This window comes from Lonchura striata, chromosome 1, assembly GCF_046129695.1.
Source record: "Lonchura striata isolate bLonStr1 chromosome 1, bLonStr1.mat, whole genome shotgun sequence".
NCBI lineage: Eukaryota > Metazoa > Chordata > Aves > Passeriformes > Estrildidae > Lonchura > Lonchura striata.
The window spans coordinates 5,897,529-6,141,321 of record NC_134603.1 but is presented as its reverse complement, the minus strand read 5'-3'; the positions used below and the strand labels follow the sequence as shown (position 1 = coordinate 6,141,321).

The 243,793-nt window shown below is 41.4% G+C and overlaps 1 protein-coding gene across 1 annotated transcript; it reads right to left on the bottom strand.

The window, feature by feature from the left end:
* Positions 1 to 3,016: 3,016 nt before the first annotated feature.
* On the bottom strand, positions 3,017 to 222,104 carry COL22A1 (collagen type XXII alpha 1 chain). The gene is made up of 66 exons (XM_021532468.2): positions 222,032 to 222,104; positions 195,184 to 195,348; positions 190,512 to 191,078; positions 157,422 to 157,496; positions 141,463 to 141,574; positions 134,532 to 134,655; positions 131,781 to 132,056; positions 130,649 to 130,729; positions 129,936 to 130,049; positions 129,444 to 129,488; positions 125,427 to 125,480; positions 124,581 to 124,616; positions 111,679 to 111,732; positions 110,073 to 110,126; positions 108,743 to 108,796; positions 104,308 to 104,361; positions 102,175 to 102,219; positions 97,617 to 97,670; positions 96,350 to 96,403; positions 88,826 to 88,861; positions 87,867 to 87,896; positions 86,922 to 86,975; positions 85,964 to 86,017; positions 77,778 to 77,831; positions 68,545 to 68,598; positions 68,133 to 68,186; positions 67,103 to 67,156; positions 65,886 to 65,939; positions 65,451 to 65,486; positions 63,174 to 63,236; positions 61,409 to 61,462; positions 60,169 to 60,210; positions 57,818 to 57,850; positions 54,621 to 54,674; positions 54,117 to 54,170; positions 52,810 to 52,863; positions 50,655 to 50,708; positions 49,095 to 49,148; positions 48,154 to 48,258; positions 47,718 to 47,762; positions 45,412 to 45,489; positions 42,574 to 42,609; positions 41,612 to 41,665; positions 32,435 to 32,479; positions 31,961 to 32,008; positions 30,002 to 30,115; positions 29,760 to 29,813; positions 27,604 to 27,657; positions 26,713 to 26,766; positions 25,150 to 25,203; positions 23,749 to 23,802; positions 22,899 to 22,952; positions 21,830 to 21,883; positions 21,207 to 21,251; positions 20,243 to 20,296; positions 19,151 to 19,204; positions 17,397 to 17,450; positions 14,413 to 14,484; positions 12,604 to 12,639; positions 11,671 to 11,715; positions 11,211 to 11,390; positions 7,651 to 7,717; positions 5,814 to 5,996; positions 5,365 to 5,442; positions 4,132 to 4,443; positions 3,017 to 3,032 (listed from the first exon to the last, which is right to left on the bottom strand). Exons 2-65 carry the CDS (start codon positions 195,278 to 195,280, stop codon positions 4,256 to 4,258), a joined length of 4,851 nt encoding a protein of 1,616 aa, XP_021388143.2. The 5' UTR covers positions 195,281 to 195,348; positions 222,032 to 222,104; the 3' UTR covers positions 3,017 to 3,032; positions 4,132 to 4,255.
* Between the last annotated feature and the right edge of the window lie 21,689 nt (positions 222,105 to 243,793).

Here is a 243,793-nt window from a genome sequence, read left to right as displayed (position 1 = left end):
TTCTACAGCTCTCATTGGAGTCACCAAAGTGCAGGTGCCACAGCTTGACTCCTTAAAGTCAAGGAGCTGGACTTTGATGGTCCTTGTGGGTTCCTTCCAACTCTGGATAGTCTATGGTTCTATGTTCTGTGACTCTGAATCTCACTGTGAGAGACTGAGCATGGGACTGAGGTACTCAGACACAGACATTTTACATTATTTGATGTGGTTTCCCCCAGGGTCACCCACTGAAGCTCTAGAAAGGCTCCCCTAGCTCCTACATAATACCTACTGGTCCCTGTCAGTGCCTTTGGCCCCATATATTGTACATATATATTGTGCATATATTGTGCATGGTGACACCCAGCCATTCCTAGGCACCAAGTCCTGCTCCAGAAGCTGTCAAATGCAATTTTTAACAAGGCAGAGCTTGGCCAGTTTCCACATTAAAACACTAAAACACTGAATGAAGAGAAGACTTTATTTGGGGGGGGAGGGGGGGGGTGAGGCGTTAAACATAATTTTTAAACTTTTTTTTTTTTTAATAATTGCTCAGAATGTAAAATCTGTGGTCATCTCCTTACCAGTTCTGTGGTCAGAGCACAGAGTCTGGACTTAGATGCCACAGTATTTTTATTATCTCTATGGAAAGAAAAAAATCCCTCAGGCATTTGATACAGTTTCCAAAAAGCAGCTAATTCAAAACTGTTTAGAAACTGTTAAATAATTTAACACAACAAAATATATTTTCCCCAAATGATCCTGTTGCTTTGTTCTGTCTTTGTAATTTGTTTATTTGACAGGCAAAAAATTGAATGAAATAATGGTCTGTTTGCTATAATTACTTCAATTTACACACGATTTTAAAAAAGGAAAAAAAGAGCAACTGACAGCGGTGCCATAAATCCCATGTGTTCCTTTTGAAAATCTGAGTAGTATAGTGTCTGGCTCTCTAATGCAATTTTAGCAGTATACTGCCACAGGGCCAAAACAAAATCCAGCAAAAAATCAGTCTATTCCCAGGTTTAAACCTCAGACTCAGTGAATGGACTGTGTGGTGATTTACCACACACTTGGTTGCAGACACAGGAAACAACTTTCCCTTACTCAAGGGTGGCTATGAGAGAGCCACCAGCACTGCCCCTTTCCTACCTGCCACCTCCTGGCTGTGTGTTCACCTGGCACAGTGCTGGACAAACACACAGGCACCTGCTCAGGCACAGAGGCACCTGCATTTTCTGGAGGGCAGCTTCTGACCATGCCCAGGGCTGTACTTGTAGGTTTATTGGCTTTCCAGATGGCAGACCTACTTTGGAAAGTAATCTCAGGCCACCTTTCCAAAGACTGCAAATACACACAAACAGACTGAAGCAAAAAAAAACTGTGGCAGTTCTTGAACCTTCCAAATACATCCTCCTTTCTTACCTGTTATTACAGATGTCCTTTTAGGCACATTCCAGTAGAGCTTGCTTCTGTAAGAGGTGGCAGCTATAGAAACCTCCCTTTGATGACTAAAATCTGAGTACAAACACGGGTCTTGATCTGGGTCTGCAGCTCTTGTACTCTGCTCACTATGACAGATTCTGCCTGGTAAATGTCATTTAACTGGCTGGAGAGAAAACAAGGTTTAAGAAAAAGCAGGGAAATGGCACCCACTGAATTCAGGGCACAGAGACAGTCTGGGGTGTCTCTGGGAACAGACTGAGGAGATATTCATATGTTAGGGAATATGCTGAAGCAAATGGAATTAGGCTGTGTCCTCTTTTATGGGTGGAAAATGCTCAGAGATGTAGTCTGTATCTAACTCATGCAGAGTTTTCAATTGCTATTAAAGATGCAAGTGTTTCCCTTGTGTTCCTAATACAGACTCTTGGAAATGGCTTCCACAGACGTTCAAATGAAACAGGTTATCAAAAAAACCCTTTCATCTCCTTCAACTGGATGCCCGTGCACTGTCTCACCTACTGTGGTTTGCATTAGATGACTCTTAGAGTTCCCTTCCAACCCAAAATTTTCTATGATTCTATGACCTCACAGGAGCTAAAGACCCTGACATTTGTTAACAGATCATGATTACATAGATTCCCTTCTCATAATGAAGGGAACCTCTAGTGCACCTCTTCTCATGGTGCACTAGAATGTACTGAATTCTATGACATGCATGGCACATCAGACACATGATTAGAGCCTGTAGAGGTGAAGGGGTCACCACCATGACAGCAATTAAATGTCACATCTGCATGGCCCAGTTAACATGTTTGACATCCATAACACCTATTCATTACCACTACATTTACCCAAATCAATGTCTCATCCCATGTTAGGAGATGCTCTCAGACAGGGACCCTGTTCTGCCTCACCACTGGAGGGATGAAATCTCAACCTGGATTAAGAAAAATGCTTCTGTTAAATATGTGATCAATATGTTTGCGTAATACTAAAATCCAGCAAGCTAACCCAAGATGTAATACAGTAACAGGAACCATCAAGAGTTACTTAAAAGTGGTAAGATTTTCACTTCATGGTATTTTCACTTTGATTTGTCTTTCCATAGCAAGAAACACAGTAAAATCAAATCAAAGAGTTTATTTGCATAGGAAATAGCAAAAAATAGCACCATTAAGAGCTACACAGTAAAGATTTTGTTTAACCCTGGCATTTGTACTTGTTATTTAATTTCATTTTTCAGTAAAGCAGAGGCAAATTTTATCTGCTACTGGATGAAAAGACTCCAAGACTGGCAAATGCTTATCTCTGCACTTTAGCCTCAGGGTATGATTCTGGGCTGGTTATCAACAGCTGTGGCTTCTGCTTGGGCTGGCCAGTTTGGAAGCACCATGCCATATGGAGAATGTGTTAGCAGGGCAGGGTGCCTCTTTTCTGTCTCCAGAAGAGCAGAGCAGATTCCCAAACACATTCAGCACTTAGTGCCTATGTCAGGTCCATTACTCCCATCTCTCACTACAAACTGCTTTGTGCAGAAGAGGTTTGAAAATGCAGCTGCTTTGCTGGCTGGCACATATCCGAGGCTTGATCTCTTCTCAGATCTGCACCTAGTGGGTGGGTATGGCTTGGTCAGAGGGTTAAGCTCACAAATTGTGAAGGTCTTTTCAGACTCCATCCCATTTTTACTTTGTCTTTGCATTCTCAGGATGAATTTGGCAATTAGCTGATAGGGAGAAATGGCTGCTGTCTGGCTTGTTGCTTTCACCCTCAAACACAATATCCCCCACATTTCTGAACATCTCTGCTCTGATTCTTTCATCAGAGATTAATAATCTCCTAGACCAGGCTGCACTATGCACCAGCCCTCTAAGTAACACAGTTTGCCAAGTTATTGTCATAATGGATCAACCAAAACAGTGAATTGGGTCACAGTTGGCTTCCTGAGTTTTTAATACCAGTGGACTTTCTATGCTGCTCTGGCTGATTTTTGGGTGAAGCAGTGGTAGGGAGCTGTGCATGTGCTGACAGTGCACAGGGGATTTGGCATCCTTGACCTGACAAAGGATAACCTTGCAAATTCCTCTCCCTGACACAGTTAAGTAAACTCCATTTCTTGGAAAAAACCTCTCCAATACAGAGAGGTTTAGGTCTTCTGTGCCGTCCCTTCAGGCCTTTACTATGAAATCCCACATGACTCCATGAAAAAGTAGCTCCTATAGAATATTGATTCATCATCAGCAGAAGAATATTAAATATAAGAGGGATCTTCTGGAAAGCACACACTAGCTGTTCAAAATTGTCCACTGGGAGTTGGATGTACTGAAGACAGCTTTTCCAGCTTTGGTATGACTTCATTTTCCTCCCTACCATGTGGATAGCAAATAGCACCAACAATCCTGTGCCTGTGTGTCACAGTTAATGCCCCAGGCTGCAGGATTTGATTTAAGTTAAAAGGTGAGGGATAAAGCTTTGGAAAGAATTAATCAGATAACAGATAAAAAATTTGGCATTGGAATGGTTTTGCATAAACAGTCACACAACACATTGCTATTATATGCTTTTCAAAAGAGAAAAAAACCACTTATTTTTAGCATTTTAATATGCCCTGATGTTAGAGAAAAAAAACCCCAAAAAATAAGTTCACATATCACATCAAAGATAATAATAATAATAATTATTATAATTCATAAAAATAATCTGACCGACCGGCAGCATTTGTTGGCTTTAGAAGGCCTCCCGCGAAAGAAATGCAGCTGAAGACATTGGAGAGCTCTTGGCAGGTGTGAGGAATTCAAGTTTTCAAAACAAGTCTGGGGGTGCTCCCCGCACGCTAAGGCCCTTTGACATTGGAGGGCCGGGCAGCCAGGCTTGCATAGTAAGCACACTGAGAGGGGTCACACTGTCCATTGGCTCCCGGGGGTCCCTGGGGACCTGCCAGACCCGGCACACCAGCTTCACCTTGAGGGCCAGGAGGTCCTGGCATCCCATCTTTGGCATAACCAGGCTCCCCTGGGAGGCCTGCAAGAGAAACAAAATGCCCTGGTGAGTGGCACCAGAGTGACCTGCCCAGCGTGCAGTACTCAGCAGCGTAACATCACAGGAGATGGCTTTGCTGCCAAACTGGGATGCAGACAGCAGCTTCTGTAGGTTTGGATTTGGCTAGGATGTATCTCAAGGATATAACCAGAGTGTCTCCTCACTCCCTATGGCAACCTTGGGATGCTCAGCTCCGATATGGCTGCTCTTCTTCTACCTCCATGCTGAAGTCATGGAGCTACATGAGACAACTAAGGACATACTGTCCTCACAGAGAGAAGGAGAGACTGGGAAAGTGGAGGCAAGAGCCAGCCTGGGGAGAAAACTCACTGGTGCAGAGCATTGTTATTTGAAGTCGATGCAAGGCCAGTCTGCCAGATGCAGAAAATGGAGTTATGAAGTCTTCCCCAACACAGCAGTGAGGGCAAAACTTATCAATGGTTCCTAATTTCAGACTGCAGACAAACTGTATTTGCTGCTGCTTTGTCAGTAATAATAAAGCAGAAGCTGTATCCCCAAGGCACAGGTGTTCAATATGACCTTTTATAATATCTGAAGCTGCCTGAACCTCTGGGTTCAGCGTGGTCATAGGAAGACTCTGCCAAGGACAGAGAAAACACTTCATAGTGCATCTAATAATTAAAGCTTCACTCTAGATTTGACCCAAAGGTCAGTTAACTTAGCTGTAACTGAGATGATTCATTGTACTCATTCATCAGGCTGAGAAAATAAAGGTGGCCAGATATGATGTTAATGATATAGTTCTTTCCTTTGGGCCACATCCTACAGAAATCATGTATGTTGTTTTTATGTCATCCTGATCATCTCTCTAGTATAGTAGAGACCTGTGCCCTGGTAGTGGTTCTAAGTGATGTGTTTTGTGGGGTGTTCTGAGTAACACACCTGGAATTCCTGGGGGACCCATTTCCCCTCGTTGACCAATGCCAGTGTCTCCTTTCTCACCCTTTGCTCCTCTTTCTCCTGTAGAGAGAGAAAGAAAAAAAATTAAGTGATTGAAGTGATAAGTGTGGTCTACAGAACTAAACTACTCTAGGTCTTCCATCCACACTGAAGCCAATGTATTTGGTAAAAACAGTTCCTAATTGTGGCAAATCCTCTGAGAGAGGACATTAAATGGGAATGAAGCCTTGCCCCACTCTAGGTCTGGCCAGAGTTGCAACACACCAGCAATTGCTGGTCATAGTTAACACTTCTGGTTCAAGAGACTGATGTGGCTTCCAACACCTGCATTTTGAGGACAATTTATAAGCTACTAATGGGAAAGGTGGATGCCAAAGTTGAGGGGACACATCCTTTTATTGGACTGCCCCAGCACACCAAGTTCCACTTACCTTTGGGACCAATTGGTCCAGGTGGCCCTTCAGACCCAGTCTGTCCAGGCCGGCCAGGCTCTCCTGGAGGGCCAGTTCTTCCTGGGAGTCCTTCCTTCCCAGGGGGACCAGGAGGTCCTGGTCTGCCATGGGATGCTTTTACCTGTGCAGGCTGTATATGAGCCAGGATATAGGGTAACTTTGCTGCAAAGAGAGGGAAATGGGTTTGTTAGACTAGAAGGACTAAGCTCCAAGAGATGGAGAGCCAGAACCAGGGGCCCAGTAAAGTCCAAGTACTGTCACAGATCAATTTTCCAGGGCCACCCATTTTTTTGTCCCCCCATAATACATGATTTGAGTCCCTGATCCTCTCTAAATTATTTAAATATGATTTCTCGGTGACCTTAAATTTCTCCTAAATTTCATACTTTATCATAAACTTTTCCCTCATCCTCTGCTCATTGTCCTCCAGGAATCTGAAATATCCCTTTCTTTAGTTGTGCAGATGATGGATCCCTGTTAAACTGGATCTCCTGCTCTGAAAAGGAGAGCCTTTCCTACTGCTTCTGTGACACAGAGATGCTACATGGCTGGTCTGCAGGGAGAAAGCTTTTCTTGTTCCAGGCTGTTCCAGACAGGCACACACTGCCTGCCCTGAGCACCTGAACAACCATGCTGTTTTGGCTGGGGTGGAGTTAATTTTCTTCATGGTGGCTGGTATGGGGTTGTGTTTTGGATTTGTGTTGATAATACAGAGATGTTTTTGTTATTGCTGAGCAGGACTCACACAGAGCCAAGGCCTTTTCTGCTTTTTGTATGGCCACATTGGGCTGGAAATTGGGGATGCAGGGGAGGCTGGGAAGAGACACAGCCAGGACAGGTGACCCAAACTGACCAGAGGGATATTCCAGACCACATGGTATCATGCTCAGTGTATAAAGTGAAGGGAGGAAGGGAGAGACATTTGCAGTGATGATGGTTTTCTTCCCAAGTAACCATTACCTGTGATGGGGCCCTGCCCTCCTAAGGATGGCAGAACATTTGTCTGCCCATGGGAAGTTAATTCCTTGTTTTGTTTTGCTTCTGGGCGCAGCTTTTACTTTCCCTATTAAACTGTCTTTATCTCAACCAATGAGTTTTCCAGCTTTTACTCTTCTAATTCTCTCCCTGATCCTGCTGGTGAGGGAGTGAGTGAGCAGTGTGTGGGCCTTGGCTGCTGGCTGAGGTTACACCATGACAGCAACCTTGGGAGCTCTTAAACACTCGGCATCATGAAAACATTCTACAGAATAGAGGGAGAAGAATGTTCTGTTTTCTCTTCATTGATCTTAAATGCTTTCAGACTGGTGTGGATATTGAAGACTGAGAGTGTGTAAATAAAATCTGTGAAATAATCACCCCATTTACCTGTGATCTTTAGCACGGAACAAAATGCCTGCAGCTGTGTGTCAGCTGTGTCAAGAGCTGTGTGAGAAGGACTACAGCTCTACATCTCCCTGTCAATAGGATCAGTAGTGGTCTGCAATTCTCAGAGAGAAATAGTAGCCCATTTTCTCTCCATCCCCTCTTCTTATACTGATGAATATGAAAAGTCACAGGCAAAAATCATGAACATTTCTGCCGCAGTTGGGACCTCAAAAGAAAGTTTACAATCTACTCTGATTATTTTCTGTGCTATTGCTGGGAAAATCAAAGCCTGGGGAACTGTAAAGCACATTTCATTTCACATATCTTCCAAGGAAGCTTGCTGCAATACTACCTTCCTTAAGCAGGAGAGATTCAGGTACCAGCACAGCTATGGAAAGCATCTTTCATACTCTCAGATCATTCTTCTGGCTTCCTGGTACTGATTACTTACCATCTAGCTGCTTGGACAACTCCTCTTGGATGAGTCTCCTCAAAGTCTCTAGGGATGGGGACTCTCCCTAAAGAGTCAGAATCACAGTGATGAGACTAGATAACCACAGTAAAGGGATCATATAGTTATAGGACAAGGGGGAACAGTTTTAAACTAAAAGAGGAAGCATTCAGATTAGATGTTTAGAAGAAATTCTTTAATGTGAGGGTGGCAAGGCACTGGAATGGGTTGCCCTGAGAAACTGCAGATGCCACATCCCTGGAAGTATTCAAGGTGATCTGGATGGGCTTTGGAGCAACCTCATCTAGTGGGTGGCATCCTTGCCTGTGCTAGGTGAGCAGTTGGAAGTAGATGATCTTTAAGGTCCCTTCAACCCAAAACACTCTGTGATTCTATGACTGCAAACTAAGACCTCCACAAAGGATTCAGCACTTGCCACGTCATCACCCACAGCAGGTACAGGGCCACAGGGTCTGCCTAAAAGAGGAATGTAAAGGGACTCAAAACAATCACAGAATCAACTGGGCTGGAAAAGACCTCTGAGATCATAAAGTCCAGCCTTTGACTGAACACCATGTCAAATAAACCATGGCACTGAGAGACACGTCCAGTCTTTCCTTAAATGTCTCCAGTGACTCCACAACTTCTGTGGACAGCCCATTTCAGCATCTAACTATCTCTTCTGTGAAGAAATTCTTCATAGTGTCCAAAATAAACCTCTGTGGCACAGTTTGAGACTATGTCCTCTTGTCCTATCCCTAGCTGTCTAGGAGAAGAGACCAAACCCAACGTGGATAGATCCTCCACTTAGGTAATTCTAGAGCAATAAAATCTCCCCTGAGCCTCCCTCTCTTCAAGGTGAACAACACCAGCACCCACAGTCTTCACAGGAGTTGGGCTCCAGACTTTTCACCATCTGTTTCCTTCTCTGTAACTGCTGCAGAACATCAATGTCATTCCTGAACTTAGGGGCCAGAATATAACTGGAAACAGAATATAATGTGTCCTCCCCAGTGCCCAACACAGAGGGATAATCACCTCCCTGGTCCTGCCGGCCACACTAGTGCAGACGTAGAAGGTCAGGACGCCACCCTCTTCCTTGCCCACCTGGACACTTGCTGACTCATATTGGGCAATATTCCAGCCACTCTGATCCCAGTCTGGGGCACTGCAGGGCTTTGTTGGGACACTGAACAGGACAGGGCACAGGGGACACCACTGGTGACGCACGTCAACTCGTTGCAGCTCCATTCACAGCCACTCTCAGCACGCAGCCATCCTGACAGTCCTTAACCCAGCAGAGATCACCCCTGCCCAGGGCCTGGCCTGACAGCTTTACCACGACTGTGCCATGGGAGATGGCCTCAAAGGCATTCTCCTTTTCCAGCCTTCTAGCAAACCATTGGCTCAGTAATTTAGGCAGGGAGCCTGGACTGAGGGCACTTGTTGCAGCACTGTTCCCATCAACATCCTTAAGAAAATCTCCTTTGTATGCACTCATAGGACAAGTTGTAGAAATCACATGAGGAGACATCTCTCCCCTACCAGGTCACAGTGGATTTCCTATGTTCTTTTTCATCATGGAATGTTTCCTTGCAGACAGATATACATATGCCCCAAAGGTTCTAATGCTGGCTATCTAGACTTCCTGAAAACACCCACATTAAAACACTCAGATGTATCCCCTGCCAAGAAGCCTTATCTCAGGAAACAGAAGTCAGTTTATGCATATGATACCTATTCTTCCAGTACAAGATTTTGTCTGATTTCAGGCTGTTGAAGGGAGAAGAGGATGTGGCTATCTGGCCTTGGCCCCCTACTCAGCTCCCAAGGTACAGTATCTTTCATCCTTTCTCTTAGTTCTTTTGTGCTGTTGATGTTGTGCAGCTGTAATAGCTGTAAAAACTCAAAGTAATGTGAAGTACAACTCTGCATGATGCAAATAAAAAAATTATGAAAGCATTTTTGATAGGTGTAAGAATTTTTTAGATTGTGGCTTTCCCAAGTAAATAATAAAAAAACCCAGATTTTAGCATTGCCAGGCTCTTACCTTTGCAAGAACTCAAAAGAAAATTATACCTACCTTTAAACAATAAACTATTTTCAAGCTACTTTCTTTTATAAATCAGAAGGTGAGATATTCCACTTGAAATACCCTTTTCATTTTTTTTGGCTAAAATAATTCTTTGTGTTTCTATCAGTTTAGAAAATATTTCTGGTCAACCCAAAGACTGCATTCTTTTGTGTATCAACTGCTTGCAAAAGTGTTGCTTTTCCCTCACACTTGCTTTTTTAGCATACAAGGATTCAGTTTGTGTTCTCTATGTTTATGAAAAACTAGTAAGCGCTTCTGAATCAGAAGTTATTCTTCATTAAAAAATGAGATGTTATTATATAGCTAAGTGACGTGTCAATTTTTATCAACAGCATTGCTGATAAATACAGAGTTGGTCTATTTACTGCCTCCTTCCTGACACAAATTTTGCATGAGAAAAAGATGTGTTGGTGGTGACAAAAGAAACCATTTTATCATTAAGTACTAAGCATTTTTGATAGCTGTTAGTGTATATGCCACTAAGCAAACATAATTGTGGAGCATGCTTTAAAGGCTTATAAATTATCTTTACAATTTTTAACCTTATTAGTTAAATTAGGTTTCCATAATCATCACTTGATTTCACACTTGATTTCACACACAAAGAAATGCTTTATCTAAAATTTAGTCTGTTTTTACATCAGAGATTATTCTCTGTTTATTCTCCTCTGAGATGATCTCCAATTCATTCTCAGGATGGGCCCAGTGTCTTCACTGCTGTTGATAGTTTTTCTCATTCTGCAACATAAACCACCCTCAGGCATTCTCAGTAGTGAGAATGTTTCCCAACAGGAGGGAGGAAAAAAAAAGAGGGAGAATATTAAACAAAAATAGTATTTCATGAATTCTGATGAGCTGACTACAGAATTTCCAGGAATAGAGCAGTGACCTTTCCACAGCTCAGCATTTTGTCTCTCATAACAACCAGCAGCAGAGGAAGGTGTTGGTCCTCTGTATGAAGTGCTACATATTATTGCCCTCATAGAAAGAATCTTTTTTTATACTCCAGTTCCATGGACACCATCACAGCACCTGATTTAGGCATTTAGGGTAAAAGGTACCAGCAACTGGCCACACTGATTATGGTCTGGAATATTTAGCTCTCTTGAAATGCAAGTCAACAACCCCACAAGCCTTTCCCAACTTCCATCCATGGAAGTGTCCGAGGCCAGGTTGGACACATCCTGGAGCAACCTAGTCTAGTGGAAGGTGTCCCTGTCCATGGCTGGGGGATAGAACTAAATGGTCTTTAAGGTTTTTTACTAACCTAAACCACTCTATGATTGCATGATTCCCTGAGATGTGCTACAGCTCCCCTTTATGGGTATCAAGAACTAAAAGCACCGCCTCCCTGTTGAAACACACTCCTGCTCCAGTTTCTGTCAGCCTCAATGTACTCTGAGGCACTTTTCTGATCCATATGGCAGCAAAATTACTGTACAAAGCCTGTCTCTGGCAACCTTACCCTTGGTCCTGGAAATCCTGGCTGTCCCGGAGGACCAGGAGGTCCAACTTGCCCAGTGTCTCCTGGAGGTCCGTGGGGACCCATCAGTCCCGGATGGCCCTTATGACCAGGTATCCCAGGATCACCTGGAGGACCCTTTTCTCCTTGAAGGCCTTTTTCACCTTTGATGCCAGGCTCGCCCTAAGTGAAAAGGACATTACCACCACAAAATAGGAAGCAAACTTCTGATTTCCAAACACAGAGAAAGATTTACAGCTGAGCTGGCAAAGTTGCCGAGTGCAACATCTGGTGCACTACAAATGAACCACAAATTGTTCTGATGGAGAATGATTAAAGAGAGACCTGGAAGACTGAGAAGCATTGGCTTCACTTGTGAATGACCACTGTCCCCAGGCCCTAACTCAAAATAGCTCTCTCTATTTCAACATAATGAAATAACTGGTAATGTTCTCCAACTTACCCTCTCTCCTTTGGAGCCAATTGCACCCTGTTTCCCTGGTGTGCCCTGCAACAAAATAAAGGCAAACATAAAAGAACCATCCATAATAAGAGTAAATAACGAAACATAGGCCTTTGTAATGATTCCTGTGACCCCAGGAAAATTTATTTCCATGACAACCCCCGGTTTCCTGAGAGATTTTTCTTTTGCTCTCAGTTATCAAAAATTAAAGAAAAACAAAACAAAACAAAAACCAAAAAACAAATTAACAAAAACCCAAACAAAACCTAACCACATGACAAGCAGGTTGAGGAGGGTGATTCTCTGCCTTCACAGCCCTTTGGTGAGGCCCCACCTGGAGTGCTGTGTCCAGTTGTGGTGCCAGAATATAAGCAAGGCCATGAATCTGTTAGAGCAAGCTCAGATGAGGCCACAAAGATGCCCAGAGGGCTGGAGCACCTCTTCTGTGGATTCAGGCTGAGAGAGCTGGCGTTGTTCAGCCTGAAGGAGAAAAGGTTCTGGGGGAACCTTTGAATCCCTTCCAGTACTAAAAGAGAGTTTGTAAGAAAAATGGGGACGAACTTTTTTTTTTGTCAGGGCCTGTAGTAATAGGACAAGAGGTAAATGGCTTCACAATCAGAGAGGGTGATATTTGGTAGAAGTTTTTCACTGTGAGGGTGGTGAGGCACTGGAAAATGTTGCCCAGAGAAGTTGTGGATGTCCCATTTCTGGAATGGTTCAAAATCAGGTGGGATGGGGTTCTGAGCAACCTGGTCTAGTGGAAGGTGTCTCTACCCCTGTCAGGGTGGGTGGAAATAGATTATATTTAAGATCCCTTCCAATCCAAACCATTCTATGAACAAACCTCAATTTATTGCAACCCTGGTAACACCCTTGATGATTTTTATCCTGTGACACGAGTCTTATATTGAAACAACTGTGAATTTAACTTACCTCTTTTCCAGGAGAACCTTTCTCTCCTGGTTCTCCCTAAGACACAGAGAAAGTGGATTTAGCATCACATTGGAGGAGTTGGAAGAAAGACTCTACCTAACAACCATAAGTATTACTTTGTGTTAACAACACAAGTTTTCTTCTACACAGTAGCAGGTTTGCATGATTTATCCTTACCCTACTGCTACTGGTCATTCCTGGATAGACACATCCTGCTACTTGGAAAGCATTTTTTAGTGACTTTGTATCCCATGTAAACATAAATCAGGAAGTAATTTCTAACAAACCAGCTGAGGACAGATGTTTCACTGGAACTGTGTTTCTGCATTCCATACATTTTATTCCTTTTTCTTACCAACATTTCCCAAAGCTTCATATATTTTATACACTTCATACACTTGTTTAACTTAAGGAGCACCAGCATTATACCCATAAGTGTCTGAAGATGTAAATGAAGTAAGTTCTGTTGGTAGAAGTACCATCTTGTATTACACCAACTGGAAAAACACATACAGAGGTTTAAGGAAATTTAATCCTAAGTGCTCACCTGTCTTTCAGAACTATATTAAACAATCTTAATTTGTGTAAGTACCCTTGTATAATTACTTATAAATATCTATTTAAATTATTGTCTTTGCATTTATAATGTGATAATTAGACAATATAGTTTCCTTTTTAGTATTTATAATAGTGTGCAATTAAAAATATTAAATATCACTGTAGTCCTGAACTGCAGATAAAGCAAAATTAACATTAAATATTTGTTGCTGAAATCTGGACACTTTCCCATATAATATATAGAAAAAATAATCTTTCTAAGTCTGTTTGCAGCCAACACACATGATCATATCTATCACATGCATGCAGGTGATATTTTCCCCTGGAAACATAACATCTTCAGCTGTGTTAACATCCATACATGTATTCATGAGGAATGGAATTAATCAGAGATGTGTGATCCAAATTAGGTTGCATTAAACTCACTTGAGTTTTCCTTAGGCCCACTTCAGTTTTAAATGGCCACTATGTTTGCTGCTTAAAATTAATTGTCAAGAGAAGTATTTCTTTCTTCTCTTTGGATCCAAAAGCTCCCTTTCAAATTATAAAATTAAATATTAAAAAATATAGAAAGAAAAAAGAACTATCCTGTGGAAGATTCAGCTCTACTAGAGACACACAAAAATCTTTTAAATTATCATTTTTTTGTCACAACAAATCTAGAAATAATAATAAAAAAAAAATAGATAGCATTCACTTTTTCCATCTTTCCAGTGGAATTTAACATCTTTTACTCACCTTGCAAGGTCTAAAGATACTGGATTCTGAGGCTGTGATATTGTCATGGGTATAGGTTTATTATTTATTATTTTAGATCACTTTGGAAGATATATGAATGCTTTAATTGCAATGTACCTCTGTTGCTGGCAACAAAGGAATTTCCCTCAGAATAGCAAATATCTGAAATACCTGTATTATTATCATCATTCACAATTCCCCTATTTAGTCCATCTAAAGTTCATGAAGAGGTGTTGTCTGAGAACTTAAATACTCCATACCTGTATTAAGAAGACTATTGAAACAGTCTGATTAATGCACATATCATCAGGGCTGACTGGCAGGTACCAGCTCCATATATAAGATTATGTTTGCTCATCCATATGAAAAATGCTATTTTTGCAGTCCAGTTTCCTTTGCAAGTAAAATTATATGCCTTCTGGACTTGTTAGATATCCCATGATGTCCCATCTTCCTGTCTAAGCTTCAAAAGCAGGTAAAGAGAGGAGCTAATCCATCCCCAGACATACTTACAGGTGGTCCTCGGGGTCCTATAAAGCCAGGGAGTCCTGGGCTGCCTGCTTCTCCTTTATTTCCTTTGGGACCCTTAGGACAGAAATGAGACAGATACTAGCAGACCTTTCCCCAACACCTCTTTCCCAGAGCATGCATTTACAGATATACTGGAACTGCAAAATTTCATTTTAGCAGCAGGACTCCCAAAACTGACAAGGAAGAATAAAGTATTTTAGACAAGCAGGTTGCAGGCATCATCATTGCTTTATTAATAAGCTATGTAGAGTCCCTGGGATGAGATGAAAAGGGACAATTATGGCAGGGGCAGGAGGTGTGTTCCATGGGTGTTGTGTTGTCATGTGGTTTATAAAGGAGCATTGAGAGTGGAAATGCTGTGATGGGTGATGAACAGGGAAACAATGCAGGTGGCCATACTGCTCAAATCCAAGAACACAACCAACAGACAGCTACAGGGCTTCTCCTTTGCCTTTATTTCTAGGTTCAATTTATGTCTCTTTCACTTATCTCTTCTGTCAAACTGTCCCTTTTTCCTTGCAGGTCAGGGCAGTTGAAATGAGAGTTCATGATACAGAACTGTTTAGTGCACACTTCTGATGTGGTTTTAACTTTTTAGTTTAACCTTTACTTTCAGAACTTTGTCCCCTGCTTTTCCAGTTCAGAATGCAGCCCTTTTTCTTCTTAGAGTAAAACTCATGCAAAGTGAGCACCAATGAGCCTGTCAGGCACACAGCACATGGATGTGGGGTGTGCAACTTGCCCTGGAGACTTCAGGGGCTGGATTGTGTTGCTGTATGTGGGCTTAAGCATGAGCAAGTGTGAATTGTGATGGGCTCTGTCAAACAGCAAATGCAAAAGGAGAAGGCTCCTGGCAGGTTTTACCTTGTGATTCCAATTCGGCAATGGTGAAGGTGGAAAAAAAAAATCCTTATTGCCATGATAACCTTCCTCACCTTCCATTTTTTCAAAATAGAAATATAAAATATTGGCTTGTCACACCACACTGTGAAGGAAATTAGTGCATTTCAAAATAAATGGATTTATGTACAGCACAAGGAGACACTTCCCATAATAACCTCTATGAAAAGGAGAGGATTCATTTTAATGACAGAAAATGATAATGATGAGATGACTGTCTGTTCTGCTGACCAACACTGTCTCATCATTTCCCCTTCCTCATCCATCTGACTTTATCCTTTTTCAATCTCCTGTGTTATTTTTGGACTCTAAATCCTCTGGAGCAAAGGCTGCTGTGGTGCTGTTTGTGCAGGAAGCTGCCTGTGAGTCCCTGGGTCACATCATATAGGTACTGTGATAACACTATGATGATTAAAATAATAATCTCCACTTGGCATTCACAAGGCATCCCAAAGCCACAGTGACCTGATATAGACCTAGAAAGTAAAAAAGCAGTGACAGGAACTCAGAACAGGGGTGGATGTAACAAAAAGAAGAAAAGAAGTTTGAAAAGGCAAGAGCAAGGATCCATGGGGCAAGAAGCAATAGCAGTGGTCCCAGGAAGGTAAGAAGAACTTATGTCAAGGACAAAAAGCCTGTGGCACTTGTTTTTTGATGCAGAAGGGCTCTCAGACTGCAGTACCCTGTCCCACCTTCCCATACAGAAAGGTGGAGCCCAGTTCTGGGCCTCTCAGTTTAGGAAGGATGCTGAGATGCTTGAGTGCATCCAGAGGAGGCAACGAGGCTGGTGAGGGGCTTGGAACACAAGCCCTGTGAGGAATGACTGAGGGAGCCAGGGGTGTTTAGGATGGAGAAAAGGAGACTCAGAGGTGACTTTGTCACTCTCTACAGCTCCCTGAAAGGTGGCTGTACTCTGAAACCAACTTCCTTAAAGAGGGTTGGTCTCTTTCACTAGGCTGAACAAGAGGTCACAGTCTCAAGCTGTGCCAAGGGAAACATAGCTTGGATATTAGGAAAGTTTTTTACAGAATGAGTGATCAAGTACTGGAATTGTCTGCCCAGGGAGGTGGTGGAGTCACCACCCCTGGATGTGTTCAAAGAAAGACTGGATGTGGCACTTGGTGCCATGGTTTGGGTTGAGGTGTTAGGGCATGGGCTGGAGTCAATGCTCATGTGGGTCTCTTCCAACCCAGTGACTGTGTGGTATTTGCTTCTCTGAGACATCCCTGCAGATGCTTGATCAAGGCACAAGTCTGTGGCAAGGCTGGGCTGGCTTTATGACTTTGAAAGGGTCATAAAGAGTGAAGTCTTGCTGCAGCTTTTCACATTGCTCCTGCTCTGCCTTTGTTTTCATGGTAATCCCACAGTCCAGCAAGCTGTATTGTCTCCATGGGGAAAGAGGGGGAAGAGCCCTGCATTGTGACATGACAGATGCAACTGGGCACAAAGGAATATTTGAAAGGATTTGCTGAATTCTGGACAATTTTCAGCAGCAGAACAGAGGGGAAAAAAAAACACAAAAAAACAAACAAACCACCATCCTTCTTACAGTTCTTAATTTCCAAGCTGTTCTTTCTCATAGGATGGCCTCAGGGGAGTTTCATTATGCTTCCTGATCCTAGTTTACTGCCCACTGTTTGCTCTTCCCTCAAGTGCCTGTGAAGATTTTTCTGCTGCCACTATTCCTCAATGGCAGCCTGCCAACTCCCCGAGGCTCTCTCCTTCATTGTGACAACTCTCTGCTGGCTGCATGCTCTCTGCTTGGCAAAATTAAATCTACTGGTGAAGATGAGGCATGCCAATCTTTTTTCCATGCTAGGCAATCAATCATTTCCATTTGCTGTGAACACTTAACTTTCACTGGGAAAAGTGATGACCCAGCTAGCATCTCAATTCCAGGAACGTAGCCAAACACCCTTCAAAACTGTGGCCAGCTACTGATTTTCAGATCACCCATCTTCAGATATGGAAACCTCAGGGATGGTAACGAGCTACACTAATCCACTCTACCTACACTTCATCAGTCACCTCTCCTGGCTGCACCAGACTCCCTTTGTGGTACTTACTGGGATACCAGCTGGGCCAGGTTCTCCTGCTGATCCAGGCACTCCATTCTTGCCCTGTGTCGAAAGAAAAAAGGTTAGTGATGTAATGCATGCAAAAGCTAGAAATACTCAGCTACACCTACACCAGCAGGGATTTCTTTAGCATTGTTCAATCTCATCTCCTGAAAGTATCTTATTTCCAATTGACCTCACAGCTTCTGCATCCCTGATTGAATGGCTGATTTCAGGAAAAAAAAAATTGATATGTGGACCCAAATCTGCAGGTCTGAGGAGGACCAAACCAGCACTTCTTCTCCTTCACCTCATCATATGCAACATCCTTCTGGATGGATGGAGCCATCTCCTATGGCTGCTCCAGGTCACCACTGTTCAGACAAGACTATTTTTAATCATCTCAGGCTTCCCTTTTTTGGGGGAATGGAGAGAAACACTTGTTCTAGCACTTGATACTTACCTGACACCAGACAATTCAGAATGAGCCAAATCAGCCTTTAAAAGGACCTGTTTCTCACTGTTCCTTAAGAAAGCAGCTGAGCTAATCCACAAAGTTTGGTAAAATGAAGTTTTACACTCCTCTCATCTCAACATGCAGAGTCTTTTCCTTTGTTACAGCTGACCATAAAGATCAGCCCTTGAACTGTCAACATTCAAAATCATGACACACTCCTTTTTAGATAAAAAACAAAGAAAAAGAAGAACAAGAGAAACTGATATTTTCCCTCCAACACACAAGTAACTCTTCTGTAAAGAAGAATATGGGCTGGAGTTATGATAATTTCTATGTCTTCAAATATTTTTACTCACTGCTAGTGTTGTGCAGGGGCCTGACACAATAGTGAATGATGCCAGCAGTACAGGAGTAATGAGATAAATTATGAGGTAGACACAGGAGGTCTCCTTATGTTCTGGCAGTCTAATCTAACCCCTCCCCAGCTTGGAGGGACCTGCTGCTCCAACTCCTGGCATTGCTGAGTCAGCATTTTTTACCCTCCTGATCATGCCGTGGCATCTGTTTCACTACCAGGTCTTCCAAGAAGGAAAGGAACTTGCTTATTGCAACACAGTAAAGATGTGCTTTGGTTCAGCAACAGAGATATCGATTCAGATTTGATGAGGATTAATTTATAAAATAGAATTTTAAACCCCATGATTTCTGAGCCATCCCACATAAGACTTTTTGAAATGTCAACTAGATTTCTATTTCTCCACTGAAGCTGTAATAAAACAGTACAGGTGAATAGTATCACAACTGGACCCTACAAAGCTCAGCCTGGGCAGCTACAGTGAGTGTACACCTTTGAAAACTGAGACCATGTGAGAAGTGATTAGGATCCAAGAGGCAGGACTGAAATTATGAGTATTTCTGACTCTACATCCTGACAGAATCCATTGGACTGTTAACCATCAGTCCCTTGCACTATTATAAGTCTTCATCAGTTTCTAGCAATATCATTCTTACTTGTCATTTTGAAAGGCAAAGTGTTTAAATCAAACATTGTCTGAATCTTCCTAAACTATCTTCTTTCCAGCCAGAGTTCTGGATTGCAGAACATTCCCACCACACACAATGCCCAGTCCCTGGAAGTTTTCAAAGCCAGGCTGGATGGGGCTCTGAGCAAGCTGATCCAGTGGGTGGCATCCCTTTCCAGGGCAAGGGGTGATAACTACATTATATTTAATGTTCCCTCCAATCCAAACCATTCTATGAACTGTTATGGACCTCTAGAAATGGCTTGTCAGGAGAAAGAACTCACCGGCTGCCCTCGGAGTCCTCGAGGGCCCTGTGGTCCTATGGGACCAGGATCACCCTGGAAGAAAGAAAAGTATTATGATGACTGAGAAAGAGCTGACATGGAGGCAAGTGAATAAACATTTTAAAATGTTCCTGCTAAATTACACTGTTCACATATTAGGGGAAACAGGATTAAAGGAATCTCACTGCTGCCTTTCAGTTATTTATGAAGAAGATCAGCCCTTTGAATTTTAAACACCTACCACTAAATGTAACCTGATGACAGGTAGAAACCATTTCTATCAGGTTATTATCAGATTATCTTAAAGCTGTGTTTCTTAGGGATGGAGATTCTCTGAAATTTCTCAAGAATTGGTAAGTCTGTTCTCTCTCCAGGGAGGCTTCAGAGCTGCCTCCATCTCCTCCAAAGGGTTCCTTTTGGTCTGCCCTACACTTTGCTTTGTAGGGTACTATTTACAGGACACCAGTTTTCCGTGACACAAAAGGGGTGCAAATGAGAAGCCACTTCTCCAGGTCCCATGGCAGTGGCACATCAGCAGCTCGGAACTTTGCTCAGCAGCTGCTGCAGGATCCCACGTCAGCTGCACCCTCCCAAGACTCTGTTATATGACTGCACTTGACACTAAACATGCCAGAGGAACTGTTTGTACCATCTTTCTTTCCTCTGAGCAGCAGCAACTTATTCCATAGGTATTTCACAGCCTTCAGTGGAGCGACACAGTCAGTCAGGTGCAGCTGTGGCAGAGGAAGCGTGACAGAGCCTGGCCTGGTGGGACCCGCAGAGCGAAGCACTGCTCAGAAATGGGTGCCAGAAGACAGGTCCATGGCTACCAAGCACAGCCTGGGTTTCACACAATGCTGCTTTCTCTGCTTATCCAAAGATATATCTGACATTTTAGTGCCAGCAGCTGAGCAGTGACAAAGGCCTTCTAATTCTTTACTTCCCCTAATGATCTTTGCACAAATCATTCCCTGCAGTAATTCACCCCTTATTGAAGTTTCTGCAGCTGGTTCAGGTCAGGGTCACTGTGAATTAAAATTTCCATTTGTCAGGGAGAAGGAGATTCATTTCTGCTCAAAATGGTGCACTTACATCCTTCCCTGGTGGCCCCTCACGACCAGCAGGACCCGTCACACCTGGCTCCCCCTGCAATTCAGCAAAAAGGGAAGAGATCAGCTCAAGGTCAAATTCAGACCAGTATCACCACTGTAAGTTGTATGAGATTTCTGCTATGTGTGACTGAGCTCAGTGAAAACTTTTTTAAAGCCAGCAAGAGCCTCGTTCATCTTATATGACATTCAGCTTATAAAAATAACTCAGAAACATCTCCTCTAAGTGATGCACAAGGCAGTGCTCTGCTTTCCAGTAAATTATTTGCTACTGCAGGCACTGAAAACCACCAACACATTCATGATACAGAAGGTATTATAATGAGGAAAAGATGAGGATCTCCAGGCCTGGATTTTTCACATAAGTTTCTGCAAGCAGAGAATTGCATTTCCCTGTAAAAAAGGCAGGATTAGGGGGAAGAACATTCAGTTTTGTATTCCCTCATTTACACCAAGGACCTCCAAACAGAGTGGAGAATAACTTTTCATGCAGGTCTTGAGGTTTGAGTTTCATGACCCACAGGTAACTAAGTAATTTCTATTCACTTTTCTGTAAGTTTTGTGCTTGAACTTATTTTGCACTTCTCCAGCATTTGTGGAGGACAGCTAGTACTTGTCCAACAAGTGCAGTAGGGGTCCTCGCTTTGCCAGCAATTTTATCAGAAGGATTTGGTATGGAGGCATCCTTGAGACTTCTTCACAAAGGACTGTCTCAAAGGGAGCATCAGAGGATTCAGCTCTACCACCTGCCTCACCTTCCCCAGAATCAGAAGTTCAGCAGAGGGAATGAAGACAGCTGCTGTCATTTCTGTGCCAGAGATGTGGCCCCAGTTGAAAACAGCCACATGAAACACTGTCATAATTTTTACCTACTGCCTCACAAAGGGGCAACTTCAATTCCCACAATCTTTCTCCAAATGATTGTGCATGAGGTACCTGTTACTTACCCGAGGACCTGGGGGACCTGTATCTCCTCTCTGTCCTTTGAAACCCTACACAAGGGAATGAAATCAATAATTATCCATCACCCTGATGCAGGAAACACTAAGAAAACTCTAGCCTGAATGTTTATTTAAGAACCTTTCCAGTTTTGCCAAAAGTTACTAGAGACTGGTCAGCATGGAGCAGCTGTGTCCCAGGGAGTAATTAGGCAGGGCCATATCACAGGCCTATAGCTTTCCATAACTCCTCAAGCTGTAAAACCGAGGCTGTGCTCTGTATATCCCTGGTGTGTCCAGCCAATATGTTATTTAATCCTAAACTTTACTGTCTCCATTCTTTCAGAGGATGTGTAACAGAACACAAGGGCTACAGCTGTAACTTCTGGTGGAGGGGTGTCATGCGGTTACATGCTTAAATTTCTAGATAATAATTTACTCTTCTCCATGTGTAAAGGATTCAGAAATATCAGTGTTCTATTTTTGTTGCTTATTTATGTATTTTCTTTAGCCACAATGCCAGGACTGGTTGGTTATATGTTTGCATCTGTAAAGAACCTCATTGGCCCAAGAAATGCTCCCTGATTACAATACAAGGTTGAGTGGGAGGAACCCTTCAGAGCAGCACCCACCGGCAATCCTCGGGCACCCTCCCGGCCTGGGAGCCCTTGTTCTCCAGGTTTTCCCTGTAGGAAACAATAATGTTTGTGTTAGAGAGAGCCCCAGGTCCATCTCACTGCTGTTGAAAACTTCCCACTCCTCTCCTTTAGACATAACATCACTGAGAACTGTGAGTGCCCAGGGTTTGTGCATGGAGAACAGCAGGGACAGACATTCCCAATCACATCTCAACCTGCACTGTCACCTGCACTCTGAGGTCCTGAGGCATTTTACAGCTCTGGACTGGTGCATGTTTGCAGTGTCAGAACTGCACCAATACCCAATCAGCACATGCAAAATCAGCAGCTGCACATAGTTTGCACATTGGTGCAAACACAAACTAGCTGCAGCTTCTGTGACAAGCATTCCTCTTACTTAGCAGTTGTCCTAATGCCTGGGAACTTGGCTGTTCCAGAACCACTAAGTCCCATTTGACAAGTCACAGGAAGAGGCTGGCAATGCCTGGTACTTGAAGTACAATCTTCATGTAACACACACAGTTGCAAGAAATAAAATTCACTGCCAAATTTACTAACATTGCCTTTTAGCCGAAAACTTTGTGGCTCAGCTTTTTTCCCTCAGCAAATAAAAGTAAAGACTAAGTAGAGAAAATCAAATATAAACCCTCTAATTCTGGGCAACAGAACAGTCTCAGAGCAATCCAGAAAAATGTTTCTTTAAAGACTCCTCCTCTAAACTTTTTATGCTCCATAACTTCTATCAAAAGGATGGATCACTAGGTTTAATGTTACAAGACAACCTTCTTTCTTTGCAGTGTTTAAGATGGCTGTAAAAGTGGAGTCACTAAGTTTTAGTGTATTTATGGTAGTTGTAAAAGTAAAAGAACCCAGTTTCTTTTCCAGATTGCTCATGTGTCATGCCTGTAAATCGCTCAAGACAATACAGTTCCTCTGGTGTTAAAAACAGATGTGCAAACAGGCTCCTTGTTCCCCCTAAGGAGTCCATAGATAGGCAGCTTCAAAAACAGCAACTGGAACCAGCTTCTGATTGATTGAGCAAAACATTTTTAAATTACATTACCGGCTCCCCCAGAGATCCTGGTTTGCCATCTTTACCATCGTTCCCAGCAATGCCCTGTAAAATGAAATGCAAAACAGGGTAAAATTGACAAGGATGATTGGTGGGGGTTTTGTCAGTGTGACAACTCTGCTCATCATGACATGCTTATGTTTGCCTAAATTTTCAAAATCCTCCCTACTTCTCTAGCTCACTCATAAACCTCTCCCTGCTCCACCCCCGTAACAGCATAACCTCTTTCCCTTTCCAGTATGGCAATATTTCCCTTTCCAACGAGGTGAGCACGCCATAATCTTAAATCAGGTTTCTAAAACCAATTGTTATAAATCATTATAATGCCATTATCTTCAGGTAGACTACTTTACAGGAGAATTATCTCTGGCTCAATCCTTATGACAGATTTTAAAAATCCTAAAATGTTGTACTGTTACATTTTCCAGAAGAGAGGAGTCTATGTCCAAAGTGCACTTGAATCTGAGTCAGTGCAAAGGAATCATTTTGACTGGATTCAGATAAAGTCAATGTCCCAGTCTCTGAATCCTTGTGCCCTTACACTGGAGTTATAACTTGATTTTTGGGCTCCGTATAAGAGTATTTCTTCCAATGAGAAGACAGGCAATGAACAGTCCCAATTCTCATTGTTATTAACACTTTGCTTTAAAGTGATCAAATACAGATCCTGGAACAAAGCAAATACTGTCCTGGAACAAGGACATTGCATCAGCATGAGAGACACCTACAGACCATGCATGGCTCTCAAAGCACCTCAGAAGTGTCACCTCTTTGTTTTACATACCTAGGTGTGCATAAATAATTTAATGTACTCAATTAGAAGGAGCTTAATCACACTCACTGGAAGTCCAGGCAGCCCTGGTGGGCCCTGTGGACCTGGGGGACCATCTTTGCCCTGGAAAGAAAGAAAGAACAAACACTGAGGGTCAGGCAAATTCCTCAGAGGCTTCTATCAGATGAAGATTTATTGCATGTAGAGTCTGATGGGACAACTGTGAGAAGGTGGTCTTGTAGTCCATGTCACACAGTCTATGAGGTTTTCTTGAACTTCTTCTAGTTTAGAATGGATGACTATCTTTTAACATAAAAAACCCACTATTATCATTGAGTTCTTACAAATTGAGAAACCTCTGAAATCACTCGTAATTTTTTTCCTTCTGAAGCTTAATTACATTTAATATTCCACCCGTAACATAGGTGAGGTGTCCTGATGAGGTGTCCTGCTAGGAAGCAGATGTGCATTTTATACCTTTTAAATGAGTAGTTACCAGAAGTGGCTTACTGACCATCCCAAGAAATCCTCTTAAGCCACAGGATTGGACAATATCATTCCAGGTCTTTCACAGTGTCACAATCTTATAATCCATTTGAAATGGAATTTCAGCCAGCCTGTCCATCTTGTCTCTGGCCTCTCTGAAAATGCTCACTGATTGCATAACAGCCATCACAAGGACCATCACTCTTTACTTATGATAAAGTTCAGGTTGTGAAATGGCTCTGCAAAAGGCACCTTGACCCTTAGGAAACCTTGCTCTAGAAATTCATCACAGAATTATACAGTTTTAAACTGTTCCAACTCAATAGCGAGTATTCTTCAGGGAAGGTTCATTTTTAAACTTTTCAAACTGAAGTTAGCATCAATCAGATTACCTGTCTCTCCCAGGGTTTTCTGACACATTACCATAAAGTAGCATCTGAAAACCCTTAAAATGAAACAGCAATGCAAAAATTCTTCATGGACTTCTCAAAAGTTATACCTGTACTGGTATTTTTTGTGGTGCCAGGAAACAGTACCGAGCTCCAGCATCTTAGCAGTCTGTCTTTCAACAGGCTGCATCCTTCAACAGACTGCTGATTATATTTTGATAATCCCCACATAGATTCAGGCATTAGGCTTAGTTCATGAAGCATATAACAGATTTAGAAATCCTGTTCTGGTGGCTAAGAGATGTAAATAGCAAGGACAGACAGACAAGAGGTACAAAAACCTCCATACTTGTCCCATGGGTTAGACTATCATCTGGCTAACTTGGAATTTCATTTAGTGAGTAAAAAAGTGCTAGAACAATAACCTGTGGTTATTTGTAGAGGTTCTACTTGCAGGCTGAATATTTTGGGGAGCTTTCAAAAGACATTACATGGATGCCAGCTCAGATCTACTACATAGATCTAAACCTAAGTGAAACACAAATTTCACTAAGTTTTAGTGAAACCTAAGTCAAGCACAAGACTTAGAGCTTACCACGTCTCCTGGGTTTCCTGCTGGTCCTATTGGTCCTGGTGCACCATCTGATCCCTAAACAAAATAAAGCAAAAACAATGCATTAATGCATTTTATCTGTTTGTCAACACATTCCCTACCACAGCTGGCAACTCTGGAGCTTTCCTTAATCACTCAGCTTAACATTCATTCCATTTCTTCATTCATCACTGAAAAGCAGCGTCAACCTCTGCACTCAATCAGCCTCCAAAGCCAGAAATTGTCAGATATTTAAGTTTAGTCTTGGCTCTTCCTTCTGAAAACAGGGGACAAATAGGAAAAAGCCAATCATGACAAAAATAACTCTGAAGAGCAGCAATTACGGGAGAACAGAAATTATGAAGCACATACTGTGGCAGGCAAACTTCTGGAGCCACAAGACAATGCAAATAGAGGGAAAAGTCAGCAAAAGCTGAAGAACAAAATTGTATAGGGGACATCACATTTTTCTCTGTTTTGACACGCTCAGTTTTACTTTTCCTTTTGTATGTGAGTCTGTTCAGGAGGTCTCATAGGACAATTTAAAGTGTTTGAATCCCACCGGTTCAGCTCTGTAGTTGTAGCAGTATTAGGTTAATAGAGACATAGCAAATGTGTCTGTTATTCACTTGTCCTAAAATAATGCTCATGGGAGCTCAAATTACCCACAAAGCAAGTTCATGTGCTGTCACAGCAGCAAAGCACCCAGCATCCTTTTGGCACTGATACCATCTGAATATAGAACTTAAATCTAATTCCCCTTTTCTGGTATGTCTTGTCATTTAGTCAGTGCAATGTGAATTTAGACTTTGCTGATCCCCAGAACAGATGAAGGTGGCACACCCTCAGCACAGTAGAGTCAAACTGCACAGTAAGCAGCAATATGAGCAGTGATGACTCTGGACAATGAAAGGAGGTTTGGAGAGAAAAGTCCTTGACTCAGAAAAAAGTCTCCAAACTTGAAGGGAGTAAAGAAGGAGAGCCAACAGGACAGCCAAGTGATTTCAGCCCTGATCCTGCACTATGACCCCTTTTTAAATACAAAGAAGCATAATTTTATTCATGGAGAGAGCAGAACTAAGAATGAGGACTGTGATGGAGAGGGACAGGTAAAGGCCTTTTAATTCAAAAGTAACTCAGACAACATGAAAATGGAGAAAATCCAGTCTCATACCACTGTGTAAAATTGAAAACTAATATGCACTTAGATCTGCTAGTTCTAGACTAATAACCTACTCCACATACAGGAAAGCACCTATACATGTACTAAATAGTCCCTATGGAAGAGTTTTCATCATCATCTTTGTGTTGCATAAAGAGAGCAACTGAAGCTTAGCAACAATTTACAGAATGAGTTGAAGCAATCAGTGGAAAGTGGCCAATGTATTAAATAGCAATTACCATGAGTGGGGAACTCTATCACACTCAGGGGATCATTAGAAACCCACTGGAAAATGCAAATTCAGTGCACAGACAGATGGGAATGGTCCTTTCCACCACGTGGAGCTTGCAACACCCTTTATCAGCAAGAAACTACAGGACCATCCTTGCAAGAGATGAACTTACAGGTGGACCAGGGTTTCCAGGAGCCCCTGAGAAGCCAGGCATTCCAGGGTGGCCCTGCAGAATGAAATCAGAGACTTTCTTTATGCATTAGTCACATATCTACTTGTATAAAAGTCAATTGGTGATTATTGTGAGGTAACACCAAAATTAGTCAATTCACAGAGAACTGGTTATAAGGGAATAAATATCCATGGCTTTTTAAAGTGAAACCTTGGTTTTCAAAGCATGCATTTAAAAAATAACACAGTTAAATTTCAGGTGTACTTCTTCCCATGCGTATTTTAGTCTATGCTAATGAAAGATGAGAGCAGATACTGTGGAATTGCACAAGGCAGGAGATTAGTTGGGAAACCAAGCCTGTTTAAAATGTCCTAAAAATGTCACTGAAGAGGTGCTGATTTACACCTTAAACCAGTGATTCAGCCCTTGGCAAAATTAACTATGAAAGGCTTAAATTAGAGTAAACTTTCTCATCTTTCCTGTGGCATCTCAGTCCCTCTTAAAAGAGATCCTCCTTACATTCATCATCTAAGACAAACAGACATACTGGCTTTTTCAACCCAAAGACACCTGAACTCCTGGAAATCATCTAGGGATTATCCAAGGAAATGAGTAAGTAAGATTTAAGTAATGTAGAGAATTTAATGCAGTCAGTCCAGAGGTGAGGAAACAGATGGTACTGGGAGGTTTTTATTGAGGATGAGGATGGAATCTGGAGGATTGCTATGGCTCCAGTCTTTGGCAGAGCCCATTTGTGGTTTGTCATTGATGAAGAACTCCCATCTTCCTGCTCTGCCTCTGAGAAGGGTGCTCTTGCACAGGCAGCATAGGAGTTACTGATGAAGGAACAATCACAGTGACAGCACTGCTGGAAAGCACACTGTTTTTTACCTGTTCACCTTTTTCTCCTACTTCCCCAGTCATGCCACGGTCTCCTTTAGCACCCTGGCAATAAAAAAAGAGCCATTGAAAGTCAATGAGATTCAGTGTTGTGACAGCTTTTTGACCTCTCTCATAAAGCACTTGGACATTCAAGAATAAAACTCAAGAATCAGACTGAGCCTTCCTTGCCCTCCTTTAAAATTCTTCTCTAGATTTTCACTACCAGTGCTGGAGCCAGGAATATATGTGGAAAATGGCCTCTGAGCAGACCCAGCATAGCTGGTTTTTAATGTTTTATTATCATAAGTATAAAGAGGAATTACACATCCTTAAGGACCAGGCAGGTTATTAGGCATTTTACTAAATCACATCTTGATAAAGAATCATCTGGCCCAACAAGGGTGCCCCCACCCTTCAGAGACAACAGCAATAAAACCAGCATTTCTAAAGTGCAGCCAGAAAATTCATACCCAGAACATGCTCTTCTTTTTCTCTCATTTTCTGTTCTAGAGACACAGGCAGAGACAGCTAACTCAAATGTGCATGCCTGCATTACCAGTGCTTACAGTGAGACAAGACAGTGAAAATTACTGAGGTAAAGGTAAACAAGGTGTTAACAATGCACAGAGCAACAATGAATTGCTGGCCATGGATATAATACACTGGTTTATTACATGAAGAGCTAGGAGACAAAGGGGAGAAAGAGGGTTGCTATTTATTAATAAAAGAGCTCTAATCCATATGGCCAGATGAGCAAAGATCAGCAGTTCTACTGCTCTTCTTTCAGAGTGGGACCTAATACCTTGGATGGTGTTGGTAAGGACAATATACCACAGAGTAAAAACTGCAGAGCAATGTGGGTCTTCCACTGCAAGGATCCTCCTAAGATATGTAGAAAAGAGTCACAAAGACTGACCTTGTATTTGCTCCTTCGCAAGGATCTTCAAATACTTTTTTCTTCTTTTTTTTTTGAGAACTCTTTTTATTGAATTCAAGTTAACTACTTATCAGTTACTTGATTTGACTTTATGCATGTGTAAAGTTTGAAATTAATCCTGTTATTTCACCTAACTATCCATTTTTGCTGCCTAAATCTCTGCTTTCTTATGAAATATAGAGAAAGCAGCATATGTGGTATGTCTCAGATTGCTTGGCATTTCTGCCAGTTATTAGCTTTATGTGTTACTAATTCTCTTGTAAATTTTATCCTGGAACATACTTTCATTTTGATCAACTCTGTGTTTGCTTTCAAGACTGTGCTGCTCTCCCCACCACATGTTTAATTGCAAGATATGAAATTAATCCATGAAACTCTATTAGCTTGTCCTGTACTCTAACAAGTGCAAATACAAAGATGTTAAAATAGCAGGAGCTATTTTAGACAGCAAGTCGGTAGGGAAAGGATGTCTGAAGGAAACTGTGGCCAACCATTAAATCACCTCACCTCTCCCTCATTGATTTGTTTTGATTTATTTCACATTAGACAATTGCAAAGGCTTTAACTGTGGCCAGGCACTGGCATTGTGAGCAGACTGGTGACAGCCCTCTTTATGAAAAATGCTTGAAATGTGACATTATTGAAATACATCAAACAAGGGAAGTTTTATGTTGACCTATGTCCTACACCATGAAGCAGGAGCATATAGCTAAAAGAAGTAGTTTTTCCTGTGACATGTTTCAGGAAATATTTGGAGTTTTTGGGTAAAACCAAGAGGGTAGATGTTGTGTTTGGAGCCCAGCAGCCCATTGCAGCTTTAATTTAAGTGGTTCCAGCACATAAGATTCAAAAAGGAGAGGAACAGGCATGGTAGCTACTGCTGAGGCTTTAATTTCTTTTTCACCTAATCTGAGTTGAAACTTTCTCTCAACCTATCCATCAATGTAGTGAAATTCAACACCAAGACTCAGGCCCTTTAGATGTGTCTGCCTGTCTGTGTGAACAAAGGATGGTAGAAGACACTATTAAAGTGAAGCAATCCCTCCTGTCATTGGCAAGAACACCTTCCACTAAACCAAGCTATTCAAAACCCCATCCAATTTAGCCTTTAACATTTCCAGAGATGGGGCGTTCTCAACTTCTTTAGGTAACCTGCTCCCAAAATAATTAGTGTGACTAATTAGTCCCAAATAAGCTTTCATTTGACAACTGAAGAAAACCAACCAACCTTTGGGCCATCGAGCCCAGGTGGGCCTGGAGGACCTCTGGGACCAGCAATCCCCTGCAATGCAAAAGAGGCAGAGGTAAACACTAGTTTAGTTCATTGACTGCACAGCCTCTAAAAAAGATTCAGCAAGTTGTTGATGAAAAAAAAAAAATTAACCATCTTATAAGAAACAATCAACCATATTAGTAGAAAAACAAGGTCACAGCAGATCCAGGGCATGGTCACTCCCTCAGCTCTCTTACCGTTTTCCCATCCTGGCCATCTCTCCCCGGTGGTCCTCGGAGACCTTTATCCCCCTTAAAACCTGGGATGCCTGGCAGTCCTGGTGGGCCAGGAGGGCACTCACTGCACACATCCTGGGAGAAAACATGGAAAAACACATTAGCAATAGTCTGTAGGCAGTTAGCAGACCCTGTGGACACCCACTATCAATGCAGCACTGTGGTGCTGGTATAATTCTTAAACCTTTGCTGGTTTATCTCAGGACTGGGGTGAATTTGCCTTAAAGAAGCAATGAGGCCAGCATGAAGCAGAGTGAGGGTCAGCAGCTGAGTTCACACCTGCTCCCATGGGAAGTTTCCTATCAGTTCTAGGTCCTAATTGGTCACCCAGGATCAGGAAACCAAGGAAAAGCTCTTCCTGATGGGGCAGTCAGGGAGACTAGAAAGACTATCAAGAAAAACATTGGTTTGAATCTACAAGACCTACAATCTACTAGAAGCCTTTGTCTGCTCCAGGCTGAAAGATCTGTGTTACTGCTTAGAGCACAGGTTTCTAGGGAAAAATCAGGTGCAACACAACGTCAGAAAGGGTTCTGCAGGGGAAATTATTCAGCTGCCAGCTTGGCTAAGGACAACTCATCCAATGAGTTTGTGAAGACCTAGTGAATGTCACAGTGTCCTGGCCAAATTTTATCAGGGAGAATCACTACCTCCCTCATTCCAAACATCTTTGAAGCATGGTCTCAGCAGTCTTTACATTCCAGCTGGCCTCAGGAAATTGAATCTATCTATGACATTTCCATTTCAAAGGCAGACTCCCTTCAGTAAAGGGAGAATCCTGCCCATAAGAGCACAACACAAAACAGATCAGGTGGAGAGTCAGGAGCCCCTGCTACAACACCCAACTCTGTCAATGATCTGTTGCAAAACTGTGGGGAAAATTGTCTTTCTGAGTCTCAGTGCCTACATCCACATTTATCTACTTACAAGGTAAGTGCTTGAGAAACACCCATAATAACAGAGCCCTTGCTTTCATCTAGGATTTCAAGGTGCTGCCTTCTGTACCAAGCATGGAGTGAAAAAATACTAAGCAGAAAAAATGCACAAATGTGTTTAACCATAATATAAGCAAAGGAAGGAAGTGAAAGAACATCAAAGTGACATCCTGTACCCAAGAATGAGTCTCTGGCTCTTGTCCAAATCAAAAGTCCCAAGCAACACCTTACAGTGAAACCTCCAGAACAATACTGGTGTCCACAAAACAAAGACAGCTCTTCAGTGAGGAGTAATTTCACAGCAGCAGTCTTAAAAGGGTCCTTTGGTTAATGTGGTTGGTAAGAGAAGGCAATTTTTTAGTTTATTATAATCAATAATAAAATATTTCTTGCCAGGTTTAAGACAGTTTAAAAACCTCACAACTCAGCTCATGTAAATCTACAGAGATTTTTCAGTCAACACCTATCAAAGACTGACTAATGTCTCAGAAAATTCTCTACATGGAGAGTAAAGGCAGACAGATTATCACTTTTGAATCACAAGTACTTGCAGGATTAATTACCTGCATCATTTTAGAGTCACAATGCAAACTAAATTTTTACCCACAATTACCCAAAATTACTCCAGTCATTGTTGAATGTGAAATATCCAGCATTTTATTAAAATGGTTTCTATTTTCTGTTTTAGATAATGTAACTTGATAATGCTTATCTATCCTTGGAATGCATGCCCCAAAAAAGATGAGAAAGTCTTAGAGATATTAAGATGTTAGAGAACTTTTTAGGTCATTTCACTGCTGGGGAAGGGATTTTGATATGTGCTGTGAGCTCATGTCCCAATACCAGTGCAAGTAGGAGACTTGTAAGCCTTGAGCTTTGAAAGAGTTTTTAAAGACACCTTTTGCACTTGTAGTTTCCCATCACAGAGTGTCAAGTCTGAATCAAACAGAGAGATAAACTCCCACCCTCATTAAAGGCAGATTACCTTTACCAGGAGATTTATGTCCTCTGGAGTGAGCCGGGGTGGGGAACCCTGTGGAATGAGAAATTCATTATTTCAGGCAATTTTAAGAGGCACCAAGACATGAGATTTTTTCCTGAACATGTTATTGGATTCTCACTGGTTTCCCTTATCCTGTTTAGGATTCACTGGGCCAAACTTGTACTTCCCAGGCTACCTTACCAATGCTCTTCATCACACCTGAGTTGTTGCTGCAGGTATTGTACAGTGCTGCTAAAGAAGTGCCTTTAAAATTTTGGCTTTTATTTACATGCAGAATATCCAGTTACTTTCATACCATTCCAAAGCCTTCACTAAACCTTTAGTGGGTTTTAGTCTTTTTCCTACTGCACTGCTGGGAAAAACAGCAGTGGAAAAGGACTCAAGTGCACTGAGGTGAGATGTACAGGTGGAGACTGAGTTAAAAGGAAGATGCAATACAGAAGTAAAGTTACATACAGGTTTTCCAGGAGGTCCTCTTTCCCCTGGATTTCCAGGTACACCCTACAGATGAAGAAAAAGAAAAAAAAACTGAAATTATTATAGAATAGCCTCCTGGTTACTCTTGCACTCTGCTGACTGATCTGGACTAACACACATTTTACTTTCTCCTGCTGAGCAGCACTGCTTCTTGCATGTGACAAACAGCAAACTCCTCTAAATATCTGCAACTTGAACATCCTCTAAAACCCTTGCTAAATTTGAGTCACACAGAGACTGGAATTGCTTTAGCCTGTCTTCTGGTGATAGGAAACACTATGATCTTGACTGGTGTGAAGGATGAAGATTTAAGCCTCTACTACACTACTAAGAAGCTACACTTCACCCTTACAGACAGTCTGATACAGACAGATTGGCTAATTGAAATCCAAACACCATCACCATTGGCCAATTAAAAAATCACCCTTTGATAAACAAATCTCCATAACACATTCCACATGTGCACAACCACAGGTGCAACAAGTGAAGATAAGAATTGTTTCTTATCTTTTCTCTGAGCTTTCTCACAGCTTCACAAGAAAATCCTAGAACAGCTATCTCTGTCTCTGTTCAGAGGATATGTGATTACCACAAATAAGCAAAATCAATTTGTTTGTTTGTTTGGTTGGTTGGTTGGTTTTGTTTGTTGAGGTGTAGTAGTATCAGTTTTCATGAGATGAAGACATAGAAGTTACCAGCATTCTCAGAATTTTATGTCCAGAAAGGCAGGGTTAGGAAAAGGGACAACCTCCACCACTCAGCATGCATCTCTTACATGTCATTTACAAGGAATTAATTTTGCTAAAAAACAAAACAAAAACCATGTCTAAAAATTTTTGTAAAATCTTTCCATAAAGTAATGCTCGCTTGGGAAACCAAATCTTTTGAACACGACAGTTGGCCACTGTGCAGATGGTGACAATAATCTGCATTGTGAGGATCCTTGCATGGGGTTTTAAGGTACTCTGACATTTCCCCAAACTATTTTATGCTGAATTCCTGTATCCACCTGGTTCATCACTCAAGCACGTGCATGTTCTATTCATACTGAGAACCTTAAAGACCATACAAAATTTACCACATACAAAAGCTGTCATTTCTGATAATTTTTGTTTCTAAAGGGAACATTTTCTTCTGACCATCTAAAAGGATCTTATCTCTATTCAGCTTTGTTGATTCTGCAGAAGTCCCACATGGGGTTTTCTCTGGGATGGTTCCAGATTTGCCACGCAGGATGTTCATAGACTCATAGAAGGGTCTGGGCTGGAAGGGACCTTCAAGACCATCCACCTGCCATGGGCAGAGACACCTTCCACTACCTCAGGTTACTCAAAGCCCCATCCAACCTGGCCTTGAATGTTTCCAGGGATGGGGCATCCAAAACTTCTCTGAGCAACTTGTGCCAGTGATTCACCAACCTCACAGTAAAGAACTTTTTCCACATATCTAATTTGAACCTACTTTCTTCAAGTTTGAAGCCATTACCCCTCTTACTGCCACTCCCCTTGTGTGGTGAAAAAAAGGTTGAAAGTGGAAGATTTGATGAGGAAGGAAAAATAGAGTTGTTTTCACTAAAGATGACCTTGCAGCTGGAGGATGCTAAGAATATTCAGTGAGGCAAACTTCACCTGTTGTGTTTTCTTTGGGTTGTTTTCTGTCTGTCCTGAGAAGTGCAGGTTTTTTAGAAGATAACAGAATGCTGTTAAAAAATTTCAAAGGCATTCCTCACAGGCTGGGGCCTCCCTGCTGGGAGAAGGAGAGATAAGGAGCTTGGAGGTTGCCTTGAGCACTTTTTGCCCCTGCTAAGATGGAACAAGCTTAGCAGTGCATGTGTCCCCATTCTGCCAGTGTGGTAATAGAATAAATCTATTCTTTACACTTCAGCTCTGGATTTTGGCTGTCTTGGTTACCTATAGTTCTCACACCTTGTCAGAAGTCCCTCTTCATCCTTCTTCAAGGCTCCCTTCAGGTACTGGAAGACCACAAACAGGTCACCCTGAAGCCTTCACTTTTCCAGGCTCAACAATCCCAATTCTCTCCACCTTTCCTTCCTAGAGAGTTGCTCTATTCATTCAGTTGCCTTAGTGGCCTCCTCTGGACTTGCTCTAACAGTTCCATGTCCTTCCTGTGCTGTGAGACCCCAGAGCTGGACACAGCACTGCAGGTGGGGTCTCACCAGGGTGGAGTAGAGAAGCAGAATCCCCTCCCTTGACCTTTTGGCCACACTGGTTTTGTAAGAGCTCAGGACTTGATTGGGTTTTTGGGCTGCATCAACATCTGGATGGTGATCAAGGGACAAGTAGTGGCTTTCAATCAGTCTAGGCTCAGCAGGAGCTACTCTTTGAGACTATGTAGTATTTCCATATGGAAAGTTCCTTTAAAATTTGGTCAAATGCTTAGCCAGGAAGGGCTCTGGGTGTTCTTTCTGCCACCTTGTCTCAGGTTATTCCATTTTGCCAATCAGTTCATTGTATTATTTACACAGATAACCAGATGGGGACATGGGGATTAATGACTGAAGAGCACTGTGTGTCATGATGCACCACAATGGTAGCCGTAGGGCAAACTCCAATTTCATCCTTGAGTCTCACCTAGTACTTAAATCCTGTATGTTTTGCTAGAGGAGAGAAGAAATGGGAAAATATATTGATTATCTTTTTCTGTGTCCACATTAAATGCTTCTGGGTGAGCAACAACCCTTCAATTATCTTGACTTTCTAAGAGACAAAAATTAAACACACACTGAAATGGACCTAAAGTGGAGCTGAAGTAGTACTGAAGTTCATGGATGAACTCTTGTTTCCTGAGGATCTAAACCTTCTGCAGGTGAGAACACAGAGAAAATAATTTCTGAAGAAGATGTTTAGCTCACATTTCTCCCCAGAAGTCCTTCTGGGGAATTGAGTAAATATAAGTAGCATTTTAGTAATTTATAGTGTTCCTTCTTCCACAGAATTTCAAGGGGAATCCAGAGAACTGTGCACTGTTCCCAAAGTCCCTTCCCTTTCACAGATGCTAACTGCTTTTGGCATCTTCTCCACTGTGTTCTCAGCCACTTCTGCAAATGGGAAGAGGGATGGCTAAATAACAATTACACAGATCTTATAATCTCAGACCTACTTTGTTCAGGAAGACTCACAGAACTTGCTTTAAAAAGTGTGGTGCAGAGCAAAAACTTGAGCCATGAGAATAATCCTGGATCAGAAAGCAAGACAGAAAAGACAGAGAAGACAGTTCAGAAATGTCTTTCATGCTGACTAGTATCACAGCTATAAATATATGCCATAGGGCTCACTGACAGCTTTCTGCTTTGGGATTTGAAATATGAACATGGCACTAGCAGTGTAATCTGAGTATTTAAAGATTTTTTAAAAAAAGAATATAGGAAAAGACTTCTTAGTTATGTGAAAAGACATGCAAGAAGAGAGTGAATAAAGTGGAAATCCTTGGAAAGGATTAAGCACAGCCATCATGTCCACAAGATATCAGAGTGCCTTGAGACAAAAAGGGATAAACCTATTTTCTTGCACACTGTATGATGTGGAGCTGGTGATGTCTCTAAAAGGGTGGAAATGAGACAGGAAAAGAGATTAAGCTCTGTGCTATGGCTGACAAACATGAAAAAAAAACCCTGAATCCCCAGGAAAAATCAAACAATTGAAAGGTACAATACTGCAAACAGAGAATGCCCATTGAAGAATGCTTTTGTGAGCCAAACTGAACAAACCAGATGTAGATGATGGCTCTTCAGCATGGTGCATTACCAGAGAACAGGCAAATGGAAGCAGAGTCAAAAGTAGAGGAAGTATTGCTGGTCCATAGAGGCCTGGAGTTAGAAAGGGTTGACAAAAAAAAAAAAAAAAACCAAACAAAAAAAAAAAAAAAACAAGCTACAAATATAGAATCACAGAATATCCTGGGGTATAAGGGACCTGCAAAAAATCAAGTCCAAAAAATCAAGTCCAGCTCCTGGTCTTGCACAGGACAATCTCAAGAATCACATCATTTTTCTGAAAGCATTGTCCAAAAGCTCCTGGAGCTCTGTCAGTCTTGGTGCTGTGACCACTTGCCTGGAGATCCTGGTTCCAGTGTCTGGCCACTATCTGGATGAAGAACATTTTCCTAATATCCAACCTAAACCTCCCCTGATGAAGCTTCACATTGTTCAGAGCATAATGCAAATGCTAGAATGACGACATGGAAGTTAAAACTGCACCTGACAAGCTAATGGGGGGGGGGGGGGGGGGGGGGAACTGGAAAAGAGAAAGCAACAAAATTCAGAAAAAAAGGAAACGAGTCTGACCAAAAAGCTGCATGGCACTGAAAGTAAATGCTGCTAACACAATGTGGGAAAATGCACAGACCCAAATAACAACCAGTTCTGGAAAACTCATAAAGTTTTAACACTTTCAGGAGCTTGCAGCCAAGAGTGGCTGGCACAAAGCAGAATATCCAGTGAGTGGTACAGCACACCAGTACAGGGAAAAGATGTCAGCCATGAGGAGGTGTGATGCACAGCATCCAGAGCATCAGTCTGCAAAATCTGACACACAGGAATAGTCTTTAAATGGGAACTGATGGAAACTGTGCTGCTGATAATGCTAAGAAACAAAATTTAGATTAGTTGGTTGGCAAATGGTGCTAATTATGCCAAGGTTGTGGGTTTGATCCCCTCATGGCCCATTCACTTCAGACTTGGATTTGATGAGTCTTGTGGGTCCCTTCCAATTCAGAATATTCTGTGATTCTGTAACTAAGAAGAAATTAAATGCTGGTGCAGTTAACAGGCAAAATCCTATGATGGGGAAAATGATGCCCAGGTAAGTGGTGCATGTGAAAATACTCAAAAATAAAGAAAGTCTGTAAGGAAACATAAGTGTATAAGGGAAGTGTGTAAGTCACATAGGATATGGTGGAATAATTCTATTACAAGACTGAAAATTAAACTTTAAATGCAGTATCTAAAATCAGTTATCATGGCAATAAAGAGAAAATAGAGGGGTGAATAAGTGTACCCTGGTTTAGGGTATAAATACCTGAAAACAAACACAAAGGCTCCTTGGAACTGTCCTTAACTGGATGGGAAAAACAACTTCAGAACAGCAAACTCTGCTTTTCAAATCCATTGGCAGTAATTTATGCATCCACAAAGGTTTTGCAATTATGAAAGCAAACGCAGGGGGAAGATGAACTTCTCAGTAAGGCTGGAATTTAGTTACCATAAATAATTAACCTAATTAAAAAGTGATTAATTCAGTGTTTATGTTAATTAAAATTATCACAATCAAAATACAGAAAGATCCTATTAAATAGGTGCCCTCACTGTTAATAGGACAATAAGAGAATGTCTCATTCAGATTGTTTCCTAATCTAAGGACACTAAGTAGGTGTGTTGAACAGAAACATTTTATCTCCCAGCACACAGTCAGGGGAGAAGAGATGATTCTCAAAACATGAAGTGTAAGGGTGGCTGGCCAGAGAGTCTGCTCCTTTAGGAGTATCTGATCAAGAATCTTTTTGAATTCAACAAAGGAAGGGAAGGAAAAAGCCATAAATTAGAATGTCAAGGACACAAATCTGACCAACAAAAAAGGATGGCTGTGATGGGAAGCAAGCCTGGACATTCACACTAATTGATCAAGGCATGTGGAAATATGAGGAGGCTTATTGCAGCAAGGTTACCTCATCCAGGACCTTGTCAACTGGGAGATTAAGGGAAAGAAGGAAATCAGAACCTAAATTTTCCAAGACACAGACCTAAGAAGAAGCAGATCTTGTCACTGGCAGTAACTGATGGGCGATCAAAACCCACAGACTGCACTTCCTGGGAGAGCAATCTGGTCCTTGCAGGAGATCAGATTGTAAACTGGGGGACCATGAACTGGGGGGGCTGAGGGACTGATAGAGCTGGGAGATGCATGAGGAGCTGTGCAAGGGAAAAGAGAGTAACAAACAGGGGGTAGACAGAAAAGGGTATAAAAGGAGCTGGTAAACCACAGCTGGCTGGAGCACTTCTTTGGCTGAGCCCTACACCTGCCCACCATGGTTTGTCCTGTCATTTTACATTTTCTAATAAACCTTTTCATAGAATCATGGGATGGCTTGGGTTGGAAGGGACCTGAAATCCCATCTCATTCCGACCCCTTGCCACGGGCAGGACACTTTCCACTGGGCCAGGTTGCTCTAAGCCCCATTCAAGGTGGCCTCAAGCACTTCCAGGGATGGGGCAGCCACAGCTTCTCTGGGCATTCTGCTCCAGTGCTTCACTATATGCACAATTACGAATTTCTTCCATGTATCTAATTTAACCAGGCAGGAGGAACCTGGTCTGCAGCAGCTGGAGGAAACAGCACTGCATATAACATCACTGAACATGTAAAATTCTTTTTTATAATTCTCAGACTAGGATATTGGCTGACTTCTCTGACAGAAGGTACTTAAGGCTACACTATTTTAATGCTTGATACAGGAATACCACCAGATTAAAATGTGATTTGGATTTTTTTTTCCAAAATCAAGATAAAGTAATTTTTTTAAGTGATTAGGGTCCTTAAAGTAGGTACAATGTGTAGTAGTTCTGTTATAGAAAAAATTAGTCATATTATTAGGGAAAAAAAGATCTAAAAAAAGCACTTTTCAGGCTTTAAGAATTGGAGCTTTGGTTAATCAGGAAAAAAAATGCAAATTTAGTGACAAGAAAATTATATATATGGAAGAAGACAACATGTCCCAGCTTTGCTGCAGAAAGAGATAATTCATAGGGATTTATGAACATAATGAACTCTAGAGGACAAACAAATAGCAAGGCTTTTGCTAAGAGGAACAGAACAAGGCCAAAGCAGTACAATTGTACTGTAAACCTAGGCAAATATTTTCAAAATCTAAATTTTAATTAAAAAAGACACTGTCTTGACAACTCTTGATATTAGACTGAGTAGCCAACAAATATTTCAAAAGGTGACTTTGGACTACCACAAAAACATATGACACATGCCTTAGGGGACAGAAAAAATCCAGAATGTAGTAATGTAAAAACCCCAATTTATTCACCAGTGGAAGAGAATTCTGGCCAAAGCTATTGCAAAAAGAGTATTGACTCTTTCACCTCCCCAAACGCAGTTGTAAATCTGATTTGCTATATCAGAGAATGCAACTGATAGCAAGCACTTCCACAAGCATCTGTTGAGTTTGCAGCTCAAAATATAATTCAGAGAGTAACTTGATGTATATAAATGTGATTTAAAAGAATTTTTCAGTCTCAGAAAGAAAAACATGGAATACATTTGCAAAGGCCACAGCAAAGTACAAGACACTGAGGCAAACCATTCAGACAATTGACAATGCATGGCTTGGGAGTTGCACGGCAAATTCATATTAGCAATTCAAATTGGAGCTTTCCTATCCAATGAGACCCTGTTTGAACACAGCAGAGTACAAAAATGGACATATTTCAGAGGATACAGGAACACTGCACTGCCATACAAGAGTGCAGAAGCAGAACAAAAAGTTCCTTATGCTAGTTAAAAAAAGATAGAGATCAGGGAACTGCAAATGCATGATCTTGTCAAAATAGGTTATCCCTGCTGACACACCAAGAAATGTTGGAATGTGCCCTGTACCTCCAATTATATCTGCTGAAACACAGATAGAATGATTTAGCAAATGTTCAGACAACGCAGAAAGGTTCTAAAAGATATATTGATTGCAATTAAAGTAGTGAGTGTAATCGAGAATGTGTTTTAGAAGTAGCCTGAGGAATGTTTGTATTTGGATTAATTTTCTATGGGGAAAAGAAAAATGTAAAGACCTTAGTGCTGCATCTCCAACAGCTGACCAGCCAATGATGATCTGAGCAGAGCCAGGAAGAGACTCCAAAAAGCTGCCTCAGGCACTCTCCTCACGTAGTACAGCTCTAATAAACCTATCTATCCTCTCCTGTTCAAAACATCTTAATTAAAAATTTCAAACATCTGAGACAAGGTGATGAGACCTAGGGACAAGCAGCAGAACACAATCAATCCCAAATCTCTGTCTGCCCAGGGACACAAGGGACCATTTCAGCTATCATGGGCTCTAGAAGAAAATCCTGGCTTAAGCATTTGTCTTGTGACAAAGTATAGAGTCACAGAATCATAGAATGGTTTGGGTTGGAAGGGGACATAAAGATCATCCAGTTCCAAACTTGTGCTATGGGCAGGGACACCTTCCACTAAAAGATGCCAAGATTCCACCAACATGCTCAGAGCCCCATCCAGCCTGGCCTTGAACACTTCCAGGGATGGGGCATCCACAACACTCTAGGAATAATTAGGTGGGAAGAAAACAAGACCTTCTTTCCACAGGAAAGTACCCCCTTCAGGCCACCTGATGGATGTCAGTAAAGCCACACTGGGGTTGAAAAATGCTCGCTGTGAGTGCTGGTACCCATTTCAGAAATGACAGCATCACAGAGCAGCACTGAGGAGAGTTCCAGGAGGTCACTCCCCCTCCCAACACGTACCCTTAAATCTAAAGATCAAAAGCCCTTCAAAATCTTCAGAGCCTCCTTCAGGGGACTGGTTTTCACATCATAGAGGAAAAAAATTCTCCTCTGTCTGATGCAGCACTGAAGTGGAAGCAGGCAGAGAGAGGGGCCAGCTTTCCAGCTGGGAGTCTGCCACGTTCCTCTCTGTTCCTCAGTTCCATGACTCACCACTGAGACAGTGGGAGGACAATGCACCAAGAGGTTAAAATGTCCTCAAACATGCACAATAGCAGCAGCAAAATGAACTCACTGAGAACTTAACAGCTGTGGCCCTGTTTTAACAGAAAGGCTACTTATCTCAGTGGATTCTAAGAACTTCCTAGACAGTCTAACCACCATCCTTTTCCAGTGCCTGGGATCTTTTCCCAGTGTATGCTGCCAAGTCCCTTCTCCAGTGTCATTTTAAAATGGTTCAGTGGTGAACCCCACTTTCCTTGAAGCAATCCTCCTTATTCCAACTAGTTTCCTCTGTGACATCCTAAGTTGTAAGAGTTCCCCTTCTGCAAATCATGTTCCTTGGACAATCCTACTAACACTCAGAGACTGCAGTTGATTATCAGCACAAATTTAAAGGGAAATTAGATGCAAGCACTGACAAATGTCTTGAGCACTTACACTTTTATTTTACTTACATCCTGGCCAGGAGGCCCCTGTGGTCCAGGGATACCAGGCACACCACGGGGACCCTGAGAGGGAGAGAACAGACAAACCCAGTAATATGAGTAGTATTTATGAGGTGCTTCTTCGCTGAAGAGAAGAAATATTTAACCTAATAGTTATTGGTGGAAAATTTAACCAGTCAGTACCTACAGAACTATGAGAGAGTTTAAGAAAAAATATAATTACAGCTCATACTGCAGTATGCTGGTATCAGTCATTTCTGTGCTTCAAGGGATTGCATGTGCGTCACTAAAGTCAAGCTTCCCATACATTGATTGGAGAGGTAATAATGACCCTCTACAGGAGGCAGGTTTTTGAACAGGAAGAAAATATGACTGAGCACAGGACAATAGAGGAGAAAATGAGGTCCATCTCCTCAGTTCCAGGCTATCACACTGCTAGGACTGGCTGCTCTACTGGAAATTCAGGCTAGTGTCCACTGAGACCATGGTACACAGTTTTTTGTGCCACACCAATGGATTGCATCCTTGAAAAACTGAATGTTTAGGGACTGAAGTGTGTTTGGTGAATACTTAAATCTGTAAGATTTAAGTAAGAAAAATGTTCTAAAATGTTTTCTTTTAAACCTTTGAGGCCTCAGCTATAAGAAATATGCCTTGAATTATGTGCCTTAAAATAATTTTTTGAAAGAAGGGTGAAGCAAGTCACTCATTATTTCTCTTGTAGGACTAGTGACACATAAGGAAAAGTTTCCACCAGGCCAAGGCTCTTGATAACTCTTTCTCACAACTCAATATAGCAGATAATACCTGGTAATACACAGAAATTCTGGTGGATCAGCCACCCTGTGACCATTCCTTGAGCAAAGCCAAAGCAATTATATCTGCCCTCATGAGATGACTGGTAAAAACATAGTTAGTATGGTTGTCCCCTCCCCAAAGAATTTGGGTATAGCTAGAAAGACATACTGTACCAGTGACCCTTTGTCTCCTGGGGGTCCTGCAGGGCCCTACAAACACAAAAGACACAGCAATCAAAACATTTACAATTCTCATTTAGCAGGGTGGGTCCTGCATTAAGGCATTATTCTCTGCACTGGACTGTGTGCTGCACTCAGGAGTGTGGATGTGTGTGCACACACTTCCCTCCCAGGTGCAGGACAATCCATGCTCCTGGCTGGGTCTGGAGACACAGAGCCACAGCATCCACACATCCCTTGGGCTGGGACAGGACAACCCCAGGTTCTGGAGACCACTACATTCAGCTACCTCTTACACAAGATAAAACATCCCACAGGACTTATGTGCTCTTTAATTTAGGTCAAAGCAGGGGGAGGGCAGTGGGCTTGTTCATGCTATTTGTTTGGGGATGCAGCTTAAAATGTGCAGCTGAGTAGAGGGAGCCACTGGCAGGTACCCACTTCTACAGGAACACCACAGAAGTGATGCAGTACCATATCCAGCATGGGTGACTCAATCTGGTATTCCAAACACACCCAAAACAAGGCTTGAATAAATTAGCTACCACTATAACTTTTTGCTTTTTGTTTCAGGCACAGTAACTCATTAATCCTCACAATGTCACCAAGAAAGAAGATACCTTAGTGCATGTTAAAGAAATGGCTAAATGAATAATTTAATTAATACCCACAAGGCAAAGCAGGGCAAAATTGAAGCCTTTCTACTTATACTGTGCATCCATGCATTAGGCAGCCTCAATATAAACATGTGAATTCACCCCAATTGTCTAAGCTGTCCCCTACTCTGTTAGAAATAACACACTCTGCTAATGCTCAAATTTATGGCTCAGTGTTATGTAAATTGTAACTCAATACTTCAGCAGATAAGGTAAAAAAATCCTCATCTATATATACATTTTGTGCAGGGAGCAAAGCCTGAGAGAGGTTAAGGGCACACACACACACAAGGAAACAGGGTGAGGATTCCAATTAAAAAGAGTTGTTGGCTCTCAGCTCTGAAGCTGAAGTATTATAAACACAATTTTGTCACATTGCTAAAAAGAGTAGAGGCTGACATCTTTAATTCAGCATGTAATATGCACTGAAGCAACTCCACTGATTTTATTCTGGGGTTTTTTTTGTTTGTTTTTTTTTTTTTTTTTTTTTTTTTTTACTGTGGGATTCAGTCTTTGTGACAGTCTGCTAGATTTAAGGTTATACAGCATTGGTTTTTTTTTTTTTTCCAATTCCAGTCTTTGCACTGGAGCTGAGGTTATGATGAATTTACAGTGGAAAAAACCCCATCATAATAGTGGTTTGGTTGTTGTTTTGTTGGGTTTTGTTTTCTTTTTTAAAAGAAGAATTTAGTAAAGCAAATTAAATAAATAAAACATATAATTTGAGAACAGTGTGGTGTGTAGGTGGCTACACATCCTGACAGTGGGCAAATAATGAAGACACTGAAAAAACCAATCTTCTGGTGTGAGACAAGAGATGTCTGCATTTGGAGTCAAGTCCTTAGTCATTTGTGTTTATGGAGATGAGGATGCTAAATCCCCAGTGAAGAACAACTTTGTCATCCTGTGTACATCAGGATGCAGACATGAACTCATCTAGCCCTGGACTGAATCTAAAAATCTGTAATTAAAGACTGTCCATAGCTAGTGATTTTCAAACAAGCTACATGCTCATTTATTAATTTAATTTAATTAATGGCTGAACATTCAGAAGTGCAAGAACACCCCTGGTTCCTTAGATAAATCATAGATAAATCTATAGATTCTTAGATAAATCAAAGGAAACCTGCAGTCATTTTTAACCCTGTGAGGACCATAAAAGCCATGATACAATCACAGTGTGAAACAGGATCAACCCAGTCTGATTTAACTCAGAATTCAGCACGGTAAAAGCAAATGTTAAGTGGATATATACCTGAGAAAGCCAGATTTTTCAATTCATTACCCAGGAATATGACTTATAATTTCAGAGCAACTTCTTGTACTAATTGGGACATTTATAGCTAGATAAACAGAGCACTAACAACCAAATATTGATGACTGGTCCAGGATCATGGCATGTATGAGGTATTGCAAAACAATGCAAGGGCTCAGATGTCCTCTTGCAATTACAGCCAGAAATAGCATTTGCTTCCTCTTAAACATATTTCATTGGCAAATTCAGTGAATAGCTGGAGGTCTCTGAGCAGGACTACTGCCAGAGCACTCCCAAATCCCCCTCATTTCTAGAGGAGTTGCACATGACAAGTACTGGAGTGATCAAAGCGCAGCAACAGGAAAATCCAAATTTTCCGAGCAGACTCCCAGATACATCATGGGACCAACTGATAGTCAGGAGGGCAGAGCTGGATGAGGTCAAACCTACCATTTGTGGGAAATTCTGGGGAGGAGAGCCCTCTTGGAACACAGCAATTTAAGCAATCTGATTTTGCATTTTGCTATTGGACTGTCGCTATGTCACTGATGTGGGCATGGCTGTACCTGTCCAGGAGACCAGAGCTGCAGTGTTGGCACAGATCTCCACCCTCATCCACAGCCAGTGCACCAGGATGATGCACAAAATTCAGGAGTGACAGTCCTGACAAAATTCAGGAGTGACAGTCCTGACAAAATTCAGGAGTGACCCAAATCAATCCCACAGCACTTTTAGCCCTCATAGCAGACATGTGACGTGTGAGCTACAAATGGCAGCCTCTGGACTCTTCTGGAATTTTCACCTTCAGAAGGCAAAATGTCCCACAGGCTCTCAGCATAGCTGAGCACTGACAACACATTCCCAGGTGCCAGTGTCTGATTTTCCACCTCGTTACAGGTTGCAGCAGGAGCTGCTACTTACAGGGGGTCCAGGCAGGCCAACTCCTGGCACTCCTCTGTCTCCTGGCTGTCCAGGGAGGCCAGGAGCTCCCCTCTCACCCTGAAATAAAGGAAAGAGGTAAAATCTTTGTGTACTGATGAGAAAATGTGCTGAAATGCAAGCAGGTGGTACATCAGAATGTCACATCAGTACATCTGGTCCTGATCCTGCCCACAGAGGGACAGATTCTACTTGTGGCAGCATGGGGACATTTACTGTCTCATCATGCCACTGTCCTTTTCCACCCCAGGGCCCCAGCCCACCTCTGCAGGCTCAGTGTGCCACATCACATCACAGAACTGAGTGGAAACACAATCTTTGCACGTGTTCATTTATTTCAGTGTACCACATCAAATTTCCAGCATTTCACAGAATCACCAAGGTTGGAAGAAGGCTTCAGGATCAGCCAGTCCAACCACCAGCCCAGCAGCACCTTAATCACCCCAAATTATACCCCCTAGAGCCACATCCAGAACACTTCCAGAATCAGTGACTTCACAGGGTAGCAGGCGCTTTCCTTGGCTTGGGGAAGGACTAAGCACCATAAATCACTTTTCTCTCTCTGTGCTTCTGTGGTAGAAGGCTAAGGCACAAAAATTGCTGAACATAGATCATTTATCTAGGGAAGACAGGATTAGGGAAGTTCTACTGCATCTTAATAGTCTTTCCTTTACCAACGTAGACCTACTTACAGAAGTGTATGAAATTATTTTGGTAAAATGTGAGTCAATACTCCTACCACTCTCTCTCAATCACTGTACTAGAAAAGGAAAACCTTCCCTTCTAAAAAACAGATTTTCAAAGTAAAACCTGAAAAGCACAGAAAACAGGTTGACATTGTTCAATGTACACTGCAGACAGAGGGCTAAGAAAGAATTCAGCTGTAAGACTTTCATTTAACATCTGTTTTCTAGTTATAGGGAGAAATCAATAAGATCTTTATGGATTGCATTGCAGTTGGGAGATTTGGTCTCACGTTGGCAGTAGATTTATAACAACCAATCTTATTTATGCTATTTATTATGACATTATTTCTAGCTATATAGAAGCATGATAGAAAAATTTTTACCTGTGGATTCTGCCCACTCAAATTTAAATCTGCAATATCTCATATTTTCCCCCTTTCTTGCTTTCTTCTTAAGTTAATCTTTTACTACAAAGAAATAATACTGCAAGGCCAGTGAGAAAAAATGCATTCTGATTAGTTCAAACACTCCACACATCCCTTATCAGTTACTTTATTCAGAAAGATAATTTTAATACAAAAATTTAAATAGTATTTTCCCACACACAATTAAGACTTTTATAATCTTCTGTTGCTATTGAATAGAATACTTAATGAGATTTCTTTTAGTGTTTTTTTTCTGACTTTTATATTAATTCTCAGTCTATTAGTGTGTGTCTGTGTGGGTGTAGGTCTGTGTTCTGAACTGTCAAAGATATATAGAAAAGACTACAATGCATTTGTACAAAATGCATCAAAATTAAAAAAAAAATCATAGCAGTTTGGTTATTTCAAAAATATGGGATGTAGATGGATTGGGTCTCAGACTCCTATAATCCTGCTTCTATCACTTACAAAATCTATTTGAACATCTGATTCTTCTTCCAGGCCACATCAGAAAATGGTAATTTTGAAGAGAACAGTTTTTGAAATGTCTGATTAAATGTTCAAGCATAATCCAGATCCTCCCAGAATCAAAGATTTCTGCTGTTTTATTCCTTTCTCTCTTTTCTGTGTGATTATAAGGGAATAAACATTACTTTCAGCAGAAGTTAGTGATATCAACCTTTTCAACTAGCCAGTCTTTGCCTCAGTAGAGGAGGGGGATACCAGGACTACCTGGTTCTACTGGAGAAATAATTCATATCCTTGCAGAAAGGTGAAGGGAACGAGTGCTAGGGAAAAGTTTTCTTTTAGGGCTGACAGGTGAGAGCAGATCACCCCAGAGCCATGCAGTATCTCCCTGGTTGTATGGATTAAAGGGTCCCAGTCACAGTTTCCCTGAAAAGTGTGCGCTGAGACCTCCATCTGTGCTGAATTCCTATAGTGCTGGAATGTATTTAAATGTGGAAAGTGAACACATCTAATTCATATTTGAGTATTTACATCCACAGAGATGCTGGAATAATAAAGAGAGGAACCCTCTAGAAGGCTAGAAGTGCATTTTTGAGTCAGAGCTTTGCAAACTCTATTTTCCAGTGGAAAACAGATCATGTTTGCACCATGTTCTTCTCTCCAGTTAAAGTGATTAAGATGACCAGTCCACAATGAAGTCCATCCTCACCTTATGTCCAAAGGGTCCTGGCAAGCCTGGTGGTCCTCTTTCCCCCTAAAGTGACAAAAGCAAACCAAGAAAACAGTCACCATCCAGCCAAACAAAAGCTTGGAGTTTGCTACAATCAAGGCAGCAAGTCTCTCATCACTGCCCTCCTAAGCTGACACTATCCTGGCAATATTTTACTTTACCAGTAAAACATGTAACCAAATTAAACAATCTGTTAGCTGGGCAGGAATTAAAACTTTTAGGTAACTTCCATCAAGATAATAATTTTTGTACTAGTAACAAGGACAATAGCTACTCCTTGTTGGAGGTCTCTGTTTTCAATATAAATTTCAGAAATATATCTTCAGTTCTCTCTCTCTTTTTTTTTTTTTTTTTTTTTTTTTTTTTTTTTTACATATTGAACTAGTCAAGCACAAAGCTTGCCAGCAGTACTTACCCTTTCTCCATCTTTACCCTTCCCAGGCAAACCTGGCTCTCCAGCACGCCCTGGCTCACCAGGTGGCCCAGGTAAACCCACTTTTCCTTCTTTTCCAGGATCACCCTGTAAAAGAGAAGCCATCAGAACTCACTAGAATACTATAGATAATTACCATCTCAGATCTTTCACTGGAACTGAAAGACATAGCTATTTTCCTAGATGTCTCACCTGGATTTCTTTTGCTATCATAAGAAAACCTCTTTAATGAGAATTCTTTTCCTTCAGTAATCTCAAAGCACTTGTAATTTAAGGAAAGTAAAAGAAGACTTCAAAATGTTTTGAGAAGCAGCAATATGTGGTAGTGTGCTCTCTCCATGGAGCACATCTCAACCTGAACTCGTGAAAATTGGTTATCCCTGCGGTGACACTGATTTTACTGAAGGAGCTGGGATTCATTCCCTTTTAAGCCTCAAATATATGGATATAGGGGGTCATGTTTCTGATTAATCATTCCTACTCCAGAAAACAAAGATCAGGACTTCAGCATGCTGGGTACTCTGGGTGCATGACCAAACACAAGCCCCTGGCTTCAGAAAGCTCATGAAAGGGGACAGAAAGCCAGTTTTTCTTCCAGTTTTGGATTTACAGTGATGAACAGGAGTTTCTTAAAACATCAAATGCCCACTTTTGTCAGGTAATGAAGACCATAATTGTGTAGCAGTGACTTCACTATATCCAGTCATATCTCAGTGGTTTATTAGGTAAATTATGAAGTTGCAACTCGGTGAAAACCTTACAGCACATTTAATAGAGGAGTTCAGACAAGATAAATTCATGAGCCCATGTGTCTTAACCATCCATGAACCTACAAAATAATTTCCCCATTCAGAAGACATCTGTCCCTATTATTTAAAATGCTCAAGACAAAAAGAAACAAACCCATCAAAGAATCAACTCACCTTTTCCCCCTTTTCTCCTGCCTTTCCTGGGAGTCCAGGGACTCCAGGCCCACCCTAGAAAGAAAAGAACTTAAAAGCTTAGAAGGTTTTTTTATAGGCAGTATTGGATTTTAAACAAAGGAGCAGACCTGAGGGTTCAGTATAGTTTATCTCAAGGGTCAGTATCAGCCCTGCATTTCCCAGTACAGAAAACCTGTAATCCAGAGAACACCATAGAATGTCTGTAACGGGTCCTTAAAGGAGGAATTTCATTTTCAGTATAAAAAATAGCTGAACAGGAAAAGCAGAAAGGGAGCTAGTATCAGATTTGAGCATTCTACCAGTAACTATTTCTTTCATTTTGTGAAATTCTCAATACCAACAACCCCCAATCACCACCTCTGTATCAGAGAAGCCAAAAGCCTCCCAACACCAGGAAATATAGCTGTGTTCATTTCTTCCCCTATTTCAGTTTTCAATCCTTTTAACATCTTGGCAGGTCTCAGAGGACTCTGTGTCAAAATATAGATGATTTAGAGCTCTAAATTAAGTACTGTAACTTCCTAACCCACCAAAACATATTTTAGAATAGTACTTCGTTTTAAGATGTGAAATCATGTCTTGGCACCATTAAGATTGGATTGACCTCAGAATGGATGTGATAATTATTTTCCTTTCTGCACCAGTAAAAATTATTTCCAACTATATTGGCTTTTATAGGTAATATATTGGTATTACTGGTATAGAAGTTTGCTTAATGGAATATGAAATCGAAAAGTTCTTAATTTTCAATATCACCTTTCAGTTTGAAGTTAAATCACTACATTAATATAATTAAATCAAATGTATCTTAACAATTAGTTGAAGGGCAATTTAAGTTTTCTTGGATTGCCAAGGTAATAAACTCTGGTTCTAATAGCGCTATGTTCTAAACTCCTGTGCCTGAATACATCATATCCTGAGGTCTAAATGCTGTTTTTCACCTACTTCAGTCTAAGCTCAGTGAAACCCCAGGAACTAGAAAGAAAATTACCCCAATGGAGCTGGGAGTAGGGTTAATCCAAAGACTTTTTTAGCAAATATGAAAAATTTTGTCATACACAAATTAATAGTGGTGATGAACACCTGTAAGGGGGACACTGCACTGATTTCAAGGGTCTTTAGGCTCAAATGCCTACACACTTTCATAATAAAAGTGGGTGTTTACTATGATATTTTTATATCAAGAAGTCTTGTTTACAAAAGGAAAGGATGAATGAAAAAAAGGCAAAGAAAACAAAACCAAAGACACAATAAACATTGAATTTTTTCTCTTGAAGAGTTGGCAGCAAAGATTACTTTTAACAATTTGGTGAGGAATGAAGCAGCTCTGTTTCCTTGATAAAATGAATATGAGAAGATAGTTAATGGATATGCCATTCCCAGGTGCCTCCAGATCTTTCAATTCAGCCATAAGAAGCAAGTTTAATGAAAGACAGCCTTTTGAACTTCATAGTAATCCCCATGGAAGGGAAAACTAAATATGTTAAATAAAGAAATCAGGGCACAGATGGGAAAACAAATACACTGGTGCATACTTACCACATTTCCTGGCAAGCCTCTTGGTCCTGGGGGCCCTGCTGGTCCACTCAAACCCTGTTTTAAGAAAAATGAAGTGTGTGTGTGTGCATATCGCAACTTGTATCACCATAGGAACAAGGTGCTCCAATTGAGATTGGATTTTATGTCAGACAAGGTGTTGTACATCAAGAAGGCAAAAGATAGCACATTTGTTTGAAACTATTTAGTGTAAAGAATAATGAAACAATACAAAATGGATGAAAGCTCTCTTTGGGAGCTTAAAGCTACCTTCTATCAAAAGAAATCCTAAATCTAGCTCAGATACAGGAAGGAAAGTCTGGGCCAGAAACATCAGAAGAACAGAGTAAAGAATGTTGATTTATCACAAAAAAAAATTTAGGTCAACAAAATATGCTTTGTTGACAATTCTACCTTTCTCTGCTGTGGGGGAAAAAACCTGAAAACATTCTTTTGCACTAAACAAGTGAAATAGCCTAAACCATTCAGAATGTATAGTTTTGAATTGCAGGTCTTTATCTATTTGCAAGTCAAAGCTTTGTAGCATGAAAAAGCCCATGTGTGTCCCCAAATTTTCATGGGATACATTAGAGGACATATATTTGAGGATTTATGTCCCCATAGAAATGTGTGTTTGGGGTTATCAGGCTGTATTTAGAGGTTTCAAAGAACCATAGATTTGGGTTGGAAGGAGCCTTAAACATCATCTGGTTCCACACCCTCTGTCATAAACAGGGACACCTTCCACTAGACCAGCTGGGCAACCAGTGCCAGTGCTTCATCCCCTTCAAAGGAAATAATTTCCTCCTAATACTAATCTAAACCTACTCTCAGTCTGAAGCCATTCCCCCTTGTCCTATCACTCCATGCCCTTGTTGAAAGTCCTTCTCCAGCTCTGTTGTATCTCCTCTTTAGGCACTGAAAGGGGCTCCAAGATTTCCCTGGAGCCTTCTCTTCTCCAGGCTGAACAATCCCAACCCTCTCAGCCTTTGCTTATGGCAGAGGTTTTAAAATTTCCTCATTTCTGTGTTATTTACAGTCACTGGTCTATGAGCCAACAGAAACACTCAGAGCAGCAGCAGACTGTGAAAGGATGGCAAGAAAAGAGAAGGTGCCTGAAAATACCTGCATTTCCAGATCATAAACATCCTCTGAGCCACCACGTGACACAAAGAAATAAAACTAGGATTTCATGGAAGAGGGATGGTTTTCACTTTTTTTTTTCCCCTCTTATCCAAAATACTAAAGGGTCCTTCAACCAAGAGTGAAAGACACCTGAAATAGGCAGTTCAGAGTTTAGGGTCAAAGTACTCCTCAGGGACAATGTCTAAGCACAAGCCCAAGTAAAGAAACCATGAACACAAAGGTGGAAGAAGAAATTTCAGTGATCTAGGATGCATAATTTGGATTTCCTATTCCCTCCTTCTCCTAATCGCAGTCATCCCCTCTCTCAATCAATATTTCAAACAGTTCTTCAGTGTTTCTTCCTTCTTGGCTTGCAAAGAAAGTCTGAAGCCTTTTATTCAGCTGCAAAGATCTCATATTATCTCACAATAATAAAACTGGACTGGAATCCTTTGCTGTTCCTAAGCACACAGAAAGACAAGAACAAATGCCTCAAAAAGGGATGTGGGATGAGTTTTCGGATGAGCCAGTATTAAAAAACAAAACAAAACCAAACAAAACAAAACAAACAAAACAAAACAAAACAAAACAAACAAAACAAAAAAACCAAACCAAAACAAAACAAAAAAAACCAAAACAAAACAAAACAAAAAAAACCAGTGAAGCCTAAAAGCACCCATGATCAAAAACCAATTCCTGCTGCTGCTGAGTAGTGAGCTCCCTGCTCCAGCTGGCTGCCTGAGCTGGGCTGACATTGCAGTGCAGTCACACTCACTCAGAAAAGGGTGTTTTGTTAGGCAGGGAGAGACTTGAACAGGAAAAGATGCACAACCTTGAGTTGGGCTGAATGGGGCATTGATCTGTTTGGTGCAGATGGTCCTGTTTGCCCACAAACAGCCTCCTCCAGCTGTGGATGAGGATGTGCTCTGTGTTCAAACAGCCTGGGACTGCAAATCCACAAGATGTTAATGTCAGTGTCCCTTCAGGTGTGTTACTGTCAGGGAAAAATGCTGCAAGGGAAGCAATTACTCACAGTCTCTCCAGGGGCTCCAGCCTCTCCTCGGGCTCCTTTCTCCCCCTTTCCACCCTGTGAGAAAGGAGAGGCACCAGCTGATTAGACATGGAAGGAGACTTCCTGCCAGACAAAAAGGCTTCAAGATGCCTGAATGTTTACTAGGAATTGGTTTCGTTAACCAATTTACAGAGGCGTAAATGGCTGCGGAAATAGCTCCCAGTTCTCTATGCAGCAAGAAAAAGAACTATAAAAATAAAACCCTGAGACTTTAGAAGAGTTGCTAATGACTGATCAGCTCAGACACTGTTTCTCAGCACAGGATGCTGAAACCTGCAGGTATCAATCTGGGTGAAACTCCTTCCTGTCTTCAGGACTACCAACTACTTAATTTCCAGCTGAACATTGATGGTCTCCCTTCACAGAAGACTTGCCTACAGTTCTGAAATATAAACATCAGTCATCTAGAAATGGTAATAACAGATCCCCATGCAGAAGTTTTGTCCTAATCATAAATATCAGAGAGCCCTTTCTGAAGAATTTTTGCAGGACAGTCTACTCACTGAACTATCCCCCATTTAGCAGATATTAGTTAAAAGTTGCATGGCATTATTGTGTTTTTTCTTGGGTTTTGGGGGGTTTGGTTCTGCTTGGTTTGCTGTTATTGGTTTTTAGTTTGGAGGTTTTTTTGTTTGGTTTGGTTGTTTTTGGTTTTTTTTTGAATGCTCAAACTGCTGTTAAGACATGCTCAGACACCTGTTTAAGGTGTTGATGCCCAAGTATTGATGATTCTATAGGTTGGGCACAGCATGCATGATGGCAGAGTGAACACCTACCCATGTTGAATGGAAACACCTCACTATTGATTGGAAATAGTTTTGTGTGACACAATAAATTTTCTGAAGATGGCTGAGACCATAGAACCATTTCATATGAGCCATTGCTCATTCCAGGTCAGATGAGCTAGGCTTGAATCTGACTGCCCTGCAATGTTTTGGAAATGAGATTTATCTGCAAGACCTGTGGTTTGGTAGAAGCAGTACAAGATGCCCTCTTGAAGGTCCATGAAGATGGAAGAAATCTCTCAGACTATACTGACCATGCTACAGAGATAATGTATTTCTGAGCTGATTTTCCTCCTATTGTCCTGCAGCCCAACGGAAGTAAAAACTTCTACAGAACTTCCTGAACCTATGATGGTAGGTTCAAAAAAAAGATGAAAAAAGAAATGGGCTGCTGGTGTGTAGGAAGGATTATTTACAGCAATACAGACCTTGAGGGCATTCCACTCTAGTCATGTCAAAGATTTTCTTCAAGGTCCCTCTTACCTGTGCTCCTGGAGGTCCTGGCACACCTTGCTCACCTGGGACCCCAGGTAATCCCTGCAAAACAGAGGGAGAAATAAAGGAGCTCTTTCCATGAGAGAAGTGTGATTTTTACAGAGGCTGTCACTGCACAGGGCTCTGTCTCTTCTGGGAGCTCCATCCAGAACAAAAGAGTCCAGAATACAAATGCAATACCCAAATGCACAATTTAGCTGGGCCACATGACTTCAAAATCCCTTAATAAATCCTGCACATAAATTACTGCCAGCCAAGCTTTGCCTAGCAAATCCCATAGTCCTCTTTTCAGCTACTAAGGCCCAGACTATAGATTAGGTGCTTAAACTCCAGTAATCATGTAGCTTCCTCTACAGGCAGTACAAAGATAAGCACCACTGTGGCTATTTCTGATGAGAGAAGCATCCCAGCTACAGAAGCATGTCCCACCCTCTCCCTCCAAAACTGACCACTCTCATGTCCCTTCTTGAAGAAACACTTGGCTGTACTTACAGGTTCTCCACTCATTCCTTGATCTCCTTTGTCTCCTTTTGGTCCAGGTTCACCCTAAAATAAAACAATAAGACAAAGAGAGAAATAAAAGCTATTTCCAGGGCTGGAACTCACACTAGTCCTGTTTAGTAAGTGGTCTCTTTCAATCAGTTATCTATTTCTGACACAAAATAGTTTCTTCAAAGGGCCTTGAGGTCAATGAGTCAAAACTGAATGCCACACTAAGACATGGAAGATCACTGTCTAGACTTCCTGATACTAACTGAAAAACTACTCAGCTTAAAAGACGAACATTTTGCCCTCATGCAAAAGAGTAGCTAAGAATATACCCCAAATAAAAAATTAATCTCAAATGCTTTAAAAGGCTACATGATGTAAACAATAGCAAAAGCACCAGTGCCAGTGCACTACCTCTCAGTAGGACCACAGCCCTCATGTCAGCCTACAGTGATCCGAGATACAGTTCCCTATTCCACTTATAAAAGAGAAGTGTTCAGTGATCATCTGGAGCATTTCCAGAGGTGGGCACTACACAACTATTCCTGATCTCTAGTTCTATTAACATCTCCATACATTCATGCAGCTTCCTCTCCCTCCTGCAATGTCAGTACATTTTTTCATGCACCACCACCACTGCCTAATAAGATTAATTTATTCCTGTTCTTCCTCCTTACACTAAATTGAATATGCATTCAGACAGAAGTTCATCAGCTTAGTCCTGTGGTCTAGAGCAATAATCAATAAATCCATATGTCTGCTTTTTATAAATTGAAAAGGAAAGCACACAATTATAGAACTAGCTGGAATAAACCAGGCACTACACAAATACCTACATTTGTATATTATTATGAACGTATGTATTCAGGCAACAACAATCATTATTTATTCATTATTTATTGTACCAAATGTTTCAATTATGCAATCAAGGAAAAGTAAGAACATCAGTGATTTAAGCTACACACACAAGCAAGGAATAGTGATCAGCCAAAATGCAGAACCAGACAAATCAGCTTGAATTTTATTTATGTCTGCTATTTGCCAATCATTTCTGCAAAACCTGGGAATTCACAGTCCATTTTCAAATGATTCTCTAACAGACAAAATAACTGTAGCTGCATAAATATTACTTATGCTTGTATTTATTATGCATTATGAATAAATATTATAATCTGTGATAAATAATGGGAGGAATTTTACTCTACAAACAGCATCCCATTAGACCGACTTTTAACCAGGCAGTCCCTGATGCCATCTAGTGTCCTTCAGAAAAACATCAGGATCACCTAAAGCAGCTCAAGCAAAGGGGCTAAAGCTGCAAACCTCTATGTTTGTGGGTGGAAGTTGTTTTGTGTAATGACATTTCAAATTCTGAAACTCTTCTGAGAGAGCAGAATGACAAAGCACAGACATAGATCAGTACATTTGTAGGCAGGGCTGGTGTTACTCCGTGGGAATAAGGATGTGTATTACCAGGGAAAACAAAATTGCAAAGCAAAGAGGTAAATGTGGGAAGTTTTTAAGATCTTCCTCCCTTTGACTTTTTCCTTGCTACTTGACTCGCACAGCAGTGCAAAATCTAACAGCCACAGACATGGGCTGAAGGATTTCTTTGTAGATTCATACAATGGTTTGGGGAGAAAGGGATCTTAAAATCATCTAATTCCAACCCCTCTGCCATTGGAAAGGATGCTACCCACTAGACCAGGCTGCTCAAAGCCCCATCCAACCTGGCTTTGAACATTTCCAGGCATGGGACACCCACAGCTTCTCTGGACAACCAGTGCCAGTGTCTCAGCACTCTCCCAGCAGAGAACTACTTCCAAATACCTAATCTAAACATGCCCTCTGACAGTTTAAAGCCTCTGGTCATCTTTCTGGCCTCCTCCAGATTTGCTCCAAGAGATCCAAGATATCCAGCTGACAGCTGCCACTAGCCTGGCCCAGAAGAGGACTTACAGTTCCCATGACCTGCTTCCAGCAGTGTCCTCCTATAGTCTCAATTATGCCTCAGTAATTCCTGTGTTACTTAAAGAAAAGCAAGTGCAGTGGGGGTCCAACTGTGCCTGGCCACAGTGGGAGATAGAAGGTAAAGTGAGGAGCCACCTCTTTTTGTACTGCTTTTGCCTCTTTCCAGCCATTATGTCTGATCACCACTGTGGCTCTCTTGTCCTATATCCAAGAATATTTCATGATCCTACCTGATTAGCCTAAACATATATTAAATAGCTCTCTGTTACAATACAACACACACTCAATGGGAAGCAGTGGCAAGGATTGTTTTGTGGAGAGCACATCAAAACTGTCAGCACCCTGCTGGTCCTGCCACCTCTGTAACATTACCCATGACACTCTCCTAAGGCTCATCACCTCCTTTTGACACTTTAATGTGTACACCTGTACATGCAAGGTAACTACTCTTACCTTCCCTTCTCCACCCTCACAGTGCTATGTGCAGAGCTGTCCTGTGGCAGGTGTCACCACACTTATTTTGCACATGGAGAAATACCAGCAAATGGAAAAGCTGACATGCTTCAAGCCTTATATTTTTTACTATCTTGCAGCTCATTTACCAGAGCAATGTACTCAAAGCAAAAGGAAAAACTCTTTCTGTGACTGTACCACTACAAAGACCACGTAAGATGTTAAGATGTTCTGCATGTTTCCTTAGAGTGCACATATATATATATATATATATATATAAACTTTGAGCAAAGGGAAAGAGCAAGCCAAAGAAATCCTGTCTCTTTCTCATCTCTTTCTCCAGTACTACTTCACATCCTTATTTTCTTCCTCAGCCTCTGAAGTACCTGGCATATATGTTTCCTTTCTAATGGCACTCCTACAGCCTACCTCTGCCATCCATGAAACCTCCCAAACCATAACAAATTTATTCACAGATCATGTTATGTAATTTATTTCCCACTAGGTGCTGCAAATGGGAACTAAATCTTCATTTTACACTCGGTTTAAGAGGCTGGGATAGCACACAGCTGTGTCCCAGCCACAGCTGGCTTGACTGCTGATCCACAGCTTTGTATTTCTCATCATAGCTGGTTACAGTGATGAGAATGCCCAGAACCAGACTCAATCTGGGTTCTTTACTGGAAACATTTAAATAACACAGAAATACCTAAGTATGTCTATCATATACAAGAGGGGATAAGCCAGAGGCCATATTTATTAGAGATGTTACTTACAGGAATCCTGGGGTGTGGGGTGAAGAAGGCTGTCTGGAACAGAAATCAGACTGTTAAAAACAGGATGGCATATTTTCCTTAGAATGAAACAGTTTACATATACTCCTGTCATTAGAGATTGCACATTCCATACATTCCATAAGTAGGTTTATAAAAGAGCAGCCCATTGTAATATCTGGGTATTTGGAAAGAAGCTCACAAATATCTTACATCTCCTAGAATATTTGAAATACAAACGTAAATTCAAGACTATCTTGTGTGTCCTACCACGATAAAAAAACAATCAATCTTTAAACTTTATAGCAATTTTACTGCTAGCAATCTCCAGCTCAGTTTTCCACTTGGAGCCATCTTCTGTACTATTAAATTTCCTGATAACATGAATGAGCTTGGTGTGTTCTCCCTCTGCTTTGCACCATGTACACGAAATCTCAACTGAAGTACATAGTCATTCTGAAGGGGTAGCCATAAAAAGAAATTATAAAGTTTTGTAGAAAGAGATAGAATCTTTTATCAAAGCTGATAAGACATAGAAGTAAAAAATAGACCTTGATGACACGAAGACATGCCAAAGGCTTTACCTACCTTTAAGAACTGAAACAGTCCCTGGTTCCAGCCTAGATCAGCGGGAGGGAGCATGGCCAGGACACTGTCATTCAACACCACCTTATGCCACTGCCAGGGGTGGAGGAAAGGGCTTCTTTCTCCCACTTTGGAGAAGGGAGGGACATCCCCTTTACTGCAGATGGAGCAGTGGGATAAGGCTGGCCCTGACTGGAGGGAGCGTTTTGGGTGGCATGGCTGCAGTCAGGTCAAGCTCCACCCACTTTTGTCCACTTGTTATTAATATTGTTGCTGTTATTGTTTGTTTTCTTATCTTATAGATGTTTCCATAAATTGCTCTTATCCCAACCTGCAATCTTTGCCCTCTGTGCCTCCACCTCTCCTCTCTGGGCACATGTGGGTGGAAGAGGGGACAAGTGGAAGTGAGTGACCAGAAGGTGGTTTTGGGGTCTTGGGGGGTCAGGGGTGCTAAATTACCATTCCTAAACCATGACAAATAGAAATAATTTCTCTCTACAAACACAGGAAGCTTGAGCAGTGGCACACATTTTCTCCATGTCCAGCCATGTTGTATTTTGTTTGTAAGCTGCCTTTTCTGCCTTTACCAACACAGATTCATCTTTGGTACTGTGGTCATTCTTGTCTGATACATGTGGAGTCTTTCTACACAAAGCACCATGAAGTGCTCTGGCATAGACTAATGCCAAATTTATAGCAGAGAATAAATTAAACCACCTTCTCCATTATGGGGATTTTTGAATGAATTTTAAATGAGAGATGGGACCTCTGAGATTTTAGATTATGTGATTTATTTTTATCTTCTACATAGGCAGGAAGGGTGAGTTTGGCTCACATCTTCATAGCATGGTTCAGAAAGTCACAAGGTCTCTAGTTACAAGACCTTTAAGGACTTATTGACCAAAAAACACTGCCAATAAGGATATTTATGTTTTCAACCCAATCCTCAAATATTTTGTCTTATGGACTCATGCTACAGTGTTAGCTTTCTTAGACAATCACATTATGACACACAACCTACAGCACTGCATTCTAAAACTTCTTACTTACCTTTGTAACTACTTTTATTTTTTCTATAACTTAAACTCTAAACTCTCCTCTTCTTAACATGTCTCTGATTTAAACTATAAATCCACATTCTCACTTGTATTAGCTAAGTTTGGAAGCCTTTTCCAAGGTCTCTTTGGCTTACAGGCCCAAAATTCTGAGAATTTCCTGCATTTCGGATTCCAACACTCCATTGCTGCATCAAGGTCTTTAGGCACTCAATTTTCACCGACCAACAGATCTTGATTCAAATTTTCTCCATCATCTGTGAATGAGGCAGCTGTATTCAGCTGTGGTGAGCAGAGCTGATGAGAGGATATGCCATATCTTGGAGGATCTATGATTGGCATAAATCCTGATGATGATGGGGATTATTCCAAACTGCTTACTCATGATTTTTTAGAGGGAACTCAGAGGTTTGTGTATTTACATTCAGTGGGTGCTGATTTAATCACTAGTGAACTTGTACTTATACTCAGGCTCCCCAAAGTAACTTTGCATCTTCATTTTGAAAGCAATAAATTTATGTATTCTTAGTCTGCTTTTTGCAAAGAGGCAGAGGAAGGTACAACCTCACCAAAAACAAAAGGAGATAATCTCGGAATAAATAAATTCCAAAGTTTCTGCAGAGAAGTAAGAAACTTGAAAATTATTTCTGAGGAATTTATGTGGAGGAATGACACCTTGAATATTGTTACAGCACCAAACACAATCTTACTTACTGTTCCAGGTAAACCTGGGGGTCCAGGAGAACCTGTGTCACCCTGGAGAGAGGGAAAAAAAATATAACTAATTATGTAAAAAGATTCCCAAATAAAACTCAACATTATCATTTAGAAGATGCAGCATTCCCAGATGAGATGTAACCAAACTCTCCAGCTCAGTGACACTTATGGACTGAATTTTTGCTGTCCTTGCTTTGTTGCATGCAGGATTCTCATTCTCTTGTCCTCAAACTTCTATGATTTCATCATCAACCTGACTTCACAGGTTGATGCATTCCTAAAGTTGTCTCACCCAGTTTAGCATATAAATTTAATTTGCTTTTTAAATTAAAGTTGACCAAAAGTCTTGACTCAAAGACATGTTTTAGCTAAACTTCTTTAATTGATTTAAAAAAATGTTTTTTCATCCAATAGTTAAGTTTATAAGTCCAGCTCTCCCCTAATTTTGAGTTAAAACTATGCTGTTGGTGGAGGATCTCCTGAGCACTGGCATTGACCTTCCTGTGGGCTGTGCTCCACAAACATTAGTTCCCTGACACTTGAAAGCCAAGAACTACCAAGAACTCCCAGGTAAAGGAGGTTTAGGTGCCTTATTGATGCCAGTGGATCACCCATGAAAGAGTTCCCACCTCCACAAGTGGTGAAAGTCGCTGATAAACTGAGGACTGATGGAAGAACCACATCCTGAATACCACTGCCTCTGTAATGAGGGCAGTTTTTCCACTATAACCCCACAAGCACCTGCAAGGTCAGTGTTTCTTCTTCACCTTCATGTTCACAAGGGTTGAATGTAAATCTTGGTGGACATTACCTTTGTCTCCTCTCACTTTCACTAAAATTAATGGTATTGTGATGGCAGAAGCCTAGACTGTTCCTTAAATTATTATTCCATCCCTCATAGACAGGCACAGAAAACTTTTTAGATTTTAGTTCTAGGCTCATTTATATCAGCCAATTATAAAACCGAAACAAAGAGAAAATCTTAACAAAACAAAAAAAAAAAAAAAGAAAAAAAATTCCTTGAATTAACAAAATTGTCCTTAATTTCACCAGATTTCATTGCTCATAAAATTATTGTATCCACCCCACACATACGTATTTCTGCTGCTTCTCTGTAAGTTCAGCTAAAAGTCTTCCAAATTTTCTTGTCTTCCTCAATCTCCTCTATCACTTGTCTCTGCCCCTTTTTCTCTTTTCCTCTATTGTCTAAGGAAGATAAGGTAATTTCATTACTTACTTTTTCTCCTCTTTCACCTTTCATTGCTGGGAGACCGTCTCTTCCTTTTTCTCCCTAAAAGCAGGGAAAGGAAACCAAGAAACACGCACATTTTATTGTAATGCACCAGCCTCACTAAAGTATTTTCCACTCTCAGTTATCTATCTTCCAAAATGTAGAGCAAGCAATTAAAAAAGTAACATTTTAAAGATGGCTTCAAAAATCCACTATATTTTCAAAACCAATTGTTGTATTGTGTCATCTTAGTTATTTGTTCCATTAAGTGGTTTAGTCCTGTACCCCCTTGTAAATGATCCTGCCCTCCCTTGCCTTTGCCCACTCAAATGTCACTCCTTTCCTCCCTCCAGCCCTTGTCATTAAATTCCTGCCGAGTCATTCCCTTAACCCCACCCTGGGGTCTGTCTGTCACCCGATGTCCCTTCCCTCCCACCCAGAAAGTTCCATCATAGGTGTTGAGTGATATGTCAGATTCTGGGGGTCCCCTCCTACCAATTCTCCTATTGGTGCCTGTTAGTGCCCATTCCCTGATTTCCACACCCCGTATCGCCCCATAGGTCTATGTGAAGACCATCCCCTTGTCTCCACCACCTGTTCATAAATACTGTTGCACTGTTCAGTTCAGGGCTTCTGCAGGCTGTTTGTACCTGGGTCAGGAGGATCCCTGGAGTCTCCTAATAAACCTGGATTAAAAACCCCTACAGAAGTTGACTCCTTCTTCTGTTATCATCACTCAAGTCTCTCCTACAGCTACGGGCTGAACCCAAAGCTGCCCTCCTCACCCCCAGGGAACAGGAGGGTGGCCCATGCTGCTTGCCATGTCAGGTCAAGCTGGGCAAATGCTGAGCTATCAGTGGGGGAAAACACAGCGGCAACCAATGAATATCAGTTGACTTCACAGAAAGTAAAGCACCAATCCTGAAATAACTTGCTTGTAGAAGATCCTGCTGCCTGATGCAGTTATAAAAAATAATATTTTTCCGATTGGAAAAGAGGCAGCAAAACAGCAGTTAAGACCAGGGAGTGAATATTGATATTACTGGTTTTGGTTTAGGTTGGAAGGTACATTAAAGACAATTTAGTTTCAAACCTCTGCCATGAATAGATTATGTATCCTGTGCTCTACAAGGCATGTAATGGAGCCAACGGCAAGGAAAAAGTTCAGTTGATTTTAGATCCTTCTTGATCACATTCAAGCATGTCATCAGTTATCAGGATTAGAAACCTCACTTACATGGTTAAATTTACTGTCAGGTCCCTGACCCAAATATTTCCTGGTATGAAGACATCTCCAGAGTTCTGCAGCTACCCAGAGGAAGCACTAGACACCAGGACTTGGGTAGAAGTGAAGCCATCAGAAAATAATTCAGCCATCTGAAGCCTTTTCCAGGGCTCAGTGACAAGGTGGATTAGTAACTTTTTGTTGTTACCAAGAATTTTAAATGTCCTTAAATCAGACAAGTAATTTGGAAAGGGAGTCCTAAAGTGCGATCTAACCTCTAGAGTTCTAATATTTTTTACTGCCTCACAAGCAGCATGGCACAACTCTTCCCATTTGGGACAGACACTGCTCATTAGCACCTCTGTGCCAACTGGGAACAGTCACTAGGAAGGGAATAACTTCTTGGGTACTTAGTAACCTTGGTGGTAGCCAATCAGCTGCTCACCACAGCCATCACACCAGGGACATCATCTAGGGACACTCAAGATAAGTCCTCCTGGTGCTAAAGGGCCAAAAGAAGATCAACTTGTGGTCAAAGTCACTCACCCGGTCTCCTTTTTCTCCTCTTGGTCCTGGTAAGCCCCTAAGACCAGGAAAACCTGCTTCACCCTGAAAACAAGATGAAGTGTGTGAAATCTGAATGCTGTAAGACAGACCCTGCCTGAGTTTTCTCATGAGATTGATGGTAGTTGTAGTTTGCTGAGAGAAAATGAGATTATTTTGATTATCAAATAATTTCTTAAATTTTTTTTAACCATTTCTTAAAGCAGCAAGTACGACTTCTCTGGGTTTTGCCTGTTATCTGATGCCAGAGGATTTAGGACATTTTTCTTTCATCCTGTACTGTAGCAGGATCAAGCAAGCAAATGAAAGCAGAAAAAGAAATACAATCTGACTTTTATTTTCATCATTAATGATCTGGTGTAGTCTGGAAATGCAAAAACTGCAGTGTATTAATCTGAACAGTACAGGTGTCACCCGGTGAACAGATCTAGAATTATCTGAGTGCACTATTGAACATTTGGATTTATTTCTGTTTGAACATTACCTGTGAGTTTCTGCTTTATAATGCTTGTTTTTGGAGTAACTATGATCTCTGTGTCATGTGTTTTCTCCTAAATATATCAAATTCTCTCAGTTTTAGCTCCCAGTTGACCCAGTTTGTAATCTGAAAATAACCATATGGTTTCCTATTTATAATTCTTTTCTATCTGAATTTATAGTGCAATATCACAAAGGAGATCAGTCATGGACAGGATCCAAATTCACTAAGTCTTGTACAAATACTGAACCAAGAAAAATTAATCTCTAAAGAGACTATTTTAAGTATAGGGAGAACAAAATATTATCATGGTAGAGGTGCAATGGGTCTTTAGACAAAATCAGGTGAGAAACAAGATACTGTAGTAACTGAGGATGTCTAAGATCATCCAGGTGGTGTTGGGAGAATTTTAAAGAAAGTGGCATTTGGTGGCAGATGGAGTGGTGCTTTCTCAGAGCCACCGTGGGATCCTGGCTGTCATAGAATCATGGAATGGTTTGGGTTGGAAGGGACCCTAAAGATCTTCTAGTTCCAGCCTCCTGCCATGGGCAGAGACACCTTCCCTCAACCAGGTTGCTCCAATCTGGCCTTGGACACTTACAGGAATGTAAATGACAGTGGGATCCCTGCGATTCCAGAGATCCAGAGAGTAATCAGAGCATCTAACGTTGAAGGAGACAGAGGAGAATTTAGAGGGAAAATAAAAACGTGGTGTAAATTTGGCTTCTGAAAAGGTTCTGAAGCAAAATATCAGTGACTTTCTATGAGTTCAAGGACAGAAAGTTAATACAAAACAGCCAATGTAGATTTGTTAAAAACTAATCATATAAAACCCATCCAGTTCCCTCCATAGACATGAAAGCTAAGCAGACAAGAAGAAAGCATTTTCCTGATGTATCTTGACTTCAGTGAATTATCTGGCATAGGCCAACATAATGTTCTCATCTGTACCACAGAAATGCAGAGTAGAATGGCATCTGGAGGGTGGTACATAACTGAATGAAGAAATAGCATTCATATACCTGCTACTAGCAACTTACTGTCAAAATTCAGAGGATGTGAAAAGTGAAGTCCTCTGAGGGACAGCACTATTCAATTTATGACAGGAAAGAGAACATTTATGAAACATGCGGAGGACCTCACATTGTGGAGAGAGGGGCAAGTGTCTTGGAAGGTGCCCTGTGCAGGGAGATGATTCAGGCCAAGGAACAGTGTTCTGGTTGGGATCTGACCCTTTGTTGCATTTGGACCAATCCTGCCTGGGAACTTCAAGCCTGATAATTTGTTTGCCCAGCTACAGTGAAGTGACATCAAGGAAGAGTACAGAAACCACTCCTCCCTTAGAACCTGATGAAAACACTCTTGAGGAATCATTTGCCCATGCTGTGGTGATTTCCCCTTACCTGGGACACCAGGTAAGGATACTTTCCTGGGAACTGAGTGATACCTATCAGGCAGATTATAAGGGCTTTTGGAATAGCAGCAGTACAGTCCAGACTCACAGAGTGGGGTAATTGTTATTAACTTTATGAGTCCCTTATCCCAATAAACCTTGATTTGTGCCTTGGATTTGTAGCCTTATTCCATCAATCATAGAATCATTAAGGTTGGAAAAGACCTCTTAAATCAACCATAAGTCTCATCCATACTACTGCTGCACCTTCAATCACAGATGCAAGTGACATGCATAGATCTTGTCATTGGCAAATGGATTTCTTATCTCATGTAGTCACTTGCTTTTGACAAGTCAGGTTTGCTGTTAAGCCTGTTTTTCTGCTCACCTGCTCACCAGGTTGGCCACGGCTCCCTGGTTCACCCTGAAAAAACAATATCAAATCTGTAACATTGTAAGGACTTGATCCTTTGGTAAGAACACTTCCTCATTAGCAAAATGTGGTTCCTACTGGTCCATGTTGCTCTACCTACATCCCACAAGGCTCTGAAATTGCCTTTTTTTGATGGCTTGGGAATGCAGCCTTCAGGGAGCCAGTGCAAGGTCCTGGTTAGATCTCCCTGCACACTTAGGCTTGAGAGAGGAGCATCAAACCTGGGTTGGTATTTTGGAACACCATAAAAGTCAGTGAACCCCATCTCCTCATCCCCTTATGTCTCCAACTTCAGAGGAATCTTCTTCTCCTGATTCAGTATAAGACCTTCCAAAATCACACATTGGTTGACTCAGTGGATACAGCAGACTATGAAATACAATCCCTTACCTTAGGGCCAGCTTTTCCAGGAAAGCCATCCTCACCCTTTTCCCCTCGTTCTCCCTGCAGGGAACACAACAGATCAATACACAAACTCCTCTGGGAGTTTGTGCAGCACATTTGCAGTCAATGGTGAGGAATATTTTAACTCAGCTCCTCAGGATCACCTTGAGGGTGTAAATGGAGTCATATGAGAATATGCTTCCTGGAATATTTTTCCATTCTAGTGCCATTTACAATCACATCTGCAGGACTCTACACGAGAATTTCTGGAATGACACAATTCCATTAAAGATGTACACACTGAATTATTTGGGAAAAAAAACCTCCATTCAGTTTCTTCAAACTCTATGTTGTTAGTTAGACAGTGTTTCAAAAAACTGTAAAATTTTGGGACTGGGGCCTTGGTCACTGTATCCATTGTGTAAATACTTTAAAACTGACCTTCCAATATGGGTGTCATTCAGCATAGATAGCAGAAGATGCAGTGGCTGAAATGTGGCTACATAGCTGGAAGTGCAGTAAGTACTACACAGATGTGTGAATAAAATCTAAACTTTGTTTAACATCAGAAATAAGTCATGGAGTGCCAATTTCTCATCTTTATTCATCAATAAATGGGGACTCTGCTAGACCTGGGATCAAGTATCAGAAGCAAGAAAACCTTTGCCAAGGCAATAAGGCAATAGATGGTTAAGAACTCTTTTCTTTAATATAATAATCTTTAATATAATCATTATCCCCAAAACCTAGTTTGGCCTTTGTAGTCAAAATATGGTACATTTATTTGTCCCTTATTTGAAGGGGGATGAGAAGTCAAGGGTCTCCTATCTCTACATTTACTATCTCCTTTCTCCCAGTACAAAGACAATGGAGGAGACAACTCCCCTTCCCAAGCCATAATTTGGAAAACCTTTTAAATGAGGCATAAGAAGTAGGGAATAATAAAGAACCAGTTTTCTGCCACACAGACCTAGAGAAGGCTCAGGTGGATGGCATCTCTTTCCAGTCCTTCAAGGAGAAAAGAAAGGAACATCTTTGGAGCCTGCTACACTTCTTTGTTCTTCTTTGTGCCTTGGATACATGCCGTGACCTGCCAGAGCCACTGGATTTCCTGACTGATTATTTGCAATGCCCAGCTGTGTTTTTCCTGCTTCCCTTGCTTGCTCACCCCAATGATCTGCCCAGGTAAGCAGCTTAATCCCAGTGTCTGTGGTGTCACTTGCCTTTTGACCTGGAAGCCCAGGAAGCCCACTGAGTCCATCTTTGCCAGGCAGCCCCTAAACAAGGGGAAAACACAAGCTCTAAGTGCCAGTTCTTTAAAGTGTCACCAGCAAACTCAGCATACATATGTTCAGCTCATCCCTCCTGCCACTCACCTAAGTTAAAGAAGAACCCCCTCATGCATTTTGGTTTGACTTTTATTTCCTACTATGTCTCAAAAGACAAAAATTTTCACTGTATATTTTTACTCTGCCCTTTCTTTCAGTATCCCAGTTTTAGTGAATGACCACTGGATGTCAGCATTGCTATAGGAAAACTCCAGTAGAGAGCTTTTATGTACTGAGGATCTTTACTTTTTTAATGTATCTTACTTACATTTTAACTTACTCTCTATAAGTCCCTATTACCTGTAGCTATTTTCTTTTTACATCTGTTTCACTTTTTAAATCTTGGTAATTTCTTATACAGTAGATAGACACCTAAAATTAAATTATGTAGCACATAGTGACAGAGTGGTTCAGCAAGATAAGAATTAAAATTTATTCCTATAATGCATTTAAAACCACAAGAAAAAAGTTTTCTTCCCTTTTCCAATGAATCCACACACATTGCAGGCTGTAGGTGGCAATACTATACTAAGTATTTAATTATTCAGCTTTTATGATTTAAGAACAACAGAAATTTCTACACTCTGCTAAATCTGAGATTTTAATCATGAGTTATTTGGCCTGATTCAGGAAATTCCAGGTTTGGAGAAACAATATTGTGTCAATTACGAAAGGAATTTTGAAAGGTATCATATAAAGAAAACATCATGATCCAATCCCGTAGGAATAGTGAGGCTGCACCTCGTAAAATTCTTATTCACAGAAGGTATCTGAAACTCATTTCTGGATTAAAAGTGACAGTATTGGAGCCCATGTTAAAATCTTGCATGCAGAAAAGATGTGGGGAAAAAAGCAGACTTCACAATTAAACTATCTGAAGTAATGAAGAACTTTGAGGTGAGGGAAACAGTTCCTCAACACTTACAGCTGGTCCAGGTGGTCCAATTTTACCAGAAACTCCAATCTCTCCTGGCAGTCCCTGAGAAATGAAATAAGGAGAAAAAATAAATCAGTATTTCTGTTCTCTGTAGGAATCTCACTGGAGATTGCTGCTTTCACTTGAAGTGCATTTTCCCCTTCCACTGCAGTCAGGTCACTGCTGTGGGGTGCCCTGGAGACACTGAATTATCCCCAGGAAGCACCAGTGTGGTTCCAAGGCTCAGCAGGGAGAAGCTGTGCTCTAGGAGCAGTTGTGGCTTTGCAGCAGAGAAAATAGAAGAGAAAATCCACATTGCCAGAGGCCTTAACTCTGTTCCCTCTGAAAGCCATGACCTAAAATTTTCTCCAGCTGTTTTTTCTTCTCTTTGATATAAAACAAAATTCCCAGGCTTTCTTACCGGTGGCCCAGGTGGTCCTGGGGGTCCAGCAATCCCTGGGGGCCCTGGAGGTCCCTGCAAGAGAAGAAACAAAGCCAATTTATCAAATTATAGTAGCTGAAAGCTTAAGGTCCTCCCCTGTGTAACAGGGGCCCTGTAGGAAAACACTGAGCTTTATTTGCTTAACTTCTGCCCAAAAAGTGCAAGATGCCAAAGCAAGGGGCCATGAACACAAGTAGAACATTTTCTTCTGCTTCAGCCACTGCTGCCATTACTACAAGGGGAGCTCCATCCTCCACTCCAGTGCAAGAGAAGGAGGAGTGCAAGGCCATCAGTGGTAACCTACAACACAAAGCTTGATCAGTGGGATTCCTTGGAGCATCCAGACAAAGCTAATCTTGGTTCATGTTGTTTCAAAGTGGATAATTTACCTCTGAAAAAAAAAAAATTCTGAAAGCAACTAATGAATGAACAGGCTTGTGGTTTGAGCTTGCTTTTTTTTGGGAGGGTGGGGTTAAAAATACGAATCCAAGAGAAATGCTGCAATCATTCAAGTATCTTAAAACAAATTTTGTCACCATTCTGTTGCTTGACATCAACCTTCTAGGTAGTAAAAGATTCTCACAAACTCACAGTTTGATGAACACTTTCAATTGGAAATATCTTAACATGCTGCTTCATTTCCCTGCAACAGCTGTTTCTCTTAGGAGAGATATTCTCTCAATATCCACCTGGTTTAAAGATGGATCTATTTTTATGCATCAAGCAAATTGTTAAATTTGGCTTCCTGTGAGAGATTTGTTTCCAGTCTTGACAAATCTTAGTATGTTGCTTTAGATACAAAGGTGTTTGTTACTGCCAGCTTCTCCTGTAGACAAGACAAGACTTCTCCTACGCTCAGAATGAAACATGTTAATGTATTTTTTGGATCAGGACCTGAGCAAACAGCATGAGAAATGGATATGTGACTGAGCTGAAATTTTACTCTGGATGCCTTTCTGTCTTTCTAACATGACAATCTCACTAATTTTAAGTTTTCAGCATAAGGAGAGTTCTGATGTGATCCTACTTAATAAAACAACAAACAGCCCCAGCCAAAACCTCTGTAAACATTTGAAACTGAGCAACTGATACAAGAGAGAAAATGGCCAGACAGCATTCTCCCTCTCATCCTTCAATATTAAGGCATTACAAGTCATAGATCAATATTACCATTTATTTTTAATGAAAAACGTAGACGATTAGAAGAAAATGGTGTAAAAAAAGTGAGGAGAAGGATCTGTTTGAGGAGTGGTTTGGTAGAGATGGCAGATAAGTGATCTTATAAAATACATCCACAAACTTCAGCCTGGAGCTAAGACAGTCTCTCACCAATAGATGGGGCAAAGAGACCACAATAGGAAACTCTAGCTGAACTTGCCTCCCTGCAACTTAGAACAGACATGAAATTATCCTGTCAGCAACATTCTCACTTGTAGAGTGCCTCAAATGTGAACGCAGCAAAACATCCCCAAAAAAGTGCCTTCAGATGCACTGATGCTGATGATTTCATTCCTGGGGAGTCCTGCAGTTGGATCCTGCAGTTCAAGATTCTACACCCATCAGGAGACACCTGGTAAAGACTGTCCTTCACTTAAAAAGGCTTCACCATTCAAGGAAAAGACTCAACAGTCCAAATAAGCCCAGCACAAGGAAAAATACTACACACAGATACAAAAGAGTGCAGCCACAGCTGGAGGGAGCAAACAGACACCAAGGACATGGGAATTCTTCTTGGCCCTGCTCCACTGCTACAGGGCACTGCTGGGAGGCCCTACAGAAGGTACAGGCTCCAAGAGGAGATTCCATGAAGAACTGGGGGAGTACTGGGAAAGACAGTAAAGCTTCAGAAAAATGACAAACTTGATTCTGATTGGACTATGTGTAAATTTGCCTTTGCAGACTCTCCTTGACAATTCCATCAGTTCCTTCCTAATAATTTAATTTTGTTCTCTCTCTGTCAGTAAGTGAACTGTCTCCCACTAGGAAACCCATCCTTCCTAGCCCTACAACAGGAACTTCAGTCAGGAGGTAAAAACCCCCAGTCAGGACCCAGCCTCAGCCCAAGCAATCCCAGGTATCTTGTGTTACCCCACACAGTGAATTGACAGGGTCAATCTGATCTAAAAGAAAAGTCTTACTCCAGCATCTGTCAGCAACCAGTATAATCCCTAAAATGTGAAGTCCTGCACCCTCCTCATCCCAGCTCTTTCTCCAAGTAACTCTTGGTATTCTCACTATGCAAGACAATTTCTAATTGCTCTCTTAAACTTTCCATATGCTAGACCATAACAACCTTATGCAACAGTAAGTCCTGAAATTGAATCCCACTGATCTGGTCCTTTTCCTAAATTACCACTAATAATTCAATTTCATTGTCCTCCAAGAGCTAATTACTCAGGATATCATGTTCAAACTGGTTTACAAGTAGCCTCACCATGTGTTGTACCAACAAATGCTAAACCCACTAATGGGAAGCTCTTCTGATAAAATCTTCTCTGAGGTGGACACAGAAAGAACAGTTTTATGGAATGGCCAGCATTATCCCCTGGAGATGCACAGGGTGATGGCAGCCTGCTCCAGCTGACTGCACACAGCAGAGTACATTGACTGTCCCTACTGGATTTCCTGCTTTCTGTAGCCTGGGCTATAGCAAGTGCTGGGATAAAGTGAAATAAAATGGCAGAAATGCATCATAAATATGCTTTATAGAACACTCTCTTTTGCTACTGTGCAGAGAATTGTTTCCCTTGTATTACATCTCATATTGTAGCCCTTCTCCTGTCTTCTGAGTACAATTCAGAGCAAGTAACATTTTTTTTTAAATATTAGAATTCACCAAATTGACAGAATTTATTTATGTTTTAAGAAACCCAACATGACAAACTACAGCAGCAGGACTGTGTGTAATGTTTACCCAAAAAAATCTCACACCATCTGTTTTCTTTGCTTCCATTTTTGAGTGAATCCAGATTAAAGCACCTGATTTATACAACCACCTTTTACAAAGATTATTTGATGAATTATACAGATGAGAGTCCCTATTCCAAATCCAGACCACAGTGTTGTCCTGTTAAAACCCTGAACCAGAAGAAAACAATCACAGGGTCTATTTTTTTTTTCTGGCTGGTAAACACTCTGACATGTGGTTTGTAAGTGTTGAAGCAAGAACTGATACATGAAAATTTGATTTTAAAACAGATCAACACAAACTCACTTTGGAAAACAAATACAAAACATTGAGTATTTTAATAAAATGTTTAGAGCAGAATATTTTCAAATTGCTTTTCTGAAACAAAAATATTTCAAATGTTCATTAAAGTCTAAAATCTAAATATTGTGTAGAGGCATGTGTGTTTTGGGATGGGATATCTTTAAAAACATTGTGGAGGGTGGATTTTTTTCAGGCTTGTGTTTCATCCAGCCCCATTCCTTAGACAATAAAATGCAGTGACAGTACTCAGGAAAGAAATCTGACACTGTTCATACTGGAGACACAGCTGTGTCTGTCCTCTAGAATGCACTCTCCAGTGCTCTCCTCTTCCAGTGTGTACCTTGCTGGAAGATGGGCTGGGAAAGGCAGACATATTAACATTTAGGTTGTGCACTCCCTAAAGAGGCTCTGAAAAGGAACAGAAACTTTTGTCTGTAACTACCTCAGTAGGCTGCTTAGCCTAAACCTCTTTTCCATGAAAAAATGGATGATTAAGTCTTACAGGGAGGTGAACAAATGACATTCCACAATGAAAACTGAAGTCTGATGGCTTTCCCAGACACCTGAAGGCATAGGCTACACAGACATTTTCTGTGTATTATTTCATGCCATTGTCTGGATTTTCTTACACTATGACAAAGGCCTTAACCCATATCAAAACAGTTCCTGGTCTGGGCTGTTAATGCAGTGTAGCATTTCTCAAACAAGAAGTGCCATGCAGGAGCATTCTGTCTGCTGCCAAAATGAGAACAAAATGAGTAATTGAGAGACTGACAGCCTTTTCACTTCCACTCTCTCATCTCCACTTCAAAGACATTCCCAACAATTTCACCTCTTAGAAAGACCCCACAGACCTTTCCTGTTGCGTGCTGTCTTTATTTTATTTACATTCCTTTTCCATCAGAAATGAATCTGTTGCAGACAATTTTCTGAAGCAGCCCACATCTCTCACTATGTCCTTTGCTACTCCAGCACTCCACTTCTCCACAGTATCTAAGTGGATTCCAGGATCAGCTTCTCAAATCTGCGTTTCATTTCTCATCCCAGCCACTTCTGCTGTGAATCTGAAGTATACAATCAGAGAATTGTTATGGTTGGAAAAGACCTTTAAGACCCTTGAGTCCAACCATCAGCCCAGTGATGCCACAGCCACTGACAAACCACATCCGTAATTGGCACTTCTTTTAAATAGCTCCAGGGACAGCGATTCTACCCTTCCCTGGGCAGGCTGATCCAGTGCTTGACCACCTTTTCAGTGAAGAAATATCTCCTTATATCTAATGCAAAATGGAAATTATTACTGAGATGTGTCCTGTAATGCTGTATTAGAGCATTGTGTTTCTCTCTCTACTTAAATTCTGCCTTACAAATCAATAAAAAAGGTAAGAGAACTTATAAAAAAAGCTGTTGCTGATGACAGTAAAATTAAAAGCCTGAAGAACCAACAGATCTGAGCATTTGTCTACAGTATATGTCCTACAGTCAGCATCAGTGACAGTGCCATAATTCATACACAGATCCAGTCTCCAGTCATTTCATCAGGTGGCATTGGAACTGGAGTACCAACATTAAATTTAAAAGAAAAGTTCTGTCAACAAAAATTTCTCTGAACTGTCTTTGCAGCTCTTTAAAAGTATGGAATAAAGTTAACTTTGTATGTAGCAGTCTTTTTAGGAGAGTTTCCTGCTTCCACTGAAAGGCAGTGTTTAATTTAATTACTTAATGTAAGCTATGGACATGATGTCTTTTGTCTGCAGAGGAAGATTTATTTCCTCATGTGTTTGCTTGGAGTTGGTTTACTGAATCAGTGCAGCAAGTGAGAAAAAACAATAAAAAAACCTCCTTTAATGTCTTTTGTTTCAGCACTATTAGCAATATTCACAGGTGAAGACTTCTTTAATTTATTTTTTTAAAGGTACAGATCTTATTAAAGATCGCTCTGAGCAATACCTTCCAATTCCAAGCAGCACTGGCAAAGTTTGAATTCAATCTGAGCTTTGCAGCTGGGGCCCACATCCTTTTCTTACATTTTGCAGTATTAACTTGCACTATAAAAAATACATTAGGGTCACCGTGCATTTCAGAGGAGACCATTTATTTCCTGAATTACTTAAGAAAAGCTGGGCTTCAGCTCACACCCTACAGACATGTCTATACTAATTAAATCACTGCCAGCCAGGACCATAACAGCTACAGCTTGTACTGGCCTCCCTCTCAGGTCTGACTTACACCACCAGGTTATCTAGCACAACGCAAGCCTCAGTAACAGCCCAGAGGAATTGCAAGGCAGAGCTATGGCATTTTTCTTTAAATCTCAAAGACTTTGGATGTGTTTTGCTGTCTCACAGGTGGCCAGCAAGTACCCACTCAGCTTGGGGAGCCTCGACAGTGGCTCAGTGGGCCATTTGTAGGGGCCTGTTTTAAGAGAATTTCAGGATCCACTGATGACATTAACTGATCTTCGCCAACAGGAGCAGGCACCTGCATCCTATTCTCAACCCCAAAAGTGCTGACATTTGGAGTCAAACCCCAGCCCTGGTAACTCAGTGATGCAGCTCAGAGTGCCTGAGACAACTATTTCAGCTTACAGTTCTTTACAGAAATGCTCATTTTTCAGTCTGCATTTGAACATCCTACTGCAATAAAAGTTTGGGCTATGATTAAGGGCACTAAAGTAGTACAAATAAATAGTAACGACACAAACACATTATTAAGTTCAGGTGTCTGTGTCCTTGCTGCCAAAAAATTGTTCAAGTCCAGAGGGAAAAAATATCCAGAATTTATATTCCATGGCTTAATGATGTTGCAAGATGCACCATTTATAAAAAATGACTGGAAAATAAATGCTCATTTTTAAAGGTGCTGATCAAACAACATGAAACAAATAAGCAGATGGACAGGTTCACCACCACAGCTGATCTGGAAGAAAAAATAAATATTTAAAAATATTTTTATATTATAACTTGGTTTGAGTTGGTGTGTGCACAGAGAGACAAAACTACCCTCTTGCCACAAAACATCCCCAGTCCAGCAGGGAAGTTGCCTCCAAGATGCTGCTTCAGAGTCTGTCAAATAATCTCTTGAATGGTCCTTGAGATTTGGAGTGACTTATCTCAGCTGCAGTTCATCACTGGACCACAGAATCACAGAATATCCTGAGCTGGAAGGGACCCACAAGAGTAGCCCTTAAGTCAGTTGCCTTGCACAGCTGCCTGATCTGTGGCTTCACAGTTGGACTCAGCATGACAGGAACGATTCTTCGTGACAAAGCCCAGTAGTAACTTCAGAAGATCTTTCCCATGTCCTTCAGCAACAATGAGCCTTCTAAAGCTCCTGTATCAACCCCTTCCTCTTGTCATACGGGTATCAGTGTGGGCAATCAGGTCAGAAAACAAAAGAAGACATAAATTTAAAATTGCAGAGGAAAGGGAGACTATTTTCATGTCCTAATCTAGTTCATGTGCAGCAAACTGAAATCAGTTGTCCCTCAACACCACGGGAACAGCACAGGAACAGCTGACACAGGCTTCCATATGTAACTTCAATAAATATCCATGTAACTATAGTATAAGAAAATCACTTTTCTTCCTGGGCATTTTTGGGGCATAGCCTAATTTAGAAAAAAATATAATAAAAAGAAAAGAAAATGCTGATAAAATGTTTTAAAAATCTAATGCCACAAAAAGTGCTGTTAAGCTGAAAAGTAGTTTTGTCACAAAGTGAATGTAAGCATTTTCATTAAAGAGAAATATGGAAATCTGCAGTAATATGTTCAGAACAGAGTGCCACTGCAGGAATAGGAACAATATTTTACCTTTCATGCAGTTAGCTTGGAGGAAGAGTCAATTTAAGGATCTCTTGATGGGGCAAGCATTTTGTGCAGTTTTAATTACATAAAATTTGCTAACGTTATTTAGCTGGTGCAAAAAGGAAAATTACTTAATCCTATGTCAGCAATTTTCACAGATACATTTACAAAATTGCTAACATATGCATATATATGTTTAATTTACAGGGAACTTGAGCTAAGTAAGTGTGACATTGTTTAAATGGATACCGTCAGGTATCTTAAAAATAATACATGGATGAAAATCTTCCTCCAAAATGAAGGCAATGAAAAAAACCAAACCAAAATTAAAAAAAAAAAAAACCCAAAAAAAACACCAAAAAACCAAAAACAAACAAAAAAACCCCAAAACAAATCACAACCACCCAAACAAAACTAACAGCCAATCAAACAAAGAAAAATAACATAACAAGAGCAGGGTGTTGGACTCAATGATTCAAGAATTCAAGAAGCATTCTTGTAAGCTCCTAGGCATCAGAAGGGATTCTTGGGGTTTCCTGTAAAGGGCCAGAAGTTGGATTTGATTTTATGAGTTCCTTCAAACTCAGAATATTCTATGATTCTAAAATCTCTTCAATCCATTAGAAACACTGTATTTGAATCTGAAAACCAGTATCGAGTGGTGTTTTGCAGGGCACAGTTCCCTGCTGGACACAAGGAATTTCACCTGCATGAGGTCTCCACTCCTTGGATTACCTGACATTCTCCACAGACAGGTGAACAGCTCTTTACAAAATTCCTGTCACATAAATCACTTCTAGATCATTCCTCCAGCTTACAAGGGCATAAATTGCCAGAGCAAATAAATGAGCAATCAGTATCTGCTCTCTAGAAGTGTGATTCCTTCCCCCTCAGGGAAATCCCCAGAGCCCTCCCTTGGAGACATCATAGAGTTTACACCATCTGGGTAAAAAGAAAGGACTTTCTTATGGACTTTTGCTTAACACTGACCCATCCCAGTTCCTTTCCCCACATGCACAACTTGCCCTGGTTTCTCCTTTCCCTGTTCCCGCATTGGTTGTGGTACCCCTGGTGCCCTGCCCCATCTCCCCCAAAAGCCAATGCCTTTTGCCCTGCCCTTTGTACCACCCCCGTGCCCTCCCCCACTGAACCCTGTGCAGAAGAGGTGCTCTTTTCTTTTGTCCCTGGTTTCCCTTCAGTGTGGTGGAATAAACCTTGCTGGAACTGACCATACAAAAGGCCCTTCTGCCTCTCTTTGCTAAGCTTGCTGTGGTGAGTGGTGTGACTTGACTGCTTTCCCTGAATGCTGACCCAAGTGGCTTTTCCACAGGAGATGCTTTTTGGGGAATACAGGTAGCAGCGACCACCATCTAAACCCAATGCCAGTACAGCAGTGTGCTACTTGTTGCAGAACATCATCAACAGCTGTAGCAATGGAAGCTCATCATTCTTCCCCAAACTTTAGCAATTACTGAAACACAATCCTAAAGCCAAAGTTTGTTAATTTACTATTGAAAGGGGAACAAATGAAATGCTCAGTTTTATTCTGAGTGGTCAGCTCAGTGTGAGGTTGCACCTTTCCTGCTTTAGGACATTCCCGTGGATATTTTTCTTATTGCAGGGGTGACCCTACAAAGTGATTCAGGTCTGGTGAATTTGTCTTTAAAAGTTAGCAAGAAACTACATCAGAGGTGTCAGTGTTATTATAACAAAGGGCCAAATGGGCTGATCCATGGTGGAGCTGAAGCCTCTCTGACGATTCTTAACATAAACCACACTGTGTTGCCCTCATGATGTTATGGTACAATATGGAGCTCTAATTTGCCAAAAGATTTAAAAAGAAAGTGTTAAGGGGTGATTAACTTAATCCCCCTTCCTCACTAAACTCAAATCAGTGATTTCCCTCTGAGATGATGCTGCTATAAGCACAAGCAATGGGGAAATCCCATACAACACAGCTGTCCTGGTTCCAAGATGCTAAAAAACTCTGGAAGGTAAATGAAATTGCTGTCAGACAGACATCTCTCAGTCTCAACAAGAAAAATTATTTGCATCTTAAAGAGAGAAACATGAATTTCAAATACAGTATAAAGAGCAAGTTCACACATGCTGCATTGTGTGCTTCCATGTCCCCTGTTGCCACCAAATCTGGTTTTACACATATTATAGGAAAATGAAGAAATCATAGCTTACCTGAGGGCCAATCAGACCATTGATTCCTGGGAATCCTGGTTCTCCCTTTTTACCCTGCATGTCCAACAGAGGAGCACATATTAGAGAGCAGATCAAAGACTGCTATTGATTTTCCAATGTCTTTCACTGACAAATTGATAAATCAATGTAACATGGGTATACAAAACATAGAAGCTAGAAATTAAGACAACAGACACCATTTGGAAATGAAACCCCATTTATCTTTGACAATCCTGTATCTCCCAAATTGTGGCAATAGCTGTAAGGTTGAGAGGTGTTCTCATGCATATTGTGGCATTTCCTACACTCTGCAATCCCACCTGGCTTTCCCCTATGGAGAGGTAAGGAAGTCATGGTGCTGAGAGCAGCCAAGGTAGGTGCCAAGTGTAAACATGGGAAACATGGGCTGAGATGTAAAGCAGTGTTCCTCTGCTTTGCATTGCACTGCTTTGTGCATTAACAAATAAAATAATTAAGAACTCTGGTGCAGGGTTGAATAGAAAAGATCCACAAGCTCTGAGCTGGGAAACAGGAATCTAGGTAAAGGTGGCAATAGCACCAAAGGGCAGAGCTCAAAGACTCCTTTCTATGTAAAAAATATCCCTTAAAGGAACCAGATAATTCCATTGGTGCGAGGCCAGGAGAAGCCAAGAGCTGGAGTACAACCCTGAGACAAGGTCACCTGTACCGATGCTGGACCTCTGTGTCCCCATGGGTTTGATCTCAAGTAATTCAGAAGAAAAAGATCCGACATGGGAAAAATGAGAAAGAAAGGGTGGAGTAAGCACTGGAGTTAAGGCAGAGTTTGGATTTGTTTCTTAACCCAACAGGTGACTAGCTATGTTACTTTAGGTAAGTCACATATTTTTTAAAAATTATCTCTTCCCTCATATATAAGTCACTGAATCATTAATATTTTTAAGACTGTTAGTAATACAATAGGAGGGTACAAGAGGAGTCATGTAAATATCTGAGAGACAGACTTTTCCCTCCCTCATTTCTACTTCTCATCCTGATTTTCTTTTCAGAAGGAGAATATAATTAACAAAGTTGAATGCCCCTGATAATGTGAAGGATCAAATATAAAATTTTCCCTTTATTTTTCTTCATTGAAAGATGTGCAAAAACAGCATCTATAATCAACAGCTTTCTGCTGACTTAAATTAATGAAAAATCTAAGCCATCAAAAACAAATTTTCTTCATATTTTCCTGTGCTGTGACTGAGATTTATCATCTGATGTGTCAGAATCAATTATTTAAATTATTTTTCTCATTACAAAATTGCCAACAATCCTCCACCCTAAAACAATGAAACATTCATATACAGAAGAATTTAAGAAGAATATTAAATGAGTGATTATAGGGTCCTCAGGTATCAGAAGGAATTTGTAATCATTTCCAGGACTCGATATTAATAAAAATTTTAATTATATACTCCAGCACACCCACTATTCATAAATGTTCCTTTTCCTTTTTTAACATCCATCATTTCTTTTATTGTCAAAGCCAACAAGATCTCATTTTTAATTTGAAGGACTCATGTCACCCCATGATTTAACATATGTTTTCTAGTTAAAGATGATAATTTTGCCTACTGCCAAGGTGACCATGCAAATGACACTGTTAAAATACTCATTTAAATAAATGTGTAAGCTTATGAATAAAGCATACAAAAGTGTAGTGTCTGGCCCCCCACACCACTTTATGTGGTGTGGGGGGCCAGACATGGGAGATGAGCCACCTCCAGCTTCCTATCCATGTGGGAGCTACATGCCAAGCTGGCTACTTCCAGAGTTGTAACACTGAGGGCAGAACAGACAATCACAGAATTATGGAATCACAAAATGGGTGAGGTTGGAAGGCACCACAGCAGGTCATCTGGTCCAACCTGCCTGCTCAGTCAGGACCATCCCAGAGGACAGGCACAGGATTGTGTGCAGACAATTTTAGAATATCTCCAGTGAGGGAGACTCCAGTTCTCAGTCACTTCACAGTAAAGAAGTTCTTCCTCATAGTCAGATGGAACTTCCTGGGCATCAGTTCCTGCCCATTCTTCTTGTTCCATTGCTGGACACACCGAGCAGAGCCTGGTCCATGCTCTGACCCCTTCCTGCAGACAGGGATGAGGTCCCCCCTCAATCATCACTTCTCCAGGCTGAACAGGCCTAGCTCTCTCAGTTTTTCTCATAAGAGAGATGCTGCAGGGCTCTTCTCTGAGGTTTGGTCCCAGGAACAGAGGTGGATTTGGCACCAGGCACAGAGGAAGCATCCTTAACTGTGTCCATCAAAACAACACAGTGTTACTCATGCCTTAATGTCCCACCAACCAACTGTTCTGTCTCCAGACTGATGCCCTGTAACACTGGTCTGTTGGCAGCAAGAGCAAGAGAGTTGCAAGAGGATCTGTTTATTCTTTCCTTGGGTATAATGTTGAGAAACTTCAGGTCTTTTCAAAATATTAAGAAATCTCTTAAAGCAACATATAATTATACAGACAGAGAGACTGAGATTTCCCATTTTGAAGGGGACTTGTGGGCCACATGGAGGTTAGCTGAAATCTTAACAGATCACAGAATCACAAGGTTGAAAGACACCTCCAAGATCATCAAGTCCAACCTGTTCCCTAACACATCAACTAAACCATGGCACTGAGTGCTACATGCAGTCTTTTTTTAAACATATCCAGGGGTGGTGACTCCACAACCTCCCCAGGCAGACCTTTCCAGTACTTTATCACCCTTTGCATGAAAAACTTTTTCCTAAAACTTTTCCCTAATATCTAACCTATATTTTCCTTGACGCAGCTTGAGACTGTGACCTCTTGTTCAGTCAGTGCTGCCTGGTGAAAGAGACCAAACCCCACCTGACTACAACCAGCTTTCAGGGAATTGTAGAGAGTGATAAGGTCACCTCTGAGTCTCCTTTTCTCCAGGTTAAACAACCCCAGCTCTCACAGGGCTTGTGTGCTGAGAACAGGGGAAGGATGACCTTCCTGCTCCTGCTGACCACACCATTCCTGCTCCAGGCCAGGAGCCATTGGCCTTCTTGGCCACCAGGGCACACTGCTGGCTCATGTCCAGCCAGCTGTTGACCAGTGCCCCCAGGTCCCTTTCTGCCTGGGCATTGTCCAGCCACACCGTCCCCAACCTATAATGCTGCAGGGGGTTATTGTGGACAAAATGCAGGACTTGGCACTTGGACTGATTAAACTTCATCGTGTTAGACTCTGCCCATCTATCCAACCATTCCAGGTCTCCCTGCAGAGCCTTCCTACCTTCCATCAGATGGACACACGCTCCCAGCTTAGTGTCGTCTGCAAATTTACTAATGAAGGACTCAACCCCCCCACCCATGTCATCAATAAAAATATGGAACAGAGCTGGCCCCAGCACAGAGCCCTGGAGGACACCACTGGTGCCTGTCCCCAGCTGGATGCAGCACAGCTCACCAGCACTCTCTGGGCCGGCCACCCAGCCAGTTCCTAACCCAGCACAGAGTGCTCCTGTCCCAGCCGTGGGCTGCAGCTTCTCCAGCAGTATGCTGGAACAGATTCACTCCAAATCATTATAGTCTGTCTGTAAAGGACAGAAATACTTGCTGGGAGAAAACACAACTATGAAACCGAAACTCAGTGAAATGTCACACTGCCTAATAATATGACATAGAAAACCAAAAATTACATTGTTACCTACAGTAAGAATCAGTTAAATCTGTAAGATTGTGTATCTTTTGACAATATGAAATACATCCTGTTTGCCTTTATCAGCAATTTGAACAAAAGCATCGTTTAAAATGTGTGTTTTATTGGAAATTCATGTATTTACCTCACTGACAATTGCAGTTTCACTCTGGATTTAGTCTATGGCATCAATACCTTTTCCTTTTTTTTTTTTTTTGTTAAGTTGCTTACAGTCTGATTTCTGCATGGTGGAAGTTTGCCAGGGCAGGCAAAGTCATCTGAACATTTCAAACACCCATAAATAAATATGAACACAACCAACCATCAGAAAAATATCTACTATACAGAGGACAGGAAACCAAGGGAAAATGTAGTTTCCACTCTCCTGGAGGGGAAATTCTGAAAGGCACCACAGCACAAAGCTGTTTCCTATCTTGCTGTCCAATAGCCAGAACACACATATTTTCTTAGCATGTTTTTCTCTGAGATTTGGCCCAGGAACACAGGTGGATTTGGTACAAAGTATGCAGAAAGCATCTTCAATTGTGAATGAATATGACTGCTAGCATAAATGCCAATTTTCTTTCCCTGTTATCTGGATGGGATACTAGGACTACCCATTTCATTTGGTCTCTTTACCTCTGCATTACTAGAGAACCCAGAAAAAATCCAGCACTGTTAATCAATGTCTGAGCTCTCTGAAGGCTCCAGCCTTTTGCAGTCTCCATATGCATTAGATAACACCAGTAAATTTTGAAGTGATAGCATCTCCGTAGCTTGAGGATGAAAATATCACCAGGGTGGGCCAGATCATGAGTGATTACTGGGGCAATTGCAAAGGGTTACAAGGACTCCTGGACATTGATAGAGACTGCACCTTGAGAATAGCCCCTTCCAAAAAGCCTACCTTATTTTCTAGGCAAACATATTCTCCCCTCTCTCCTGGATTATTTATCCATTTCACCCTGGAATTACCAGTCAGCTCTCTCCTTCCCTTGGATTCTGGGGGCCTAAGGTGGTTCAAATTCAGGGGAGGTCATACACAGGGAAGTAAGAGTTGAAATAGTGTTGACTTCCAAATTCAAGTTGTGACTGGCCTGAACAGGAAAATCATATGCAACAACCCACTCAGGTGAAAGATGGGTCAAGAATGGAAAGTCAAATACCTGTATTTCTTCCACCATCAAACAAAGGAAGAACTCAGCAGCCCTCCACAGATTTGTTAACTTTATATCCCCCAGGATAGCTGAGAGGGACAAACCTTTGCTGTATTGACAAGTGATCTGGACGCTGCACCTCTGGGTGAAGAGTGCACCCTGAACCCAGGAGTTCCCAGTTTAATTATTTTTAAAATTATTATTATTATTATTATTATTATTATTATTATTATTATTATTATTATTACTTATCTGCCTGATGTATGTACATTGAGTCTTAAACATGGAGAAATGCAGACATTAAATGTTCATTAAATTAATGGAAAATATCTTTACAATATAGTAATACTATAAATATATTTTCCATTAATTTTCTTTTCATAAGTTTATTCTTATTACCCCATGAGACTCCTGTATTATTTTTCTTTTGTACTGATTGTGCTTTGAATTTGGACAGATTTTATCAAAACTAAGCTGCAGTCCAGTACATCACACTCAAAATGGTCTAAATAGCTCCTACCTCATGATTGCTGCAGGATAAATATTTTCTTTTGGTCTCTTTCTGAAATTTCAATCACTTGGATGAAATTGTAGTGTTTAAAAAAGAGGCAAATTATTGAAATCCAAATTATTGAGTACACTTAAGAGGAACCCTGTGTCTAGTCTGTACTGGCCACAGATCTGCATGTTTTCCAGGAGCATGTCATATGCCTGCACCTTTTGTATCTATCAAGAAAAAAATTTTGGTTTTATTTCCAACAAATATTTCAGTAGATCAAGTATCAAAGACTTAAGAACAGAACCAAAGCACTTCAATTTTCTTCAATTTAACAGAAGAAAAAGGACAGGAAGAGGGAAGAAAACCACAAAACCACCCTAAAAGTGAAAGACTCTCAGAGTTCTTTTTCAGGCAGTTTTAATAAAATCAAGACTGTATTGTCTGTCACTCAACGGTCTTACAGGTCACGTGCAAATAGCAGAGCACTTTTCTTCACACAGTATGCTTCTGATGTGAGTGTATCATCAGCTGCCAGGCACTTTTGACTAATAAAATGAACACAACCTAGTTGCTTGGTTCAGGTTGGAAATGTTGCCTCCTGCCCCCAGATGGGATCTGTGTAGATCCACCACGCCCAGTACTTTGATTCATCTCATGAATCTCATTGAATAATGGCCTTTAATTAAAAAAAATATATCTATTCATCTAAGATGCTTGGTGACTAATAAAGACCCTTAGGAGAAGACTAACTAGCTAGACACAACAGAGTCTAGGGTAAAATTCAAAGACAGAAGAGATCAAATGACATCTGTAATCAAATGATCATTAACAAGAGCATTTTCTGTCCTGTTGCAAATCCTGACAGATCACTGTTCTTTACCCAGCTAATGTGCTTTATTAATCTTATTCAAGAAACAACATTCACAGCAGGCTTTAAAACCACAATAATTCCTAACTTACCAACTTAGGAGCAAAGCACTGCAGAGTTATTTGCTAAAGTGATATTTTCTAACGTCGAGGAAATTAGAAGAAAGCAAGTAAATGCCCTTTTCTGCTGAGGCATTGACTAAAGGCTGCATGCACTATCTTCCCAAGAAGATTCCTAAAATTCGTGCTTACAGCTAAATTTAATAGCATGCAATCCAACCTCTTAGCAAGGTATATATTTTTAACCTGTACTGTTGTTTGCTCATCACCCTCCTATGCTCACAGGTTCTCACACAGGTTGATAACAGCGCTGCTGCTGACTCAAAGCACTGCAGGCAAACCCTGTGATCTCCTTTAAGGAGTGAGCTATCATCAAGTCTCTGTGGCTACTTAAAAAAGTGACCCATTAAACAATAGTACTGAGACCCAAGTGACTTCCTCCAAAAAAGCTAAGCAGGTATCTCACTTCTACTCTTATTTGTTGACTCCCTTGAGGTCAAAGAGGCCCTGAAGAGAGACCTTGACAAATGGACTGGGCAATCACCAATTGTATGGTGATTGGTGTGAATCCATAGTGCTGGATTCTGCACCTGGGATGGAGCAGCCCTGGATCTACAGACTGGAGAATAAAGCTGGAAAGCAGCTATGGGACAGGACCTGGGGGTTCTGGTTAGTGGAAAGTTGGAGCCAGGGTTGGCAGCCAGGAGGGCCAACCCTGTCCTGAGGGTATCAGGCACAGCATTGTCAGCCAGGCAAGGGAGGGGATTGCCCCACTCTGCTCTGCACTGGGGTGGCCTCACCTCCAGTGCTGGGGGCAGTTTTGGGTACCACAATACAAGAAACATACACAGATATTAGAGAGTGTCCAGAGGAGGGCAACAAAAATAGCCTTATGTGGAGTGAATGAGGACACTTGGTCTGTTCAGCCTGAAGGAGACTGAGGAGAAACTTCATTGCAGTTACAGCTTCTTTGTGAGGGGAAGAGAAGGAGAAGGTGCAGATCTCTTCTCTCTAGTGACCAGTGACAGGATGTCAGGAAACAGCATGAAGCTGAACTGGGTGAGATTTAGGCTAGGTATCAGGAAAAGGTTTTTCACACAGACAGTGGCTGAGCCCTGGAACAAGCTTCCCAGGGCAGTGATTAAGCATTAAGCCTGCCAGAGTTCAAGAAGCATTTGAACAATGCCGTCAGGAACATGGTGGGATTCTTGGGATGCTTTGTGCAGGGCTGAGATTTGGACTTGATGATCCTGATCAGTACCTTCCAACTCAGGATATTCTGATCCTGTGTTGTCTAGTAAAATGTTCTTCATATGAACAAGCTCAAGCAAGAAAAAGCAGGTTCAGAGCATGAGTGTAATAGTATCAGGCCCACTATGAAATTTACCTTTCAGCAGTACTTAAATGTTTGAAGATATAATTCCATGTCAAAAAGAATTCCAAGATTTTTTCATACCCAGGAAAACTAAGCTCCTGGCAGAGAATGGTACACCAACTACCATTTTTGGGGACACTCTTTTTGAGTCCAGATCAAACAGGACAGAAGATAATAAATATTGCAAGAATCTTTACACTCATTTGACTTCCCGGACAACAAGTTTCAAACTGACCACATTAGTAGTGGTTCTGCACACTCAGAGTCCTATCAAGCAACCCCTTAGCAGTAAGGAGCAGATATGAATACAGGAGAGCACATGGCAAGAAAGAACCTGCGCTGCATTCAACCTGTCACAAGAGGTACTGAAAGTTCCTGTACAATGAATAAGGAATATGGGAAAGGATCTGGACCTTTCTTATGTAGGTAGACAAGGATTCTTATATAAGTAGACAAGTATATGTAAGGTGTGTGAAAGTAGCAAACTTTATTGAACAAAGCTATCCCAAGCCTCCTGATACTCAGATTAAATAAAATAAGCTACTCACCCTTTGACCCGGCAAACCAGGGACTCCAGGCTTCCCTTCCGGACCAGGTTCTCCCTTTAAAAGTGAGAAGATTTAGAAAGTTAACAGAATAAGAAAAACTAGTGAACTATATGTGATTTCCTAGCTGTTTTGTGCTACCATTACTGCATGGTTACCTAGACAACTCTTACCTGATTGTTATGTTGTCCTGTGAGCAGAAGAGAATGAGTAAACAAGATAAAGTGACAATGCTCTGATTAAATACAGAGCACACAGCTATATTTAAATTACATAATTCAAACCAGATTTACCTAAGTAACACCCCTTCACAATGCCATGAATTTTACAAAAGCCAATCAAAAGTGAAACACAACAAGCAATTCAAAAGAGAGGAAACACAGAATGTTTGCAAATGAGACAGTGACAGAGTGAACTGAGACATCCTGCAGAGCTGGGTCATAAAATATAACTAGAATAAGCTACAATTTAAGTTAGAAGTAAGAATGTTTGCATGTACAAACGGTTGTAAAAATTGTGTTGAAATATAAACACACATATTCAATTCTTAGTTTTCATCCAGAAAATGTTTCAGCCATGACCTTGTGGCGTAATGCCAACCCCTTTGACAACAACTATTCCCTGACCTTCATGACATGACAGCTCACAAGTTTTCAGTCAGTGCCTCTCTGAGATGTGCTGAATGCCCATACAGCTCTTCAGGACATTAGAAATAGAAAAATGATCAGGTTCTGCATGACAACAGCCTTAAGGCAAACTTGCCTATGTCCTGGTTGTCACATCCCCGTGTTTGGACAGGCCATCCTCAGCATGACACCTCCTCTCAGCAATGAACAAAACTGGAGGCTGTGGGCACTATTTAAATATTTTAGAGCCTGAATAATGTATAAGATTTTCATATACCTCACTCCAGCCTGAGTTTCAGCTTCTGAAATTGCAAGTAGTGAGAGAAACTACTTACTGGAGGTCCAGGTAGTCCAGGTTGACCTTGTGGTCCTCGTGGCCCAGGCTTTCCCTACAGAATGTTTGGGTTTTTTAAAAAAAAGTGTTAAAATATCTTTATGAAAATGTGCATAAGCACATGTTGTCTTCTCTTTACAGGACCTATACCACCATTTTGCCCACAAGTCCTGAAGAGCCAGTGCAGAGACCAGCTGTTTTTCTCCTTAATCTCTGGCTATTTTAATTGTCAGCACTCACTAGGCTGCAGATAGACTGATCCACCCACACTCAACAGGCACTTATCCATATCTGGTTCTCTGTTTTTCAAAAGAAGTGACTCTACTGAAGACCCTGGGATATCCTGGATATTCCACTAAAACACTCAGGGCTGGGGTTTGATGGTGGAGAACAACAGTTTTTTGCATAAACAGCTTTCACCAGCATTTCCCCCAAGCCTACAGAGCTCTGAAGGGCTTTAAAGTATCATTTATATGATGCATACAATTGTATTAAGTAATAGCTAAATGCAAATTACAGATCTACCAACAAAAAATCAAAAATTGTATATTTTATACATAGGAATAACATAGGAATACATAGGAATAACAGATTGACACAATGGGTATGTCCCTCCTATTTGAGTGCCCAGGTTCAGACATAACTAGGCATAAAACCCAAATACATTAATGTTAATACATCCCCGTCCTTAGAGAATTGCATAGCTGAATCTACAATTCATACTCCTCACTGAGGTAAGAATCACATCTGAAAATGACATTGTCCTTTTTCCTTTCTTTGTTATTTTCTCCATTGTAAATAGGGAAATTTATTTCTTGATGTCTGATAATGCTTCCATCCACCTTCCCTTTAAAGTACTATTTTAAAGGAAAATCGAACCTAACAGGCAACAGAATTGCATTAAAATATCCTTGCAATGAAAGAAGAGATATTGAGTCTCTCTTACTTCCTCTCCTTTTAGGCCTTCAGTATGCACCTGAAATAGAAATGCAGAGTTATAAAGGATGGAAAGAGTAAATACAAGGCAGAAGGTGCCAGAGGTATCATGGGGCCCCAGAGGGTGTTTTTCTCCCCTTGCTGTTCCTTCAAGTTACATGATAACTCCTACAGCTCCTCAGATCCTGTTGCAGGCTGGGAGATGCTTTCTATTTAAAGAGCTCAGACTAATACAAGGTTTTCTCTCACCTGTGAAGCTATTTGGGTGGCTGTATAAACAGTAAGAACTTAATTATTTATCTTTTTATATAAATAAGTTAGTTAATTCCCCAGATCTTGTTTTATTCTAAATCACAAAGATCTATTGAGTGCAGACGGAATCACATAACAAGCAGACTGGCTTGGGATATGCCCCATCAGTTAAACTAATTTTCAGATGTTATATGCATCTTTCAAAATTTCTTGGTAATTGTTGTCCCATTGTTAATATCACATTTGAGCAGGACAGCAAAATGTTCTTACACAAAATGTTCTTACACAAATAGGCCAGTTTTTTTCATAGTTTTCTAATTTCTTTACTTTCTACCACATTCTGAGTAAGGGAATTGCCTGCTGGCTCTCCCTTGATTACCACAGAGTCTCTCATTCTTGTCTTTAGTTGAACAGTGATATTTCTTTCTTTCTTTCTTTCTCTTTTTTTTTTTTTTTTTTTTTTTTTTTTTTGAAAGTTAAAGGGATACTCCCTAACTGCTTTTGTTACCAGCACAAAGTGAACTCAGTTCTAGACCTTTCCTCTGCATACTTAGTGGTATGCAGAGGAATGGTCTTCATTCACTCAGAGATAACCTCTTCATACAAACAATACTCATCTCTGGATGTCTCTCAGTGAGATCCTTCCAACCTGCATTTCTACTTTATCTTCTCATGCAATAATGCTACAAAGTTTGGGAAAGCTAAAAAAGTTCTTACTAAAGTGCCAGGCAATCCTGGAAATCCTGGTTCACCCTGCAGGGAAACACAAAAGAAATGAGAGAAACATACATAGAACACAACATGGCACAATACACAAGAGTGCAAAATAAAAGCAACATCCTGATCATATTTTCAAACTGTTGTTGTACATTCTTATTTTTGGTACCATCTCATAATTAATAGATCTGGACACACACCCTCAACTCGGTTTTCTCTGCTCTGCAGATGAATACATGGAGAAACTGTTTGTGGTCTGTGTTATGTGAAGTTTTACATACATTTGAATGACATTCAATGAGTTAAAATGAATAATGCATTGGAGTGCAATAGCATTAGATTTGTGCTTCAAAAAATCTTGTATTTGCTCTGTACACTTACCACACAAACAAACTGTTTGATGCCTAGATCCCTAACAGACCCCCAAAATGATGAATATTAAGGATGTCAAAATACTTTTGTTAGTAACCAAAATAACTGCAAAAAAAGTGAGAAATGGTACCATTTTCCCTAAGTCATTTTATAGAGCAATTCATGCCATACTGGTTGTCTGACACTGGGATGCTACACCCTCTTTCCACGATTTATTGTCATCTAGGCTATCAATTTGTTCCAGTTCATTTTTCTTCAGCAATGTCCACCATTTATTATGCTCTAAGACTTTGCATACAGAAGGTTTATCCTTTACTTTGGGCACAGACTGGTGTTACATTTATCACACAGCTTCCTTCCACACTCTATTTATTCATTGCTCATGTAGGTCTCTGAATGACCCAGGATATCTTTCATATTTTTTCTCTTAAGTTCAATTACTGTTTGTTATTTATTCAGAGCATCATAAAATGTTTTGGGTTGGAAGGGATCTTAAAAGATAGAATCACTGAAGCATTAAGGTTGAAAATACTTCCAAGGCCATTGAGCCTAACCTTTGACTGAACACCAGCATGGCAAGAGCAGAGCACTTAGTGCCACATTCAGTTGTTCACTTAACACTTCCAGAGATGCCAAATCCACCATCTCCCTGGCAGAACCTTGCAATGGCTGTAAAACCTTTCAGTCAACAAATACTTCCTGCTGTCCAACATGAATGTTTACTGGCATAGCTTGAGGACATTTTCTCTTGTCCTCTTGCTGGCTGTCTGGGAATAGAAACTAACTTCAACCTTGTTTCAGCTGCTTGCCAGAGAGCTGTAAAGGGCAGTAAGGTCTGTCCTGAGTCTCCATTTAGACAGAATATACCCAGTTCCCACAGCAGCTCTTCATAGGACTTACCCTTTACACCCTTCCTCAACTGCACTACCCGTATCGGGCAACACTAGCACCTAAACCCCTTTCTTTCCATGAGGTGCCCAGAAATGAATGAAGACTAGGACCCAGTGCCCAAAACAGAGAGACAATCACCACCCTGGTCCTGCTGGACACACTAGTCCTGACACAGAATGCCAATGGCGTCCTTGCCCACCTGGACACATGGCAGCTCATGGTCAGCCTCTGTCAGCCAGGGCCTTTCCTGAGGGAAGAGTATGCACTTCAGCCACTCTACCCCCAGCCTGGGGCACTGCAGCTGCTTGTTGGGACATAAGGGCAGGACCCAGGCCTGGCTCTTCTTGAAATTCAGCCTGCTGGCCTCACACCATCCATCCAGTCTGTGCACATCCTCTCCAAAGAGCCTTCCTACCCTCCAGTATATTGACAACCCTCCCCCACCACCAACTTGATGTCACCACAAATTTACAACTGAAGTTATCCTCAATGCCCTTGTCCATCTCAGTAGGACAGACACTGGACAGGACTGGGCCCAGGAGACACCACAACCTGGATGAGGCACCATCCACAGCCCACCCTCTGGGCCTAGCCATCCTGACCGTTCTTAAAGCGGCCAAGAGCGCCCCTGCCCAAGCCCTTGGCTGACGGCTTATTCGGGACTGTGCTGGGGGAGATGGAGTCAAAGGCTTTGCTCAAGTCCAGCGAGATTCCATGCACAGGTTCTCCCTCAGCCCTAAGGTGGGTTATTTTCTCCTCAAAGGACATCACATTGCTCAGGCAGGACCTGCCTTTCCTAAACTCAGGCTGGCTTGGCCTGATCCCTCAGTTGTCTTCTCCTGGCCTTGTGGGCCTCCTTATGATGATCTGCTCCAGGACCTTGCCAGGTCCTGAGGTCAGGCTGACAGGCCTGCAGTTCCCCTCAACCTCCCTGTAGTCCTTCTTGGACATGTTTGTCACATTGGCACCTCCAATCACCTGGGACCATGTAACTGGCCAGGACTGATAATAACGGATGGAGAGCAGCTTGGCAAGCTCTTCTGCCAACTCCCTCAGCACACTTGGGTGACTCCCAGCCAATGCCACAGTGTCTCAGTGGCTCTGCAGGTCACTAAAGACTTCCATCAGGATTACAGGGCATCTCATCTGCTCCGCATCCCTGTCTGCCAGCTCAGGGTGCTGCTGCTCCTCTGAAGAATTGATCTGCTTGTAGAAAACTGAGACAAAGAAGGCATTCAGTAGCTCAGCCTTTTCCTCATCCTTCCTAACCATATTCCCACTGCACATCTTATAAAAAATGGAGATTTTAATTGGTCCTCCTTGTTTGTTAATCTTTGTAAACAAACACTTTTTATTGTCTTTTACAGTAGTGGCCAGAAGAAGTGCTAAAGGAGCTTTTGCCTTCCTGATTATCTTGCTACATGAGGTGGGGGCCAAGGGGTGGGACATATGGTGGGCTGTGTAGGAAAAGCAGTTTGACAGAGCACAGGGCTTCCTTAGGGATGTATAGGGGAGGAACACAGAAGGCAGGAAAAGGGAGAGCAGCAGATCATTGTGGAGGAAAAAGGGTAAGCAAAGTGGAAGGGCAAAGGCCTAAACAAGACCTTTGTGACAAGGGGTGTTTCCAAGGAAAGCCCCAAAACTCTTGGACAGGGGCATGTCCATGGAGACCACCAGGCCTCTGAGACAAGGGGTGGCCATGGCCACCAGGCCTTTGTGACTCGCGGTCACTTCGTGTGCAGAGGCCATTGTGACATGGGTCCATGCAGTGACACAGAGGGCTCTTGTAGGGCCAAACCTCTGGTGTTGTCACTCCCAGGTGAGCAGTTCTCTGAGGAGGCAGCAGCTCTCTCAGGAGGCAGCAGCTCCTCACGAGGAAGCAGCTCTCCCGGGTGCCCTCGGCCAGTGTTGGTCAGAGCACAGCCAAGATGTCCAAGAGACACGTGGTGAATGCCCACGGCCAGTCCCGTGAGGGACAGCCGCTCCTGTCCAAGCGGCACCAGGCGAGGGACAGGAATGGAGGGAAAGGCTGCAGTGGGACCTGGGGAGGGCTGGGGGCAGAGGCCGCCAGCCAGGCCAGGCTCCTGGCCTTGCTCTGAGGAGAAGCCGGTGCCAGGATGGCCGGGGTGAAGCAATGGCCCAGAGACTGCGAGCCCAGCTGGGAACCCAGCCCGGCCTGGCCGCCATGGTCAGCACCTGCCTTGGGGCCAGAGCTGGGCTTGACACCATTAGGACGGACATCGTGCTCGCACAGCCACCTCCATCTCTCGCCTCCTCCTGTTTCCCACAGGTGCCCCAGAGGCTGCCGCAGGAGGCAGCGCGGGTCACCTGGAAGACAATCATACCCCTCCATGGGGACCATGTGCTCCCCCGACTGGTCACCTCAGGGAGCCTCCCAGGGCATTACACACAGGAGGACAGCCTGGAGATAGGGCACTCACTGCCCCGAAGTGGCACAGTCAGACAGCCACAAGTATTGTCTGTGTCAGACTTGCCACCTCTCCACGGCCCTCCATTACCAGTGACACTTCCCTGCCAGCTCCGCCCTCAGCTGCAAGGAGCAGAATCAGCAGGGATCAAGCTGCCCCCTCTGCCAGCAGCCCCAGCCACCTCTGGGTCTTTTCCCAGAGTCAGAGCACGGTCTGCAGGTCCTGTTGCCAGCAGCCACCGAGAGCTTGTGCCACCTTCTCCATGGGGCACTATGGCTGCTGACAGGGCCTGGGAAACACCTTCCCCAGACGGCTCATCCGCGAGGGTCTGGCAAGGGTCAGCGGAGAGGCAGGGCCATCGCCTGGCACTCCTGCGACGTGCATGTGGCGTGACACTCCGCACAGGGACCCAGTCTGCTTGAGACAGCCGGAAAACACCAAGCCTGAGGAACACAATGAGGTGCAGGAAGAGCACAGTGTCAACAACTGCAGAGACTCATTTAGAGGCCTTTCCCCAAGCCTGTCTGAAGACAGATGCATCATGTCTACCTGGACCCAGGACTGGTCAAGTCCCTGTAGAGAGGCAAATGCAGAGTCCCAGGTGATGTCCAGTGCTCTTGGCTGGGCCAAAGATGCCACAGAAGAGCCAGGAAACTCTTCTGAGCTCCTCTCTCCTGCCCAGTTGGCAGAGCAGCAGTCTGTCTCTGACAACTCACAGTGCTGGGACAGTTTTACAAAAGAGACAAAGAGGAAGGAGGAAGAGCACCCAGAAAAAGAGGTTGCAACAGACACGGACAGTAATCCTCAGAGCACATCCCTTTCACTGTTGAAAGACCAAAAGGGAGAGTCAGAAGTTTCTGCCCTGGACAAAGATCCCTGGGATGAGGGGCACAATGAGCTTTTGCCCATGTCAGAGCCTGAGGAATGCTCAGACTTCTCAGCTTCTCCCTCATCTGGAAGCCCCTGTGAGGACAGGGAAACTCATCAGCTGCCCGAGCAAACTGCATGTGGCAAGCTTCTGTGCACGGGGCGTGAGGATGCTTCACAACATCTTCTGAATATCGAGGCAGAGGAGCTGGAGAAGTTGGAAGAAGATATCCTCTCCTCCCTGGATGCAGAAAGGCCCTTGGTGCAGTACATCCTTTGCAGCGGGACAAAAGACTGTGCAGGAGAGACCAAAAACTACACACAGTTTGTGCCTCCCGACTTTTTTGAGGAGCTGTGGTCTCTCTTTAACAACCAGGATGCACCATCCAGGGACACTCGAATAGACCAGCTACTGGCAAAGTGGGAGGAAGAAGAGCTCCCTGACAGAGAGACTTCAGGACAGGGGGACAGCGTGCCAGAGAGCACCTTGTCTCTTCCACTGCAAGAGGAGGGAGCAGAGCCAGCAGCTTCTCCCCTGGACAGCGATCCCTGCAACGAGGGGCACAGTGAGCCTCTTCCAATGGTGCTGCCCGAAGACTCAAATATGTTTGTGGTTTGCGCCTCACCTGCCCATGCCAAGGAGGAGGCCGGCGCAGCAGGCATGGAGGCTGGCCATGCCCAGGCCACCCCTCCCCAGGAAAAGCCCTGTGGGGATGAGCTGCCGGCAGGACCTTGCCCGGTGCCTGCCCAGCCCCTGGCACGCAGCGTTCCTGCCTGCCCCGCTGGCAGCGCGGCCGTCCCGCAGCCCCCGGCCCCACGGCGATGGCGCTCCATGGCCAAGAGGGCCCGGCGGGCTCTGCGCCGCCTTTTCTCCTTCAGCTGCCTCAGCGGGCAGCTGGAGCAGTGAGCCCAGGGCCAGCACCGCAGGGTCGCCAAAGGTGCCTCAGGGCTCACCCTCAGGCCACCACTTGCCAAAGGCAGATCCTGTTGTCAGCCCCTGACTGGCATCCAAAGGAAAACAGCATGGAAGCCTGGTCAGGGAGAGCTGGCTAAGGAAGAATGAGAGCACTGCCTTTTAGAACCAGATAGAAGCTGTTATGTGTAGTAGATAGAATTTGCACCTTTTCTAATATTATATAGGTGATATTGAGTAGCTAAGATTAGAATTTGATTGCAAAATAAATAATTTATTTTTTCATATTAATTTGGCTGGACTAATTTTCCTTTTTAACAAAGCTGAGTTTAGGCCCGGTCTGCATTGGGCTGGGGGGAAAGGAGGAGTGTATCCCCACTCTGCCCACAAGGTTGCATTTGGAACTGAGAAATGGTCTCTGGGTCCTGAGCATTGCAAACAAAGGCAGGCATCCTCCTTTCACATGATAAATTGGAAAACACCTCCCTCAATAACCACAGCAAGGACTGGAGAAAGGTGTTAACCCTGAAAGAATGACCTGGGGCCCTCACCTCCTCAAGAGACCCCCAGCACAGACAAGCACATGGTGAGGAAGAACCAATGTGATGCCACTGGAACCAAGCATCTTGGACTGTCTTCTACTCCATCTCTCTCCCAACTCCTCTACCCCCAATTTCCTTCTCACCCTCCTCTTCTCTATTCCTTTCTATCTCTCTTCCTCCCATGTATTATTAAATAAAATCCCCATTGTTGTGTTTGGTAGATTGTCTCACTGGCACCTTAATTCGGGCAGAGGCATCTCTCATTAGTCCCATCTCAACAGGGCCACACATCTGCACACAGCGCTCGAGGTGTGGCCTCCCCAGGGCCCTGCACAGAGACACAATCACCACCCTGGTCCTGCTGGCCACACTAGTGCTGACACAGAATGTCATAAGGCCTCGGCCTCCTTGCCCACCTGGGCACATGGCAGCTACATTTAGTCACTGTCAGCCAGCACCTCAGAGCCTTTCCCACTGGGCGACTTTCCAGGCAATATTCCAGGCACTCTGCCCCAGCCATGGGCACTGCAGGGCTTTGTTGTGGCTGAAGCTTATAGCCCAGAACTTTGCCTTGTTGAACCTGGTGCCATTGACCCTGGCTCATCAATCCAAAATACCTGGTTCCAGCCCTGTGTCTTGAGCAGACATGACATCCACTAGATCGGGCTGCCCAGGGCCCCCATCCAAACATGCCTATTCTAAAAAGAGCTGATGTTATGTGAGAAGTAGTGAAGAGATACAGACCAGCCACTCTGAAAATATCAGAGCAAGGAGACAAGTATGTTCTGGAAGCACCAGTTGCAGCTGGTTTACAAATATGAATGAAGTGTTATGAACTCACGACTGATCACTACTGCAGGAAGAAAATAGTGGGAATTGGTTCCAATCTCTGCATTCTTGGATAAGGGTCACTGACTTAATCCAGATGAGAAAAAGAGGAAGAAATACAGAACTGGCCATGCCTTTCCACTCCTGCCGAAGTGCTGGGTCGGAAATACCAAAACCACAGCATCATCTCTATCAGAGAGGGAAACATGAGGCTGTCCTGAATACTTTAACAACTCTGAAAAATAACAAGGTCAAAATTGCTGCTGAGAGAAGTGAATAATTATTTTGCAGGTAGGAGGCATTTTGTTGTCACTGAGTCAATTCTACATCTCCTGGGTCAGAAAAACAGCTTCTACACAAACATATTGACATTTCTACTCACATTTCTTAGATGACGAAGATTTCCTGGCCCAAACTACTCTCTATTTCTTTCTATTCTCACTATCAGCATTAGACTAAGAGAAGAGGAGCCATAAACAGATACATTTTAACACTCACTCACACTCATTTCAAATTGAAGCCATGTCAGAATAGTGAAACATTTAAATATATATAAGCTTTCATCATATACAAATGAGATAAATATTAGTACAACAGCCCTGAAATTTCCAGCACTGAGGGCCCAAGGAAGACTTAACAAATGTGTTTCTAAATCCACTCTGTGCATCCCATCCCAACTTACCTTGTCTCCTTTGGTCCCACTAGCACCAGGAGGGCCAGGACTGCCAGGAGGGCCCTATAAAGAGGCAAAATTGAGAGAAAATTCTTTGTTTCTAAAATGCAGGAGAAGCACAAGACTGCAGGCATTGGCAGCAGAGTGATGTCCTGTTGCATTGGGAGTGAACTAATAGAATACATGAAGCTGGTTTGACTCTCCTACACAGGTAGGAAAGAGAATAACAATGGAGCTGCCACAGCAACCACAAAAACACCAATCCAATTTCATCTGATTCAGAAGAATTGCAGTTCAGTGAGTATATCACTGTCACACAAAAATTTTTTTATAAAATTCAGGCATGAAGATTTACCCTCTTCTAAGTGTCTAGACATGAAAAAGGAAGAAATGCTTAAGAAAACCCAACTCCTGTAACAGGGTTTCACTTGGAGAAATTGTTCCTTTGAAGTACTAAACAAAAAGGATCCATTTTGACATTCCTCTGCAATTTCCTACTTCATCTGCATTTGCTGCAAGTAGAAACCAGTTCTTTATCCATCTGTAACACTGGAAAATATTTCCATCCTGCAAGGATAGTGATAAACACTAACTAGACACACACTTCTTGGTACAAGGTAAGCTGTGGCTGAGGAACAGAGCAGGATGCGGATGCTGCAGCCTGGAGGTATCATGCTCCAGGGTGGCAGTGATTAGCTGCGTGGCTTTTGGCAAATCACTTCTGTCTTTGCTATTTAGACCAGAAGGTCCTAGGAAGAAAAGGATGCTTCTCATTAAATATAATTCCCTGGGTAATGAAAACAGTCTTGTGGAATTTGCTGATAGCAGTTTTAAGACAAAGCAGTGTGTGTCTGATCAGCAGAAATGTACTGATCTTCTAGGCCATTTTATGTTTTCTTTTTGTTTTAAAATTGTAAATAGTTCCAAGCTTTTTTTTTTTTTAATTGAAAACAAGCCCAAAATATTAGATGCAGTTCTCTTCCTTTCCTGTTGTGAGCTTAAACAACTGAATTTTTCTGAGTGTTTTCATATGTATTTAATGAAAATTAAGACAAACATGTAGACTATCACGTTTAAAGGACTGGCCTTTCCTCTAAGTTGCATTCTAGTTTAAAAGCAAACAAACAAAAAAAAAGAAAACTGTGGTGCCAAACATCCTCAGAATAGGGACATAATTGGGTACTGTAATGATTCAGCCAGGATTAGTCTCAGTTTTAGGGTCAACTTCCACTCTTTCCAACAAAACACTTCCAGTTATTGAGCATTTGCCACATACCTGTTTCCCCTCCACACCTGGCTTTCCAGGGAATCCATCCAGACCTCTGTCTCCCTGGAAAAAGAAGAGAAAGAACCACTATGATTTAAATCTGTGATGTTTAGTACGCTGCCCTGAAGGTGATGTCCATACTATCTGCTCCAAGAGTAATGAACAAGGACAGAAATTCCAGCCAGTGCCATAGCAAAAATAGCTGAAGTTTCTGCATCTGCACCATGAAAAGTTGCTGCAACCAGAAGCAGCTGTGTGCTAGCTTTCCATGTTGGCATCCCTCCTCTGCCTGCTGAGGTGGTTCGTGTAAACTGGACAATGTGCTCCAGGATAATATCAGCCCACCACAGCTCCTATAAAAATAATAAAGCAATCCAGCAATAGGTCAGTTTTACCCAGTAAAGAAAAATCTTTCACTTTTCACCTTTTCTTTCTGTAACCTGAGGGAACAATTAATTATTCTTATATGTCTCCAGAGCTGGACAGTCCACAAAGTCCATATACAATGGATTTCACCACTTTATTTTTATTACTTGAAGATATGTGTTTTTCCCCTGTACCTAAACATAATTTTTTTTTTTTTGCAGTTCCAGACTAGTAAGTCTTTCCCTGACCCCCCACAGAGAGAAGTGTTTCCTTCATCTTTGCAATGATCTGTTATGTATTTGAAGGTTTACAAAACTCTGCTTCCAAATTTCTCACAACTAAACAACCATAATACTTTAAACTTATCTTCATGGGCATGTTTGTTAGTTCTCTGATCATTTTTATTGCTCCCTTTTGTGCAGTGTCCAATTTTTGCACACCTTCATTGTAGCTAGGTGCATGAATCTCAAAACACCTGAGGCTAGCTCTGAGCAGGAATATATTTTCATGTTTCATAGACTATTTTTTTGTTTAAATCCCAGGATAATGTTTACTTTACACCAAACCCCCTTTCACAAGACAGCTCCTTGATCAATTGTTCCCAATCCATAACTGTAATTTGTTGTCCTCTGAGTATGAAACATCCTGCAGCTGCCCCTTCTCAATGTCATCTTCTGCTTTGGGGGATTGTTTTTACAGGATAATTTTGAATTCTGACCCTGATCTCTACTGTTCTTTCATATTCAAGCTCAATATATTTCCTATTTTATAATTGAGCTTCTTGATAGAGATAACTGGGTCAATTACATACTTCTGCTGAACTTCACTTTTCTCCTACTGATTGTGGCCTTTGACCATTCAATCTCTTTAGTTTAAAAACTCCTAGAAACAGGGACTTGTACTCTCTAAAGTCCTTAAAGCTCTGAAAAATGAAACACAGATTTTGTTTGGATCCTTCACACACAGCTGAATATAAAACTATCAAACACACACACAGTGCCAATGTTAACATCAATGTGCATGTAAAAACAAATTCTACAAATAGAACCAGTGACAGAAAACGAATAGTTTTATGCTATTTTTTTAGTGGTTTTATATATCTTAAACTCTGTTAGATCACTGTTATTACCTACAAACCCACACTTAACGGCACTGGATTTAAGTAGCTTCTTTTGTAAACTATGTTGATTTGTCAAGTCAGAAATGGATTTGCTAATCAGTATTTATTTTTCCACCTTAGAAAGTCAATCAATCTTCTAACATGAATGTTATTTCAAATTATATATTCAAGGAGTGAAATCAGAGAGACCTATATCCTCCAGAAAGCAGCTGAAAATCAGTGTCAGACACCCAGATCAACTTGCATTGGAGATACAATTTCCACATTAGTGCTTTTCTTTGCACTGCCTGAACTACAAATATCCTGAATTTAAGACTTTCAGCAAGTAACAGCTTGGTATATTGCTGACAAAATGTGCAGTGTGTTCCCAGGAGAATTTTTAGCATCAATACAGCAGCAATGAGTACTTCACACACACTGGTTTAGGTGCCAAAACAGAAAAGTGTTGATGTTCTTACTGCCACCAATGGGGGCTGGGAAAGGCAAATGTATTATTTATACAAGCAAATAAAAAGCAAGCTATTTGAAAACATTCCAAGCAATTGTTTTCTGCTGTTTCTTCAGAAAAATCTGTCATTATAAAGACTTTTTATTATTTTTCCATTCTTTAAATAAGTGTACTCAGTGAAAGGTACTTTTCTTCCAAAAGAGAGAGCAAACACATTAAAGTTTCATTCTCAAATTTTCACTTTAAGATTCCATTTCTTTCTCCTGTGTTCTACTGTTTTTTCTTCTTTTAACCAGTAGAACAAAATGGTGAAGATTCACAAGCAGCTAGGGGAAATGACAATTCTACCATAACTTCAGTGCTGCTCTCTGACCTCTACCATTTAGAAAATATAATGATTTGTTGGAAAAAATGATTACCCAGGATTCTGTAGGGCCCTGGAAATAAATGCTGAAGGAGAAAAAAAATCCCACTGCAGAGGGATCTGGCAGCAGCAGACCAGTCCTGCTGCCTTCTTACACAATCCCTTCTCAGTAAAACAGACAAGGTTTTACAGGATGGGCACAGGATTATGCAGCAAAAGCAATGCCCTTTGTCACACTGAACTGCTGGACATGCCTAAATTAGAATACCAAGTATCACATACAGATATGGCTCCTGTTAGCAGGGCAGTGCATCATAATTCATCTCTGGAGTCTGTCTTAGCGTCTGCAATGGGCTCATTAAATGCAAAAGGGCAAGGGATATCCCTTATATGGTGCAGTGCTTTTCCTAAAGTGCAGGTGCAATCTGTACTACTGGATTTGGGAACCTCACTATAAAATCTCAACATTTACATGTGAGATCCCAGGATATGTGAATAATGCAGCAAGATGGATGGGATACATAGGGGTTTTTTGGTAGTAAGGGGGAAGACTTGATAAAACAATACTCAGTGCATGAACTAGTGCTCCCATCTGATATTATAACCCCCTTTCTCTCCAGGCACAAAGAAGCACAGGTTGCGTAGGTGTCAGTATTGAGGTTACAGACTGAAGAGCAGACAAGAAAATATTTGGCCCACTGAATTTACGCCCACTATTTTCACACTAGTACTGACTGGTAAAAGTTCAAACACTAATAGTGGGTGCACTGAGACCATCATTAAAACCTGGAAAAAAACTAAAGCACAATTGTTGTAGCAGAGATTTGGCTGCTTCAGGGACAAAAAAACCCAACAAAACAAAAGAAAACAAAACAGAAAAGACAACAAAACAAAACAAAAAAAAAAAAAAAAAAAAGGATGGGGGAGCATCTCTAATTGTGCAGATCCTTCTGATGAAACAAAACCTAATTCATTTCTTCCCCACTTTAATCTTCTTCTACTTAGTCAGTTGCCTGCCCACACACAGCTCCAGCTTCCTCTCCCATCACAGTGATGTCAGAAAGATGGATTTTCTTCCAGGAGCCAAATATCCCAACAGATTAGACAATGTTGCCTCTGGAAAAGCAGCAGAGGCACTGGCTAGACACAGGACACCTATCCAGTTCTGCAAAGGGATGAAGGAAAAGCATGACAAAGATAAAGTACAATCCAGCCCTTTGCTCTAGCTGCAATAACCAGGATAGGTAATACAAAATATGATCATGGCTACTTTATCATAAACAGCTGAGAGGATGTTGGTAAAGAGAAACACAGTATCTCACACTAAGGGTCTACTGATAATTTTTTCCAGTAGGCAAAATTTGTTAATTGCTGGGTTTCCTCTCCAGAAGAAGATGGAGACTGAGAAATGGGAACAGAGCTATGCCAGCAAGATGATGACTCCCTCCTTTACACAAACACAGACAGAGATGCCAGACCCTCCCTGAGATAAACCTGTGTCAGGACCAGCTCAAGTCATAAGCAAGACAGAACATTTCTGGGGGGCCCTGAGCACTGCCAAGCATTTTTATGGCAGAAGTGGGTGCACATCTCAGGTCTCTCTTAATATACTGAGCAAACTGAAATAACTAAGGCTTTGTGCCTGCCCAGCACTCCTTTTACATGCTTATTCCTGGTATAAATAAGCATTTGGTCTTTTGCTGGAGCCACAAACATGGTTCAAATCCCAGAGTGACCTGTACTCTGTGAAACAGCTCTTCACAGTCAGAAGAGAACAAGAAACTTGGAAGCAGCTCCATTTGGTTGAAGCTTTTGACATAGTGCAAATTACCTGGCATTTACAACTAGTGAGTTTATGGGGATGGGAGAAGAAAGAAACATAGGAAGTTGGATGATGTGAAAAATAGGAATGAGATGGGAAAATGTTGGATGCAGACATAGTCAGTGGCAGTCAGTGACCATTCTCAACTCTCATGTTGTGCACACAACATGGACACCCATTCAGATCTCCACACTGGCAACCTCCACTCCTGTCCTCCCCACTCTCCTCCATCTCTGGCTACACACACACAAGAAGTCCCTAAATGTGTACTTAGTAGGCAGCACAGATCCCAAAAGCCCTCCCATACACCCATGGGATGTGGAGAGCACTTGAAAGTGCAGCACAGTGAGGAAACTCCATCCCTCTCCAGAGCTGCTGGCCTGATAGTCCACTTCACCTAATGGACTAAGGAAAAGCCTGTCTTTTCCTACCATGCAGAAGGAATACCTTGTCTCCTCGTGTTCCCTTTTCTCCTCTTTCTCCTTGTAGACCCTAAAAATAAAAATAAATAAAGATTATAAAGCTAAATCCAAGTAGAGGCATAGTTACCTCCTCTAATTAGTCACCAAATCAGTGTGCACATCTGCACAATCAATTCAAGTGAACCTCAAGGACATTTTCTGTGTTGCCAGTCCTCAAAGTTGGCTGCAGGCATGATCTAAGCAGACTCACAGAGCAGGGACTGCTTGTGAGCCCAAGAACATCTGTAATATTATATTGCCTGCAGACACACGACCCTCCTGCCAACACCAGAGTGGAGGGACAGGGAACACACCACAGATGCAGATGGTCTGGAAAACAACCAATGCTCTGCATTTTTCAAGTTTCTTGTAAACAATGAGAACTTTGGTAAAGGACAGTACTGATGAGAAAACCTATCGCATAAACAAGCAAGAATTCCCATTCTTGGTGGGTTTGGATGTGGTAGCCAGACAGACAGCAGGTAGTTTTGAGAACTGGCAAAGGTTAGATGCACTCTGTCCTGGGGGCCCAGCACATTTTTGTGCTGTGAATGCAATGCCAGTGTTCCTCAGGACTGCATAATTCATCTCCTCCTAGCTACACCAGGAACATTACTGGAGCTCAGTTTGATGTGGCACTAGCACAGGCAATCGATTCAATGGGCACAAAAGGATTTCATCTTTCCTTGGCTCAGCAAATACCTTGTATTTTTATCTTTATTGTAGAAACTGAGCAATCAACTAATAGCTATAGAGAGATAAATATGATCAGACAGTAGTGACCTCTCTAAAACTGCCAAAGCTTATAGTGCTTCTTGCTGTAATAATTTAAACTGAAGTTTACTTTACCCTACTAAGTGGAGTCTTACCTGCAAGCTAATGAGAGCTCCATGTGTGGTTATATTTGACCCTCAGGTTGATTTACATAATCATATAAATGGGCAGGGCTATTTATACTAGAGCAGGTTGCTCAGAGTCCAGTCCAAGGTGGCCTTGAATGTTTCCAAGAATGAGGCATACACCATTTTGCCAGACATCCTGTTGCAGAGTTTCACCATCCTCATAGTAAAAACTTGCTGCCTTATAACCAATCTAAATCTCACCCCTTTTACTTTAAAACCATTATCCCTTGTCCTATCACAACAGGGCTTATTAAAACGTTTGGCATCTTTTAAATATTGAAAGGCCACATTACGGTCTCAGAGTCTTCTCCAGACTGAGCAACCTCAACTCTCAGCCTTATCTCACAGGAGAGGTGCTACAGCCTTCCTGCCATTCCCATGGCCCTGTTCTGGACCTGCTCTCAGAGGTCCATTAATCTTTCCTGTGCTGGGACCCCAGTGATGGATGCAGCACTGCAGGTAGGGTCTCACCAGAGTAGAGCAGATGAGCAGAGCCATTTCCCTCACCTGCTGCCCATGTTGCTTTTGGGCTCTGAGTGCACACTGTCAGTTCATGTCCAGCTTTTCATCCACCAGCACCCCAAGTACTTCTTGGCAGGGCAGCTCACAATCCTTTCATCCCCCAGCCTCTGGGAGATGACCCTCATCTGGGTCAGAAAATCTCAGAAAATCCAGTCAGCCTTTCTAACACTGGCTTAAAGTCTGTTCACCAAGCTGGGACAACAAGACAGAGGTGCTAAGTGGATAGAATCTAATTTATTTTTGTCTTGCTGTCTGTTCAGTCAATGCAGATTTGTCCCCTGAGCCCAAAGGCTATTCCCTGAGAGCTTTCAAAATATGACTGGAAACTTGCTGAGAGGGGGTGTATTTTTCTTGGTGTTCTGATGAAGTTTTCAAACATCATATAAATGGTGCATCATCACAGACCAAAGCAATTGCATTAGTGTGGGAGCATCACAAAATCACCAGCAGTTATCACAGTAATCAGGTAATTTCTGCTGACACCTCTCTACTGGCTACAGGTTTGTTCTCATTTAAAGACACAAGAAACAGTGAAGTCAAGACAATTTCACCATTTGGACATAATGTAGATAAGTGGTCAGACAGACTATAAACTGCTTAATAAAAAAAAAAAAAAAGTATATCTGGGCAGAACACACAGAAAAAGTAAAGAAAGTTTCTAGAGCATTAGAAATTGAACAAGAGCCATGACTTACCGGTGCACCTACGTAGCCTTTAATGCCTGGAGGACCCTGTCTTCCCTCAGATCCCTGGCAAAGAATTGAGATATAGTAAACCACCAGAAACACTTTCACATAAAAGACCAAGCATAGAATTAGTTAGCTAGAAATGCATGTTGCTCTTCTAGGCTCACATTGAGGCTTCTTGAGTCTCTCAGAGTCATGTCTTACTCTCCAACTACTTACCCAAACTGACACTCTAATATTTTCCTTTGTCCCCTTAGACATTAGCCAGTTTTATACTTCTGCTTTCAGACCTAATCTACAAAGGCAAACTGTCCCATACAGGTTTCTCTACAGGGTTTTTCAGAAGGTTTGGCAATGTAAGCTGTTGCATACAACACCTGTTGGGTCTCCTGGACACTGTTAATGGAACAAAGCAAAGGCATACCTTGCTGCAAAGTGACCACAGTCTTCAAAATGTTCTATATTTTGAAGAGTAAATTCAAAGAAACAGAACTAGATATTCCAAGGTTTATTTTTACTGGTAAGAAAAAATGCAAGAGGAACAGGTACATTTTATCAGTATTTCAGGTGACTGTGCACTGACTCACCCTGGAGAATGTACACCATAATGGAGAGTACTCACAGTGTGCCTTTATGTGTCTTACAATGCCTGAAAATCATCTGGATCCCTAGCTGAACAGGCTCAGCCCTCAGAACTGTCCCATAGAGACAGCCTGGGCCTGTCAAGTTGACCTAGAGAGCTGATTTGGCATCTTATATCACCTGCTTGAGTGATTATTTTCTTACTTACATCACTTCCCCTTCCCATCACTCTCATCTGTCTAACTCCTGTCTAACACTAATTGGGTAGCTGCAATGGATAAGGCTTCAAAACAGATCAAGATATTATTACTAAATAATTTAAAAATTATTACTAGATTTTGTAGTAATAGAAGTTTCATATTAAAAGGTAATAAAATTAAAAATGCAAGATGTGTTTGCAATTAATTATTAGCAGAACTAAGGTTTTTTTTTTTCTCCAGTCAGGTTAATGAGAGTAGGATTCAAGCACAAGCAAAGATAGCTCCAGGATGAGAAATGAGAACCCCTGCAAGGTCAGGAAGCATTGCAAGTCCTCTACTAGCAGGCATGCACCTAAATCTCTCCTTCAGCCTGCAGAAAAATACTACTACCAAAGTCTAGGCAAAACCCCAAGAGAAACAGAGTCCCACTCCAAGACATCCAAATTGCAGAAATCTAATTCAGTCCTGTTACATAAAATGTGGATGTAACACTCAGCAGAAGTTACAGAGAAACTGGGTTTGTCTGGATGAAATGTGCTGAACCCATTCAAGGCCTGTGCTGAGATCATGTCTGGTAAACCAGAGAAGCGTGAGACCTTCGACAGCTTGAGCAAGCAAGAAGGAAATTTGTCAAAATGAAACTCTTACCTAATGCTTTTTATTTCAAAGGATTGATTTTTTTTTTTCCCCTCACCCTCTGTTTTCTCTATTAAGTGCAGATAACTGCCAGTTCAGATGGGAATGCTATAGCTATGTCTGTACCACAGCAATGACAACCACAAAGAAACCTCTTTATCCTTTTATTAGTGATACAGGGGGAAAAATGAAGGAAAAGGTTGAATATTTGATGCAGGATATTGCAGGCTAAAGGGTCTGATCTCAAAAATCCAAACTTTATTTTGCTGCTATAACATGGTACAATGAACAATGTGAGATATGGTCCTTTTTCTCTGGACCTACTTATTCCATTTAAATTAACCTGTGAGGTACCACATATTTATGTGGGAGTTTTCCCCACTGACCAGTGAATATTTCTTGCCATCTCAGACTACCATGACATCTGTAACCAGAAGCTGCAATACCTCAACACAAGGCTGATTTTGATAACCCTTCTTTGTGTCCAGCTTTTAGCCAGGAATATCACACATCCTTTTTGGGAAACAAATAAGTTTACCCTCTAAGTCTGATGAAAAAGAAAAAAACCCACTCCAAACCCTACAGTTTTATGCTGAAGATGCTAGGAACAATCTCCCCCAGAGACACCACTGAGAAGCAAAACCAGTAAAACCAGGGATGACATACTGAGGCCATTTAATTCCTGTAACCTACACATGAACCCTAATGGGCTCAGTGACCATTTCTGTAACTCTTTGGACTGAAATTGCAGTACCAGAAATCTGGAGTACTCTTATCTGTGCTACTGGAAGCTTCACACAATTAATGAGGTCTGTAAAAAGTACAAGACAACTTCTTAAAAGAAAGTGCTGGCAATTCCCACTGAAGCAAAAGGCTCCTCAGCCAAGGAGATAAAAGGGGCTGAATTTCCTGGGGCACAGGTATCATTGCTGAGCACACACTGGGCTTGCCTGGCTCAATGCTAATGAAGATGGATTGAGACAGAAAGGATCACAACCCAACCAACCAGACAAACTGCAAGGTTGCTCTCCATGGAGCCTGGGGTAGAGCCCAGAGCTGCTATATTGATGCTGATAACAAAAATAAGTGATCTGACAAAAAACTCTAAATAATCATTACACCAGTAATTGGAGATGTGACCTCTCTAATTGCCAACTCCACTCATCCTTATACACCTTGTTCCACATTGCCAAGGTGCTCAGGCTTTACAGGGAGGAGTAATGTGGATTCCTATTTTAGATTTTAGAGCCCTGTCAGCAACTCAGGGTTATTTCTCAAAATAGCTCAGGCCATAATCCAGCTCAAGGACACTGTACACAGCCAATGCTCCATTGAGGTAAATGAAAGTCACTGTGAAAACACACAATAATTTTATATTTAGGCACTGTGAGGGGCTGGGGTTGGCCAAGCTCATGTGTTGAGCACCTGGCACTGTCCAATCAGATGTTCTTAGGTCCAGCCCCACCAGCACCTCTCCTGCCCAGTCCATAGATCTGAGCTCCTTCTATTCTTCATTGCCTCATTAACTGGCTGAACTGCATGTTCCTGAAAAACCTGGTGGGAAATCTGGAGCAGGATCAAGTCCACCTCAAGGAAGATGTAGGTGCCTCAGTTTAGCTTGGTTTGTAAAAGCTTTGCAAAGCAAGCGTGAGGAAGTTCATACCACAAACATCATATAGCCTGCTGGTTTGTAACTCCACTATATGAGACATGGAGGACAGAAAGAAAATATTTATTTACTTGATAGGAGAGATGCAGATAAAAAGCATTTGTGAGTGGTAAATTCAGTTAATTTCATCCAAGATCCAAATCTTACTAAGGGCAAAATATTCAGTGTGCCTCCTCTGAGCTCAGCCCAGCCCTGCTTTGCATGTGTCATTTATCCCCTGCTGAAGCCAATATGATTTCCACAGAGACTCTTGGGATGGATACCAAGTATTTCTGCTAATCTACAAACTCCTCATGAGTTCTGATACTCCCCTGATGGGAATTTGGGAGAGGGTGCATTTCCCTCTGTGCAAAAACACAGGGACATTTTGGAGGCAGGGCCCTGCATAGCTGAGGAACACAGAGGACCTGTATATGACCTGCTTCATCAAGTCCTCTCAGACAGAGCCAAGAGACAGTCAAGGCTACAGCAGGAAAGGTGCTGAGGTACTTAACTCGTATCTGAGGATAATGGCATCAGTGAACTCAGTGTGAGATTTAGGTGACTAGAAATGGCTTTTCCAGAAAGATGAGATATTCAAAGGATTTGGCTTGTACAGGAACAGAACTGAATGAAGTTAATTCAGGCAAATTGTTGTCCTTGCAGCACCTTTCACAGGATGAGCTGAATTTGCTGTGCGTGATTCCCCTTAAAACACACTTGTCACCATCTACTTTTTGTGTTATAACAACAAGGCTGAAACTACCTGAGGGGTATTTATCCCCTCAATAACCAGGGAACAAGGTAAGGAGAACTGATACTTTGAAAGAAGGTTAAAGGATTGCTGCTTCAAAATTTGCATTTCTGATGCTCAGCTAAGTGCCACCAGATTTGCATTCAGAAGCACCTTGTTTGAAGCAAACACAGTGATATAAGCACTGGCTCAAGTTCTGGATCACCCAGGCACTGTTCACTGGTGCAAAACTGAAGCTCCCAAGCGAGGAAGAAACATTCAGGATAGAATCTCTACATTATCTATTTTTCAAGGCATAGAGTAGGGGAAATAATTCTTATCAGCATCTTAGTGAAAGTTGGGAAAGCTACAGAAGACATGACACAAGGCTTATGTGCCTCAAAACATGTCTTCTTCACCTTCTCCAGCTACGCTGTTGATTGAACAAAAGTTATTTTTTCTTCTTACCACTCTGCATAATTGCTGATAACCTAGCAGACCCCTGATGGAAAATAGCATTTTGAGTTTCTTCATTCACCAGTGAGAATATCAAATGTTATCAACAAGGAGTAATTCAAGCCATGTAAACATAGAAAATCAGTGAAAAATGTGCCTGCCCATGTAAAGAAGAAATGGAAAGTTTACCTTTGGACCTGCTGGCCCAGGCAGTCCAAATGCTCCTGGCTGTCCTGGTTCACCCTGCAAGTAACAGAAATATCACTGGTAAACAAAAATCTGTTATATATAAATGTTAGGATAGCTCAAAACAGTCAGTACATGCAGTTAGAAATACTGACAGTCCAGAGTGTCATTATACAGAGATCTGAAAGTTTACAATGTGTTTTCCTCACAAAAATGAAGCAGAAAGAGAATGAAAACGAAAGTAGTTCTTCATCTACTCTCAAAACACAACCAAGTAGTAAAAAAATGAGTTCCCCAAGTTGTGAACAGCTTGCACTAATTACAGTATGCAAAGATGGATTTCTTGGAGTCAGCATAATGCATTTGTTCTTGAATTGTCACCTTGCAGTGTATAAACACATCTTGTAAGGAATTCTGCAAGTATGACACTGTCCAATCCCATACCATGTGTGATGTGGTAAAGTTGCATCAGTTCTGGAAGCAATATTGAAAAATTGTCACAATTTTTCCAAAGTATGACAATCGTGGAGGAGAGGAACAGGATGTAAGAAAAAGAACTTTTTTGCTGTGTGTCACTCCTTTTGTGTATATCTGCCTTTCAGAGAATCCTTTCCCAAGCTCCTTCAGTCGCTACCAAATGACTGCCACAAAGGGACAGTGAATGGCCTAGTGAAGGTTCAACATCAGGTTGAAGATATTTCTAAGTGACGGTGATCAAGCAGGGGAAAGGATGTAAAGTTCTAAAACACACTTCTTTGAGATACTGAAAAAGATATTTGTGGTATTGTGTTTCAACTGTAGTCCTCTTACAGACATTATTTGGTACATTACATCCTTCCTTGAACTAACCATGCCCTCCTCCTCTTCTCTTAGTTTTTATCAGTGCACAAGAGGACTTGAGGTCTTTTCTTCTGTGACCAAGGTTCCAAAATCTCCAGCCCATGGCTGCTGTGGAAAGCAGTATGGTCCCTTGCACCTTTGCTGACTCTGCTAGCCAAGGACTCCTTGCCAGCCATAAAACAAGTGGCCAGGCTCTGCAGCTGCAGCTATTTACCAGCAGGTCCCAAACTACAGACTGCTCCCTCTCCCTCCTTAATGAATGATAACAGAGCTGCCCTGGAGCCTCCAGCGATGGTTAATCCATAGGACAGCTGCTTTGGCTGCAAACATGTGAGGGAGAGTTTTGGGACTATTAACCTCCTGCCATTTGTTTCTGCTGTTCCTAAAACAGCCACACAAATCCCCCAGATGTGTTCCACTCCAGACAGATTGATGCCCACTGCCTGCCTCACACTGAAAAGCAGGATTACATGGGAGGAACAAAAAGGCTTACAGCTTCTCCTTTTGCTCCATCCCTCCCAGGGGGGCCAGGTGAGCCCAGGGAACCCTGTAACAACAGCAGAGTTATCATCAGCACAGCATTAACATCCACTGCAAATGCAGTGACACAAGCAGCACATCTAAAGAAGAATAAGAAATGAGGAGAAACATTTCAACACAAACATTTATTATTTACAGTTCCTGGAGGAGCTGCTGCTGACATTAATACACTAGGGATGATTGATGAGCTGCTAATGAGGAACTAGGCACTCTAGTCCACTTAACTCATTTAAGAATAAATTAATATAAAAGCTCTGGAGCTAATTAGAGACATAACAACTGAGTCATCTTAATATTATCATATAATCTTCTCTTAGCTTCTCTTTTCATCATTTCATTGTCTCAAAAATTGCATTTTTAATTATTTTTTCCTCCTTGATTTTACAGTGTTCGGGGAAAGCTCAGAAGCCTCTAGGCAAAGCTATAAGTAGTAAGCCTAAAAGCAAACAGAAAAAAAGCCTTGATATACTCAAGCAGTCCTCAGGAATGACCCTGGCCACTGGGAAGTGAGTCCCAAAGCTGTGAATGTGCAAAGGTGTAGAAAACAAAGAAACAGGAAACCAAATACCACTTAAATTCAAAATTTTACCATTTAAAATCTTCCTATGCACCAGGATGAATTGAACTAAGTATGATGAGATTGGTAGCTCCCCAGCTAACAGGAACAGCAGCAAATGTGGAGAAAAGGCAAGTTTGCTGCTGGCAATTTAAAGAACAAATGGAGAGTGGAACAAACAACAGACAAATCAACACAAAATGAGGAACTGGCTTAGTGTTTGACTTTTAGGCAGTGCAGCAGTTTTAGGCAGTGCAGTTGTCTTAGGTTTTATAAAAAAAGGCTCAAGTGAGAAACAGAGCACTGCAAGCTGCCACTGTAGGCTGTGATTGTACAGGGCAGGTTTGTTGTGTCTTACATGGAAGGGCATCTTGCCTTGTGAACTGGAACATTTGCTATTTTATAAGAAGTGGAAAAAGTTTAATTTCCTAAAATTCCTCCTGCAAATGAGGATTTGATTAAGGGATTTCCAACAAATGTGTCCAAAGTATATACTAGTCAACAGAATTAGCTCAGTACTGGAATTAATTTTTGGGTTTTTTTAAGATGATGACACATTAAGCAGCTAAAGGCTAACACAGTCCAAAAGTTATTTATGTTCAGTGCAAGTAAAGGCATAGTAATCTTTGGCTTTCCATGTCTCATACTGAAAAGACTTTAGTGTTTCTGTGTGCATTAGCACTGAGTTCCTGTTCTATTACATTTATGTATTTTGGAGTTTTACAAAGTTTAGTCAAAGCTTATGGCTTTGAGCTCTCCACACATTTGTTAAATGTGGCTGGGCAACATCAATAGGCTTAAAAACTTTAGGCTGCACTTGATGAAATACAGTGCAACATCACAATCTCCTTTTCTGACCACCTTGCTTACACAAAATGCAACAAAATATAATACAGAGGTAAAACAAAAAGCTTAGAGTAGGGTCAATTTTCATTAGACTTCCACAGCATCTTTTTAAACTCTTAAACTTTTTAGAGTATAATTAATAAAGACTTGGACTTACTTTTTCTCCTTTGTCCCCTTTCAGTCCAGGAAAGCCAGGAAAGCCTTCTTCACCCTACAACACCAATGGAAAAAATACCTCATATCAAATGCCATATCATATCAAATGCCACATGATTCTGTGGTATATCTGTGTACTTTATACAGTACAGTTGCCATCTCTGAGTCCATCAACTTAGTCCAGCTTTTCACCTTCACTGTAATAATGCTGTGCTCAGTCACCTCTAACTTGTCCATATTTGAACAGGTTCACTTTTCCATTCCAGTGCATTCCTTCCCTTCCTTTTAGTAATTACCATCCAGAAACAGCAGTTTTCTAAGAAAACGACTGAAGACCTACCTTTATTTAAAAAAAGTATTTGAAGCATAGCAAAACTGCCCTGAGAAACCCTCCTGTTTCCATATTCCAAGGCATAAGAACTTGAAGTTTTGCATGGCAAACTTACTACAATGTCAAGTTCCCAATCCCATGGATTTTTTTTTTTTAATTGAAATAATTGGCTTGGAAATTGACATGGAAAATTTTGGAAAAATTCAAATGTAGGAATTTTTTTCCCCTCTAGCTACTCTCATTAGGACAAAAGACTGGGAGCTTTTCCCCCATCTGCTTTTGTAAAAACTCAATAGCACAGAAAAATCCTTTTGCAAGAGCATTAAATTGGCTAAGAAGTTGATGCATGCATTTCCAAGTTGTCTGCATACACATAAGGACTACCTAAATATGTAGATTAAGTCAGGCAAAATTCTACCACATTAAATCTTTTTTCTGACTTTTTTTCCATAAGTCTAGTCTAGCAGACTTAGATGGATGTATTCCTAGGGCAAGGTTCCCTATTTTGACAATAGACAGTGTCAAAATCCAGCCTTATTTATTTATAGGTGCATTTGGCACTTAAAGGTAAACAAAAGATAGTATCTGAAGAGTATCAGTCCTGTAGATGCAAATTAAAGGCTTTAAAATCACATTTCTTGCTAACTGAAACTTCACAAAGCACTCCAGAATTTGCAATGCAGCTGGTGGTAAAAATCAGCTCTGCTCTATTGGAATGGCTCTCTAATGAGATAGGAACCCCATCAAATAGCAAACGTGATTTTTGAGAAAATAATTTGCTCTAAGAAGTCAATGTAACTTGAAGGAACTGCTGTTCCATGGCAAAGTATATCACACAGGTAGGATAAAAATTAGTGTCTTTCCTATGCAAAGCAAAGAGTTTGCATAAGGTCCACTTAATTAGCTTCTTTTCTTGCCTTTTATTTCCTGCCATGAAATAGCAACTGCTTGGCAAAGCTGAACAAATTAATCCAAGGAGTAGTCAATAAATTTGAAGCACAGTGCTCACAGAAATATTCATGCAGGACAGGAGAGTATCCATCAGCTTTTCCAGTTTTTCTCCAAGGAGAAAATTGCACAGAACCTAGACTCTAGAGACAGGTTTAACATCCCCTGGGGAATCACCACTGGAAATGCTACTGAGTGGGAAGAGCTCCTACTTCTGCCCCTTCTGCTGACTGCCAGTAGAATCGTTGAGGGCAGAAAAGACCTCCCAGGTCGAGTCCAACCATTTGCCCAGCATGGCCAAGTCCACCACTAAACCACATCTGCATGTTTTTTCAACACTTCCAGGGACGGTGGTTCCTTAACTTTCCTGGGCAGTCTGTTCCACTTGCTTGAGCATTTAAAATTGCAAGCATTGTGCAAATATGGAAAAGAAAGGGCAGAGGCAGAGAGGTCAGGGCACTGGAATAACTGCCAGGCAGACACTGTCTGCAAATGCTCTGGGATGAAACACACTGGGACAACAGGTAGGCTCTGGCAGCTGGCACTGAGCCCTGGGGACCAAAAGTCCATCACATTTTTTGCACACAAAGGCAAAACCTGGTTGTGCCACTGAGAGCAATTAAAATAATCCTGTATTCCCACAGATTGGCTGCATTCCCAGCGTTAACAAATGGGAATCAGGTGGTGACATGTAAAACACAGGTAGCTGTTTAGGCCATGCTATCCTATTGTCACCCATCTATTTTATGAATATCTGAAATTCAAAGGCTGTTCTTTTTTGGAGAAGCACCAGGACCACAATAGGAAGGTAACAAGGACTTGGGAAATGCACCAGCAAAAGAAGAGGCTACTGATAAAGAAGGGAACTCACTATAGCTTCTAAGGCATCTTCCCTTAGGTTTAGCTTATATTTTCTGGACTAATTTTGCACTTTAGATGGGGTGTCCTTTTGCTTTTTTTGTCAATAGTTTTGTGGAAAAACACTTGAATGTGCACGTAATGGTACCTGTGAGGTATTTTGCAGTAACAGATACAGCATTTGCAGTAACAAATAAGCTTGGCTTAGGAAGTTCTTAAAAAATTAAAAACTGCGAGCTCTGAGGATACAGCACTAGAAGAGTCACTCTGAAAACTACATCCTTCGTTCCTCAAAGAATTGATAACAATTCCGCAAGAAAGAAAATTAAGAAGTTTTTCTGAGCCATACTGAAAGCAAAAAGTTCAACCAGAATTCAGTAAAAAGGATAGAATTTTGAATTTCTTTGTATTTGTTTTTAAATGGAAGCATTCAGAGTCCCACAATGGATGCAAAGCAAGGGGTAACCACTGTTTCTGTTCTTCCAAGGACTCTCAGAGCAGGGCTCACATGGGCACATGGGTTGTCCAGACTCAATGGACCAAAGGAAATGCCACATCATGAGGAACTTCAAAGCACAGACAATTCTCAGCTGCTGCAGACAGAATATTGGGGTGATGAAGAAAAATACTCCTCTTGGCTTCAGAAAAAAAAACCAAAAAACAAAACAGGTTATCTGGGTAAGGACAGACACACCCAGAGAGGCTCCTTTGTTAGTTTGTGTACATCAGCAGAATTATTCCATTTCTATATTTGAGGAATGATGTCTTCCTGGTACACCAGGATTTACCAGACCATGCCAACTCCAGGTTAGTGATCCCTCCAGACTCACTTATGCACATGCACCTTAATTTGGTTTGGGTCATGCAAAAATTTGCCTCACTTGGGTTACAGTGAGCCCCACTACCCCCCAGTTTATGGAATACCTTATGTTTATGGTCAGTGACCAAATTATGTCCACATTTGCCATGGTTTAACCCTAGCCTGCAGCCAATCCCCACGCAGCCACTCTTTCACTCCCCCACCAGTGGGATCGGAGAGAGAATCAGAAGGGTAAAAGCTGGAAAATTCATGGGTGGAGATCAAGACAGTTTAATATGGAAAGCAAAAGCCAAGCACTAACCAAATCCAAGCAAGGAGAAAATTCCCTGCTTCCCACGGGCAGGCAGGTGTTCTGCCATCTCCAGGAGAGCAGGGCCCCACCACAGGTAATGGTTACTTGGAAGAAAAACACCATCACTGCAAATGCCCCCCCTTGCTCCTTCTCACTTTATACACTGAGCATGATGTTGTGTGGTCTGGAATATCCCTCTGGTCAGTTTGGGTCACCTGTCCTGGCTGTGTCTCTTCCCAACCTCCCCTGCACCCCCAATTTCCAACCCAATGTGGCCATACAAAAAGCAGAAAAGGCCTTGGCTCTGTGTGAGTCCTGCTCATCAATAACAAAAACATCTCTGTATTATCAACACAAATCCAAAACACAGCCCCATACCAGCCACCATGAAGAAAATTAACTCCACCCTAGCCAAAAATCAGTACAACATCCCATGTAGATCCTGCTATGTCTGAGTGGAGAGAATGATGAAATTACAGAAAAAATAACTTCAATTGCTATATTATTTATTTCACCAGAGTGGGAAAAAACTATTTCACAGATTTTGCCATATCCAGCCTCATAGCAAATATATTTCTGAAGAGACCTAAAACAGAGAAGGAAGGAATCTGCAAGTATAAGGAGAGATGTAGAGATAAAACAATTCAGTATTACCTGATCCTAGAGAGACATCAGAAGCACATAAAGGAAAAATTCCTCAGTAGTTTTTAAGCAATCCACTCAAATTTAAATGGTTTTCTTTACTCTATTTGCAGATCCTCAAGCAGCTGCCAAGTTTACAAATATTTCTTCTAACTTGAGAACAGCTGTGGCCCATAATGACATATTTTATTTGCAACTCTGGGTTGTGGCCTATATTAATGAAAATCGAGCAAGCTAAACAAAAAAAAAAATGGGGAAAAGTCATTCCAAAACACATAGTTAGATTCTCATTTGCCTGTCAAATTCAAATAAATCACTGTTCCCTTCCTTCAGCATACAGACCAGACAACAGAAGACAGATCATTCTAAGGTTAATTCCATACATTTTATTTATTTTCCGAACTGGTCTACATCTCACACAAAAGTGCCACTTTTCTAATCCTGGTATGAAATTAAAATTTCAAACCCTGTCACAAAATGTCAATGGAAGACCTGCAAAAAATCTGCCAAGCAGAACCCCATGAATCACACACTCAGCATGTTGGCAGCTGCACAAACTAGGGGGTCTAGAGCCAAAGTAGGAGACAAAATAGCAAGATTTGAAGGGAAACAGAACACCTGGGCAAGTTGAAATTGAAACAGAAGTAAAAAACTGTGGATTGGTGGCACTTCACCATGAACACCTCCCTCTCTCCTTTGTTAATTAACTTCACAGCATCCCTGTGAAATGAGAATGGGGTGACAGCAACTGTAATATTGCTGTTAGCTCACGAGGGTGATCATTCAGAGGTACAACAAAGCAGAGGACAGAGAAAAGGTCCCAGAGTCTGGGGCAAAGACAGATTTCCCATGATCCAGGTCAGTGCCGTGGGAATCCAGGATATTCCATTGGCTGCCCTGGCTGTTTTAAGACCCTGGCAGGGGGCTTGGAGACCTTGGCATGAAGTCAAAAACACCTGTGTCTTCGATTTTAGCCCATGAAAAAACTGCACAGCTCTACAGTCATCAAGTTCAGCATAAAGTTCAGAATAACATCCTAAAGATTTCAAAGTTGCCAATGGTGCCTAGAATCCTGTCCATCATCTTCCTATTATCTGCCTCCCTACCACAACACTGCTTCACTCCCTAAGTAGGTGACTGCTGAGAGACTGGGGTAGTCAGACACCCCTGACAACTCCTGAATTTCTGCTTCATCTCCAACCCAGGCTGAGCCAAGAGGAGAATGTAACTAAAGAAAGCAGAGAGCACAGGGGAGTACAAGAGGGAGCTCTTCTGTTTGAAATACTCATGTTCAACAGCTAGAGTTGCTCAAACAATTGCTGAAACATTCAAATTAAGAAACAGTCAAGAGTTTGCAGACCTATTTATGATTTAACATAATGAGTAGGAGGTAAAATATAATTGGAAACAATCAGTACTATAATCCCACTGCACAGGGGGATAACCTGACAAATATACTGGACTATGAGTTGGGTTTGCAGAATTAAGTCTAACAGATCCCAAAAGTTCATTTTTTCTTGTTTGCATGGCTGGGGCAAAAAAGTCTTCTATTAAAGACACATTTCCTAGAAACCTAGAAAAACATAACTCTGCTCCAGAAACTTCTTTGCCTTGGAGCACAAGTTGATGCTTCTTGCCAGCACCTGACTTTACTCAGGACCAGACAAACAGCTTGCAAAGTACCAGAGGGAAGTGTTCATTAAAACAGAAAAATATTCCAGTCATGTATCATGGCATTGATAAATTAAATCCTTTTATCTATAAAAAGTACCTAGAAAATGGTTCTGGTCTTGTGGATGATTTGCCAATGCCAGAGACAGAAGGCCTTGTGGCCTTTGGGAGACACAAAATCTCAAGGTAGTGCTCAAGAAAAAGGGTGAGAGACCCAGAACAGGAAATTAAAGGTGTCCAGAGTTGCACCTGGGCAAGTCAAGGACAGCACAAAATCCAGTGCTGCCCTGTCTCAGCTGCCCTTACCTGCCCCTTCAGGGAACCCATGAACAAGGCACCTGCACCTTCTCAGCCATCACAAAACCAAGAACAGCCCAGCAAGAGCTTTGATCAGTGGAAAAGGGAGAACTCATCTGCATAGAGAGATGAACCAGCAGGGAGAAGGGCAGGGAATGCTTAGGACACTTTTGAAGGACCAGTGATAGCAACTTGCTTTTTGTAATGCTTCAGCTCTCTGTGATTCCTCAGGCTAAGAGCTGCACTTCAGAGGTGTGCTCCAGACTGCTGGGAAAGCTGTTTTATTTCCCACCTAACAGGCAGATAATCCATACCTATCCACTACAATATCAACCTCAGGAGCATCCTGCATTCCAACAAGATTTATCAATTGCAGAATCAAGACAATCTGTTTTTTTTTTTCCTGCCTCCCCCCCAGTTTATTTTTGGAAGAAACATGGAGCTGGCAAATCTCTCTCACAAGCTTCCTCTCATCACTGCCAGTGGATCTTGGCAGAGAAATCCTCTAAAGAAACAAGTGCTGGAGACTTTGCAAACTTCTGGCTGCCAGTAGATGTCATTGCATACCAGCAATGTACCTGCCAGCCAGGGGGAAATGCTGAAAAAAAAGCCATGTTTTCTAAGTTTATGTAAGGGAAAAAAAAATAGGGGAACCAAGTTACTAGCACTCTTACACTGCTGAGAATTAAGCTATCACAATCACAATAAGTATGTGAGTTGACTTTGAGTTGTTTATTGCAATCTGCAGCTGTTATTCTGGGTCACAGAAACCCACAGAATTTATCTAAAACCCTCTAATCATGGTTAAGAAAAAGAACTCCATCAAACCATGGTTATTTAGCTCTGCAGAATGTACTTTAACTACAGTTAAGGGGACACAAAAATTCTCAGCATGTAGACCAAAACTGGCCACATACACAAGAGGATTCAGAACACACTGAGTAAGGCAGATAGTAACATTACTAGAACTCACCTTTTAACAGGACAATTTTGAGAAGAAATCACAGATATTAACAACTTCAGTAAACTGCATAACAGACAGCCTTATGAAGTAGATGAGGTATTATTATACAGATGTTTAAGTGCTGGATTGAGAGGTTAAGTGCTCTTAACTAGCACTCAGTAGCTAAAAATAGTTCCTGAGCCAAAGAACAGTTCCAGCACGAAATTAAAAAAAAAAAACTAAACCAAAAACAAACCCAAAACATATATATATAAAAACCCCCTGCAGGTTGTGCTTTCACTTTGCATTACCAGGGCACTTTTACCCACATTACATTTTAATCTGCAATAAAACAAGAAGACCTGAGCACTAAGAACATGAGAAAGCAACCTTGAGGAGGCAACGTTTCCATAGCCACTGTCTCCAAGGAACATCAGTGACAGGGCACTGGGGCTTTGTTTTGTCTTCAAATTTCAACTCAATATTATTTCTAAACTTGGAGATGTTTTCCCATTTTGTTACTGTCAAGAAGTGCTCACTGAAGGAGCCAGCATGGATGTTGATGCACCAAGGCTCCTGCTGCCGCTTCTGCCTTAGCCTCTCTGGGGAAAGGCTTCAGCTCTCCAGTCCTGTGTAAACTGAGTGGCATTTGTGAGTTTGGGGATTTGGTGACGCTACCTGAACACCACAGCATCCCAAGCAAGGTGTGTAACCTCACTGGAGCATCTTCCGGCGCTGGGCTCACCATTTCAGCAATGAAAAGGACACATATCTCATGAAGTGATAATCAGCTTTATTTGGAAGTTGCAGGATTTAGGACTATTTTTTTGTTCATATAAGCTTAGGCCCCACATCATTTAAGAGCTCAGACAACACATCCTGCTATTAGAAGTTCAAGCTGGTTGCTTCCCTTCCTTTGAACTGAAGCTGTTTTCAAGCTTTCACCTCTAGCCCTTGGGTCTAAAATTTCATTGCCAGCCTGAGCCTTACCTGCCAGTGTCAGCTTTACCTGCCAGCAAATCACACACACCATCCTCCTGATCCCAAAATGCATTCCTTAAAAATAAACAGATGAAAGCTCTCTTTCTCCATTGAACCAGCCTGCCGCACTTTTTACAGGCAGAACTGCATTCAATTTTTTGTGTCCCAAGTTGCTGGATGCTGGCCAGCCCTGATCTAAAGGCACAGTGCTCGTGCTAATTTGGTAAGTCCTGCTGGCAACACAGCACAGGGGTAAAAAAGCAACAGGGCTTTCAGGTCAGGCTTTTGGTATATTCAGCTGCCTCAGGGTAGACAAAACACAGGGCTGTGTGTGGAGACACTGTACTTAATAGAGCAGATTTCCACAGCTTCTCCAGAAGCCCTAAAAATGACAATAGCTCCAATTTGGAAGAGAAGAGAAGAGGAAGCAAAGCCTGTGTTAGAAGGATCTAGTAGGCAAGATATACAGACAGGAGGGAAAGAGGCTCTTCAGCTTAATTTTAGGGGAACAAAGGCTAGCTGCTTTGCTCAAGGTCATTAGAGCCAAGTTCCAAGTCTGGATGTCTAGCCCAGAGCCTGAACTATCTACCTGCTTTTCTTTTCTATGCTTGGCCTTGCAGTCACTGAAGCTCTAATAAGCCAAACCACTTCAGAGATTTTATTCTCCTTAGAAATACTATAATAATCCTTCTGTGTTTTTATCAGAGTCATTACCATGAAAAAAATGCTAGGAGAATATAGACTTTATCTACTAAAGTTGTTTCTCATATTCATTGCTGTCTGTGCAATTATTAGCATGAAGAAAAACAGATAAAGCACAAAAGGAAAGCCTGGATACTCTTGGAAACCCATTAGAGAGGGAAGTCCCAGTCAAAACATAATGAAACCTTCATCCACCACCTCTGCAAAAGATGGGTGCTCATGGTTAGAGTTTTTTCCTCTGATTAATTGGTTGCCTGTGGAAAAATCATAATAGTGATCCCTTGTTCCACTTATTTCATTACACCTTTTTCATGCTTCCTTCTCTTCTTCAACAGGTGTGAATAGTGTTGGTCTAAGCCCTGAACAAACTATGGAAATTTCTCTCCCTTTCTGGGCAATGAAAGTGTTAGGAATACTCAAGAGTTGTAGAAAATCTAAGAACAGCTACCAGGAGTCAAGAAAAAGGTGCAGTGAGCTCCTGGCCCATTTGCCTCAGTTTTCCTCATGGAAGACTTCTCAAACCTTCTGTCCTTCTGTCACCAAACACATTTTGCAGAGCTCCACTGACATCCTGAAGCAGAGAATGTCTTTGTACTCACAAGAGGTTTACAGATGTTTCTCTCTAATTAACTCATGCACTGTTTCAAACACAAAATTTTAACCTCCAGAACAGTCTGCAAAGAGGTGTTTCAAGACCTGCTGGATGAAAAGTAAATTCATTTTGTTCATTTTAAACTTGCTATCCGGTAGCTTGGTTTGCTTCCCTTCAGTTTTACAATAAAAGAAAGTGTGAAAAATATTTTCCCACTAATATCTCCATATCACTCAAAGTTTGACAGATTTGAGTCTTATTCCCCTAAAGTCATCATATTTCCAAGCACCTTCCTGCCTGCAGAACCTTTTCATAGCTCTTGGCCTTTGGGATTCTGGAAGGGTGTCTCAGCACCATTGCATAATGCTCAGTACTTTGCAAGACAAAGGTTTAAGTTTTTGAGAGCCTCTCAGTTAATTTTGCAGGGATGCATTAGAAGAGCTGGCTCGTGATGTGGATGGCTGTGCCCCAGGAATGCAGACCTCATGCTTTACAGAACCTCCCTTGTCAGACATGAATTCTCTGACTTTGATCTAGTTATTGAAACCCCCTTTTGCTTGAATCATCCTCAGAAATGCTCTCCAGCTGCTCCTCCTGCCCCTGCTCCTCTTGAATCAATAGAGTTTTGAGATGTGAGTTATAACCCTTCCAGGATCACATCTGGTTTAGCAGATAGCCACTTGAATAACCTCCAGAGTAAAGGTAAAGCATTCCCTTTCATGGTGATGATGTTACAGAATTGTATATTTACCCACGGATAATCATCAGCTCATCAACAGAATATTTGCAAAAGTGAATGAACACACAGTAAAGGGACACAGATTTATGAGCAGAAACATGACAGCCTATATCTAATGTGAAAGGGATTAAGAACTCCATGTGCTGAAAGATGACAATCAACAACAGAAATTTAAGATCCAATACAGAGCAGCAATGGGTGAATCCCATCTCTCCAGGAAATCCACTTGAGAGTGGTTTACAAGGGCACCTATTGATGCATTATGATATTTTCTTTTTTTTTTTCTTTTTATATATTTGCACAGTAACTTGGCTGCATGTGCATGTTTCTGTACATAAAAAGCATGCTCCATCATTCTGAGCTATTTAGGCCTGGCAGAACATGCCAGGCTGCTTCTTGAACCATCACAGTGGGTTTCCTGGGTTTGAAAGTTACACAAGTCCTCATGTCAACATGAGTTAGGTTTTTAGCCACAGCTGCTATTGTCTTGGGGTTTACAACTAATGATGTGCTAGACATGTTATATATGCTAATACAAGCATCCTTTTGGCTTTAACTTGGTGATATAACCAAGGTATAACCTGGAGAAGCAAGGCCATTACCTCTCCTGTCCTTCAGGAAAAGCACAGGATTTTCCCTCTGACAAATGCCTCACACCTCACATAAATTCCATACAAACAGTACTTGGCAATAGCATGGTCTGACAGGTGTTTGGCACTGGCACAGCTGGAGAGCAAGACTATCATAAGGGAGTGATTTTAATCTTGTCATCTCAGTCTTTTCAAAGGTGAGACCACTTTTTTCCATAAACATTTAGGATGTGAGCCTCGTCCTTTTAGAGGATTCCACAGCACATGCTCAGCAACAACCACACAGACTGTAGCTGTTAGCAAAGTCCAGCATCTCTGATGCAGCTTTCCAGCACTGGCTCATCCCCATAAAAATAATGGAAACAAAGCTGTCACAACCAAAGTGAGAAACAAAGATTCCTGCTCATGCAGCCATTGCAGCCCAGCAGGCAGAGACATGCAAATCCTCTCTTTCCAGGTGTTCTCCTCTCTGGGAAGGTTTTAATTTCACAGGTTATTCTACTTTGATGGTAACTGGCATTGCAGGCACTTGCAGCCCTTCTCCCTGTGGTTCTGGCTGTTTCTTGGGCACTGGAACAGACTGTGCAGGGACATAGTGACATCACCAAGCCTGTCAGAGCTCGAGAAGCATCTGGATTGTGCTCTTAGTTAAACAGTTTAGTTTAAGTAGTCCTGGAAGGAGCAGAGAGTTGAATTAGATGATCCATATGGATTCCTTCCAACCTGAGATAGTCTATGATTTTATGATTCTATATCCTGAAGCTCTTTTTAATCAAGCCAGCAACATACAGCTGATAAGTCTTTGCCCCACATCAGGACCAGGACTGAAACTGAGCCTGGGTGCACATGGGGCACAAACACCCTGGGTCCCATAAACCCTCCTGCATAGATGAGAACAAGCTGCTTCAGCTGGCAGAGGTACCAAATAAACACAACAAACTGACCATAAACTCAGCATCCTCCAAGCCTACACATTTCTTTGGGCACTCAGTGCAGTTTGGCTACTCCAGCTGAAGAAGTTCTGCATGTACTGTGATATCTCTTTACTTTTGCCCCTCCAGACCTGCAAACCTATTTGTCTATACATGAAAATAATACAGATGGAATTATATTTTCTGACATTTTTGTGCAGAGTACAGATGGAATGGTATTTTCTGACATTTTTCTGCAGAGTTCAAATCATAAGAAAACAAGAACTTGTTTCAACTACAACACAACTTAATACCATAAGCATCATGTTTCCTACCACACTGCTGGCTCTCACCACCTGCCAAACACAAGCTGGTTTCCAAAGGCTGAATCCTGAGTCTCAAAGGCTAAATAGTGTCTGTCAGTGGGAGGACTGCAGGAAAATGAACGCAGAGATGTGGTTTTATGGCCCCCATGTTTCTAGCCTGGCTCAATAAAATTTCCTGCTATGAGCAACTGGCATTTCGATTGTAATTTCACATGATGAATTACCACTATATACAATCAATATATCATAACCATAGAAAGAGCAAATGAGAAGCTGCAATGGGCATAAATCCCATGTTCTCTCTAGTGCAGCATTCTTCCTTTCCAATCACAATCCAATATTGTTTGAAATTATCTGAGCAACTGAGTAGCCACAGATTCCCTGAAAAAATCTCAACAGATTCTTAATCTCATTTTCAATATGAACATTGACTTCTTCCTTAATATGTTCATTTCCTATCCTGTCAATCTTCTTCCATTGCTGCTTGCAACCTGAAATTTCATTTTGATCTTAAGGAAAACGCCCTCGGCCAGGTGTGGTATGGAGCTACAGACAAAAAGAGCTAATTTTCTGAAGTCTAGACAATTCATTTTTTTTTGTGCAGAATGGAAAGTTTGTAGCCAGAATTGCCTTGAAATCACCAGCTTTTTAGAATGCAAAGTAGCAGTCCTGCTACTTGTTTCCCACTGTTGATCACGAATTAGTTTTCCAAGATAGGTAACACAGAAAATTTCAGTGGTTATTCCATATCCTCAGTTTTAACCTCCAAGTCTTGCTATGCTGTCCTGCCTAATACTTGAAGTAAAAAAATATTCCATCTTTTTTCATTCAGTTTATTAATGAGAAGATTCAATTAGAAGAAAGACTATGACAGACTTCTCATAAACCAAATTTCATCCTGCTGAAAAATTCAATAAACTCAAAAATATGCTTTCCTTCTGTTTTTCACCCTTCTGGCCAATTTCTTTAGTGCATTATCCTCCACGAACTCACTGCTGCTTACACAAAGCAAAGATTATGATTTCAATTTGATCAGATTTTCCATGGTCAATGCACAAAGAAGCTCAAAGAACATGAAGGGAAGAAAGCAATGAGCACTCAAAAGCTTGTCTGCAGAAGGAGGCATAAAGGTTCCCATCCCCACAAAGATCCAACTGTGTCACATCTTTTGTATCCTATGCGCTCCAAAAGCAACCTCTGAACTACAGCAGGCAACAGCAAGCAACTCATTTGTTGGACCAGTGAAGGGTTAGGTCTTACCTTTTCTCCTTTTTCTCCTATGCCATAGGCTTTGCCCTAGAAATGACAAAAAAAAAAAAAAAAAAAAAAAAAAAAAAAAAAAAAAAAGAGGGGAAAATGTAAATTTCAAAACAAGGATATCAAACAACCCTACAAATATATATATATTTCATGTTTCCCTTGTTATGCATCCAAGATCTAGCTCTCTTTATATTTAGACATATAAGCCACTTCAAAACTACTATAGGGAAAGCAATTTTCATTGGGCATAAATCCTTGATAATAATTCAGTGACAAATTAAACTTAAAACTTATCCCAAAATCTCCTACTGCAGCCAGAAAAACAGCTTATTTTTTATTCATGGAAGAGCATGATGTTACATTTCCAAAAGCAAAGTTGCCAACAACGGTTACTAGAACGAATTTTGCATAGGGTTAAAGATTTTACTGCCTAAAATCTGAGCCTGGCATTTGCATTAATTACAGCTGGAGGCAGTTGTGTCTTGGTCATCTGAATATAAAAAGTCAAGAGAGATTTGCATCTTCTTTTTGTTCAGTTGCCTCGTATTGTCCCCCAGCAGATGTGCAGCTGTGGTAATCAAGTGCATCCAAGTTACATATTTAATTAGAAGGTCAGTATTAAGTCAGTTATCAGCTGTACCCAGGGATGAAACCTCCATTTGCCCCTCTCAAAGAGAGGCCAGTGAGTGCCAGGAAGATCAGGTTCCTCCTGGGATTCAGGTCCAGAAGAGGGAACAGCTTTGACCAGGGCACACAATGCTGTGAGCAGGTTCTCACCATGAAGGAGAAAACAACTACCTTCATTTTCATCTCCTTTTGCGAAATCATTTGGTATTTCTTACTTACTGACTCTCCTTTTTCTCCTCGAAGTCCAGGAAGCCCTGGGATGCCTCTTTCTCCCTTGAAATAGAAAATGTGTTAATATCACATAGCTAATTCATTCTTTTCTGAGACATAGAAGGAAAGTGATGCAACAAGGGTTTGAAATAATGGACACTTTTGGTTCCACCAGTCTCTACAGCCAAGATTTCAGCTCCTGCCCTAAGGACTGTGTGTACCTAATTGCATGTCTTGAACATCCAAGTTTTCAGATTGATTTTCTATTCTATTTTTCATGTGAAAATACAGGTAGTAGCCTTTGGAGTGCACTGGCAAGGCAGAGTTTTCTCCTGTGAAGTACTTCAAAAGCCTTTATTTTTTAATAAGAAAGAAAATACTTGCAAAGGGGCTTTGCAGAAGACCTAGAGGGTACATGCCTAAAATGTGCAAAAAATAATCTGAAAATATTAAGATTTTAGAGGGGTTTTTTTTTGTGATCCAAACGCCTTGTTTTAAGTCACACTAAATTTTCAGAATCAGCTAACCTTTCTCTTCCCTCCCACAAGTGTACAGCACACACAGTCATTCTTTCTGCTTGTTCCAATGGGAGAGAGGGAAAGTTACATAGAAAACAGACAATTGGAAAGATACAATTTATGATGGTTGAAAAAGTTACAACTGGATAAAGATACACATAGGGAGGAAAAGAGAAAAATAGTCAATCAAAAACCAAGCAAAACTTTTTCTTCACTTTTCTCCTAAAAAGGACAAAGGGATAAAGAATCATAGAAGATACAAAATTTCATAAATATTTATCAGATGCAGAACTTAAAGTGGTGCCAAACCCAGCAAGTGCAGAAAAAATACCCGTAAATCATTTTCACACACTGCTCTGCAGGCTCAAATCTAGAGGAAGGAGACCAGTGGAGGATTTATCCACTACTTGGACTAGTTTAAGGCTATTTGCTGTGCTACCACCAGTTCCTTCAATTCCTCCAGCACTGGGAGCTGCTGGGGAGCAGAGGGCTCTGCCCACACACACTGCCTGGCTCTTTCCTGATGCTCACCCAAAATGTACAAACCAGAAACGTGCTGTGCTGAGCACCCCATATCTCACTTACAAATGCAATGTGCTCACCTATTTGTGCACTGGGACTTCAGTACAGACTTAACATCGAGCAGAAAAAGTCTCAGACCTTGAGCAGGACCTTCCAGTACCACAGCATCAATAAGTCTGATGACCCCTGCTCTCCCCACATCTCCCCACATGGACCACAGCAGGATTTAATTCTGTGTCTCTATCGAATTTATCCTGATCTATGCCCCCTCAAAAAAAATGTGCTTAGCAGCACCAGGAAGTGGAAACATTTGCCAGGATCATCCTTTCTTTTCCCCAGGTGAAAAAATGGTTTTGAAAGCACAGGAAATATGAACGTTTCTTTCTTTAACCTTTCTGTTTTGTTTTTCCCTGAAAGAAAGAAAACTCACAGAGCAAGTAGCATATATACAAAAATTATGTCATGGTCAATTAAGAAGGCTGTGGTAAAAGTCACAATTTTTTTATGTGACCATCTCTTTTAAGTCACTAAAAGTACAAAGCCTTTCTAATTTGGAGAAAAAGATACATCCTGCTAGAGCTTGTCTAATACACTGGACTTCACAAACTTCACAATGGCAGGTAAGACTTGTTATTTGTGGACAAAAACACATCTCACAGGGCAAGGATTTTGCCTACACTTGGATCAATAGCAGTGCTGGAAGAGAGAACAAGACTGTTGATCATCAGCCCAATGCCCCAACCAGCCATCCTGGCTGCCTGCAAACAACACAGCCTGCAGAGAGACTGTGGAAGGAAAATAAATCAGACTGGGCTGTCATTAGCATCTAAAATTTATCAATAGGACCCAGCCTCAGACATATTAGCCAGTTCTGCCACAGCTATTTCCTGCCTAGCTGTTTCCCAATATTATCCTTTACCATATCTCATTTCAAAACACATCAACTGTGTCTCCATGCATTACTCTTACTCTGGCAGCATGGGTCATTGAGGCAGAGGTGTTCATCTCCCAGAATTTTTTTCCACTTTTTTGATAACTTCAAGCTCTCCTGTTTCTCTCTGCCTTTGAAAGCTGAGAGAAGATCAGAATGACATTATCTTCATCCTTCTTTAATAAATACCAGGTGGTAATGTTGGCAAGCTGCAAGTAAGAATTGAATTCCTTGCCAAGGGCAGGATTTTAGCCTGGGTAGCTCAGTAATGTTGCAGAGAGAGGAGAGGAGAGCTAAAATTCATTCTTGAACATAGAGAAAGGATGGTGACAAGCTGGTCCTCAGCAATACCAGTGTAAAAACTGCTGTCAAGAGTTGTATATGTTATGGAATCACAACATCTTTGCAAGCTGGAAGAAAAAACCTACTATTCGCCTTATTTAGCAGATAGAGAAGCAAAATAATCTGTCTCAAATCACCACATTTATACTAAATTGTTGTCAGATCCCATATTTAAATGGCATCATTCCCATGTCCTTGAGACTGGGACACAGTTCTGCCTTATCTGTGTACAAGTCTCAAACCAGTACAGCCAGGGAAAAGTCACTCACATCTGCAGGAGTGGTGCAGTCCTTCTGGGGTCTGTCTCAGAAAACCTGCTGATGCTGTGCTTGTAGACACACTCTGTATTCCACCAGTGTGTCCTGCACCCCAGTACTGACCCAAGTGGCACTCAGAGACACCCTCACCAGCACACAGACCTTGGCAAAGCAGGGGAAGACAATGGGATCTTGCTGCAGGGTCCTTTTATCATTATCAGCATCGTCTTTTCTGCAACCTCCTCACAACAGTCATGGCTTTGCCATTCCTTAAAATAGCCCATCACTATTTAAGATGTCATGGATTCAAATAGAAAGCTCCTATTTATATATACATGGAGACATAAGGAATCTTTGTCTGCACAGGCACATTTGAGCAGTAATGAGCCCATGTTCTTTCATCCTAGCCTCCAAAAGGCATATTCTTATCTCCAAAACTTCTCTCTGCAGACCACAGACCAAGCTTTGCCAAAAGACTGCACATCTCTGAAGATGTTTGACCCTCCAAACCCCAGAGATTATTTCTTTCCCCTCTCACAGTCTTTCATAATAAATGAGTGACTTTTGTGGGGTGCAACTCAGTTATTACCAAACAGGTATAAATTCAGCGACTCAGTTTGAAGAAGTGATTCAGATGGAAATAGTTTTGAATATAACTTTTCCCCCAGACATCTTTTCATGGACAGTAAAACTGGGAACCACCAACATCACCAACTTTCACCTCTCCAGCCATGTTGTGACTCTCTGTTTTCTTCCCGTACAAGTGCTCCCTCTAAGTCTATTGCCTCACAGCTCTATCTGTAACCAGGCACAGAAGGAAAATATGTTTATGCTGAGTGCTCACATGTGTATATCAAATAGTCTTGCAGAACAGGCAGGGTAATATAAAGGCTGCACTGTGAAACTTGAAGCAGACATCACAACCACCCTTCTACCCTTTTATCTAGGAAAAAGAATACTGAGGGAAGTGGCCTATATTTAATAGCATGACTCAGACAGTCTTGCTAAGGATAACACATTGATACTGATCCTTTATCCCTAGTCTCACAAAACTTGAAGTGTGACTGGAAGGCTGCTACCTAAACTATGCACTTGCATTACTGCTGAGAAAGGCACAGCATGGCAGCAGCACCTTTGTTTTTCCAGGTGACCTGCTGTGGAGCTGTGCATGACCTAGTGAATGTAACTTGAAAAATGCCAATTTAGAAGCTGCGGGAAAGGATTTTGCAAAACATTTACTCTAAGAATGATGTAGAGCAGCAAAAGAGAAGCCTAAATGCAAGTGTAAAAGAAAGATCACAAAAAACTTCGGCAGTCCCAGGCTCATCCAAAACTGAACTTAATCACATACTAAATTGACTGTCATTTCTCAAAATCTTCAAATCCCCAATTTACTCTGAAATTCTTTCATTGTTGCTGTTTTTAGTAACCAAATGAACTAGTGCATATTACTGACCTTTTGACCTTTGGGACCTTCAAAGCCAAGTGGACCCCTCTCCCCCTAAGACAAAAAAGACATGATTAATCAAACTGATCTTCTCATTTTATATTCAAGCAAGGGGCCTGATCCTAGGAGGACAGGAGGACAACAAAATTTTTTTGAGGTTTAAGCAGAGAAGATAATAAAGCTGACATACCCTCAGGAGCAATGACAACGAAGCTGGTTTTTCAGAGGTCCCAGTCAGAGCCAGAGAAAGTAAGCACATTGCTTTTAAAAGCTAAGAGATTTTTTCAATGTGGCCACATTTACCTTCATAATCTGTTTTATTTTATTTGAAAAAGGATACACATAACTGAGCTGGATAAGAATAATCACTTTGTTTTCAATGTTGTTATCAGGACTACCAGCATGACCAGAATCACTGAATTGGGTAAAGAGAAAACACCAGGAGAAACTTCCTTTACCTCTATAGACATCCCAAAATGAAACACTCATCTCAACACTCACCTTTTGTCCAGGAGGACAGGAGCAGTTGAAAATCTTGAGATGTCCAACCTGCTCACTGCCAACAGTGGGCCTCACTTCCAGGGGAGGTGCTTCTGTCAGGACCGTGACCTGGCACTGCACCCAAACACCCAAGGTCAGGACAAAGCCTTTGATGCTGGAAAGCTTCCCCTTCCACCCACTTTAGACAAATCCTGTGTGTAACACACAGCCAAATGTGTCCTCGTGAGAAATGAAATCCCACAAAAGCCATTCATCCAAGCAATAGGGGAAAATGTGGCAAAATGAACAATAAACCTCTTTAACCAAGACTGAAGGGAGAAGAGTGAAAGGAGGGTAGAAGTTTCCAGTGAGACTTGGGCACAAGAAAATAAGCTGCAACTGGCACTGTTTTTAGCTGTTTTCAAATAAAACCAGTGGGAAACATGTTGAATATTTCATGCTGCATTTCTGTTGTTCTATCATCACTTCAGGGTTTTGTTTCCCCTGACAGTTTGACAAGGAAAGAGGAACTTGGAAACTTCAAATTCCTCATACTCATCCCTCTGTAGTGGTCCTCCTCTGGTGCTGCTACACTGCCAATTACACAGTGAGATTCAATCACCTTTATTAAACAAAATTATAATCCCACACTGCCACATATTCCCTGATTTATGTAATAGATTTCAGTGAAGAGTGTTCATGTGAGAATGAATAAATGACAAAAAGCAGCTTACTGGTCCAGAGGGAATGTCGCAGCAGGTCTCCAGCTCGGCGTGCCGGGAATCACAGTAAATCACCATCCTCTGAAGATCAAACTGGGAGACAAAGGGAGGCAGCAGTCTCAGACACAGTGAATTATTAAAGACCCTGTTTCCTTTTGCTTGGACACAAACAGTGCAGGCAAACACAAACAAAAACCAGATGGTGCTAACTTCAGAGCAGTTCTATGGATCCTGTAGTCAATCTCTATCTCTCCCTATTAATAATAGACCAATACCTCAGCGTGCTACAAGAGCCGAGATAATACAACCCTGAAAATGCCTATTCAAATTCTGGTGCAGGTTTTCATGCAAATCCCCATGTTCCGGCCAAACTTCTGTCTGAGAAGACATATCCTGGCCACGTCTATCCTTCCTAGAATTTCAGCTAGACACAAGGTCTGTTTTCCTCCTGTTGTGCCTTGCATCTTCTGACCATTTATTCCTGTGTGAGAAATGTTATGAACACATTTGATATGCACATCCCATCTGCTTTTCACAGCCAAGAAAGATTATACAAGTCTGAAATACCAAACTATCACACATAAATTGTACCAGGGTAACACTACTGCTGGACAATCAGCCTGTGTGTCTTGACTTTGGTTCATTTGTACTAAGGGTCATTTAATATCTGAGAAATGGAGAATATCATTTGTACTAAGGGTCATTTAATATCTGAGGAATGGAGAATATATCACAACTCTCTTGAGTTAACAAGCTTCCTTTTTTCCTCCATCTCTTTCTATCACCTGTGGAAACATTCATAATGCCAAGATCAGATGAAGACTTTTCTGTGTAGTTCAGTACCTAGGTTTAATGATATTTATGTACAATTTTGTCTCTGCTTCTAGCTGTAGCACATTCTGTGACTAGACAGAAAGATGAAATAAATTTCTCATTTTTAATCCCTGTTTTGGACATATAGTTTCACATAAAAATACAGCAAGTCCTGTACATTGTAAGATGCCAATCTGTCCTAGCTCTGTAACACTGGTAACATTTCAGCAATGCTGACTCAGGAAAAGGGTCAATTACAACATAACCCCACTCACTCACGGGCTGCAAACCCAAACCTTTGCCCAGCTCTAATCAGCACGGCAGTACTTACATCAATGGGGACACTGTCATACAAGCGTTTGCCAATCACAGTCTTTCCTTGAATGTCAATGTTTTCCCTCTCTTCAATGGGCAGCACCTGCACCAGCTTGCAGTCGATGTAGAGCGAGACAGCCTTGGACTGGATGCTGAGGGCGATTTTGTGCCAGCTGCGGTCGAACAGGTCGCTGACCCGCGCGCTGCGGAACACCACCCTGACGGCGTCCCTGGTGAGCCCCACGGCGTTGTACTCCAGAGCCTTGTTCTCCCCGTCCAGCCGGATCGACACCTGCAGGCAAACAGAAGGGGTCTGGCTGAGGAACAAAGCCTTCTCCTTCCTCCTGACTGCTTTCCATCATCACCCACTGTCCTAGGTTATAATACTGGCGTGTATTCCATTGCCACCTCGAGCTGCAATCCCTTTCTTTCCTTATCTCCTGACTCACAGATAAGTCCAGGAGGCCCTGTTCTTTTAGCCGCATGACTGATAAGATCACAGCATTCTATGGTGAGATGCTCCACCCAGAGGGAGGAGCCAAACGATGCCATCAAGGATATAAGCGGGGTTGTGCAGACAGCAAGTAGATCCCCTCTTCCAAGAGGAGCAGCTGAGACCTTCTCTGCCCTGGACCTCCAGAGGGAAACTACATCAGTCTACAGGAGCACTGCTTGGACAGAACCATATCTGCTACCACCACCCCAGCCAGCGAGTGTCAGGTTGTATCTTTAACTCTGTCAGTGGTTCTTCTTTTGTACTATTGTATGTATTTGGTTCTTTGTTCCCTTTTTCCTAATAAACTGTATTTCTGACTTAGAGCCTTCCACTAATTTTGCTTTTCAAACCAGGACACCCACACCCCAAAGGCAGGGATGGCACAGGCTGTGGTGAGAAAGCAAAGAGCAGAGGATGGAATTTTGTGGGAGACATCGAAAGGGAGCCTACACTTGTGCTGATAAATAAGATGGGGCTCCACAGGCTTTGGGGCAGACCCACAATCAGATAAAGACTCTTCCTGTGAGTACAACCCTTGGCACAGTTTCAGCACAGGCCACCATGCTGCCATGGCTGGGTGGTAGCACAGCTCACGGGCACCTCCCCAAAGGCACCTCCCCAAAGCTGAACCTGGTTTGGATCCCTCTACCCCATGTACTCCTCCACTGTTTCCACTTCCTCCACTGCAGGCTCTTTAGTCCCATCACATGTCCTCAGCTGTCCCATGGAATATGGAAAAATTCCTCATATGAAACCAGTCTGCTGAGCTGTGGCACTGCCCACACTTTATTTCAGGTGCTTCAAACAGAAAACTACACCCCATCCTCTGTACTGCAAGCTACAGAGCAGGCAAAAATAGGTTTTTGAAGACGTGCAACTTTGAGTTAATTTACAAATCGGCATCTTCTTTTACCAAAATCAGGCAATTACCAGCAAGCAGCCGGGAATGGAGCAGGCAGAGCCAAGCTGCAGAGCAGGGAGGAGTTTGGGCCACCTCGGCACTGAGCTGTGAGTGATGTGAGGAGCCCAGGGCAGGCTGACTCCTCACTTGACCCAACTTCTCTGTGCAGCTGAGCACTGTGCTGTCTGGGAATGCCAGTTTGGATCAATGTTGGCTCAGGAGCATCTGTGAGCTGTGCAGGTCTGCAAGGGAGCAGCCAAACCATGACCAGCTCCACATGAAATGAGGCTCATGGGGCTCTAAGGCACTTCTGGCACCATAAGTTAAGGCACTTTTGAAATTATTACTGGAAATATTGAGTGTTTTTCTCTCTTCATAACTAAGCAGTTCAAGTTTTCAACTTCCTGCAAGAAATACTGAATGATAGACAAATTCTCACTCTGCAGCAACTAGGAATGCATGTGGCACAGTTAATCACATTTCATTTAACAATGCTGCAGCTGATAATAGCTTTCATATAAACCTTTTAGCACTGTCTCAAACCCAGTTATCCAGTTCTCCTAACTGTACCTATGCTTCACTGAGAGTTCCCAAAATCCTTTTAAATACCAGTCCCAAAGCAATACTGAATTACACAGCTGCGAGCCCATGCTGACAGCCCACTTTAGAGTCCTGGGTAATGCCATCACCACTATTTTTGGTGATAAGCATAAAAATGTACAGCCCCTCCAAATCACTCCCTCCTGAAGCACCCTCGAAAACCTAAACTCTACCAAGCTGCTAAGAACATGTTGTGTAGGGACAGACAGTTCTTTACTACATGCTTATAGTATTTTTTTCTGAGAACCTGAGAGTACTTGAGAAAAATCATTAGATCAAATTGTTCAGCAGCCAGGACTCAGGGTTTTGGAACTAGAACAGATGTCACACCCACACCCAGAGCAGGAACCCATAATGAATTTACAAGTCACCTAGAAGGCTGTGCAAAACCTGACATAACTCACTGCTCTGTAGTACATCCATGTGACAACCTTTTTCCAAAAAGGCAAAATATTTTCCCTAAGCAGAACTATCTGAACAAAACAACTGAAAACTCGACAGTAGTTTCAAGAGCAAGGATGGTATTTTTTTGTCCCCCTTTCCAGCTAACACATTCATTGCATCCTAATAAGAACCAAGGTATATATACAAACATTTATTTGGGTTTCGAATTAAATATAAAGTATTTGCAGCAAAATCCACTGAAAAAGTAACAGGATTTTTACCAGTTCACAAGAAAAAGGAGTGGGAGGTTAAGGCAAGAAAACTGGCTCATGGCAAAAAAAAAAAAAAAAAAGTCTGTTCCTGCTGGCTGTAAAAGAGCCTCTTACCTGTGGTATGCCATACTTGTCAATAATCTGCCAGATATACCAGTCTTCCTTCCTGGAAGCCTTCCGGAATTTGAAGGTAGTTACAAAGGCATATTCATCAGGCAGGCCTTGTGGAAATACATCCCTGGTACAGAGAGGGGAAAGAAAGCAATGTATCAGGCTTAGTGAAAAGCAAAACTTCTAAACCTCTCTCCATGTCCCAGCAATGATATTTCTAAAAATATCATTATAGTTCCTAAAAATCTGCTTTATTTGGAAGCCTGAAGAGAGATGAACATGAGCTTGTGCCCTCCAGGTTCTGTCTTTATGGAGCCCTTTCAGCATTCCAATAGTGAACCTCTCAAATTGGCTAAAATATAATGGAAATCTGTAATTGAGCATCCATCATGTTAAAAAGGTTGTTTTTCACTTCATGATCCTGTTCATGAAACCTGTAAATAATTTGGTTCTGTTCTATATGCATTGGACCCTGTGACATCTGGGAATGGCCAGGAACACCTAAAACCCTCTAAATGTACCAAATTATAGCAACAAATATTATAATGTCTGCCCCGAAACAGGCACTACAGCTCATGTTTTTCCAAGAAGATGTTCCTTAGCTGGCAGCCCCGGATAACAGAAGGTTCTCAAATCAAACATTGCAGACATATCAGGCAGAGATTTACTCAGTGTGACACTACAACCCCTGCATGTAAGCAAACACATGAAGTAACCAAAAATCTGTTTTTCTCTACTCCATCATAAAACCTGTCATAGCATGGGAATGCAGGTTGGCACAGAAGGGATAACTAATCCAGTATCATATTTTTTTTTTGTTACTAGCCATTGCTGGATGCCTAGGAGTAAGAATGAACAGAAAAAAAAACCCATCTCTCTCATACCCCAGATCTTTGGAATCCAGATGTCTAATTCAGAGAAAAATGCAATTTCTATATCAATAGCTTTTTATGAATTTATCTCATATAGACTTCTGCATCCTCCGCTTGAACTTATGTTGAACTCAGGTAAATTTATGACATTCACATCCCTTGACAAGGAATCACCCAGAGATGCCCATTGCATAATGAGCCTCCTCATCTTTGTTTAGGACCTAACTCAGTTCTTATCAGGGACAATACAATGAACCTGTTCTTTTTCTGTCTTTTATGCCATCCATGAATTTTTCAAACTTTGCTTCTAATGCCTCTAAGACATCTCTTTTCCCACCTGAAGAGTCACAGTTAACATTGTTCTTCATGCCCAAGCCAACCTGCTCCTATGATCATTTCCAAATAAAGCCTTCATAAATATCATGTCTTTGCTTCAGGACATCTGAGCAGTCAAGCATAAGCACTCTATACAAAACAAAACCTAATGGCAGCAATTAATGAAGAACAAACTATGAAACGTGGTCCTAATGAATAGTTAGCATAATCTATCACTATGCAAAAACTGGCACAGTCCAAGGCACATAAAACTAGAAGCCTTTAATTGTATTAAAAGCAAAAAGTCCTCTAAATTTCCAGAATACGGTTTTGCAGTTGCAGCAAAGGTTGAGATCCAGTCTTTCCTAATGCCAAAATATTTGATCATATTTTAATCTGTGCTTTGAATCTCCTATCTTTTCAGCCAAGTTATGAATTAAGAAGACTCTGTTTTCATCCACTAATGTGACTTTTGATGTATAAAGTGCCCCTGCAGGATGTGCACCATTATAGAGTTGGTTTTCCCTCTGGGGAGACAGAGACTCTCTAAATTGTTCCAACAAAAAAGAAACTGAACCAGGCTCCCACTAGCTCCCTTAAGAAATCCTTCCTTTAGGAGGGCACAAGGCTGTCTCACTTCTTGGTACTAGATTTTTTAACCAGGGAGGTCTCAGTTGCCTGGAAGTTAGCAAATCTACAAGAAGGGCCAGAAGAGGCACCTGGAAGTGAACAGATGTAGGATCTGGAATGAAGGTTGCCTTAAACTAGATATTAGGAAAAAATTCCTTACTGTAAATGTGGTCAAGCATTGGAACAGTCTACCCAGAGAAGAGGAGGATTCACCATCCTTGGAAACATTCATAGAAAAGTGTGGATGTAGCACTTGGGGACATGGTTTAATGGTGAACATGGAAGTGTAGCACAACAGTTGGACTCAGTGATATTACAGGGCTTTTCCAGACAACAGTTTTATGGTTCTGGACATCTGTGAGCTGGGAACAGGAGTATCATTATGCAAGCTTAATTTCAAAAAGGGTTTTTAGATGTTTAAAATACCCACAGAAATAACTGGGAGTCAGGTACCTAAACATCCCAGTGAGTCTGGCCACACCTCATCACACAAGGCTGACAAACAGCCCATCAGGTAGATTTAAACTGACAGAAAACCATAATGACCCACTACCTGCCATCCTCAACTCATTTTTAAAGCTGCCAAGGAACCAGCTGCAAGTTCCCAACACAGAAAGTTTTAATGCCAAAAGCAAATATGAAGGCACTCTCGTTGCTTTGAAGATGCGATAAAAGCTGTTTCTGAAGTCATTGGTCCCTGTATCTTTTACAGAGCTGCATTGCTACATAAATAACAAAAACTTTGCTTAGCAGTTTTAACTTATTTCTTCACTTAAAAATTATCTACATCTAGAAGTTCAGCTTTACTTGGGGATCCAAGAGCAGGAGTTGCTGTCCCCAGAAATGTTTTATGTTCTTCTTTCACACAAGGCTGAATTGAACTGATGATCAATATTGTGGAACTTTGCTGGATGCCTGGTACCTACAGGGAGCATTCTGCCAGCTCCTTGGTCTATAATTCTGACAACAGGATAGATTGCAAAAAAGGCCCTTATAAAACTCCAAGACAAAAGAATCCCCCAGTGCTGCAGGTTAGTCTAAGAGTCAATTTACTCAACTACAAGGTCAGGTGAATCACAACTTTTACAAGAAAAAAAAAATTAGTAAGAAGGAAGAAAACTCTTTTAACCATTGCTGGTTTTCAATATATAGCAACCTTCTCACATGTTTTAATTTGCAATAAGAGCTTTCATCTGTGAAAATAAGCATGAGATCCTACATCTATAATAACATTATGAAAAAAATTATATTATCAGTTCTCATTTCAGACACTGAATGCAATAACATTTAATAGACTTTTTACATTTGGTGAGGTAGAGTGTAGTTAATGTACTTGAGCAATTTGATCAATTTTACAACAGGTAAGCCTGCTAATATCAAATGTAACCCATAATATCTGCAAAACCAAGTTGGAGGAAGCCAGTTCACTTAAACATGCTTCACATCACCAGAAGCTCTTAGAATGACAACAGGAAAAAAAAAAAAAAAAAAAAAAAAAAAGGAAAAGGGAATGGAAAATGAAAAGGCTATAGAAGTATACATCCTTGGCATCTTTTTTACTTCTACTTCAGAAACCTCAGTGATGGAATAGATACATCCTCTCTAGGTAATTTCTTCCTGTCCTTCTCTGTCCTACATGCTGTAAAAAAAGAAGTAATCTGTCCTAAATCTCACTTGCTGTCATTTAATTTTCCCAAAACAACCTTTTTCCATAAGAAGCCATGTGAACAACTTGTTCTCCTCTGCTTGCTGCAGTCTTTTCTGTGTTTCTCAGTTCTCCCTACAGTCCTTTACTCTCTACAAGACCAAAAAAGTCTTCAGTCATTCCACCTCCATCATGTTTTATCTTCTTTACTTTGTTCGAAATAGGAGACACTGAGGGACCTCTTGAGATCATCTCATCTAAAAAAAGATTTCTCTTGTGTTTAGATTTCATTGATTAAAATTTTTCCCATTCCTTCTTGTCCTGTCAATGAACATGACTAAGAAGATTCTGACTCTGTCTTCTTGGCTTCCTCCCCATCAGATATTTATACATATGGGTAAGATCCTCCCTCACTGAGTCTTCCCCTCTCTAAGCTGATAAAGATTTTTCTTTCTGCTCTTCTTAATATCAAATATTTGCTTGGGAAAAGTAAGAAAAAAGGAAGCTTTCAGCAGGTTCCATGTTCAGTGTGGGAGTTCTTGGTAGCTTTTTGTACAATTCCTTCTCTTGGAAGGGGACAAATGATGAGAACAGGGCAGGAAGGAACTCGTGGAGAAACCTAAGGCAGGTGACTGAAGTCAAAGCTGACATCAGGAGACACAGAAAAACACACCAAGATATCATGCCCTAAACAACCCAAGACTCTGTATTGGTACAGCACTGTGCCAATATAAAGAGCAAATAGATCATGAACAGAAGCTTGGCCAAGCATCAGGTAATTCTGTGAGGTGGTAGCCAAGATCATGGTCAAGTCAGGCAGAACCAGACCAGGCAAGAGAAAGCTGAGGATGAACATGGCCATCAGGAAGACTCTGGAGTCACAACTAGAAAATACAGAAAAAAAATGTGAGCCGAAATCTTGGCATTAGGCAGGACACTAGTAATGAGAAACAAGCCTGAGCATCCAAAACCAGAAGTCTGCAGCAGAGTTTTGGCCAGAAGATCCACTGAGGAGCCATGAACAAGCAGTAGGACAGCCCCAGTTACATGAGGAGTGGGAAAAAACACCAGGCCAGATTTGGGGGCCAGTCCTCAGACAGCTGCAGAGCCCTGTGAGTCCCTCAGTGATCAGATCCTTGGCTGAAGCCAAGCTCTGGCTGCTGGGTTTGTCTGCTCACAGATGATGTCTTACCACAAAGAGGAGGAAAGTACATAGTTGTAGGTTAGAGATCAGAAGATGAGTAGGCACATTTCCCAGACAGCTAATCTGGCACTTTGTAAAAGCACTATTGTTGGTATAAAGCAATACAAATCCTTTAAGCAGATAATAAAGTGAATCACATATATTACCCAGTCAATGATTTTGTATCTAATTATGAGATGCTGCTATCAGTTGCTAAACCTTGCTGGAGGTTATCTGTGAGCCACGACAGATGTTTTTGTTTGGTTTATTATTCCAGTTATTGGTTTTGTGCAGACTTTACAAGATTTCATTTTCTGTGAGCAATGACCCTATATGCAGCATTTCAGAGTCCTGGCATACAAATGCTAAAATGAAACAAATATGCAAACACCTTCCATGGTGTTATATACATTTGGGTTCATTCCCAAACCATAGGAATGTGAAAGTTAAAATACAAAAGGTTGAAAATGTGGAAGTCCTCCTCAAATTCCATGTTTCAGAATCATCATAAACGAATTTTCTTCATTTCAATCTAGAGATTAGGGATGTTTTACTTCTAATTGTCCTGGGTGATAAAATATTCTGCTGATTTTAAGGGCAGCAGCAACAACAAATAAATGGGTGTAATCTGAGCAGATGGAAAGCCGTCATAGCTGGTTGGTCTGGCTTCACTCCCTCAGTCTTCCTGAGAAATCAACAACAGAAACAGCAACAACAAAGTTCTTCAACCCTTACTTTGAAAAAGGAATTCAAATGGACAACTCTCTGTAATCTGTGCTAACTTTCTCCAGTGGTTAATTAGATTCATCCTTAAAAGCATGCCTTTCCTCCCTGCTGGCTTTTGATGTCAAGCAGCCACTGCCTTTCAGCCTACCATGACCCTAATTCAAAGACCCTTTACCAATCTTTGATTTCCCAGAGGTTCCTATGGAGAATGATCCCTTCAGTTGTTGGATGTTTCTTAATTTTACCTGTCTACACTGCAGTTCCTGGATTTCTCACCATTACATTTGCTTCACAGATCTTCAAACTGTCATTCACTCCATTTCTACCTACTGAATTATGGAAAATAAGGCTGGACACAGCAGCAGTGGTTACTGAGCTGTGTGATATGAAGATTATCAGCCCATACTTGACAGTTCTTGTTTATACTCCAAGAATTGCTCCATGTTTCATAATATCACCCAGAACCCGGAGATCACAGTGAGACAAATGAAATAGGTTTCTCACCATCCAAGTGAAATAGGTTTATGGTTTATTCTCATCCACATTCAGACCAGTTATACATATACCAAACCTAAGATGTCTTTGGCTGGCTGCATTGAATCAGATCACTGATCATGACTCTATTTACACTTACACTTTATATAAATTATGGACTCTATAGAAAACAGTTTTCATCTCAATATATCATATTTTTATTTTTTAAATTGTATTAACATGGAGAAAAAGGGGGAGGGAAGAAGAGCACATCAATCCTGTTGGTTCCAGGATGAACAAACAATATTGTGAAATCAAGCAAATGTAATTCATAGGATAATCTCAAAAAGGCAGTGAGCTGAGAAAAAGAGCTAAAAACAGAATAAAAATAACAGCCCTCATCCATAAGAAAGAAAAGAAGTATTATTGATTTTTTTTAAAGCTGAAGTTCAAACGAGCACTGAGAAATTTACTGCAAAAATGTTAATGATGACAATTCAATCTATGGCTCATAGTTACTCAGTGAAATTATGCACTCACTCTTTTCAAGGCTAATGCTAGCAGGGCTCAAGTGACAACCCAAAGAAACATTTGTGATAAACTGTGACACAACTGGCAGCCTTATGTCCTAAAAGACTCTGAGGGCTGACTCCATATTGACACAGGATTAAAAACTGCTCATTCTTCTACAAGGCCAGAATCCATATTTGCTAACTGGTCACAGCATCTACCAGCAAGTGGTCTCTTGTGTTTAGCAAATTTCTATCTCAATGGGAGTGAGATATTCAATATTCCCTTCAGAAGATATTTATGTAACCCTAAGTTCTTTTGTGAATGTCTTGATACTGCTCCTTAGAACCACTGAGCTACACCAAAGACAACTTATATTCTGCCAGGATGGAGCCTGTAGTTACTGCTGAGACTCCTGACCACGTTGTGCATATTCTGTGCCAGCTGAACTGAAACAGCTGCTCAGAGCAGAAATTCACCTGTAGGTGCCTGTTAACTACTACAAAGTTAACCTAGAGGAACCAAATAATGTAAGGCAGAGGTTCAGACGGAAATCAAGTGAAAACCCGGAGTACTCACTCAGTCTTCTGAACAACAGGAAAGCTTCCAAGCCGTACATAGGCACTCTGAATCCCATCTTCTTTCATTCCAAAAATCTGCTTCACGCTGAATGAATCCATCAGGTCAAATCCTATCCGTTACAGGAATATAAATAAAAGACATTAATCAATCCTGTGCGTTACAGAAATATAAATAAGATACATTAATCAGTGTGGGTTAGTCCCAGTAGTGGGACATGCCTCCCATTGTACTTACATGGATCTCTTAGCCTACAAACAGCACTTCAGAAATGAGTCTTGTTCTTGTTGGGAAAAGCCAAACACAATTCTGATATAATCTAATCCTCTCGGCCCAAAAATGCAAAACCAAGCTTAAATTCAACCTGTCACTTCTCTGGCCAACCTGGCCTAGTGTCTTTCCACCCTCATTGTAAAAATGTAATTATTTATCTCCAGTCTAAAGCTACCCTCTTTCAATTTTAAACTGTTGCCCCTTGTCCTCTCACTATGGGCCTTGATAAAAGGTCTCTTTTTTTCTTGCAAGACACTTTCATATATTGAAAGGACATAAGAAAGTCCCCCTGGAGCCTTTGCTTCTCCAGGCTGAACATCCCCAACTTTCTCCAAATTTCTTCACAGCAGAAGTGTTCCAGCCCTCTCATCTTTTTCATGGACCTCCACTTGACCACATACCCTTTTCATATCATTTTAATACAACTTAGTCCAATCAATTTACCATTTATCAGGAGCTATTAATCTTGGTGGAAGACAGTTGCCTAAAGCTTCTGACTTTGTTTTAACAAGGTATTTTTAGCTCAATCTTAAGCTAAAGATTTAGTTTGATTTTAAACTTAAAGCTTAACCCACAAGTGATTCTACGCAGCTCCAGAACAACATTGTCCCAGCCACAAGGAACACAGAATTTTGTGACATGAAGTCCCAAGTGCTAAACCCTGAGAGGGACAGTGGGGGTACAATGGTGCCACAAATGCATCCAGTTCCTGGAGGTGCAGAGCTGTGTGGATGCAAACATCCTGCTTTTAGCTCCAAACTTGCTCCACAGGGTGCAAATCCAAACTATCAGCCACTCCCAGAACCAAACACACTGTGGAGTTAGAGGCAAAGGCACTGTAAAAGGCAGGTTGTGAGCAACTGAGCAGAGAATATATGTTTCAGTTTTATTCATGCTATTCCAACATTATCTCCCCCTCACACATGCACAATTAAACACATTAACTTCTGGTTTTGTAATTCCAGCACACAAACCTGGTGACATAAGTGTTGCTTATTTGCATAAATTGCTTTTAAACTATGGCAGTCCTTTAAACTTTTTTCAGTTATTGAGCTCTTAAAACTTTTCTAGGAAAGATAAACATTTTTATGTGATTAAATTAAGACTGAAGACTCTTGGGTTTCTTCGTTGTCCTCCTCAACCTTTCAGGCTGAAAGGCACTGCAGAGCTTGAAAACAGCTTCAACAGGAAAAGGCACCAACCTAATGATATTATTTTTCACATTTATATGAATAAATAGTTGCAAAAACCTGTGTGGACCAGTACTAGGCAAACCAAAACAGCAAACAGCAAGTAAAATGTAAAGCTTCCATAATTTTCTGGACTTTTTTCTGAAAAAATTACTTCTTCTGAGGAAATATAATCTTAATTGTTTGCAAAGACAGAAATGGCTGTCTGGTGCCAAGTCGAGCCCTTTAGTACTACAGTAACTTTCCTGGCTGTCGACAGCTTTTCTTTTTTGTCCACTATATTTTCAGCTATTACTGGGCATTTGGGAAAGCAAATAAAGCAGTTAAAGTGCTCCAGGGCCTCATGGCTGCACCTCATAATCACCTCTGCAGCAACTCCAGTGATACACCCCTCTGACACACTGCAGTCAGCCACGATTGCAGCTGTAAATCAGGGTAAACAGACCCCACCAGAACATGAGAGCTCCCTCCCGGCTGTCACAAACAACTCCATGACTTGTCCCTGCAGCTCATTCCACCAGCAGAACATATCCCTCATCCACAGCAGCTGAGGGAGCCACGGAGTGCTGCTGGCAGGAGAACCGCTCTGCTGGGCAAGGAACTTGTTAACCATCCCCAGGAGAGCAGCTGTGGGTGGAGAAGGCTGAAATGCTGCCCAGGTGACATCCTTGTGTCCAGTCACCAGAGGCTCCAAGCTGTGAAATCCTGATCACTTCACGGGGCTTGTAAAGCTCCCTTGCTAAAAATGCACAAGTGCAAGATACGGGGACAAGAAGTTCCTGCCAAATTTTCCCATCATTAGCTCAGAACCAAGGCTGCTCTGTTATCTCTGACAACTCAAACAAACATTCACATCATGAGCAGCTCTGAAGCTGTGCACACTGGCATGCTTTTCCAGTAGAAACAAGCATCAGATTCGATCCATCTCTTTTTCCTGAATTTCCTATCAAAATGCATTTTAAAAAGCCTAAATAACACCATGAAACAAAAACACAGCCATCAAAACTACTTTGCAAGCAGAATTTGGTGTAATGAAAATAAGTCCTGCTCTTACAACATAATGCCATTTACATTTAGGATTGGATAAAGCATGAAAGTAAATCATAATAGGATTTTATTTTATTCAGACTATGGATTGGCAAATTAAAAATTGCTTTCTCTATTTTTAATTAATTGATGAATGAGGATGGCTTTTTGAAAGATTAAATGTAGAACCAGGGAAACGTTAAGTCCTCAGGTGTGTCAGAGGCCATACTCAAAAGCAAAGGTTTTTTTACATTAATCACACTATTAACTTATTCTGTGCCAAATTTAAATATTGCCAAGCTGGTGAGATAACTTCCACTCTTGGATACTCTATTCACAACCAAAGCCCTTAAAGGTAAGGAACACTTTTTATTGAAAGATTTCGATAAAATTACAAAAAAAATTGTCAACAGATCACACACTAAAAAATTAAGAACTCTGCCAAGAATGAGATGCATCTTACCTAATTTTAGCTATCTGAAAAGGAGACATATGATGGATGCAGGTTTCCTCAGTTTCCTTGTGAGTCAGCAGAGAAATTTAACAGTCATTAAGACAGCTCATCTTGAACACAGGCTGAACCCCTACCTGGAATGTCTCTTTCAGCAAAAAGAGAGCTCATACAGACAGAAATTTTACTGAAGTTGTCTAAAATATATTCTACTTACAGGGAATACTATCCATTTTGTGCAGCAAGTGAAGCAGAGGTGAAGAGGACGAAAATGTTAACAAATCCCATATAACTTATATTCACATTGCTTTATTTGCCATCAGAATTGCATAAAGGTTGCAGATTTTTAAATTCAGCTTGATTAACCAGCTATGATTTTCAAATTCTCTTCTGAAGAGCAAAGAAAGAAACAAACCTAAAATATTATTATTTGAGCTGAGAAGGTGGTCAAGGCAGACAACCCAAGGGGAACACACAAAGAAACACACACACCTTGGCAAACCTCCAAATGAATTTGTGAATTAAGGGAACCTCTATGATTGTTTCAGCTGAAAGACAAGCAAATATATTATTATTACCATCACTATTACAACTACTAGTAGTGTTACTACTGTTAGTACTAATATGAGTACTATTATTACTGTTATTTTGTTTACTTTGTGTGCCTGGAAGCCCTTTGCATGGATTATGTTCCCTTGACTATAGGAAAGGAACTGGGATTGTGAGTGAGACAGCATGGAAGTTTGGGGTTTTTTTTTTTTAGCCTTGAATTATAATATAATGTAAAAAATAAGCAATGCTGTGATAATTTCTGCAACACCTGACCAGGACATTTCACCTGGCAGTGTTTATTCACTAACACTGAGCAGTAAAAACTGTTCCATGAGATCTTTCCCCAAAGAGTTAAATGTGTCACACAGCAATTCTGTGCTGGAGTTACAGCAGAAATAGTCTATTTGGTTTTCCCATCACCAAGGAAGCACCATATTTTCAGTAGCATATGGAAAATGAGATGCCACATGTAACTTCCCAGTCTTCTCTACAAGTGAATGAGAAAGAACAGACCTGCCTAAATTAGCAAAGGCAAAGATGCTGTTACCTCTTGCACCATGCCCAAGCACAGGGTGAAAGATAGGATTTTCCTGTTCTCAGCTGCTTTGATTTAAAAGATGGCTTTTTGTATAGCAGGGCAGGTGTGGTTTCCCAAATGGCTCATAAACTGCTTAATCAGTAATGCCATAAACATGACATGTAATAAGATGCTCTTTGATCTTCAGCCTCTTACTTCATTAGAGCTTCTAAAACAATATGTGGCCACTGAAACCCTCTAACATGATTACATCTCCTGAAAGCCAGCAGACCCTAGTCCATATTAAAATTAAAATAGTCAGCTGAAAGAGAAGCTCAGATTTGTAACAGCATACTTGGCTTGAAAAGTAATTTCTTATGCACTGCTCTGCTGATCAAATCAGCCGAATGTCTCACTGCTTGAGAGTTATAACCCCCTTACAGGAAGCAGCCTGTTTTCCAGAATCAGAAAGCACACCCAGATATTTCTGTTGCAGGGAGAAGATGGCAAAACTTGGCACTGGACAATTTATACATCATCTAACTGCAACATGCAGCCATATTCTCTTTTACAGGACAAACGTCCACAGTGCACCCAGCACCTTTAAAGCATGGCCAAAGGATGACCCAAAGCTCTGTGCTCATTCTGTGATCCTACAATGTTTGTTTCAAGATTTTTATCTGAAGATCCAATTAAAGGCACCATGATTAGTTGCTCTGAATATGGGCTGTATTTCTGCCTGGCTCCATTAGGAATCTTATATGGGCAGCATGGTGGAAGTTGTTGTGCATGTTGAGATATTCCTGACTCTCTTGTCTTCAGGGCAAAAAACCCACCAAAAAAAAAAAAAATCAGAAAAAGAGAGCAAAAATGGAATTTTTAAGAGCCAGCAAACACAGCAGTGAGCACATTTGGAAAGGCTTCTCAAAGCAGGACAGAGTCATTGACTTCTTGTTTTGCCCAAAACAGCTTTCTGAAAAAAGTCTCTTGCTCTGTGTTCCCAAGGATCCCAAGATAACACCCACAGGGGGAACAACTGAGCTACTTCTAATTGTGAAAGTTTTTGGTGAGACAACAACCTGGAGAGGAATGTGGAAAGTGGTTGAGAAATGGATCAGGAAAGGCACTGGGCATCACAGCCTTGAGTGTGGTGTCTGGAATTTATTTACTACACTGGATTGCCAGCCACAAGCACTAATATCAAACAAAGCAGCTTTCGCAGGAAATGCTCCATCCTCTGCTGTTCTTGAAACTCCCAGCTGAATTATCATCCTTGTCAATGCACTGATGAAGTGTCACCAATGGCCACGATCAGGGGAGTTGTCATCACCTGCGCTTCACTGACACTTCTGGAATCTGCACAGCCTGTGATAAAATAGCTCATGCTGCTTTTACTGGAGGATGGTCAATGGCACCGAACTTTATTCAGTGTATGAATTCCTGTGAAAAACAGTAACACCTGGGAGGTGTTTTTCAGCAAATACATGAACTTGTCCAACATCTCTGCACTCTTGAAAGTTGAGTTTTCAAGATTTCCTGTGCCCACAGGGAAGAGCCTGTATGCCCTCAGTGAACCTTTTAACTACTCCAGTGTAGTCTGCAATGTTATTGCCAATGTAAGGAGCCCTCGTTTTTGTTACCTTAGTTAATTTCTGTGCTAATGTATAACCTAAAAAAAAAGAGGAAAAAATAAGCTGTCATGACATAAAATAAGGTTAGATGGTATGTTTAATGTGATAGGTCTAGTAATCAGTTATGTCAAGGTAGAGTGTAGGTGAGATTTTTTTTTTTTTTTTTCTCCTGTAGCTAAACATTTGGCATCCTTGTCTTCCACAGTGCTCTGTGCTGAAAGCAGCTATTTCTGGACAGCCCAGATGTGATTCAATTCAGGGCTGGAGTAGAAGAGTCTGAATCCCAAAGGAAAGGCCATTTGCTTTATTCAGCATGTCTTGCTGTTATTGTTACAGTAGCCATTATCTGCTATAGTACTTTTGCTGTTCCTGACATTTCTTCCTCCACAGGAAAAGAAAACCTGACAAGAGCTGAGTGAGTACCAGATTTTAGGCACATTTTTAAGATTTCACTGAAGTGTTCATCTCAAAAGATCTTCAACCACATCTAATCTAATCCTACTTCCTTCCTGCTTGAAGGCATTTCCCCCTGTCTGATTGCCACAAGCATTTTTAAATGTCTCTCTCCAGCTTTCTTCTCAGCCCTCTTTAAGTACTGAAGGTTGTAAGGCCCTGTCCCTTCTCCTGGTTGAGCATCCCCAGACCTCTCAGCCTGTCTTCACAGCAGAGAGGTTCCAGCCCTCTGCGCATCTTTGTGGCATCCTCTGGACTTTCTCCAACAGTTCCAAATCCTCCTTATGTTTGGTACCCCAGAGCTGGATGCAGCACTCCAGATGAGGTCTCACGAGGACAGAATCGAGGAGCAAAATCCCCTCCTTAACGTCTGCCCAGAGGGCTCTGGATGCAGCCCAGGACATGACTGGCCTTTTGGGCTGCAGGAGCTCATGGCCAAGACGTGTTGAGCTTCTCATCCACCAGCACCCCCAAGTCCTTCTCCTAAAGGGCTGCAATCAATACATTCTCTGCCTGGACTTGGTCTTGAGATTGCCCTGATTCACACACAGGAACTTGTACTTGGTTGAACTTCACGAAGTTCAGCCCCACCTCTCCAGCCTCTCCAGGTCCCTCTGGATGCTATCCCTTCCTTCCAGTGTGTGTCTGCACTCACTGCTTGGTGTGCTCAGCAAACAAAGCTGAGGGTGCCTCAATCCCACTGTCAACATCACTAAAAAAATGTCAAACATTGTCAGCCCCAATGCCAACCCCAAGGAATGCCAGTCACCACTGGTTTCCACCTGGGCATCGAGCCATTGACCACGACAGTTTGAACGCCAGCCCATCCAATTCCATCTGTCCAATCCATGTCTCTCCAACTTAGAGACACACATGCCATGCAGCACAGTGTCAAATGCATTGCACAAGAGCAGGAGCACCAGTCTTGCAGCTCATGCTGCTTAGACCTGTGACATTGCAAATGTTTGTAAAAATTTTTTTCAACTATCTCTGGCTGTCAGAAGAAATTACTTCCAAAGGCTTACAAAGGATAAGAGTTCTTTCTTCTTGCCCTGTTTATTTCATTGTGTTCTACCTCTCAAGCAAAGATGGAAAAAGAAGCAGCTTATTTTTGTATGGGTAATTCACACCACATTCAGCTCTCCCAGCAGTTTGATTCATCATCCTCAGTCAGTAGTGGTTCCCTGACTTACCCCCAAAACATTAAGGACTGCACCTCTGGAGGAACAAACCAGAGATTTATTGGCTGCCCACAAGCCCTGCATGAAGCACTGCAGTGGTGACTAAATGGGTTGAACCACTCACTTAAAAAATTAGTTAGCTAAATTTTACAAGAAGCTTGCAAGGGAATTTTGGAACTATAAAACTTTCCAGAGTCTATATATTAAGGGTCTCAAGAGTGCTTTAAAGAGATTCTTGCTATAAACCTTTTTTTCCACTGATGTTACAGCTGGGATTCAAGCAGCACTTCATGCTGACCCAATTTTCTCCTCACCAGATCCCCATATTCCAGTAGGGAGAGCAGCTAAAAGCTTAAGCTAATGAACAGATCTTACCCCAGCATGAAAGAGGCATCTTCCAGCAAACCTAGTACCTTCCAGGTCATACTCAATAAGGTGGCTTAGAGCACATTTTAGATGGTCTCAGTTTTATAAAATTTATATACCAGATTTAACCCTGGTACATGATGCCACCACTCAGACTGTTGGTTTACCGCTCCTGGTTTGCTTACTCTCCTTCACAGCACTGGAAGACACAATTTCTACTTTTCCTTGGCCCCAGGAAAGGAGCAAGACACAGGAGTCCCATGCAGACCACAAAAAGGAGTTTGATGTCAGCTCGGTACCAATCCATATTTGGGATTATGAGGAGCAGAAACGTTACTTGAGGTATACAATGGAGCTATACTTCAAAAAAGAGCAATCTTCCAGAGGCAGTGAGGCAGGTGAACAAGTAGTAACTGAACTGAAATATGGGGCCACTCTTTTGAAAACATCAGTCTAAAGTTTCAGCCAAAACAGAGGGGAAAAATACAGCACTTGGTATCTTTACACAAGAAAGAAAAGATAACACTTCAGGAAAGGAAAAATTAATATAAACCAGTAAGAAAACTATGCCAAAGATAGGAGAGCGAATTAAAAAAAAAAGAAGCAAGTAAGTGAATACACAATCCTAGCCACCCCACCTGGTGTAAAGGCTGTTGTAATCTAACCCCCAGCATGCTGTAAAAACAGGAAATAAATTCATGTATACAGCAGCTGCCTCTGAGGCAGCACCTTTCAACATCTGATCCCATGTTAATAACACATCACTTTATGTGGTGCATTGTTCTGTTTATCTACATCTGTCCCCAGCTTCTCTCTTACCCTTCTGCCTCTTCAGTTTTCAAACAGTTGCAAGTGGCATATTGAACAACACTGAAAGCTGGTTTTGACATGAACTCTTTGGCTCATTGCTGAAGGCTTTTCTTGTGTTGAAGTCATCTCCATTTTCTCAGTAATGGATGCTCGGCTTGGTGCCACAGGCCCTCTTTCAGCTCCTTCCTGCTCCAGTGATTTACAAGATTAAACAGGGGTTCATTACTCCTTTGATGTCCTTTGTGTGCCAGATAGGCTTGTACCAGCTGAATTACCTGAGACTATTTGAATTAGGTTCTGGTTTTAATTAGTTCTCTATTTTGAAAGCCTCTTTTGAGTTCCTCAGGTGTCAAGGTGCTCTGTGTTCCTCCAGAAAACCATGAAATGGCACATGTGGAAAATCATCCCTTGGGATAGCAGTGGGGAAGGGAGGACCTCAGTACAAGCAGTTATTTTTTATTTTTAGTATTACTTTTAAGGTAAAAAAATATATTTAGGGAAAAACATCTTACTAAGACCTGCAAGATTTTCCCTGTAATGCTGCCTGGGCTGTAAGAAAACTTGACCAATAAGCTCTTCATGAAAATAAAAATATTCCCATTAATTTTAGATGTGGTGAACAAAGCATAGCATGAAAGCAGGCAAGGGACTACTCTTTAGGAGACTGGCAAGGTTGCTTATGCCAGGTGACCAGTACAAAACAGATTAGACCTACCCCAAAACCTGTGCACTGTTGTCATTGGAGAGAATTCTCATCAGACAGATTAATTTAACTCCAAGAATTAGGAATATTTTGTTCAGATTCTATATATGCCTTCTTCCCTTTATGTGTCCACAACAACCTGAAAGCTTGCACTGATAAAAAATCCATGGGATAGTTTCTGAAGGAGAATTAATCTAAAATATTTGGACTGAAAAATATCTAAAAGTATATCACAGTTAGACAACCTATTAGTCTTTTTATAGCCAAAGGATTAGTTGCTTCTTGGGCTATGAACAGTCAAAATTGAATTTATTTCCTTTTCATCAATCTCAAATGCACTGGAATAAGAAAACTGCCTAGATTGTTTAACTTCTGGGAGAAAGCAAATACTACCAGTCAAAGAATCATTTTCATGCCCATGATTAACTCTTGCTAAACCTTCTTTGTGAATGCAGATGTCAGAATTTGTCACTGCTGGGACTCAGACCAGAGAAAGGTTTTCACAGGGACTGTTCTGCTGTTACCAGTTTACCTTCTGCAGAAGCACATTTTAAAGTAAATTCAGTTTTCCTTTTCCATATTTCCTAAAATTTTTGAGAAGCTCAGCCAGACTACATACTCCAGACCTGATATTGCCAGATCATTCACAGTGTCAGGAATCCACTGAGATCCATGGCCTTATGTAACAGCTACTAAGAAAAAGGATTAATTTAAAACATGTTTTTTTCTAATTGAAAGATCTCACCCCAGCTCTCTTGGTGTCACCCTGGTTGTGCATACTTTAGAGGATGCCTCAGTATTTCCAGTCTCCTAATCCCAATGCACACTTTGGTGACTCCCCACTCCCTGTTGGGGTGACTGTGCATTTTTTCACTCACCAATTCTTCAGTTTCCTGTAGAAGGGAAATTCCTTGGCACACAAACCCTAGAGAAGCCAAGGTTCCCATGTGGGATAACAGGTGGGTCTGGACACTGGGCATGCACAGTTTTCAGCCAGCACACAGGACTGTAGTGGCTATGCTTAGAACCACAAATGATTTATTGGTAATTATTGTCCTGCTTGACCTGTTGCGGTTTTTTAGAGTTACTGGATATTAAAATGCCTTTGAACACAAGTGAACCACTTGTCAACCTCTGAAAAACTTCAAAGACTTTTTAAATGCAGTGTTCTAGGCTACAGTGTTGAGATTAACTATTGCATAGTAGAATGGTAGAATCACAGGATTATTAAGGTTGAGAAGATCTCTAATATTGAGTCCAACCATTAACCTAACACTGCCAGGTTCATCACTGAGCCATGTCCCCCACGTGCCACATCTGCATGCCTTTAGAATCCTTCCAGGGGTGATGATTTCACCAGTTCCCTGGTCAGCCTGTTCCAATGCTTGATCCTCTTATCAGTGAAGATATTTTCCCTAATATCAAATCAAAACTTCCCCTGGCACAGCTTGAGGCCATTTCCTCTGGGCACTTGTTACCTGGCATGAGACAGTCCTGTGACTAGTTACAGGTCAGCTGTTCCTTTCCCTATTTGCTTCTCAGGAGTTACATCCAATATTGCCAGATGTCTGCAGGTCAGGAACTCAGTTTCAAATTCAGCTCAGACCAGTTTCACATTTTCTGGGGGACTCCCTAGAGAAAGTGTGGAGGGAGGAGGAAATAAGAAGCCCTGAGCCCCCTCCCATTAGCACCTCCCAGTGATGGGTCACTGAAAAGCACGAGAGCACAGTGACTGTGCCACAGCACAGCAAAGCTTCATCCTTGTGCCCCATCTCTCACAAATGTCTCACGCAGCTGCTTCCAGTCCTGCCTGTGTGTGCATAACCCCGAGGATGGAGAGGAGAGTGGCAGTGTCTGCACCAAGAGCAGCACTGCACACGGGCAGTCTCTGCTGCTGACCACTCTGTCTCTGCATCCCATGTCCCAAGGCAGTGATCCCTCACAAATCCCTGCAGCTCTTCATGGACTATTCGCTGGCACCTTGGGGGCTGACCAAGGAGACTGCCAAGTGCAAAGGGAGGGCACAATGCCTGTCACACAGGCACCACAAATACACTTCTTTCCCCAGGAGGACATTGGTCGAATGTGCTCATCCTGCAGGTCCAGCAGCCTGGACACTCCAGTTTTCTCATACATGCTTTAGTGGACAGATATAAATAGTCCCAGGGATATTGTAATTAGCTAGAGAGTCACTGGCATCTCTGGAATGTGAACCCTATGCTGCAAACCACAGGAACTGGAGACACACTGACAGCTAAACACAGCCACTGCAGTCTGTAATTGTAGGGGACTAGTTTTACAACCAGTGCCTTCCTCAGAAAATGCCTAAACACCCTTTACAGAGTCACAGAAAAACACACAGGTCATAAAAGTTTTGGAACTTTGGTCATTTTCACATGGAGGTTTTGGAGACAGGGAAGAGAGTTGCAGGCTGAGGTCAGTCTGTGGTACAACCCATAATGCAATTTCTGCTGCTGTTCACACACACAGCCTGTGTGGTTACTTAGGAGTTAAAGTCAGGGCTTTCATGTTCTCCCTTGCCCCATTAACACCATCCAGTGTGGGATGTTTGATGCCACATGCCGGCTGGAATTGTCCTTCCCCAGGGTTTATTTTTCTTAGCACTCTGTGGAAATCTCTTCAGGCCTTTCTTTACTTCCATGGCAGAGTCCCCTGAAAGCAGCAGCCAGTATCTGTGGAGGAGTATTATCTCCTCTGGTAATGTTCAGGACTAGAGCTCAGCTCATTCTTAATTCTAGGGATCATCCAGATTCCTGCAACCAAATCCCATATCCAGCAGGTCTAGTCTAAAATACAAATAATTCAAATGTGAAGTCTTAAAATCTCAAGTATAATTCATTTTAAGTAACATACATAGGTAGCTTTGATGAAATATTATGGCTCCTAAAAATACACAAAGGTCACATCTGCAGGATGCAAAATATTATCATTGTGTTTTCCTGTTTGGTCATGACCCTTTCTTAAATGCTGATGGAATGAAAATGACAATTCAGCATAATAAGAGGTACTAAATACAATAAGGGGGGGGAGGGGGTGTTATTGAGCATTTTAGGGCAGATGAGTTAAACCTTCTTTCGTCTTTATTTCTCTTCCAAAAAACCCATTTGAAACATAGTGCCCACAAGAATGCTCTAAGTATTTTGTTTAAACCATTATTAAGCATTAGCTTGAAATATCAGACTTCCTGGAAGATAAAGTGATATTCTAAGTAGATTCCTTGTTTTTTTTCAAAATTCTCTGTTTATTTCTAATGCATTCAGCAACATATTCAGTGTTATATTCTGAATTCACATGTTATGTACTGTTAAGCAGATGCTGCTTCACTTCACTGACAAAATTTTCTCAGTAGTAAAGCTGCCTATATATTCCTGCTCATGCAACCCTTCCTGAATGCTACAGCTGGAGATTTCTTATTTAAATGCTTTGAGACCAGAGGGTCAGAGAGTACAAACCTCTGCTCTGAGAGGACTCAGGACTATCCATCACCGTTCCTTTGTCTCCATTAGTACTACTTCACCTCTTGTCCCAGTGCTTCATATCTCTGACAGCTTCAAGCCTTCTTCTGATGTCTTGAATATATGTCTTAAACAGCTGATAGTCATTTCCTATGGCTGCCTTTGTCCTTCAGCTTGAGTGGTTCCCCTATCTCCCTGCTGCTGTTCTCCTGATTTATTAGCAAGAACAATATTATCTCCCCTTTCCACCTGCACACTGCAAGATTACCCAAACCCAGGATTTTAATTGCCTCTCTCTGGCTCCTGAACACACTAAGAGCTCCTCAAGGCCAAATCCATCTTTTCTGAACTAAGGAGGTCTGAGCAAACTTTTCTAGATGAGCAGCAACCAAAATCCCTGTCCAGACTCAGGAATTATTCCCTGCTCTACCTTGTCCAGTTTCAACCTTTGCATTTTCCCCAGCTTTACAGAACTGTGATGTGCAAACATTTGCTGACTAAGACCCCATCCGTTCCCACAGAAGGAGTTTATAGTTTATAATTCTGATATTGATCCATACCTACCAAAACAGGCCTTTTAAACTGACCAGGTTAGTTGGAAAAAAATCCTTGAGTTTTGGAGCCATTGATCCTGATCCATAGAGTGGAAAGTCACAGGGGAGATTAGATTTAAAACTAGACCCTGAAGGACTTCATCACTGAACACACTCTAACTCATTTTTCCCTTTTCTAGAAACTTCATTATTCTCCCTGCCAGGCAGTTTCTACCTCATTTTACATTTATTTATCTCTACCTTTTTTCACTTTAGCAGTGACTTTCAGTGCAGTACTCAACAAAAGCAGATAGATGAGATTTACTTAGTCTTGTTTGTCTAAAGAAAAGAAATAATCTGTCTTTTAAAAGGAAAACACTAGTTTAGAGCATTGGCTCTCCTCCAGATCACAATGGGGTTTTTTGATGTAGCTATTTGATTCTGCAAGGAGCCACCCTCACTCCTATTCTCAGCCTCTGACTTAACGAAATCCCACAAATCTTCCATCTCAGCCACACCACTGTTTCCCTTTATCTCACATAGTTCCTCCTTTTATAGCTAATATTATGTTTTGGCTTCTATTTTTACTTCTGCTGATACAGAGTGACTCAATTCATCCACCTAAATGCAAACAGAGAACTAAACATATCAGGTCATGATATAACTTGGATGCAGGCAGGGTAGACAAGAAAGGGCTGGAACAGGTGATGCCTTGTGGGAAACAATTGTCTGTGCCTTCTGCTACTGCATTTCACCCAATAAAAATATAAGAAAAAAAATCCTCAAAAAGATTTTTGGCACTCAGACCATCAGTTCTGAGGTCTTGTCCCTCTCTGAGAAAGGAAAAGGTGTTAAATCTAAGATTTTAAATGTCCTTTGCCCTGTCCCCAAAATGAGGTTTACTGCAACTTCTATTCTGTGAGACTGTGCTTTGTGTTCATCTATTAACAAGCTTGTGCAAGATATAGCTCTGAAATTAAATTTAATTAATTAAATGCTGTAACTAATCTGTTGTTAAGACACTGAATGCAACAGTAAACATTTACAGTGAACAGATATCCCTTAGGTTAAATAAATGACAGTCCTGAATTATCAGCCCGATCAGATGTTGCAAAAAATTAACTTCTGCTTATGGAATTACTTAGCATAGTGGGTAAAAAAAAATCACTGTGATACTGACCAAACTGGAAGAGTGCCCAGAGGATCTGTGAAGTGTCCATCTTTAGAGAAACTGAGAACTCAATTATACAAGTTCCTCAGATGTCTGATGTAATTTAAAATGGGCCAAATTTTGAAGAAGACCTTATTTTGAGTGAGAGCTTGGACTAGATGATTTCCATAGGACCCTTCCAACCTGAACTAACATACAGATCTAAGAAAGCAAAGTCATTTTTTATGTTAACATTCTGAATATTGACTTCTCTCCTAGGAGGGAAGAAGGACTTGAAGATAAAAGGAAAAAATACCTCACAAATATTACAGAAGAGCCTAAGAGTCTATATATATGTATATGTATATACACACATATGTAAATATTACTGCATATAGGCATGTACACCTAAAAACTTTGGTGCCAGATCTGAATTGGGATTCCTGTCCTGTACATTGCTCAATAAAAGAGATATTTTAGAAATCTAAAAAAAAGCATAGGGTCTACTAGTTAGCACTTGAATCAAAATTCAGATAAACATGAACTGGAAATAGGAACCACTTGTAGCTCCATTCTTCTGGAAAGAATCACATGGAAGGTGATCATCTGAGAAGAGACTCACTCCTCCTACTCATTCTGAGCAGCAGCTTCCACTGCAGACAGGTTCATTCAGAATCAGGAGGGCTGAGTTGCTCTAAAGTTTGCCCAGTCCAGAGACAGGAGGACTTTCAGGACAGGTTAATGTAAGACCCAGCAACAGACAGCAGCTCAAAATAGGTGTTTGGGGATAATCTGCCTGGGTCTAATGATCACATAAGGTGTTACCACCCAACATTATCACAGGCTCAGATGCAATCAGACTTCAGCCAAAATAAGCTACCCACAGACAGCACAGTTGGGGCTGGTATTTTGTGCAGGCAATGAAAATCCTAATTCCAAGTGAGTAGCCAAGCTGTCAAACAGGGAGCATTTCTACTCATAATCAAGCTGCAGAAGAACCTTCAGCCTCCCACTGCAGTGACTTATGTCCTTGGGTCAGTCACAATATTCCCAATGCCACCTTGATGGGCATCTTTTCCCTGCCAACAGCTCAAGCAGTCTTGGGAGGCTAGAAAAGAGGCCATGCAAATATCTAACATTAAGTTCTTTAACTGGCTGAAAAGATATATCAGACCTCACAGAAAAACAGAGCTATCACCAGACTGTATTTCCCCTTCATCTCTCACCAGTGCTTCAGAAAATCTTTCATTTATATAAATGCACACATAAACCTTTCTCCAGTGCTAATTACCCCTGTGCTTGGATTTACACAACAATCACAGATCAAATAAATGGACATTAAAACTCACTAAATGTGCAGCGGTGAGAAAAGTGATCTCCAGGACTTATTGCACTCCACTAAGCTTCACTGGCTTTTTAATTTGATGCCATATCAAAAGAAAGTTTGTGATTAATTTGGTGTTGGCTGTCAACAGATAACTCATTTGGAGCCCCACAGTTTCTAATACACTTCTTCACCACTGAACATGTGTTGGAATAAGAAAATTCCATCCAGGAAAGGTGTAATGAATCAGAGCACCGCACAAGAAATGTACAGTTATGCTGTTTCAGTTCCCAGAGGGACAGCAGAAAAGTGCGTCTGTTTACCTGGGATCTCATCAGTGCCCCCATTGGTGTGCTTGAACCGGTCTCCTTCCACGTGGACATTTGGACACAGGACATCTGAAAAGCAAGAGAACCAGTACAAAATTACCCCAAGGTAACCCATCATTTTGGAGGCTGCAGAACTAACAAAGGCTGATCTTCTGGGTTTTGTTCAGAACTTGCACGTGGCACCTCAGCAGTAATTCCATCCCAGGTTCTGCCCATCCGAAATGCCCTTCCTCTTCCCTATAGCCTGACTTCATGATGGACAAGAGACCCAGTGCACCATGTCTTGTTTTGAGCACTTTTTTCTGCCTGACCAGACAGGAAGACACAACAGATGAACTGAGCCTTCCCATCAGCTGGGACAACACTCTGGGTTTGTGTCTTTCTCCTGTCATGAATCTGCATGAAAGTCACAAAAATACTTAAGAAAATACAGAATGTGCTTCCACTCTCAGCTTGGCAGGAAGGAAAGTTCTGAAAAGCCAGCTGACATTGAGGTGCTGCCCAAACTTTTCAGAAAGGACAGCTCCTGCTCTGGAAAACCTCCCTGACTTTGTTCAAGCAGAAGTTGGAGTTAAATGACTAAAATTTTGCAGAGTATCCACCCCTACACACAGGTTTTAAAAAGTCATGAAAGTACCCAGTCTTTGTCAGCCATTTCTCATGATCCCAATTAGTGTCAACACAATTGCAGATAAATGCATTTCCACAGACAACTGTCTAGGTATCCACCCCTGCCCTGCCAAGTCTTTGAAATCACTTTTATTTATGCTTTCTTTTCCCAAATCAATAGGTTATTGAACACTTGTAAACAATGGGGACAGGTAGCTCAAGGGATCAGTTTAATGAGAAGTACTGGTGGAGATACCGGGTCTGTACATGTTCAATATTATAACAATAACAAAACAACAATAACAATAGTAACAACAACAATAATAAATAGATATCATTATATGTATCACACTGGACTTATTAGAGGGCCATAAAGATGATCTGAGGCCTGAAGCACCTCTCCTGTGAAAACAGGCTGAGAGGGCTTGGGTTGTTCAGCCTGGAGAAGGGAAAGACCTTCCAGGAAGACCTGATAGCATCTTCCACAAATTCAAAGGGGCTTTCAAAAAGTGTGGAAGGGACCTTTCACATGGGCAGATAGTGACAGGAACAATCTTTTATTACCCCTTAAAGAGCTGTAACCTCACTTCTGCCTGTATTTTACAAATGTCTATGCTCCTTTTGACTCCTCCCCTCCTGCCTGCATCTAAGGAAGGAACATAAATAGCTGACAAGGGAAAGAAGTTTATTGCAATGCTCACTTTCCAGTACTTTCCAGCCACAAAATAATTCATGGAGGCTTGAATGAGGTTGGTATTTTCCCCATCTCATCCAGCACATCCATCAGTCCCAAGGAGCCACCAGGTCGCATTGCCAGACCCAGGGCTGCATTGTTGGGAAGGCAGGACAAAAGCTGCTCTTCTGTTGGAGTCTTTCTATGAAACCCTGACACAGGTGAACATTCTAGTCTCAAAGAGCATTTACACTCATTTTTTTCTGCTACTGCCAGGCAAAACTCTGAGCAAACACTTGTTATGCTCAGAGGATTTGCAGCAATGAGCACCCACTGAAAATGGCAGAGACAGTAAAGAAATCTGCACTGCAGCTAAGGCTACGCTAATTTGTAAATCTTTACAGATTTACAGAAGAGAAATTATAGATGTCTGACCTGAGCTTTCAGCCTCTGCTCCTTTTTACATCCTCTGCTTGCAGTTGCCTTTAAATATGTATTGTTTAAAACTTCTTTCTTGTCTGCAACCTTATAGAATATTCTGTCAATCATCTGTTTTATCCAAAATTTTTATCAGCAAAAAGTTTGCATGAGGTTCGTGGAAATTTTTAATAGCACCAGAAGTGCTAAAAATCCCTTTACAGTTTCACCAGGAATGATGACTTTCCACTGACACCTGCTACATGAGATCAGTCAGTTTTTAATCCATTGTAGAGTGCTACTTTTTAATGCAAATGCAATTCAATACATAGTAACCATGCCTAAGAAAAATGTACTTTATTAAAGAACAAATGTATTTTATCAAGGTAGTTACCATATCAACCAAGCTGTAACTCTGCTGAAGAAAATTAGTTGTGTTAGTAATGACCTCTTTCTCATAAAATTATAATTCTTGAATAGGGATACATAATAATTCCCTCTCTGTAATACTTTATTCACTGGCTTCAATATCAAATATTACTTTTTTGTGAGTGAGATCAGGAAATTGCTCTATACCTACATATATGGACCATTTTTTCAACTTCTAATAGTTTTACATTATCATCATTTCAAAGGCCCATCATTAGAGGGACTAGGAAGCTCTGTGTATGTAAATTTGCAGATGACACCAAGCTGAGTGATGCAGCTGACACACCTGGAGGATGGGACCACCCAGAAGGACCTGGACAAGCTCCAGAAGTGGCTCATGGAAATCTCATCAGGTTTAACAAGAGCAGATGCTGGTACTGCACTTGGGCTGGGGCAGCTCCTGGTACCCATCCAGGCTGGGGAATGAAGGGGCTGAGAGCAGCCCTGCCCAGGGGGACCTGGCGGTGCAGAGGGTGAGAGGCTGGGCAGGAGCTGTCCCTGTGCCTGGCAGCCCAGGAACCCTCTGTGTCCTTGGTTTGCCAGAGCTTCTTGTTGAAGGAAGAATTTCTGAAAGTAATTTAACTGCAGATACCCCCTTTCTGTAAGCAAATCCCACTGAGATCTGTTTGATGAGGAGGGACTTAAGCCTTGCTTTCATAGAACCTTCCCTATGGAAAAAAATCCCAAAGCCCTCAAATATTTTAAATGCAAGAGACAATATGTCCTACAGAGTACATGTTCTGTAAAGAGACGTGTCAGAAGAATATGTTGGCTCAGAAACATTCACTAACACTAAAATAATATTAAATAAGGCATTTTAGTTAAAATGTAACAACTGGGCTGCAAGTTTGGAAAAGTGATCTGATTGAAATGGGATGGAAAACAAAGGGGAAATAAAAGACAATCAGAAAGGAGTGGAGACAAAAACGTCGGTGGAGAAGGGAAGGGAAGGGAAGGGAAGGGAAGGGAAGGGAAGGGAAGGGAAGGGAAGGGATTCCTAAAGAGAGAGGTAGAGATGGAAGTGAAATGGCAGTATTATATCTGTTATAGCAATTCCTGGCCAAGAATGGTGTGATTCTGCTGCCCCTTAAGTCTTTCTATAGAGAAACCTTCCCTGTAAAGTGACAAACACAAATTCCCATTGCCAGCTTTCCATCCTTGTGTCCACAGGACTCTACTGAAACAGTTTCTTACTTTTCATTTTAATTCTTTCAAGGATAAGCAAGCCCTCAGCTGCCAAGGGCTCCTCTGGGGACTGGTGTATAATGAATGCTGAACATGTGTAGCTGTCAAGTTCCACAAGAATAAAGTAGAGAGGTGAGAATGGAAACACAAGAAGGTTAAAGCAAACATTATTTATTATCATGTTTCTTTTTTTTTTTTTTTTTCCTTTCCAGAAAACAGAAAAATCCTGAGAATTTCAGGATTCCAGAATCTCAGCAGCACACAGTGCATTGGCAAAGATTTAGACACTCTGGATCTTCATCATTATTCCATTCCCACAAGAAAAATTCTCTAGTTTCTCTCAAAAGGTGTGATACTCCCAATCCAAATATTTGAGTTGTGTAATCCCCTGACACTGAGGTTTAGCCCCTCGTAATCTTGTCCATGAATAATGGGCAAATGCAGGGCAAATGCAGACTTCCCTAAAAGTTGTCTCCCAAAACTTTATGGGCAGAAAAACTTTACAGGCAGACAGCCCGGTAAGAAAGAGGAATTTGGGTTAAGGGGTGGGTGGGTTTCATATTGTTACGTAGATAGTACTGCAAATTTTTTCTACATTGAAATAATTTTCCCATTGAAGATTGCACTTAAAGGGGAAGGGGCCTGGTGAGAAAATTTTTTCTTAAAGTCAAGAATATTTCATGAAAGCAGTTTCTCAGAGGAGCTTTCCCAGAGCCCATTAGCTCTGTTCTTTAATTATGCAGGCGGTTCTCTGTGCAGCAGTTCCTCCAGCACTTCTAATTTCCTGCAGTCAGTTGATGACTCCTATATATAGTACTACCTTTATTTGTTCTTCGCTTTTCTTTTATAAAACACTGCACATAGACCATTTTATAGCCTCCAAATTTAAGGTTTTTTTCCCCCTCACTCTTTTAAAAATGCTTCTTTTGAAAGAATGCCTCCACGCTCTGCCCATATTAACTGAATATTTTTTGGCAAATGTTTGTTGTCAGATATTCTTTTCCTGCAAATAACCCAATCCATAAAGTGCCAACCACCATGGAAACAAATTTATAAGGAAAAACGTGGCATTCTTTTCAGCTACAGTGGCAGGCAGCCCTGACAGTGTAATGATACTGCAATAGTATCTGTACTAACATTATAATTTGTAGCAAGATGTAGGTACAACAGAGCATCACAGCAATTATATTATTACACCTTGCAGCTTAATGCCTTGTGCAACTCTCCTTTCCTTTCTGAAATCGCACTGAATCTTCACACCATGGAGTCTGAAGTCCATCAGTGCCAGGAAAATCACTTGTTTGTGGCTGCCACAATCAGCCAAGGTTGATTAAGTCTTTTTTCCTTCAAATAATGCCTACATTGATGCTGGATGAGGTTTCCATATTTGCTCTCACACAAAGGCTCTCTGTCACTACAGTGGTAGAATCAGAGCATCAAGGAGTGCTTTGGGCTGGAAGGGACCTTAAAGATCCTTCTGATCATCTTAAAGATCCTCTGTTTCCAACCCCTCTGCCATGGGCGAGGACACCTTTCACTAGACCAGGTTTCACAGGGCCCCCTCCAACCTGACCTTGAACACTTCCAGGGATCCAGCATCCACAGCTTCTCTAGCTGACATGTTCCAGTACCTCACCACCCTGTGAATAATTTCTTCATGATATCTAATATAAGCCTGCCTTCTTCCAATTTAAAACCATTACCCTTTTTCTATCACTACAAACCCTTGCCAAAAAAACCCTCCCCAGCTCCCTTATAGAGCTGATAAATGCTTGTGATGAAATGAAAATGGAATAGAAAGCCCTCACCACAGTACAGCTTTCAGGTAGAGAAAACACAGCCACAGCCCACCATACTCCTCATAAGTCTGTCCCATTTTTCCACTAAAACATTATTCTGAAAATGCCCAGCGCCCAGCTGAACTGCTCAGGCTCCCCTGTCTGCTGAGAAAGTTCCTGACTTCAGTGGGACTCTGGGGATCTGTGTCCACAGGGCTCCCTCCCCTCTTCCAGCACACTGGCCAGAAAAACTGAATTCCTGTGTGACCATCCATTCAGTGCTGGCACTGCTCAGCAGATGGTGTGTTCCACACAGAGAGTGAGCAAAATTACTGCAGGGCATTATACCCCAGAAAGCTCCCATGCAACACTCATTTAAGGTCCCAGGCAAGAAGATACTCTTCTTTGAAAGGCTCTTTCTATAGAATGGAGAAACAGGGCTCCTTCAAAGAGCAATTCAGAGCAGAAACCCAATTTAGGTGCCCTGATGTAGCCCTGAAATAGCCACTTTCTTCCCATTCTTTCTAGGGAAAATCTAGGAACATATAGTTCCCAAATTAGACATCTATCAAAGGCACCAGAGTTACATCCATCCAATTAAAACAAGCATGGTTGGGTGCATTCCTGGGCATTGAGGCCAAGGCATGTTCAAGCCCGTATCTATGCTAGCAAATGGATTTAGCCTCCAAAACGAGAAGGCTGCTGACCAGGAACACTCCCTGGCATGTTGGAAGTACCCATCTGGGCCCCAGAAATGTTCCAGTGGAGTGTCAGCTTGCCTGGGGCAAAACGTGCCAGACCCCAGGGCAGAGGAGTGTATTCCACTGCCCTGGAATGCTTCTGGCCACATTTACAGTTACTAGTTGAGATATAGCCCATAAAAATCAACCTTTGCTAAGAGTTCTCTAATGCAGATCAAAAGCAACAATGCTAATTGATTTTATCCTCCCAGGCCACCAATCCTTAAATGCATTCAGTGGAAATGGGAAAGTGGGAAGGGGGCTCCATGCACTGCAAAGAAATACTGTATCCTATTTAAATAGGGACAGCAGGAATGCAGGGAGTTCTGGAATTTGCAAAGCACTTGAAGTCCTTTTGAAGGTAATAAAGTAAATTTAATAAAAAAGGTTAAATTCTTCTTCTACATTTTTTTCCTGTCCTGCCTCACTTACACTGGAGCTTCACATCGGAGAGATGTGACAAATGCTGTTTTGCCCACAATGTGGCAGGCTGCACTCTGCATTTATACCATCTTCTAACCCTCGATCTAAGCATCTCTTTCTTCTTTTGTTACTATCAATTGCCTTTTTTATTTTTCTTTTCTCTGTGCTTTTGGATCTTGATTCCGTGCTACTAAAGGTAGCTCCCATCCCAACAGCACACAAGAAGTGACACCTACACACCTCCACCAGCACAGGGAATCCTTTACAGCCCATCAGCCCCATCTCGAGGCTGACCCCATAATCTAACCCTAAGCTCAGTTTCAGACGCCCTTTAAAATTTTCTAGAGAAGTTCCTGAATCTTGGTGAGGACTCCTCTTTCCAAAGGACACCTGCACTGCAGGATGCTCAGAGAACCTCTCCCTCTCTCATGCACCCACACAAATGCTAGAAACTCGTACTATGACTGGCAGCAGGAGTATATTGTCAAGAGGACTGATGCAATTAGCATCGTTTAAGTGAGCAACATACAGAATTAATTTGCACATGCTCCCACAGGGAATAAGTGGCACTCTGGGAACTATGGAAATAGCATCAGGCCTTGGCACTTCCAGGCTAATTTGCTTGTGTCTGCCCCTAAACAAACACAGAGACTGTGTGCCAAGGAGCTTGTAGGCAAACAGCACAAAGTTTGGAGGAAAGCAATTAGCAGCTGCTCTCCATCCAGGCCAGGAGCTGTGCTCTGGGGCACGAGTCCACCTCCTTCTCTCATTCTGGGGAAGAGGTGAAGCTCCACCATGCTAAGTGTCCTTGACTGGAGTGAGCCACGGGGTTTCTCCTGAGTGGCCAACCACTGCCTTAGCAGATGAATTGCCATGAGCATGTCTTCATGCTAATGACCTGTAAAATATTTAACGGGATGACAGGATGGAGCTGAACTGGAGCACACTCTCCAGGAGCCAGCAGCCACAGCAGCAAGCCCTTCCCCAGTAGCTGCTCTATTGGCACAGATGGAACATGTCACTCCTGATGCAGCTGCTGGGCTCTTTGGCACAATTTTAGGTGCTTGCTGCCTGTACCTCAGAGGCTGGAGAGAACAGGGTGCTGCAAGGCTAAAAAGGTTTCCTGCTTGGCCTTGTGTCCCAGATGAAGAGCACAGATCAAAGGTACAGCTCACCTGGCTGTGGGGAGACCAAGCCACCCCACCTGCAAATGAGGATCCCAAGAGTGCAGAAAGAAGAGATCAGCACACAAGGCCTCTCTGGGGTACAGGTGGGAATGAGCAGTCTGTGGATGGAACAGAAAGAACTCCAGGTAGATTGTCCCACCTGTCCAGCACCTCACAGCTGCAGAACTGCCAAGCGTAAAAAAATTCCATCATTCTCTCTCCCCTTCTCACTCATTAAGGTTTAGAAAATAAAGTTTTTATATTCTTGGATTTTGCACCATTGGACATGGATCAATTCCAATATCCACCTGTGTAATGAACAAAGAGATTTCTATGGTGTGTAAGAAGACCCAAGGTAAAACATCTGTGCTTTACACTCCTTTAAAAACTTACAAAGACCAGTACCACACATGGAAATGCTGGTTGTAGAAACAGGAGAAGTATTTCACAAACACAAGCAGATCTTTCTTATTTTTTTTATCCTGTGCTATTAAACAAGTAATATGGAAGCAAAATTCTGCCAACAGCAAATTTCACAACAGGGAGCTGGTAGCAGCAGTAACAAAAAATGCAAAATCTCTTACAGCAATGACTGATTTTAGGATGGACTCAAATGTTATAAAATTCTATCAACATATAAAAGGTGGGGGGTTTTATTTGGTTTTTAAGTAGCAATTCTGTCTTAGTCCTGTGATTGAAATGACTGGGATGATTAAAAATAAACTTGGTGTGAAGCTCCAGTATGTTGGTTCTCACTGAATAGGAACAATACAGTATTTCTGCTATAAAACCCCATCAATCTCACTTGCACTGGGCATTCACCAAAGGCACATTCCCCAGATGAGCCCAATGGAGCAGTGCAGCTACAGATCTGCTGAAGCCATCAGTTCCCACCGCTGGCTGGAGGGACAAGGCAGTCTATCCATTATCCTCCCATGTGCCACAACACAGAGACAAGAGCATGGAGTCTCCTCATCTGAGCACTTCCGGAAAGCTGAGATGTCAAGCCACAGTTTATAATTGACTTCAAAAAAAAAAAGCAAACAAAAAAATAAATCCTTGGCAGACCACAAATGTTATTTTATTTGTTAAATTCCCATAAAAGCAATTACTTGTCCAGAATAATAACAAGAAATTCAGGTAAAGCATTCTGTTCCCTCACAGTAGTTCCAGAAGTGAATTAATTAGAAGCAACTTGTTTCAAAGCTCATGGCTTTTCAGCTGATCAATAAATATACACTAGCTGTTCTCAAATAAGTTCCAAGAGAGAAATATAGCTCAAGGATTAGTTTAAGAAGGACTCTGACTGCCATTACTCTTCTGGTGTAATTATACAACTGCAAATTGAACAGTATCTTCTTCCATGTGAGTATTTCTGGGGGTTACTGTAACTGTGGCTTTGGGACTCTGACCAGCAGCAGTATAAATATATCATAAGAGGAAAGCAAAGAAATTTCTGTATAAATACAAGACATGACTCAGCTGGCTAAGAGTTTGATTATATTTTGGAAAGAATTGTAACATCAGATTTGCAAAATGGAGACAGTTCAAGAAAAGTAAGTTACTTTAAGTTTCCTCTTAGAAGAAACCAGGTTAAAATCACATCCTGGCTGAAGGATGCTATTTTATGGATGCACCTCAGCAAACTCAGAAGTTTGCCTGGTTGCTCTCATCCTGTTGAAATTGGCCTTTCCTGGACAGAGCATGGAACTGGCCACACAGAGGCAGAAGGTAGTGGCAGGCATGTGCCAGCCCCAGGACCAGCCAGAGAAAACAGTGGGGTACTTCTGTGGTGGTACAGATCTTCAGAAGAAATCCTTTAAGAGGAAGACATGCATCAGATAATCTTCATGGGGTTAAACCCTGGGGACACCAATGGAAACAGCTTGAGGATGATTGATCATGGGGGAAAAAGGACTTGTCCAAGATCAGATGCCACCACAAGCTGCTGGCTCTCAGAGCTCTATCTCTGCCTTCCAGAGTGCTACAGAGTACATCAGGAAAAAGAAATTACTTAAAATGAGTGAAAGATGGCAGGAGCAAGCCCAGTGTTCACTTCTTTACCTCCAAAGGATTTAAACAGACCATTGATATCTGTAAAGGTCTTAACACATTTAAAGACCTTTAGGACACCATCTGGGTTTTTCAGCTTTCAGACACACCTAAAAACAGCGAGGTTGAAAGCACTGGGTTCATTTCTGACTTAAATTTTGAAAGGTAACTTCAATCCTATGCTAATTTTATCCAAACAGCTTGATTCATCTGCCAATTCCAAACATGCCACCAGACCCAAAATTTCTGAGGGGGTTTGAATAAGATCTGGGTTCTTCCTTCCCATGGGCACTTCAGCAATCTCTCTTCAGAAGCCTAAAAGCAGCCAAAAGAAAAGCAATTTAACCAGAAGTGGTTTTGAGGGCATCTGCCCCCTCCACACTCTGCTAAACAAAGGATGTAACAAGTGGACCCTGGAAAATAAGGATTTGTGAGCAATAAATAAAAGCAGGCACAACCTGGGCTACGATACTCAAGTCAGGTGCAGATAGTTCAATTTCCCCTCTCTTTCCTACCTACTGAGTTTTCCCTGCTCAAAAATGTCAACCACTCATTTTTAAGGAGGTCTAAGAAGGTATTTCAGACAAGACAACTGTGCAAGAAGGGAAAAGGGAAAGAATCAAACTGGAGCACAAAAAAGAAAGGAGTCAAGCAGGAGAAAGCACATGGGCATCAATCAGCCTCTATAGCCCTGCCACCTATGACTACTGAGATCTTCAATCCCCACTAAAAGCTTATCCGTGCCAGGAAAAAGAAAATTTATCAATCCCTCTACATTAGTTACAGGGCTGCCACAGTGTGTCATACACCTGTGCTGTCTTACTCACACACCTGGAATCAAATTGTGCTATTGTGCCAGTCTGCCAGCAGCACAACCCAAGCTTCCCCACAGACATGCCAGGATGAGTTAATGCTGTAAAACTTTCAGCTGCACAGCCACAAAAGGCCCATCCCAGTGTGAGAGGATCTGTGTTTCCAGAAGACCTGCAAAGTCAGCCCAGTGGTACCCGTCCCCATTGTCCCTCTCCAGGGAGCTGAGCACACTGACTCTCCAAAGGGGAACATGGTTTGCATTGATTTTTTAAAACATATTAAGCAATTGATATTTTGAACAAAAACCAGAACTTCTTCACATTGCAAAAACCCCCAAGCTCAAAATAAAACATTTTAATAGCTTCAAAGATGTTTTTCCCAATCCTTCTCCATGATCAAAAACTCATCTAAATTGGTTTTGCCCAGAAGTTTTGATCTTGATGAATTAGTGTTTTCCCTATGACAGGCATTTAATTAAGAGATCCCAAATCAATTCTGAGAGGTTTCTTTTCCTCCAAAACACAATGTCTACTAGCCCATGCACCTAGGGGTATATGGTGTGGGAGTGGGATAATTTCAGCTGCTGTCAGCTAGGAATGACAGATTTGGAATTGACATTTCAATCTGAAATAAAATGAAATTGCAGGCAGAAGTATAATGTATTAGCTCAAGAGCTTCTGATGAGTCCTGAAGGACAACATTCAGCATTGTTCTCATTGTGCATGCGCCTCTCCAGCCTGAGAAGGAAAGGGGTTTCAGAAAATGTCTTGTGGCCTCAGGAAAGGAGATTTGCTGCATTGTATCAGATGCCTCAGAAGCAGTTCAGCGAGTTTTCTGTAGTAAAACTGATTCCCACAAAGTGTTTTTTCAGGGTCAATAAACATTTTAAAGCACATCCAACAGGCTTGGGTTTTTAAATTTTTTTTTTTATTTACACATCACTAAATTTTTCCAAGGATCTCTGAAACCTGCCTTTCAAATTTAGGCCAAAGACCAATTCATTTCTTTCCTCTTGGACTTTTTTCTCCTCCCTAAGGGATGCTTTTGCAGAGGATATGCTGGGAATTGCTGCATCAGCTGGGGATGCATAGATGGGAAGTGGAATTTCACAGTCAGTTCTTCATCCTCAGTCTGCATCACTTGGTGTGGGGATCCTTTAGGATTCTCTTCAGCACAGCCACTTTGGGGGTTTCACCTTTGTACAGTGCTAAAGTGAAGATGCTCTCATTGCACCGAAGAGACACACAGGCACTGAGAACCAGCCAGACCCTTCTTCTTTGATGTTTTTTTTAACCCTGTCCTATAAAAAGAACTGAATCACAGAATCATTAAGATTGTTAAAGAACTCCAAGATCATTGACTCCTACATCTTAACCACCATGTCCATTAAGCAGCATCACAAAGTTCACTCATTTTTTTCAAATTTTCAGGGATGATGACTCCACCACTTCACTGGGAGGTCTGTTCCAATTCTTAGACAGTCTCTCAGTGAAGAATATTTTCCTAATATCCAACCTATCTTCTTAAGTAATCCTCCCTCTTTCTGCACTGACAGAAAGGTAGATTATAACATGTAGAGTTGATGCCTCAAAAAGTAATTATTGGAGATTTTTAACAATTATTTCCTGGACTTTACAAAGGAGTGTATTAAGCAAAGCAAAATAAAAGCAAGGCCAGAGCTTGGCTGGGGTATCCATGTGTCTTTGCACACAAAGAGAGAACAGCCAGGAGGGCTCACAAACACCCAGTAAAGGACAGGGCAACCAGCTTTGTTTTTTTATCGGGAGAACTAGAGAAAATCAATGCTGCAGGGTCATTCCCAGTTGCCCATAAGATCCAGAGGCAATGGAGAAGGTGTGGCTTAATGCTACAGAGGAGTTAGACATCTGTGCAACTACTGAGCAATCAGAGCTGTTATTTCACCTGGATCACAGATTCTATCCCTCAAGGAAGATGGAAAAATGACATTTCAGCTTTACTTCTTGGGGAAGTTGCCTATTCAGCAAGGTTTGACTTGCAGTTATGTTATGCATGCAGAGGGAGAACTGGAAGAAAAGCTAATGTCATGACAGGAACTGGAATACTAAGGAAGTTCCCAGCTTCCTTTTGCAGCTCCTCCCCTCTTAAAGAGAGACTTCAGCTGTAAATGAACGTGGTGAAGGCTGGTGCAAGTTTATCTGACCTTGCTTGCTGAGGTACTGACTTTGGGAGTGGATATTTTAGCTGCTGACCTGAAGAAGAAATTGTTTCTAGGTGAGGACCATGGGACAAAGTTTGTGCTTGCAGAACTGTGTCTGGGCACATGCTGGGCTGGGACTTTCTGTGTGAAGGAAGGAACAGTAAAGTCTGCTGCAAGAAAATGGCTAGACACATTAAAGCTTTTCATTAGCACTTTCTGATAAGATTATACATATTCTGTATAATTGCCATTAACTAGAGTGGCCAAAAGCCTGAAGAGGCGAGAATGCAAGTTCATTATAAAAATTATGCAGAACACACATGAGAGGGGAAAGCAGAAGATGGAAAAACAGAGCTGAGGAAGCTAATCCATTTCTTAAAATAACCTTTTAATAACTCTAAAACATGCTGCACAAGTCCCAGTGTGGACCAGTTGGCCCCTTGCCACCTTCTCCTCTGGGGCAATGGAAAGGGGATCCATCAGCTCAGCAAATCCCGCCGGCGAACAAAGCCCCACTGCCAGGATTTGCTGGCACCAGCGCCATTCCCACGCATCGCCCAAGCCCTCCAGGAGCAGGGCTGCCTTTGCCACGTCCAGCCCGAGTCCCTGCCTGGCACCAGCACCCCGAGCTTTGTCCTTTTCCCCTCCCCGTTTCTGGGTCTTTGGGAAGCCTGGGCTGCCTGAGCCATCCAGGGGGTTCCCTTGCACACCGAGCCGACCTCATTGTGCTCTGCCCCAGTGAGCACAACTAATAACCACAGTGTGCCTCCTTTAATTGAGGCTCTGAATAACTGGGAGCAAGAACCCACCCCTCCAACAAAGGCAGAGCTCCCCTCGCCGCAGAGCACAGCTGCCACTCACGCTGGTCTGTGCTGGGGTGCCACAAAAGCTGAGCTATTTTGCATGGAAAGCAGCTATCACAAAACCCAGCTATGAGCAAATGGGGGCCAGCATGAATTCCAGGAAAGTCCCCATGGCAGAGAGCATGTCCAGCCCTCTGTGCCCCCCGCTCACTGAGCACCAGAAGCTTAGTGAAATTATTTTGCCCTGCAATAAGTTTTTCTAAGAGGCTGCGGAAGCCCAGAGGAATGACACACATGCAGGTGATGAAAATTACCACGGAGGGTGTTTTTCAGCCCAGAATACAAAAAGATTGGCTTTTCTGCAGGTAAGAAAAATACTAATTAGTACAAAGGATGGTGATAGGCCAACTCTCTTGCTTAGTTGCTCATTCATTAAAGTGAAATTAATCTGGTTGTAGATCAATGTAAATGAGTAAGGAATGTAGCTGGGTGTTTTGTTCCGTGTACACCCATTTTTTGCTGTCGCTGATCACAAAGAAGCAAAGCTAAAAGCACAGCACAGGACACCTCAAAGTCAGCTCTATCCCTAATGACCAAGGCCTGATATCAAACAAATGTGTCCTGTTACAGCTGTGAGTCCCCAAAACTCAGTCTGAGGATGCGAAACCTTTCCGGTGAACAGAGATCAATCTAGATAAATCACACAAAAGTAAAAGCAGAAAATAGGAAAGGCAGCTGCCTCAAATTCCCCATGTGAAGAGGTCAATGACAATCTTGGCTTGGTAAGCAGCAAGAAACCTTCACATAATAGAAGAAATCTGGAGAGGAACACTTTACAGGTAGTGACAGGCCAAAGGGAAATGGCTTCAAACTGAAAAGAGGAGATTTAGATTAGATATAAGGATTAGGAAGAAATCCTTTATTATAAAGGTGTTGAAGCATTAGTTCAGGCTGCCCAGAAAACCTGTGGCTGCCCCATCCCTGGAAGTGTTCAAGGACAGGTCAGATGGGGCTTGGAGCAACCTGATTGACTCAAAGGTGTCTCTAGCCCTAACTGGGGGTTAGAACTACATGATTTTATAATTTCCCCTCCAACCCAAACAATTCAGTGATTCTCTGACTCTGTGATCATATTCTTGGCTTTGGCTATGAGGTCAGACCTTCTTTATTTCACTGAGCTTCTCATCTCAGCACCATCTTGGATGAGATTTCACAAGTCACTGTACCAAACCCCAAATTCACACAGGAAAAGAAACACCATGAAGAATGGGATTTGCCTAAGAACGATTTACAAACCTGATTGCTGTGCCACTATACAAAACCCTGCAACAGCATTTATGACTAGCTGAGGAAATTCCCACCCACCCCAAAATAGTGTAGCATGGACCAATGCTTCCCCATTCAAACACCCTGTCTGCTTTACAGTGCTCAGCACTTCCATATCTCTGTACAAACCAAACTCATTCTTTGGCCAGGAGGGCAGGAAGGCAGAGCCAAACTATTCTCCCTACTCCCATCCACCCAAAATTGGGATGCCACATTCCCACTGCCCATTAGGGAAAGGCTCCTGGCCTGGGACTCTGCTATTCCCTGAACCATGTCAGGTCATTGTTTAGAAAGAGCTCATTAGCACAGAGTGAACCATCCCACCAAGTGTCCCATGGGCTGTGGTGGGACAGCGCCAGGGCCCAGGACTTTTACTGGCTGTGGTCTGCTTTCCAGGGGCCTGTGCTGACACAGGACATCCCTCTGGGTGGCATTTCTCCTGGCTGCACTGTGTGTGCACATGAAGAGTCAGGCCCTCCATCACTGCTGCTCAGCACAAGCATCCACAGAGGTAGCTGGGGTGTTCAAAGGGGTTCTCTCCATCCCAGAGCTCACATGGAGATATCCAGAACCACAGATGTTTGGCTGAGTTACTCAAGTATTGATTACAGAGTTGCTGGAGCATGTCCAGAGAAGGGCAACGAAGCTGGGGAAGGGTCTGGAGTACAAGTCTGATAAAAAAACAGCTGAGGGAGCTGAGGATGTTCAGCTTGGAGAAAAGGAGGCTCAGGGAGATCTTATCACTTTCTGCAACTCCCTGAAAGGAGGCTGTAGCTAGGTGGGGGTAAGTCTCTTCTCCCAAGTAACAAGCTAAGAGGACAAGAGGAAATGTGCTCAAGTTGCACCAGGTATTGGATATTAGGAACAATTTCTTCACTGAAAGGGTAGTCAAGCATTGGAACAGGCTTCCAAGGGAAATGGTGGACTCATCCCTGGAAGCACACAAAAAATGTGTAGATGTGGCACTGAGGGACAAGGTTTGGTGGTGGCCATGGCAGTGACAGGTTAAGTGTTGAACCCAATGATTTCAGGAGGTGTTTTCTCACTTTAATAATTATATGATTCCATGATAACAGTGGAGCACAAAGGAGTCAAGAATGTACCAGTGGTCACTCACAACACTGATAGCTTCAGCTTCACAGGATGTTGCTTTAAGCTCATAGTGGGGGCTGCTGTGGCCAGAATGCCTTCCAGATGACAGGGACTCCATCTTACAAAGGCCCACAAAGGTGCATTTCTTTGGGCAGGACCTGCTTTTATAAGGTATTACAGAAAGAGGGAATTTTAATATGAAATAGGAAGTAAGACAAGGAAATTCCGAGTCCTTTTAATAGTTAGGCTTGATCAGTCTTGGATCTGTTTCTTCCTAGCCATTCACATCATTATCTTCTCAAAGAGCTGACTGTCTTCATAATGATCCGAGGCCAGCTTCTCTTGAATTGGTCCCCCACTGCCTCTCTGGGAAGCAGATGGGTCGGGGAGAGTGACATGGACCCAGTGCTCCTGCTGGGAAATTGAAAACTTGTTCCCTGCAGAGATCACCACCATCAGGGTCTGACCCCTTTCCCTGGAAAGTGTTGGATATGTGGTGTTGTTTTCTGTGCCCATAACTGACTCAGGATTAGTTACTGAGAAACAGCTTGGCAGCCTTCCAGGCCACCACACAAGAAAATCACTCTATTGCCTCATGGCCAGACAAAGTCTGCAGTTCATCTCTAATCACCTCCATTAGAGCACAGTTTGCCTTCTAATCAAAGGCCACATGTTTCATTTTATTTTTCTTCCCATCTTCCACCCATGCCAGGACCAAGATGGTGCAAACATTCCTATATACGTAGACACTTAGAGATTAAAATATCCTTCCTCCAAGGTCTGAAAGGTCTAATAGAGAGGCTCTGGTGGATTTTCTGCTGGGGGAAAGTACAAATAAAATATATTGGTGACCTCCATCTCTCTGCTGGACTCACAAATTTTACATCTACAGAAAAGTATGACCAGCATCAAGGCCTCTTGCACACAACATCAGACATCTCATATTCCACAGCAACATCTGCTCTTTTGGAAAATAATCTTTCCTTTCTCAGAAGAAAATGCTGTTAAAGCCAGCAACTTGAGGCTGAGATGAGCAAGACCTCATCTCTTAAAAAAGTATCAACCTGCATTTTAAAGAAGCCAGGGCACACTCTACCAGCCCCATAGATGATCTTTTTTCAGACATTAACTACACTGAGTTAGAAAAAAATTAATCTTACATGTCCCTTAAGAAGCAGCTTCTAGTTTCTACTTTTGTCTTGCTGGTGGGATTCAGACAATCAGTGCAACAAATTTTAACACTGATGATGTGCCCTCTATTTCCAAGTTTTCCATATTTTCCAAAGGCAAGATGAGTACTGATGGTTGTATCTCATCACATATTCTTCCATAGGGGGGTTGGGAGTTTTGATCATTACCACTGCCAGAATTTAATATGGCAAAAATTTTCTTAGTCAGTGCAAGGTTATGTACAAGTCCAAATAAAAGAGTATTTTAAAGATGGTTCTCTTCACATCTTGCACAAATACCGAGCAAGTCCAAGTTTCCATCACACAGTATCTGTCCAGACAAAAATAAAGCTGCACATGTACATCCAATCCATTATTTGCATTAATCTCTTTATATATGTAGATAGGACATCAGCCTGTGGGAACAAATCCAGAGGAAGCCACCAAGTTGATTAGAGGGATGGACCATCTCTCCTAAGCAGATAGGTGGAGAGAATTTGGATTCTTCAGGAGGTAAAGAGAAGGCTTTGTGGTGACCTGATTGCAGCCTTTCAAACCTGAGAGATGGAGAGAAACTTTTTACAAGAACCTGGAGTGACAGAACAAGGGGGAATGGCTTCCAACTGAAAGGCAGTAGGTTTAGGTTAGATATTAGATTTTTTTTTTTTTTTACTCTAAAGTGAAGCACTGGGATGGGCTGACCAGAGAAGTTTTGGATGCCCCATCCCTCTCAGAGTTCAAGGCCAGGCTGTATGGAGCTCTAAGAACCTGGTCCAGTGAAAGGTCCACAGTAGGAAGTTGGAAATAGATGATCTTTAATGTCCCTTCCAACCCATTCTATATTTCTGTAATAAACTTCTAAATGTAACTGCTTTTGAGTTAATTTTACTATGGTGTACCTTACTAGAACCATGCCTGAGCTGGCCCATTTTAACCCAGAGAGGATCCACCTCCCATAGCTGGAATTCATCACTTTATGCTCCACCTTCATAAAAAAGAGCTGCCATAGCAGAATGGGTCAATCCAGCAGGGAGGGTTAAATGCTGCTTGGCAGACTCACAGAGGAGTAAGCACTGCTGTTTTCCTTGGTGAAAGTCAACATTAACCATTTCTTCATGCTATCACCCTAGCAAAGCTCCTCCTCACCTAAAAACCCAGAAGCGTAGGGAGAATCAAACTTATCACCTAGCCTGGAATTCCAGATGAAAGTGAAATTAAAAGCTCACCCCAAGAGCAGGAAAACACACAGGCAATGTTTTCTCTATACTGGCTTCAGCTGCTTTTCATGGGTCCCACCAACCCTAGGAAAATCATCAACACGTCAAAAAAAAACACAACTCAAACCACCAAAAACCCTACAAAACTACAGAAATTTTAAGTATAGATTCATTGCAGATATATGTCTACACTCTCCACTTTCCCATTCCAAATTATATAATTAAACTTCTACTGATGTAATGAAAACTCTGTACTGTTCTGAAATTAGGACACTCACCTCCCCCCATGGGAGCACAGATCCACCCAGCATGAATAGCATGTTTATCCACCCCTGTGGTTTCCATTCCCTAGATTTTATTTGTATAAACTGAGAGAAAATCACTCCATTCACTTCCAGTTATATATATGGATGTGTGCACACACATAAATTAAAAAAAGGGGTGCATGCTATAAAAATAACTGAGTCCAGAAGAGAAGAAAATAAAGGATGCCTGTACTCCAAAAGAGGCTTATTTAAAGGATAGACTGTGGGGGATTCTTGAGTCCATTGGTATCGTGGAGTCCCTCATGAGTGACCATTCTTCACTAGAAATCAACAATAAGATGAGCAGCTAGCCTCTTCCACTTGATCAAGTGTGACTTGATCCACACTTCATCCCCCACTCAGTTTGAACCCATATCCAACTGCAGGAGAAAAGTCACAAGCCCCTGGGACAAAGCAGATGAAGGGGAGAGGGCCCTTGTTGCCTTCAGTCCCCTGTGTTCTGGTGATAGCAGGTTACTTGGGAGCTTATTCTATAATGAGGGGTGGTAGGGGCAGAGAAAACACAGGCAAAGCAACCTCTGTGACTATGAACTTACTGACATCCACTTACTTCCTCTCCTTGGCATTTCTCCCTCTCACTCCACCACAGAGTTACGGGTAGAAAACACTTTTCCTGAAAAGCTGTTCTTCTCCTGTGCATTTTGTGGTGAAGGGGAGACAATTATTGAGAAGAAAAAAGGAAAGAACAGAAGATGAAAGGGTCAGCCTCACACAATTACAGCCTCAAGTGCTCCTGCACTGTTCCTGAGCTGCTCAGCCTGGCCCCATGCTGGAGGTGCCTGTCAGGGGGCAGTGGAGCACACATGAGCAGAAACATCCTCCAGAAGCCTGCAGAGCCAGGCCAGCTCCATCCTGAGAGCTGGGCTGTGCTGAGCACACGAAGATGTAGGGACACCCCCAGCCCCACCCCTGCTTCCGTAGGTAAAACCTCTGCATGCAGCCAGCAGTGAGGAACCATCTGCTAAGAATTTCTGCAGTTGTTTCACATACCTTCCCTGCTGGTAGGACAGGAGATTATTTTAGGACTAAGAGACTGGATATCTATGACCCAATGTGCGCCTTCATTATACTTGAGTGCATCAAACCTCTCATGGAAAATCTTCAGAGCACTCCACAAGGAAGGGATTTGCACCACATGTGAATCTGTTCAGCCAAGGTTTATTTCTGAGATCTTTAATGCCCTGCTGTGTAAGATTAAGAAAACCATTGGATTCACTAGAAATAACCCAGAATGTATGCAAATAGCTGTACAAAGTTATGACAAGTCAGTCTAATACTTTCTCAGATGTTTGGTTAATTAAACATTTATTATCTTGCATACTACTAGTTCATAGAAAATAATTAGCAGTGAGGTATTACTGAGCATAAATACAGAGGAGTGAAACTACTCTATGCTCTAGAATAGAAATTAATGCTTTAGTTATGAGACAAACTACAGAACCTAGAAAAATTTGAAATAACCTTCTCTAGGATCTGAACAAGGAAGAATTTTCTTGACCCTGTGACAGTGAGAGATATTTTTCAACATTTCAGTAGCACCTAACACTTTATGGTCAAGGCATGTGCCCATAAAAATCAAAGTAAAAAGCTGAGAGACTTTTCTTTATTACAGGCCCCCTAGAACAAATAAAAATATCGACCTCCAAAGCCAAATTACTTATAATCAACTCAAAAATAGTTTGCAGAGATGAATGTGGTGGGAGGGTGTAGCAAGCCATCCACTAATCCACTAAATTATTTAGAGTTACTATTCTGTTTTCTTGTGCTGTCAGCAAGCACACAGGACAGTATTTTTAACTAAATAATAGTATGCAAAAGGATTTACAATGAAAAAAAAATCCCACCCACTGGGATAAACTCCTAATTATAGATGATAAAAATCCTTGATTCTGAGCCAGTCATACATTAAAGAGATTCCTGTGTACCGTCTTACATTGTGTGAAGCCACAGTGTCCTTGTAAAGCTGTGAGCACGTAAATACTCAGCCGGTGATAAATAAATTACAAATATAATATTATCCCAGGAAATTAATTCTTCAGGATATTATTAAGGTCACTACAAAGAACAATCAGGCAGGTAAATTAGACCAGCATCTGCTTCTATGCTTGCTAATAGAAATCAGAACAGCCACTGTAAATTATGTTGAATTTTTGAAAGATTTGCAGCTCTGTAAATGTTACACTTGTCCTTAAACAACTTTGTTAAAAATCAACATGCATGATTCACTATTCCAGCATAGAACTCTGATAGCTTGGAGGAATAGTTAACAGATACATCCCTGAATAAACTAACACAGTAAATTTTCCAGTACATTTTGTTTTATTTTGTATTGTGCACTCACAATTCAACTAAGACACCTATCCCATTCATTACAAGCAAGGATAATGATGATTTCCCTCTGTTTTAATACTCTCTTGCCCTTTTCACTAGAGCCATGAGCTCAAATAGAGCCATAGGTGTAGAAGGGGTCATTTCTCTGGAGTGGGAGTGGTGGTTACAGGTTGTCATTAAGCTCAACTAGGGAAGGAACATTATAGCCAACATCTGCCCTCTTGCAAAACTCTTGGGGCTGGACACTGCCAAAATATATAGGGAAATATGGTGTCAGGAACTGAAAAAAACAGATACCAATTTCCTAGACACCAGTGACCCTTCCCAAGGGCCTGATCAGTGTGCTGCACCAAGAGAACTGAGACTGGGTTTCAGGGATCTGTGACTCAAACGCTGCTCTGGATCATTTTAGTCCCTGAGGGATTGTTAGTCCTGAGTACATCCCTTCTCTAACATGATCCTTATAAGTGTTATGTTTATGTACAGTCAAAATATTTGAGACAAGGCATGCTATATTCCATCAGACAAGCCCTGCTCAACAATAACAAAAACATCTCTACATTTTCAATGCTGTGTTCAGTAGAAATGTAAAACATATCTCCATACCAGCCACTGCAAAAAAAATTAACTACATCTCAGCCGAAACCAGCACTCTACTGCAGAGGTGTCATTTACATGAACACTTCTGCAAAAGGCACTCAGAGTGACTGCAATGAAAATTTGAATAAATCAGAGTCATAGAATTGGTTGTTTTGGAAGGGACCTGAATGATCATTCAGTTCCAAACCTGCCATGGGCAGGGACACCTTCTGCTACACCAAAGTCCTGGTCCATTAGAACTTGTTCCAGTGCCTCACCATCCTCAAAGTATTCCTTCCTACTATCTAATCTAGATTTAATCTCTCTCAGTTTAAAGGCATTTCTGTTTTTTTCTATCAGATAATAATGAGATAAGAAAGATTGTTTAATTACCTTAACCCATAATTAGAACTACACTGACTCAAAGTCAGCTTTTCAATGCCATAATGCAGGATAAATTTATCACAGCAGTTCTTCCACTGTGTTTGTTCACCAGGTCCTCCTTAGCCTGTCTCTATGAGAAGACAACCAGGATGCACCAGCAGATGGGTTTGGTTTACATTCAATCTAGTCTGAACTGGCATCTTTCCCATTTTGGTTCCGGTAAAGTACAGTCTGTTTTGGGGTCTGACTGTTACAGTGAGAACTGGAAAGATCATTAAGCATGAGTGGATTCACACTTCAATTAACAGCAACAACAAAAAAGCTATTAGCAACAAAGGTATCTTTCAATAATAGTAATTTAAAAAGCTGTCTCTGTTACTCTTAATTGTATTGCAGTCATTATTTGTTTTTTAAAGTATTATCTCCTTGCTATAAATGAGTCAACAAACTGCAGCAGGTAATATCACAACAGTTAATGTCAAGGACCAATTTGTCACAAGATTTAGGCAGAAGGCAAGGATGAGGGAGTGGGAGCCATTCTTCTCACAGGAGTAGTCCATTAGGGATTAAATAAATTTGGCAGTACAATGTTTGACCCTAAACATATGGTAAACTGACATTGCCTCCCTCAACTGCACAAACCCTGCAGCATTAGGGAGAAAATTGCAGCACATCCACCTCAGCTTGCAACACTGGCCTGAATATCCATCAGTAATATAAATTCCAGCAGACTGAATTTACTGGCATAAGGAAACAAACTTTATTGTACTCCCAGAATGTGGCAGGGAAAGGTTCAACTCTTCTGTTGTTGACTGTCAAAGTGAAAAATCTAATGATAAAGTTATAGAAACTCTCTCAAAAGTGAATGAAAAGAAAGAGGCACTCAGAGGTTGAATCATGTCACCTGTCTCAAACAGTCATCCTCAAAAAGGATGAAACATTCTTCTGAGATGTCTGCTCCTTTCCACTGACTATCAAAAGAGCATGGACAAATAAGTTTCAGGTATTGTAAATGCAGGCAAACCCAATGGGAAGAATGATAAAGTCTGACTCAGTTCAGAAGGCTGAATGATTTCTTTATTATAACTATGCTTTAATACATTAATACACTATATAAAGGAAGATACTAAAACTCCATACTACTTGTTCTAACTACCATATTTAACTCACAACTCGTGACCCAGTTCTCCAGAGCCCAGACACAGGTGGGTTGGATTGGCCATCAGCCTCAATCTCACCTGAATGCAATCAAGCAATCACCCCAGGTAAATAATTCTCTAAACACATTCCACATAGGAAAAACAAGGAGCAAAAGTAGAAATTGTTTTCTCTTTCTTTTTCTCTGTGCACCTCTATGAAAACTCCTGAGAGAGAGAAATGCGTTGCCACATTCAGGCTACTGCAGTTAGATGATATGAATCTTACCAAAGATACCTGAATATAAAGACAAAAAATTGTTTAATTCTATTTACAGTTTTCAGTTCTGATCCAACCTCAGTCTTCAACTCAGAAACACTCTTTGTTCAAAGCTATTAGAGTCATTTTCCACAAGGTTTTAGCACTAGTGACTAAAATTCTGCTGCACCATCCCACCTGTGTCATTGCAGCCTCTGAGAGAGGTGTTGCATCTTCAGTGCCAAATCAGAGAGATTTTTACAGTAGATGTAGAACTAACATATAGATAGAACTAAGATATGCTCTCCATCTTGCTGTAAATCCTGGAGAGCAAGGCACAGTGATTCTATGGCAATGTAGGTAAATTGTCTCACCCAGAGGTGGTGGATTGGGTTGATTGTGTGTAGTCTGCAGTAAAAATGTCTTGTATTTCATCTTCTCTAGAGCTTTAACATGCTATAGCTTTATCTACCTCACTGTAAGAAAATACTGATACTTGAGGGTGAAAGGACACAGGCTTATTTTTCAGAATTATACATATAGAAACAAATATATGTCTTATGCACATACCCAAACATATATACATATGTGTGCATCTTATATATCAATTTCTTCATTTTCTAGAGTACAGATGAAGTTATAGCCAAACTGACTAATCCATGAGGAAATTAATGGAGTTTAGGAACCTGATGTCCCATAACCCTACTGTTTAACAGACAAGGACAGCGAGTGACAAAAATCACCTTATCCATTTGAGCTACCTCACTTGAAAAATACCTTCCCTACTTCTGGCCAGGATTAGCAGCAGTACTCACAGTTCCCAAAATATAAAGCATGCGCAAAAGCATTTTAAGCAGAACTTAGAACTATGCTCCACCATTTTTTAAGTATATTGATACAGCAGAGCTTGCAACAATTTCTTAATTGCATTTTAAATAACTTAATTAGTACTTTATCAAAAAAGCAAGGTGTCAGAGCACTCACACTGCTTTTGTTTTGCATCATAAACAAGCTGACTGATTTGAAAAGGAGTTTGGTATTTGGGTGTAACTTGTAGGGAACTTGATGGGATTGAATCACTAACCCTACAATTTACTAACAAAAATAGCCCACCAGTTAAACCACACTGCAGCTCTACCACTGAGGAAGAAATACTCTTAACAGACTGGTACATTAGAATTAAATTCTCTTTGTTGGCTTGATTTATTTAGAGAAAAAAGAAAAAAAAAAAAAAGTTGGAATTCAGCAGCATTTAAACTTCCACAGGAGAAAGGATGCACCACTACATATTGCCAAAGGATAAGAAAGGAAATCATTCTATCACTTGAGTTTGAACTCCAGTAATAACATGAATATTTCTGTTACAGAGAGACCATGCAAGGTTCCAAGGTTTAGAGGTATCACAGATCTGTTGAACCAGATACCCCATCCCTGGAGGTGTTCAAGGCCAGGTTGGAGTTCTGAGCAACCTGGTGTAGTGAGAGGTGTCCTTGTCCATGACAAGGGGGATGGAATGAGATGATCCCTTCCAACCCAGGTCATTCTATGATTTTATGATCTACCTACACTTCAAAATAAGCCATTAAAACTCAAATGCCCAGCTTTGCTTTGATCACAGAAATAAATAACACAGACTTCTAAAGACAGCTCAGGTGAGCACAGAACTGGAGGCAATGTTTTCATCCCAGATGCCCATTTTGTTCCAGGTGTTAATGTGACAGCTTATCTAGCTCTGAACACAGTTGTGTGTTATAGTTTGTCTTATAGTTCTGTTCTGCTTGTGAAATTGTTTCCAAAATCAGTTCAATTATCAGGTGATGCACTTGATCCAACACCTTGAAAGGTCACAGATTTTCTGGTTAATGTATTTGAAGAGAAGGCTGAGGTTTTGTGCCAAGCCCTTTCCCAGGTGGCACAGGCAGCCCATTACCAGCAAACACTTCATCCTTCTATCCATGACCTGCTATGGTACCTCCAGACTCCCTCATTAGGCTGAATCACTGGATCTGCAGCTCTCATTGCAGTTACTCCTCATAAGACTTTGAGGCTGGAATTTTGGAGCCAGGAGCAAAAGAAAAACCCCACCATCCCTGAGAGACCAAGTTCACCATTGCTATGGTGGGTTTAAAGAAATATTCATTTAATAAGGGGCTGGGGGTTTCAGGAAGCCCACTAGGTTTTAGAGGTATAAAATCTTATGAGTTTATTACATTGCGTGCTCTGATACATATTCAACCTTTTCTATAATTTTCCATAAATTCTACCAGGTCCATTAGAACTGGGAATAAATCTCCATAGCACCTCCCCAGACTTTCCCTATCCTAAGAAGAAATACATCCCCAAATTTAGGGAGAGCAGAGGAAATCTTTAATTTGCAGATGCCCCTAACCACAGCAGGAAACGGTCTATTCCATTTATAGATGGTGCTGGGAGTTACCATTAGATTTTGATGTGAACAGTCACATAATGCATAAAAATTTACCACAAAGCAGGCTTAGAACACTAGGAGTTTAAATAACTGGTGTCCTTTCAGTGTGAGGTCAGTTTAGGGGTTGCAAATGGAGGAAGAAAGGCCTGACTGTACAAATCTGCTGAAATTTAAAGTATTTAAGACTTGTGAAGGCCACATGCCAAGGGTATTCTCCTCATTGCTTTGTTTTTCTTGGACAGAAAAGCCTGTAACTAAACCTAAAGCCTCAGAGGTTTTTAAGTGCCTTGCCCTAGTCTCCTGCTGAGCATCTGGCCATCTTGAGAGGTTATTCTTTCTGCTGTCCCTCAGACAGAAAACACCAGGAGAGACAGTGCTGCCCCAAGGATGAGTTGTCTCTTTTGCCCCATCATTTGGACTCCACTGGAGCAGACAAAAAGTCTCCTTAATATTGCAGCTAGAGAAGTATAGGGCTCCACAGCTGAATATTGAAAGTGCTGAGCATCCACAGCTCCTGCAAAATCAATGTGGACGGCAGACAGGGTTGGAAAACAGGATACTTCCAGCACATAAGAGTATGTTCCAGTTTTTGCCTGTTCCTATTTCTGTATTTCTCCTTCACTTTTACATTATTTAGAATGGCTTCCATATTCACCACATTTCCCCCCCCTTTTTTTTTTTTCTCCAAGCAGCATATTACTTTTTCCTAGGGCTGTGAGACCCATGCTTTTCCTGATTGTGTCAATATTTCTTTCTAAATCTGGGACTTACTTTTATCTGAGTCTATGCCTTTACAATTATTTTTACTGTACATCAAGCATTGTTCAGAGAGGTTTTCTTGTCCAAAATGCAAGAAAACCCATTATAATTTAGGGGAGATGTTATCATCCAGCCAGATTTTGTGATTTCAGACAAGAGGTTGTTGGCAGTCCAGAGATTCACTGTTTTACATAAATTGATTACCTGTGGTTTATGATGCCACTATTTGTCTGTAACTGCTGAAGAAAGAAGCTAGAGATAGAAAGGCAAGTGCAAAAGATTTAATTGATCTCATTTTATTATATTCGTATCTTCAGAGTCTCATACTAATATTCCAAGTGGTCTATATGAAGTTGCAGGCTTGGAATAGACTCCTTTTCTCACAAACTGCATCAAAGAAAAGAAGTAAAACCATTTTATGTCACAGATTTATTTCTAAAACTCTGGATTTTGGATGACTTTTGGATTCACATCTTTTCTCCCTCAGCAAAAATAAGAAATCAGTCCACAGATGCTGAAATACCCTCATCACCTGAAGGCAATGTCTAAGACATTGCTTTTTCCAACATACAAGGGAATGAAAATAAATCAATAAATCACTCTCTGAAACTCTAACAGAGCTAACATCCATTCTGGAGGAGAAAAGCTACCCAGGTGCACAGAAATATCAAAGTGCTGCCTGGAGGCACTGACAGACAGTCTGTGTCTGAGTGAAGGTGGTGGCAAGCTTGCTCATCCCTCCTACCAACAACCCCCAGCAAGATGCTCCCAGCCAGACAGTCTGAGGAGGAGAGCTCTGCCATCCCTCCCTGAACCAACAGGAGCTGAGACAGGAGTAAAACAGCAACAATTATGTGTACTGGGAAGCCTGTCTAAGGAAAATGGGACAGGATCATGAAGAGTTCCATCTGCAGTGGGATATTTTTGTTAAGCAAGATGTTTATTCAAGGCAAGCAAGTTGTGCTGAAGCCTAGAAGTGGAGTTTGAATGGGAAAAAAACACCCAGAAATCCACTTCAGGCAGAGCATAAACCAGAGCACACCAGAGGACAGCCTGAGATCTGCATTGGGAGCACATGAAGGATTTTTCTCAGTTTTCTGAAGTCCTTAACTAATGTTCATCAAGCTGATATGAGCTAGCACTGCACCAAAGGACACAATCCAGGTCTTCTGTTCCTAGTTAGCTGCTCTCACCTTGTGCCAGTTCCTCCCCTGGGACAGCATGGTGAAATAAATCTGGTTAAAAACTAATCTAGGAAGGGAAACAAAAATATTCATTGGCTTCCTGCTATAGTTCATGGTGGGGACACATAGATGCATCTGCTGGCAGATGGGAGAAGGAAGTTAGGAAGACTAAGATTTTCTTTTTTAGATGTGGAACTGGTCATAAAACAGCACTGTTGCAAATTTCATTATAAACTTATTCATTTCAGAGTACTAAACAAAATAAGAATTTATCTAGATCATGGAATTGTTTAGGCTGGGAAAAAACCCTTAAGAACATTGAGTCCAACCATTAACCCAGGACTAAACCATGTCCCCAAGTGTTACACCTGCTTTTAAATACCTCCAGGGATGGTGACTCCACTGTTTCCCTGGAAAGCCTCTTCCACTGCTGACAATCCTTTCAGTGAAGAAATTTTTCTTAATATCCAATCTAAACCTCCCCTGGTAAAACTTGAGGCCATTTCCTCTTATCCTATTCCTTGTTACCCAAGAGAAGAGACAAATCCCCACCTGACTATGATGTCTTGGAATGGCTACCTAGAACAGAGGCCAGACAGAGTTAGAAAATAAAGAAGGTATTTATTAAAGGCCCTCGATACAGTTTGGGCAGTGCAAAAGTCTCACAGAAGCTACACCCAAGATGAACGACGGTCACGAGTTTTTCAGACAGATGTAAGTTTGGTCTATTTGCATATCAGGAGTTAATTGTCCAATTACAGCTTCAAGTAATGAAGTCATATTTCCCCAGTTTGCTTCCCCCCAATTCACTTTTGGTTTTGCTTTTTGGGCCTGAGGCTGAGGTTGTCCTTGGCTGTCAGGCCTGGAGGAATAATTTTGTCTGACCAAAACATGAAGAGAGCTTATTAGCACCCTAAATGGAGTTCAGAATTGTACACTAATGCAGCACAGGACCTGAAAAATATAAAAGCTAGAAACTTAAGGCATCATCCGTTCAGGGAGTTGTAGAGAGTGATAAGATTCCAACTCAGCCTTCTTTCCTCCAGGCTAAACATTTCCAGCTCCCTCAACCACTACTCAAAGAACTCATGATAAAGCCTCTTCACCAGCTTTGATGCCCTTCTTTGGACATGCAACATTTCAATGATGTGGACATTACACAGTGCCAGAACAGAGCTGTAGTTATGATCTGGGAATACAATCACTTCTGCATGATCTGTGGGGAAACTAAGGGACAACCAGGAGCCACAGCTCATCCACAGAGTTCAAAGCTCCCTGCCAGACACCAGCTCTGGAACCATTTCTCTCTAAGCTGATGATGGCTGGACCAAGTGGAAAATTAGATATGAGAGTTTCAGACATTTTATTTGAAAAGGAAAAGTTCTGTAAGAGAAAAAGAATATATGAATATCTCTGCTGTGTTTCCTGGAGCCAAAAGGTACCAGACAGTTCCTCAACTAAATGGCAGAAGATCACCACTAAAGAGACTAAACATTTTGTCTCCTCACATCTATGAAGTCTTTTTTTTTTTCTTTAGTTTCAAGTAAAGGATAAATCAGTTGGAAATTCTGTCACAGACCTTCCGTGCCTTCAAAGGAAACTGCAATTAGCCAGCAAATGTGGTGATGAAAAGATGAGGGATCCTGTCATCTGTAACATGAGTGATTGCTGGAAGATGGAGATGTTACAGAGTTTGAGAAAAGTACCATGACTGCTGTGGGAGTGCAGCATCAAAAAACAGCAGGACATATCAGAGGTGACATCAGCTGGGTCACTGCCCAGCTGCAGCTTTTTAAAAAGCAGCAGTTGTCTGCTGAGCTTTTAACAGACTGCCAAAGCCATCTGAAAGCCACTAGATTTTCAAGTGATGGTCAAATCCTTAGTACCTGCACTTAATCTGGACATCATCTTAAGCAGCAAAATTTGGACTATAACCTTAGATGCTGATATGTTCCAATATTTCAGTATTTTTGTGAGATTTGACTGTACTGATAAGTGTGTTAGGAAGTGTCAATCAAAATATGGCAGTTCAGATGCCTTTGTCATGGTCTCTGTGCATGAGGTATTTTTAACACTAAAGGCCAAAAAGAAACAGCTTGCTGTTCTTCTGTGACTATATCGTGAACCTGGGCAAAGACAAGCTCAAAAATAGACATTTCTGAAGCTTTCAGACTATCCTTTTGATGGATGTTCAAGGTGCTGCTTTGAAGGCTGGAAGCCCTTCATCATCAGTAACAGAATAGTGGTAGCATATGTCTTATATTTTATGCACTTCATACACTACCCAAAGTCAACAAAGACCTGTAAAAATAGAAATATAAATTTTATGAATCATCTGGACATGTGACTGTTTTTGATACCTTATCACAGAACTCACTAAATCAACTGAAATCAATGGCAAACCATTTGTACCAACCCATTATTGAAACAATTCAGCCTCATCTTCTGTTTGCAAAGTAGCTGAGATTCATGTCATGACAGTCGTTCAGTCTAGTATATTTTTAAATATTCTGTAGCTGCCTGTTGTTATCCCTACAGCATATAAGCAGGAACTGTATTTAGGAAGCATGTAGCATCTCTGGAATTTTTAGCAGAATGTATCTCTGTATATTTCCTGTGAAAACATCATCCATTCTTGCCAGTCAACCATAATCCAGAATGTAATGGAGATGTGTGGCAAAAATATCTCCCCCTGCCACAATGTCCTACTGAGCAGACATGGGTTTTTTGATTATGCTATGCTTACTGCCACAAGATCAAATGAGAGCTAAAATGCTATTAATGCCCTCAGTGACATATTCTTAGCAATACATTCAGTCAAAGATAGCAAGATGGAATGACAGAGTCTAGGCCAGATGTCCAGGGAGACCTGAGACAAGCAATTCTGAACAGCTGCTGGCATGAAATCCAGCATTTGCAACACTTCACAACCCTTCACATTTCAGTAGCAGTATCAGGACTGGAGGACTCATCAATGGTCAGTACAAAAAAACTTCCTCCCATTTCCACCCTTTGATTCATGTGTCTCCCTGGAGCTTACACAGGATTATGTCTATTAAAACCAGAGCCTGGCTGTGGCAATAGATGCTTTTGTCTCAAAATGTGCACAAAATAAACAGCAGCTTGGCATGAGCCCTGGTCACATTTTCCACCCACTACATGGTTTGTATGTTCATGTTTTATGCATAGCTGTCATTAAAACACTGAAAGTTTACTGCAACAGCTGTTAAAAGTTTGATCTTCTAAATACATAGAAAGCCTTGCCATCACAGTGAACTTCTTTCCTGTTCCTGCTGCACTAACACGGAATTTAAAAATGGTACATGGACAAGAAATCACTTGGTCCTGTTCTCCGTCTCCATTTTCTCAGTTCCCAAAGCAGTTCTACCTCACACATGCAGGTAACAAAAAAATTAACTGATCTCTAACAGGATATTTCTCCTGGAGGTGCTCTCATTAACTCATCCTCCATTTCAGCAATATTTTCATGTTTTTTAGACCTGATCTAGACATCATGCCTCTTGAAAGCTTTCTGCATGCAAAGCGATAAATTAAATAAGTATGATAACACTGATTCTGCCGAAGAGCATTTTCCCGGTTTTAAATATAGGAAGAAAAAATGTAGGGAAGACTCTGAGATTGTGTATTAAAGGGTGAAAAGTTACAATGCAGGAGAAATTGCAGTCAGAGGTGAGAAGTGGGACTGTGAGAGAGGAGTAGCCCTGCAGACACCAGTACAAAAGGAGGCTCAGGAGGTGCTCCAGGTGCCTGAGCAGAGATTTCCCTGCAGCCCATGCACATTCCATGGAGAGGCAGCTGTGTCCCTGCAGCCCAGGGGATCCATAGGGGAGCAGAGATCCCCCTGCAGCCCCTGCAGGACCCAGCACAGGGGGAGGGGGATGCCTGAAGGAGGTTGTGACCCAGCCCATGCTGGAGAAAACTCCTGGCAGGACCTGTGGACACATGGAGGGAGGAGCTGATACCAGAGCAAGGGAAGAGTGTGAGGAGTCCTCCAAGGAGGAAGGAGCAGCAGAGATGTGTGCTGAACTGAGCACAGCCCCCATTTCTCACTGAGCTCACCAATGTAGGTAGAAGCAAACACCTTGGAGAGTGGCTGTCATCTAGGATGAAGGGTGCTCCCAGTGATCCTTGGCAATCGAAGAAGTGTTATGCTGGCCTGTTTGGACACAGGATGGGCTCAGAAAGCCACAGACAGATGGTATTATACTCTGACAAGCAGGTAAAAGATTTTTTTGAGCAGACAAGAAATTATGTCCCAGGTACAAAGCAGAGTAAACAATTGCTTTGGAAAAAGTAAAGTAACAGAATTAGAAAGGAAAATCACATTTTTTACATTTTTGGTGTTCAGCAGCTGCAACAGAAAGTTGTTTGAGTCGGCCAAATGTGCCAATTAGAAGGGTTTACAATTTTCTATTAGAGCCCAGTTGTGTGTACGATTAAATAAGATTTTCACATAAAAAAAACCAAACTCCTTCATCTGCATAGCTTATAGTTATTATTCCCCATGGCTTCCATTTGTATTGGGATTACGCCCTCCATTACCCATTTATGTTTAGGCTAAAAAAGCAGAAACATCTTGATATTGTTGGGTAATGTCAACTAGACTCTGCCTGCTTGCACTTGTCACTCTTTAAGGACCCTACATAAGCTCAAAGCTCTTTTTCTTACAAAAGGAGGTCTCAGAAGGCAAGAACAGATCTTCACAAAATCAGCTACGAGGCCTGTTCACAGTAATCACAACACACACTGCAAAAAGGAGCAAAACCAGGCAGCTTTCATGTAGTCATTAAGAACAAGAGAGTGATTTATCAGTGTTTGAAGAACAGGCTGTGTGATTGCTGTTTTATTAAAGTGCTGGGAGGTAGCAGCCACAATGCCATTCCCATCCTCTTCATCAAGGAGATGGAAAATCAGGGTCATTTATGCAGTGCAAATCCCACCCCACTTTACTCCATTAAAAGTAATTCAAAACATCAACAATGCTTATGCTGTTGGCAGCCAGAGCACTAGAGAACATCAGCTGTCAGTGGAGTTGAGATGCTGAAAGGCAGAAGAGCACAAACATCCCTCTGCTTTCTTAAGGATCATTCCCAGCAGCACCCAGAGTATTCTCTTCACAATACAGTGCCAGAAAATAAGGGGGGAAAGGGTACTATACAAAGTAAACCAAAATCTGTGTATAAATAAGACATCACTATTCATATTCGTAGTCCAAATTATTATAAAGTAATTGAACTATATCAGAGCCAAAAAGGAATTCATGGTTTACTCTGGAAGCTGACCTATAGTTAATACTGACTTGCCAGAAAAACCCATCACATCTCCTGTAGTAAAATCATAGAATCATAACATCAGAGAATAGTTTGGGTTGGAAGGGACCTTAAAGGACCTAATTCCAAATCCCTGCCATAAGCAGTACTCCACTAGATCAGGTTGCTCAAAGCTGCACCCAACCTGGCCTTGAACAGTGATCTCTTACAGAGTGGAACTGAGTAGGAGACATAAAAATAAAGAAGTATAAGCATGAAAGAAAACAATCACAGCTTTTCATATCTATATGCTAACTGAACCTATTCTAATTCTGCAGTAAGGAAAGCTCTACTTACTCTCACAGAGACGCCTCCTCAGCTTCCCCCGAATTTTATCGATGGCGTTGTAATCAGAGACATGAAACACGTGAGCAGACTTGGGCTCTGAAGCAATCTCATCAAGTTCCTCTTTTAAGGCTTCTCCAACACCCACAGCAAAGATCCTAATACCAGCCTGATGGGCTGCAGTGGCTGGATCCAAGACAAAATCCTGGCTCCTTCCATCAGTTAAAAGGATAGCCACTTTTTTAACAGTTCGATCGCTCAGTCTCCCACCAGCTTCTTTGGAAAAACTGTAGGTGGTGATGTACCTGAGAGCATCTCCAGTGTTTGTGTTACCCCCAAAATACTGGATCTTTCGTGCAGCCTCTTTGATCTCCTCACGGGTTTTGTACTTTCCCAGGTCGAACTCTGTGCTCGGACGATCGCTGTATCGCACCACTCCTACACGGGTTTTGTCTGGGCCAATCTCAAAGGTTTCCACCAAATTAGACACCCACTGACGAACTTTCTCAAAATCTTCTTTTCCGACGCTGGAGGAGGCGTCCAAGAGGAAGACAAGGTCGTAGTGAACACTCTTGCAACCTGCAAGAGTGGCAGAAAACATTGTTAAGGGGAGATGGATGCAGAGGACCAGACACATTAAATATTCCCTCAACACAGCTCCCTAGTGAGCAATTTGGAGGAGGCAGCAAACCTTCTCCCTGTCCTGCAGAGGAAGAGCGGATTCCCAGTCCTCCCTTCTGAGTCACCTCATCAGTTTCAAGATATCTACAGAGCAGCACAGACTTGGCTTTGAAATGCAAACCCTTTCCAACCCTTTCCATTCCTCTGCTCCTAACTACTTCTGCTCAATCCTTCAGCGACACCCCCTGCATGTACATGAAGATATTTTTCTCTGACTTCATTGCAGTGCCTTTGCTCAGGCAGTGCTCTGAAATTACCTGGACAGATCAAAAGTGCTGTCCTGACCATGCCTATGCCAGTCCTGACCCTGAGTAATGAAGCTTTCATGTCCCCTCTTGCATGAATGTTATGATTCATTATGCTTAGCTACAAGGAGTTCTTTTGCTCAGCATGCTATGTTGATGTAGCAGGTCTGTAACAAAATTATTTCAAATTTGAGGCCTTCTGCCACTGCCTATTGACTAAAGGATGACTTACTGAATTTTGGAATGTGTTCCTCAACAACAAAGGGCAGCTACCTTGTAAGGGAAAAGTTCTTATTCCCACAACCACCCCTTTGCCTCCAACCATGATATTTGCAATGTGAGGCCTGTATAATCCAAAACACAAAGCTATTTTAATTGCAACTTGCCTGCCTTATATCAATCCAGACTGGTTGCATATTTGTCAGACACTTGGCAAAAAAAAAAGTAGATCTCTCAGGAGATGTTTTTTAGCTGTGTCTGGGTACATGCAAGTCAGGAAGGAGTAGGTCCATATAAATGCCACTGATGCCCAAGAGTTGTCAACATAATGTCCCAACTGGACAGAATGTGTATATATATGCTTATATTTATTTAAACCAGTATTATAGACCATAGGGTTTTAATGAAAGCTGCTCTACAAAGTCAGTTTGGTCACAGCTGCCAACCATTGTTCCAGAAGTTCTTATCTCACCTTGTCTCAAAAAGTACAACTGCATGTTTGACCAGTGGTAAAGTTACATATTTCCTACTGAATTCCAGCATTTGAACCTACAGGAAGGTCACAACATCTTCTCTCACACAGATTTTGACACAAATTAGCTCTGTCTCTTTTGGTCATATCAGGGTAGTGACTGTGCCCAGAATGAAAGAATTCCGTAACAGCCCATGGCTCTGGAAAGGAGGGAGTGGATAGCTCAACTACACAGAGAGGATTTGCCTTCAGAAAAGAGTAAAAGCATTATAAAAGAGTAAGTCAGTTCTTAAGGCATTGCATGATGACCATGAGAGTGATTGTACATCTGGAGTGTAGCAGGTGATGAGAAATGAGCATCACCTGCTGCTGTGTTGACCTCTGTAGCAGAGCACATCCCAGCACATCCCAGCTACTGCAGGGCCTGTGGGAACCACCTCTGCATAAGGGATTGGGATCACATTGGGACCAGCCCATCCACATGGGATCTCTTTGGAAGCAACCTGCTGTTGTGGTTTTAACCCGAGCTGGCAACTAAGCACCACACACCCCCTCACTCACTGCCCTCAGCAGGACTGGGGGAAGAGAATTGAAAAGGTGAAAGGCAGAAATCTCATGGATTGAGAGAAGAAAGTTAAATAAATAAAATCAAATCAAATGAAGAAAAATATGAAGTTTTAACGAGAAGTAAAATAACAAAGATATATAAATAAAACCCAAGAAGGAGGAGTGATGAAGATGAAAGCAGTTGCTCACCACTGACTGACTCACAGTTGCCAGGCAGGAGTCTCCAGCCAAGTGTCCCTCCACAGCTTTATTTCTGAGCATGATATGGTTTGGGATATCCCTTTGGTCAGTTGGGGGCAGCTGTCCCAACTTTGTCCCCTCCCAGTTTCTCGTGCTCCCCAGCCTCCTGGCTGCTGGGAGGAGGTATAAAAAAGGCCTTGGCTCAGTGTGAGTTCTGCTCAGCAGTAACAAAAACATCCCTGTGTCATCAACACTGTTTCCAGCACAAATCCAAAGCACAGTCCCAGAGCAGCTTCTGGGAAGAAAATTAACTGTATCCCAGCTGAAACTTGCATGTGGGACCGTGTTCTGTAATGGCATTTTGTGAGTGAGGAAGTGCTTGTCTCTAACTCCAGAACAAGTCTGTCAGGAAAAACTCTCTCGTAGGCAATCTGAGAGCGTAGATGATGGTTTATGCCATTTTATATTATGGCATGCAAGTTACATCTGTGTATATCAGTTGGGCTCTCAGTTGTGGTTCTGCTTGATTTTTGGAGAATATAAAAGGTAAAAATATTAACAGTAAAAGGTAAGAAAGAAGCTTACACTTCCCCACCTCACCTCCTTCCTAAATTTATTATTATATTAATCTATTCTGGATGAAAGAATGTTAATTAGGTGAGACTAACTAGAGAGCAACACCCACAAGACCTTCCTTTTAGTTATTTTAATGACTCTCAGCAGGTGAGACAGCAACAATTTCAAAACAAATAGAACAGACAGAATGAATCCTGTCTGTGTTCAAGGGCAATGAGCCTTAAAACAAGGGGGAGTTAAGGTTTAAAAAGTGATGCCAATTCAAGGCAGTATTAAGGTCTTTCAGGATCTTTTTTTTTTCCTTTGGTGTTGGTGATTCTTTGCTTACAGACCTAGTGGCAGTAAGATGAAATGCTGCAGAAATTATTTTAGTAAATATTAATCTGCATTTTCAGCACTCCAATGTCCACTGCTGGACAAAATTGATTGTTTTCCAAGAATGCCATAACAGTACTTTTTACTGGCAGAAACAATTCAGTTCATGTTAAGGGAATATAGAAGATAACTCATAGAAAGGAAAATTTCAGTTAATTGCAGAAATGCTCTCTGGGAGCATGATTCAAAGAGTTGTGTTCATCTACTCAGACACTGAACCAACTGTTCTGCAATATTTACTTTAAAAATAGTTCACAAACAAGCCATAAGCCCAGAATTATTTAAGGTAAGCACATAATGAACATATAAATGGCTTCACTATATTCTGCCTGTGACTGGTGCAGAAGGAGAAAAAAAAAACTTGGGATTTCACTTTGTTTGGTTATTAAGTTTTTATTTCTGGTAAACTTCACCCCAAAAAAACCGTAGATCATGTAAGAAAGTGGTAAAGCAGCTATTCCTTAAACTGAAAAAAGTCTAAAAAAGCCTTTCCTTTCTTATAAATTACCCAAGCCCACAGAATAGCAGCTTTCCTAGAAAAAGAGACAGAAAACTTCCATCTCAAAATACCTTTGAACTCTTCTAAGAAAATTGTGTGGGTCTACAGCCATTTTTAATTTGAGGTGTGGCATCGCTGATGTCAGATAATTCTTCTTGCTGCCACACAAAAGCCAATGTGTCATTGTCAAGGATCCCTATAAGAACAGTTCCTCAGCTACAGCATCCTCTAATGCACTCAGTGGCATTTGGGGGAGAGTGTTCATGAGCCCTGGCCAAAAGCTATGCCAGAGACCATGCTAATAACTAGACAGTAGAGAAACATAGAATCCTAGAGTCATTTAGGTTGGAAAAGAACTTTAAGATCATGAAGTTCGACGATTAGCCCAACATTGTTAAGTCCATCACTAAACCATGTCCCTAAGCACCACATCAGCACATCCTTCAAATATCCTGAATCAAGAGAGGTTATGAACAGTGCCCTAGCCCTGTTTAGGTCACTGGAAAGTCACAGTCAGGCGGGAGATTTACCAGGTCTCCTCTGACACCCACAGAAGGTGATGCCAGAAGTGATCTCCATCACTGCCAGCCAGTGTGGGGTAGATGGAGCACATCCAGAGCAAGCTGTGTTGAGCTGCTCCTCTTGCCATGGGTAGCTGAGCTAAACTTTCTAAGCCTGCAGCAGAGCAAAAGGCCCCAGGTAAATCACAGCCTTGAACCCTGAGCTTTCTCCATCCCTAAGGTCTGTTTCACAGATTTCCAGCAGTAAATGTCTTGGGCTGTTTACAGATTTCCTCCTAGAACTGGTGGCTCCCCAGCCATGGGGAAGCCCAGCAGCTCCAGGGCGTGAGGCAGCGAAGGGAACGCGTACCTGCTCTTTGTGCCTCGGTTCTCTGCCCGCTGAGCACCAACATGAGAAGAACCAAGAGACGGGGCACACGGCAGCTCCCCACCATGGATGTGTCCATAGCTCCTTTCTCACATCAGCTCTTCTTTTCTCCGGGGTGCGAAGCTTGCTAGAAATCCAACCCGCAGCCTAGAAAGGGAAATAAAGAGCAAGTGTTATCTCACAGCAACACGAACGGCAGTAATGATGCAAGTCATGAGAGCAACGTTTTGGAGAGTCGCCTCTTCTGCCTGTCATTTTACTTGACTAGACATAAACTGCTCAGACAAAGAGGCAGGAGTTCACCTACTTTTCAAAAGCTATACTCGTTCACTGGCTCTATTCACTGTGAAGCAGCTGAATGGAAACAGGAGAGAGATTACCAGATTATTATACTTTAATTGAGCCCACTGCCAACTACACAATCAGCGCACTGGAGTGGAAACCATTCCTGACCTGGCCCTCCCACGCATTCATCATTAGGAGATACACAACACAGAGCCCAGATACAAACCACTATAAATCACACATACAACCCGCTGCCGCTTCACCCATCACTGCTTTCAGTTCTGGAGCCCCAAAAATGACAAATGCTAAAAATACACCACTGTTTTCATGTATGTGTTTGTTGTCATCAGTCCTTCCCTGCAGGAGTAAACTCAGCAGTTTCCAAACATGTCTTTCCACTATTTAGCTTAAAGATGTACAAAAGCTCAGGGTTATCTTCAATATAAGGTCTTTGGTTTGGGTTGACTTTGAGTGGAGTCACTGAAGTCAGAAGGTATTGTAAGAAGCCAGGAAAAGTGGCTGAGCTGTTAAAAGTTAAACTGTATTTTCTAACACTAGATCAACACTTAAAAAAAATAAATCTGTTATTTCTCTTATTATCTTTTATTATCTCAGAAAGTCATTGCAGTTTGATCTACTGTCTGCAACCCAGAAGGTAGAAACCAGCTTCCACTCTGCAGCTCTCACTGCCTGAGGCATTAATTTCAAAAACTTTTTCTCAATTCCTGATTTCTTCTTTTCCTCTTTAAGGGTTCTAATGTTTTCTTTGTCTGTTTTCTTGGGGAAGTTCTTCCTTCTCAGTCTTTTAACATGCACGTCTGCTTCTCACTCTTGATAGCTGTGTAGAAGTCATGAAGGGGACACTGTCTGATGTAGTTCATTGCTGCAGAGTCAATTATGCCTTCTAGGGTATTTCTTTTCAAAGCAATAAGGTTCTGTGGGAATCACAGACAGGAAGAATGGTGGCGTCAGCATTTGTTCAAAACCCGTTTTGATCAGTCAGATGTTGGCCCTATCTTTACCATGTATCTCAGCATGTTGTGCTGGTTTAGGAAATTAAAAAGGGGAAAAGCTTTATGAAGTTGTCAAGATGTGGCTATAAATCCTTATTCCCACAAAAAAAAAAAAATACAGGGTATTTTAAAAAGATAAAAAACAGGTTATTTTCAGAAGTCTGTATCATATGCAGACAAGGAGAAAAGCAATGCATATAATAAATCCTTCACTGTAAATAAAATTTGGAAGTATCTGCCAGCAGTGGAACATAAATACAAGAAGGATTAAAAAAAATATTTATTCATGTACCAATACTAAATACAAAGGACACAATCAGGTGCTGTAATTTACACCTCAGCCAGATGATGTCCCTACCAGACAGTGAGGTGTTCAGGTTTGAGCCAAATGGAAAAGGCTGCAGGGTAAAAAAGGCATGAAAATGCCACTGTGCCCTACAGGAGGTAGAATTTCCTTCTAAATAAGCACGTTGTAGAAATACCAATCAGGCAGCTGCCTGCAGAGGGATCAGGACAGTCATGACTTTAAATATCTGTGGGAGCCTTCAGCCCAAGGTTTTTGCTCCCCTGGATTTTTTTAGGAAACATTGTTTTCGGGTACAACTGATGGGCAGCAGGTTTGTGGCAGCAGCAAGAGCTGGGAAACCAGATCTGCCAAGAGACATCCTGCACTTCCAGCGCCGAGCTCAAAACGTCCTTGCTCTGTATCTGGGCTTGCACGGCTGTGAAGCTTTATAAATACATTCTTAAAAACAGTCTTGGCCAGCTGCTAACCCACATGAGGCCAGGATAAAAGGAGCAGAGCACCAGCTGGTGTCAGTCAGCAGAACAACTCTGGCTCTGTGAGCAGCAGATGCAGCTTGGTGGATGGGGCTGGCTTGGTACATGTGGGATTCTACCCCAGCAGAAAGACTTCCTCCATGGCCAGGCCTGAGGGCTCTAAGGCCTCATTCATCTCCTTCCTTGCCAAAACACTTCAAGAACTCATTTCTGCATTTTGAGTGCTGCAAGGTGTCTCAGAACAGCCATTTAGGCTAAAAATAGTGGCAAAAAAAGAAGCCACAAATCAAATCAGAACATCTGCTTAAAATCTATAATCATAACTTGTGGTGACTTTAATACACATTTATGGTTCAATATTATTCTTGCATTCAGGCCAAAATATATAATTTTATCCACTTTTATAGCACAAAGAATTGAACCAAGTCTCTTAACTTGCAACTACTTTATGTACAGATATACCAGTGACAGAAAATTGCCCCATTCACATCAACAGGATTCATGCCATGGCAATGAAGTCTTCAGAGGTGTTAGAAGAAAGGTTGGAAATAAAATATTTTTAGCTATGCATTTTCCACACTTGTTTCTTTCCCACCTCAGTCAGCCACTCTGAGACTGAGCTCAGTTTGAAATTGCAGCACCTGATCACTATTTATTTCCCTTTCCAGGAGAAAAGGCCAAAAAGGAGCCAGAATATGGACAGTTTAGTTTTCAGAGCAATCCAAGACTAAGAAATTCTCTATATTTAATCCTATTTCCAAACAGCTAACATGGATTTTTTAAAATTAATATTATTTTTAGTTCAGCCTATCATGTGGGAATAATTTTGCTCAAAGAGGCATAAGTCAATGCACATCATTTAAAAATACCTCCCATTTTCTTTTTCTTTCACAAACATCACTTTGGGATTCCCTTGTGATGCATTAAGGGATATTGCAAAAAGAACTGACAAATCCTATCACAACTGCGACTCTGTGTCTGAGGCTCTGTTTTTAATAGTTTAATGGGAAAAAAAGAAGTGAATACTTCTGGCTACATGCAAACATGATATGGGAATAGCATCCTGGCTGGGAAGTCAGTGAATGTTAGAGTGAGCTCTCTACACTCAAAATACAAGCACAGCATAAAGCTATTCATACCATCTCACAGCTGAACAAACAATATGCAAAAGATAGGTATGAGTTCTATATAACTTTCAGCTTCAGAATGGATTTTTGGGAGGGTTAGTGTAGAGTTTTAGGTCACTTGGAATCCATGGTAAGGTCTCTCTAGCTTTGAACAATAAGCAAATACTCCTTGGGGAATGCAGGACAAAAAACATCAATTAAAAAAAAAAAAAAAAAGATCCAAAGGGGAACTCGGATTTCCTCATCTCAACTCTGCAATTCAGCAAACAAGGATGAAAAACTTTTATGTGCAAAATGAGAAGCACAATTGTTTGATTAGGAGTGGCATCTCGCAAAAAATGAAAAGAAACAGAGAGAGGCAGACACAGAGAATGTGGCAGAGAAGAAAACTTCATGGCACTTCTGGGAGAAACAATTAGCACTAGCTCTGGATATACCCAACCTCAGCCTCTCCAGACACTGCTCTTCTGTCCTGGTTTGAGAGAAGCCACACACAGCAAAACCCACATGAGTTAGAGATGGAACAACACAGAACACTTTCTCTGATCTCCTTCATTCTTCAGAGGAGTGATTCAGCCACAAACATTCATAAAACAAAACAAAATAAACCTGAAGTCACAGTAAGATGAGCATTTCAAGAGTGTGATTTAATAAAACTTTTTCTACCTCATGCGAGCAAAAGTTCAAAGACCCTATGGGGACAGTACAAAGACCATTGAATCAAAGCTGAATGTTAAAAGTATGCCCAGTTATGTACTTTGGACTCCTCATTAAAATATTCGAGCTCTTGCTTGCATTTTACTAAATTATACCACTGAATTGTTTGTCTTACTGTTAAATTCAAGGGGGGCTGATTCTATTATTGTGCTTGATTTCATCCATTCGTCTGCTGCCACTGAACATCACCATATGCCATATAAATGTTGTAACTATGCTGGCATTCATAATGTGATTTTAAATGTCTTTGGTATGCTCCTCTGAAGAAGAGGTTAGCTGGGGGTGAAAAAGACAGTGTCCAATTATACAGCTTTTCACACACACACAAAAAAGAAAAGCAAATATAAAACCCAGCACACTAATACATCTGACATCTTAGTAGAGTCAGCTTGTTGATTGTGCCTCTTCCAACTACTGAACTAAGCAATTTAATTATCTAAATTATTGCTGATATGAGCAGGAAGCCAACTGTATAAAAGAGAGATGGGACTTTCTTCCCTGCTGATCATCCCATGGGTCATATATCTTTTTGTGATGATTTTTAAAGAAATCATCCAATGCCATTTCTGGAAGACATGCATCTTCCCAAGCCTGATCCAAAGACAACTGCAGTTAGTGAAAAGAGGGACAGTGATTTCAATGGACATTGTTTAAAAACCCATGTGAATAATAGAGCAGAAAATTCTCTGCTAACACCAGAGCTATTCCTGAGGTACTTTGCTCAACTACAACTGAGCCAAAGCCTGCTGAAATCAAGGAGGAGACTGTCAGCAGTCCCACAGCATGCTGGATGAAGCCATTCATGCACCCTGCTAGCAAAAAACTCTTCAACATCTGCTCTAAGTGCTGGTGAGGCTGCAGGGGGTGGGGCATCTCTTCATTTGCAATGATAGAATCACAGAATTGTTTGGGTTGGAAGGAATCTTCAAGATGATCTCATTCCAACCTCTGCCATGCCTAGGGATGCCTTCCACTGGACCAGGTGCTCAGAGCCCCATCCAGCCTGGCCTTGAACACTTCCAGGGATGGGGCATCCACAGCTTCTCTGGGCTACATCACATTTTAAGAGCAACTTCTATCCCAATCCTTAAAAAAACTGGCCAGATGCAGAGTGATGGTTAACATGAATGTGAGCCAAAGCAGTTTTTCAGCTTTATGGGAGATGAAATAGGGTAGTGGGAAAGATCAGCAGACCATTCCATCCCATCGATTTGTTTGCCTTTGCTGAACTCTATTACTGCCCTGAAGTACTTGGTGCTGGAACTGCCCAGGCCCATGAATGATTAATATTGCTGCAATTGGAAGTGTTTGATTGTGTGAGAAGTACACACTGATAATTTAGGAGGGGAAAAATAATACATGGCTGTTCCCTAAGTGATACGTATCCATCCAGGAGACAGAACAAAACAGGAGTTGAGTGGAAAAAAATATCTTAAAAGGACCGTAGCCAAGAGTCCTAGAGGGCTGAAGCATGCTCCAAGGATTAACTCAACATGGGCATTTCCTAATTTTCAGCCTGAGAAATGTTCCTTTAACCTCCGTGGTGCTGCACGTGCACACACAAGGAACCCTGAGGGAAGGTCAGAATTAGAATACAGCTACTTTTGACTCCTTAACCTATGCTTGGATCATGCATTCCACAAATTGACCTCTCATAAATGCATTTACCACAGACGCTTTAAAACAAGCCCTTACTGGTTGTCTGCCAAATCCCTGCTATTCTAAAACATCCTCACTGCTAGAAGAGGACTTTGCAGTGTATTTTTGCCTGCTGCAGCCACGCAGTGTCTGCAGGCTGAAATCTTGATGCAATATCCCCAAGTATAACTTTTCAGCCTTTTGCCCAGAGGAAGTAACTCCAGATTTAAATTGTGCTCTTGCATATCAAGCTTAGAAATCTTTCTACTGATTGTCCAAGAAAACCCCAAGGTGACCTGCAGTCAAAATCTACATGACAGACTCTCTCTTTAGCTTTGGCATCATTGACCAGACTGCCAGGAAAATCTCCACTGCACCCAGCCAAGTCCATAAAGGGTGACTCCTTCTCACTTCAGCTAACAAGGAGTTTGAATTTAAAAAGTTCTACATCTGATAATCTGGTTCTGTATAAAATGAAGTTGCTCAAGCATCTTGGTAAGCATTACTGAAATAATTATCAAGGAAATGACCCATGGGAAGTGTCTCAGAGTTTGAAGGGATTAGAAGAGTTGATAAGAAGAGGCTGATAAGGGGAAGTTTTGAATATCTGATCTGGGAAACAATGCCTGAAAACTGAGTTTGTCCAAGAACCAGGCACCAGCACCTGTAGCACCTATACTGACAGCTTCTCTCAACATGTTTATTTACTTATTGGCAAAGGCAGGAAGAATATCCTGAACTTGAAATTTAAGCTTATTGGTTCAATACTTCTATATGCTTTCAAAAAAATATTATAGCAAAGTAGCTTCTCAGAGCTGCATTTTATTTGATTTTTTTCAATATTTTTCATATATTTTTTCCCTTAATTGTTACTTACTTTCCTCTGCAAAGCTGTAGCCTGCACCTCTTTAGCATGGACCAGGAAACTAGCAACAGAGGTCAGTTGACTTATCATAATATCATTTGCACTATCCTCTTCTACCCCCAAAAAATTCTCAAGAATATAATTCAAGTCACACAGATTGCAAGTCAATTACAAAACATGTTGGTAGATATTCTGCCTCTGCAGTGGCTCATCTTTCAGGATTTACTTGAATCTTATAGTAATACAATAATATTATTATATACATAAAAATTTAGGAACACTCTTGGAAAAAAAAACACACTCCAAACTACATTACCAAGTAGCGTGGCACAGCTCACCCATCCTAATAATGACTGTATTGCACAAGGCTAAGATAGAAAACTTTGCCCATGCTTTTTAGTCTTCTTTTAAACCTAGAACAATGCTGAAATGTCTCTCATGTTGTTGCTGAAACAGGTTTTGCAGCACATAGACATCCTGGAAATGGAAAATCCATCACCTGAAGATAATACAAAGCACACTGGCTGTTTGGGGTAATAAATAACATTATTCCCAGAGATTCATACATTTACATTAACCTTCACATCTGTGTGTAGGGTGTCCAGATTGAAGAGGAGTGATACAAGCAAGACAAAGACCAAAAAGATATCCAGAAAAATTATGGTAGGACCAGTTTGTGATGGAGTAGAAAATCCAGAGATTTTTCCTCAGTACTGTGTGTTCAAACTCCTTAGTGTGGTATGTATGGAGCATGTTGATTTTGTACAGGGTCACAGAACACCAGTCCTTTGGCCTAAGCCCTGTAAACCTGTACTGGCAAAGTCCTACAAATCCCATTTCCTCTCAAGCACAGGCCAAAATGTTCCAACCTACATTTGCTATTAGGAAGAAACCTTTAACACTGAGCCCCTGAAGGCTATTCAATATGAGAGTACTTCACTCTTACAGGGCCAATTTCCTGCTTTTTATATCCTCATGGAAGTTCTTACAGCTCTTGGAATGAAATTTAATATTTTTTTTTTTTTTAGTACAGTCGAGGATTATGTCAGTAAAAAGACCCATATGTAATGGCTTTATATAGTTAGCAAGCAGAGCTGGAGCGAGGAATCGGGATGGGGTAAGAGCCTAAATCTATTTGGAAAATAGACAACATACTTTTTAACAAAGAGGAGCCTGGTGAATGCATTTCCCAGAACTCTGAACTGGGGCAAGGAAGAATTGCTCTGCATTCCTTGCTCTATGCCTTATGATAATGGCCTGGATAACCAGAATCCCTACAAACTCCAGAAATGAGCTCATACCCATTATCTGTCACTCGCAGGGTTATTAACGGGGCCATGCTAATTGGACATGTACCACACACTCACCTACCACTTCCCAACATTTCTGCTGAACTATCCAAATGACAGAAAATTCCCCAAATACAGGAATGTGAATGCCTCCTTCTTGAATCACATGCCTGAGTTCCTCCTCCATGTGTTCCAGAAAGATGATGGACATCAAATGTAATGAAAGTTTGTTCAGAAACAACAAGTGCATTTGATTAAGAGATTTAGTACTGCAGAGCCTTTCCATGGTCTAATTTGCATGGTCTTGACCTTTGTAATGAAACCCAGAGCTCTGTTGTGGACACCAACACACCAGCAAAAGTGAAGAATCTGTGAATAAATGCCATGAAAATAAGAGGTATCTGTCATTACTTGTGTAGGTACAGATAGCAGGGTTGCATCTTCAGCTCTGAACCTTTCTCTCTCCATCTAGCACTCCCAGATTTTGTATCCACTGCCTGAAACCTATCCAAACTGAAAATCTCCATGCTCTTCTTCACTGAGAACCAGCTTGGCCATTTCTCTTTTAAAACATCAGAGTGAAAAAAGACAATTGAACAGATACAGACAGGTTGCAAGGAACCCCTTCTCTCCAGGTGTTCTAGAAACAGGCCAGTTTTTACCTCCTTGTTGCAGCAGGGCCCCAGGGTAGAAAGCAATTTACAGTGAGCTGACATTGCAACAAAGCATTTTGAGAACTGACCCAAAACAAAAGATGGTACTGGAACTGATGTAGGCTAGCCACTTAATTTCTCATAATTGTATAACTCAAATAATTTAAGGCAGGGGCAGATCTTGGAAGCCCAAACAGCAGAATCCTAGGGTTAGACACCTTACCCAGCTTAGGTGTCTGAACAGTGAGGAGGTTGCTTGGAGAATTTAAGACTCAACATATTGGAAGTGACTACCTCCACTCTCTTTTTAGCTCTGACCTGAAAGGTTTCTCTTTCTTATGAAAGGAGCTGGGCTAAGGAGGCAGGAAGAATCATCTCTTCTGTCCACAAAGCTCTACTTTGTGAATGTCTTCACCACCAACACAGATTCCTATAAAATGAGAGAAATAAGAAGTGTGCCCTCAGTGCAGGACAGTTTTGAGTGAAGACCAGTTGGATCTTTGACATCTCAGCCGTCTCTGCCCACCAACGTGGCCACCATCAGCATGGGACAGGCAGGTGTGGGGAAAACAGGGGAGTCAAGCAGAAGCAGAGTTTATCAAATGTCAGAGATCCTAAGCCCAAGACTGAGAAACAACCCACACTTTACCCCTCCCAATTTCTGAATGTGAATCCTTCCATGATTTCACCGTGATCCCACAAGAGGAAGACCTGCAGGAAAATTCTGCCTTGTCACTATTATTATTTCTGCCCCTAGTGCTGTGAGTAGAATGGAAAACTAAACAAGATGGGATGAATGGATCAGAAGCTGCCCTGCCAAGAAGGAATTGAGGGTGCTGGTGGATAAGAAGATGGACATAAAACAGCAATGTGCACTTGCAGCCCAAAAATTCAAGCATATCCTGGTCTGCACAAAAAGCAGAGTGGCCAGCAGGCCAAGGGTGGTGATTCTGCTCCTCTACTCCACTCTCATGAGACCCATAGACACTTAGAGCAACACTGGAAGGATGCTGACCTGTAGGAGCAAGTCCACAGGAGGCCACAAAGAGGATTAGGGGGATGGAGAAACTCTCCTTTGAGGAAAGGCTGAGATAATTGAAATTGTTCAGCCTGGAAAAGAGAAGGCTCTAGGAAGACATTATAGAAGCCTTCCAGTACCTAAAGAGCTGAAGGGAGGCTTTTGTCAAGGATAATGTAGTGCTAGAACAAGGGATAATGACTTTAAACTGAGAGAGGGCAGGTTTAGATTGAATATTAGGGAGAAATTCTTTACTTTGAAAGTGGTGAGGCACTGGCACAGGTTACCCAGAGAAGTTTTGGATATCCTATCCTTGGAAGTGTTCAAGGCCATGTTGGACAGGGCTTGGATGAACCTGGTCTAGTGGAAGGTGTCCTTGCCCATGGCAAGGTGGTCAGGATTAGGTGACCTTGAAGGTCCCCTCCAACCCAAACCATTTCATGATTCTGTGAAAGCAGAAGATGATCTTGAAGACACTGAAGACAAGTACAGCAAATAAAGGTCTGACAGCTGTAAATTTAACAGGGAAAGACGTAGCTGGAGAAAACATGTAGTTTTGAGCAGGAAGGGCTCTCTTCACCACTGTCACTCACACAGAAAGGATAAGATACAAAAGCTTGTGCTCTACAGCCCACACACAGCTCATGTCAGGCAGCTGACAGAGGCAGGAGGGCTGTCACTTAGGAGCTGATAAGAAGGTGCAGCTACCCCTGAAGCACTGCTGGGTCTGCCTGTCTGTGCTTGTGGCAAGGGTGTGACAGCATCAGATCAATAATTCTGATGTTGGCTGGAAGGGTTTTGGGCCGTTTCAGCTCTTACCATGCCCCATCCTCTCCACTCTCATTCCTTCCTTGTCATTCTTCATACAAGTTTCAGAAATAGCAGTGAGAAAAGAGAAAGCAAAAAGGGAATGGGCAAAGAAAGACAAAAAGGAATTTACAGATCACATGAATAAAACATCTCACTTAAGTCTTCCTAACATTATCATTTCTTCATATTTAAAATTTTCACAATTAACTGTAGGAGGAAGTGCCTCAAACTGTCTCAAAAAGACCTGAAACTCAAAAAAAATTACTTAATTCCCTTTTCCCTACCTCTTCATATGCAATATCCTGAAATTTTATCTTAAAAGAAGAGAGAGCTATTGCATAGATAATATAGGTATCAAAGATTTTATTTGATAGTTGGGGAGAGGATGTTTTGAAATGGACAAGCACATAGAGTACTTTCAGGAAAATAATAAAAAAAAAAAAAACAACAAAATTTGGTGGAGTAGAAAGGACATGGAAAAGTTGTAGAAATTGAAAAGAGATACCTACTTAGCGAGCAGTGTTAGAACTTAAAACAAATTAAATCTGTGCCTTCGTGGACTGTAAAGCTTAATTTCAAATAGTCTCACACTATAATCTTTTTCTTAAGGCATAGCAGAGCTTTGGCTGGAATTTATCTCAATTAAGTTTAGGCTGTAGGTGTCTAAACTAACATGTTATGGGGTTTTACACTAAGCTAATTTCAAGTTCATGGAGAGAAAAAAAAAAGAAAGAAAAAAATCCATAAACAAATTGATTTTACCTCTTTCTCATGAGGAAGAGTAAAATAAATTAACTACTCACAAGAAGTGATTCTTTTCCCCAGACACAATAAAAGAAGCTTGGACAAAGAGCAAAGATTTAGATATTGGTGTTCCAACAGATACCAATATTTCAGCAAATGTCTGTCTGGTCAAGGTGACATAAGAAATTCAGCCAAAAGCAGCAACAGCTAAAGATGGCAAAGGTAATGATAGGAAAATTTATCAAGTTCAGAGGCAGAGGAGGAATAGACTTGAGTGCAAAGTCTTTGCCTAATGGGGAATTGAAGAAGCATAACTTGACTCCTAAACAGATCCCCTTCCTGAATGATGAAATTGTCCAAGAAAAACAGGTTTGGGAAGAAGAACCAAAATGGACCTAGGAAAAGCAATGTCTTTTTGAACTTTAGCACGAGTTTCCACAGGGAGGACTTAAGAACATTCTCTGCAGAGTTTAGTCTCATTTCTGGGTAAATTATAACAGATATGGGAACCAAAACTATGGAAGACTTCTGGATTGCCTAAATGCTTAAACTTCACTCTGAGTTTTCTCTGTCCATGAATTGGATTAGATGCAGCCAGCCTTGAGGCTCAACTGACCCAAATGCCAGCAGGTGATGCTCTGCTCTCATTGACTGAAGGGAGGCTCAGGAGCCCTCACCAGAAAAATAAAGGGTACAAAAAGGCCCTGAGCATTTTGGCCTTTCTACATCTGTTTTGGCACTAGACTTCCTGCTCCACTCAGGAGCAAGAAGGTACTTTGCTTTCTTTTCCTTTTGATGTCAAGGAAAATACCAAAGTACTAATACATCGCCATGGCAGACATGCATATTAATTGACATCATATTCAGACAAGCAAGTATTTCCAATACAGTTGCTGTCTGAAGGGTAACTGTTTTAATCTATCTGTTGCCAAATAGACAAAAAAAAAAAAAAAAAAAAAAAAAAAGGAAAAAATAAAAGGATGTGATTGTGCTTGTTTTACTGTTTTGTCTTTGTCTTTGTATTTGCAAAACTGACAGCCTGTTCTTTAAGAGATAAAACAGGTGTTATAGCTTGTTTTCCATAGATACATATGAGATCTGATTTGATGTGTGAAAGTTTGTCATTTTCATGTCAATGTATTCAGAGACCAACACTTATTTATAGATTAGTGCAGCTGAAAGAGACAATAACGTGCAGTCTAACCTCCCAGCCAACATAAATAAAAAAGTATTCTTAACAATCTCAGTATGTGATCTATACCTTGTTCAAAGTTGCAGTACTTTTCCTGATCTATTGAACTATCGGTTTTGATTTATGACAAAACATTCCCTCACTAGGACTAGAAAGCTGTTTGAGTGCTCAGCTACCATCATCTGATGCACTTGATCTCTAAAATGAATGCATCCCTCTTCTGTTTGCAGTGTCATGCTTTAATCTGAAACCCTTCCCTGACTTCTAGGGCCCAGAAGAAGTTGCTCGACTGGTGGTTGAATTTTCATTATTTCTGTAGTAAGGTAAATGTGAAAGGCCACAATGCTGTTAGCTGTTTCTTGGCCTAAAAATAATCATAAACAGAGAAATAAGAAATTAAATAACACATTAGCTCAGCTGCATGAACAATATTTCACTTGCACAACAAAGAGAAAAAGAAAACAAAAATTTTCAAGCTCCTTGCCTTCTTCTGCTTTCAACAGAAACTAAAAACACAGCTGGTGCTTAACAGTTCCTGGTTAAATGGAGAAAAAACTAAATACAAGATGATACCAAATCCTCAAACTGAGAAAAATTTTTGTACAACTACACAGCAAGTACCTCAAGAAGTTCTGCACAAAACCCTGTTAGTAGCTACAGCAGCTGCATTCCATTATTTTTACTGGGAAACACTTTTTAAAGCTGGTAAGAAAGTGCATTTTTCAGCTGTTATCTTGTATCCAACTTCCAGGATGCACTCTGGCTCCCCATTCAAATTCCATGCCTTCTCTTCCACTTGGCATGCATGGCATGTGGGTTGCTGGGGTTACTCCCAAATTCAGGGAAGGAATTTTCTTTCAAAAATTCAGCAGGATTAAATCTAAATTGCTGAACTGTGGCTTTCATTTCCAGTGAAATTCCATGCCAGCACAAATACTTACATCTCTGAGGCAAATCGGACATCCAAGAGAATTACACTGTGAGCAACAACTGGTATGTGCCCCAAAATACTATAGAGGGGATGGGAAAGGAAATAATCTATAAGAACCCTAATTTGCTAGCCCTGGAGAGATATATTTTTACAAAGGCATGCAATGACAGGACAAGGGGATATGGCTCTAAGCTGAAGGAGGGTAGATTTAGATCAGACATTAGGAAGAAATTCTTTCCTGGGAGGGTGGTGAGGCCCTGGCTCAGGCTGCCCAGAGAAGCTGTGGCTGCCCCATCCCTGGGGGTGTTCCAGCTTCGATGGGGCTTTGAGCAACCTGGTCTAGTGGAAGGTGTCCCTGCCCAGGGCAGGGGATTGCAAACATAGGACTTTGAAGGTCTCTTCCAACCTAAACCACTCTGGTGTTCTATGGTTTGCTTCATGGGAATTCTGGTCTTGCTGTATTTACTCACTAGCAAGTGCTGTAAAGGTACAAAATTTCAACTTTATGTGGGGTATGAAAGCTTTGGAGGGCCACTGTACTTAATTCATCTCACATAAATTATGTCTTTCCACAGCACAGTCATCTCTGTAGGACTGGCACCATATAGTACAACAGACAGGTTTGACATTTATCTGTTGAAAGGGATTTCCCCACTTTTGAAATGTCCATGTGAGACAGATGAGAGCACAGCTGGTTCCCTGCATTACAACCAACCCTCTGAGCAGAAGACTGGTGTAGGCTTAACTCTTCTTTCTGGTGCTCCCATCCACATGAACCATAGCTTTGACTCTCAAGTCTGAGAGAGAAGCAGCTCTACCTCCTCACATTTGACCTCCCCTTTGAAAAGGCAGAATTTTATTTCCCTCTGAGGTGTACGAAACAAAAGATTGAGAGCATAATGCAGGTCCTCAGTTTTTATATTGAACTTCCACTTCTGAAGTCTTTGGAAAAATGTTTATTGCAGCAAATTGAACAGCATATCCTGCCTCACACCCTCAAGTCTCTTCTCACTCACAATAGGCCACTACTTGCTTTTCCACACCACCGCGTTAATTTGATGTATTGATTCATTTATTCACATGAAGCAGCTTGTCTACCTTGCCTGTAACTATACTATTTATGAAAAAGTTCACCATGGAAAACAAAACAATATGCACAAATAAATCCTTCATAAACCATCAGATTTTTTCCATAAGATTTGCTTTGGGATGCTATTTGTAAAAACCAGTCTATTACTTTTCTGAAGTATTCAGTTATATCCACAGGAATGCCACTGGATATCCATAAGACCTCAGTTTCCCCTGTTTTTGTGCACTTTATGAGTAAAGTCCTTGTAAGGTTCAAAGTATTAAAAGATATAAATAGTATTAAAATCTATAATAAAAGTTTCGGTATTAAAACTTTTGATGTTCATCATAGGTTAGAACAGAGTTGCAATTCAGGGCAACAGAAACACTATGTCACATGTTGCTGTGATGTTATCACTGATGTTATTCAACTTTCCAATATATTAAAACATTATGATTCCTGGAAAATATTCACAAGTTGTCATCTTGTTCCTAATAACATCCTAGGGGCAAAAAGATTTTTCCCCACATACCAATGTGCAAGAGTGTCAGCTTTATGATTCCTGCCTATGAATTACACCAGGAGGACTCAGTTTCACTGGCAACAATTCAAACCCAGGAAAGTCAGGACAATGACGTGACTTCAAAGGAACATGAGTTATTGGAAAGATCATGCAAGAGCAGGCTAAGTATTCAACCTTAACACACTTCAGTTTCATCAGATTCCAAATTACAGGAACCAATTATTTTTTTGTCGTGGCAAAGCTCTCATATCTCAGAGCCTGGCTCCATCCTGATGTGCAGCTGCAACTCTATTAGTGTAAATCAAAAAGAAAGAAGTATAAAAACACAACAACTAAAAAAATATTTAAAAAACCAAACCGAAACTCCAAGGGACATACACAAGTGCAAAGTAGGAATAAAGCCACACAGACCCTGGTGCTGAGGCTGACCCACCTTTCTGCAGAGGACAAACTCTTAAAATAAATGTTACCAAAGCACTGAAATCCATTCAACAGTTACTCTAAGATTGTTCTACTTAATGAGAGACTTCTCTTCAGCCACAAGTTATAAATAGGAGCATTGCCTTTGCATAGTGTGAATCTCAGAGCAAAGGGAACATTTCTAGGAGAAAATCAGATATTTAACCTCGGAATGAATTATATCATTCTGTTTCTGATTCTAAGAAAATAATGAGAGGTGAGAAAAGTATTTTTCCCTCCATGTGTCTCTGAGGCACTTTCAGACCTACCTTATTCCTGAGCTCTGTCCTGCAGCAGAGGATTGCCTTTAGGAATGCTTCTCCTGCAGGCTCCAGCCCTGCAAGTAAACAGGCAGGGACGGGCAGGATGTGGGCAGAACTTGGGAACTTCTCTACCCCTCCCAGGGACCAAAGTAGCCTCAGAGCCACCACAAATGCAGAAGAGAAGGATGGTAAGGAAGGGCTACCCCTGTCGTGGTGCCTCCCATGATTGCTGCCCTCGGCTCCTGCCTGGCACAGGGAACACATGGGCACTGCTTAGCACCCTTTTCCTCTGCTGGCAGAGCCAGCAGAGCCTGTCCTGGTCCCAGTATCAGCCCTTGTGGACTGAGGGATTCACTGGTGTTTGCAGGTACCCACTTAATTCAGATGCTGCCTGGCACTCACAGGTCAGTGAGTGAGTTCTAGTCTGTGATTTCCTGATTAAATTGCCTAGGAAGGATTTGGCCAGAAATGTTCCAGCACACCTGGTTTGCCAGCAAGAGCAGTCTGAGGGCATTTTTTTCCCCCAGAATGTTGTCATATACAATTAAAAAAAAATAAAATAAAGTCATAATTTTAAATCTACAGGTTTTGACTATTATTGAAAGCATTAAAAATATATGCATTTTAAAAGTTATGAATTTTAAAAATTATGCATTTTTAATAGTTCAGGTATTCCATCTGAATTCACCATATCAGTGGCAGCCAACACAGAAAATAGTTTTTTAAAATATCACACCCTAAGATATGTGATTTAGTCTTTACTGGCTCTGCTGATTTATTAACACAGCTCACAAAAGGATCAATGTTCAGGCAATCCCACTGGTACCTCAGCACACCTCTTAGCAGATTAAAGTACTCCATAATTTTTTATTGGAATGATAGAATCTGTCCCTAAATACAGACAGCACAATAAGAACATCAATAAATTGGGAGTCATTTTCCACTTAAGTCTGTATAACTTCAAAGACACTGATGAAACCTTAAATCACAGAAAATGACTGCTAGTGACAAAATTCTTCTTCGGCTTCATGGATTTATTCCCAGAAAGCATTAAGCCCATGGGAAAGATTAAATTATTTTTTTTATCACTACTGCCCATTCTGCTTTTAGATTGTTTAAAACAAATCCAAAACCATTGATTTCTACTGTCTAAGAAAGCATCAGTGTGAACAAGGTCCGAAGCCTTTCCCCAGATTCAGGTGATAAAATGAAGGACTTTAGTGGAAGAATTTTTGAGCCTTAAAGTTGAATATAAAGTAATCCCTGATTAATCCTTGAATATCCACCCACAGAGAAAAGTACTTATTTTCATCAACAAGTTTTCTCATTAATATTTGAAATTTGGGACACTGCAACACAGAAACAGGCACGGAACTAGACATGTCTGCCATATTTTGTGCAGGGTCACCAAAGGGAGCTGTATTTTCAATGTTTCACCCCAAAACTTCCACTTGAGTGGCACCACTGGTGGGGAATTTGCTCAAATGGGAGAGCACTCACTTAGCATGCAAGCGGCAGCAGGATCAACACCTGCGTTCTCCAGGGTTTTCAAAATTTATTTCATTGTAATTTATGAATTATTTTATTTCAGAATTTATTTAACTTATTTCACTATTCTGAATGAGCTCAGCTGGCCAGAGCCAGGTGCTGACAACACCAAGGTTGGGGCTCCATTCCTGTATGGGCCATTCACTGAAGAGCTGGACTTGCTGCTCCTTGTGGGTCCCTCCCACCTCAGATATTCTGCGACCACTGATGGAAGATGTAAGTTTCTACTCTCCTTCAGGTATCAGACTTTTTTTTTTTTTTTTCATTTAATAAGAAGTGGATATCATATTTCTCCTTTCTCCTAGAAAATAATGTCACAAACTTCTGAAAATTTTCCCCTGGTATATAACACTTTACATGCTCCTTCGGCAATATTTAGCTTTTAACTCCTATTCTTTTCACTTTCTGTGATTTTGTGTTCCAGGGGATGAAATTCAGAGGGTTTTGTGATTCAGTTTGATTTCTCCAAGAAGGTCACAAGCTTGTCTTTTTTTATAAATCATAAGATAAAAAGAACTATCTACTGCAAAAGAAAAGATTTCACAAGTCCTAGCACTTGTGAAAATGCTGTTTAGATGTGAATTAGGTGGTTTAGATGATTATTAACCCAATAATCATTCACATTCTTGGGAACACGACTCTGCTCTTGACTGCAGCCAACACACCTGAAGCAGCAGCAATTCCACAAGCATGAAAGGCTGATCACTGACCCTCTTTAAAACCCTGCATGACAGCAGGGACCTGGTGTAAAACCTACAAGACTCTCTCCGCCACTTGTCCACTGCTCAGGAGTCTGGGTGCTGCTCTTGCCATTGTCTCACCTCCCAAGCAATGTGAGAAGTTACCAAGATGGAGTTTGTCATGAAGAGAGTTAGGCAATGAATAAAAAAATGTAAGCAGGTGGTGAGACAAACAGGGTTATAACCAAACTCTTTACCTGTCACCTTTAAAATACCTTTTTTTTTTTTTAGATGGAAATGGGGACTTGGGTGGATTTCAGATGAAGAAGTTGTGGTTGCCCCATCCCTGGAAGAATACAAGGACAGGCTGGAAAGGGTTTGGAGCAACTTGGACTAGTGGAAAGTGCCCCTGACCATGGCAGGAGGTAGGAACAATATGATCTTTGAGGTTCTCTCCAACCCAAATCATTCTGTGATTTATATGGGGTTTTTTTTTGTATAAAATTACTGTGACAGAGCCAGAATTAAGCTGAGTTCAGCTGTCCAAGTCTTGCATCAAAAGCAAGGCCTTCCTGTCCCACATTATCTCAGCTGGGACAGGAGCAAAGGGTATGCTGTTTATCAGACTTGGTCTTTGTATGGAAAGATTTACCTTGTAATAAACAGGATTTCACTAATCCCATGGGCATACAGCATTAAAGGTCCAAGGGGCTCATAGGCTCCTCAAATCTCCCATTCTTCCTGGTGGTGTTGAAGGAGAAAAACTCTTCTCTAAACTTTGCAGACATCCAATTCAGCATCATGTCATAGAGCAGAGAAGGGATTAGCATTTATCATCTGATCAGGCAAACAAGTTAGCCAAACAAGAAGAGCTAGTAATGAGGCAGAAAAGCTGTTTGCACAATGGCACAGATCCTCCCACCTAGGCATGAATCAAGATTCAATTTCAATTGAATAGTAGTATTCATAACACTAGTATTTAATTGAAAGACTCCATAGATAAAGGCCAATTTTTAATTGAGACACTCGAGTAGATAAAGGCCAAGTTTTTGCAGACAGCATCAAACTGACAAAAGAACAAATCCATGCTCTGTGGAGCTTCTTAATGACAAATGAGAATTAATAAACCTTGTCCTGTTTGTAACAGGAATAAGTGAAATGATCATTTACACCAGTGTCCGTTTCACAGGAAATTGTTGCCTGCCATGTTCCAGCAATTATTTGGGTTTCAATGCAGGAGAAACGCTGGCTTTGTGTCAGAATTGTCTTAAAGTTACAGTAAATCAACCCAAAGGCTGATATTCCCCAAAACCAGTGTAATCCCTCCTCTTCCATGAGCCCTGGACAGAAGAGAGAAGAGATTTTCAAGGCTAATGTGCAGTCCAGCAGCCTCATGCTCCCTCTGTCATCTCTACATGTGCCTGACACTGAGCTATATGATATCACTGTCACTTCACACATATCCTGAAAGATCCTAAACCTGATACCAGGGATGAAATAGTCACGTCACCCCGCTACAGCTATTCCATACCCTCCTGCTCAACCAAACCGCTTTTTTAATCAATACAAAACTTTTCAATTTATTGACAGAGATGCCACTGATATTGGGTCAACAGCCATGGCCACTCCTGGCTGCTGTGGGCAACCAGTCCTGCCAAGATTCTGCTGTGCCTTATTGAAATTATGAGGTTTCATCTGACCAATACAGAGATTTTCAGTGCAGTTGTCTAAATCTGAGTAAACCACCTGCCAGCTCTCTATAATCCATAAAGACAAACAGACACTTCTAGGGAGTCATTTATTTCAAACAGGTCAGGTGAATTACCCTGAAAAACTTCGTATTTTTTTTCCACCATTTTTAAGGTATCAAGGGATGTCTGGCTGAAAGTGAGGATCAACAACAGACAATTAAAGCTAGGTGAGATGGCCCAGCATGACATTTTGGGCAGGAAAGGCCCATCACACACACTCAGCTTCTCTGCTTGAGGTAGACAGATCCAAGGAAGGTTAAATGCCACACAAACCAGTGGCACAGCCTTTTGTCCCATGTTATGTCCATCCATGTCATGGGCCATTGCAATTATTTAAGGGAATTGAGGCCATTATATGATGTATCTGCAAGTCATGAATGAAGAGAAGTACAAAGGCAAAGAGCTAAGGGGAAAACTGACACTGGTTAAATCAAAATTATTCCTGGTTATTTCTGGTGGAATTTTTCTTTATCTGTTTTGGTTTGGGTTTGTGGGTTTGTTTGTTTGTTTTGCTGTTGTTGTTTTTTTGGTTTTTTTTTCTTCTGAATCCTGAAGACCTACAAAACTGCCAGCAACTCTTTCTTCTAGGGGGACAGACTTCTCAGAACTCCCCAAAACTCAGTGTACCCTCTGTGGCCTCCTTGGCTGGGCAGGATCTACCTTAGCAGGTTGCCTTCAAAAGCTCTATGGGAGAGCCACAGGGAGCAGAACCACTGACATGAAAATGAGAAGAAATTGAAGAGTAAATAGGTTTAAGTTATTTATCATACCAGTGGTGTCTGGTATAAAGCTACTTGATGCTTTATCTGTTTTTCTACATGTTATCAGTCTTAGCTCAGAAAACTGCTGAAGGAAACCAACAACTCTTTGACTTCTCTTTGTCACCACATCCAAAATTAGCAACTTAATTTTGTAGCCCACTCATAACTGCCACAGCCTGCATGGGGTCATGGCCCATAGTCTGGGAACAGCTGCTAAGGGAAGTGAAAAGGATGCTAAGTGAAGAGAAGACTGTAGTAGAAGTGTCTACTGAAAAGGAGAAAAAAAATCAAAGGAGGCAAAAAAAAGAAATAAAGACAGAACAGCAAATTTTAAAGAAGGAAAAAGTAGTCAAATATAAACAAAAAGATTGAGTACAAACTGAACTGAGAAAATGTACTCAGTAAAAAATCCAAGGGATGGCAAAGAAAGAAGATAATATAAGCCCTGTTGTAAACTGTTTTAATTTCAGGAATCAATCATAAAAGTACTTATCCATATAATTAAGAAAAGCCTCCAGAAAGCATAAAAGCTATTCTCAGAAACACTCTAGAAGTGGTGCCATAACTAAACAGCAAAGCAGGGCAAGGAAAATTGCCTTGAAACAACTCAAGGTGGTTTATGAAATATCAGACTTGAACAAGGATTGTCAACCCATCTGTTAGGAATGAGCAGCTCACTCCTGCCCCAGACCCCAGAACAGATTTATTATCTATGTTCGAACACTGTCCTTTACAGAGGAATGGGTTTTGTCTTCTTGCTGCAGGAACATGAAGTCACTGCCCACTGCAGAGCTACACCACCAGGTCCCGTGTTCAGACTGAGCATCCTGGGCTGTTCTGCAGCAGGTCACAGAAATGAGGCAGGTCTGAGCTTGGTCAGTGCTCACACAGGAACAGAGGGATTCCAGGTGCTACAGAAGGGCTCTGCCTTGCTGCCTCTTGGTCAGTGCTGGATTAATTTCCCCATCAGAATTTAATACCACTGTGCCTGACCACCCTGTCTAGACCAAGTCAGTAGGATTTGCTGCAGATTTTCTGGTATATTTTGCAAAGATAAGCACTGAAAAACATTTTTTATCATGTATTACAAAAGACTGAAAGTCATGTGTTACTTTCCTTAAAGATTCAATAAGGTATTTAACTTACTGTGAAGAAAACCAGTCCTGCCAGAAATGGATAAAGGTTTTCAGGAATACCCAGCACAAGAATTGCTCTAAAACAGGTACTGGTGTTGTTTCACTACTAAGAACTGCATTGGCAATCAAGACAGTCCACGCAGATTACTTGTAGCCTTTTTCTGCTGGTGAAATTGGAATCAGTGAAGTTCTGTCATATAAGAAGTAATTACTTTTACACTTAACATGAAGGCAACAGAAATTCCCCAGTACCTCTAAACTTCACAGCTCAAAGAAAATCTTTGCAATCAATATGCAAATATTATATGGTAATCAATGTTAACCAGGTTGCTCTGGAAGAAAATACCTGGGTGCTGACAATTGGCAAATACTTCAACATGGTTAAGCACTAAAAAAATTGCACTTGGGCAATAAATAGTCAAACCACAAACAAGTGTTGGCTAGGGTTAGAACAAAGACCATCACTCCAAAAATATTTCAATCTGTCAATGGTTTAAACTTGCCCTCAAATGTGAAGTGAAATATGGCAGTTTTGACATCTCTTATTAAAATCACTTAAGAATCAATATTCAGGACATAACAATAATCAAATCAAGTTGCTTAAACTAAACTCAAGGGATCCTTCTGTTCTGCAAAGAATCAAAGATTAATTTCTAAGGAACTGAATCAATGCAAAGTAAATAGATTCTGATGAGCTGGAGAAGGATAACTTACATCTACCGCATAGTAGATGAGCTCTGTGATAACGGCACTCCCTGAGCACAGGAAATCTACACCACTGCATAATCAGCACTGACAGCACTTGCAAAACATGACCCATAACTCAGTTTCATTCACTCCTAATGAATAATCAAGGCTAACACTTGGAGAAGCTTGGAGAAGCTTTGTGGCAGGTGATCAGGACAGGTCCAGGTTTGGCACTTTTTGGCCAGCTCCACAGCCCCACACAGCCTGGAGTGGGATTTGTGACTGCTCAGTGGGCTCCCAGGACAGGCTGATTTGCTTTTTCTGTAGAGCAAGAGTTTGGAAGTGAGTACCAGTACCCACCCAGTCGTTACTGATAAATTTCCTCCCTACTGGGAAAGAAATGGGAAGTTTTTAGAGAGAATTCATTCTGCTTTACAGAAAGAAGCCTTGTAAATCTAACACCCTTGTTAGTGTACACTAAGATAGCAGGTATTTGCCATGAAAAGCTCAATGTGAAAAAGAACAGAACTCAGCCCACTTGGGTCTCCTAAACAACCTTGTTTTTTAAGTTGCAGATAGCAGCACAAGGAATCAAAAGATATCTCACTACTAGCATCACTTGATTTGTGAAATTAATTGTCCATCAGACAACATACCTGTTGTATATAAACAATTTTTCTTAGAGAGAAGGGTGGTTTCTTTTTTTTCCCCACTCCAGATTAAATCTCTAATCTATAACACAAGTCCCTGGTATGTGATGTACCCACCTACTGCCAATACTGAAACAGTTTTCTCAAGGCAATAAAAGTGTGTGCATATTTTTTTCTTTTTAGGTGAACTAGTAGCTATTCAATTGACCTTTTAGTGATGTTGAAAAATAAATATTATCAGCCCACTTCCACCCTCATATTCAGAGTAGAAAGGAGTAAGTAACTTATCCCACAAGCAGAGCCATCCCTCCTGTTTCATGGCTCACATTCACATGATAAATTTTTTCAGCCTAGTTGGTGGAGCTGGACATCAGGAGTAAAGCAGGGAGAAGAAATCAGGGCATTCCCCTACCTCAGCTCCTCTTCTGTGGTTGCCAGCCCAGGGTTTGCAATTGCTGATCAGGATCCCCATGGCAGCCTGCACTAGCAAGGGCAAAGCAGATCACATAAAGGAAAAGTCCTGAGACAGAAAATGAGGGCTGCAGGGGTCTTGGTGCTTCATTATTATCTCTGAATAGAAAACCTGTGAGGAAGGCTGGTTTCTTTTCCCAGGTGTCAGGGATAGGACAGGAGGAAATGGGCTCAAGTTGCACCAGAGGAGGTTAAAATTGGAGATTTTGAAGGATTTCCTCACAGAAAGAGTTGTCAAGCATTGGAAGAGGCTGCCCAGGGAAGGTGTGAAGTCCCCATCCCTGCAGGTATTTAAAATGCATGTGGCACTTGGGGACAGGGTTTAGTGGTAGACATGACAGTGGGTTAATGCCTGGACTTGATGGCCTTAGGGGTCTTTTTCAAACTTAACAGTTCTATTATTCTCTGATTCTATATTTTTTTAAAAAAATCAGCTCCAACTAGTTTCTCTTCATCATTCAAATTCTAGAAATCTTGCCAATTGTTAGAAAATATATTATTCAGTTAATAAGAAATCAGGATGCTTTGAACTTACATAAACCTTCAAATTTGTTTGGGCTATTTTTAAGAACTTAAGGTCACAATTCAAGTAAAACCTCCTTCTAATATTATCTCTTATTCACAGCTGGAAGAACTGACTGCTCAAAGGTTCAGTGACTTGCCAGAGGCTGCCAGTTCAACATCCTCAATCTATGCTTCCTGACTGCACATCAGTGGGCTGCAAGTTTAAGGTAAAAATCCTTGACTTCACCTGTAATTTACTGACCCCTGATGGCTTATATAAGTCAAGAACATTAGGACTAAGATCTCCTCACCAGTGAAAAAAAACCCAAAACCTAGCAGTATATTTTAAACAAAATTTGAAATCAAAAAATGTAAAATAAATGTTATGATTATTGACTTACAAGTTTTCATACTTGCTTGCAAAGGAGAATGCAAGTCTAAGTGTACATTGAGCAGATAATTTCAAGATTTAAGGCCTGCAAGTCTCCCAAAAGCACAACAGGAGATCTTTGCAGAAGTTTCTTTCTGCAGAAGACATTCCTCTGCTTGGCTCTGCTCATGGAGCTGGGACAGTAATCTCAGCCAACCTTTGCTCCTGCCAGCTTCAGAAGCCTGATGTGATTTCCACTGAAGGGGATCACAAAACTTCCAGCAGCAACTGGAAGAAGCCTCTGTGAAAATACCAAATAAAATGAAGGATATGATGAAGAAAATTTCCAGAATGAGTTTGTGTCCAAAAAGGACCAATTTCTAATATGCCAGTTTTCCTGCTTTTATCCTTCTGTACCTACATTTCCTTCTGTACCACTGCATTTCCTTGCAATGGAAAATAGGTTGGGGAAGCCTGGAAGGAAATATTTCAGTGTCATAGGAGATAATACATAGTTAAAATTTGTGTGAGTATGATTGGGGAATTTGGCTTTGCCTGAAGAGCTGAAATAGCTCAGTACCACCTGTATCATGCAGGTGAGGTGGTGCAGATAAGATGTTGATATAATGTAAGTTTTTTCTTAAAGGTTTTGCTTCTCATTGTGAGAAATGGGAAGAATTCAAGAATGGTCTTTAAACAGGAGGAACTGTGATCACCCAGCAGTGATTAATCAAAACAAGTTTTAAAAGAAAGTGTTGCAGTATGACAAATTGAAATATCTATTGAAGGCAAGATAATTGTGGAAAAAATCTCAGAAATATATTTTAGCAAGAAAGTTATCACATGCTGGAAACAAAAGAATTCTTTTAGTCCTATTATTTTCAAAATGTCCAGAATGAAAAGCTAGCTCTTTCATGTAGCAAAGATGTTTGCCTTAAAACTGCATGAAATGCAAGGAGAAGAAAATATTTATGTATTTGTATAGATGCTATAGACATGCTCACCCACTCATTGTCTGGGTCTCTGAGCTCATAAAAGCCTTCTCACAGACCAAAAAAAATTAACTAATCCTTCCACCTCATTCTTCCTCTGTTAGGTCCCCATTGGGAAGGTTTCCTTCCACTGTAGTAACAGGAGCCAGAATAACATGAGTCAGACAGATCCTTCCCCATGCAATGAGTTCTCCATCAGATGTGGTATTCTAACCCAAAGGCTCATTTGTGGCACAGGTCTCGCACAAAATCAAAAGACAATCACTCAAATCAGAGAGAATATTGTTTTCTGTTGAAACAAACAAGATTTGGCCCCAAACTGATCCCAGGAGAGAGAGGCACTGTCATCTGCTGGTTTAAAAGTCAAAAGATCTGGTTTCCTCCCTTTGCTCTGCAGGGTGCTGAGGACTGCCTGTCTGCAAGTTTCTCGGAGTAATTCTCCACAAAACCAGATGACATTCATCAGCTGGTGGGCTGCCCATTCCTAAGCTCAGAATTGGACTCTTCTCCACCTCACAAGAAAGGATTCCAAAACATCCAACTCTGGCTCTTGCTAGAAGCAATAGAGCACAATGCACTTACTGAGGATGCACAGTGAATCTACAGCACATACTTAGGAGTTTTTTGTGCAACAATATTCTATAAACATTTCATTGATATAAAATCTAGCTTTGATTTAACTGGAAGTTATTCAGGACACTGTCCCAACTGTCTAGACAATAGTATTTGTATATTCAGAATAGCAGCATCTTAATAGAAAATACGTGTGATAGTTGGTATGATTGAAAATTTACTTAAAATTACAAAATGCCTACTCTTTAAGAGAAAAAAAGAAGCCATATAGCTTTTGAAGTGGAATAAACCTTGTAATTGTCTGCCTGACCTATTTGGCAACACCTTCCTATTATTTTATCAATTAGTATCTATACAAACTCCCCCAAAACAGGTGTCTAAACAGTCATTTGTTGAAGAGAAAAAGGAGATTCAGGCATGCACCTAAAACTAAAATAATTCTGGTTGCTAATTGAGCACATTGAGTAACACAGATATATTTTGCAGGTGCATCTTCCCAAGAATGATCCCACTAGTGTCCACACTGCACAGATGGGCTGTGTTATTTTAAGGTTTTAATCAAAATACATGCAAACAGGCACAGCACCATGTGCATGCTAATACTGTGAAGTGTCAGCAGTCACTACACTCTTTTAAGAACTCTAGCAATATAAAAACTCAGAAGAGAAGGAGCTGATGAATTAGGCACTTTAGAGGAAGGATTAGAGGCTACAGCTAGAAGGTGACACAGAGCACATTTGTAATAAATGTGGAGAAAACATCTTGTTAACACAGCAATGTATTCCCAAGTACTGAGAAACTGCAGCAACACAGAGACAAAATACAAAAAGGTGTAAGGTCATCAAACTCCCAAGGTATTTGTTAGGAGAACCAACCCTGAAAACAGTGATTACAGTGTAATCTTGACATCTGTCAACCTCCTGTCAATGGCTTTCCTCAATGAAGGCATTACACATCCCTCAGCCACTGCTTTATCACCTGCAGTGAAGTCTTCTGCATCTGCTAATCCAAATTTGAGGGCTCACCAGTCCTGATACAGATGACCAACTCACCTAGCACATTCTGGTCTGAAAACTTTGTTAACTAAATGAGAAATAAATAAATCCATCATAAGAATAATGGAACACAGTTCCTCCTATATTTCCTTTGTAAAAACCAGATCCTTTTCTTGCATGTTTGCATAGTTAAAAAAAAAAAAAAAAAATTAGTCCTCTGAATTTGATATTCCTCCCTGCCGGGGGAAAAAAAATGACAATAAAAAGACAGCAGAGTCTGTGTTCAGTTGCAGTGCCCCGGGTGCCAGGTTTGCGAACCCAACAACGTCCTCTTACCTGCACAGACACCGCACCACCCGCAGTGGTACCTGGAGCCCGGCTCCTGGCCCGGGCGCGCCCGGCGGAGCTCAGCCCGGCGGGGATGGGGCGGGGATGGGCGGGCAGGGCAGCAGCGCACAGACACACGGACACGCACAGGCAGACACACGGACACGCACAGACACCCGGACACGCACAGACAGACACCCGGACACGCACAGACACACTCCCCCGAGCCCCCCTGCGCACATACGCGCTCACAGGGACATGTCAGTGATGGGGATTGGCAAAACGCTGCATCCTCTGTGCGAAGAGAGGAGGAGAGGAGAGGAGAGGAGAGGAGAGGAGAGGAGAGGAGAGGAGAGGAGAGGAGAGGAGAGGAGAGGAGAGGAGAGGAGAGGAGAGGAGAGGAGAGGAGAGGAGAGGAGAGGAGAGGAGAGGAGAGGAGAGGAGAGGAGAGGAGAGGAGAGGAGAGGAGAGGAGAGGAGAGGAGAGGAGAGGAGAGGAGAGGAGAGGAGAGGGAGAGAAAAGGGAGAGAAGAGGAGAGGGAGAGGGAGAGAAGAGAAGAGGAAGAGAAGAGGAGAGGGAGAGAAGAGGAGAGGAGAAGGGCAGCGGGAGCTGGCGGCAGCGGGCGCGGGGCCGGGCCGGGCCGCGGCGGTGCCGGAGAGGGGCCGGGCAGGGCGAGCCGGGGTTTAAGGAGCGAGGGGAGGGGAAGCGCTGGGCGGGGAGGGCTGCGGGCCCCGCTGCGGGCCGGGGGCGGGGGGAGCCGGGGATGGAGCCGGGGATGGGCCCGGGACTGACCGGTCCGGGGGTGTGGGCTGGCGGACACGGGGGTGGGAGGTGTGAGCGATGAGGGACAGGCTCGAGGGAAGAGGACTGGGGGTCCCCGGCCCCAGGGGCAGAAAAATGAGCTCCCCGAAGGGCAGAGAATGGGAGAGCCGAGTCCCCGCCGTGTGGGGAGGAAATGCCCTTTCTGTTTTAGCAAACAGGTGGTTTCTGCTTTTACCTCCTCCCTGAGCTCAGTGTCTAAATAAGAAGCACTCAGCTGGGATATTTTTGCTTGAATTTCGGCTCTGACTTGTGAGCTGGAGCCGCTCTTCCTTCACCCCTGCTCCACACACAGCCCCGGTCCCCTCTGCTGCCACCGCGGCTCCTGCCCCGGCGCTGCCGTTCCAGCTGTCCCAGAGGGGACTGACATCTGCCCCAAACTGGAGCTCCCAAAGCGTGCCCAAAGGACATTCAAAGCACGTCATCCGTGCCCATGCATTTTTTTAGCATGACTGCAAACATCTTTTCTCAGGTTGCCCAGAAAAGTGGTGGGTGCCCCATCCCTGGAAGTGTTCAAGGCCACGGTGGATGGGGCTTGGAGCCACCTGGGGTAGTGGAAGGTGTTGGAAGGGAGGCTGGAACTGGATGGTCTTTAAGGTGCCTTCCAACCCAAACCTGATTCTGATTCTATCATAAACACAGAGTAGATCAGTGGGTCAGGATCTAGACCAGGTTATAAAGATGTTCCTGTCTCTGATGTAATTTCCCAGAGCAGGCCTGAGGCCTTTGGTGTCAGCAGGTTTCTGGCTGCTCAGATCCATGAAAACCCACAGATCCATGAAAACACAGCTTTGGTGATAGATGGCAGGTTTGACTTTTTTTTTTTTTTTTTTTTTTTTTTGTCTACTATGTGGTAGCAACAAATACAGAAAGTCCTTTCTGTTGTCTTACAGCTCAGCCTCAAGCTGAAGGAGCACTGCTGATACCGGTCCACAATGTTTTCTGCTTGGCAAAGAGAAATCATTGACTGAATTCAGTTTGCTAAACTTCAGAATTTGCTGGGAGCATGTATTCAGCATTATACATATATTAAGTTGAAATGTTCTTAAATGGAGTGGATTTCTACCCTGTCAGGTAATTGGAAAGGCAGGTCTCCAGTGTCTTCTCTAACCCCTCTTGCCAGTGACATGTTACGTTCACTCAACCCAGTCTCATCCCTGCTACTGCCAATGAGACAAAGTGTAATTTTGTTATCTTTTGTATGTTGGTAAGACCAACTCATGGCCTTCCTTTGCATTTTGAAGAGACCTGTTAATCTCTCTGTTCCTCCACCCCTTGGACAGAACACATTCTTCGACTTCTATGTGGGTATCGAAAGATTACCTTTGCTTTTTCCTTTCAGGTTTCCTGCAGGGATGTCTACTTCAATACAAGTTAGAGCCTGAATCAGCAGAGCACTTTGCTGTATTTACTGAATTGGGACTTGAATCATGTGGATGCTTAAAATTTCTTGACAGGATTGCATTCTAGGCACAGGTTATCAGGCAATCTGTTCAGAGGCATGAAAGAAAATATCCATGAGTGCAAGAAGGTAAGAAGGTTCTTGAGGACTCATAGCCTTGCTGATCTCTGCCCAGATTTTGGAGTGCTTGCATGGTTTATTCACATCTCTGCCCTCAGAATCAGCTAGAATCATTGGTCTATGAAAAACAAATTAAGTATTTAGTGCTGCATATGCATCTATAAATCTGAGAAGGAATCCTCTGGCTCCAATTGACCCCATTCCAGCACTCATAAGTGGCATCAGAAGGGCGGGCAGGCATTGGAACAGGCTGCCTCAGGACACAGTGGAATCAGCATTCCTAGAAGTGCTCACAAAACCTGTAGGTGTGGTGCTTAGGGACATGGTTTAGTGGTGCATCTGGTGATGCTGAGTTAATGGTTTCACTCAGTTTTAGAAGTCTTTTTCAACCTTAATGTTTCTGTAGAAAGAAAAAGGAGGGCAAGGAGTTGCTCAGCTCCAGACTGAAGCAGCAAAGCAAAACTTTTCCTACAACAGAGTGCTATGTTTTTTATGCTGGCTTTCTGCATAGCTTTTTCTTCAGGCTGCTTCACTTTCCAACCCAGTATTTGATCAAATGTTATCTTTACCTGATGTAAAAATGTTAAGCCTATGGGATGCTGGTGGTTTGCTCCCTAAAGCTTCACATTCTCAAGAATAATTTTTTCTCAAAAAAGCATCTTCCCACTGTCACATTAGCTTGATCTGTTGTAAGAGACTAAACCAAGTGGTATATGGCAGATGAGTGTTGTGTACAATGAAGATAACCAAATATCCTCCCTCAGTTTGTAGCAGTGGCCTGGTTTGTATTTAAATCTTGCAGAAGTTAGTATTTCATCTACTGCACATAATAATCATCTGTCAACATTCTTACAGCAAGCTCAGTTGTTAAAGTTGTTGCTTCTCTTTACAGTGTACCAAGGTGATTAGCAGAATCATTTCTCTTCGCAGATACTTTGTCTCCAATGATCTGGAAGCAGCATAAACACATGGATGGCAATTCAAGCTGCTGTCTTGTTAGGATTTCTTTGGAAACAGCACTGAATCAGCAGCTCAGAGGATTTTGACAAACATTGATGCACAGATACGTAACTCCACTTCCCCACATTTTTCTGTTCTTTCTGTTCTGATTGTGAACCTCTGATTTCCATTTTCACCCTGGGGTGAGGAATATAAAAGCTGGATGTACTGCATGGAGAAGGTCTGTGTAGCCTGATATCTCATCCCCAGGAGCAGATGCCTCAGCAGGTGTATAGGAAAACAGTAATCATTCCACAGTGCTTCATGAGAATGGTGTCTCAGTCTGTGATTGTTGCACAAGGATTTCCTCACAAAGATGTGATGTGGAACTTGAACTGCTCACAGTCCTTTCTTCTTTAGTAAATTTACCAGCCACATTTCAATCCAGATAAATATTGCTTACAAATGTTTTGTGGCAACATGTCCTGCATTTGTTCACTCCCAGGAATTATGCAGTCCACAAATCACAGCACCACTGCTTCCTGTGACATCCAGTTTGATCACAGATATAACTGGCATTTCCTTCTGTCCAGTTAATGGTGTCTCAGGGCTCTGACAGGTTTCCTACACAAATTCCCTGAAAATTCTGATGCTGTCAAGGCTCAGATCAGTAGCTGTGTGCTGGTAACTCATAAATTCTTAAAAAACAAGGATTTTCATCACTGGGGAATACTCTTATGCCTTTTTTATCTTTATATACATTCTCTTGTGCACATTGTCTATTATAATCCCTAAAGGCTTACATTTCAAAGCATGAAGCAGATCCAAATGGTCTCTCTTAAGAAAAAGTCTACCTAGCAAAGAAATGTTCTCTTCCCTGCAGTGTAGAATTTTCTATGCCAAAACCCATTGAGAGCAATGAAAGGAAAAGCAGCACAATAATGCAAAATATATTATAGAATATATTTTCTGCAGAAGAATATATTTTGCATTATTGTGCTGCATGTCCCACTTTAGTTTCTACAGGTTTTATAGGACTAATGTATCATGACAATATTCTGTTTTGGTCTTGTTCTTATCTTACTTTGTTGTTGTTAGTGAATTACAGGATTTGTAATTCCTAAATCCTGACATTATTTCTGTTGGATGAACATGGCATGCAACTTTTCATCCAATGTTGCAAATTACATAATGAATTATGAAATCCTCTTAATTTAGTGAAGAAAATACTCATAAAGTTAATTTAAAAACAAAAATTATTCTAATTGTACAGTAAGTTTTGGAATAACACCTTCAAGAGTAAAGATAAATGGCAAGAAAAATGGAAAAATCTACCAAAATCATGAGAAAAACTTTCAGTATTTCCCTCTTACTTTGACTGATGACCTGACAACATTACCAGGTTTATAATTGGATACTTTTTCTTCTCTCCACTTATAGGGTATAAACTTCTGTAATGTTGAGTTCTGGAGATGACAGTAACTCACATCACACTCAAAATCAAGACACTTCTAATGATTGATACAGTGAAAGGCTTTCTTCTGAATCTGTCTGTGACTCAGTGGCTCAAATAGTCAATGAATTGCAAAATGAAGCTTGTCTGAAGGACTAGCATGAAACAGTTTTCTTCCTCTTTATTGAACTCCAGCTGAGAGCCTGCAGTGCTCTTTAATGTCACATTTCCTTGTAGTACAGTAAATCAGCATTGATGCCTCCTTCCTGGATTTTCAGTGAAGCCAGGCAAAGTGGGCAGGGCTATGGTTGCTGAAAATAAATCCTAAATGCATTGTCTCCATCTCTAGGACAGGGAAACACCTTGCTTCCCCTCTTCCAATTGCCTTTTAATATTTTCACAATCATCAAAGAATCTGGAATTCCACAGTCCTAATTCATTTACAAACACCCTTCTCACTGAACTGAAAAGCATCACATATGCTCAGGACAGAACTTGATGTTGAAAATCACTAATCCTTTGATGTCTGCACTTCACCTTTAAACATAAGAATGACTTTTTTCTCTCTCTTCTTGAGAATGCAATGCTGGCTGAGTGAAAAGATACAGACTATACACTGCCCCTCTAGGTAAATTTACTTTTACATATATTGTCTTTTTTTTTAAAGCTAATATTGCATTGAAATCAAAGAGTTATTCTTTAATCAGAAATAAGCAGAACAGGAGCAACAATTAAAGAATCATAGAATAATATAATCATTAAGTTGGAAAAGCTCTTTAAGATGAAGTCAACCATTAACCCAGCACTGTCAAGTTCACCACTAAACCAAGTGCTACATCTACATGGCTTTAAGTACCCCCAGGGATGGTGACTCCACCACTTCCCCAGCCAGTGTTTCCAACGCCTGGTAACACTTCACCTCGGTAAGTTTTCCAAATATCCCATCTAAACATCCTCTGGTGCAACTTGAGCCCATTTCCTCTGGTACTGAAAATTTTACCTGGAAAAAGAGACCCAGAAGAAGAAAAGGAAAATTATTCTTCTAGAGTTAATGTGCCAATAAACATATAAACATTTTATGCTTTAAGGAGACAATTAACCAATTTGATGACCTTGTGTCCTGGCCTTGAAGGTCAGATTGGATGGGGTTCTGAGCAACCTGTTTAGTGGATGATGTCCCACTAAATGTCCCCTAGATGTCCCTGTCCACGGCAGAGTGTTGGAATTGGATCATCACTAAGGTCCCTCACAATCCAAACCATTCTAGCATTCCATAACCCTGATTCTTGACATCACTCATGACCTTGCAACAATACCTACAAGAACAGATATTTATTCTGATAGCTCAGTCAACACTGTGACCCTTATTTGTGCTGGGAGACCCTTTTCAAGCAGTTGGTCTGAAATGTTTTTTTCTCCAGCTGGTACTCTTATATATCCTGCAACAGCTCCGCAGCAGTAAAATGCCTTCATGTTCTGGGCATCCCTGCCTAATTCTAGAGCCACACTAGAGATCTTGCAGCTGAACTCACCCACAGCATAACAGCAGAAAATCAGATATGGGAGCCTGTGCATGTCAGACACAAAGGAGACACATGAGAGTGAGTGCTGTGGGTGTAAAACCTTTCACTGTGCACAGCTGAGACAAGGGGATAACTCAAAATACAAAAAAAAAAAAAAAAAAAAAAAAATCCATTTCCTTTTTGCACGCTATTAGTCTGTCAGCTGATGTATTGTTAAATGGTTGGAGGCTGGTGCTGTTTATCCTCTCCACACCACCTTTCTCTATCCTTCTCTGTGAAGCCATTTGAAAAGCCCAGAAATATATCTGAAACATTTTTCTCCATATTTTTTCAATGCAAAATAGTATTTTCAACTGAGAAATAACTTTCCACTGGGAACAATTTTGCATCTTGGTAGCTCCTAGGTCAGTAAATTATATTTTATATCCTATTGAGCGGGAAAAAAAATCATATTTTAACCAAAGATAAAGTCAAATTTCTTCTCCTATGACTTCCAGAAAATAAAGTTCCGTAGATTTTTATATACAGAAGACAAAAAATAATGGCCCAGGCTGAATATGGCTTATTCATGGCCTCAAGCCAAGACAAATATAAAAGGAAATTTTTAAGGATTAAATTTGAGAGATGAAGAAGAAATTCACAACAGGAAAACTTATTTTAAATGGCAATTGAATGATATTTTTTCTAGGTTTGAAATATTCCAATTATTCTGGGAAGAAAGGTTAAAGGACATCAAGCTGGTGATATGGTCAAAGGTAATATGAATTTATTGCATGGATATCCATAACTCATGCATAGTATATTTACTAGGCAGAGCCTATTTTTTCCTTTCCATTTGACTTCAAAATACAGAAAAGTCAGTGTCAGTGTTGATGGTAACATTTGCACCCAGCTGCTGTGAATTTACAGATGGAACAACATGGTCAAAAAACCCTTATGAATATGAAATACATTTTTCAATTGAAAATATTAATGTATTTCTTTTTGGTGCCTTTAAAGAAATACTAACACATTAGATGACATAATTTAAGAAAAGTCTTGAGAACAAAAGAGAGAGATTTTTAAAGAAAAGAGGCAGGAAAAAAAAGTCAAGGTTTGTCCTATCAAAAAGGAGGGATGAGTTGAGGTGAAAGCAGGGAGAAGAGCAATTTTGAGGATTTTTCTGTCAATATCAATGAACCACACGGCTGAGTGATTGACAGTGCAAGTTTGGTCTTCTGACACAATGTAAAATATGAACAGATGGAAGATTTGGGAGGAGAGAAAGAACAGATTTCTGAAGGAGCACTTGAGCTTGAATTTCACTGAGTGAACATCAGACACCTTTGGGCAGGATGGTGGGGTGACTTAGCAGAGTGGCAAGCCAGAAGAATGATTTTACTGGTTGGTTTTGGAGACTGTGGGTTACTCTGTGTGATTTAGAAATTGGAAGAATATAAGAAGAGCTCTACAGAGTTAGACCAAGGTTGCACTTAGTCCCTAATCTTGACTTCATTAATAGGTAATGAAACACTCCTAGAAAAAAACAGAGTGAATCTACAGTTAAGCTCTCCAGAATAACCTCCCTTGCTCCAATATTTTTTGGTTTTTTTTGTTCCTAGATGAGAGGATGGTATTTAACAACCTTCAGTAGATTTCTCCCTCATGGAATGCACAATTTCTTTTTGAATTAACACAAGCTGATCCTGTAGCAAGTTTCAAAACTTTGCCACATTGTGCAAAAAAAGCAACTCCTTCTACATATTTGGTACTTATTCATTTTACTTGATGACCCTTAATATCCTTAGTAGGCTAGACAACAATCCTTCCTTGTTCTGACTCTCCATATCATCCATTATTTAATTAAACCTCTATCATAGTCCTCCTCAGTCTTTGTTTCTTGCAGGATGAGGTGTAGCTCATTTGCTCGACCTTCATGTGAGAACCTCCTCAAAATTCTAATTATCCCTGCCAGTCTTCTCTGTTCCTTTGCAAACTTCAGTTTATTCATATTGAGGTAGGGAATTGTTCGGGAAGCAATAAAGGCAGGAGTTATGATTTGCTCCTGCAGTGACTTAGTTCTTATTGCTTTGGTCTCAGTTATTTTCCTCATAATTGCAATATGCTCTTGTCTTTGCTACTGAGCATTTCATGGACCTAACTACTGTAATCCCAACATCTTCTAACAACTGGGTCAAAATTTGTAATTCTGAGTATATATTTTATACTTATTGATAAGGAATTTCATCTGCAGTTTTGTTTCCTCCTTCAGTGTCCTTAAGGCTTTCTGTCTCTATGTATAGTTGGTTGATCTCTCTTCTAACATTCATGATTTACTATTGATTTAACATTAATGATTTACTATTGATGCCTGGAGGGACCACCTAGAACAGAGGTTAGGCAGTGTTAGAGGAATAAAGCAGGAATTTATTAAAAAGGCCTTCAAAGGACACACCTCAGGCAGCACAAGAGCATGGCCATGGCTCTGCCCAAATGGACTCCAAGTCAGGAGTTTTCACACTTTTATAAGTTTTGGTCCATTTACATATTGGGGTTAACTGTCCAATTGCAGCTGCAGGTTATGAAGTCCCACCACCCCAGATTGCTCCCCCCAGTTTACTGTTATTTATATATTTTGGGCTTGAAGTTGCAATGGTGTCCTTGGTTCTCAGGCTGGAAAAGGATTATTTTGTCTGACTAAACTGTGAGGAGAACTTGCTAACACTTTATATGAAGTTCAGAGTTACACACTAATGCAGCAGAGAATCCGGAAAATACGAAAGTTAAAACTTAAGGCAGCACTAGTATTAGATCGTTTTGCCTTGTTATTCAGTTAGTTTTCTAGGACAAGATCTGCTCACACCAACTGCAGTGAGAATCCACAGGTGACTTCTGACCACTGTGAAGCTTTGTACTGGAGCTCAAAGTAATGTCAAGGCTGCCACTTGCAGTGGAGGGGGAGCCTGAAAAACAGGTATAATTTTCCAACTTTTGCTGACCAAGTCTAGTTGCTTTCCAGGAAAGTGGAATATATTAAAAAGACAATCCGCTTGTACGGTTCCTGATGTCCTTTGTTGTTCTGGGAAGCCTTGCATCTTCCCAAACTCAAAATAGAACTTTTCCCTGAAATGCAGATGAAAAAGCAGAGGTGCTGTTCAAAGTAAAATACAAGTTCAGCAGGCAAATTATGAGATCTTGCTCCTTTGGCTTATCTCGTAAGCTGCACTCCCTCAGGGAGGTATCACTCAATCACAGAATTGCAGAGACGCTCAGGAGCATTGACCCAGCGCTCCACCACTAAACCCTGTCCCTAAGTGACACATCCACAGGTCTTTAAGTGTCTCTGTGGCTGGTGACTCAACATCTTCCCTGAGCAGCCTGTTCCAAAGCTTAAGAACACTTTCTGGGAAGAGATTTTTCCTAATATCCAGTCTAAACCTCCCCTGGCACAAGTTAAGGCCATTTCCTCTCAAACTCTTGCTTATTATTTGGGAGAAGAGACTGACCCCCACCTGTCTATACCCTCCTTTCAAGTATTGTAGAGGGTGGTTAAGGTTCTCTCTGAGCCTCCTTTCTCAAGCCAAATAGCCCCACCTCCCTCAGCTGCTCCTCATCAGACTTTTGCCTCACTCCCTTACCAGGTTTCTCACTGCTCAGCAAAGTCTGCTGTCTCACTGGCACCTAGGTGAAAAGTGGGGTGAGATGAGATGAGGTGAGATGTGATGAGAATAGTTCCTACATTGGTAAAGCCCTTGGGTCATTATCCATTGTTGCTTTTTCATGCAGGAAGTGATGAAGCTGCAATAAGGAATCTAAGAGCAAACACAAGAGACTTCAGAATCTTGGCCCAAAACAACATCCAGTGCTCCAAATGAAATCTCACAGGCTTTAATTGCAATGGAATAATTGATCCTCCTGCCCATTAATACTTTCCAGAATGAGATTTTTTTCTTTTCTGCAGAAGAATTCTGCTGCCTGTTGCTGGAAATCTACATCTGGGAGTTACTTGCAATAAATCAGATATAAAATACACCTTAGAAGAGTGTGGAAAAGGAAGACAGTTTTGTTAGGGGCATACACAACCCCACTGACAGTCACCACAAAAGAAAAGGTACAGTAAGACAAGCCCAAGAAATTATGGAGGAGGATAAATAGCCAGACTATAGGAAAAGGAAGAGTTTCTGGATTAGACACCAGTGCTTTGAACCACAGATATGAGAAGATTAATTCAATTTTCCTATGAAACAAAGATGTAGAAATAATAAAACAAGGAAAGAAACCTAGAAGCATCAGCATAAGGAATTCACTACAAGAATCCTCTGTGGAAAATTCCCTTTCTCACTCAGTATTTATAGTATGAAAAATTTAATTTTAAAGAGTTTTGATAAAAGTTTATGTCAGGGTAAAACTTTGTGATGAAATTTGATCTTCTTTCTAGATTCTTCATGAAACTTTTACCCAGTTCTCTAAGCTACCTTATACACAGAAGAACTGTCTGACCTTCAGGTTTTCCAGTACACCCAGTCATGACCTGCATGGAGGAAGGGACTGCACCTGGGGACTACCTGGGCAAGGCCAGACTCTTTTCTGGTAGCAGCAAAAGTGGTAAGCACCAGACAAAATGATCAGTCATGGTCAGCAAGTGCAGCTAAGAAATGGGAAGGCAGATATGACCTTTACCACATCTTTGCTCTCTCAAATGTCAGATCAGTTAAAGAATTGCTCTTGTTTCATCAGACAGGACATTAATCTCTGCCTGGTCTTTTCAGCTTGTTGTGTTCCTTTTACTGATATAAAAGGGGTTTTGTGGGTCTGATGAAAAGCCCCATCACAACACATTCTTCATGGAGTTTTAATATTGTTTCTTCACAAATGAAAAGAAATACCACAGTGCAGCTAAAACCTGACTCGGTAATTTTGGTGAATTGTTCAGTACAGCTTCAGAGAATTGCTTCTCTCTAGGATCTAACTCATGGTATCAAAGGGGGCCTGAGATATTCTCCTTCTTCTGTTAATGCTGGGAGATCATCTCTCAAATTGAAAATCTTATTTAGGTGTTAAAGTTTGTGATGATTGTAGGAGGTCTCACCTTCCCCATAAACCAAGCAAAACCTGGATAATGATGGCTGCCCTCAGAAATTAATATTTTCTTAATACTTAGTTTTAAACTATTACTCCTAGACCTATCACAATGTGTCCCATTAAAATGTTTGTTCTGAAGAGCATTATTGAGTTGCCTCTCATATTCTTATTTCATATCCTCAAAAGCTTTTGCCAGCCTTGCTATTTTTTCACACCTCTCTAATTAGTGTCTGTATTTAAGTCTACCTCAGTAGCTGCACATAGTCATCTGTTCATAAATAGACATAAACAAATAGAAATAATTTATTCTCTACTTTTTCCTCTGGTGCCAGTTGCACATTTACTAAAAATTCACTCTCTTCCATCATTGAAGTCTTTAATGAAGACATATCAGTAACTGTGGATTCAGCATCTCCATTCAAACTAATACTTTTGGGAGTGATTTTCCAATCTGTCATCCACTTGTCATCTTTTGCTCATTGTGTACATTTGAAAAAGTCACATCAGGCCTTACCAAAACCAGTATAAGTCATAAAGTACCATTATGTCACTTCCTCTGTATCTGCTCATCCATTACTTCTTAAGGAAGGTGAATAAATTGTTTTAATGGGATGTCACAGACTTCTGGATCCCAAAATTTATCAGTCTGAGAACCTGATCAAGCTTCATGAGTGAGAATTATACCAGGCTTTTAAAAGACATAATCTATCAGATTTAAAAGCATTAGTCAATCTCTCTCTCATAGGATTAAAACACTTTTCCATGTCCACAGAATCCCACAGTGATTGCCTATGAGGTTAATGGGACCATCTTTATCAAAAATGACAACCATGAGACAGAAAACACCCCCCTGGAGGACCTATGGGTCTGTCTTTTCCTGAGGTGCAAATAGGATGTGAAAGAGAGACTTCAAAATACTTTTCAGAGTACATTTTTTCAATCTGCTTTCATGGGTTTGTTCACATTCCAAATAAAAATTCCTAGAGAGTTACTTGGAATACAGGCAGATATGTTTAATCCCTTCACCTCTTCACCTGGAGAAAGCATTACACTAAAAAAAAAAAAGCAAAACAAAACAAAAAAAAAAAAAAAACAACAACAAAAAATTGAGAGTCTTTGTTCCATTAACAGCAGGCACGTGGCAGAACAGGTGCTTTCATTTGCAGACTCAAAATTGTTTATCCTGTACTCCTAGATAACAACTTTTTACAACACTCAGGGCTGTATCCTGCTTTGGGCTCCAAATTACAAGAAAAAAAGTGGCTGAGCTGGCATTATTCAGAGAGTTGGATGAATGCTCAAAAGTCAGGAAAACATAACCTAAGAAAACATATTGAAAGGAATGGATTGTTTAGCCTAGCAAAGAGGAAATTGAGGGTGGACATGGCAGAAGTCCTGAAACATGTAGGAGTTGCTGAAAGGAGAAAGGCAGTAGATTTTCCTGCATACCCATCTGGGTTAGGTCAACAAGCAGTGGGTTTCAGCTGTCTTTAGGGAGATAAACTGATTTACTGAGAGTAAATCCAGAAAGAAATAGTCATGAAATATTTATTCTTGAAAATATAGGTTGAGGGTGGGTAGGGGTTAGAATTTGGAAAAGCACTACTAGGACAGATTTGTATGGAGGAGAAACATGGAGTAGGTGGGAGTCTCTGAAAGCCCATTAAACCCTGTTTTCTGTGATTCACCCCACAGCTGTGGCTCCCTGGCTATAGCTTCATCCCTTTATTGACTGCAGTGGCAACCATCACATTGTCTTGTCAGTTTAGCTATTGCAGAGACAGCAGTGATGGTACCAGTGAGTCAGCTCTGGACGGGCTTCCAGCTACATCCTTTTTGAAGTCAGGACCCTTTTTCTCCATTTCACTTCAATAGTTGGGAAGAATTGGTCGTTACCTACTTTAGCATGCAGTAAGACTGAAAGATTTCAGCAAGCTGAAAGATTTCAGGGCACATTTGTGTTTGAAGCAACCTGAGTCCAACAGCTTCCAGTTTTTGAAGCTTTGATTTCTTTACTGTTGAGCAAACTCACTTTAACACACATATCTAAATGCTCAAGGTCTATAAGATCATCTCACTTGACCATTCTTATCTAGTCTTTCCTTCCTGCTGAGACAAATCAAATCTGTTTGCTGAGATACACTCAGCCTTTTTCTTTTGGTTCTAGGGAAGGAGAACAGCACTTATTTTAGCATGACCTAAAAAGAATTTATCCAGAATAAAATTGTTAAGAACATGAACTTGGTCTGTTCAGCCTCCAAAAGAGGAGACTGAGGGGAGACCCCATTGCAGTTACAACCTCCTCATGGAGGGAAGAGGAGAGACAGGCACTGGTCTTTGCTCTGTAGTGACCAGTGAGTGACAGGACCCGAGGAAATTGCCTGAAGTTGTGTTGGGGAAGGTTTAAGTTGGATATTTGGAAAAGGCTCTTCCCCCAGAGGGTGGCTGGGCACTGGAACAGATTCCCCAGATAAAGGGTCACAGGCCAGAGCCTGACAGAGATCAGGAGTGTTTGGACAGTGCTCTCAGGGCACATGGTGGGAATGTTGGGAATGGTGCTGGGCTAGGCCAGGAGTTGGACTCGATGATCCTGTGGGTCCCTTTCTACTCAGCAGATCCCATGACTCTGTGATTAGCAGTAGCAGTCCTTAAAAAGGAGAGTTGAACCAGGAATGGAGTTTTAGTGTCTTTTCTTTAGGGGATTGTGAATCTTTTCACATCAGCAATTTGCTTTGCTTTGTCATATTTGTCTCCCTTGAGCTTCACAGGGTTGTTTTCATTAACGAATCCGGAGTGGAAAGAGAGCTGCTGTATTAATCAATGGCTGAAGGAAATAAATCTCTGCTCTTTCCTGCAAATGTGTTGCTGCCTGATGTGTTTTCCTTGGGAAAGTTTTATTCCTGACAGAAGCCAGCCATCTGCTGGAGTGCTGCTGCAATAACCCTTTCTAGGGCTGCAGGACACAGCCACTTGCTGATGTTTGAAAAACTACAAAACCCTATTTTTTTCTTCAAACTTCATGAAAAATAAACATCTTGGTAAATAAATGGGAAACTATGCAGATACCTTAAAATAGACCATTAGAGAGATGCTAAATGCTGATGGAGGTGAAAACTCTATGATGAGGAAATGGAGCACAAAATGTTAAGCACAGATACAGCATCTATCTACATGTTGAAAACCTGAACAGTGATACCAGAGTGATGAACAGATCTTCAAAGGAGAAGGACTAGAGCATCACCCCAGAATGAAGCCCACCAAGAGGAGCCAGCCACAGACATTCTGCCCACAGAAAGCCCAGACACCTGAACAGTTTGTTTGCATAAAAGAATACAGGATTTAACATGGGAAGAGCATTTTAAGATTTTGTAAAATTTAGGATGTAAGACTAAGCCTTCAAGGGGATTCTGTAAATGTGTAAAATTACTTATGGGATGATTAAGGGAAGAATTGAAAGTGGGGAAAGGGAGGTACTAAGTTGAACTGGGGAGAAAAAGCTAGGAAATAAAGGAGAAATGAGCTGGATATGTGTTACCTTGTTACTGGTGAGTGGACAGTGCTTGATCTCTACAATCTGTCCTATATGCTCATTAAATCTTATTTCTAGCTGTCCTCTCTATTCCAAATTCAAGTCTCAGTCCCAGTGAGCTTGCAGGTGACTGGGATGAGAGATCTGGGTACCAGCACCTGGAGAACACAGTTTCAGAGGCTGCTTATTGAGTAGGAAGGAGGTTACAGAGCAGCTGCTGGTGAGATCCACATTGTGGATGTGTATTTCAGTAGCAGCCTTCAATCCTGTTCAGCTAGAGGGTAGGAGAGGATTGAGCCATCTTTGTTCATGTTTCTATGCTGGGTGTGTTTCTCTGGATGTTGACCCAAAAAAAAAATATTTCTCCTTCTGCACTGATCTGTGTGTCTGGGCATGTGTGGAGCCTGTAGTGTGTGTGTGTGTATGTGTGTGTAACTAAGACCAGCAGGGAAATTATCAGAATAAAAATCACCCAAATGACTTCACTGCATATATTCAGTTTGCAAAAGTGACTGGAGGAGGAGGGAGGGCAGGTGGAACAAACTGTTCACCACGTTTAGCTTGGAAACTAGGACTGTGTTTTTATCCTTTTCCTGATGGAATCTGTAGCTCCTGGTCCCATGCCTGTCTTTACAACTTGCCACCACAGTCAGATGGAGAAGGGATCATGTTATCTCACCCCTGAACACTCTGCCCTTTGCCCCTCAGTTCGAGTCGATTTTTTAGTAATGGTGCAGGAGTCATATCTCAGAAGCAAAAGGCTGAATATACTGCTTCAAGGCAAAGCTGATTAACATCTTTCCTTGGGCAGAGAGGTGTATCCCGTTAGCTAATGGGGCTGAAATAATAATGACTTGCTTAATAGTCTCTGGCAGTAACCTGCTGCAGCACTGCTTAGAAATGACAGCTTGATGATAGGACAAACTGGTTGATTTACCAAGTGAATTACCTCTGGAAGTGCACCCAGACCTCAAACTGTGATTTTTAACTTAACACCAAAGTTTATTTCCCACCCACACAATACTGGCTTGCTTACATTTTCATTACCTTCCACTGACAGGTCTCTAAAATGAAAAAAAAAAACATGAGCAGAGGAAACATGATGATGGAAAAGCATTAATTGAATTAGAGGCATGAAAATGCATGCTCACTATCAAGAAGAAAAACAAAAAAATCTTCCACACCTCTTCCATGCAAGCTGTAGTGGTGGATTTGGCACATCTAGGTTGGAGTTTTGTTGGATTATCTTCATGGTCTTTTCCAACCTAAATGGTTTTGTGATTCTGTGATTTTCTGACTAGGCCATGGATTTTCTCTGGAATTAGTGTCTAGGAAAGACCCTTGGGTGGAGAGGTGCTGTTTGAATATTTGTGTCTTTGTTTCTTTGCAACTGTTTGAATATTTGTGTCTTTGTTTTGTCAGACTCTATTTTAATGTTTTGGGTCTGGTTTGTTTTGTTTTTTTTTTTTTTTTCCTCTTTCAAATCTGTTTTGCCCTTGACAGTAATTGGTAAGGGATTTTACTTTCCTTACCTCAATGGACGAAGTGGAAATACAAATATAAGGGAAAAAGCCTGTCCCAAACTTTCATTTTGCAGCAAATTAACAACAGGAACATCACACTTCCTTTTCCACTAAGTATGTCATCATCAAGCAACTACTTTTCAGTAATTTGTCCCCTGTATTCTCATGTTAAGTCTGCACCTACATCTTAAAATATGAATACTGGATAAAACAGCTACAAGCCAGTTAAGTCAGCCAAGTCACCTGAAGCTGGCATTGGAGAGAGGATGTAGCTCACACAACCCAAGTGAATTTCACCTAGGACCTTGTGGGGTTTGCTTTTCAGGTGTTTTTAGTGCCTCCAGTCTGAGCTATCTTCCCCTGTGCATTTGACTCATCTCTAATATAAGGTGCAGTATTTTCAGAATAAATCTTGTCCAGGCATCCATCAGGAGCTGGAGAAGTGTGACTGCAGGAGACCTAAATAAAAAGGTTACCTCAGAAATTCACTTAAGTCTGCTGATTGATTCCCATCAGCTACAATGCCACACAAATAGTCTTGGTCACACCAAGGCCTCTTGTACTCTTTGCTCATCTCAACTTTACTGAACTTTTTGGATCTTTTTTTGCTGTGAAAACATGGCTGATGCTTGCATGCTGTTTTCTGTTCCTTACTGTGCCAGGAACCCTTAGAGGGTCTTTCATAGCTTCTGTCTCTCTATTCACCAAGAATTAGAAGAAAAAGAAATATGAGGAGTAAAAAGGCAGTGTGTTTTGTACCTCTAACAGCTCATTTGGGTTTGCTTCTGGGTTTAGCTGGCAGCTCCACACATCCTTTATTTTAACTGAGCCAATTTCAACTTCCACTGTTAAAATAAATTTCAGGAGATAGAAGTGTCAGAAAGCTGCCTGGGTAGAAGACAATGTATTCAAAGAGCATAGTTAGAAGTACTCCCTGCTAATGATTTTTGAGCACTGCTCCTTTTATTGACGTTCCTGCTGCAGTTGCCTGAAAGCATGTCACCCCCAGGGCCTCAATGAATATTCAGAGAAGCCATTATGTTTAAAATCCTGTCTCTCACACATCACACACTGAAAATTAAGGCAACCTGTTGGCGCAAACATCCTGAGAGCATTAGCACACGGATCTCATAGGCAAACACAGTGCCAGCTCATTCCTGAAGTTGTAAGGCTGTTTTCCAAGGGTTTAGTGTGCCCAGGTTACACCAGCAGGAGCAATCAGAGCCAGTGTTTATTGTCTTCCAGCCCCACACTGATAACTAGAAATCTCAGTTTGGTATAGCAGGTTTTTCCCTACTTCTTCCAATTGCTGAGCTCTACTGGAAAGAGTCCTTTTTCTGCTCAAACTTAAAGCCAAGCACTACCAGCAGGATCACAAACTCCAGGGCGGGATCCTGCTCCCTGAGATTCACCCCATAGAAGTGCATGGACAGAATCTGGTGCAGTCTTTGATTCAATATTAGTGGGTCTGACTCAGGCTCCTCCAGACTGGCATGAACTGCAAGATGGAGACATTGAGATTTTAAAAACTTCTAGTTTTTACAATTTGAAGAGACAGGGGAAAGTATACAGCAAGCACTAATGACAGTCAGAATGAAGACTGTCTCTGGAGTTCTTCTTGGGTTTGTGTTTCTGTTGTCATTTCTTGTAATTCTCCACAAAATCCATATGGCAATCTCTGAAAATGTAAAGGCAATTGCAAAGAAAATCTAATAATAAGCAATAATAACGATTTAAGAAAATAACTTTTCTTTTTTTTTTTTTTTTGTAAAAAAAGTGTGCAGTTTCAGGTCCTCACCTCTAAAAGCTTTCCTGAATCTCTTTTCTGTTGTTTTCCTTCCACCCAGGACTGAGTTATCCTGCTGCTGACTGAAAGGAGAAAGAACTGCAAGTAAATGCCCAGGCAGTGTCTTCAGGGACATTTCTACACGTCCTAGGGGACAGCCAAGACATTTGGCTATTTCACAGTGAGTCCATCTCTTATAAGTCATGACTGGGATCCAGTTATGTCTGGGCTCTCCTCTTCACATTTCCAGTGAGGGACCATGTCTGGCTCTAGAGGTCAATTAATTAATCAATTAACTAAATTTTTTTCTCATCCTAGGAAGTGTTATCCTGCTGTTCTGAGAAGCCTGTAAGACTCTGTAGGGGTGGACAGTACTGTTTATTAAATATGTGCTATTGTGATTGTGACATTAGCCTGTAACTTTTGCTCAAGTTCCTGAGTCATTTTCCGATGTCAGTCTGAAGCAACTGAATTGATTCAAGTGACTGATATTACATGTACAGCATTTAACTGGAAGCAAAGCTTGGTTTCCCTTCCATGATGGTGTGGCCAAAGTTAAGTTAAAAAAAAAAATTGCCTCTTTTGCCCTAATCTTGCCTTTTTCAGCGATATTCATCTGAAATTGCATTTGCCATCCTAATGTTATGCGTCCAGAGCGCTGCTTTTTAATTTCTCACTTTACACACTAGCAAGCATTAGGTAACATTGAATCACACCCATTTTACCAGAAAAGGGCAATACTTTGAAAGCATCCAGTTCCCAAGTTTGTATAGGTACCAGAGTTCCCCTGGTGCTCCCACACTGATCCAGTTTGATGTTATGGAAAATATGACTTTCGCCATGTTTCACACTGAATAGATTTAAGACCACAGCCAAGCAGAAGACTGAAGAGATCCAGAACAGAGAGTGGAGCAGCCAGCACTGGACAGGCTTTTCTAAAGCAAAGGCACCATAATTTTTCAGAAGTCTGAGGGTGGAGCCCAGGTGTTTTAAATATTTTTATTGTGCCACAGAGCCCACTGTGACCCTTGGCACTTGGATACAGTAGTTTACTGCCTTTAAAGTGTAATTTAGATACACTTCAACATGACAGAAGCCCAGCCAGTGACCAGAATAAACGTGTGCTTCCCTGTCCTTGTCTCCTTCATGCTGAATCAAGCACCACTGTAACAACTCACTAAATCAAGCCTGCTGCAGATCCCAGTTGAATACTCATCTTTTGGCGGAATTTTCAATGTTAAATTTTCTGTTCCAGATCACTGTGCTGCTGTTTGAGAAGCAGTGCCAGCATAAGAGGCTGGTGGGGAGGTCTAAGCCGTGCAATGAGCCAGGGAAGAATGCATTTATATTGAAGAGCAGCAAGAGTTAAAATGCTGAACCCAATTCCTACATGAATTTATCAAAATTCAGCTTCTGCTAAATTATTTATATATTTTCTTTTTTTCCCTTCTTCCTAAAGAATCTTTTACAAACTACAGCTCAAACTTCTTGCCTATCTCATGGATGGTATGTTTCCCAAAATTCAGATTACCCCTCTGTCACTTTTCCAGTAAGTGAAGATGATCTTTGAAGCAGGGGACACAGAGCATGAAATTCTGTGTAAAGCTGGATACTGAGTCCATGGAGATACCATTTCCTCAATGACCTTCCTATGCTGGAGATGGAAACGTTTTTAATCCCTTTTCCAAATCAGAATCTTCTACCTGTACATCTAACAACAGTTTTTCATTGCAGCCATAGGAGAAAGTTGGGACCTGTAAGTTCTTTTCAGTCTCATTAGTTCACATTTTTTAAAACATCATTTGTTCCTTAAAAAATTGGTTTAAATCATTTACTTGCATTAAAAGAGCTCAGTAAAAGAGTAGAGGAATATAAAGTAATTCTGACACCTGTAGTGCAGATTAAGTTGAGTTTATTAGTTAAATTATTATTTCTCCTCACTGCCCGGACATCACAAGGAGGACATACCTCTCATTTTTTTTTTGGTGTTGTTTTTTTTTGTTTGGTTGGTTTTTTGTTTGTTTGTTTGTTTTTTGTTTTTTGTTTTGTTTTTTTTTTTATTCCTGGCTTAATATCTCATTTTAATTCCAAGTTATGTGTTCAACTACTACAAAAATCCTTATTCATCTTGGCCTGCATAGTTGTGAGCCCTCATTCCCCAGGTATTCTCAGCATGGAAAACTGACAGATAAAGGCAAGTCACCCTGTGGCAAGTCACAGGGTGACTGATTTGTATAAATACAGCTACTGCTTCTGTGACAAGCCTGGGCAGAGTTTCAATCCTGGCAACGTCTGTGTTCTCTTCAGCAAGAAACACTCAAGAACAAATTCCAAAAGAATGGCTTGTGGGTTTTCTCTTACTAAGAGAACAATCAGAACACAAACAATCAAAAAAAGTTTCACATTTTCTGATATTGTTGAAATGCAAAAGAATACTTAAATATTTTTCAATCCCTCATCTGCTCTGTCTTTGACTGTCTTCATCATGTACATAGCAGAAAGAATTAGAGGCAAAAAAATGGCTCCCTTCTTTTCTATACCAAAAGATTTTTATTCTTTTGTCATCTCCCACCCACACCACTATGTTTAAAGGCTGAGTTCTGCTGCTTCTACCCACCTTCTGTTTCTCTAGACATCCATGTATTCTTACCAACTCCTGAGGTTTTATGGCAAGTCTCACCACTGTTTTTTTTTAAGTCAGGTTCTAAGATCATTTGACCACCTTTAATAAAAACAAATCAAGCAACCAAAGTTGTGGACTATTATTGAACATCCTTATTCTTGCTATAAAAATAATTTATAAAACAATTTTTATTGCATGCTAATCTTATTAATAATATTTACACCATGATAGAATCTCTGCCAAATTGTCATAATACCTGTCTTAAACCACATGAAATAGGTTTTTCTCCCTTAAAAAATTCTAAGGGGGACTAAGCTGAGACTGCATATGCTTGGTTTATTCCATATTTCACATAAACCCAAAGTCCTATCTTTGAAAGATGACTAAGATCTTAAAAAGTGACCAAAGGTGAAACAGTAAAAAAGGAAGCACAAAAAATATAGGGATGAACTGTTCCTCCATTTACCAAGAAATTGTGAAAGAACAAACAGAAATCTGAAGAAACCAAAGGAAAACAGCATCAGATGCTGCCTTGTGAAGAATTCAATGAATATCTTGGCATGAGCTATAGGACAAGGAAGAAGAATCAGTGCAAAGTGAAAAGTCGCATTTATTGTACCTTTTTGCACTACATGGCTTAGTTAGTAGCCCTGCAAGTGGACAACTGAAAAGATAGATCATAAAATATAAGAATATTGAGATTGAAGGACATTACTGATCATCCAGTCCTTGTGTGTGAATGAAGGATTAATTCATCTGAAAACATCCTTGGCAGGTGTTTGCCTAATGCATTATTTAAAATTTCAGTGACAGAGATTCCCATCTTGGTAAACAATATTCTTCAGTGTTTGTTGTCCTTAAAAGTTTTTCTCCTTTTCTGAATTGAATGTCTCTTGCTAAACTTACACTAATTATTTTTTGTTCTGCCAACAGTAATACAAAGAACATTTTATTCTTGTCTTTCTGAAACAAACTTGCCACAGCTGTGAATGC

Excerpts from the sequence above, each read along its gene's own strand:
- COL22A1 (XM_021532468.2), bottom strand. The coding sequence starts at position 195,280 with ATGGACACATCCATGGTGGGGAGCTGCCGTGTGCCCCGTCTCTTGGTT. Across the intron at positions 141,575-157,421 it reads GGGCACTGATGAGATCCCAG|GATTTGACCTGATGGATTCA; the intron begins GTAAACAGACGC and ends TGTAACGGATAG. Across the intron at positions 130,730-131,780 it reads ATGACAGTGTCCCCATTGAT|TTTGATCTTCAGAGGATGGT; the intron begins GTAAGTACTGCC and ends TTTGTCTCCCAG.